This window comes from Palaemon carinicauda, chromosome 6 (genome assembly GCF_036898095.1).
Source record: "Palaemon carinicauda isolate YSFRI2023 chromosome 6, ASM3689809v2, whole genome shotgun sequence".
In the NCBI taxonomy this organism is placed as follows: domain Eukaryota; kingdom Metazoa; phylum Arthropoda; class Malacostraca; order Decapoda; family Palaemonidae; genus Palaemon; species Palaemon carinicauda.
In genome coordinates, this window is record NC_090730.1 from 23,992,793 (window position 1) to 24,281,150 (window position 288,358).

Here is a 288,358-nt window from a genome sequence, read left to right on the forward strand (position 1 = left end):
ACACAATCAGGCATTAAATTATTTTTTTTTCCTAATCAAGGCATTACTATTTGTTTCCCTTATAATTTGTTGTTAATTCATTCCTCTTTTTGAACAATTCTGGTAAATTAAATTTATTGGCATTTGATAATTCTATTATTTATCCTTATTACAAAAAAAAAAAAAAATACTGATTTCTAATCTGGTCATCCTGGGGATCTCAGCCTCATAAAACTCCCTGAGACTGAGGGACTTTGTTCAGCTTTCATCTAAAGATTTTCATATTTTGAGGAAGAGTTTTCTTAAGCAAGAGATTAAAACTAGTGGTCTGATTTCATTCTAGTGGGAAAACTAATAATCTATATAATGTTAAACACATGCGGACTTCAGCTATTTCAAAATAACACTTAATGTATAATGTATGCAACAATTTTGAACTTTTCTCAAATTTCTATGTATATAATCTAGTTTATTCTGAAAAGACAAAGTTCTTATTATCAATAATTACTGTTTTACTTATAAATGGTTCTTTATATTTTCTTGTGAGCGAAATAAGTAAAAAATAAACACGTTGAAGTGACTTGCATCCATGATACCTCTCCCTTATGGACTGACAAGTGGCTTTTTCTCTTCCCAAGACCGCCTTTCTCTAATAAGAAATCTTATTTATATGTAATAATTTTGCTTTCTTGAAGTTCTACTACAATAAGTGATTATTCAAATAATTGATATTCATAATCTTTCTGGTAATAAAAACATGCTTTTTTTTTATCCCTTTCGTTGTAATTGACAACAAAATGGTGGATGATGTATGATAGTATATAAAAAATCTACTAAATTAATCATGATTGAATATTGTGCTGAAAACAAGGAAGGATAATAGGCCTCTAATCGCTCGCTGCCAGTGATCCTCTGGGCCATGTGACGTCACGGGGAGTTCGTGCTAATTTTGTCTGGTCGACCTATCTACAGTGAGTAGGTTCTATCTTTTCTTCTCTCCCTCTCATTTCCCGCCATTGCTCAGTTAAAGAGACAGTTTTCAAGTTCCAGGTTCCTCGTTGCTCTCTCCACAACACAGTGATTGTCGGCACACTACTAGAAGAAGCGAAGTAGGTGGAAAGCGCTGTAATGTACAGAAAATTATTATTATTATTATTATTATTATTATTATTATTATTATTATTATCATTAATGTTTTTGTAATTATTATGATTATCCAAGCTACAGCCCTAGTTGGAAAAGTAAGATGCTATAAGCCCAAAGGGCTCCAACAGTACAAATAGCCCAGTGGGGAAAGGAAATGTGGGAATAAATAAACGGTATGAGAAATAATCAACAATTGATTAGATATTTTAAAAAACAGTAACAATATCAAAACATATATTTCATTTATAAATTATCATTAATTACCCCCCAAACAGACAGTAGAGCTTAAATACTTTTACTTCTGACTTCGAGGGCCTTTCTAATATACCGGGCATCATCTACAGTTGGTGTTTCTAAATTCCCTATCTCTGTCATTGATTCAGAATTTTCGTAATTCATTACCGCTAAACATATGCTCCGTAGTATCCTTTGCCTCCCTACACAACACACAAAGCCTATCATCATTCCCTTTTCTATACTTTTCTTTTAATTCTGTCATATTCAACCTTGTTTTCATAACTATTGCTGCCTCATTAGTATTAAGTTCTGTGTAATCTCTTCTGTCATTACTATTCACAAACCTCAGTTTGGTTTTCTTTGCTTTCTTTTCTTCAATATTTCTTATAATTTCATTTGCCACTTTACCATTTTTTTCAGTTCTTGCTTTTTATACTTTCTTACTTCTTGTGGAGAAATTATTATTATTTCTAATTAATTGTTGAGTGCGAACCTGGCTTGTTCCGGGAATGTCTCCCTGCAACAAGCAACAAAAATCCACAGAAAAAAAAAGGTACTCTGTCCAATCGCCTAAAAACTACACACGTGAAATAAAACTAATTTGATGGCCTACCTTAGCTTTGTCAGGTCTAAAGCTATCTCACTCTCAGGCTCTGTTTCGGCTCCGTGCCAAGGACCCCAGTGAGATACTGGACAGGAATTTTACTTTACAAAAATTTTTGAGACAATGGCAACGGAGGGAGCAGTGATGTATTATAGTAAAGTATAAGTTAAAGATAAGGATCTTTATCTTCGAAGCATAGAATGAATGCTGAGTCACTCGCTATCACACTATTACCATCAAGTTATTTAGACTTAGTTAATCCTTTCAATATATGGGGTATATTGTCCCCAAATTAAATATTCATGTTAGACACAATCAATCAAAAGAAGGGAGTAGTAATACCAAAGGGTGTAATCAACTTAATCTAGTTATTTTATTACACAAAATTTACATTGAAAAATCGGACATCTTAACAGCCTCAAAAGAGGTTAAACAAGCACAAAACGAAATAAAACAAATACAACTTAGAAAAATCAAAAGGCAATCAAAATATGTGTGACTCTAGGTCTCTTGCAATAGCAAATGATTGTAATGAGGTCGGACAAGTGGTCTTTTGACCCGAGACTGTACTAGTCTTTAAAGCATAAAAGTTATACACAAAAGTTGTACACCAAATCCCATGCACTCAGACCGAAATATGTAAACGCCAGTTAAACCTAAATCAAGTAAAAGATAATCTAAGCTAACCTAAAATGGGGGAAAACTAGGTGGTCACATGTTTTATCTGCACTCCTTACTTTAATTAATGCTTGAAGAGTCCTTAATTGCCCTCGCAAATGGCTGTGGAATGGATAGTTTGCACCATTGTCTGGGCCATCCCTAGAATCATCGCTTCTTGGCAGATTGAGTATCTCTGGCACAGTTCCCAGGATCGTCTTCTTCTCTCTCTCTCCAGCTGACAGGATACTAGTACTCCTCGCATCTGTTCTTTGTTTGGTGGGAGTTGAGTTGGGGGTGAGCCACAGATGCACAGGATAACTGATCAGATCGGTCAACCGGTCACAACTATGGCTCGTACACGAATCGGGTGACCCTTACATTGTGTGGGCTCACCTGGGTTCAGCTTCTAAACAGGTGAGGGTCACTGGGTGTAGGATAACCCAGCTGAGGTACAATATCGGAACTTTAGGGCAGGTCAATGTAACGTTACAAAGAGTAAGTAGGAGGCAGGATTCTGTGTAAAATACGACTAGAAATCTTGCAGCTCTAAGGGAATATGCATACCTAGTGATCCTTTCTGTTCTGGCTTACTAAAAGTTAATAACTGAAATAAGCAATTAGCCATGGGTACTGAGAGATAGATTAAGCTGCTTATAAGTCAGCAGCACTAACATTAGATTCAAAACTAGTGTGACAATTTATCTCAATACACGTAGTTTAAGGAAATAATCATCGTACGCCGGCGTAAGGCTTTTGTTTTGCGTTTCTACATTGTGACGTCACGAACTTGACATGCGTCACTGTCAACAAGGTTGAATTAATGCAGTCTACCCACATTTCAGCACAGAAAACGTAAAGTATGTGATTGAAAACTTTAGGGGTAACTACAATATTAGTGATCAGGTGAAATACTGAAAGTAAGAAGAGTCAAGGAAAATTAAATTCTTCCCATTCTTTAGTTCTAAATTGCTGCAGTTGATTATAGCTTTTTTTTCTTTGTATCTTTTTATACTAGGAAACAAAATATATCGTCTACATAAATTAAGGGTTTCTATGTTTATAATCGGGGTTATCGTCTTCTCACTTATTGAATCAACTATTGAACTTAACTGTGGTCTACAATCTATTCCCATTTTACATTTACTTCCATCATAATTCCCTCTGTATATCCAATGGGACTTGATAATTGCTTTAGCTTTCTCGCTTGATTTACATTATTACTACTTGCTAAGCTACATCTTTGCTTCCTCTTTCCCAACCATCTTACTTAATTCTTCGATACAATCTTTCAAACAAAGTGTCGGGAATTTCGACCCGATCAATCGAAATTCCCGCCATTTGACTCCACCTACGACTACGTCAAATTGGAGGGAGAGGAGAAACTCGCGGGCGAATGAATGTAGTTCCAGACGTGAACGTTTAGAGCCAAAAAGGGAAACCACCTGGTAGGAAGGCGCTGAGACTAATAAAATCAATTGCTAGTAATTTAAGATTAGGAAAAATAAAGTCATTCTGTTGTAACATGATAAAAAAATCCAATCTAGAAATTTAGGTTCAGGACAAATTGCGCCAAAAAGGTGACGTCGGAGGGTGCAAGGATAGCTCGTCCTCTTTGATCCAACGTCCCCAACCAAAGTAAGTCCCCTCTAATTGTTATCTCTCCTCTCTACCTTGTGTACCAGGTTGGTTGTAGTAGAAGTTTGTGTGCAAGACGTTTAGTTTTTATATCGCAGTTTAGTGTAGAGATCCTTGTGATTGGGGATCTGAATCCTGAGTTAAATAAGAATAGGGATATTTGGTGTGTGATTCGTTGTGTATTGAATTCGAATTGGCACTATTTTCAGTTTGTTAATGAGTCCGGTGTGGACTTTGTGCTTGAAGAGCACATGCTACATTACCTAGGGTCAGTCTTTTTTCAGTAAGTCTTGTGAATGCTTAAGAATGTTGTTTGTCTTTATCAGAGTTTATTTTTGTAATAAAATTGTAAATTTTATCGCCGTATTTTAGTTAACTCCTGGAAAGTTTTGGGAATCTTGCCTCTTCAAGGCCTTGCGATCCGCCCAGTACATCGGGCAGATTTAATTAACTGGTGAAAATCATAACATTTGGTCCTTCGAACCGGATCGCAAGCGCTTCCCAGAGCCGGACAGGACTAATTTAAAATATGAGCTTTTGAGAGAGAGAGAGAGAGAGAGAGAGAGAGAGAGAGAGAGAGAGAGAGAGAGAGAGAGAGAGAGAGAGAGACGAACAATTAAGGTCCTCTACGTCCCGATGTGCGATCGCCCACGTGGGTCAGTTCTTTGAGTCCCTTCTTAACGTTAAATTATCCCTTTTTCCTTGCCTTGTCCAAACCCCCCAAACGTAAAGTAAAGTAATTAAGATGGCTGTGTCCACGATCGTGCATATCGAGGCGTCGATGGGCCTACTGGAGGATTTGCTAAGCGAAACGCAAAGGGCGCTGATAGAGACTTACTCCGAGTCCGTTTACCAGAATTTGGTAACGGAGTTGCAGGCAGAGGTCCGACAGCTTAAAGAGCTATACAAGAGCCAGCGCGTTAAGCTAGAAACTAGTTTCGAAGCCCGAATTAGGCATATGTTAGGTGAAGCGACACGCGCTACCACTCTATTGTACAATAGAATAGATAAAGTGAAAGGCCCTTCAACGGGGAATGTTGCCCTCCCCAGGTTGAAGCCGCTGCCTCTCCCCACGTTTGAAGGGGAAGTGCAAGAGTACGCATCGTACCGTGAACTATTCACGATCCACGTAGATCGAAGAGCTGATTTAGACGAAGTGTCTAAATTCACATATTTATTGGGGACGTTGGGCAAAGAGCCGCTTAGGATTATCAAATCTCTGAGTGTAACCGCCGCGAACTATAGTGTAGCATTAGACCTATTAGATAAGCAGTATGGCAACGTGCACCAAACACTCGTGATTCTGCACCGCAAGTTAGCAAACATCTTTGTGCCGTCACTAAACCCAGTAGAATTAAAAAGGTTCCGTTTTGAGTTGACCATCATTATTGAGCAAATCAAAAGACTTAGTACCAATGACTTAGGCCAGGGCATGGTCATGAGCCTCATTAATCAAAAACTGTCAGAGGGAAAACTATACCGCAAAGTGGTAGAGCATTTGAGGAAATGCGACTATACGTTGGACGAGTTTTTTGAGGCAATAGATTTCATAGTAAGAATGTTAGAAGACGATGCATTGCAGAGAGGCGACAGTCTTGAGAGTGACAAAAGACCAGACAGTAGTGTAAGACCAAAAACCCACCCCATCCACCATAATTCCTGCCCATTCTGTAGCGAACGGCATCCGCCTCACGGATGTCGCCAAGTGACAGACGTAGCTGCTAGACGTCGCATTTTATTAAAAAGGGGTCTTTGTTTTAATTGCACGAAATCAGGCCATCGTAGCGATAAATGTCCCGTATCAAATTCCTGTAGAAACTGTAATGCTAAGCACCACACTGCGATTTGCGACGCGGGTAGACCGCAATCAATCCCTAGTCATAGTAATAGTCAATCAACAACGTCCCGCCCCGTAGTAAATGCGACGCCTGCACAGAACCAAAATGCCCCCCGTCCGTCTAAGGTTAAAGTAGAATCTAAGCCGTGCACGAGCGCAAAGATCGCGCAGAGGTCTGATGTGGACCTCCCATGCACTATCTTGCCAACAGCCATGGCAGGTATTCAACAAAGGCAAGGTAGTAAGCGAGTCCGCCTATTTCTCGACTCAGGAAGCCAGAGGAGCTTCATCTCTGCAAAAATTGCCCGTCAATTAGGCCTACCGCTGGTAGGAAGAGTATCCTTGAATATAGCTCCGTTTGGTTCCGAGGAAATAAGCGGACAATACGATGTAGTAAGTTGCAGGGTTGAAATGGGGAAAAGAATCGTGCGTATGAAGTTGGTGGCACACGAACACGTGGACGTCCCGATACATAACGTGGGTTATGTTAAAGTCAGACAGCATCTGTTGACCAAGGGAGTCACGTTAGCCGATCCAGCAAACCAATCAGATACCATGAAGAACGTTCACATATTAGTTGGGGCTGATTATTTTAGCTATTTTGTCATAGGTGTAGAAAAAGTAGATGGGATAAATCTTTTCTTAACGCATAATGGTATGTCCCCGTACGGGAAGGTGCCACAGTGGCTGTTCCAAGTGGAAAAGGTCGAACAAGTAAGAACGTTGAGAGTGTGCAGAATCACGGACGAGCCATATCTGTATGATGTAGATGAGTGGTGGCGATTAGACCGTGTTGGTATCGCCCCATCTGAGCAATACACTGTTCGCGAGGCCGAGGCCGTGCGAAAGGTATCGCAAAGCGTTGTAAGAAAACCTGAGGGATATCAGGTTAGCCTACCATTCGGATCGGATGCTAGGCCAGAAACAAATTATCGTAACGCTATGGCGCAGTTGGAGTCGTTGCAGACAAAATTCAGAAAGGATAGGGAATATCTTGAACAATATCAGGGAGTGATAGATAAGTATCTCGAAGCAGGTTTTATATCAGAAGTGAAAAATCCCGTAGTGGAAGGTTATTACATGCCACACTTCGGTGTTAAGAAAGACAGCCGTACCACCCCCCTTAGAATCGTGTTCAATGCCTCTGCCAAGTCACAAGGTTGCAAGTCCTTGAATGAATGTCTTTTACCTGGGCCCAATTTGGTAGAAGTAGCATATAGTTTAATTATAAGGTTTAGGTTGAATCGATATGCCATGTTAGCCGACATAAGTAAAGCATTCCATCGTGTTTTGTTAGATCCTCGTGATGCCAAATACACACGATTTCTGTGGCGCAAGGCAGCTGGTCGAGCGCTTACCTTCGCCTTTAGAGTCGTGGTGTTCGGCATCACAGCTAGTCCATTTTTGCTACAGCAAATATTAAATTGTCATTTTAAAGAGGAAGGGCGCCCAGATTTAGTAAAATCTTTTTATGTCGATAATTATCTGGCCACGTTTGAAGATATAGAACATATGAGGCAAGAGCATGAGTCTGTTCATAACATCTTAAAAAGGGCGGGTATGCCCTTAGAAGGGTGGGCCAGTAATCACTTGGCCTTCGATAGCGAGAAACAGTGGAGTGAGCCTGTGAGTGTGAACGTGCTCGGGCTGCGATGGGCCCGGGACGTGGACAGACTGTGTGTGAAAGAAAGCAAAAGGATCTGTGAGTTGGGGGAGGGATGGGTGCCCACGAAGCGTAGGGTACTTTCCCTATTAGTCTCCATATATGATCCGATAGGTTTGATAAGCCCATTATTTGTAAGGGGAAAGCTTTTCCTTCAACAACTATGGGAGGATAATGTAGGTTGGGATGATGTTTTAGGAAAAGAGAGGGCTAAAGAGGCAAGTGAATTGTTGAATGATTTGAAAGCGGTGAGCGACATCACCTTTCAAAGATCAATAGGAAAAAAAGGCTTACAACTTCATGTGTTCACCGATGCCAGCAGTAAGGCATATGGAGCAGTAGCATATACTAGGGACGAATGCAATCGGGTAAGTCTGGTAACGAGTAAAACCCGGATCACTCCGAAAGGGATGAGCAAGCTGACGATCCCTAAGCTAGAGTTGCTGGCCTTGTTGTTAGGCAGCAGACTAGCAAGAACGCTCAAGGATCTGATCGAGCCACGGGAAATAGTAATGTGGACCGACAGTAAGGTAACGTTGGCATGGGTAGCATCGCCCGATGCCAGGTCTAATAAAAATGTGTTTGTTTCTAACAGAGTGGCGGAAATTAATTTTATTCAGCAGGTTTGTAGTTTCAGTCTGAACCATGTCCCTAGTCAGCAGAACCCTGCCGATATCCTATCCCGAGGCGCAACGGCTCAACAATTGCAAGCTAACCCCCTGTGGAGGAACGGTCCAGAATTCCTCAGGACCACGGGAAAGCCTGTTCCTTGCGAGGAGGAAGATCTACTACATCAAACTCACGTAGTAGCGGCGGTGCAGGAGTTGAGGGAGGAGATGTGTCCTACCCCCCCAGGCGAGATTTGGGACGTCCTGAAAAGGGAAGTAGGGTTCCAATTCTTGTTACGAGTAGCCAGACTAGTTTTAAAGTTTGCTAAGATAGAACGGCATCCGTTCAGTATTGTTGTAAAATTAGAGCAAAAACATTATTTGCCTACTGTTTATGCCTACTTAGAGGGCGGAGTCAGACCCCCTCGTGAAGTTGCTAATTTTGCTAGACAATTGAATTTAGTTTTGGTAGATAATCTCATCTGCACCAGGGGACGAGTGTCCCATGTAGGAGAAACTGATCATTTAATTCTCTTGCCAGCCAAAGGGCATTTGGTTAGGATGTATCTAAATTATTTACATCAGTTACATTTGCATTGTGGGGTGAATACACTAATAGGTATCTTTCGACAGAAATGTTTGGTGGCGGGTCTACGTTCCATTGCGAAGCGAACCGTGCGGCAATGCCCTGAATGCAAGCTAGCCTTCCAGCCTCTAACGAGACAGCCACCACCACCCCCCCTGCCAAAGGAAAGGATCACCCTCACAAAACCGTTCACGGCGGTCGGAGTGGACCACACAGCAGCAATACACACGGAGACACGGCCAGGGTATATACTTATCGTAACTTGCATGGCCAGCAGAGCCGTGTACCTTGACTTCTGTCCCTCTTTGGAAGCAGAAGAATTCGTGTTGGCACTTAGACGGTTTAGCGCCACACACGGTGCCCCACAGCTCATCATGTCCGATAACCATCAAACCTTCAAGGCTGCCAGCCACCTCCTGCAGGGACTTTATGAAGAGGATGAAGTCCAGCAGTTCCTGAGGAAAACTGGCATAAAGTGGCGGTTTCAGACGCCCCGTGCACCTTGGAAAGGTGGGTTCTTCGAGCGTTTGATAGGAGTAACGAAACGGACCCTCCAGATAGCCCTCGGAAAGAAGTACCTGCCGGACGCCCACGTGCTAACCCTCGTGAAAGAAGCAGAAGCAGTGGTGAATAATCGACCGCTTATGTACAGCGGTGACGAGCGCGAGGATGAAGTCCTCACCCCCTCCCATTTGATAAGAGGACACCAAGTCCACCTCATGGCCCCGATCTTACCGGACGACCATCTCAACGCAACCTTCACCTCTCGGAAGCTACGTGATCGTTACGTAAGATTGACAGATTCACTCAAAGCCTTTAGGGAACGCTGGAGAAGGGAATACTTGAGTGCCTTGAGGGCCCGGCACGACAGTCGGCCCGGGGAACCCTCCAAGCTGCACCCCGGAGACATCGTGCTAGTTAAGCAGGACAATAAGAAGAGAGCGACTTGGCCTCTGGGACGTGTCGTGGAGACTTATCCTGACGACGACGGCGTCGTACGATCGGCGAAAGTGTTGTTTGAGGGTGTCGAATCGCTGCGAGCTGTCAGCCACCTGGTTCCCCTAGAAATAGCCCCCTCTGAGGATGACCATGAAGGAGACGACGGCGTTGACGGAGAAGAGGGTGCGTACAGTTCGACAGCCGGAATGCCAGGGATAGCGGAGACGTGTGGGAACGACCAGGGTATGGCAACAGCTACGACAACTCAACAACCAGCCACAGGAACGGACGACAACGACGAGGAAGGTGAGAACTATGCAGTTAGTGAAAGAAGTGAAAATGAAACAGAGCAGACGAACGCACAAGGACGTTCTGCACGCCCATTGAGAAGGGCTGCCGCGAAACAGCGAGAACTAATGGACTGTCTGCTGAAAAGTGACGATATATAAAAAGTAGCTGTAAACTGTAAGTGAAAAGGGGGCGTGTTCTATCTGGAAGGTAGGGAGGGTGGAGTTTGTGAGGTGTGCGTGAATCTGCGGAGGTTGGAAGTGCTTAGGGGTGGAGAACGGGGACGGGATGGTCTCTCGTGCGTACAGACCGAGCGTTGCACAGAACCAACCCCTCCCTCTTGTACTCCATTAAGTAACAGCCTGCATGTAGCAGCGCTATAGAAGTCTCGATTATTGTGAGTTGAGACAGACTGAATTTGAATTGTCATGTATGTATTTCTGCCATTTCTTGAATTGTCTTAGGCCCATTGACTAATTGTCTTTGCACTTGAATTATTATGTTTGCATTTCTGCCATTTCTTGAATAGTCTTAGGCCCATTGCCTAATTGTCTTTGCACTTGAATTATTATGTTTGCATTTCTGCCATTTCTTGAATAGTCTTAGGCCCATTGCCTAATTGTCTTTGCACTTGAATTATTATGTTTGCATTTCTGCCATTTCTTGAATAGTCTTAGGCCCATTGCCTAATTGCTTGCCAATTGAATTCTGTAAAATGTGTACATTATCACTTATTTCTGCTGTTCCTTATGTGTATTACACGAGTGCTTTAGAATTGCTAGGCCCATTGCCTAATTTGATCTGTTATATGACTGTATATTATTGATTGTGTTTATTACCCCGGGGTAACATTGCTGTTGTATATTGTGCGTACTCTGTTCGAGTCGTTGCGGAGCGCTACGCAGCGAGCCTAACAGAGTCCCTGAGTAAGCTACTCCCCTCACCCCGAGTCTAGCTCCATCCAATTGACCGACGTTTCATCGCTCCTTATTTTGGGGCGTGGAGGATGTCGGGAATTTCGACCCGATCAATCGAAATTCCCGCCATTTGACTCCACCTACGACTACGTCAAATTGGAGGGAGAGGAGAAACTCGCGGGCGAATGAATGTAGTTCCAGACGTGAATGTTTAGAGCCAAAAAGGGAAACCACCTGGTAGGAAGGCGCTGAGACTAATAAAATCAATTGCTAGTAATTTAAGATTAGGAAAAATAAAGTCATTCTGTTGTAACATGATAAAAAAATCCAATCTAGAAATTTAGGTTCAGGACAAATTGCGCCAAAAAGGTGACGTCGGAGGTTGCAAGGATAGCTCGTCCTCTTTGATCCAACGTCCCCAACCAAAGTAAGTCCCCTCTAATTGTTATCTCTCCTCTCTACCTTGTGTACCAGGTTGGTTGTAGTAGAAGTTTGTGTGCAAGACGTTTAGTTTTTATATCGCAGTTTAGTGTAGAGATCCTTGTGATTGGGGATCTGAATCCTGAGTTAAATAAGAATAGGGATATTTGGTGTGTGATTCGTTGTGTATTGAATTCGAATTGGCACTATTTTCAGTTTGTTAATGAGTCCGGTGTGGACTTTGTGCTTGAAGAGCACATGCTACATTACCTAGGGTCAGTCTTTTTTCAGTAAGTCTTGTGAATGCTTAAGAATGTTGTTTGTCTTTATCAGAGTTTATTTTTGTAATAAAATTGTAAATTTTATCGCCGTATTTTAGTTAACTCCTGGAAAGTTTTGGGAATCTTGCCTCTTCAAGGCCTTGCGATCCGCCCAGTACATCGGGCAGATTTAATTAACTGGTGAAAATCATAACATTTGGTCCTTCGAACCGGATCGCAAGCGCTTCCCAGAGCCGGACAGGACTAATTTAAAATATGAGCTTTTGAGAGAGAGAGAGAGAGAGAGAGAGAGACGAACAATTAAGGTCCTCTACGTCCCGATGTGCGATCGCCCACGTGGGTCAGTTCTTTGAGTCCCTTCTTAACGTTAAATTATCCCTTTTTCCTTGCCTTGTCCAAACCCCCCAAACGTAAAGTAAAGTAATTAAGATGGCTGTGTCCACGATCGTGCATATCGAGGCGTCGATGGGCCTACTGGAGGATTTGCTAAGCGAAACGCAAAGGGCGCTGATAGAGACTTACTCCGAGTCCGTTTACCAGAATTTGGTAACGGAGTTGCAGGCAGAGGTCCGACAGCTTAAAGAGCTATACAAGAGCCAGCGCGTTAAGCTAGAAACTAGTTTCGAAGCCCGAATTAGGCATATGTTAGGTGAAGCGACACGCGCTACCACTCTATTGTACAATAGAATAGATAAAGTGAAAGGCCCTTCAACGGGGAATGTTGCCCTCCCCAGGTTGAAGCCGCTGCCTCTCCCCACGTTTGAAGGGGAAGTGCAAGAGTACGCATCGTACCGTGAACTATTCACGATCCACGTAGATCGAAGAGCTGATTTAGACGAAGTGTCTAAATTCACATATTTATTGGGGACGTTGGGCAAAGAGCCGCTTAGGATTATCAAATCTCTGAGTGTAACCGCCGCGAACTATAGTGTAGCATTAGACCTATTAGATAAGCAGTATGGCAACGTGCACCAAACACTCGTGATTCTGCACCGCAAGTTAGCAAACATCTTTGTGCCGTCACTAAACCCAGTAGAATTAAAAAGGTTCCGTTTTGAGTTGACCATCATTATTGAGCAAATCAAAAGACTTAGTACCAATGACTTAGGCCAGGGCATGGTCATGAGCCTCATTAATCAAAAACTGTCAGAGGGAAAACTATACCGCAAAGTGGTAGAGCATTTGAGGAAATGCGACTATACGTTGGACGAGTTTTTTGAGGCAATAGATTTCATAGTAAGAATGTTAGAAGACGATGCATTGCAGAGAGGCGACAGTCTTGAGAGTGACAAAAGACCAGACAGTAGTGTAAGACCAAAAACCCACCCCATCCACCATAATTCCTGCCCATTCTGTAGCGAACGGCATCCGCCTCACGGATGTCGCCAAGTGACAGACGTAGCTGCTAGACGTCGCATTTTATTAAAAAGGGGTCTTTGTTTTAATTGCACGAAATCAGGCCATCGTAGCGATAAATGTCCCGTATCAAATTCCTGTAGAAACTGTAATGCTAAGCACCACACTGCGATTTGCGACGCGGGTAGACCGCAATCAATCCCTAGTCATAGTAATAGTCAATCAACAACGTCCCGCCCCGTAGTAAATGCGACGCCTGCACAGAACCAAAATGCCCCCCGTCCGTCTAAGGTTAAAGTAGAATCTAAGCCGTGCACGAGCGCAAAGATCGCGCAGAGGTCTGATGTGGACCTCCCATGCACTATCTTGCCAACAGCCATGGCAGGTATTCAACAAAGGCAAGGTAGTAAGCGAGTCCGCCTATTTCTCGACTCAGGAAGCCAGAGGAGCTTCATCTCTGCAAAAATTGCCCGTCAATTAGGCCTACCGCTGGTAGGAAGAGTATCCTTGAATATAGCTCCGTTTGGTTCCGAGGAAATAAGCGGACAATACGATGTAGTAAGTTGCAGGGTTGAAATGGGGAAAAGAATCGTGCGTATGAAGTTGGTGGCACACGAACACGTGGACGTCCCGATACATAACGTGGGTTATGTTAAAGTCAGACAGCATCTGTTGACCAAGGGAGTCACGTTAGCCGATCCAGCAAACCAATCAGATACCATGAAGAACGTTCACATATTAGTTGGGGCTGATTATTTTAGCTATTTTGTCATAGGTGTAGAAAAAGTAGATGGGATAAATCTTTTCTTAACGCATAATGGTATGTCCCCGTACGGGAAGGTGCCACAGTGGCTGTTCCAAGTGGAAAAGGTCGAACAAGTAAGAACGTTGAGAGTGTGCAGAATCACGGACGAGCCATATCTGTATGATGTAGATGAGTGGTGGCGATTAGACCGTGTTGGTATCGCCCCATCTGAGCAATACACTGTTCGCGAGGCCGAGGCCGTGCGAAAGGTATCGCAAAGCGTTGTAAGAAAACCTGAGGGATATCAGGTTAGCCTACCATTCGGATCGGATGCTAGGCCAGAAACAAATTATCGTAACGCTATGGCGCAGTTGGAGTCGTTGCAGACAAAATTCAGAAAGGATAGGGAATATCTTGAACAATATCAGGGAGTGATAGATAAGTATCTCGAAGCAGGTTTTATATCAGAAGTGAAAAATCCCGTAGTGGAAGGTTATTACATGCCACACTTCGGTGTTAAGAAAGACAGCCGTACCACCCCCCTTAGAATCGTGTTCAATGCCTCTGCCAAGTCACAAGGTTGCAAGTCCTTGAATGAATGTCTTTTACCTGGGCCCAATTTGGTAGAAGTAGCATATAGTTTAATTATAAGGTTTAGGTTGAATCGATATGCCATGTTAGCCGACATAAGTAAAGCATTCCATCGTGTTTTGTTAGATCCTCGTGATGCCAAATACACACGATTTCTGTGGCGCAAGGCAGCTGGTCGAGCGCTTACCTTCGCCTTTAGAGTCGTGGTGTTCGGCATCACAGCTAGTCCATTTTTGCTACAGCAAATATTAAATTGTCATTTTAAAGAGGAAGGGCGCCCAGATTTAGTAAAATCTTTTTATGTCGATAATTATCTGGCCACGTTTGAAGATATAGAACATATGAGGCAAGAGCATGAGTCTGTTCATAACATCTTAAAAAGGGCGGGTATGCCCTTAGAAGGGTGGGCCAGTAATCACTTGGCCTTCGATAGCGAGAAACAGTGGAGTGAGCCTGTGAGTGTGAACGTGCTCGGGCTGCGATGGGCCCGGGACGTGGACAGACTGTGTGTGAAAGAAAGCAAAAGGATCTGTGAGTTGGGGGAGGGATGGGTGCCCACGAAGCGTAGGGTACTTTCCCTATTAGTCTCCATATATGATCCGATAGGTTTGATAAGCCCATTATTTGTAAGGGGAAAGCTTTTCCTTCAACAACTATGGGAGGATAATGTAGGTTGGGATGATGTTTTAGGAAAAGAGAGGGCTAAAGAGGCAAGTGAATTGTTGAATGATTTGAAAGCGGTGAGCGACATCACCTTTCAAAGATCAATAGGAAAAAAAGGCTTACAACTTCATGTGTTCACCGATGCCAGCAGTAAGGCATATGGAGCAGTAGCATATACTAGGGACGAATGCAATCGGGTAAGTCTGGTAACGAGTAAAACCCGGATCACTCCGAAAGGGATGAGCAAGCTGACGATCCCTAAGCTAGAGTTGCTGGCCTTGTTGTTAGGCAGCAGACTAGCAAGAACGCTCAAGGATCTGATCGAGCCACGGGAAATAGTAATGTGGACCGACAGTAAGGTAACGTTGGCATGGGTAGCATCGCCCGATGCCAGGTCTAATAAAAATGTGTTTGTTTCTAACAGAGTGGCGGAAATTAATTTTATTCAGCAGGTTTGTAGTTTCAGTCTGAACCATGTCCCTAGTCAGCAGAACCCTGCCGATATCCTATCCCGAGGCGCAACGGCTCAACAATTGCAAGCTAACCCCCTGTGGAGGAACGGTCCAGAATTCCTCAGGACCACGGGAAAGCCTGTTCCTTGCGAGGAGGAAGATCTACTACATCAAACTCACGTAGTAGCGGCGGTGCAGGAGTTGAGGGAGGAGATGTGTCCTACCCCCCCAGGCGAGATTTGGGACGTCCTGAAAAGGGAAGTAGGGTTCCAATTCTTGTTACGAGTAGCCAGACTAGTTTTAAAGTTTGCTAAGATAGAACGGCATCCGTTCAGTATTGTTGTAAAATTAGAGCAAAAACATTATTTGCCTACTGTTTATGCCTACTTAGAGGGCGGAGTCAGACCCCCTCGTGAAGTTGCTAATTTTGCTAGACAATTGAATTTAGTTTTGGTAGATAATCTCATCTGCACCAGGGGACGAGTGTCCCATGTAGGAGAAACTGATCATTTAATTCTCTTGCCAGCCAAAGGGCATTTGGTTAGGATGTATCTAAATTATTTACATCAGTTACATTTGCATTGTGGGGTGAATACACTAATAGGTATCTTTCGACAGAAATGTTTGGTGGCGGGTCTACGTTCCATTGCGAAGCGAACCGTGCGGCAATGCCCTGAATGCAAGCTAGCCTTCCAGCCTCTAACGAGACAGCCACCACCACCCCCCCTGCCAAAGGAAAGGATCACCCTCACAAAACCGTTCACGGCGGTCGGAGTGGACCACACAGCAGCAATACACACGGAGACACGGCCAGGGTATATACTTATCGTAACTTGCATGGCCAGCAGAGCCGTGTACCTTGACTTCTGTCCCTCTTTGGAAGCAGAAGAATTCGTGTTGGCACTTAGACGGTTTAGCGCCACACACGGTGCCCCACAGCTCATCATGTCCGATAACCATCAAACCTTCAAGGCTGCCAGCCACCTCCTGCAGGGACTTTATGAAGAGGATGAAGTCCAGCAGTTCCTGAGGAAAACTGGCATAAAGTGGCGGTTTCAGACGCCCCGTGCACCTTGGAAAGGTGGGTTCTTCGAGCGTTTGATAGGAGTAACGAAACGGACCCTCCAGATAGCCCTCGGAAAGAAGTACCTGCCGGACGCCCACGTGCTAACCCTCGTGAAAGAAGCAGAAGCAGTGGTGAATAATCGACCGCTTATGTACAGCGGTGACGAGCGCGAGGATGAAGTCCTCACCCCCTCCCATTTGATAAGAGGACACCAAGTCCACCTCATGGCCCCGATCTTACCGGACGACCATCTCAACGCAACCTTCACCTCTCGGAAGCTACGTGATCGTTACGTAAGATTGACAGATTCACTCAAAGCCTTTAGGGAACGCTGGAGAAGGGAATACTTGAGTGCCTTGAGGGCCCGGCACGACAGTCGGCCCGGGGAACCCTCCAAGCTGCACCCCGGAGACATCGTGCTAGTTAAGCAGGACAATAAGAAGAGAGCGACTTGGCCTCTGGGACGTGTCGTGGAGACTTATCCTGACGACGACGGCGTCGTACGATCGGCGAAAGTGTTGTTTGAGGGTGTCGAATCGCTGCGAGCTGTCAGCCACCTGGTTCCCCTAGAAATAGCCCCCTCTGAGGATGACCATGAAGGAGACGACGGCGTTGACGGAGAAGAGGGTGCGTACAGTTCGACAGCCGGAATGCCAGGGATAGCGGAGACGTGTGGGAACGACCAGGGTATGGCAACAGCTACGACAACTCAACAACCAGCCACAGGAACGGACGACAACGACGAGGAAGGTGAGAACTATGCAGTTAGTGAAAGAAGTGAAAATGAAACAGAGCAGACGAACGCACAAGGACGTTCTGCACGCCCATTGAGAAGGGCTGCCGCGAAACAGCGAGAACTAATGGACTGTCTGCTGAAAAGTGACGATATATAAAAAGTAGCTGTAAACTGTAAGTGAAAAGGGGGCGTGTTCTATCTGGAAGGTAGGGAGGGTGGAGTTTGTGAGGTGTGCGTGAATCTGCGGAGGTTGGAAGTGCTTAGGGGTGGAGAACGGGGACGGGATGGTCTCTCGTGCGTACAGACCGAGCGTTGCACAGAACCAACCCCTCCCTCTTGTACTCCATTAAGTAACAGCCTGCATGTAGCAGCGCTATAGAAGTCTCGATTATTGTGAGTTGAGACAGACTGAATTTGAATTGTCATGTATGTATTTCTGCCATTTCTTGAATTGTCTTAGGCCCATTGACTAATTGTCTTTGCACTTGAATTATTATGTTTGCATTTCTGCCATTTCTTGAATAGTCTTAGGCCCATTGCCTAATTGTCTTTGCACTTGAATTATTATGTTTGCATTTCTGCCATTTCTTGAATAGTCTTAGGCCCATTGCCTAATTGTCTTTGCACTTGAATTATTATGTTTGCATTTCTGCCATTTCTTGAATAGTCTTAGGCCCATTGCCTAATTGCTTGCCAATTGAATTCTGTAAAATGTGTACATTATCACTTATTTCTGCTGTTCCTTATGTGTATTACACGAGTGCTTTAGAATTGCTAGGCCCATTGCCTAATTTGATCTGTTATATGACTGTATATTATTGATTGTGTTTATTACCCCGGGGTAACATTGCTGTTGTATATTGTGCGTACTCTGTTCGAGTCGTTGCGGAGCGCTACGCAGCGAGCCTAACAGAGTCCCTGAGTAAGCTACTCCCCTCACCCCGAGTCTAGCTCCATCCAATTGACCGACGTTTCATCGCTCCTTATTTTGGGGCGTGGAGGATGTCGGGAATTTCGACCCGATCAATCGAAATTCCCGCCATTTGACTCCACCTACGACTACGTCAAATTGGAGGGAGAGGAGAAACTCGCGGGCGAATGAATGTAGTTCCAGACGTGAATGTTTAGAGCCAAAAAGGGAAACCACCTGGTAGGAAGGCGCTGAGACTAATAAAATCAATTGCTAGTAATTTAAGATTAGGAAAAATAAAGTCATTCTGTTGTAACATGATAAAAAAATCCAATCTAGAAATTTAGGTTCAGGACAAATTGCGCCAAAAAGGTGACGTCGGAGGTTGCAAGGATAGCTCGTCCTCTTTGATCCAACGTCCCCAACCAAAGTAAGTCCCCTCTAATTGTTATCTCTCCTCTCTACCTTGTGTACCAGGTTGGTTGTAGTAGAAGTTTGTGTGCAAGACGTTTAGTTTTTATATCGCAGTTTAGTGTAGAGATCCTTGTGATTGGGGATCTGAATCCTGAGTTAAATAAGAATAGGGATATTTGGTGTGTGATTCGTTGTGTATTGAATTCGAATTGGCACTATTTTCAGTTTGTTAATGAGTCCGGTGTGGACTTTGTGCTTGAAGAGCACATGCTACATTACCTAGGGTCAGTCTTTTTTCAGTAAGTCTTGTGAATGCTTAAGAATGTTGTTTGTCTTTATCAGAGTTTATTTTTGTAATAAAATTGTAAATTTTATCGCCGTATTTTAGTTAACTCCTGGAAAGTTTTGGGAATCTTGCCTCTTCAAGGCCTTGCGATCCGCCCAGTACATCGGGCAGATTTAATTAACTGGTGAAAATCATAACATTTGGTCCTTCGAACCGGATCGCAAGCGCTTCCCAGAGCCGGACAGGACTAATTTAAAATATGAGCTTTTGAGAGAGAGAGAGAGAGAGAGAGAGAGACGAACAATTAAGGTCCTCTACGTCCCGATGTGCGATCGCCCACGTGGGTCAGTTCTTTGAGTCCCTTCTTAACGTTAAATTATCCCTTTTTCCTTGCCTTGTCCAAACCCCCCAAACGTAAAGTAAAGTAATTAAGATGGCTGTGTCCACGATCGTGCATATCGAGGCGTCGATGGGCCTACTGGAGGATTTGCTAAGCGAAACGCAAAGGGCGCTGATAGAGACTTACTCCGAGTCCGTTTACCAGAATTTGGTAACGGAGTTGCAGGCAGAGGTCCGACAGCTTAAAGAGCTATACAAGAGCCAGCGCGTTAAGCTAGAAACTAGTTTCGAAGCCCGAATTAGGCATATGTTAGGTGAAGCGACACGCGCTACCACTCTATTGTACAATAGAATAGATAAAGTGAAAGGCCCTTCAACGGGGAATGTTGCCCTCCCCAGGTTGAAGCCGCTGCCTCTCCCCACGTTTGAAGGGGAAGTGCAAGAGTACGCATCGTACCGTGAACTATTCACGATCCACGTAGATCGAAGAGCTGATTTAGACGAAGTGTCTAAATTCACATATTTATTGGGGACGTTGGGCAAAGAGCCGCTTAGGATTATCAAATCTCTGAGTGTAACCGCCGCGAACTATAGTGTAGCATTAGACCTATTAGATAAGCAGTATGGCAACGTGCACCAAACACTCGTGATTCTGCACCGCAAGTTAGCAAACATCTTTGTGCCGTCACTAAACCCAGTAGAATTAAAAAGGTTCCGTTTTGAGTTGACCATCATTATTGAGCAAATCAAAAGACTTAGTACCAATGACTTAGGCCAGGGCATGGTCATGAGCCTCATTAATCAAAAACTGTCAGAGGGAAAACTATACCGCAAAGTGGTAGAGCATTTGAGGAAATGCGACTATACGTTGGACGAGTTTTTTGAGGCAATAGATTTCATAGTAAGAATGTTAGAAGACGATGCATTGCAGAGAGGCGACAGTCTTGAGAGTGACAAAAGACCAGACAGTAGTGTAAGACCAAAAACCCACCCCATCCACCATAATTCCTGCCCATTCTGTAGCGAACGGCATCCGCCTCACGGATGTCGCCAAGTGACAGACGTAGCTGCTAGACGTCGCATTTTATTAAAAAGGGGTCTTTGTTTTAATTGCACGAAATCAGGCCATCGTAGCGATAAATGTCCCGTATCAAATTCCTGTAGAAACTGTAATGCTAAGCACCACACTGCGATTTGCGACGCGGGTAGACCGCAATCAATCCCTAGTCATAGTAATAGTCAATCAACAACGTCCCGCCCCGTAGTAAATGCGACGCCTGCACAGAACCAAAATGCCCCCCGTCCGTCTAAGGTTAAAGTAGAATCTAAGCCGTGCACGAGCGCAAAGATCGCGCAGAGGTCTGATGTGGACCTCCCATGCACTATCTTGCCAACAGCCATGGCAGGTATTCAACAAAGGCAAGGTAGTAAGCGAGTCCGCCTATTTCTCGACTCAGGAAGCCAGAGGAGCTTCATCTCTGCAAAAATTGCCCGTCAATTAGGCCTACCGCTGGTAGGAAGAGTATCCTTGAATATAGCTCCGTTTGGTTCCGAGGAAATAAGCGGACAATACGATGTAGTAAGTTGCAGGGTTGAAATGGGGAAAAGAATCGTGCGTATGAAGTTGGTGGCACACGAACACGTGGACGTCCCGATACATAACGTGGGTTATGTTAAAGTCAGACAGCATCTGTTGACCAAGGGAGTCACGTTAGCCGATCCAGCAAACCAATCAGATACCATGAAGAACGTTCACATATTAGTTGGGGCTGATTATTTTAGCTATTTTGTCATAGGTGTAGAAAAAGTAGATGGGATAAATCTTTTCTTAACGCATAATGGTATGTCCCCGTACGGGAAGGTGCCACAGTGGCTGTTCCAAGTGGAAAAGGTCGAACAAGTAAGAACGTTGAGAGTGTGCAGAATCACGGACGAGCCATATCTGTATGATGTAGATGAGTGGTGGCGATTAGACCGTGTTGGTATCGCCCCATCTGAGCAATACACTGTTCGCGAGGCCGAGGCCGTGCGAAAGGTATCGCAAAGCGTTGTAAGAAAACCTGAGGGATATCAGGTTAGCCTACCATTCGGATCGGATGCTAGGCCAGAAACAAATTATCGTAACGCTATGGCGCAGTTGGAGTCGTTGCAGACAAAATTCAGAAAGGATAGGGAATATCTTGAACAATATCAGGGAGTGATAGATAAGTATCTCGAAGCAGGTTTTATATCAGAAGTGAAAAATCCCGTAGTGGAAGGTTATTACATGCCACACTTCGGTGTTAAGAAAGACAGCCGTACCACCCCCCTTAGAATCGTGTTCAATGCCTCTGCCAAGTCACAAGGTTGCAAGTCCTTGAATGAATGTCTTTTACCTGGGCCCAATTTGGTAGAAGTAGCATATAGTTTAATTATAAGGTTTAGGTTGAATCGATATGCCATGTTAGCCGACATAAGTAAAGCATTCCATCGTGTTTTGTTAGATCCTCGTGATGCCAAATACACACGATTTCTGTGGCGCAAGGCAGCTGGTCGAGCGCTTACCTTCGCCTTTAGAGTCGTGGTGTTCGGCATCACAGCTAGTCCATTTTTGCTACAGCAAATATTAAATTGTCATTTTAAAGAGGAAGGGCGCCCAGATTTAGTAAAATCTTTTTATGTCGATAATTATCTGGCCACGTTTGAAGATATAGAACATATGAGGCAAGAGCATGAGTCTGTTCATAACATCTTAAAAAGGGCGGGTATGCCCTTAGAAGGGTGGGCCAGTAATCACTTGGCCTTCGATAGCGAGAAACAGTGGAGTGAGCCTGTGAGTGTGAACGTGCTCGGGCTGCGATGGGCCCGGGACGTGGACAGACTGTGTGTGAAAGAAAGCAAAAGGATCTGTGAGTTGGGGGAGGGATGGGTGCCCACGAAGCGTAGGGTACTTTCCCTATTAGTCTCCATATATGATCCGATAGGTTTGATAAGCCCATTATTTGTAAGGGGAAAGCTTTTCCTTCAACAACTATGGGAGGATAATGTAGGTTGGGATGATGTTTTAGGAAAAGAGAGGGCTAAAGAGGCAAGTGAATTGTTGAATGATTTGAAAGCGGTGAGCGACATCACCTTTCAAAGATCAATAGGAAAAAAAGGCTTACAACTTCATGTGTTCACCGATGCCAGCAGTAAGGCATATGGAGCAGTAGCATATACTAGGGACGAATGCAATCGGGTAAGTCTGGTAACGAGTAAAACCCGGATCACTCCGAAAGGGATGAGCAAGCTGACGATCCCTAAGCTAGAGTTGCTGGCCTTGTTGTTAGGCAGCAGACTAGCAAGAACGCTCAAGGATCTGATCGAGCCACGGGAAATAGTAATGTGGACCGACAGTAAGGTAACGTTGGCATGGGTAGCATCGCCCGATGCCAGGTCTAATAAAAATGTGTTTGTTTCTAACAGAGTGGCGGAAATTAATTTTATTCAGCAGGTTTGTAGTTTCAGTCTGAACCATGTCCCTAGTCAGCAGAACCCTGCCGATATCCTATCCCGAGGCGCAACGGCTCAACAATTGCAAGCTAACCCCCTGTGGAGGAACGGTCCAGAATTCCTCAGGACCACGGGAAAGCCTGTTCCTTGCGAGGAGGAAGATCTACTACATCAAACTCACGTAGTAGCGGCGGTGCAGGAGTTGAGGGAGGAGATGTGTCCTACCCCCCCAGGCGAGATTTGGGACGTCCTGAAAAGGGAAGTAGGGTTCCAATTCTTGTTACGAGTAGCCAGACTAGTTTTAAAGTTTGCTAAGATAGAACGGCATCCGTTCAGTATTGTTGTAAAATTAGAGCAAAAACATTATTTGCCTACTGTTTATGCCTACTTAGAGGGCGGAGTCAGACCCCCTCGTGAAGTTGCTAATTTTGCTAGACAATTGAATTTAGTTTTGGTAGATAATCTCATCTGCACCAGGGGACGAGTGTCCCATGTAGGAGAAACTGATCATTTAATTCTCTTGCCAGCCAAAGGGCATTTGGTTAGGATGTATCTAAATTATTTACATCAGTTACATTTGCATTGTGGGGTGAATACACTAATAGGTATCTTTCGACAGAAATGTTGGGTGGCGGGTCTACGTTCCATTGCGAAGCGAACCGTGCGGCAATGCCCTGAATGCAAGCTAGCCTTCCAGCCTCTAACGAGACAGCCACCACCACCCCCCCTGCCAAAGGAAAGGATCACCCTCACAAAACCGTTCACGGCGGTCGGAGTGGACCACACAGCAGCAATACACACGGAGACACGGCCAGGGTATATACTTATCGTAACTTGCATGGCCAGCAGAGCCGTGTACCTTGACTTCTGTCCCTCTTTGGAAGCAGAAGAATTCGTGTTGGCACTTAGACGGTTTAGCGCCACACACGGTGCCCCACAGCTCATCATGTCCGATAACCATCAAACCTTCAAGGCTGCCAGCCACCTCCTGCAGGGACTTTATGAAGAGGATGAAGTCCAGCAGTTCCTGAGGAAAACTGGCATAAAGTGGCGGTTTCAGACGCCCCGTGCACCTTGGAAAGGTGGGTTCTTCGAGCGTTTGATAGGAGTAACGAAACGGACCCTCCAGATAGCCCTCGGAAAGAAGTACCTGCCGGACGCCCACGTGCTAACCCTCGTGAAAGAAGCAGAAGCAGTGGTGAATAATCGACCGCTTATGTACAGCGGTGACGAGCGTGAGGATGAAGTCCTCACCCCCTCCCATTTGATAAGAGGACACCAAGTCCACCTCATGGCCCCGATCTTACCGGACGACCATCTCAACACAACCTTCACCTCTCGGAAGCTACGTGATCGTTACGTAAGATTGACAGATTCACTCAAAGCCTTTAGGGAACGCTGGAGAAGGGAATACTTGAGTGCCTTGAGGGCCCGGCACGACAGTCGGCCCGGGGAACCCTCCAAGCTGCACCCCGGAGACATCGTGCTAGTTAAGCAGGACAATAAGAAGAGAGCGACTTGGCCTCTGGGACGTGTCGTGGAGACTTATCCTGACGACGACGGCGTCGTACGATCGGCGAAAGTGTTGTTTGAGGGTGTCGAATCGCTGCGAGCTGTCAGCCACCTGGTTCCCCTAGAAATAGCCCCCTCTGAGGATGACCATGAAGGAGACGACGGCGATGACGGAGAAGAGGGTGCGTACAGTTCGACAGCCGGAATGCCAGGGATAGCGGAGACGTGTGGGAACGACCAGGGTATGGCAACAGCTACGACAACTCAACAACCAGCCACAGGAACGGACGACAACGACGAGGAAGGTGAGAACTATGCAGTTAGTGAAAGAAGTGAAAATGAAACAGAGCAGACGAACGCACAAGGACGTTCTGCACGCCCATTGAGAAGGGCTGCCGCGAAACAGCGAGAACTAATGGACTGTCTGCTGAAAAGTGACGATATATAAAAAGTAGCTGTAAACTGTAAGTGAAAAGGGGGCGTGTTCTATCTGGAAGGTAGGGAGGGTGGAGTTTGTGAGGTGTGCGTGAATCTGCGGAGGTTGGAAGTGCTTAGGGGTGGAGAACGGGGACGGGATGGTCTCTCGTGCGTACAGACCGAGCGTTGCACAGAACCAACCCCTCCCTCTTGTACTCCATTAAGTAACAGCCTGCATGTAGCAGCGCTATAGAAGTCTCGATTATTGTGAGTTGAGACAGACTGAATTTGAATTGTCATGTATGTATTTCTGCCATTTCTTGAATTGTCTTAGGCCCATTGCCTAATTGTCTTTGCACTTGAATTATTATGTTTGCATTTCTGCCATTTCTTGAATAGTCTTAGGCCCATTGCCTAATTGTCTTTGCACTTGAATTATTATGTTTGCATTTCTGCCATTTCTTGAATAGGCTTAGGCCCATTGCCTAATTGTCTTTGCACTTGAATTATTATGTTTGCATTTCTGCCATTTCTTGAATAGTCTTAGGCCCATTGCCTAATTGCTTGCCAATTGAATTCTGTAAAATGTGTACATTATCACTTATTTCTGCTGTTCCTTATGTGTATTACACGAGTGCTTTAGAATTGCTAGGCCCATTGCCTAATTTGATCTGTTATATGACTGTATATTATTGATTGTGTTTATTACCCCGGGGTAACATTGCTGTTGTATATTGTGCGTACTCTGTTCGAGTCGTTGCGGAGCGCTACGCAGCGAGCCTAACAGAGTCCCTGAGTAAGCTACTCCCCTCACCCCGAGTCTAGCTCCATCCAATTGACCGACGTTTCATCGCTCCTTATTTTGGGGCGTGGAGGATGTCGGGAATTTCGACCCGATCAATCGAAATTCCCGCCATTTGACTCCACCTACGACTACGTCAAATTGGAGGGAGAGGAGAAACTCGCGGGCGAATGAATGTAGTTCCAGACGTGAACGTTTAGAGCCAAAAAGGGAAACCACCTGGTAGGAAGGCGCTGAGACTAATAAAATCAATTGCTAGTAATTTAAGATTAGGAAAAATAAAGTCATTCTGTTGTAACATGATAAAAAAATCCAATCTAGAAATTTAGGTTCAGGACAAATTGCGCCAAAAAGGTGACGTCGGAGGTTGCAAGGATAGCTCGTCCTCTTTGATCCAACGTCCCCAACCAAAGTAAGTCCCCTCTAATTGTTATCTCTCCTCTCTACCTTGTGTACCAGGTTGGTTGTAGTAGAAGTTTGTGTGCAAGACGTTTAGTTTTTATATCGCAGTTTAGTGTAGAGATCCTTGTGATTGGGGATCTGAATCCTGAGTTAAATAAGAATAGGGATATTTGGTGTGTGATTCGTTGTGTATTGAATTCGAATTGGCACTATTTTCAGTTTGTTAATGAGTCCGGTGTGGACTTTGTGCTTGAAGAGCACATGCTACATTACCTAGGGTCAGTCTTTTTTCAGTAAGTCTTGTGAATGCTTAAGAATGTTGTTTGTCTTTATCAGAGTTTATTTTTGTAATAAAATTGTAAATTTTATCGCCGTATTTTAGTTAACTCCTGGAAAGTTTTGGGAATCTTGCCTCTTCAAGGCCTTGCGATCCGCCCAGTACATCGGGCAGATTTAATTAACTGGTGAAAATCATAACATTTGGTCCTTCGAACCGGATCGCAAGCGCTTCCCAGAGCCGGACAGGACTAATTTAAAATATGAGCTTTTGAGAGAGAGAGAGAGAGAGAGAGAGAGAGAGCGAGAGAGAGAGAGAGAGACGAACAATTAAGGTCCTCTACGTCCCGATGTGCGATCGCCCACGTGGGTCAGTTCTTTGAGTCCCTTCTTAACGTTAAATTATCCCTTTTTCCTTGCCTTGTCCAAACCCCCCAAACGTAAAGTAAAGTAATTAAGATGGCTGTGTCCACGATCGTGCATATCGAGGCGTCGATGGGCCTACTGGAGGATTTGCTAAGCGAAACGCAAAGGGCGCTGATAGAGACTTACTCCGAGTCCGTTTACCAGAATTTGGTAACGGAGTTGCAGGCAGAGGTCCGACAGCTTAAAGAGCTATACAAGAGCCAGCGCGTTAAGCTAGAAACTAGTTTCGAAGCCCGAATTAGGCATATGTTAGGTGAAGCGACACGCGCTACCACTCTATTGTACAATAGAATAGATAAAGTGAAAGGCCCTTCAACGGGGAATGTTGCCCTCCCCAGGTTGAAGCCGCTGCCTCTCCCCACGTTTGAAGGGGAAGTGCAAGAGTACGCATCGTACCGTGAACTATTCACGATCCACGTAGATCGAAGAGCTGATTTAGACGAAGTGTCTAAATTCACATATTTATTGGGGACGTTGGGCAAAGAGCCGCTTAGGATTATCAAATCTCTGAGTGTAACCGCCGCGAACTATAGTGTAGCATTAGACCTATTAGATAAGCAGTATGGCAACGTGCACCAAACACTCGTGATTCTGCACCGCAAGTTAGCAAACATCTTTGTGCCGTCACTAAACCCAGTAGAATTAAAAAGGTTCCGTTTTGAGTTGACCATCATTATTGAGCAAATCAAAAGACTTAGTACCAATGACTTAGGCCAGGGCATGGTCATGAGCCTCATTAATCAAAAACTGTCAGAGGGAAAACTATACCGCAAAGTGGTAGAGCATTTGAGGAAATGTGACTATACGTTGGACGAGTTTTTTGAGGCAATAGATTTCATAGTAAGAATGTTAGAAGACGATGCATTGCAGAGAGGCGACAGTCTTGAGAGTGACAAAAGACCAGACAGTAGTGTAAGACCAAAAACCCACCCCATCCACCATAATTCCTGCCCATTCTGTAGCGAACGGCATCCGCCTCACGGATGTCGCCAAGTGACAGACGTAGCTGCTAGACGTCGCATTTTATTAAAAAGGGGTCTTTGTTTTAATTGCACGAAATCAGGCCATCGTAGCGATAAATGTCCCGTATCAAATTCCTGTAGAAACTGTAATGCTAAGCACCACACTGCGATTTGCGACGCGGGTAGACCGCAATCAATCCCTAGTCATAGTAATAGTCAATCAACAACGTCCCGCCCCGTAGTAAATGCGACGCCTGCACAGAACCAAAATGCCCCCCGTCCGTCTAAGGTTAAAGTAGAATCTAAGCCGTGCACGAGCGCAAAGATCGCGCAGAGGTCTGATGTGGACCTCCCATGCACTATCTTGCCAACAGCCATGGCAGGTATTCAACAAAGGCAAGGTAGTAAGCGAGTCCGCCTATTTCTCGACTCAGGAAGCCAGAGGAGCTTCATCTCTGCAAAAATTGCCCGTCAATTAGGCCTACCGCTGGTAGGAAGAGTATCCTTGAATATAGCTCCGTTTGGTTCCGAGGAAATAAGCGGACAATACGATGTAGTAAGTTGCAGGGTTGAAATGGGGAAAAGAATCGTGCGTATGAAGTTGGTGGCACACGAACACGTGGACGTCCCGATACATAACGTGGGTTATGTTAAAGTCAGACAGCATCTGTTGACCAAGGGAGTCACGTTAGCCGATCCAGCAAACCAATCAGATACCATGAAGAACGTTCACATATTAGTTGGGGCTGATTATTTTAGCTATTTTGTCATAGGTGTAGAAAAAGTAGATGGGATAAATCTTTTCTTAACGCATAATGGTATGTCCCCGTACGGGAAGGTGCCACAGTGGCTGTTCCAAGTGGAAAAGGTCGAACAAGTAAGAACGTTGAGAGTGTGCAGAATCACGGACGAGCCATATCTGTATGATGTAGATGAGTGGTGGCGATTAGACCGTGTTGGTATCGCCCCATCTGAGCAATACACTGTTCGCGAGGCCGAGGCCGTGCGAAAGGTATCGCAAAGCGTTGTAAGAAAACCTGAGGGATATCAGGTTAGCCTACCATTCGGATCGGATGCTAGGCCAGAAACAAATTATCGTAACGCTATGGCGCAGTTGGAGTCGTTGCAGACAAAATTCAGAAAGGATAGGGAATATCTTGAACAATATCAGGGAGTGATAGATAAGTATCTCGAAGCAGGTTTTATATCAGAAGTGAAAAATCCCGTAGTGGAAGGTTATTACATGCCACACTTCGGTGTTAAGAAAGACAGCCGTACCACCCCCCTTAGAATCGTGTTCAATGCCTCTGCCAAGTCACAAGGTTGCAAGTCCTTGAATGAATGTCTTTTACCTGGGCCCAATTTGGTAGAAGTAGCATATAGTTTAATTATAAGGTTTAGGTTGAATCGATATGCCATGTTAGCCGACATAAGTAAAGCATTCCATCGTGTTTTGTTAGATCCTCGTGATGCCAAATACACACGATTTCTGTGGCGCAAGGCAGCTGGTCGAGCGCTTACCTTCGCCTTTAGAGTCGTGGTGTTCGGCATCACAGCTAGTCCATTTTTGCTACAGCAAATATTAAATTGTCATTTTAAAGAGGAAGGGCGCCCAGATTTAGTAAAATCTTTTTATGTCGATAATTATCTGGCCACGTTTGAAGATATAGAACATATGAGGCAAGAGCATGAGTCTGTTCATAACATCTTAAAAAGGGCGGGTATGCCCTTAGAAGGGTGGGCCAGTAATCACTTGGCCTTCGATAGCGAGAAACAGTGGAGTGAGCCTGTGAGTGTGAACGTGCTCGGGCTGCGATGGGCCCGGGACGTGGACAGACTGTGTGTGAAAGAAAGCAAAAGGATCTGTGAGTTGGGGGAGGGATGGGTGCCCACGAAGCGTAGGGTACTTTCCCTATTAGTCTCCATATATGATCCGATAGGTTTGATAAGCCCATTATTTGTAAGGGGAAAGCTTTTCCTTCAACAACTATGGGAGGATAATGTAGGTTGGGATGATGTTTTAGGAAAAGAGAGGGCTAAAGAGGCAAGTGAATTGTTGAATGATTTGAAAGCGGTGAGCGACATCACCTTTCAAAGATCAATAGGAAAAAAAGGCTTACAACTTCATGTGTTCACCGATGCCAGCAGTAAGGCATATGGAGCAGTAGCATATACTAGGGACGAATGCAATCGGGTAAGTCTGGTAACGAGTAAAACCCGGATCACTCCGAAAGGGATGAGCAAGCTGACGATCCCTAAGCTAGAGTTGCTGGCCTTGTTGTTAGGCAGCAGACTAGCAAGAACGCTCAAGGATCTGATCGAGCCACGGGAAATAGTAATGTGGACCGACAGTAAGGTAACGTTGGCATGGGTAGCATCGCCCGATGCCAGGTCTAATAAAAATGTGTTTGTTTCTAACAGAGTGGCGGAAATTAATTTTATTCAGCAGGTTTGTAGTTTCAGTCTGAACCATGTCCCTAGTCAGCAGAACCCTGCCGATATCCTATCCCGAGGCGCAACGGCTCAACAATTGCAAGCTAACCCCCTGTGGAGGAACGGTCCAGAATTCCTCAGGACCACGGGAAAGCCTGTTCCTTGCGAGGAGGAAGATCTACTACATCAAACTCACGTAGTAGCGGCGGTGCAGGAGTTGAGGGAGGAGATGTGTCCTACCCCCCCAGGCGAGATTTGGGACGTCCTGAAAAGGGAAGTAGGGTTCCAATTCTTGTTACGAGTAGCCAGACTAGTTTTAAAGTTTGCTAAGATAGAACGGCATCCGTTCAGTATTGTTGTAAAATTAGAGCAAAAACATTATTTGCCTACTGTTTATGCCTACTTAGAGGGCGGAGTCAGACCCCCTCGTGAAGTTGCTAATTTTGCTAGACAATTGAATTTAGTTTTGGTAGATAATCTCATCTGCACCAGGGGACGAGTGTCCCATGTAGGAGAAACTGATCATTTAATTCTCTTGCCAGCCAAAGGGCATTTGGTTAGGATGTATCTAAATTATTTACATCAGTTACATTTGCATTGTGGGGTGAATACACTAATAGGTATCTTTCGACAGAAATGTTGGGTGGCGGGTCTACGTTCCATTGCGAAGCGAACCGTGCGGCAATGCCCTGAATGCAAGCTAGCCTTCCAGCCTCTAACGAGACAGCCACCACCACCCCCCCTGCCAAAGGAAAGGATCACCCTCACAAAACCGTTCACGGCGGTCGGAGTGGACCACACAGCAGCAATACACACGGAGACACGGCCAGGGTATATACTTATCGTAACTTGCATGGCCAGCAGAGCCGTGTACCTTGACTTCTGTCCCTCTTTGGAAGCAGAAGAATTCGTGTTGGCACTTAGACGGTTTAGCGCCACACACGGTGCCCCACAGCTCATCATGTCCGATAACCATCAAACCTTCAAGGCTGCCAGCCACCTCCTGCAGGGACTTTATGAAGAGGATGAAGTCCAGCAGTTCCTGAGGAAAACTGGCATAAAGTGGCGGTTTCAGACGCCCCGTGCACCTTGGAAAGGTGGGTTCTTCGAGCGTTTGATAGGAGTAACGAAACGGACCCTCCAGATAGCCCTCGGAAAGAAGTACCTGCCGGACGCCCACGTGCTAACCCTCGTGAAAGAAGCAGAAGCAGTGGTGAATAATCGACCGCTTATGTACAACAGTGACGAGCGCGAGGATGAAGTCCTCACCCCCTCCCATTTGATAAGAGGACACCAAGTCCACCTCATGGCCCCGATCTTACCGGACGACCATCTCAACGCAACCTTCACCTCTCGGAAGCTACGTGATCGTTACGTAAGATTGACAGATTCACTCAAAGCCTTTAGGGAACGCTGGAGAAGGGAATACTTGAGTGCCTTGAGGGCCCGGCACGACAGTCGGCCCGGGGAACCCTCCAAGCTGCACCCCGGAGACATCGTGCTAGTTAAGCAGGACAATAAGAAGAGAGCGACTTGGCCTCTGGGACGTGTCGTGGAGACTTATCCTGACGACGACGGCGTCGTACGATCGGCGAAAGTGTTGTTTGAGGGTGTCGAATCGCTGCGAGCTGTCAGCCACCTGGTTCCCCTAGAAATAGCCCCCTCTGAGGATGACCATGAAGGAGACGACGGCGATGACGGAGAAGAGGGTGCGTACAGTTCGACAGCCGGAATGCCAGGGATAGCGGAGACGTGTGGGAACGACCAGGGTATGGCAACAGCTACGACAACTCAACAACCAGCCACAGGAACGGACGACAACGACGAGGAAGGTGAGAACTATGCAGTTAGTGAAAGAAGTGAAAATGAAACAGAGCAGACGAACGCACAAGGACGTTCTGCACGCCCATTGAGAAGGGCTGCCGCGAAACAGCGAGAACTAATGGACTGTCTGCTGAAAAGTGACGATATATAAAAAGTAGCTGTAAACTGTAAGTGAAAAGGGGGCGTGTTCTATCTGGAAGGTAGGGAGGGTGGAGTTTGTGAGGTGTGCGTGAATCTGCGGAGGTTGGAAGTGCTTAGGGGTGGAGAACGGGGACGGGATGGTCTCTCGTGCGTACAGACCGAGCGTTGCACAGAACCAACCCCTCCCTCTTGTACTCCATTAAGTAACAGCCTGCATGTAGCAGCGCTATAGAAGTCTCGATTATTGTGAGTTGAGACAGACTGAATTTGAATTGTCATGTATGTATTTCTGCCATTTCTTGAATTGTCTTAGGCCCATTGCCTAATTGTCTTTGCACTTGAATTATTATGTTTGCATTTCTGCCATTTCTTGAATAGTCTTAGGCCCATTGCCTAATTGTCTTTGCACTTGAATTATTATGTTTGCATTTCTGCCATTTCTTGAATAGGCTTAGGCCCATTGCCTAATTGTCTTTGCACTTGAATTATTATGTTTGCATTTCTGCCATTTCTTGAATAGTCTTAGGCCCATTGCCTAATTGCTTGCCAATTGAATTCTGTAAAATGTGTACATTATCACTTATTTCTGCTGTTCCTTATGTGTATTACACGAGTGCTTTAGAATTGCTAGGCCCATTGCCTAATTTGATCTGTTATATGACTGTATATTATTGATTGTGTTTATTACCCCGGGGTAACATTGCTGTTGTATATTGTGCGTACTCTGTTCGAGTCGTTGCGGAGCGCTACGCAGCGAGCCTAACAGAGTCCCTGAGTAAGCTACTCCCCTCACCCCGAGTCTAGCTCCATCCAATTGACCGACGTTTCATCGCTCCTTATTTTGGGGCGTGGAGGATGTCGGGAATTTCGACCCGATCAATCGAAATTCCCGCCATTTGACTCCACCTACGACTACGTCAAATTGGAGGGAGAGGAGAAACTCGCGGGCGAATGAATGTAGTTCCAGACGTGAACGTTTAGAGCCAAAAAGGGAAACCACCTGGTAGGAAGGCGCTGAGACTAATAAAATCAATTGCTAGTAATTTAAGATTAGGAAAAATAAAGTCATTCTGTTGTAACATGATAAAAAAATCCAATCTAGAAATTTAGGTTCAGGACAAATTGCGCCAAAAAGGTGACGTCGGAGGTTGCAAGGATAGCTCGTCCTCTTTGATCCAACGTCCCCAACCAAAGTAAGTCCCCTCTAATTGTTATCTCTCCTCTCTACCTTGTGTACCAGGTTGGTTGTAGTAGAAGTTTGTGTGCAAGACGTTTAGTTTTTATATCGCAGTTTAGTGTAGAGATCCTTGTGATTGGGGATCTGAATCCTGAGTTAAATAAGAATAGGGATATTTGGTGTGTGATTCGTTGTGTATTGAATTCGAATTGGCACTATTTTCAGTTTGTTAATGAGTCCGGTGTGGACTTTGTGCTTGAAGAGCACATGCTACATTACCTAGGGTCAGTCTTTTTTCAGTAAGTCTTGTGAATGCTTAAGAATGTTGTTTGTCTTTATCAGAGTTTATTTTTGTAATAAAATTGTAAATTTTATCGCCGTATTTTAGTTAACTCCTGGAAAGTTTTGGGAATCTTGCCTCTTCAAGGCCTTGCGATCCGCCCAGTACATCGGGCAGATTTAATTAACTGGTGAAAATCATAACACAAAGTTTGTGAAAACACTTTACTGCATCCCAAACCGTATGTATGTTGAGGTTCATAGTAATGATTACTCTAGTCTAGTCTATAACAGCATTCAGTGTGATAGGTTCCTGCTTCCTAATTGCTCACTCCGCAAAATAAGTTTGCGGGTACTTTATCACTTTATGGATGGGTGCACAACCTCTAAGCTTACTCTTATTATTGTAATTAAGCTTATTTTACCTGTACCATAAATAAATTAATGATGGGATTCTCAATATTTTCTTTTATCTCATTCTATTTTGAAACTAGATAGGATAACTCTTTGCTGTCATCAGTTTTGACACAGTATTGTAGTCAGTTTGAACTTTTTAAATTCTTCTTTCAAAGGCATTGCCCTACTTGTAATGCAACCAGATCCCTGATAGGATTTTGCAACGCACCTACACTTATGTCTAGTTTCATTAACTGTCCTAATTTTGGGCCTGCAAATGAATGTTCAGTCGTATCTTCTTCATCTTTGCAAAGCTCACATAAATTACCGTGCATATTTCCCCCCGAAGTTTGCTTTTAAATTGAGCATATTTAATCTTATCTTTATTAAAAGGGTTGCCTTATCCAGATCTATTTCTCTGTTATAAGGCTGTGGATCATTTTCTTCCATAAATCTTATTTTTTCGTCACTTTTTTTTCAATTGTTTCTTCTATTTTTCCATGATTGTTTTCTTACATTGTTTTTTTTTTATTAATTTATTTCTTATTTGGCTTCAGCACTTTAGTAAAGTAAGTGTTCAGTTCTTTTCAACTGCCCCTCTAGATTTTCCGACTCTCGTTTTCTTATATGTACATTGTGTCTATTTTCTTTAAAAAATGAATCATTAGTTATTTTTTTAAACTATCAAAGAAAATCGTTCTACTTTATTTTTTACTTGCTTAGTTCATTATACAACTTAGGAGTTTTCGTTTATGATAGTGTTCATTGTTCATTCATTATCGCTGATTTCACCATGTTAAATCGCCTTCCTAGAATTACTTGTATTACATTATATTCCTTTTTTTAGATGTAACTAACGGTCGGTAATGATATATCGATAGACATCTATTTCTCCAAGGATGCTAAATCTTTAATTGATATTAATTCTATCTTTTTTAATCATCTTTACTCGAGATACTTGACACACCACGTAAGTTCTAAGAAACTCTATTCACTATCAATGCAAGTGCAGTGACAGTCCGATACGAAACTCCCTTCGTTGATCATTCTTATGATCCTCCTAAGTCCAAAGTCCACTTCAAACTTTCCTACAAGTTTCTGGCTGTGACTTACGTAAGCTGTGACTCAACTTGTAAATTGTCAGTAAAGAAATTGAAGGTAAATAACTTAATTTTTTCGTGAAGTAGGAGAAAAGAATATACACAATGTCACGTAGTAGTACATAGACATATCGGGCTATTTGTAGTTTGCTGGGAGAGTCATGAACTTTTTCATTACTTGTCAAATATATTTTCTCTGTGGAGGAACGTTGTTTATCTTTGTCTGAAATATGGTATTATGAAGTTAGTTTTATGATTTAAGTCTTACCTTGCCAAGACTGATGCCAGTTAGAAAGCAAACACATGATTGAGATAATGGTAAGCCAAGGATATGTCTGTCTACGGTTAGTCCCCTCCCCCCCCCTAGTAGTCAAGTAGGTAAGGATACGGCCCCTAGTTTAGGTTAGGTGGGTAACCTTAGGGGTAGTTTGTAGCGCTACGGCCAAGCGTCTTAATTTGCTTATTATCGCTCAGACTGTCATCTTGTATAGAATAAAAACGTTTGGAAATGGTCTACGGATCTTAAATATGTTGTGTAAGGGGGGGTCCAGGGGGGGCGCAGCCTCCTGGGTAAGGACACAGCTTTTAGCATAGGTTAGGTGGGTTTTTTAAGTTAGCTTCTCCCGTCGTACTCGTAGGTAAGGAAACTTGTGTAAGGGGGGTCTGGAGGGGCAAAGCCCCCCTGGGTAAGGATACGGCTTTTAGCATAGGTTAGGTGGGTTTTTTAAGTTAGCTTCTCCCGCCAAAATCGTTTTTAGAACGACGGCCACAGTTCAGAATATTCCCGATTTCTACGGGATCTGGCCGTCACCCTACAAAGGCTCCAACCTTAGGTTACGTGGTGTTCTTGGGTAATTTTTTTTCAGTTACAACCTTTGAAATTTTGCACCCAGTCTAACCCAACCAACTACAAAGGCTTCCTTTGCATTTTAACGAGAGACATTATAATAGCATGTAGCCTCTGGAAGCTTCTACACCAACTGGTTAACCTAACTATCCTATAGTGCAAGGTCTCCTAACATAGCACACACTGACATTATTTTTCTTGAGTTTTATTGATTACTCCCTAATTCCTGTTTCATTCTTTTAAGCATGTCACAGCTTTATTATTATTGGCATTATACATGATAATGGTATGTCACAGTCAAAAACTGGGAAAATTTTTATATTGAAACTATTTTTGATGTCTTTAAAAACCGGAAATATTGTGTATATACTGTATAGGTGTTTTAAAGGTAAAATTAGGCCTATATCTATGGAAGGGGAAACATTTCAAACAGAAAATATATGTTTTCCTGTAGTAAATATCGTGATTTAACAGAATTTTTCCTTCATTTCAAAGAAAAGGTTTGTTTTACTAATATATACTGTTTTCCAAGTATGTTTTCCCCACCCAAAACCCTGGGTTCCCACTGGGGTCCCCCATTATTGGCGGATGTACATAAATATGTATTTCATTGAATATTTATTTGCTATTAAAATAAGGGTCATTTTCAAAGGAAACTGGCATTTTTCTTTAAGAAAAAGTAATTTTCAATTGAAAAGTTTTCCCCGTCCGTAACTATAATAAAACTGGTTTATACGTTTTTTTGCAATAATTTCGTACAGAAATCCATAGGTTTTGAGTTATGGTGGGTTGACTACTGAGTGATATGAAACATGGTGAAAACACCGGAGCTTTTGTTCGCCAGTACTTTTGGACCCATAGAAAACGTGACTTTCCATCCCATTTTCTACGTAAACGTTAAGACGTGAATAACAATGTTCAACGTATTACTACCTCTTAACATAATGGAGCTAATGATTTATCGTTTTTTTTTCTACTGCATGCTCGCTTCGCTCACGATTAAACATTATCTCACTGCTCCTATGTTCTGGCAAGGGGGAACGCGTTTTGCTACGGACTTTATCCCCTTGGGCTAGTATTTTGATGTTAATTATCAATTATACAAAGTTGGAATATTATTACCTCGGTTATTATTACCCAGTGATTCTTGGTTATGGATTTAAACAAATGTTCTAGTAATGTTTTATTGAAATATGCTGATTAAAATTGTTTTTGGAAAATTTTGTTAATGTAAGATAAAACCAAAATGTGTAAATAATGCTCACCTAAATTTACTTTGTTTATTACTGTAGCCTTCTTTAATTTATTAGGGATTAACCTAATATACAGTTTGACCATTGATAGGCCTATTAATAATTGATCTCGAGACGGCTAAGTAATAAAGGACCATCAATTATCCCACTTAGTTAGCTTATACCTTGAACTAAAATTTTTAACTTTAATATATACTTTAATTTCTAGCAAAAAAGTAGGTACCATTCTCTTACTGCAACCTGTCCTAGGCAACTGAAATTGTCCGCATGTACATTTCTCTTGCCTGAAATGTACCTCGCTAACAACTCTACTGCATTGTCTAAATGGATGAAAATTTACAGGATCATGTCACTATGAGGTTATCTCTTGAACAATGGGTGTGGCTTATAAAGCCTAAGTTGGTCGGGAAGGCTGCCACTGTTGTTGGTAGTCTGGTAGGCGAATCGAGCTATATGGCAATCAAAAAAGCTGTTTTAGATGCATATGCTGTAACTAGTGAAGGTTATCGTCAAAAGTTTCGTAATTATGTTAAGCCCCTGATTCACTTAGGAAGTAAAACCAAACGAGAAATGCGAGACATGATATGTGCTACACGTGAAAATGAAAGTGGTAACAGATTTTTATCGACTGCGTTACATAGGAAGTGTTGTAACGACACTTTAGAAACGCGAAACAAGTGTGGCCGCATGTTAACCAAAAGTTAACCTGTTCACTTAGATTGTTGTATTTCAGGCTGTGTGTTACAATGGCTGAGTATACTTTGAAATAGAGTACATTGTGTTTAACTGCTTGTTGTATGTTTTTATTTGTTTAATTAAGTATAGAATTTAATTTTATTTGAAAAAACAATGAATACATCTTGTTCAACCTGCTGTTGTGAATTTTGTTTCTTCAAGTAATAAAATATCATTATGGCTTAAAATAAAACATACATTGTGTTCAACCTGCTGTTGTAAGTGTTATTTTGTTGTTAGTGATTGTTTTGTGTGTTTTATTTTTTTTATTGCTGTTGCTAGTAAGTTTTAAAATGAATTTCAACCTCACTTGAGAGTTAATATTAATTTTTCTTCTGCTCGGTTTTCCCCAATTACAACCCCCAGAATGCAAATGTGGAAGCACCAGGGATTTCAGTTCCTTATAAGTTTTGAATGACATTTCTAGATAATGTAATTAATCAAACATTTTTTTCATCCTAAAATTTCACCAATTGAGAAGAAGGTTCTTTGAAATTCTCCTCTTTTGTTCTTCAATAGAAAATACTCACAGCACTAACAGCTGCATTTTTACTTTTTCCTTTGCTATCTTTATAAAGCCAGTGCAACCAGTGCACCTTCATCCGAGGAATCCATCTTGTCAACTGACAAATGTGAGCACACACCTACACCCATGTGATGGGGTGATGTGTGGCGGGAGGTGTTTCGCATTTTGGCGATAATGTTTCTCGTTACTTCCTATGTGACTCTGGCCTAACATCCAAATTATATTTGAGCATTGCTCCAACTAATTCTTTTTCTTTATCTTAGCCATGAAATCATGCTTCCCATTGAGATACTACCGCTAGAGAGTTATTGGATTCTTTGACTGGCCAGTCAGTACTACATTGGATCCCTCTCTCTGGTTATGGCTTATTTTTTCTTTGCCTACACATACACCGAATAGTCGGGCCTATTTTTTCACACTCTTTTGTCCTCATACACCTGACAACATTAAGGTTACCAAACAGTACTTCTTCACTCAAGGGGTTAACTACTGCAAGGTAATTGTTCAGTGGCAACTTTCCTCTTGATAAGGGTAGAAGAGACTCTTTAGCTATGGTAAGCAGCTCTTCTAGGAGGACACTCTAAGATTAAACTATTGTTCTCTAGTCCTGGGTAGTGCCATAGCCTTTGTATCATGTTTTTTCACTGTCTTGGGTTAGAGTTCTCTTGCTTGAGGATACACTCAGGAATGCTCTTTCTATCATGTTTCTCTTCCTCTTGTTTTTTGAAGCTTTTTTAGATTATATATGTTAGATCTAATTTGATGTTGGTAATTATCTTAAAATGTTTTATTTTGATTGTTATTACTTCTTTTGCAGTTTGTCTATTTCCATGTTTCTTTTCTGCACTGGGCTATTTTTCCCTGTTGGAGCCCTTGGGCTTATAGCATCATGCTTTTCCAACTAGGGTTGTAGCTTAGCTAGTAATAATAATAATAATAATCTTAGGTCATATTTGTCGTACGCTTCTCAATTTTCAGGGGTCGTAGTTATTATGAAAACAGAATCCCTGCATAAACCGGTCTTTTCTTATGTATTATATACGCATACAAGAAACTGTAGTGTTGAAGTGGCCTTTGTAGTTCAATTTTTTTTATACTGTAAATGTAGTCATCCGTATTCGTAAGCTGTTTGTTCTAAGAGCCTTGCTTCATTAAGATCAATCTTGTTAGTTGTTCAAAAAGGCAAATATAACTTCCAGGTAGAAACATAGAGTTCAGTATTAGATAGGATGTTTAGCCTTTTGAGTATTATTTAAAAAGATTTGCAATGTTGGCAATTGATAATTTGGTTTGTATACTAGGAAATATTTGTGGTATACTGTAATTTCTTTGGGATTTTCTGTGGCTACTCTTTGTAATTGGGTTTGTTCCTTCCTGTAATACAAACCAATAACCTTTAATAGGAGTTTGACTTCAGTGGTTTTACATTCAGTAGGTAGAATTGGTGTAAAAAGAGCAACATCATCTGCATATGCAACAAGGCTGTTTTCTGGAACCTGTGGTTAAACTTTTTACAAGGTAAACATCGTTGATCACCAGGTGGTATCGAAGCACTGCCTACCTGACAGGTAGATCAACCTCACTTTGACTTTGGCCGCCCACGTGTACTGACTTGCAGTCTGGCATCTACATCTTTGTTTTAATTTTCTGGTTTTTTTTTCAGTCATGTTCGAGGGATTTTGGGAGCAAGGATATGCGGTGTTTCCTTTTAACTGTATTTGTGTTACAGTTTCCTGATTATCTGCCAATATCTGACATTCGTGTTCCTGTTGCGTGGCATGTCTGTTGCTGTTTTATCTGTCAAGTGTGTGTGCCTGACATTTATAAATGTTACGAGATCTTAAGAAAGTTTGCCTGGGATTTTGGTGGCACTCCATTGGAAGAAGAGTACTCTTTGCTGTTGCGTTCTCTTCGTCTTCGGAAACACTATTTCGCAGAAGTTGCACTTCTAGTTCTTTTCTCTCCCCAGCAAGTCTTCAGTGAGTCTTTTTCTAAGAAGAATGTGTGTAAGAAGTTTTCAGTAGTCCTGAAGTCCAAACTAAAGTAAGTATGTTCGTGTAACTTCTGTCTTTTCCCCCCATGGGAGAAGCGGTGCGAGTCCCAGGAACCTCCCATTATTGTGCCAAGAGTTATCCCATAGCAGGAAGAAATATCGGCGGACATCCTTTGGAGGACCTGGTATTTGGTAAAGTTGTTTACACACTCTTTACTCATGCACAGTTGTGTGCAGGGAGTGAGTGAATTCCAAGATTTGTCCCATTTAGAGAAGAACATTGGTTCTAACAAATCTAGTACAGAATGAGAATACACATTGTCGGTAGGGAAGAGGGCTCTCTCTCTCTCTCTCTCTCTCTCTCTCTCTCTCTCTCTCTCTCTCTCTCTCTCTCTCTCTCTCTCTCTCTCTCTCTCACATTGAGAAGTGGTACATACCAAAGTTTTTAGTACGAGCTGTTACTCCTGCTGTGACTCTCCTCTTTGCCTGTTGCAGAGTTCCAGAGACGTCACCAAAGTAAAGAACAACTGGTCATTTGGAGTCTCTCGAGACAATTATCTATTCCCCTGCATGGTTTCAAGGGGTGAGTAATGCTGCATCGAGCTCCAACCTACGGGAAGGAGCTCAGTGTCAGGTTCCAGCGCTCACGCTCACGGTACCAAGGATCAGTATCATAAGATTCCGATCCTTAGTTTTAATAGTAAGGAATCTGGTCCCTCTCATACCTCAGGATACTCCTGAGAAAATTTAGTGGCTGATCACCCAGTAAAGCTGTATGGACGAAGTGATGGTACTTCCGATTCCTGGGAATTGCCAATTTAACAGAAGTATGAGCTTTCTCCTAGTAAGAAGTGATCGCCATGTGCATGGTCTCCATAAGCACGATTACCATGTGCACACTTTCCGTGAGAATGGTCAACATGTGCACAATCATCATGTGCATGCTCTCCAGAAGCATGATCACTATGTGCATGTTCTCCTTAAGCACGATCACTACGTGTGCATGCTCCTTAAGCATGATCACCATGCGCATGCTCTCCATGAACACGATCACTATGAGTGATCACCCTGATCTAGCGGTAAAAGTGCTCAATAGAGTAAGATTGACGGCAGAGGTGGTAGTGATGTATGGACTAGGAACGTATTTTCCTGGGAGAATGATCATAATACATTCTCGCCTTGGACGTGAGGCAAAAGGTTAAATTTTGGCAACCTTCCATTTCTTGAGTACTATATACATTTCAGTATGTGGCGCACATGCTCTTCCATTCTCTTTGAGTCACAGGACGACAGTTGCCCTATGATCAGCAATCACAATCGTGGGTTATGAGATGTTTCATCTTTGCGGGAACGCTCAGATTGTGTTCTCTCCCAGCAAGATGAGTCTCCTTTCGGTTATTCTATGCAATGATTATTTCCCAGAGGATCGGGCGCTTGCTACTATTGCCAACAGCTGGTGTAGTGAAACCATCTCCCTCACAGAACAAGTAGCATTTTGTCTTAGATTATACTTACGATGTAAGTCTAGAGGGAAATGTAAGAATGACTGGCAGTCCTTCCTTTCTCTTGAGATACAGTGTCATACTGTTATGTTGCTGAACCAGACATTAGATGCAGATAAGCTCTGCACCAGAGCAACTTCTCTTTGCAATTTTGAATAGTACTGTAATGGAGTATTTCCCCATCCTCCGACCAAAACGGATGATGAACCTGTTACAACACATTTATCTTATAATGCCTATACACTGGAGAGCATATCCTATAGGATATAGATTCTTCATCAACTAACCATTTATGGTAATGGCCTACCCTAATTCCTGTTGCATCCCTATCCACAGAAAGTTAGGGAGTTGACAGGAGTCATGACTTTTGCTTCTCCTTAAGACGAAAGTTCATTGATATTTCCCAGGTCAGTGTACCAACTCAGTTTTGGTCTTAAGTACTTCCTCCTTCCGTAGGATAAGTCAAAGTTCAAAGTGAGGTTGCTCTACCTGTCAGGTGGGCATTGCTTCCCTGCCACCAGGTAACCAACGATGTTTACCTTGTTAAAAGTTTAACAGTATGTTCCAGCTTTACTGAAGTCATAGGCTACTCTTGTTAAAGGTCTCAAGTTTGTATAGTTAGGAAAAATACAATTTTACTCAAAATTTGTGATATTATAATTTGTGTTCTTAAAATTTCAGAAATTTGTGGAAAACTAAATGTTTAGAGTTTTGTTTAGGGTTTGCTTTATTAGGCATGCCATTCCTCGTCTCAGTCAGCAAAGATATTTGCAGACAAAGGTGAGAAAACATTAGTTTAGTTTTCAATTTTGAAGAAAATGTAATGAGTAAATATCAGGCAACCTATTTGCAAAGTCAATTGGGCTATACATAAAGGAAATGAATCAGGAACAGATACTGTATATTTAAAGTTAATAACCTTTCACGTTAGTCATTTCATTTGAATTAGGTTGTTTAAGTAATGTTTCATAAGAAAGTACTATAATGTATGACATTCAAACACCATATTGAAATTAGTGTCAGTTAAGCAGATTTAATTATGGTTGCACATTTTCTTCAAATTCCTGTACTGTGCATGCACACAATATCTAATGTGTCAGTACTACATCTCTTATGTAATAACAGTCCTGTATTTCATAAAGGTGTACTACTGTAGCTGTGCAATGCTTTATAATAGAAGCTAAGTGCTGTTTGATCCTACACTTTGGCTGCAAGCAATACAGCATGCTATTGCTTCCTCTCAGTTTTAGGCTGCTTAATTTTTTGCTTTTCTTTTTAGAATAAATAAATGAATATTCAGACATGTTGTTGTGTTTGAGTAAACCTGGATAAATTACTTTAAATGCAAAGTATATAATGAAATAGAGCTGTTTCTGTTAAAGCTGCAAATATGTGGTAGATTTATCTGAAAACCTGCCATTAATCTCATCTTCATCCTTGAAGATAAATTTACGAGAAGGCATCCTCTTCCAAAAGAGGCCTGTCTTGTCCATGTTAAAAACTTGCTCAGGGAGGTAGCTGCCATTACAGGTGAGCCTAGGAAACTCATCCTCCATGTAACGACGAGCAGCATTGGTGATAAGATATGATGAAGGGAGACGAGTTAGCCCACACCTGGGATAACTCGCCGTCATCGGATAACTCATTGTCATCTGATAAGTCGTCTGCCATGCAAGTATGTAACAGCCACTCTTAAGTTACATATCTACAGTAGTCTCAACCAAACCGCAGGTCCTAGGCCTAAGGTTTAAAATTGAGTGGCTAGGAGACTGACGATCACAATAACAAACACAATGGATTTTTAATAAAGTAGGTGTTTGCTGCCCGGCATGGGTGGGAGCAGCATCAGGAGCCCGTCGGAAAGGGTGCTAATTTTCAAAATTATAACTTCATAAAGTTTACGAACATTTTTTGACTTGCTGTAGTTTGTGTACGTAAATCTGAGTGTTTGTAAGTCAGATGTTCGTACCTTGAGGAGTATGCTGTATATATCGATTGGTGACTGAATGATAACACCCTCACCAAGGGAACTCAACTCAACTCCTCAGCACCAGAAATGCAATTGTTCACAGACACATCCAAGGAGGAATGTGGTGCACACTGGAGGAACCAGACGGCCTTTTGAATGTGGTCCATGGAAGAAAACTGTTCCAACAGTTTGATAGGGCACTAGGTATCATTGATGAATGTCAACACTACTATTGTGTTTTATTTAAAAAAAAAACAAGAGTACACTTTTTCATAGACCATTTGTGAGTGGGGAAAACAGATGAACACCTGGGTAGCCAAAAACAATAGAAAAGCTGTGAACACAGTTCATTCCAAAAAAGAGGAATGTTCTAGCAGACACGCTCAGTCGGCAGAGTCACGGTGTTGGGTTGGGGTGGTCTGTATGTCGTTGCACGGCAGAAAGGCTTCTTGCTCTTTGGGGATCACCATTGATTGACCTGTTTGTCACTTGGTTGAACAAGAAACTTCCAGTATTCTGTTTTTGTTTTGGACCTTTTGGCAGTGTTTGAGGATACCTTCCAATACCCATGGGACAACCTGGACGCATATTTTCTGCTCTTGTCTCTGATTCACGGAATACTCACCCGACTGTTAACGACATCGATCCTCAGGATTACTCTGATGGCTCCCGGATTACCACATACCATACAGTGTACAGGTCTGTTGAAATTCGTCTTTAAGGTACTGTACTGAGAAAACCACCCATCATCTGTGATTGATACTATGGAAGGGATACTTCTATCAGAGCGTCTTTATTATTATTATTACTTGCTAAGCTATAACCCTAGTTGCAAAAGCAGGATGCTATAAGTCCAGGGGCTCCAACAGGGAAAATAGCCCAGTAAGGAAAGGAAACAAGGGAAAATGAAATATCTTAAGAACAGTAAGAACATTAAAATAAATATTACCCAAATAAACTATAAAAACTTTACCAAACCAAGAGGAAGAGAAATAAGATAGAATAGTGTGCCTGAGTGTACCCTCAAGCAAGAGAACTCTATCCCAATACAGTGGAAGACCATGGTACAGAGGCTATGGCACCACCCAAGACTAGAGAACAATGGTTTGATTTTGGAGTGTCCTTCTCCTAGAAGAGCTGCTTACCATAGCTAAAGAGTCTCATCTACCCTTACCAAGAGGAAAGTAGCCACTGAACAAATACAGTGCAGTAGTGAACCCCTTGGGTAAAGAAGAATTGTCTGATAATCACAGTGTTGTCAGTTGTATGAGGACAGAGGAGAATCTGTAAAGAATTGACCAGACTATTCAGTGTATGTGTATACAAAATGAAAATGAACCGTAACCAGAAAGAAGGATGCAATGTAGTACTGTCTGGCCAGTCAAAGGACCCCATAACTCTCTAGCGGTAGTATCTCAACCGGTGGCTGCTGCCCTGTCCAACCTACTACGTACAAGGGATTATGGATTTCCTTGCCTGTCCTCAAGAAAAGCTCCTCTTAGTCTCCAGAGTGAATTGTTATTGCTTAGCCTTTAGCCGGGTTTTAGATTGAGGACCTTAGACTTCTCCTCTGTGGGAATTAGGCTGATAAGGAGCTTCAAACAGTCTTACTCTCCCCAGGAACTCAATCCCCGAATTGGGAGGTCTCTCAAGCAGGCCCCATAAGACCTTAAGACTGGTGTTAGATAGGGTTAGGACCCTCATGACTGTCGTCTTACTAGCCTTACCCTGGGCTTAGCGAGTATGCTAGTTTCTTGGCATTTATGTTACGAATCATTCAAAAAGACGGAAGGTCTCCTCCACCTTCTTTCTGGAGTAATTGACCTAGACTCAGACCCAGAACTTAATTGTTCTTGTCTCTAGATTTAAGTCTTTCTTCATCTCTTCTGTACAAGGAGCAACTAACAGGCCTTGGTATGACTTGCTTCCCTGTTCTATGAGGATGTGACGCTACCTAAAGAGAACTTGGAGCTTTAAACCAAAACGTATCTGTTTTTCAAATAGGTAATTTTGTTTAGGTTGTGAATTAGAAATTGATGTATTTTATGGTTTGGTATATTTATTATGATGATGGGAAGTTTTAATAACTTCTTTATAATCTTTAGTTGAAACTGAAATCTTCTTTCACACCATTATCTCTACATTAAGGGGCAGTTTGTCTGATGCATCCTCTTCAATGCTTTCTATCAAAGGCATCCTCTTCCACCAAACTTCATCTCTCCATATCACCCTTCACCTTATATATCTATCTAATTCTCTGCCTCCCTCTCGATCTCCTCCACCTAACAGGTTCCTCTCAAGCTCTCCTCACTCCCTCCTCCCCATCCATCCTTAACACGTGCCCACCCATCTCAGCTGTGGCACACTTGTCACCTCTGTAATCTTTACTATTTCTGCCATTCTTCGTTTTTCAATATTAAACTTACCCGATAATCATGTAGCTGTCAACTCCGTTGCCCGACAGAATTCTATGGAGGGATACGCCAGCTATCACAATACTAGAAGGGGGTGTATTTACCAGCGCCACCTGTGGCCAGGTACTCAAGTACTTCTTGTTGACACCTCCTCAATTATTCCTCTGTCGTGCTTCCGGCAAGACGTTCTGGGATACGCTTATGTTCTTGGAGTATTTTCACGACTTTGGTGAAGTATTTCTCTTTGATTTCGGCTGTCGCTTTACTGGAAAACTTCTATATTAGCTTAGTTAGCTTTTGGAATTAATTTGATTAATTTTGATTATTTTTGGTGACGAGAGAGTATGAACTCTCGTTCACCTTTCTATGGCCGACCCTTCCCTTAGACGGAAGTGTTGGTGTCTAAGAGAGTATAGACTCTCTTTCTTAATTTTGCTTAACAAAGTTATAGATTTATTTTATATCTCTCCGCCTCTTATAGGCCTCTTCGATTAACTTCCTTTTATTATAAACTCATTAAAATTAATTTTTATTTTTGTTTATATTCGACCTTCCTAATAATAGGCGGTCTTTTACCGAAGTTAATAAACTTTGAGCCCGTCATTTCGGTTTTACCTGTTAACATATTATGCTATTTCCGCCACAGAGTTTGAAAGATTTTCTTTGACAGTCTCGTACTGTTTTCAAAGCTGAACTAACGTTTTGTTTTGTCTCTGCGGTTGTTGACGTTCAGAACGTTCAACTTGCACTCTATCGTTACGATAGAGAAAGAATGTTCACGGTTTCACGTTGCAGTAAGAGTAACCGTGTCTAGCGTTTTGTTCATTCTTTCTTAACTTAATGGTTTTGATCCTAATAAAGGAACTTTTCAGTTTTTTCCTTTAACAATAATATGTTTTAACGATATATATGATTGGGCTCTTCTCTCAGGTTCTAAGTCAAGAGAGAGAGAGAGAGAGAGAGAGAGATAGAGACGGAGGGAGAAAGAGGATAAACGTTTCATTCAAGCCTGCCAGGCGTACGAGTAACGTCATTATCGATTTTTGCTCTTCTCCCTAGTCTCTTTAGGGGAAGAAACTAAACGTTTCTAGAGTGATCTAGTGTTTAGTCTCTTTCCAACCACTGATTTATCTTTCATTAGATTTTTCTGTTACATTGTAATTCTGTTTTCGCAATTACTAACTTTGAGAAAGGATAGAATTGCGTATTTCAGGTACAAACCACTTAAGTTTCGAGTTCAGTGAAATAAGTGCAAACAGAAATCAAAGTGATAAGTGATTAGTGCGTGAGGGTACTTTTGTGCGCGCCAGTCGTCCTCCCAGTCCGGGACCTCTTGCAAGCTCCCAAGCCCAGGGGAGAAGCAATGTCGAAGGGCATAAGGGTTCAGCAGGCCTTGATCGGCGCACAGAAGTATTCTCGGTGGTTGTGGGCGTGTCTTACCGAGACCGTCACTCCCACCCGCAGACGATTGAGCCCTTATTTTGCTCGTCTGCAGAAGAGATTAGGGGAGAAAATAAAGGCAGAGTAACGCTGGTCTCAGGTCTCAAGACTTCTTAAACGTTAAGTCCAGACCTATGCCAGACGTACGAAGTTAAAGTTCACAACCCGAATGCAGTCGTTGGGTTAGCTCTGACTCTCCTAAGTCATCAGTTGATTACACTCCGACTTAGAGGAGTAAGGTTCTGCCACAACAGATCTCTGCTGTTAAGGCTTTACCTCAGCAGAACTTAGTGTCTACCGACCCCAAGTTAACTCTACTGCAGTCCATACAGTCACAACTTTCGGTCTTGATGCGTGAGTGTCGGGCTGAGAGTGTTGCACCGCCTGCACTCCCTCCACCTGTTCTCGCTGCACCTGTGCTCGCCCAGCCTGCACCTGCTCCGCCTGGTCGCAGCACCATCTGCCAGGCGTACGATGTTGTGAACTCTACTACAGTCCATGCAAGCACAGTTTTCGGACTTGATGAGTGAGTGTCGGGCTGAGAGTGTTGCTCCACCGCCTCCGCCTACACTCCCTCCTCCTACACTCGCTCCGCCTGATCACAGTACCATCTGCCAGGCGTATGATGTTGTGGACTCTACTACAGTCCATGCAAGCACAGCTTTCGGACTTGATGCGTGAGTGTCGTGCTGAGAGTGTTGCACCTCCTGCACCTGTGGTGCACCAACCTCCTGCACCCGTTCAGCCTGTGCTGCACCCGCCTGCACCGGTGGTGCACCAACCTCCTGCACCCGTTCAGCCTGTGCTGCACCCGCCTGCACCGGTGGTGCACCAACCGCCTGCACCCGTTCAGCCTATGCTGCACCCGCCTGCACCGGTGGTGCACCAACCTCCTGCACCCGTTCAGCCTGTGCTGCACCCGCCTGCACTCGCTGCACCCAGTCGCAGCTCCATCTGCCAGGCGTACGATGTTGAACCACTTTCGGAGTTTGCTGTTCACAGTGTTGTTCAGCCTCAGCCTTCTTTAAGGCAACCCTTGCTTTGGGATCAGGAGAGTTACACTCTTCCTCCTCCTCCCCTTGCTGCTCCTCCAGTGGTGCAACTCTCGGTTGGGGTACAACAACCTCTCCCCTCCGTGAGTCTGTCTGCTCAACCAGCGCTGCACCGAGTTCAACCCTCATCTAGGCAAGCTCATCTACACCATGCACTTGCGCCTCAGGAGCCTCAGCTTGCTAGAACTTTACCTTGTTCTGCGCAGCCTCAACCTTCTCATGCTCCACTCATCTCTCAAGAACAGGAACGGACTACTCCGCCTCCGTCCTCCGCTCAGCTGGTACAATCCTTGGGTGCAACTCTTGCTAGGAGTCAACCTCCTTCACCCTTGCACCTGCCTTCTGCTCCGTCTGTTGTTCAGCCTATGCAGTCTGAACCTCAGGTTTTCCCTCAAGTTGAGGAAACCTCTGTTGTTGTTCCAGCTCGTTCTGACTCTGCTGTTCAGCATACCATGGTTTAAACCCCATGCAAGCATGCATTAAGCTCTCTAGCACTGGTCATGGAATTTCTGAGAAATGTTAAACGCCATGCACACGCTCTGCTTTCCTTTCAGCAGGCTCTGCTTACAGCAGGCTCTACTTCCTACATGCTCAGCATTCAGCATGCTCTGCATTCAGCATGCTCTGCATACAACATGCTCTGCATACAGCATGCTCTGCATTCAGCATGCTCTGCATACAGCATACTCTGCATACATCATGCTCTGCATACCTTACCGCATGCTTCTCAACACATCTTGGGTTGTTGCCAACTCACTAGACTGTCAAGCAGTTTCATAACGTTGCCTTCTAGTCTGCTGCTTTGCACCAGTGAACCCTCACTCAGAGAACTTAGCTTTTCTAGGATAAGGTCCCTGTAGATGAGAAAGTTCTTTTCTCCCTCCTTCTGATATTCCCTTGAGGACTCTGTCATTTGGAGGGAGCCTTTAGCTGCATAACCTCTTATGGACTTTTATTTAAGCATAACATGCTTACAGGGAAGGTAATGGTTACACTTCAGCCGCTAATCCCGTCTGTTACCACACCTGCTCCCATAGACCTTGAGCTGTGTTGCATGACATGCAGTCCAAGCTTAGTCCTTGTTAGAGGATTTTTTTTGTTTACGGAGTCAATGTGTCACGGGGAAGACGTTCAACAACCAACAGAAGGGACTTGTTGTGACGCAGTGGGCAACCTCAGCAACCCGTTAAGGAGTTGTCTGTACGACCCAGACAGTCTAGACAGATTCGGGTTGTCACTGTACTTCCTCGCTTGCCCATGATTGACAGTTTACAGACTGTGCAGCAGTATCATGATCTTGTGTCCGGCTCCGTCAGACGACTGGCTTTTAAGAGCTCCCTCAAGTCGTCGCTGTCTGGAGATTTTCAAATGGACTATGGATCTGACCAAGGAACTGGGCCTCCTGGTCAATTTTGAGGAGTCTCAGCTCGTTCCATCCCAGACCATTGTCTCCTTGGGTATGGATCTTCAGAGTCGAGCTTTTCGGACTTGTCCGTCGGCCCCAAGGATCTTCCAAGCCCTAGAATGCATCCAGAGCATGCTGAGAAGGAACCGATGCTTAGTCAGGCAGTGGATGAGTCTAACAGGGACACTTTCATCGCTGGCCCTGTTCATCGAGTTAGGGAGACTCCACCTCCGCCCCCTTCAGTATCATCTAGCTGCTCACTGGATAAAGGACATGACGCTAGAGACGGGCTCAGTTCCTGTTTCCGAAGAGATGAGGTCTACTCTAACGTGGTGGAAGAACAGCATTCTTCTCAAGGAAGGTCTACCATTGGCTGTTCAGTCCTCCACCACCGTCTCTTCTCGGACGCATCGGACACGGGCTGGGGTGCGACACTGGACGGACAGGAATGCTCGGGAACATGGAATCAGGAGCAAAGGACACTTCACATCTATTGCAAGGAGTTGTTGGCAGTTCATTTGGCCTTGATAAACTTCAAGTCCCTCCAGCTTAACAAGGTGGTGGAGGTGAACTCCGACTACACCACAGCCTTGGCTTACATCTCCAAGCAGGGAGGGACTCATTCGAGGAAGTTGTTCGAGATCGCAAGGGACCTCCTCATTTGGTCAAAAGATCGAAAGCTCACGCTGGTAACGAGGCTCATTCAGGGCGATATGAATGTCATGGCAGATCGCCTCAGCCGGAAGGGTCAGGTCTTCCCCACAGAGTGGACCCTTCACAAGAATGTTTGCAGCAGACTTTGGGCCCTGTGGGATCAGCCAACCATAGATCTATTCGCTACCTCGATGACCAAGAGGCTCCTCTTGTATTGTTCTCCGATTCCAGACCCAGCAGCAGTTCGCGTGGATGCCTTTCTGCTGGATTGGTCCCATCTCAACCTGTATGCATTCCCGCCGTTCAAGATTGTCAACAGGGTACTTCAGAAGTTCGCCTCTCACAAAGGGACACGGCTGACGTTGGTTGCTCCCCTCTGGCCCGCGAGAGAATGTTTCACTGAGGTACTGCAATGGCTGGTCGACGTTCCCAGGACTCTTCCTCCTGGAGTGGACCTTCTGCGTCAACCTCACGTAAAGAAGGTACTCCCAACCTCCACGCTCTTCGTCTGACTGCCTTCAGACTATCGAAAGACTCTCAAGAGCTAGAGGCTTTTCGAAGGAGGCAGCCAGAGCGATTGCCAGAGCAAGGACGACATCCACTCTCAGAGTCTATCAGTCTTTATGGGAAGTCTTCCGAAGCTGGTGCAAGGCCAATGCAGTTTTCCTCAACCAGTACCAATGTAACCCAGATTGCTGACTTCCTGTTACATCTAAGGAACGTAAGCTCCCTATCAGCTCCTACGATCAAGGGTTACAGAAGTTTGTTGGCAGCGGTTTTCCGCCACAGAGGCTTGGATCTTTCCTCCAACAAAGATCTACAGGACCTCCTTAGGTCTTTTGAGACCTCAAAGGAACGTCGGTTGTCCACTCCAGGCTGGAATCTAGACGTGGTCCTAAGGTTCCTAATGTCATCAGGATTTGAACCGCTCCAATCAGCCTCTTTTAAGGACCTCACATTAAAAAACTCTTTTCCTCGTGTGCTTAGCAACAGGTAAAAGAGTAAGTGAGATCCACGCCTTCAGCAGGAACATAGGTTTCACATCTGAAACGGCTACATGTTCCTTACAGCTCGGTTTTTTGGCTAAAAACGAGCTTCCTTCCCGTCCTTGGCCTAAGTCGTTCGAGATCCCAAGCCTGTCCAACATGGTGGGGAACGAACTGGAGAGAGTACTTTGCCCAGTTAGAGCTCTTAAGTACTATCTAAAGGTCAAAACCATTACGAGGACAATCAGAAGCCTTATGGTGTGCTATCAAGAAGCCTTCTCTACCAATGTCTAAGAACTCAGTTTCTTACTACATCAGGCTTCTGATTAGAGAAGCAAATTCTCATCTGAAGGAAGAAGACCTTGCTTTGCTGAAGGTAAGGACACATGAAGTGAGAGCTGTGGCTACTTCAGTGGCCTTCAAACAGGACCGTTCTCTGCAGAGTGTTATGGATGCAACCTATTGGAGAAACAAGTCAGTGTTCGCATCATTCTATCTCAAAGATGTCCAGTCTCTTTACGAGTACTGCTACACCCTGGGTCTATTCGTAGCAACGAATGCAGTAGTAGGCGAGGGCTCAGCCACTACATTCCCATAATCCCATAACTTTTTAACCTTTCTCTTGAATACTTTTTATGGGTTGTACGGTCGGCTAAGAAGCCTTCCACATCCTTGTTGATTTGGCGGGTGGTCAATTCTTTCTTGAGAAGCGCCAAGGTTAAAGGTTGTGATGAGGTCCTTTAGTATGGGTTGCAGCCCTGTATACTTTAGCACCTTTGAGTTGATTCAGCCTCCCAAGAGGAACGCTGCGCTCAGTAAGGAAGACGATCTTATTAAAGGCAGAGTAACGGTTCAAGTCGACTTCCTTACCAGGTACTTATTATTTCATTGTTATTGTGGATAACTGATTATATGAAATATGGGATACTTAGCTATCCTTTAATCTTGTACACTGGTTTTCACCCACCCCCCTGGGTGTGAATCAGCTACATGATTATCGGGTAAGTTTAATATTGAAAAATGTTATTTTTATTAATAAAATAAATTTTTGAATATACTTACCCGATAATCATGATTTAATCGACCCTCCCTTCCTCCCCATAGAGAACCAGTGGACCGAGGAATAATTGAGGAGGTGTCAACAAGAAGTACTTGAGTACCTGGCCACAGGTGGCGCTGGTAAATACACCCCCTTCTAGTATTGTGATAGCTGGCGTATCCCTCCATAGAATTCTGTCGGGCAACGGAGTTGACAGCTACATGATTATCGGGTAAGTATATTCAAAAATTTATTTTATTAATAAAAATAACATATTTCATAATTTTCCAATCTTTCAAGCAGTGATATTCCCATAATCCACCTCATCATCCTCATCTCTGTTCTCTCAAGCTTTGCTTCCTCTTTTTGCCTTAGAGCTCAATAAATCCACATAGGAATGCATAGTACTCTGTTATGGATAAATGAAGGTATATCTGCTAATTAACCAATAATAAGAAACAAAAGGAATATTTTAATGTCTAATGAAATTTAGTTACAACATGCTTGGAACAAATCGAATAAGCTTTTCCATCGTTTTTTTCTAGATGGTTGATGCAGTCGTTGAGGCATATAAAAGTGTTGCTAAGATTAGTGACCTCAAGGGAGCTCAGATTTTGAGTGTATCTCCAAATGAAAGTCACGGTCATGATGTCGCAGTTCAGGTTTGTTAGCTAACATTTTCTTTCACATTTTTTTTATCAAGCATTGACAGTTTTGTGTGATTTTTAAACTCCTACATTTGCTTGTCTTTAATCTGTCCTTACGTGTGCTACTTTTACTGTAGTTCTACTGTATATGTCTTCTATGTAAATAGGGGTTACTAGAAGTAAAATTGTACCAAAATATCATATTTTCTATAATGAACTTTGAGAGATTTACCATGAATATAAATATCATCTACTTCTGTGTCAGTCATATGCATCCAGCACTGATAGGTAATGAGTACTGTAATTACTTAATCTTTCCAGTCTTAAGATTTTTTATAATAAAATTGTTTTGTAATCTTTCTTCGTGGACATTCTTACTTACTCAATTCTAAATAGATGGTATAATACAGTACCTTTAATAAGTTAGCTTTTTCAATATTAAACTTACCCGATAATCATGTAGCTGTCAACTCCGTTGCCCGACAGAAATCTAAGGAGGGATACGCCAGCTATCACAATACTAGAAGGGGGTGTACTAACCAGCGCCACCTGTGGCCAGGTACTCAAGTACTTCTTGTTGACACCTCCTCAATTATTCCTCTGTCGTGCCTCCGGCTAGACGTTCTGGGATACGCTTATGGTCTTCGAGTTTATTCTCGCTTATTTGGTGATGTATTCTCTTTGATTTACGGCTGTCGCATTACTAGAAACCTTCTGATATTAGCTAGATAGCTTTTATTTAATTCAGTTTAACGGTTAACGAATTTTTGCTTGTTTTTTGGATCTCCCTTTGACTTCTCTTGAAAACAAAATGTCTGACATTTCGCAAGCCCCCTCCCATAGACGTTGTAGGTCTTGCAATAGACGTATTCCGAAGGCCTCGGTAGATCCTCACACCGCTTGTTCTGACTGTAGGGACAGACCCTGTCAGTTAGAAAATCGATGTGAGGAATGCGCCGGACTTTCGGAATTGGATTTTGTCCGACTTTTAAAGTATTCTTCTAAGTTAGAGAGAATTAGAGCTAGGAGGAGTTCTTCTCACTCTTCTTTATTTTCCTCATCTCATGATCCCCTTCCTGATCCTACCCCTGTAGTGGCTACCCCCGATCCTACTGTGTGCCCTCCGCCTGATATGTCAGTGGTTTTACGCGCTATTCAGGCTTTAGGCGATAAGGTAGAGTCAGTGGTAAGTGACCATAAGTCTCTGATGGCCGAAGTGAAAGAGTTGAAGGCCAAGAGTGCAGTGGGTGAAGTTAGTGCCAGTGCTGTGACGAGTGCTAGTGTCGGTGCAGTGCCTTGTACTAGTGTTAGTGCCAGTGTGGTGCGTGGGGATTTTTCTGTGCGAGCCAGTCGTTCTCCCAGTCCGGGACCTCTTGCAAGCTCCCAAGCCCAGGGGAGAAGCAATGTCGAAGGGCATAAGGGTTCGGCAGGCCTTGTTAGGCGCACAGAATTATCCTCAGTGGTTGCGGGCGTGTCTTCCACAGACCGTCACTCCCACTTGCAGACGATTGAGCCCGTCTTCCGCTCGTCCGCTGATCTTCTCTCGGGGAAGAAACGTTGGTCTCAGGTCTCTAGACCGCTTAAACGCAGAGTCCAGCCCTCGAGTGCTCAGCCAGGTTGCAGTCGTTGGCTCAGCTCTGACTCGCCTCAGTCATCTAGCGACTGTACTCCGCCCAAGAGGAGTAAGGTACAACAGAGCTGCACCGGTGGTGCAACCACTGTTATGGCTTTACCTCAGTCTGCTACTGTCTCTGCTGATCCCAAGTGGTCTATGCTTCAGTCCATGCAAGCTCAGCTTTCGGACCTGATGCGTGAGTGTCGTGCTGAGAGTGTTGCACCTCCTGCACCTGTGGTGCACCAACCTCCTGCACCCGTTCAGCCTGTGCTGCACCCGCCTGCACCGGTGGTGCACCAACCTCCTGCACCCGTTCAGCCTGTGCTGCACCCGCCTGCACCGGTGGTGCACCAACCTCCTGCTCCCGTTCAGCCTATGCTGCACCCGCCTGCACCGGTGGTGCACCAACCTCCTGCACCCGTTCAGCCTGTGCTGCACCCGCCTGCACTCGCTGCACCCAGTCGCAGCTCCATCTGCCAGGCGTACGATGTTGAACCACTTTCTGTGTTCACTGTTCCCAGTGTTGTTCAGCATCAGCCTTCTTTAAGGCAACCTTCGGTTTGGGATCAGGAGGATTACTCCACTCTTCCTCCTCCTCCCCTGGCTGCTCCACCGGCGGTGCAACTCTCGGTGGAGGTACAACAACCTCTTCCACCTGTGAGTCAGTCTCCTCAGCTGCTGCACCGAGCTCTACCCATGCACCCTGATCCTGCTCCTCAGACATCTCTGCTTGCGGGAACTTTACCTTGTTCTGCACAGCCTCGGTCTCTTCACGCTCCACTCATTCCACAGGAACAGGAACAGGAACTTGCTGCACCTCCTCCTTCCACCTCTGTTGTTGTTCCTGCTCGTTCTGACTCTGCGGTTCAGCATTCGTATCCGATCCCGTCGCCTCATTCTGGGGTTGAGGTTTCGGATGATGAGGAGGCACACCTTGATCCCTCTTCGGACGTGGACGAATCCAAGCTCTCTCCACAGTCTCTTGATTTTCGCAAGGTCTTGGCTCTTCTCAGGGAGGTTTATCCAGACCATTTTGTCTCAGCTATTCCCCGCTCTCCACCATCTGAGTTTTCGCTGGGAGTGCAACAAGCTCAGTCTTCCTATACCAAGCTTGTCCTAGCTAGATCCTCCAAGAGGGCTTTTAGGATCTTAGGGGAGTGGCTGCAGTCTAAGCAACTTCTTGGCAAGACTTCCTTCATGTTCCCTCCAACGAAGCTCACTTCGAAAGCGAGCGTTTGGTATGCCACAGGGGAAGCACCAGGCTTGGGAGTACCTGCCTCTGCCCAGGCTGACTTCTCAAGTCTGGTAGACTCGCCTCGAAGATCTGCTATGAGACGCTCAAAAGTGTGTTGGACCTTCTCAGACCTGGATCACTTGCTTAAAGGGGTGTTTAGAGCTTTTGAAATGTTTAATTTTCTCGACTGGTGCCTGGGGGCCCTCAGCAAGAAAACCTCTCATACGGACAAAGATTCTGCCATGCTGTTAATGTCCTGTATGGATAAGGCCATCAGAGATGGATCGGGCGAGCTAGCGTCCTTGTTTGTATCAGGGGTGTTGAAGAAAAGAGAACAGCTGTGTTCTTTCCTTTCCGCCAGCATTACCCCTTGCCAACGGTCACAACTTCTGTTCGCTCCTCTTTCGAAGTTTATTTTTCCCGAAGAGCTCATTAAAGATTTGTCTGCTGCCTTGATACAGAAGGACACGCACGATCTTGTAGCTTCTTCGGCTCGTAAGTCTAAGGCTTCCACCTCAGTCCCTAAGACTTACCGCTCCCCAGTGGCTGATACCCCTGCGACTAGATTCATACCGCCCTTTCGTGGTAGAGCCCCCAGCCGAGGAAGCTCCCGTCCAGACTCTTACAGAGGCAAGTCCAGGAAAGGATCCAAGCCATCCAAAGGAAAACACTGACTCTCCGCTTCTCCAGACGACAGTAGGAGCCAGACTCAAGACCTTCTGGCGAGCTTGGGAGATGAGAGGTGCAGACGCACAGTCTGTCAGTTGGCTGAGGTTCGGTTACAGGATTCCATTCTACCTTCAACCACCTCTGACCACTTCGCCCATCAACCTCTCTCCCAACTACAAAGAGGAGGACAAGAGACTAGCTTTGCACCAGGAGGTGTCGCTTCTTGTGCAGAAGAAGGCTGTGGTTATAGTCCGGGACCATCAATCCCCGGGCTTCTACAACCGTCTCTTTCTTGTGGCCAAGAAGACAGGAGGTTGGAGACCTGTGCTGGACGTCAGCGCTCTCAACGAGTATGTCACCAAGCTGACGTTCACGATGGAGACGACCAAGTCGGTCTTAGCAGCGGTCAGACAGGAGGACTGGATGGTCTCATTGGACTTGAAAGATGCTTATTTTCACGTTCCGATTCATCCAGACTCCCAACCTTTCCTAAGATTCGTTTTCGGAAAGGTCGTCTACCAATTCCAAGCCCTGTGTTTTGGCCTAAGCACAGCTCCTATGGTCTTTACCCTTCTGATGAGGAATGTAGCCAAATTCCTTCACTTGTCAAACATCAGAGCCTCCCTCTACCTAGACGACTGGCTGTTGAGAGCCTCCTCGAGTCGTCGTTGTCTGGAGAATCTTCATTGGACTTTAGACCTTATCAGAGACCTGGGTCTATTAGTCAATTTGGAAAAATCTCAACTCATTCCCTCACAATCCATCGTGTATCTGGGAATGGAGATTCAGAGTCAGAGTTTTCGGGCTTTTCCATCGGCCCCCAGGATAAGCCAAGCCCTAGAGTGCATCATGAGCATGCTGAAGAGGAGCAGTTGCTCAGTGAGACAGTGGATGAGTCTCACAGGGACTCTCTCGTCCCTAGCCCTGTTTGTCGAGCTGGGCAGACTCCACCTCCGCCCTCTTCAATTCCACCTAGCAGCTCATTGGGACAAGAGTTCGACTCTAGAAGCAATCTCTATCCCTATCAACCAAGAGATGAAGACCACTCTCCTGTGGTGGAAGCACAACCTCCTTCTCAGAGAGGGTCTATCCTTGGCCATTCAGACCCCCAATCTTCATCTCTTCTCAGATGCATCGGACTCGGGCTGGGGTGCAACCTTGGACGGAAAGGAATGCTCCGGAATGTGGAACGAGGAACAACGATCTCTCCACATCAACTGCAAGGAACTGCTGGCAGTTCATCTAGCCCTGTTGAACTTCAAGTCCCTCCTGCTAGGCAAAGTGGTGGAGGTGAACTCGGACAACACCACAGCCTTGGCTTACATCTCCAAGCAAGGAGGGACCCATTCGAGGAGCCTTTACGAGATCGCAAGGGACCTCCTCATTTGGTCAAGAAGTCTAAACCTCTCTCTAGTCACGAGGTTCATCCAGGGCAATATGAACGTGTCAGCAGATCGTCTGAGCAGAAGGAATCAGGTCATTCCCACGGAATGGACCCTCCACAAGAGTGTGTGCAACAGACTTTGGACCTTGTGGGGTCAACCTACCATAGATCTGTTTGCCACCTCCATGACCAAGAGACTTCCTCTGTTTTGTTCTCCTGTTCCAGACCCTGCAGCAGTTCATGTGGATGCCTTTCTACTGAACTGGTCCCATCTCGACCTGTACGCATTCCCTCCGTTCAAGATAATCAACAAGGTTCTGCAGAAATTCGTCTCGCACGAAGGGACACGGCTGACGCTGGTTGCTCCCCTTTGGCCTGCAAGAGAATGGTTCACAGAGGTACTACAATGGCTAGTAGACTTCCCCAGGACTCTACCTCTAAGAGTGGACCTTCTACGTCAACCTCACGTAGACAGGTTACATCCAAACCTCCACGCTCTTCAACTGACTGCCTTCAGACTGTCGAAAGATTCGCTAGAGCTCGAGGCTTTTCGAAGGAGGCAGCCAGGGCTATTGCCAGAGCAAGAAGGGTTTCCACTCGTAGGGTCTACCAGTCTAAGTGGGAGGTCTTCCGAAGCTGGTGTAGAGCCAATTCGATATCCTCTACCAATACCTCTGTGACCCAAATAGCTGACTTCCTGCTTCATCTTAGGAATGAGAGATCCCTTTCAGCTCCTACGATTAAGGGATATAGGAGTATGTTGGCCTCAGTTCTCCGCCATAGAGGTTTGGACCTGTCTTCCAACAAGGACCTTCAAGACATTCTTAAGTCTTTTGAGACGTCTAAAGATCGTCGTCTTTCCACTCCAGGCTGGAATCTAGACGTAGTCTTAAGGTTCCTTATGACATCTAGGTTCGAACCTCTCCAGTCAGCTTCATTCAAGGACCTTACCCTCAAGACCCTTTTTCTCGTTTGCCTTGCAACAGCTAAGAGAGTCAGTGAGGTTCATGCCTTCAGCAAGAACATTGGTTTCACGACCGAGTCTGCTACATGTTCTTTCCAGCTTGGATTCCTAGCAAAGAACGAACTTCCTTCACGTCCTTGGCCTAGATCGTTCGAGATACCTAGCCTTTCCAACATGGTAGGTAACGAACTTGAGAGAGTTCTTTGCCCTGTCAGAGCTCTCAAATATTATCTCAAGAGGTCTAAACCTCTCCGAGGACAGTCAGAAGCCTTATGGTGTGCCATCAGGAAACCCTCGAGACCCATGTCCAAGAATGGGCTTTCGTATTATATAAGGCTTCTGATCAGAGAAGCACATTCTCACTTAAAGGAGGAAGACCTTGCATTGCTGAAGGTAAGGACCCACGAAGTAAGAGCCGTAGCTACTTCGATGGCCTTTAATAAAAACCGTTCTCTGCAGAGTGTAATGGATGCAACCTATTGGAGGAGCAAGTCAGTGTTTGCATCATTTTATCTGAAAGATGTCCAGTCTCTTTACGAGAACTGCTACACCCTGGGACCATTCGTAGCAGCGAGTGCAGTAGTAGGTGAGGGCTCAGCCACTACATTCCCTTAATCCCATAACCTTTTTAACTTTTCTCTTGAATTCTTTTATTGTTGTTTTTATGGTTGTTACGGTAGGCTAAGAAGCCTTCCGCATCCTTTTGATTTGGCGGGTGGTCAATTCATTCTTGAGAAGCGCCTAGGTTAAAGGTTGTGTAGAGGTCCTTTAGTAGGGGTTGCAACCCTATATACTTTAGCACCTTGGGTTGATTCAGCCTCCAAGAGGAACGCTGCGCTCAGTAAGGAAGACGAACTTAAAAAAGAGGCAGAGTAACGGTTCAATTCGACTTCCTTACCAGGTACTTATTATTTCATTTGTTATTGGAGATAACTGTTATATGAAATTTGGGGATACTTGGCTATCCTTTAATCTTGTACACTGGTTTTCACCCACCCCCCTGGGTGTGAATCAGCTACATGATTATCGGGTAAGTTTAATATTGAAAAATGTTATTTTCATTAGTAAAATAAATTTTTGAATATACTTACCCGATAATCATGATTTAATTGACCCTCCCTTCCTCCCCATAGAGAACCAGTGGGACCGAGGAATAATTGAGGAGGTGTCAACAAGAAGTACTTGAGTACCTGGCCACAGGTGGCGCTGGTTAGTACACCCCCTTCTAGTATTGTGATAGCTGGCGTATCCCTCCTTAGATTTCTGTCGGGCAACGGAGTTGACAGCTACATGATTATCGGGTAAGTATATTCAAAAATTTATTTTACTAATGAAAATAACATTTCAAAGTTTTTTTTTAAAAAGGTTCAGGCAGTTGTAGTTACTGTACTATGAAATGATTAAAGAATTTTTGTTGAATATTTTACTTATTTACATATGATCTGTGAAGAAAAGTTCATGAAGCTCTAGCTCTTTTTAACATGTGAACATTTAACAATTTTTTTTTTCTATTGATTCCTGAAGTGCACTTAATTGCATTACAGGTTACTTGGAGCTCTCGTAATCTGACATCATTGGAGAGAACTTCAACAAACTCCATATATTTAGTTCAAGGAAAAAATGTTATTTCATTTCCACCAAGTCCTACTGCTAAGAATGCGTAAGTAACATTATAATTTGAGGATTTAATTTTCGTTTCTTTTGTGGTATTGGTGAGTTGTGGTACTAGCGTCATCAGCAGTCTCTACCAGTAGTGATGTAATGTCCATCACATATATTTATGGAATTTACATGTGTGTAAGATTACTATACCTATTGATGAGTCATTGAAATGTGTTCTATATACTGTATGCATATCTTGATGACAACTGGATCAGTCATTGAAGCTTCTTTTATTAGGAGTTTGTCTGTAGACCCTCATATTTTCCTGGGTATTTACCAAGGTGATATTCTCTTATTACTGTGGAAGTTTGGGACCCAGGTGTTGATGAAGCAGCTTTCTTTTCATTTCCATTATTTTGGACTGGTTTCTTAAGTTGTTTTTTTGGTGGGTTAATGTGCTTTGTAGTTTCCAAGGACTTGCATGTAAAAGGCTAGAAGAAGGAATCCAATATGATACAGTATACTGTAATGACCAAAGAAATATTGTGTCGCCTGCTTTTTTGCCAGTGTATCAATGTGCAAAGCATGGATTCGGTGTGTGTAAGGGAGACCCTTGAGTTGAGGCACTACTGAATGCGACATAGCACCTTCAATTCTGAAATCGTCTGGCTATTGATGATATGTTATAACCAAAAACCATCACTACAGCTGGAGATAATGCTACCTGGGCACCACCTTGTACCCAGCCGCTATTTTCTGTTCCGTCTGTATCAAAGTAACATACACTTTTTCTTTGGTGAAAAGAGAAATCATTGTCTATTTGTCTATTGTTAAGTACCAGGAATGAAAATATGATTAGTTGTCCACTATTTTTTATAATAACGTTAATGTAGTAAGGGCTAATTTTATGTTTGTTTGCTGTTGATAGTTTGTTTTGATGTTTTTCCTTTGATTCATTTGATGTAATTAGCCTTCACTCCTCGGCTTTTGTGATAACATGGAGGTGTTTAGCTTTTTGTGTGTCCCTTTTTCCAGTGTTATAACTTGATAACCCTTTTTAATTTCATAATAATTTTAGGATTCCTAGTTGTATAGTGCAGTATTCATCTTGCATAGCCTAGTAAGTTCCTTTTTTAAATATTTAACTTAGCCGGTGAATATATAATAGCTGAGCCTCCGGCGGCTCAACAGAAAAACACACAAAAACTCGCTAGCGATCGCTATGAAGGTTGCGGGTGTGCCCACTAGCGCCAACTATCGGCCAGATACCGCATATACATGTAAACAGACCCAATTTTTCTCTGTCGGCCTTAACAACAAGACGTATCAATACTCGCTGTATAACCTGGAGTTTTCTCAACATATTTGGTGAAGTACTTCCTTTTGGTTTGAGCTTTCGCAGTGCAGGTGTTTTATCTTCAACTTAAATCTTGAACTCGTTTTTGGATAGATTTAATTTTTGATGACTTTGGATTGTTTTATGGACTTTCTTTGACTTTTAAATGGCCGACCCTTCCCTTAGTACGGAAGTGTGTTTTAGGCTTTTAGCAATTATCTTATCACGTTATAAATTGTTGTTGTTAACTATATATTTTCAATATTAAACTTACCCGATAATCATGTAGCTGTCAACTCCGTTGCCCGACAGAATTCTATGGAGGGATACGCCAGCTATCACAATACTAGAAGGGGGTGTATTTACCAGCGCCACCTGTGGCCAGGTACTCAAGTACTTCTTGTTGACACCTCCTCAATTATTCCTCTGTCGTGCTTCCGGCAAGACGTTCTGGGATACGCTTATGTTCTTGGAGTATTTTCACGACTTTGGTGAAGTATGTCTCTTTGATTTCGGCTGTCGCTTTACTGGAAACTTCTATATTAGCTTAGTTAGCTTTTGGAATTAATTTGATTAATTATGGTGACGTAGAGAGTATGAACTCTCGTTCACCTTTCAATGGCCGACCCTTCCCTTAGACGGAAGTGTTGGTGTCTAAGAGAGTATAGACTCTCTTTCTTAATTTTGCTTAACAAAAGTTATAGATTTATTTTATATCTCTCCGCCTCTTATAGGCCTCTTCGATTAACTTCCTTTTATTATAAACTTATTAAAATTAATTTTTATTTGTTTATATTCGACCTTCCTAATAGTAGGCGGTCTTTTCTTGGTACCGAAGTTAATTAACATTGAGCCCGTCATTTCGGTTTTACCTGTTAACATATTATGCTATTTCCGCCACAGAGTTTGAAAGAATTTCTTTGATAGTCTCGTACTGTTTTCAAAGTTGAACTAACGTTTTGTTTTGTCTCTGCAGTTGTTGACGTTCAGAACGTTCAACTTGCGCTCTATCGTTACGATAGAGATAGAATGTTCACGGTTTCACGTTGCAGTAAGAGTAACCGTGTCTAGCGTTTTGTTCATTCTTTCTTAACTTAATGGTTTTGATCCTAATAAAGGAACTTTTCATTTTGGGAAATATTTCAGTTTTTTCCTTTAACAATAATATGTTTTTACGATATATATGATTGGGCTCTTCTCTCAGGTTCTAAGTCAAGAGAGAGAGAGAGAGAGAGAGAGAGATAGAGACGGAGGGAGAAAGAGGATAAACGTTTCATTCAAGCCTGCCAGGCGTACGAGTAACGTGTTTATCGTTTTTGCTCTTCTCCCTAGTCTCTTTAGGGGAAGAAGGTAAACGTTTCTAGAGTGATCTAGTGTTTAGTCTCTTTCCAGCCACTGAATTATTTATCTTTCATTAGATTTTTCTGTTACATTGTAATTCTGTTTTCGCAATTACTAACTTTTGAGAAAGGATAGAATTGCGTGTTTCAGGTACAAACCACTTAAAATTTCGAGTTCAGTGAAATAAGTGCAAACAGAAAATCAAAGTGATAAGTGATTAGCGCAAAGTTCAGTGTTGTGCGTGAGGGTACTTCTGTGCGCGCCAGTCGTCCTCCCAGTCCGGGACCTCTTGCAAGCTCCCAAGCCCAGGGGAGAAGCAATGTCGAAGGGCAGAAGGGTTCAGCAGGCCTTGATCGGCGCACAGAAGTATCCTCGGTGGTTGTGGGCGTGTCTTACCGAGACCGTCACTCCCACCCGCAGACGATTGAGCCCTTATTTTGCTCGTCTGCAGAAGAAATTTAGGGGAGAAAACGCTGGTCTCAGGTCTCAAGACCTCTTAAACGTTAAGTCCAGACCTATGCCAGACGTACGAAGTTAGAGTTCAACAACCCGGATGCAGTCCTTGGGTTAGCTCTGACTCTCCTCAGTCATTAGTTGTTATGCACTCCGCCTAAGAGGAGTAAGGTTCTGCCACAACAGAGCTCGACTGTTAAGGCTTTACCTCAGCCTACTGTAGTTTCTGCCGACCCCAAGTGGACTCTACTACAGTCCATGCAAGCACAGCTTTCGGACTTGATGCGTGAGTGTCGGGCTGAGAGTGTTGCGCCTCCGCCTCCGCCTACACTCCCTCCGCCTACGCTCGCTCCGCCTGATCGCAGTACCACCTGCCAGGCGTACGATGTTGTGGACTCTACTACAGTCCATGCAAGCACAGCTTTCGGACTTGTTGCGTGAGTGTCGGGCTGAGAGTGTTGCGCCTCCGCCTCCGCCTACACTCCCTCCGCCTATGCTCGCTCCGCCTGATCGCAGTACCACCTGCCAGGCGTACGATGTTGAGCCACGTGCTGAGTTTGCTGTTCCCAGTGGTGTTCAGCCTCCGCCTTCCTTAAGGCAACCTTTACAAGGGGATCAGGAGGATTATACCTCTCTTCCTCCGCCTCCACTTGCTGCTCCACCAGTGATGCAACAATCGGTTGAGGTACAACAACCTCTCCCGTCCATGAGTCAGTCTCCTCAGCTCTCGCTGCAGCGAGCTCAACCCTCCACAAGGCAAGCTCCACAACACCTTAGCCTTGCGCCTCAGGAGCCTCAGCTTGCGAGACATTTACCTTGTTCTGCGCAGCCTCTTCCTCATCGCGCTCCGCTCACACCACAGGAACTGGAACTTGCCACTCCGCTTCCGCCAACCGCTCAGCAAGCGCAACCCTTGGGTTCAACCACTCATGCTAGGAGTCAGCCTCCTCCACCCATGCGCCTTCCTTCTGCTTGTCTTTTATTCAGCCTTTGCAGACTGAGCCTCAGGTGTTCCCTCAACAGAGTCTTAAAGAGGAAACCACAACTATTGTTGTTCCAGCTCGTTCTGACTCTGCTGCTCAGCATACCTTACCTCCATTTTCAAACCATATGATAATGGAGGTTATTTGTATTACTTATAAAAATATATTTGTATTCCTTGCAATATTTTTTTAACAAGATCGCAAAATATGGCAAAAATCTGAATCATGAGTTATGAATGTAAGGTAAATATTATGTTGATATTAAAACCCCATGCAAGCATGCATAAAGCACTCTAGCACTGGTCATGGAATTTCTGAGAATGTTAAACGCCATGCACACGCTCTGCTTTCCTTACAGCAGGCTCTGCTTACAGCAGGCTCTGCTTACTACATGCTCTGCATACAGCATGCTCTGCATACAGCATGCTCTGCATACAACATGCTCTGCATACAGCATGCTCTGCATTCAGCATGCTCTGCATACAACATGCTCTGCATTCAGCATGCTCTGCATTCAGCATGCTCTGCATACAACATGCTCTTCATACAGCATGCTCTGCATACAGCATACTCTGCATACAACATGCTCTGCATACCTTACCGCATGCTTCTCCGTCACACATCTTTGGTTGTTGCCAACTCACTAGACTGTCAAGCAGTTTCATAACGTTGCCTTCTAGTCTGCTGCTTTTGCACCAGTGAACCCTCACTGAGAGAACTTTGCTTTTCTAGGATATGGTCCCTGTAGATGAGAAAGTTCTTTTCTCCCTCCTTCTGATATTCCCTTGAGGACTCTGTCATTTGGAGGGAGCCTTTAGCTGCATAACCTCTTATGGACTTTTATTTAAGCATAACATGCTTCCAGGGAAGGTAATGGTTCCACTTCAGTCGCTAATCCCGTCTGTTACCACACCTGCTCCCATAGACCTTGAGCTGTGTTGCATGACATGCAGTCCAAGCTTAGTCCTTGTTAGAGGATTTTTTGTTTACGGAGTCAATGTGTCACGGGGAAGACGTTCAACAACCAACAGAAGTGACTTGTTGTGACGCAGTGCGGCAACCTCAGCAACCCGATAAGGAGTTGTCTGTACGACCCAGACAGTCTAGACAGATTCGGGTTGTCACTGTACTTCCTCGCTTGCCCATGATTGACAGTTCACAGACTGTGCAGCAGTATCATGATCTTGTGTCCGGCTCCGTCAGACGACTGGCTTTTAAGAGCTCCCACAAGTCGTCGCTGTCTGGAGATTTTCAAATGGACTATGGATCTGACCAAGGAACTGGGCCTCCTGGTCAATTTTGAGGAGTCTCAGCTCGTTCCATCCCAGACCATTGTCTCCTTGGGTATGGATCTTCAGAGTCGAGCTTTTCGGACTTTTCCGTCGGCCCCAAGGATCTTCCAAGCCCTAGAATGCATCCAGAGCATGCTGAGAAGGAACCGATGCTCAGTCAGGTAGTGGATGAGTCTAACAGGGACACTTTCATCGCTAGCCCTGTTCATCGTGTTAGGGAGACTCCACCTCCCCCCCCTTCAGTATCATCTAGCTGCTCACTGGATAAAGGACATGACGCTAGAGACGGTCTCAGTTCCTGTTTCCGAAGAGAGGAGGTCTTCTCTCGCGTGGTGTAAGAACAGCTTTCTTCTCAAGGAAGTCTACCTTTGGCTGTTCAGAAACACGACCGCCGTCTCCTCTCGGACGCATCAGACACGGGCTGGGGTGCGACTTTGGATGGACAAGAATGCTCGGGAACATGGAATCAGGAGCAAAGGACACTTCACATCATTTGCAAGAAGTTGTTGGCGGTTATTCTGGCCTTGATAAACTTCAAGTCCCTCCAGCTTAACAAAGTGGTGGAGGTGGACTCTGACAACACCACAGCCCTGGCTTACATCTTCAAGCAGGGAGGGACTCTTTCGTGGAAGTTGTTCTAGATCGCAAGGGACCTACTCATCTGGTCTTAAGATCGAAAGCTAACTGGTAACGAGGTTCATTCAAGGCGGTATGAATGTCATGGCAGATCACCTCAGACGGAAGGGTCAGGTCATCCCCACAGAGTGGACCCTTCTCAAGAATGTTTGCAACAGACTTTGGGCCCTGTGGGGTCAGCCAACCATAGATCTGTTCACTACCTCGATAACCTAGAGACTCCTGTTGTATTGTTCTCCGATTCCAGACCCAGCAGCAGTTCACGTGGATGCTTTTCTGCTGGATTGGTTCCATCTCGACCTGTATGCATTCCCGCCGTTCAAGATTGTCAACAGGGTACTTCAGAAGTTCTCCTCTCACAAAGGGACACGGCTGACGTTGGTTGGCTCCGCTCTGGTCCGCGAGAGAATGGTTCTTAGAGGTACTGCAATGGCTGGTCGACATTCCCAGGACTCTTCCTCTAGGAGTGAACCTTCTAAGTCTACCTCACGTAAAGAAGGTACACCCAATCCTCCACGCTCTTCGTCTGACTGTCTTCAGTCTTTCGAAAGACTCTCAAGAGCTAGGGGCTTTTCGAAGGAGGCAGCCAGAGCGATTGCCAAAGCAAGGAGAACATCCACTCTCAGAATCTATCAGTCTCAAGGGGAAGTCTTCCGTAGCTGGTACAAGACCAATGCAGTTTCCTCAACCAGTACCACTGTAACCCAGATTGCTGACTTCCTGTTATATCTAAGGAAAGTAAGATCCCTTTCAGCTCCTACGATCAAGGGTTACAGAAGTATGTTGGCAGCGGTTTTCCGCCACAGAGGCTTGGATCTTTCCACCAACAAAGATCTACAGGACCTCCCTAGGTCTTTTGAGACCTCAAAGGAACGTCGGTTGTCCACTCCAGGCTGGAATCTAGACGTGGTCCTAAGGTTCCTTATGTCATCAAGATTTGAACCTCTCTAATCAGCCTCTTTTTAGGACCTCACATTAAAAACTCTTTTCCTCGTGTACTTGACAACAGCTAAAAGAGTAAGTGAGATCCACGCCTTCAGCAGGATCATTGTTTTCACATCTGAAATGGCTACATGTTCCTTGCAGCTCGGTTTTTGCTAAACGAACTTCCTTCACGTCCTTGGCCTAAGTCGTTCGAGATCCCAAGCCTGTCCAACTTTGTGGGGAATGATCTGAAGAGAGTACTTTGCCCAGTTAGAGCTCTTAGGTACTATCTAAAAAGGTCTTAACCTTTACAAGGACAATCAGAAGCCTTATAGTGTGCTATCAAGAAACCTTCTTTTCCAAGTTCTAAGAACTCAGTTTCTTACTATTCAGGCTTCTGATTAGAGAAACACATTCTCATCTGAAGGAAGAAGACCTTGCTTTGCTGAAGGTAAGGACACATGAAGTGGGAGCTGTGGCTACTTCAGTGACCTTCAAACAGAACCATTCTCTGCAGAGTGTTATGGATGCAACCTATTGGAGAAGCAAGTCAGTGTTCGCATCATTCTATCTCAAAGATGTCCAGTCTCTTTACGAGTACTGCTACACCCTGGGACCATTCGTAGCAACGAATGCAGTAGTAGGCGAGGGCTCAGCCACTACATTCCCATAATCCCATAACCTTTTAACCTTTCTCTTGAATACTTTTTATGGGTTGTACGGTCGGCTAAGAAGCCTTCCACATCCTTGTTGATTTGGCGGGTGGTCAATTCTTTCTTGAGAAGCGCCGAGGTTAAAGGTTGTGATGAGGTCCTTTAGTATGGGTTGCAGCCCTGTATACTTTAGCACCTTTGAGTTGATTCAGCCTCCCAAGAGGAACGCTGCGCTCAGTAAGGAAGACGATCTTATTAAAGGCAGAGTAACGGTTCAAGTCGACTTCCTTACCAGGTACTTATTATTTCATTGTTATTGTGGATAACTGATTATATGAAATACGGGATACTTAGCTATCCTTTAGTCTTGTACACTGGTTTTTCACCCACCCCCCTGGGTGTGAATCAGCTACATGATTATCGGGTAAGTTTAATATTGAAAAATGTTATTTTTATTAGTAAAATAAATTTTTGAATATACTTACCCGATAATCATGATTTAATCGACCCTCCCTTCCTCCCCATAGAGAACCAGTGGACCGAGGAATAATTGAGGAGGTGTCAACAAGAAGTACTTGAGTACCTGGCCACAGGTGGCGCTGGTAAATACACCCCCTTCTAGTATTGTGATAGCTGGCGTATCCCTCCATAGAATTCTGTCGGGCAACGGAGTTGACAGCTACATGATTATCGGGTAAGTATATTCAAAAATTTATTTTACTAATAAAAATAACATTTTTATATCTCAACCGCCTTTATTAGGCCTCTTCGATTAGCTTTCCATTTATAATAAACATCAAGATAAATTTTAATGATTTGTTTATAAGCGACCTTTCCTATTCCTCCTCTAATCCGAGAGTAGGCGGTCCTAACTTGGAAACCGAAGTTAAACAACGTTGAGCCCTTTCAATCGTAAATAACTTTTACAGAGCAAATGATTTAAAACTTATTAAATAAATATTTTTTAGTAAATATTTTATGAAAGATTTTCTTTGAATAGTCTTCGTACTGTTTCAAAGATGAACTAACGTTTAGTTTATTTATGCTACGCAGTTTGCGCTCTATCGTTACGATAGAGAGAGAGAGAATCACGGTTTCACTTTGCAGAAAGAGTAAATCGATTCTGATGTTTTGTTCATTCTTCTTTCAAACTTAAATGTTTTAAATACTATTTTAAAGGAACTTGTTAATTGAAAAACCTTTCAGTTTTTTCCTTTGGTCAAATAACCTGTTTATTGACGAAAGGTAAGTGGGCTCTTCTCTTCGGTGCGAAATCAAGAGAGAGAGAGAGAGAGAGAGAGAGAGAGAGAGAGAGAGAGAGACGGAGAGAGAGAGAGGAAGAGAGAACGTTCCGATCTTTATTCTCGTCCCAAGCGAGTAACGTTGTTCTCGAGTCAGTTTTTTACTCTCGTCCCTAGTCTCTGTACGGGGAGAAAGGATAAAACGTTTTTAGTTTTTATTCTCGTCCCAAGGTACTGTACGGTGAGAGATTGAAAACGTAGTTTTGAATGAACTAGTGTTTAGTCTCCTTCCCAGCCACTGATCTTTTTATCTTAATATATGTTTACTGTTTTTTGCTTGTATTAATGTGCTTACATTATACGACTGATTTCGCAATTATAACCTTTTGATGAGGGTAGAATTGCGTGCTTCAGGTAGAAATCAGTTTTATTCATACCTAATGTGAATTGTTGTAAAATTCGATTTCAGTGAAGTAAGTGCAAAACAGAAAATCGTAGTGATAAAGTGATAATTGCGCAAAGTGTTATCAGTCTTGCGACCGAGGGTTCGTCTGTTCGTGCCTGTCGTTCACCTAGTCCGAGACCTCTTGCAAGCTCCCAAGCCCAGGGGAGAAGTAATGTCGTACGACTTATGGGTTCGAGAGGACTTGATCAGCGAACAGACGTTCCCTCTATGGTTTCAGGCGTGTCTCATCAACACCGCCCCTACTATAAGACGAGCGAGACGATTTTCTCTTCGTCATCCGAAGGCTTTTCGCATAAGAAACCGTGGAACAAGGTTTCGAGGCCCTTTAAGCGAAAGTCAGTCCTTTCAGGACAGGTCCAGCGTCCTGGTTGTAACCATTAGGACAGCTCTGACCCTATGCAGTCATCGGAAGACTGCTCGCCGCCTAAACAAAAGCGTAACACAGGCTCCGAGAGTCTTTTTGTAGGCAAGGTTTTGCAGTCACAGACGTTACCCTCGTCTCTTACCGCAGCCATTCCCGTTGATCCTAAATGGGTTGTACGGCAAGACATGCAGAATAAGCTTGCCTCTCTTATGGAGGACTATTCTGTTGAGCAGGTTCACGATGATCCTCGCCGCTTAGCTGATCGAGATCTTGGCCGTCAGCCGCCCAAACGAGCCTTTGCTCGTCCTGTTGACATTGACGTTACAAAGTCACGTCAATCGTGTTTTGTAGAGCCTCACTCGATGCAGTCCCGTGTTGACTCTCAGCCGCTTGTGGACGTTCAGCCGCTGCCGCTTGCTCTTGTTGACGTTCAGGACGTTCACCAACCAGCAGAGTTGACTTGTTTTGACGTTGAGCGTCAAGCACCGCAGTCAAGAGTTGTTTTGACTGCTCAGTCTAAGCAGTCAAGGCAGTCTCGAGTTGACGTCGAACGTCCTCCCGCACCTGTTGTTGTTACTGGTCAGTCCTTTAAGCAGTTACATGACATAGCGTCCTTGACTGCTACTGATTGCTCCTTTGCGTGTGGACTCTGCTTGTCAAGCATTGCCACCACGGCAGGTCTCTCCCTTGCTTGAGACTCGGCTATTGTCGGACAAGGTTCCTTCAGATGAGGAAGTTGCTGATCCCCCTCTTACTGATATTCCCTTGAGGACTCTGTCAGACGGAGAGGAGCCTAAAGCTGCTCAGCCCTCTATGGACTTTAAATAAATCATGCTGATTTTTAAGGATCTTTGTCCGGATCTTTTTGTAACTGCTGCTCCTCGTTCGCCTAAACGTCAGTGTTTACACTAGGCCTAGCTACTTCGAAGCCGTTGTTTTATAAGCTAGTGCTCTCTCGCTCTTCTAAGAGAGCTTTACGTTTGCTAGGCGACTGGTTAATCACCAGGAGGAGTTTGGGGGAGACAGCCTTTGCTTTCCCTACTTTTAAGCTGGCTTATAGAGCGAGAGTCTGATATGACACGGGAGAAGTTCTCGGCTTGGGAGTTCCTGCCTCTGCCCAGATAGACTTCTCAAACCTCATAGACTCTCCCTGGCGCCTGGCCATGAGACGTTCCAAGATTTTATGGTCTACTTCAGAGCTAGACCATCTCCTGTTAGGAGTTTTTTTTTTTTTTTTTTTTTTTTTTCGAGCGTTTGAAAGTTTGCTGTACAATTATGTCATGCATAAACAAGGCTTTCAGGGATGGCTCCAATGATCTGACAGCCACGTTCTCTGCAGGAACAAGTCCCTCAGGGATGGCTCCAATGATCTGGCAGCCATGTTCACTGCAGGAGTACGTAAGAGGCAAGTGCGCTCAATGTATTCATTGTCAAGACAAACTTCACAATGAAGTCTTGACAGCATTAATGGAAGGCGACTGGATGGTCTCTCTCGACCTTCAGGAGGCATACTTCCACATTCCTATACACCCGGATTCCCAACCGTTTCTGAGGTTTGTTTACAGGAATGTGGGGTACCAGTTTCGAGCCCTGTGCTTTGGCCTCAGTCCTGCTCCTCTCGTGTTTACGAGGCTCATGAGGAATGTGGCAAAATCCCTCCATCTATCGGGGATCCGAGCCTCCCTGTACTTGGACGACTGGCTTCTCAGAGCATCGTCCAGTCTTCGCTGTCTGCAGGATCTACATTGGACGTTGAGTCTGGCCAGGGAGTTGGGACTTTTGGTCAACCTAAAAGTCCCAACTGATCCCATCCCAGATTATTCTATATTTGGAGATGGAGATTCGCAGTCCAGTTTTTTTCGGGCTTTTCCGTCTGCCACCCGAATAGAACAAGCCCTGCTCGAAGTCTAACTAATGCTGAAAAGAGAACGTTTGTTCAGTCAGGAGTTGGAACAGTCTCGTAGGGACTCTCTCATCCCTGGAGCAGTTTGTCTCACTAGGGAGACTACACCTTCTGCCTCTCCGGTTCCATCTAGCCTCTCACTGGAACTAGGACAAGACGTTAGAGACGGTATCATTCCCAGTCTCCGAACCAGTAAAGGCATGCCTTAAATGGTGGGTCAGCAATATCAGTCTGAGAGAGGGACTATCCCTAGCAGTCAAGAACCCAAACCACGTGTTGTTCTCAGACGCGTCGGATTTGGGTTGGGGTGCGACCCTGGACGGTCGGGAATGCTCGGGTCTGTGGACCTCAAGTCAGAAGAGCATGCACATCAACGGCAAGGAGCTATTAGCAGTCCACTTGGCCTTGATGATATTCGAAAGCTTCTTCGAAACTAAGTGGTAGAGGTCAACTCAGACAACACCACAGCTTTGGCGTACATCTCCAAGCAAGGAGACACACACTCCTTCACGCTGCTCGAGATCGCAAGGGACCTTCTCTTATGGTCAAGAAATCGAGGCATCTCCCTGTTGACGAGATTCATCCAGGGGGACTTGAACGTCTTGGCAGATTGTCTCAGTCGGAGGGGTCAGGTGATACCCACGGAATGGACCCTCCACAAGGACGTGGGCAAGAGTCTTTGGGCTACTTGGGGTCAACCCACCATAGACCTCTTTGCCTCCTCGTTGACCAAAAGGTTACCAATCTATTGCTCTCCAGTCCTCGATACAGAAGCAATCCACATAGACGCGTTTCTACTGGATTGGTCTCTTCTGGACTTATATGCATTCCCACCATTCAAGATAGTCAATAAGGTACTGCAGAAGTTCGCCTCTCACGAAGGGACAAGGTTGACGTTGGTTGCTACCCTCTGGCCCGCGAGAGAATGGTTCACCGAGGTACTTCAATGGCTGGTAGACTTTCCAAGATGTCTTCCTCTAAGGGTAGATCTGTTACGTCAGCCCCACGTAAAGAATGTCCATCAAAGCCTCCCCGCTCTTCGTCTGACTTCCTTCAGACTATCGAAAGGCTCTCAAGAGCTCGAGGCTTTTCGAAGGAGGCAGCCAGTGCGATTGCAAGAGCGAGGAGAGCTTCTACCATTAGAGTATACCAGTCGAAGTGGGAAGTCTTTCGAGACTGGTGCAAGTCAGCATCTGTGTCCTCGTCCAGTACCTCTGTAGCCCAAATCGCAGATTTTCTTTTACATCTGAGAAAGGTTTGCTCCCTTTCAGCTCCCACGATTAAGGGCTACAGGAGCATGTTGGCTTCGGTCTTTCGACATAGAGGCTTAGATCTTTCCAACAATAAAAGATCTCCAAGATCTCCTTAAGTCTTTCGAGACCTCTAAGGAACGTCGTTTGGCAACTCCTGGATGGAACTTAGACGTGGTCCTAAGGTTCCTCATGTCAGACAGGTTTGAGCCATTACATTCAGCCTCCCTGAAGGATCTCACCCTCAAGAGACTTTTCCTAGTGTGCTTGGCTTCAGCTTAAAGGGTCAGTGAACTTCATGCCTTCAGTAAGAACATCGGCTTTTCTACAGAAAAAGCCACTTGTTCACTTCAACTTGGTTTCCTGGCCAAAAATGAACTGCCTTCTCGTCCTTGGCCTAAATCTTTTGATATTCCTTGCTTATCAGAGATCGTAGGCAACGAACTGGAAAGAGTATTATGTCCTGTTAGAGCTCTTAAGTTCTATTTAGCTCGTACTAAGTCATTACGAGGTAAATCTGAGGCATTATGGTGCTCAGTTAAGAAACCATCATTGCCTATGTCAAAGAATGCTTTGTCATATTTTATCAGATTTTTAATACGAGAAGCTCATTCTCACTTGAATGAGAAAGACCAATGTTTGCTTAAGGTTAAGACGCACGAAGTTAGAGCTATAGCAACCTCCGTGGCCTTCAAGCAAAATAAATCTCTGCAAAGTATTATGGACGCGACTTTTTGGAGAAACAAGTCAGTGTTCGCGTCATTTTACTTAAAAGATCTCCAGACTCTTTACGAGGACTGCTACACACTGGGTCCATTCGTTGCAGCGAGTGCAGTAGTGGGTGAGGGTTCTACCACTACATTACCCTAATTCCAATATCCTTTTTAATCTGTCTCTTGAAATGTTTTTAATATTGTTTTTTGGGTTGTATGGAAGGCTAAGAAGCCTTTCGCATCCTGGTTGATTTGGCGGGTGGTCAAAGTCATTTCTTGAGAGCGCCCAGATTAGGGGTTTGATGAGGTCCTGTTGTATGGGTTGCAGCCCTTAATACTTCAACTCCTGGGAGTCTTTCAGCATCCTAAGAGGATCGCTGGGCTTCGTGAGGAAGACAGACTAATAAGGCAGAGTAATATACTAAGTCAACTTCCTTACCAGGTACCTTTATATATTTGGGTTTTGTTATGATATAACTGTCAAAAACTCTAAGCATATATGCTGTAAACTTGATTAACTCTGGTCTCTACCCACCACCATGGGTGTGAATCAGCTATTATATATTCACCGGCTAAGTTAAATATTTAAAAATGATATTTTAATTATAAAATAAATTTTTGAATATACTTACCCGGTGAATATATAAATTAAAGGCCCTCCCTTCCTCCCCGATAGAGACCCAGCGGGATGAGAAAAATTGGGTCTGTTTACATGTATATGCGGTATCTGGCCGATAGTTGGCGCTAGTGGGCACACCCGCAACCTTCATAGCGATCGCTCGCGAGTTTTTGTGTTTTTCTGTCGAGCCGCCGGAGGCTCAGCTATTATATATTCACCGGGTAAGTATATTCAAAAATTTATTTTATAATTAAAATATCATTTTTCATAACTCTAGTCAAACATAAATATTTGTTCATTCAGTTACCTGATGCATATCATCTTTTCATTTTGGTTATTATGTTTATATATAGTAAAGGTTTCTGTAATTATATGAGGGTTTTAGTCTAGTCTTATTGCCTACCCTTTATTATAGATAGGCTAGCGTAGCTTAAAGCTTACATCCTCTAGCCAATTTTGTGAAGGGTTATTCTATAGGTAATAGTTGTTCAATTTTTAACTTTCAGTAATTAACTGCTAATAACAATAATAAAAGTTATTTCCTGATCCACTTAATTTATGAATTATGCATGAATGCATAAATATACTTGAATTATCTAAACTTGATTAAGTTAGGCAAGTTATGGAATTGATTAGTTCAATAGCCTGTATAGCAGTTTTATTACCTAATGAATTTTAGTAATAAAAATATGATATTTAAATAGCCCAACAATTGTATTAGCCTGTTTTCTGGCATTTTCACATACAAGAACATGTATATATTTTGAGAGATGTTCTCTCCCCTCCACCAAAGTTCAAAAGAGAGGGATAGGATGTACAATTTTGCACCCCCATCCCTTGTGAATGATCCTCCTCGTATTGTATTTATCTGATATGAATATTGTAGGGAGGGGAGAGGTACTTGAACTCTGCATGATTTGCAAGCCTTCTCATACCTGGTGACTTTTTTAAGGCAGGGAATCGATTTAGTGCAATGTAGTTAGCGAGAAGTGCTAAGCTATTCCTGCCTCCCTTCCCTTACCCACCCTTCATTCATTGAGTTTTGACTATATTTGATTTAATAGTTAGAGGTGGGGGTTAGTTGTCATAGATTTTTAGATAATTCCAATTAAGTAATTTTCCAAAGAAAGTTTTTTTTCGTCCTATTTGAAGTCTTGTAAGGCTCACATTAAGAAGCAATATAAATATCAGGTGAATATAGAAATAAGGAATTTCATTATGAAGATTCTGTTATTTTTACCAAGAATTTAGTTGTTATCACATGGATACAATCCCTCGTCATTTGTTTGGGGTAAGCTTCTGGCTCATTTTGTGGACTATGAAGAATCCTTTGATTCTGTGCACCAGCCAATTTTGTGGAGATTCCTGCGTTCCTCTTAAATATGTAAATTTGATTAAGTTTGTTCATGAGCTTAGCAAGTACAAAGTTGATGTTAGTGGAGTCCTATCAAATGAATTTCCAGTGAACAGTGGAGTACTCCAAGGGAATGTGTTATCACTTAGCCTATGTTGTTTATCCTCCTCATGGGTTTTGTAATGCATAGAACAGTTTGGGATGGCGGAGAAAGATTGGACTGGATTGGTAACAGGAAATTAGTAGACCTAGAGTATGTTGATGACGCTGTCCTTATTATCAGAACACCATATGACTTGCAAAGCTTGCTTACCATAATGCATGAAATATTTCATGAGGTTGGGCTCAAGATAAGTAGAAGACAGAACAGAATATGCAATGGAAGATGAAATATCATTGGAAGGAAAAAAATTAATGAGGTGGAATCATTTGAATATTTAGGAACTATGGTTTCTAATACAGGGTCTTTAGAATTGGAGTTTAATGAAATATTGAAAATTCAAATCAGACAATGGCTATGTCAAGTAAAATTTGGAAATCAAATACAGTAGCTTGAAATTACATTAAAAATCAGGCTATATATCAGTTTAATGAGATCGGTGTTACTGTGTGGACATGAGTTGTGGTATAACAATGAAACAATATCCAACAGATTTTATAGATTTGAGAACAAAACCCTCAAAAGAATGTTAGGAGTTAAATGGCAGGAAAGGATTAGAAATGAAACTGTAAGAGAGATTACTTGAGTGCTATATGTGAAGATCGTGGTGAGGTATAGATGGAGATGGTTTGGGCATGCTTTTTGCACTCCCCACGAGAGATTAGTTAACCCAATTTTCAATTGGGCTCCACAAGGCGCTAGAAGAGTCAGAAGACTCAGGCCCACATGGCTGAGGACTATAAAATTTGAAGTAGGAGATGATTAATGGAGAAGTATTGATTTAAAAGCTCTAGATAGGGACGACTGGCTAAATCTAACTGAGGCTCTTTGCATCAATAGGCATGGGAGATAATGATGATGATGATTATTACAACCATATAGAACAATTCTTGTGGGTATGGCAACATTTTATGGTTGTATCATGTTTCTACTAGCACTTTAATGAGATGATGCTAGCATAGACTCTCAGCCTTTGGCCGCCTCGACAGTGGGACATCTGTTACCGGCCTCTCTCCGTACTTTGTTTGAAATCGTTACTTCTTCTCAGAATGAGTTTTAAACCAGTGTTTAGAAGAACCTGTGATGGTTTTGAAGGTCATCCTTGCAGCACCTTCTTGGGCCAAGTAGAAATTGATTGTCATCCCTTGTGTGCTAAGTGCAGAGTAAAAAATGTGATATAGATTTCCCTTCTGATGTTTGGAAGGACTGGTTGCTTTCTCAATGGGTAAAGTATAACAGTCGCAGAAAGAAGAAAGCTAAACAGGACCGTTCCTCGCCTACAGCTTCCTCCTCGAAAGGAGAAAAGGAACTGAACCATTCTCTTTCTAGCTCTGAACGAGACATGTCTGATCCTTCATTATCGGAGATTTCTGAAACTCCGATATCGAAGGAGGATGGCAAATTCTTTGTTCATGAGTTTGTGGATGTTGTATCTCCTGCCCTCCATAGTGAGACCGAGAATGCCTAGAGTTATGATCCTGATGCATCTGCTGCTTTACAGACTGAGCATAATGCCTCAGTAGAAATACCCTCAATTTCGCTGGAGTTCAAGAACCTCTACCTGTTCTCCATCGCCTCCGTCGAGTGTTTTGAATTATGAAGAGTTGATTATAGGTGTTGGGGATCAAGGAAATTTCTTGCTAGTCCAAGAAATTCCCCCTTTGCAGGTAAGAAAATTGTCTCCCCATAATATGTCTCTCCACACACCTAAGGTTTTTGGAGGGAGGATTCTTATTATTCACCCTCAAGAGCTTTTCAAGAACAAGCTCTTCCTGTGACCCCATGGGGCCCTTAAAAATACAGCTTCCCCCAAGAGGGACGTAGCAAAACAAGCTTTGTCAATTAAATTGGGCTTCTGGAGAAGAAGCATTGTGAATATAAGTTGAGTATAGAAATAAGAAATTTTATTATTAAAATGCTGTTTTTTTGTTTTACTAAGAATTTAGATTTAGGGAATTTTTAATTTTTGCAGAATCCTTAGTCAGCATAGTCCAACAGGAAAAAGAACTGCATATATCTTGACATCTGAAAAGGATAAGGAGTCTGAAAGCATAATAATTGTTGAGAAAGATGGGTCAATGGTGTCCTTTGATCTCAAGGCTGCAGAAAAGCATGGCAAGGTAATATAATTCATTAGATTATTTATAAGTACTGGGTAAGTATTATTTAGGTATTTCAGTGTTTTTTTTTTTATTCAATTGTGAGAAAAATATGAAAGAATGAAAAATGTATAGGTTTTAGTCACCAAACAAAAGTAAAGTAGGTGTTGCACAATTACACATTGTAAGTTATACTACACTGCATGTTCTTTCTATGGGAAGATTAAAAACTAAGTTTAACAGATGATGCTGGATAAGTGATTGGCCTAATGATTACCTCCACTTCTGTTGCATTGCTTACAGCATGATGATGTGTAAGTGGTTTGACCTACCGATTGATTAGGTATCTTATTTCTGAAGTGTTTTCAGTTCTCTTTCAGTGAGAATCAGGAGTGGTTAAGTCTTGATATTAGGTTTTACCTGATATTTGAAGATTGGTCTTTTTATATTCTAAATTATGCATCAGTTCCTATTGTAGCCTCTGTTTGGGTTGTGACATCACTGAACTGTATCTGTCGAGTAATGATTTGTTTTCACTTACCTGAAGTCATCAGTTTGTGTAGACAAGTTGCTTTGTTGTCTTACATCATTAAAGTAAATTTAGATTATGAATAGATCATCAGATTTATGTTTTGAAATTTGGATGCCTTAGGATTTTATTATTGTTTATTATTGACTTTAAATTGACCTTTGTTCCTAATCAAATACAAGCCATCCTTCTTTAATAGAAATATGTTTTCAGTACAATCTGGAACAGCCATTGAATTGTTAATGAGGTAGTTACGATTACAGACGGGGAGGGCTGGGAAGCCCTTGCCATCTGTTGGTCAGTGAAACAAGTAAATTTACTTTTAACTTTAGCAGCAACTAGTATATTGATAATTTTTTTTCTTCTTCATTTTGAGTTTTCTGCTTAAATGGAGAGTGGTAAAGAGATGAGGAAAGCCAACAAGAAATGTGGCAGGTTTATGTTGAAACTTGCTGTTGATCTTCATATCCTGTGTACTTTATTCAGGGGGATATGACTGTTCACAGCCATCCCCTTGTGATGATCGTAAGTCTTGACCTCCCCTTCAGTGGGAAAAGTTTTCAAAGAAGAGGATGAAGTTAGCTAAGAAGGACATTTCAGAGTCAGCTTTGGAAATGCCAAAACTGATGACGAAGAGATCTTTTCTTCACTGATGCCGAAGAGATCTTCTTTTCTTCAAGTGAAACTCAACCTGCTGTTTCTCCTGCAAGTTTTTCTCAAGTTGGGTCCTTTGGAGGAATTCTTGGAGGGAGGGGGAAGAGATCAGGGATCACCCTCTACTCTTCATGGAGAGTGGAAGCATTACCTTTCTCTAGTGTAGGTAATACAGTAATCCCTTGGCTATTGCAGGTGTTCCATTCCAGGACCCTCTGTGATAGCTGAAAAACAGTGAAGTAGATGCAGAAATCTGTTACTTTTTTTCTTATTTTTTAAATATTTCATATTTTTATTTTTATTATAAATTCAAGCTTTTATAAACCCTCTTAACACTTATATACCTGTTACACACTCTTAAAACTTACTTTTACTCTTAGACACATCTTTACAAGGTAGGTCTTCAAGTTACGAATGGGATCCATTCATACGGTATATTGTAAGTCTATTTTTGCTGCAAGTTGGATTTTATATCCATAATATATTTTATGTATGTACAGTACATACTGTTTATGTATAATATACTTATAAAAGAAAGAGAACAATCCCTTACCATTCATAAATTACTGTACCCTCTGCAAACAAATACCTGTATCCTATGGAGCGTGTACCTACTGTACACTAATACAGTACTAGTACACAATAAATATGTATAACAATTTGTTACTTTTATTCCTGTGATTGGTCTGCACACTGGAAGGGGCATTGCAAGTGGTGAAGACACAGGCTTATTGGCTGGAGGAAGTAGAAGATGCTAGAAGAGGAGCTGGAGAGTCAGGATGAGATCCTGAAGAAACTGGAAGAGGAGCTGGAGAAGCTGCAGAGGTAGAGGGTTGAGATTCAGATGCAGGCCCCTACCTTTTTAAAGTACATAGACAGGTTTGTCTGGAAAGATTGCACTCTGTTCTCCAAAATCTCCTTGTAGTACCTCACAGGATCCATGGTCTCCTGGAAACTTGCATAGACCTTTCCATGCCTGTCATGCCATGGGGTAACAGGGTAATAATATGGAGCTGAGCAGGGTGTGGAGGAAGACTTTTATGGTGGCTATTACCTGCCAAAATTGCAGAAATCTTGACCTTTGGTGGCAGAGGGGAAAGCGATGTAATAGAAGAATGAGCTTGAAATCATTTGAGACAAAGGTCCCAGTTTCTACACTCAACCCTTCCTGGAGGAAAACTCAACTGATGCTGAAGTCTGTTCATCGACCTTGTGCAGCTGAACAGGTTTGTTCACTAAACTATTTATTTTGGACATGGTAAGTTCTGTGCAATCTGCCATTGTAGAGGTAGACTTCATGCTTTCCATGAATCTGAAGGAACGATTGGTGTACCAGTTTAACCCTTTTACCCCCAATGCTATTTGGAACTTTCCAACCCCTTAACCCCCAGGCGTTTTTTTTTTTTTCAAGCACATTTTGCAATATATTTTTTTTTAATTGCTCTAACAGCCATAATTTTTGTCATAGAGAGGTCAGGTTGGTCTCAGTATTTTGGAAAATGCCTGAAGTTTCTCATAAAGTTATCAAAAATATGCAAAAAAATGTAAATAGCAGTGTTTTGCAAGGACGTACCGGTACGTCCATGGGGGTAAAGGGATGAGTGTTATGAAACGTACCAGTATGTCCATTGGGGGTAAACGGGTTAATGCCTTATGTTTCGAATTGGCCACCAGATGTCCGGACATTTTCACTTGAATGTTCAATCTGGATTCAGCTTGGACCCTCTCGAACAGGGTACATCTTCTGAGATATCTCAACGATTGGGTGATCCTGATGTCCTCCAAGAGGCAGGTGCTTTAGGATTGAGATTGACTGCTCTTTTTTTATTGCAATTTGGGGATCGTGATAAATTTGGAAAGCAGAGGGTGAAGTTTCAGGGGATGCTGATACATGACAGTAGCAAGAATCTTTCCTTCAGACAATCGCATCAGCAGGGACAGAGAAGTAGAGAAACCATTCTTGTTCAAGAAAGAACTAATGGCTCAACTGTGGAAGTGTTTTCTGGGATTTCTTTACTCATCAGAGAAGCTTGTTCCACTTGGGCATCTCCTACAGAGATGGCTTAAAGGGTGTCTGAAGTGTCATTGGTAAGTGGGTAGTGATCTCCCATCTCATGGTGTGCTAATAGAGCAGGAGTTATAGAAGGATCTTTTTTGGTGGCTAAACGATGAAAACTTCACCAAAGGAGTTCCACTCGACTCTCCACCTCGAGAGATACTTCTTTTCTTGAACACATTCAAGGAATGGTGGACTGCATACCTGGAGGATCTTTTCTCTTTAGTTGCCAGAAGAACAGCACATACACATCAATCTGTTGGAAATACAAGCAGTATTCCTGGTACTGCAAGTGTTCGAATAGCATTTGATACGGCACTGAGTAGTGCTGATAAATGACAACACTATTGTTGTAGTGAATATCTACAAGCTAGAAGGCACAACTTTGCCCAGACTTCGCGAGTTGACAAAGCAAGTGCACAATGCTGTGAAGGTGTCAGCAAGGTTCATTCCTGGCAAGAGGAATTTACTAGCAGACATGCTCAGTCGTCTTGCCATTTTGTTAGGACTGGAGTGATCCCTATAGCCTTGCGTGGAGGAAAAGCTGCTTTCCTCTTGGGGATCACCAACGATCGACTTGTTCGCCACAAGGCTGAACAGCAAACTCTCAGTTTTCTACTCCATTCAAGATTCCTGGGCAACATTCAAGGATGCTTCCCAACACCCACTGGATAATCTGGATTTGTGCCCCTTTCTTCAGACTGATTCATAGGGTAAACAGCAGGTTGTGGGGTAAACAGCAGGTTTTAGTTGATACTTGGGGTCCGGTTGACTGTGGTGGCTCGCGGATGGCCACAGGCCAAAAGGGTACCCCTATTTGATGATGACCCCTGTTGAGCTGCTAATATAACTACCCAGGAGGCTTTCTTTGGTACACTGAATAGTCTGCCTTGTAATTTTAAGAACTTGCAATATTCTATGACTTTATTTTATAATATTGCTTACAAAGGAGTACAGTTCCAGGGTTCTGGTCTGAGGCAGGGTGATTTTGAAATCTACAACCAACCCAGACGTATTGAGATTATGCTTTTTCCCTGCCAAGGAAAAGTCTAACATTCTTGAAAATGATAGAGACAACCCTTAACCTGAAGCCTTTCTTTGATGAGTTTCTATGTCTCAATGAGACTGACCAGATCCCCAACCCAAAGCCTTTCTTTGATGAGGTTCTTTGGGTATATTTGACTGACCAACCCCTATAATTACCCGTTCATGCGCTAAAGCTTGGGGGGAAAGGGGTGAGAATCACTGCATAGAAATTCCTGTACTTCAATCTTTTCCACATCACAGGCAGCTGTAAAGTTCTGTAAAACCTCCTAAATAGGTTTACCTAATAACTTTGCTATTGCCTAGATGATCAACTGAAATCTTCCTGCAGCTCCCACTTCCAAAGAAGATATGGCAGACACTTGGTTGAATAATGTCTGTTGTGCACTAAATTCTGCTGTCCTAAGATGGTCTGAAACTGAAGGAAAAATTTTAGAAATTTTCATAAAATAAAATCTTTATTGGTAAATGGGTATCAGTAATCCACTTCAGCAATACCTTCTTTTTAGCCTGTATTGTAAGTATGTTGATATGACTTTTTGGTATAATTTTCCTTGTGTTTTAAGTGTAAGGGTTTTGCAGATTATGTGAAGTTGTAGTCGCCTGTACTGCTTATTTGTTCCAACACAGAGACTTACCTCAAACTACTTTCTTAGGAGGTACAGTACCTGGAATCTCCTCTCAACCGACCAGAGTTTTGTGTAGCTTATGTTTAGTGTTTATTATTTCACATATGATTGTGCAATTTTCAGAATTTTAATGCCATGTCCAAAGGTAATCACATATCTGAATTTAGTATTCCATGTATTTCAGGTTTATGCAGATGGTGAGTTCTCTTGCCTTGAGTGGTCATCAGATGAAACAAAGTTGATTTACATAGCTGAAAAGAAAAGACCTAAGCCAACAAGTTTTATTGCACAACCAAAAAGGTATTAAAATCTAAATCTATCCTATTTTATTTAAGTCTGTTTCTAAATGATATAATGTGTAAATTTTATAGCTTATACTGTAAAGAAAAACTCCACAGTCAGAATTTATATGTATTATGCAAGCAATATATCATAAAAAACCTCTAATTATTATTATAAAAGGCAGGTTCTTTTAAACCTGTTTCAACATCTTTAAAATCTCTAAAGCTTAAAAAATGTCTTATTTTACTGCCTATAAATTCTTTTAAACCTTCATAACGTTCATTAACAAATAGTGCTTGCAAGTAAACATAAATTTTTGTAGTAATTCAAAACACTAGATAACATTTCCAAAATGTTTTAGTACTTTCTTTATGATTTTTTACACCAAGTGTTGAATATTTTTTATGATAGTATTTCAAAACATAACCTTTGCAAATTATTCTTATGTTTACAAATAATAGGAATTTTATGTTTGCCAGTGTTTCATAACAGAATCATGCATGTACACCTTTAAGGATATTTTTATGGCTTTCAAATTCCTTTAGATGTATAGCATTAATGAATTTAAATCATTCTAACATTTGTACTCATATACAACTATTGCATCACCTTTTACTTATTCATTTTTTTTTTTACTGAAATTGTACAAGATTTAGAGCAAACAGTAGTGGATTTAGCCTAATCTAACTACATATCTAATATGTCATCAGATTTAGTTTCCAAATGCTAAATAAACATGATAACCCTTTTCTTGGGCTAAAAAAATATGCTGCAATTATTATCTCTTATTCTAAAAGATATCAGTGAAAGTTCAAAACATTTCATGATGATTTTTTAATTACGCACTGTAGTTTTATTCACTTGGGGATAGGACAATATAAGATACTGTATAGTAGTTAGTATTGATTATGCCCATATTTGGAGTGAAAGGCAGGTTAAATTTGATATATTTCTAATTATGTAGTTACATTCACCAGAGGAGAGAACAAAACAAATTAATGTAATTGATGTTATGTCTCATATTACAGTGAAAGTCTTGCTCTATGTTTAATATATTTTTAATTACATAGTTATATTCACTAGAGAAGAGAACAAAATAAAATACTGTAATTAATATTGTTTATGCCCCATATTTACAGTGAAAGTGTGGGTAAACTTAATATAATTGCAAAAGATATGCTCATATTTCTTGTTCTCATACATGTTAATCCTGTATAGACTCAGTATAAAACTTTTTCCAGAATTTTCTCACATTCTGCTTGTTATCAACTCACCTTGATAACACTCATTTATGCCAGTAGAACAACTCTTGAGTCTCTGAGCATTAATTAGGATCAGATAAGGATATGTACAGTCACACCCTACCATTCGCATGTTTGATGTTCGTGAATTTGATTATTTGGGGAAAGGCTCTTGAATATTATGAAGCAAAAGTTTTAAGTATTTATTTGATATTATATATCACCAAATAGAGAACAAATGTTGATAGAAAAGACAAAAGCCAATACAGTACAGTAATACATGTGGGCTTCAAAATTCACTTATTTAGTAGTATTGTACGGTATCACTTTCAACTTAATCTCCTTTGTTATATAACTGACAATAGTATACTGTGGTGTGTTTGTTTTTATATACTGTACTGCAACTAAGTGTTTTACGTTATTTTTTAGTTAAGGTGCATTTACACTTACAAAATAGTGAGTGCTCTTTTAACTGAAAAGACATAAGGGCATTGTTTTATATAAGATCATGTACAGCACAACATACTCATTTTATAGCAAGGGAGAGTAAGTTATAACTGATACTGTACTGCTATATAGGGAGAATTTTCAAGCTCTTATGAAACAATGGCTTTATTCATTTCTGTTTGCTATTCTATAACTGTGAATGCTCGTTTGTGTTTGTTGTTATATAGAGTCCAAGATATACAATATATTTATTGTTAGCCTATATAAGGAAATAGGGAGTTTGGGAGTGTCATTAACTCCTTCATTACGATGGCATCATTATACACCCCCCCTCACACCCCCAGCTTTGAAACATAGGGATCCTCACTTCTCACCTCACCACCAACCGAAATACTTGCAATTCTAGTCCTTATTCTTGATTATGTAAGGTTTATTTTATTTATTGCTATGTTGATATAGTGTTTAAATTGGAGAAAGCTTCTCCGCCTCTGATTACTACAAGTCCCACTCACAATGAGACAAAAACGTTTTACCAACAATGCAAGTCAATGACACACAAGATTTGTCTTTTTCTTATTTCATTCATTTTTTTATCTATTATCATTTTTACTAAATGGTATCCTCTTCATGTCATATATATTTCATATTAGTATTGTTCATGGTTTTCATGTGTATAACTTAGCCCACTGTCATTACTTCCATTTACTGCCATTCTACGCAGTACAGTATTCGTTGTGTTCTTACATGCGCAATCTCTATTTCTAAGCCTGTGAAATACCCAAAACAAGAATGATCCAGTTTATAGAAGCAGTCACATACAAGGTTGGATGACAGACAAACAAATAAACCTTATGTCTAATGAACCAAGTCTCTCTCTCTCTCTCTCTCTCTCTCTCTCTCTCTCTCTCTCTGTACCAGAATTATCGTATACAATGAATATTTTCATTGCATTTCTGTACAATGCAAAGTCCTTTATTACTGACTGGTAGTTTGACACCTTTGGACGGCTTTTTATTGTGGAATTAAGGAATAACACATTCACTTCAATGAATATAAAGATTTTTACACATAAAATTACAGTGCTTTACCCTTATTTTAGAGGAAATTATATGAAAGTAATTTCTGAAAATTATTCTATAATCACTTCATAATGAATGAAAAAAAGATATATTGAAATACAATAGAAAATAAAGCAAATTTTTGAAAAATATATTCTGTAATCAGCAGTAAAATAAATTAACATGGGTGTGTAGGTTAATATGAAGTAAGTGAGCAAGTACTGTATATCCGATGGTGACAAATTTCGTATATAGTTTGAGTAGCAGATCCGCGGCCTTTTAGTGAAAGGGTTAAAGGCCCTATTAAAACAATGTTACGTATTTTGTGGCCTATTACTAATTTTTTGTTTCTCAATCAGTGTTTTCCATTCAAAAAACCATCTAAAAGAATTTTATTACTAAAATTAGTACGTTAGAAATTTTCCTAGCATTCTTGTTTTTATTATCTATTATTGTACTTTATCAAAGCCTGTATATAAAAGGCACTTTTAAAGGTTACTATCATTCATATGGGAGTTTTTGATTTTTTCAAAAAGTGAATGTAAAGAATCCCTATCTTTTCAAGCTTGAATTACAAAAATTGATTAATATTAAAAAAGAGTAGTAGCCATTTTCCCCAAAAATTTTATGTTTTGAAAAATCAGGCTTCAAAGTTTATTTTTGTAGAAATTGGTTAAAGATAACTCAGCGTGCAAAATTATGACCTTTTTGTGGTGATTTTCCTCATCATTGGGGATCATAACATATCCTCATATTTCAGGGTCATTTACTAAGCAGTAGTGAGCCCCTTCCCTCAAATCTAGAAATGTATAAGCTATATGTACCAAATGCCCACTTGTGTAAGGCATTGCTAGCAAAATGTATTCTTCTTTGTGTACTTTTTATTCAAATTTTGACCTTTAGGCATAATTAGTTGTTTTCTATGACACTATACATCTTTCAGCATAAACATAATGTAAGAATTATAGATATATGAACGAGAAGACAAAGAAATACGATGAGCATACTGTAACCTTTAAAGATATGCAGCAAAATTTTATTCATGAAACCATTAAGAAAATAGGAAGACTCATAACTCTGATCAGAAAAAGGTTGGTTATGGAACTGAACGCACTTGTATAAATATAGAAAAAAGGACGTTTTGGCAATAAAACAAATTGTTTTTTATTTAAAACACTATTTAAAACATGAAATATAGATCTTCTCCCAGCCAAAAATATACATACATACATTCATATACCAAGGCAATTCCCCCAACCTTTTGGGGGTAGCCGACATCAAACAAATAGAAAAAAAGGGGACCTTTCCTCTCTACGTTCCTCCCAGACTGACAAGGGACTCAACCGAGTTCGGCTGGTACTGCTAGGGTGCCACAGCCCACCCTCCCCCGTTATCCACCAGAGATGAAGCTTCATAACGCTGAATCTCCTACTGCTGATACCTCTGCGGTCACCCAAGGTGACTGGAGGAAGCAGCAGGGCCTACCAGAACTGCGTCACAATCGCTCGCCATCCATTCTTATTTCTAACACTCTCTCTTGCCTCTCTCACATCTATCCTACTATCACCCAGAGCTTTCTTCAGTCTATCCATCCACCCAAACCTTGGCCTTCCTCTTGTACTTCTCCCATCAACTCTTGCATTCAACACTTTCTTTAGCAGACAGCCATTTTCCATTCTCTCAACAGGGCCAAACCAACTCAACACATTCATATCCACTCTAGCTGCTAACTCATTTCTTACACCCGTTCTCACCCTCACTACTTCGTTCCTAAACCTATCTACTCGAGATACACCAGCCATAATCCTCAGACACTTCATCTCAAACACATTCAATTTCTGTCTCTCCATCACTTTCATTCTCCACAACTCCGATCCGTACATCACAGTTGGTACAACCACTTTCTCATACAGAACTCTCTTTACATTCATGCCCAACCCTCTATTCTTTACCACTCCCTTCACTGCCCCCAACACTTTGCAACCTTCATTCACTCTCTGATGTACATCTGCTTCCACTCCACCATTTGCTGCAACAACAGACCCCAAGTACTTAAACTGATCCACCTCCTCAAGTAACTCTCCATTTAACATGACATACAAGCTTGCACCACCTTCCCTTCTCGTAGATCTCATAACCTTACTCTTGCCTACATTAACTCTCAACTTCCTTCTCTCACATACCCTTCCAAATTCTGTCACTAAATATGATATGATAATCTGAATTTCCAAAATTCCCACTAGAGGTCATGAGTCACGTCTTTAAAGGGTGCATACAATTATTTGTAGGTTTTTAATAATTATTCTTGTTTATTACTTAATCCCTGCAATTGGTAAAGTCTAACTCTACTCTTACTTAATAACGGATAAATTATACAGTATAGCAAAATTGGTTGTTTTTTGGTCCATTAAGATAGAGCGTTTATTGTTAGGGGCTCTGACAATGTAATGAACATAAAAGATACAAATTCAAGCAATGTAGTATGTTTTGCTAACTTTCTTTAAATATGTATAGTATTTATTTGCTTTGGAAATTTTTTTTTTTTTACGTTGAAGACACATCTCAAAACTGTTTGTGAAATATACGCTATTCCTTCAATTTTCATAATCTTATATTCAAAGAATTTTAATTTAGTGAATTATCTATATATTTTTTCCTTTAATAGCACTGGTGAAGATACAAGAGGTCAAGAATTTCAATTTTTAGATGACTGGGGTGAACAACTTGAAGGCAAACACAAGGTAAATTACATGCATTTGTTTAATAGGAAACCTTTATCTTATAGAAAAGGATAACCCCTTCTCCTGAGAAAGAAGAAAAGTATCGGTTTGAAAGGTGACCATTACACATGAGCTGTACCACCTAGAGCTATACTACCTAGTCAATTTCTTTTAGCGAGGCATATTTGCACCGACTCGCAGAGGTGCCCTTTTAGCTCGGAAAAGTTTCCTGATCGCTGATTGGTTGGACAAGATCATTCTAACCAATCAGCGATCAGGAAACTTTTCCGAGCTAAAAGGGCACCGTTGCGAGTCGGTGCAAATCTGCCTCGCTAAAAGAAATGGACTATAGAGGGTCTTGGATGACAACCCATGGGTGTTTTAGATTGACTGTCAAAGCACATCTATCACTCAGACCACTTGAAAGAACTTGTTTTTAGGATATAATCATATTCTAATAGATTTTAATATTTTGACCTCATTAATAGACTGTAGTGTCTACTTATAGCATGTTTTCCTTTGGTTTCTAGGGTAGAGTTATGCTAATGCAAGATGTTCTCTAAGGGTTTTGTGTTTCCCTTTGTTTCTATATCTATCTATCTATCTATCTATATATATATATATATATATATATATATATATATATATATATATATATATATATATATATATATATATATATATATTCTTTTTCTTTAAGTAGTTCATAGGAAAGAAAATATGAACAGAAACAAAAAATTATGTGCCGACACCAATGTCTCACTCCGTAACTCCTACATATCTTTGGAAATAAATAACAAAATACTTATATATACACATACATATACACATACTGAAAGGTTACTTACTGAAAGAGTTGTTAAAATTTCAAAAAGAATGAAGATAAGAAAAACAAGAAAATTAACACACTAATATTCCATAAAGGAGTATATATTTGTTAGGATTTAGTCACAATTATATAAGTGACACTGAATACAGAACAAACCATAGAAAAGACAAAAAGCAAATACATATTGCAGCATTACACAAGGGTTTGAAAATTTACATATAACATTGCAAGTCTCATCTTATCATCCCCAATAATAGAAATGATTATTTTGTGCTGAATTTGGTTTCATATAGCTCAATGGTATCATACCTGTCCAGTTAGATGCACTCACACTTATATGAATTACCATGAATTACTCTGTGTTATGGTTATCTCTCAAAGTACTTGTTCTTGTGCCACATTCATCTTATTGCAAGTTATTCGTTTTGTTCTATGAGCCTTACTACCCAAGGGCTCTTTTCACTTTCTCAGAAGTTCGATTCTCTATTGTTGCTTTAGTCATTTCATTATTATCTAATTCTTAATTTTGTTCATTTAGAATATTTTTGAATTATTGTCTGATTTGTCTAATTTTTTTTCTTGGTTAGTGTACTCTAGTAGTTTTTCAAATGAATGAAAAAATGAATTATTGGAATAGTTTAAATAATATTTGTGTAAACAAGTTTTTATTATTAATTTGAAATGTTTTCAGAGTGTAGTTTGTGTTTTTGACACAAAATCAGGGGAAGTACAATGTCATGAGCTTCCTGATGAACTTTGTCCGGGTCAGTTGGTCTGGGCTCCAAAGGATGAAGGCATCATTGGCGTTGCATTTGTTAGCACACCCTATCGTCTTGGTCTCATTTACTGTCCGAACAGAGAGTCCAAACTCTTCCATATGGACATGGAAGGCAACTACAGTAAGTGAATTGTTAAAAGATATTTTGTTCAATCATTTTCTGTGTTCGTGAATGTAATTCAACATACTTTATACAAATATGTATAAGGGCATCTGCAAGTAAATTGTCAGGCATTGATTTATTTTCAAGATCCATTTCATGAGATTCAAAATCTCCATATCTATGGCCTTGCATTGTTCTTTTTTACAAACATTCCTTTAAAGTATGTCCCAACCTAAAATATTTTCAGGCTGTCACTGAACTTTGGAAGTACTGTGACATAATTTTAGAAGGAAATTTACTATCTCAATACTTACCCAGGATTCATGGTACTAAAGCATAAGCTTTAAAAGTGCAGCTTTGTCTGATGAACTCAAAAAAATGTGAGAATTAACAGTATACAGTAGTATCTTGGTTTACAAGTTTAATTCATTCTGGGTGTGACCTCTTAACGTAAGATGCTTGTTTTCTAAAACATTGTTTTCATAAGAAACAAAGGAAATTCACTCATTGTATTCCACAGTTCTATAAGTACTCATATACAATAATTTTTAAAGGTTTGTAATAAAATTTAGTCAACAAATTATAACCCCCTAACATCAGAAATGAAAAAGGGATTTTGACAAAGGAAAAATCTAGTTCTGGGAAGAGACCTGTGACGGCCGGTGAAAAAGTCCTTCTTTACACTTTTCTGATATAAATCTTCCAAATATACCAGAGAAAGATAAAAGCATGGAATGCAGAGGTTACTACCCTCGCGCGAGCACCTTGTGGGTGTCGTGTATACAACAGGGGCGTGTGAAAACCACTATTCACAGGCTGTCTTCCATTTAGGTATACAACAGGGGCGTGTGAAAACCACTATTCACAGGCTGTCTTCCATTTAGATAATTCCTTCATCAAAGGGAAGAGCCGTAACAGGCCCTAGAGAACACAGTTGGACCACGCCACCGACACCTAACACGCGTGCCCTCTAGGACATCCTTCTGTTTTGGACTTGCTCGCATAGTTGTATAATTCGCAATAAAAGAAAAATGTTGACAAATTAACTCTCACTTTACCTTAGTGAAGAGTCCTGGCTGGCATGAGGGAGACAAAAGAGGAGCAAGAGAGGAGGATCACTGCTTGGAAAGAGAATCTCCCTCTATAAGCAATTCTGGTAGAATATCAATTCTCTCTCTGAAACAACGTTTGCTATCACGAACCAAATCACCTATTTTATGCTTTTTGGACACTAGGTAACCTTTTTTTAACACTGTTACATTTAATTTTGTCAAGGATCCTGTCTAGAGATGACTGCTTTTGCCATTCTTTGAAATGTCATGAAAATAGGGTTAAAATCCTATGAACATGATGTGAACATTGTGCGTGTTGTGCATGGGCATGTACTTCTATATATGGCCATCAATAATAAGTCTTTTAGAATACCTAGCAGATCTAGGCAATGGATGTGGATCACCTCCTCGGTTGAATTCCACATTGGGGATATTATGTGGTTAACCAGGGTTGCTCCTCCTTCTATTGTTAACAAGTCAGTTTATAAACTTGTGGTCTGGGCCTAGAGACTGGAGGCTGATCCAAGAGTGTTTTCAATTACTCCACCAGTGTAGCAGTAGATCTAACTCTCCACACAGAGGAATAAGAACTTTCTTGGGAGAGATTAATGGACTGTCCCATCACTGTTTTAGGTGGAACTTTAGTGGTCTCATACTCTATTGACCATGATGGACAAATCTTTTGGAAGGCATCATTTCTATTAGAGTACCATTTGTTGGTTGTTGCTGGTATTGTGTGTCTGAAATCCTCCACAAACTTGAAGGAGTTCCCACACTTTTTTAAAGGAAAACCTCAGAAAGTAACTGTAGCTATTGTTATTCCCATATATAAAACTGATTGAGTTGGAGTGAGCATATACTGTACTTCTTCCATATTATTAGAATGCCCAATTTGGGAAGTAGATTGAGAATAATCAATTATGCCTTCAAGACTTCATGAAGTAAGTATACCAGAACTAACCAGTCATCCAGGTACTGAAGAATTTGCACTCCAAACTTATACTACAGTATAGCCATTTGGAGACTGGAGCTATCACACGAATGAATACATGCAGTGCCACCCCTGAGACTGAAACATAGGCATCTGAACTGAAAGTTTTTTCCCTGAACACAAACCTCAAAATCTATTTCGACTGGATGCACTTGGCTGTAAAGATAAGATTGTGGAAGATCTATCAAGAACGTCCAATTATACTTTTGCAGGAATGGACGGTATTGTCTCCTTGGAAAACTTTGTAACTTGAAGGAATTGTTCAGTTGTTGAAACATCCACCTCTGGTCTCCATCCCCTGTACAACTTAAGGACCATAAACAGCCTTTCATGTGTATTAGACTTTACTTCTTCCCAGATACATAGCCTTTTCTCTGGGTTGTAGAAGTAGGTTTGAAAGGGTATTGGAGAATTTTCCTAAGGAAATATCTCCTTGAAAGGAAGGTCAATCCCCCTTCTTCAGCACATGAAAAACCCAAGGTTCCATATCCAATATCTCCCTCTGCATCCAAAGAAGAGAAATTCTTCCTCCTACTGGAACTTGAATTGAGAGTATCACTGGTTAGTTTTAGTAGTTGTATTCTTTTTCCCAATTCCTCATCCTTTGGTTATAGAAACGTGGTGTTTAAAGTGTCTTGACCTATCTTGGGTTCTTACATTCCTGCTAGTTGAAGGGGTAGGTGCTATTGCCAGATTTATATCTGGATAGGTTTACTGACAGAAGCCATGAAGGTTTGAACAAGGAGGTCATATTGCTCCAAAATATATGTTAATGTGATTGTATGCAGTAGAGGACCAAATGTTGGGGACATAGCATTCCTGTCTTTTGTGCCTTTGTTACCAACTTATATGAATAACAAGAAAACTGTCCTCTTTGGCTGATTATCAAGTTAGAGAAAGCATTAACACTTGCTTCATCCCTAGTGTGCAGTCTAAGCACATGAGAAAAGATAAGACTGTACTTCCAATATTTTTGTTTCTAGTGACGGAACCTGCTCCAGAAGGTTAAATGTAGCCCCTATTATGTATTCTGCAAAGGAAAACTTCTACAGTCCTTCTTAAACCTTCTGAGAAGTTTGCCATTTTCTTATCTGATCGAGAAGTCTTACCGATTGTCTCAGCCTTTCTTGTAGGGAGAGTTTGCCATTTTGGGTTTCATAGCCAGTATAAAAGGAAAGAAGGTGGTTTTGAAATGGAGCATTTATGTACCTGCCTTCGGATTGAACTTCTCTCTCATAGCCTTTGAAGCCTTAGGTCTTGTTGGATTGGATAGATGAAGCTAAAGGAGATCTAAGAGTGGTCATCTACTTTGTCAGAGTTATATACAATATCCAAGTTCCACTCAACGTCGGAGTCATATAATAACATCTGATGATTGGAAGGGGAATTTGTTATTTACTGTCTGAGTCAACTGACTAGCAGAAGCCTCTAGATTTACTTATGTTTGTTTCATTTCTGAATTTAGTAGAATTAAGAATATAAATATACATAAAATTAATAAAGTGATTGAAAAATTTACCAAGAACAAAATAAAAACCGGTGTGGTAAATTAAAAAGCCGCAATGCTTATTGTGTATTGACCCTTGAATAGAAAGCATGAAATTGAAATTATATGTAAAGAACCAAAATCTAATAAAAAAAGTAATGCCAATGCAGCCAGACAAAAATCCAACTCCAGCAAAATAATCAGAAATAACTCTCTGCCCAGTGGAAATCCATCTCCATTGCCTTAATGTCCATTTCCTTACTGTCTAATCCATACATAATTCAATGGAATATCAACGGACTTAAAACCTGCTTGCATCTAGGGAAAATTCAAAGACTATTAAAAAATAATAACCCTATTGCAACATTCCATCTTTAGGAAATTATACTTTAGCATCTCTCTCAGGTGATTATAGAGATAACAGATTTTATTATTAAATACTGCTTTTGTTAGATTCCTGTCTGAATTCCTAGAGTAAGTCTTCATTTTTGTCTCTTCTCCTTGATTTATTATATCTCATCCTATATATATATATGATTTTAATCCTTTTGGAAGTTAGACATGAAATTTCTTCTCTGTATTGTATGCTTCTATTTTATTAAATTTTTGTCTGAATTTTTATTTGGAGTAGGTGTTTATCTTTGCATTTTCTCTAGGATTTTTTATCCTTCTCACTAGTTTTTGTTCCATTATTTTTCAGATACTGTACTTTCTAAACCCCTTTTTTACCATGTGTCCTAATAATCTTTGTTCCCTAATTTTATCCAATAATGTTTCTAGAATCTTGTGCAGTATTTTTACATCTTAATCAAAGAGTCTCATTCATCCACACCTTTCACATGGCAAAAGTGCTTTTTCTTTTCTACATATTCAAAGTCATACTCTTTTTCCCATTTTTCTGGTCCCATCTCTTTATTGGGCTTTCATGGATTCTGATCATATCATCATTAACTAGCCTTGCAGGTGCTCTTAGCTAGTCACTTTCCATTTCCAATTGTCCTTCAGCTTATCCAATTTTAAACTATCCCCAAGGGCTCTCCAGACCTTTTTAATAGTCACATTCTGTATTGGGACCCTCTTATATCAGTATCCTTCCATTCATATACTCTTCATTTGGTAGGTTTTCAAAAAAGTGGTTCCATTGTTTCATTATTTCTTATTCTTCAATCATAGTTTTTCACTGTCTTTCTCATTTCTATATGTTATCTATGTTATATTGAACATTTTCTATCTTCCCTGTTCTGTTTTGAATTTTTTTTCATCCCATTCTTCCTAAATTTTCATCTTTGCCCTTTCCATCTGCTATTTATTTTCCATTCTTTTCCAAAGACATTCTATCCTTTTCACAACCAGTTCTCAGCCAGAGTTTGAAGGCTCTTATCTTCTCAGTAGCCTTTAATCATTTAATCATAGTTGCATATCAAATCAAATATCTCTTTTGTTTAATTATTTTTGTCAGTGCTAATTTGGTTTTATGTTATTATTGTTGCAACTTTGTTAAAATCATCAGCAACATGTGTTTGATGATCATTTTAGTCAAATATTTATTGAGTGAAAGCAAGTTGCAGATCAGTATTTGTAACAGATATTTAATTAAGGTTACCCTTTTTTTATTCAGTTTATATGACAGAACTAAATACTATACCATTATTATTTCTTTCACATACTGATGTGTTTGCTTTGTGTAATTATTTAAGAATTTGGAATATAATAGTTTGCGAGGAAATTAAAGTAGCATTGTTTTAAAGAAATGAGCAGGTCGCTACTTTATTATGATGTATGTTCTGAGACCTTTTCAAGCCATATGTATGATTTAAATGTACATTTTTTTTTTATAACATTTGGAATAATGAATTGTTTAGAAAATTTCATAACATGATTTTAACAAGTTAATTTTTTTTTTTTTCATGTTCTAGGTGAAATAAGTAAAGGCTTTAGCAATATTAGGACACCGAGAGTCAGTCCAGATGGCACAAAAATCGCCTTCTTGCGTTCAACTGTTGGAGGACCTCATGCTAAATGTGCTCAGCTGTGTCTCCTTTCATGGCCTAGTAAACAGGTGCATATTCAACGTTTGTAATTGTTTATAAACTGTCAGACTATTAAATTTTAAGCATTTCTATCTTATGTTATTAGGATTTTGGTGTCTATACTTTATATACTCCCCTCTATACTTGTGGGCTCTTTATCAAATATCTAGTGGTAAAATAAGGTTGACTGATTTGAAGAGATGGTATATATGGTATTAAACATCCTACAATCCCTTGTTAGGGTTCATATACAGTATTTAGATCTGTACAGATAAATTAATTATTTTCCAATAAAGTCTGCCATTTTAAATGGTAACCTATATGAATGGCTGCAGTTAGTTTAGTCAAAGTAGTTTCGCCTTTGGTGTTTTAATAGGATCATCATATATTTGGATTTGTACATAAACATAAATCCAATTTATTGCATCATTTATGCCTGTTTTTTAGGATTTATAGAATAAAAACTTATCTTTCCTGTTCATTATTATCTTTTATGTGTACATTTATCATTTAGGAGTTAAGTGTGGGATTAATCATTACCACTATTCTGTGGCCTCTACTCTTGCACCTGAACTATCATCAACTCAGGTGCTCATCTATCCAATTTCTTTATCATTTCCTGGGTCTCCCTTATAAAGTTCTTCATCGTGTAGGTTCTTTGCAGCATCCCTTGAACTTGACTGTTCGCAGTCATGCCCATGTGCTGAGTGCATATTAGGACTTCCCTCTCAGTGGTGTGGCTCTTTCTTTGAGGGAAAAAGAGAGGGCTAAGTGTTCTCTGTTATTAAACTTGGCAAAGACCAAGATGATGTCATAGAGACTTTATAACATTTATTCTTGTACGAATACAAAGCTTCGTCCTTTAAACCTGTAAGAGGTTACAATCTTCTAATGTTGGCTTCATCTTTTAAACCCGTAAGAGGTAGCAATCTTCTAAACAAGGTTTACACCCATAGGTTACAAAAAATTTAAAACTGTTTAATTACTTAATCATTGCCAAATAGTAAAAAAAGAAAGGCATAATTACTGCTTTATATGATCCAAAATCTAGAAATTTTGCATTAGGGGCCACATCCCCCAGCTGGCTGCTGAGACACAATCCTTGTTGTGTAGTTCATACATACATATATACATACATACTAGTGCACTGCAGAACAAAGGCTTCTGACGTGTCCTTCCACTTGCGTCTGTTTATGGTCTTTCTATGCTAGTCCACACCCACAAACATTCTTTATTTATCGTCTTCTCTTCTTTCCTTGCTTCTTTTGCAATCTCTAGAGACCCATTCTGTTTTTCTGTAATTCTTTAATTTTAGTCTGTCTGGTTTAAGTATGTATATTCATTAACAATCTCTAGTAGTTCGTCCATAACCATTATTTGTTGTCTCTACATTTTCATTGAATATTGTCATAGTTTTACTCATATTAATTATCAGTCCAACATTTATACTTTCTCTTTTCAAATCTTCAATCATCTTTTGCAATGCCTCCCATGATTCACTAAACACAACTGTGTCATCTGCAGATCCTAAGTTGTTAAGGTATTCACCATAAATATTAATGCATACATTTTCCCAATCTAAATTTTTAAAAACTTCTAAGCATGCTGTGAATGATTTTGGAGAACTGAGGTCTCACTGTCTAACTCCTTTCTCAATTGGAACTTTCTCACTATTTATATGTAGTTTTAGGATTACTGTACCTCCTGTATATATATATTTTCAAGTGTTCTAACATAAGATTCATATATTCCTAGTTTTTGAAGAGCTTTCATTACTGCTGAAGTTTCGACAGAATCAAATGCTTTCTCTTAGTCCATGAATGGCATACATAGTGGTTTGTCATACTTTGTTGATTTTTCCATTAGCTGGTTAATTACATGAATAGGGTCAATTGTTGAATACCTAGTTCTAAATCCTGTCTGCTCTCTTGGTTGATTAAAGGCTTACTGTCTTTCTATTTGGTCTAATATGATCTTTGTAAGTAATTGATATATTACTTAAGAGTAAATTTATTGGGCAATAATTTTTCAGGTTTTTTTTTTTTTTTTGTCTCCCTTTTTGTGAATTGGTATAATGATGAAGTTTTTCCAAACTGTAGGTATAGAGCATTGTTGCAGACATTTTGTTTAAAGTTGAGTGAGCTTTACTACTATGAAATCTCCTCAATCTATTATTAAATCAATTGTTAGTGAATCTTCTCCTGCTGCTTTGCCTCTTTTCGTGCTTTAGGTGGCACGTTTAGGAAAAACGTTATACGTATTAACCCTTTTACCCCCAAAGGACGTACTGGTACGTTTTACAAAAGCCATCCCTTTACCCCCATGGACGTACCGGTACGTCCTTGCAAAAAAATGCTATAAAAATTAGTTTTTCAATATTTAACTTAGCCAGTGATTATAATAGCTGCAACTCTGTTGCTCGACAGAAAACTCTACGGAAAAAATTCGCCAGCGATCGCTACACAGGTAGGGGGTGTACTTCAACAGCGCCATCTGTCGTCCAGATACCCAGTACTCATTGTAAACAAAGAACTCAATTTTCTCTCTGTCGTGCTACCGGCAAGACCTACTAATTCGCTGTTGCTAACTGGATTTGTTTTCTCAACTATTTGGTGAAGTACACTATTCTAGTTTTGAGCTTTCGCTGTGCAGGCTTTCTCTTCAAAAATCCTTGCATTCTTTTTTTGATTACGGATTATTTGTTGATGACTTTGGATAGTTTTTGAATTCCCCTTTGACCAATTCAAAATGGCTGACCCTTCTCAAGTCCCAAAATTTAGGAAGTGTAATGCTAGGGACTGTTCAAGGCGTCTTCCGAAGGCCTCTATCGACCCTCACACTGTTTGTTCCAATTGTCGGGATAAAACCTGTCAATTGGAAGATCGATGTGAGGAGTGCGTTGGGCTTTCGGAATTCGATTTTATCGAATTCCAAAAGTATACACGTAGGCTAGAGAGAGATAGAGTTAGGAGAAGTTCCTCTCGTTCTATTGACATTTCCTCTCCTCATGCCCCACAACCTATTCCTTCCCCTGTAGTGGTTGCTCCTAATCCCCCTTCTGGCACTCAGGAACCTTCGATGGCTGATATGATGCGTGCCATCCAAGCTCTGGGTGAGAGAGTTGAGTCCCTGGCTAGTGACCGTAACCAGCTCATGGCGGATGTCAAGGAGCTGAAGTGTAAAAGTGCAGTGGGAAGTGTTAAAGTGAGTGATAGTGTTGTGGATAGTGTTACGCTTGAGGGTTCGTCTGTTCGTGCCTGTCGTCCTCCTAGTCCGGGACCTCTTGCAAGCTCCCAAGTCCAGGGGAGAAGCAATGTCGTACGACCAATGGGTTCGAGAGGCTTTAATCAGCGAACAGACGTTCCCTCCGTGGTACCGGGCGCATCTTCCCAAGATCGCCCCTGCCGCACAAAGACGAGAGAGCCCATTTATTCCTCGTCTTCGGAAGGTGTTTCTCGCAAGAAACAATGGACCAAGGTCTCACGACCATTAAAACGCAAGTCGGTCCCTTCCGCGCAAGTCCAACGGCCCAGCTGTAGCCACTGGGTCAGTTCGGACTCGCTGCAGTCTTCCGATGACTGCTCACCTCCTAAGAGAGGCAAAGCGGTACCGCCTCAGACAGTTACACCGTCTGTCGCCGCACCTGCTCCTGCAGACCCTAAGTGGTCTTTGCTGCAGAGCATGCAGTCCCAATTAACGTCTCTGATGCAGGACTTGCGTGCGGAGAAGGTTGCTGCTGCACCAGCTAGTACAGCCTCTTGCCTACAACCAACCACACACTCGGTTGTGCGTCCTGTGGACGCTGAGGCGACCTTCTTGCGCACTCCAGTTGAGAGAGTTCCGCCACCCATGCGTTCCAGTGTGCCCTGCCAGCCGCATGTTGACGTTCAGCGACGCACGGAGCCTTCCGTTGACGTTCGTGAGGTACAACAACCGTCAGAGTTGTTTTGTTTTGACGCGGTGCGTCAACCTCCGCAACCCAGTGTGGTTGCCACTGCTCACCCACATCAGGCTAGACATTCTGGAGTAGACGCTGTGCGTCCCCGCGCTGCTATGGTTGTTGCCAGCTCACAGACTGGGCAACAGTTCCATGACGTTGCGTCCGGCTCAGTCACGCATGCACCCGTGCGACCGGACTCAGCTAACCAGCCGTTACCTACTCCATTGCCGCTTCCTCCTCAATACTCGGATGATGGACTTTCTGATGATGATGGTGCTGCACACGTAGATGAACCACATTCGGATCTTGACGAGCCTAAGTCTACGCAACCCTCTTTGGACTTTAGGAAGGTTTTAGCACTGTTCAAAGAGATGTTTCCGGACCAGTTTGTGTCTGGCTCCGCGCTCTCCTCCGTCAGAGTTTGTTTTAGGTATGCCGTCATCCTCGCCTGCCTTTACTAGACTCGTCCTCGCACGCTCGTCCAAGAGAGCTTTACGAGTGATAGGAGAATGGATGCAGTCCAAAAAGAGTCTAGGGAAGACAGCCTTTACGTTTCCCCCTGCTAGACTATCTTCTAGATCGAGCGTCTGGTATGCCACGGGAGAAGTTCTCGGCTTGGGAGTTCCTGCCTCTGCCCAGGGCGACTTCTCAAGTCTTGTAGACTCTCCCCGCCGGCTAGCCATGAGACGCTCAAAGATATGTTGGTCATCTTCGGACCTGGACCACCTTTTGAAAGGGATATTTAGAGCCTTCGAGGTCTTCAACTTTTTAGACTGGTGTCTGGGAGCTCTAAGCAGGAAGATCTCTCCGACAGAGAAGGAGACTTCCTTGCTCATCATGTCCTGCATGGACAAGGCCGTACGTGACGGATCTAATGAGCTTGCTGCATCTTTCGTGTCCGGAGTCCTCAAGAAGCGTGAGAACCTTTGCTCTTTCCTGTCAGCTGGAGTTACACCTTGCCAAAGATCCGAACTTCTGTTTGCTCCTCTTTCCAAGTGCCTCTTTCCAGAGGACCTGATTAAGGAGATTGCTGCTTCTTTGATACAGAAGGATACTCATGATCTGGTTGCGTCCTCTGCTCGCAAAGCCACCCCTTTGCCTACCTTGTCAGCTAGACCAAGGATGGACACTCCAGCGTCCCGATTTATTCCGCCCTTTCGTGGCAGAGCCTCCAGCAGAGGAAGTGCTCGTGCCGAAGGGAGACGTGGAAAGAAGAAAGGAACCAAGTCCTTTAAAGGCAGAGTCTGACTGCCAGCTTCTTCAGACAGCAGTGGGAGCCAGACTCAAGAACTTCTGGCAGACCTGGGAGAAGAGAGGCGCAGATGCACAATCTGTGAAGTTTCTCAGAGAGGGGTACAAGATCCCGTTTGTACGAAAACCCCCTCTAGCAACGTCTCCCATCGATCTCTCTCCCAGGTACAGAGAGGAAGACAAGAGACGAGCATTGAAACAGGAAGTGTCTCTCTTACTAGAAAAGGGAGCGGTAGTCAAAGTCCTGGACCATCAAACCCCGGGCTTCTACAACCGTCTCTTCTTAGTGGCAAAGAAGACAGGAGGGTGGAGGCCGGTGCTAGACGTCAGTGCGCTGAATGTCTTTGTCACAAAGCAGACGTTCTCCATGGAGACCACAAAGTCCGTTCTAGCAGCGGTCAGAAGGGAAGACTGGATGGTCTCGTTAGACCTAAGGGACGCATACTTCCACGTCCCCATCCACCCAGACTCCCAACCTTTTCTGAGATTTGTTTACGAAAAGGTTGTCTACCAGTTTCAAGCCCTGTGCTTTGGCCTAAGCACAGCTCCTCTTGTGTTTACGAGGCTGATGAGGAATATAGCCAAATTCCTTCATTTAGCGGACATCCGAGCCTCCCTCTATTTGGACGACTGGCTTCTAAGAGCTTCTTCCAGTCGTCGCTGTCTGAAGGATCTAAAGTGGACTCTAGATCTGACCAAGGAATTGGGTTTCCTTGTCAATATGGAAAAGTCTCAAGTGGTCCCATCCCAAACTATTGTGTATTTAGGGATGGAGATTCACAGTCTAGCTTTTCGGGCTTTTCCGTCGGCCCCCAGAACAAGCCAAGCCCAGTTATGCATCCAGAATATGCTGAAGAAGGAACGATGTTCAGTCAGGCAGTGGATGAGTCTGATAGGGACACTATCATCCCTGGAACAGTTCGTATCGTTAGGAAGACTACACCTCCGTCCTCTTCAATATCACCTTGCTTTTTACTGGAAAAAGGACAAGACGCTAGAAGCGGTCTCGATCCCCATTTCCGAGAAGATGAAGTCTTGCCTGACATGGTGGAAGGACAGTATCAGCCTCAGAGAGGGTCTGCCCCTGGCTGTTCAGACTCCCAACCACGTTCTCTTCTCGGACGCATCGGACACAGGCTGGGGCGCGACATTAGATGGTCGGGAATGCTCGGGAATTTGGAACTCGAGTCAAAGGACAATGCATATCAACTGCAAGGAGCTACTGGCAGTTCATCTGGCCTTGAAAAGCTTCAAGTCTCTCCTTCAAGGCAAAGTGGTGGAGGTGAACTCGGACAACACCACGGCTTTGGCGTACATCTCCAAGCAAGGAGGGACCCACTCTTTGACGTTGTACGAGATCGCAAGGGACCTCCTCACCTGGTCAAAAGGTCAAAACATTTCGATAGTAACGAGGTTCATCCAAGGCAACTTGAATGTCATGGCAGATTGTCTCAGTCGGAAGGGACAAATCATTCCAACAGAATGGACCCTACACAAGGATGTGTGCAAGAGACTTTGGGCCACATGGGGCCAGCCAACCATAGATCTCTTCGCAACCTCGATGACCAAGAGGCTCCCAACATATTGCTCACCAATCCCGGACCCAGCAGCAGTTCATATAGAGGCCTTTCTCCTAGATTGGTCACATCTAGACCTATATGCATTCCCTCCGTTCAAGATTGTCAACAAGGTACTGCAGAAGTTCGCCTCTCACGAAGGGACAAGGTTGACGTTAGTTGCTCCCCTCTGGCCCGCGAGAGAATGGTTCACCGAGGTACTTCGATGGCTAGTGGACGTTCCCAGAACTCTTCCTCTAAGGGTGGACCTTCTACGTCAGCCACACGTAAAGAAGGTACACCAAGGCCTCCACGCTCTTCGTCTGACTGCCTTCAGACTATCGAAAGACTCTCGAGAGCTAGAGGCTTTTCGAAGGAGGCAGCCAGGGCAATTGCTAGAGCAAGGAGGACATCCACCCTTAGAGTCTACCAATCGAAGTGGGAAGTCTTCCGAAACTGGTGCAAGTCAGTATCTGTATCCTCGACCAGTACCTCTGTAACTCAAATAGCTGACTTCCTTTTATACCTGAGGAAAGAACGATCTCTTTCAGCTCCCACTATCAAGGGTTACAGAAGCATGTTGGCATCAGTCTTCCGTCACAGAGGCTTAGATCTTTCCAACAATAAAGATCTACAGGACCTCCTTAAGTCTTTTGAGACCACGAAGGAGCGTCGTTTGGCTACACCTGGTTGGAATTTAGACGTGGTACTAAGATTCCTCATGTCAGAAAGGTTCGAGCCGCTACAATCAGCCTCCCTTAAAGATCTCACCTTAAAGACTCTTTTCCTGGTTTGCTTAGCCACAGCTAAAAGAGTCAGTGAGATTCACGCCTTCAGCAGGAACATCGGATTTTCATCTGAAACGGCTACATGTTCTCTACAACTTGGTTTTCTAGCCAAAAACGAGCTACCTTCTCGTCCTTGGCCAAAATCGTTCGATATTCCAAGCCTATCGAACATGGTTGGAAATGAACTAGAAAGAGTCTTATGCCCTGTGAGAGCTCTTAAGTTCTATTTAAGACGAACTAAACCTTTACGAGGACAATCAGAAGCTTTATGGTGTTCAGTTAAGAAACCATCTTTGCCTATGTCAAAGAATGCTTTATCCTATTTTATCAGACTGTTAATACGAGAAGCTCATTCACATCTGAGTGAGGAAGACCAAGCTTTGCTGAAGGTAAGGACACATGAAGTTAGAGCTGTCGCAACTTCCGTGGCCTTTAAACAAAATAGATCTCTGCGAAGTATAATGGACGCAACCTATTGGAGAAGCAAGTCAGTGTTCGCGTCTTTTTATCTTAAGGATGTCCAGTCTCTTTACGAGGACTGCTACACACTGGGACCATTCGTAGCAGCGAGTGCAGTAGTGGGTGAGGACTCAACCACTACAATTCCCTAATTCCATAACCTTTTTTAATCTTTCTCTTGAAATGTTTTTATTGTTGTTTTTGGGTTGTCCGGAAGGCTAAGAAGCCTTTCGCATCCTGGTTGATTTGGCGGGTGGTCAAATTCTTTTCTTGAGAAGCGCCTAGATTAGAGGTTTTGATGAGGTCCTGTTGTATGGGTTGCAACCCTTCATACTTCAGATCCTAGGGGTCGCTCAGCATCCTAAGAGGATCGCGAGGCTCCGTAAGGAAGACGTACTTAAAAAGGCAGAGTAATTGTTCAAGTCGACTTCCTTACCAGGTACCTATTTATTTTGTTTTTGTTATTTTGATAACTTCCAAAATGAAATAAAAAATTCTTAGCTCATAATGATGTAAACATATTGCTGGTCTCTACCCACCCCCCTGGGTGTGAATCAGCTATTATAATCACCGGCTAAGTTAAATATTGAAAAATGTTATTTTGATAATAAAATAAATTTTTGAATATACTTACCCGGTGATTATAAATTAAAGGACCCTCCCTTCCTCCCCAATAGAGACGCAGTGGACCGAGGAGAAAATTGAGTTCTTTGTTTACAATGAGTACTGGGTATCTGGACGACAGATGGCGCTGTTGAAGTACACCCCCTACCTGTGTAGCGATCGCTGTCGAATTTTTTCCGTAGAGTTTTCTGTCGAGCAACAGAGTTGCAGCTATTATAATCACCGGGTAAGTATATTCAAAAATTTATTTTATTATCAAAATAACATTTTTCATATTTTTTGATAATTTTTTGAGAAAATTCAGGCATTTTCCAAGAGAATGAGACAAACCTGACCTTTCTATGACAAAAATTAAGGCTGTTAGAGCAATTTAAAGACAATATACTGCAAAATGTGCTGGGAAAAAAATAACCCCCTGGGGGTTAAGGGTTGGAAATTTCCAAATACCCCGGGGGTAAAAGGGTTAAATTCTATTCACTTAATTTATTTTGAAGTCCTAAGAAAAAAGTAAGTAAAACATCATTAGTAATAACAAAATCATTACTGTACATACAGTATATACAGTATATACTTGGTAAAATATCTGCTGCAAAGAGGTGATCTAAACAAATTCGTTTGTTAGTTATGATCAGAGATGAACGTAAACAAAACAATGGTTTCCGTTTTAGGTGGCATACTTGTTGGAGTGTTTAGGATAAGCATGCTATTTAGTTTATTTTGGATGTTAATTGATATAGGAAAAGGTAGTCTATACACTGATGGTTTTGCAATTCACGTCTTATAAAACATATGACTTAAATTCATTAAAATTTTTCAAGTCATTAGAGCTTTAAAATATTTTAGAATTTTAGATGTTTTCTTATTCATATGATCAATTTATTATTAGAAAAAATACAGTATAGTACATAGAAATTATTGAAAATGGGTAGTAAAAACGTTTGAATAGGTAAGTTGCCGTTTAGGTAAGTTGCCGTTTAGGTAAGTTGCCGTTTGCCTTGGCCCTAATGGAATTATTCATGTTGTGTTTCGAAATATGTGATTTTTTATTTATGTGCGACCGTAGATCAACCAAATTCTTCCATAATTGGGGTCCCTACTGTATACAGTATCCTAATGTCTCTTAGATAGCCAGAAATGCATAATGTAATTTATGCTTCATCATACCTCTTCCAACAATAGACAGTGTTCAAATCATAGATGTGATTTGCCAAGTACCTATAATATTGTTTTTGCTCCAAAACCTTTCAAACCGAAATCCTAGAGGTCCAAATCTTTAAAGGGAAGTTTGGAATATGCACAAAAACACCAACAGTGTACCCTGGTTAGTATAGTAGTCTTGCAAGGGGATACTTGAGTACCCCCACAGCCTTATCATTAAGGAAGAGTTAACTACTACTTTAACAAATTCAACAGCCATTCCAGATTTACTGAATTTATTCCTTGTTTTAAAGGACCCAAGTTTGTATAGTAAGGAAAAATATAAATTGTTTTTAAAATTAGCCTTTTCTTATTTTGATGAATTTCTTTGCTTAATTAATTTCCTTTTTTTAGAATACTTTTGATGTCTTTAAAATAATTCATGTATTTTGCAGGAAAAAGTTGTAATTGATGTAGTTCCCAGACAAGTGCTTATTGAGGAAGGCTACAGTTTTAAAGGTGTATATGGCTATAGTGGTATTCCTCGACGCTGCTGGCTTACTGATAGCAAGCGCCTTGCTTTCTCTACTTACCATTGTGATGACATTCCTCCATATATTGTAAATGTTGGTAAGAAATTTGGATTTGTAGTTGAATAGTATTTTTAGAATTAATTTTCCATGCTTAAATTATTAATTATTTGCAGCTCGCCATGGTAGCTTTTTATGCAAATAGGTTTTGCATGCGTATGCAAGGAAATTGCACCAAGCTCTGAGAGCTCTGTTATCTTGGTGTGCTTAGTTTATAAACTTCGTACTTTGTTAAATCACAGTGTTTGGTCTTTCTACAGCCGAGTACATCATTCTTTTTCACTGATTGCTTTTGTATTTTGGCACTAGTTTTTTCGTGTCTGAATTGTTTTAAGTGTTACAAGACAGAAAGAACTTTCATTGCCTGCTTCTGTAAGTCTCACTTTTATGTATTCCACTATAACCCTCAATAATGCCTCAAAGTCATGCAATGATTGTGCCACATGCACTTGAGGGTTTTGGAAATATTAACTTATTGAATTTCAAGCTCATAGCTCCTCTGTTATTCGTTCCTCTGAATCTTGCACCAATCACACTTCTGATTATAGTTATAATCACAGAAGTAATTCTCATGACAATTGCAGTATTATGTGTTGTATTTCTGGTGAATATAGGTTGTGTGCTTGTTGCTCCTATGTCGCACGAGTTTTTGGAGCCCTGCATCAATAGGTTCCTTAAATATAGGGCCGATTAATGGATGAATATCGGTTAATGAGAGGAAGAATGTTATATTTGCTGTTATCTGTCTTCTGAAACAGTAGATGCAAGACTTGTTATGGTGGCTATTGAAGCCATTATGAAATCTGTTTTATTTCTTACCTATTATCAGATGCTTTTATCCTAAAGACAGGGCATGACTCTCAGATGGTTTGACAGAATCTGTGTCAACATTCAACAAATGTATAGAGAGATAAGAAATATGGTAAATAGGAATATGCAATGAAGTATATGTTGATATTAGAATCTCTCTCCAATAAATTATATGTTGATATTAGAACGTCTCTACAGTAAATTCTATGTTGATATTTGACTCTCTCTCTCTCTCTCTCTCTCTCTCTCTCTCTCTCTCTCTCTCTCTCTCTCTCTCTCTCTCTCTCTCTCTCTCTCTCTCTCAGGTTTATTACTGGACCTAATTTCTTCATTTTTAATTCTTCCAAAAATAAAAGCACAGAATCCTGCTACTTTATAAGATGCAGAAGTATGGATTTTTAACTGGAATGATTCTAAGTTGAATGCTATTTTCAATTTGGGGTAACTTTTTGAGATATTAAATTTAGAAGCAAGTAGTCCAACTCTGAATATTTCATAATTTGTATGGAAATTTAAATAAAATATTTTTACTCTAACTATTATATAACAAAGTTTTTCTTCTCCGTGTAAATGTTTTGAAGATGTTATGATGTAAATTTGAGATATATCCTGTTAAAAAAAAGTTGTGTTTTAGAGATAAACAAATTATTATGTTTTTTTTGTAGCTCTGTTAAGTAAGGTTTGGGATTAATATGCTTTTCCTCATGCTTTTCAGATACTTGTTCCATTACAGTGTTACCACATTTAGGTAGTCATTCTGTAGTCGATGTGTTTGATGATTGGTTGCTGGTGAATGTCTCTTTCATAAATCGTCCAAATCAGATATATCTCGGGTATATTCCTGCTGAAGGACAAGAAAGATCGATAAGTCTGAATGAGGTATGTAGAATTGTATTGGTTTTTCAGATTGCTATACCTCAAGAAATACACTATACAGTTTACCAATTGTCTAAACACAATTTTGTATTGTAGTTTTATCTTTGTGTCCTTTATATTTGCCTGTAATCCTGTTTTGTATTGGCATATCACAAACAAGACATGAAATCATGTAATAATATGTGGGAGGTTGAGTGTGAAGCCACTCTTCACTATTGATACGAGGTGGGACTTACAATCGGGTTATTTAACTAAGCAAAAATAGGCATTATTTCATGAGAAAAGAAATACAGGTATTGCTCGACTTACAGCCTATGCAACATACGACTATTCGACTTTACGACCATTTTTTTTCAGGGTGATGACGTCACAAGTTTATCGGAAATAGGACAAATATTTCCTTGAAAATAATCTATTTTGTTGTATACATATAAACTGATTTATTTTGGCAAATTATTATTTTCTTTTATTGTTAATATTCAGTATTTATTTTCAGTTAAAAATACATTAAGAAAAGTTTTAATATCTGTCGAGTTCATATTATGTCTGGTGACGTCACATCACCGGCGGAAAGCTTCCGGGCGTTACAGTGATTTCCTTCCAATAGGCTAACGATTAATATTAGTATTTCCATTATCGAAATATTAAATAACGATACAAAGTATTTTGAGGGTCTGTATCGGTTGTCATGAGTACTACGTAGCGTAAATTTTACTGTACGCTACTTTTTTAATCTGTGATAATGGATTGATGTTTATCTAAAGAAAATATACTATTAGGGCAAATATTTGCTTGAAAATAATATATTTCCTTTTACATTATAAAAATAAAATACTTTTGTTTGTTAAGTTAGTATTTTCTTTTCATTTCTTGCGAGAAACAAAGAAAATGAATTTACATATTTTGCAAGTCATTCTTCGTAGAGATTACTGTACGTCACGTGACTTGTGACGTCATGTATCTGGCGGAAGCGCGCTGACAAACCGAATGATTTCCTTTCATTGTTACCGAGTAATCTTATTACAGCATTCCCATCATCGAAACACCCAGGAACGATATCAAGTGTTTTAGTGGTCTGTATCATTAGTTATAAGATTAGTACAACTTACCGTAATTTTCAATATTAAACTTACCCGATAATCATGTAGCTGTCAACTCTGTTGCCCGACAGAATTCTATGGAGGGATACGCCAGCTATCACAATACTAGAAGGGGGTGTACTTACCAGCGCCACCTGTGGCCAGGTACTCAAGTACTTCTTGTTGACACCTCCTCAATTATTCCTCTGTCGTGCTTCTGACAAGACGTTCTGGGATACGCTTATGTTCTTGGAGTATTTTCACGACTTTGGTGAAGTATTTCTCTTTGATTTCGGCTGTCGCTTTACTGGAAACTTCTATTTTAGCTTAGTTAGCTTTTGGAATTAATTTGATTAATTTTGGTGACGAAGAGAGTATGAACTCTCGTTCACCTTTCAATGGCCGACCCTTCCCTTAGACGGAAGTGTTGGTGTCTAAGAGAGTATAGACTCTCTTTCTTAATTTTGCTTAACAAAAGTTATAGATTTATTTTATATCTCTCCGCCTCTTATAGGCCTCTTCGATTAACTTCCTTTTATTATAAACTTATTAAAATTAATTTTTATATTTGTTTATATTCGACCTTCCTAATAGTAGGCGGTCTTTTCTTGGTACCGAAGTTAATTATCGTGAGCCCGTCATTTCGGTTTTACCTGTTAACATATTATGCTATTTTAAGGTCTTTGAAAGAATTTCTTTGATAGTCTCGTACTTTTTCAAAGTTGAACTAACGTTTTGTTTGTCTCGGCAGTTGTTGACGTTCAGAACGTTTCAACTTGCACTCTATCGTTACGATAGAGAAAGAATGTTCACGGTTTCACATTGCAGTAAGAGTAACCGTGTCTAGCGTTTTGTTCATTCTTTCTTAACTTAATGGTTTTGATCCTAATAAGGAACCTTTCTTTTTGGGAAATATTTCAGTTTTTTCCTTTCACAATAATATGTTTTAACGATATATGATTGGGCTCTTCTCTCAGGTTCTAAGTCGAGAGAGAGAGAGAGAGAGAGAGAGAGATAGAGACGGAGGGAGAAAGAGGATAAACGTTTCCCTCAAGCCTGCCAGGCGTACGAGTAACGTCGTTATCGTTTTGCTCTTATCCCTAGTATCTTTAGGGGAAGAAACTAAACGTTTCTAGAGTGATCTAGTGTTTAGTCTCTTTCCAGCCACTGAATTTTCTTTCATTAGATTTTTCTGTTACATTGTAATTCTGTTTTCGCAATTACTAACTTTTGAGAAGGATAGAATTGCGTGTTTCAGGTACAAACCACTTAAAGTTTCGAGTTCAGTGAAATAAGTGCAAACAGAAATCAAAGTGATAAGTGATTAGCGCAAAGTATGTCAGTGTTATGCGTGAGGGTACTTTTGTGCGCGCCAGTCGTTCTCCCAGTCCGGGACCTCTTGCAAGCTCCCAAGCCCAGGGGAGAAGCAATGTCGAAGGGCAAAAGGGTTCGGCAGGCCTTGATCAGCGCACAGAAGTATCCTCGGTGGTTGTGGGCGTGTCTTACCGAGACCGTCACTCCCACCCGCAGACGATTGAGCCCTTATTTTGCTCGTCTGCAGAAGAGATTTAGAGGAGAAAATAAAGGCAGAGTAACGCTGGTCTCAGGTCTCAAGACCTCTTAAACGTAAAGTCCAGACCTATGCCAGACGTACGAAGTAAAGTTCAACAACCCGGATGCAGTCATTGGGTTAGCTCTGACTCTCCTCAGTCATCAGTTTGTCGGGCTGAGAGTGCGCCTACACTCCCCCCGCCTATGCTCGCTCCGCCTGATCGCAGTACCACCTGCCAGGCGTACGATGTTGTGGACTCTACTACAGTCCATGCAAGCACAGCTTTCGGACCTGATGCGTGAGTGTCGTGCTGAGAGTGTTGCACCTCCTCCTCCTCCTGCACCGGTGGTGCACCAACCGCCTGCACCCGTTCAGCCTGTGCTGCACCCGCCTGCACCGGTGGTGCACCAACCGGCTGCACCCGTTCAGCCTGTGCTGCACCCACCTGCACTCGCTGCACCCAGTCGCAGCACCATCTGCCAGGCGTACGATGTTGTGGACTCTACTACAGTCCATGCAAGCACAGCTTTCGGACCTGTTGCGTGAGTGTCGGGCTGAGAGTGTTGCACCTCCACCTGCACCCTTTCAGCCTGTGCTCAACCCGCCTGCACTCGCTGCACCCAGTCGCAGCACCATCTGCCAGGCGTACGATGTTGTGGACTCTACTACAGTCCATGCAAGCACAGCTTTCGGACCTGTTGCGTGAGTGTCGGGCTGAGAGTGTTGCACCTCCACCTGCACCCGTTCAGCCTGTGCTCAACCCGCCTGCACTCGCTGCACCCAGTCGCAGCACCATCTGCCAGGCGTACGATGTTGAACCTCTTTCTGTGTTCCCTGATCCCAGTGTTGTTCAGCCTCAGCCTTCTTTAAGGCAACCTTCGGTTTGGGATCAGGAGGATTACTCCACTCTTCCTCCTCCTCCCCTGGCTGCTCCACCGGTGGTGCAACTCTCGGTGGAGGTACAACCTCTTCCACCCGTGAGTCAGTCTCCTCAGCTGCTGCACCGAGCTCAACCCGTGCACCCTGATCCTGCGCCTCAGACACCTCTGCTTGCGGGAACTTTACCTTGTTCTGCGCAACCTCGGTCTCTTCACGCTCCACTCATACCACAGGAACAGGAACTTTCTGCACCTTCCACTGTTGTTGTTCCAGCTCGTTCTGACTCTGCTGTTCAGCATACCTTACCTCCATTTTCAAACCATGGCAAAAATATGAATCATGAGTTATGAATGTAAGGTAAACATTATGTTGATTTTTAAATCCCATGCAAGCATGCATAAAGCACTCTAGCACTGGTCATGGAATTTCTGAGAATGTTAAACGCCATGCACACGCTCTGCTTTCCTTACAACAGGCTCTGCTTACAGCAGGCTCTGCTTACTACATGCTCAGCATTCATCATGCTCTGCATTCAGCATGCTCTGCATTCAGCATGCTCTGCATACAACATGCTCTGCATACAGCATGCTCTGCATTCAGCATGCTCTGCATACAACATGCTCTACATACAGCATGCTCTGCATACAGCATTCTCTGCATTCATCATGCTCTGCATACCTTACCGCATGCTTCTCAACATATCTTGGGTTGTTGCCAACTCACTAGACTGTCAAGCAGTTTCATAACGTTGCCTTCTAGTCTGCTGCTTTTGCACCAGTGAACCCTCACTCAGAGAACTTAGCTTTTCTAGGATAAGGTCCCTGTAGATGAGAAAGTTCTTTTCTCCCTCCTTCTGATATTCCCTTGAGGACTCTGTCATTTGGAGGGAGCCTTTAGCTGCATAACCTCTTATGGACTTTTATTTAAGCATAACATGCTTACAGGGAAGGTAATGGTTCCACTTCAGCCGCTAATCCCGTCTGTTACCACACCTGCTCCCATAGACCTTGAGCTGTGTTGCATGACATGCAGTCCAAGCTTAGTCCTTGTTAGAGGATTTTTTGTTTACGGAGTCAATGTGTCACGGGGAAGACGTTCAACAACCAACAGAAGGGACTTGTTGTGACGCAGTGCGGCAACCTCAGCAACCCGTTAAGGAGTTGTCTGTACGACCCAGATAGTCTAGACAGATTCGGGTTGTCACTGTACTTCCTCGCTTGCCCATGATTGACAGTTTACAGACTGTGCAGCAGTATCATGATCTTGTGTCCGGCTCCGTCAGACGACTGGCTTTTAAGAGCTCCCACAAGTCGTCGCTGTCTGGAGATTTTCAAATGGACTATGGATCTGACCAAGGAACTGGGCCTCCTGGTCAATTTTGAGGAGTCTCAGCTCGTTCCATCCCAGACCATTGTTTCCTTGGGTATGGATCTTCAGAGTCGAGCTTTTCGGACTTGTCCGTCGGCCCCAAGGATCTTCCAAGCCCTAGAATGCATCCAGAGCATGCTGAGAAGGAACCGATGCTTAGTCAGGCAGGGGATGAGTCTAACAGGGACACTTTCATCGCTGGCCCTGTTCATCGAGTTAGGGAGACTCCACCTCCGCCCCCTTCAGTATCATCTAGCTGCTCACTGGATAAAGGACATGACGCTAGAGACGGGCTCAGTTCCTGTTTCCGAAGAGATGAGGTCTACTCTAACGTGGTGGAAGAACAGCATTCTTCTCAAGGAAGGTCTACCTTTGGCTGTTCAGACCCCCGACCACCGTCTCTTCTCGGACGCATCGGACACGGGCTGGGGTGCGACACTGGACGGACAGGAATGCTCGGGAACATGGAATCAGGAGCAAAGGACACTTCACATCTATTGCAAGGAGTTGTTGGCAGTTCATCTGGCCTTGATAAACTTCAAGTCCCTCCAGCTTAACAAGGTGGTGGAGGTGAACTCCGACTACACCACAGCCTTGGCTTACATCTCCAAGCAGAGAGGGACTCATTCGAGGAAGTTGTTCAAGATCGCAAGGGACCTCCTCATTTGGTCAAAGATCGAAAGCTCACGCTGGTAACGAGGCTCATTCAGGGCGATATGAATGTCATGGCAGATCGCCTCAGCCGTAAGGGTCAGGTCTTCCCCACAGAGTGGACCCTTCACAAGAATGTTTGCAGCAGACTTTGGGCCCTGTGGGGTCAGCCAACCATAGTTCTATTCGCTACCTCGATGACCAAGAAGCTCCTCTTGTATTGTTCTCCGATTCCAGACCCAGCAGCAGTTCGCGTGGATGCCTTTCTGCTGGATTGGTCCCATCTCAACCTGTATGCATTCCCGCCGTTCAAGATTGTCAACAGGGTACTTCAGAAGTTCGCCTCTCACAAAGGGACACGGTTGACGTTGGTTGCTCCCCTCTGACCCGCGAGAGAAGGGTTCACCGAGGTACTGCAATGGCTGGTCGACGTTCCCAGGACTCTTCCTCCTAGAGTGGACCTTCTGCGTCAACCTCACGTAAAGAAGGTACACCCAAACCTCCACGCTCTTCGTCTGACTGCCTTCAGACTATCGAAAGTCTCTCAAGAGCTAGAGGCTTTTCGAAGGAGGCAGCCAGAACGATTGCCAGAGCAAGGACGACATCCACTCTCAGAGTCTATCAGTCTTAATGGGAAGTCTTCCAAAGCTGGTGCAAGGCCAATGCAGTTTTCCTCAACCAGTACCACTGTAACCCAGATTGCTGACTTCCTGTTACATCTAAGGAACGTAAAATCCCTATCAGCTCCTACGATCAAGGGTTACAGAAGTATGTTGGCAGCGGTTTTCCGCCACAGAGGCTTGGATCTTTCCTCCAACAAAGATCTACAGGACCTCCTTAGGTCTTTTGAGACCTCAAAGGAACGTCGGTTGTCCACTCCAGGCTGGAATCTAGACGTGGTCCTAAGGTTCCTAATGTCATCAGGATTTGAACCGTTCCAATCAGCCTCTTTTAAGGACCTCACATTAGAAACTCTTTTCCTCGTGTGCTTAGCAACAGGTAAAAGAGTAAGTGAGATCCACGCCTTCAGCAGGAACATAGGTTTCACATCTGAAACGGCTACATGTTCCTTGCGGCTCGGTTTTTTTGGCTAAAACGAGCTTCCTTCCCGTCCTTGCCCTAAGTCGTTCGAGATCCCAAGCCTGTCCAACATGGTGGGGAACGAACTAGAGAGAGTACTTTGCCCTGTTAGAGCTCTTAAGTACTATCTAAGAAGGTCAAAACCATTACGAGGACAATCAGAAGCCTTATGGTGTGCTATCAAGAAGCCTTCTCTACCAATGTCTAAGAACTCAGTTTCTTACTACATCAGGCTTCTGATTAGAGAAGCAAATTCTCATCTGAAGGAAGAAGACCTTGCTTTGCTGAAGGTAAGGACACATGAAGTGAGAGCTGTGGCTACTTCAGTGGCCTTCAAACAGAACCGTTCTCTGCAGAGTGTTATGGATGCAACCTATTGGAGAACCAAGTCAGTGTTCGCATCATTCTATCTCAAAGATGTCCAGTCTCTTTACGAGTACTGCTACACCCTGGGTCCATTCGTAGCAACGAATGCAGTAGTAGGCGAGGGCTCAGCCACTACATTCCCATAATTCCATAACTTTTTAACCTTTCTCTTGAATACTTTTTATGGGTTGTTCGGTCGGCTAAGAAGCCTTCCACATCCTTGTTGATTTGGCGGGTGGTCAATTCTTTCTTGAGAAGCGCCGAGGTTAAAGGTTGTGATGAGGTCCTTTAGTATGGGTTGCAGCCCTGTATACTTTAGCACCTTTGGGTTGATTCAGCCTCCAAGAGGAACGCTGCGCTCAGTAAGGAAGACGAACTTAAAAAAGAGACAGAGTAACGGTTCAATTCGACTTCCTTACCAGGTACTTATTATTTCATTGTTATTTGAGATAACTGTTATATGAAATATGGGATACTTAGCTATCCTTTAATCTTGTACACTGGTTTTCACCCACCCCCCTGGGTGTGAATCAGCTACATGATTATCGGGTAAGTTTAATATTGAAAAATGTTATTTTCATTAGTAAAATAAATTTTTGAATATACTTACCCGATAATCATGATTTAATTGACCCTCCCTTCCTCCCCATAGAGAACCAGTGGGACCGAGGAATAATTGAGGAGGTGTCAACAAGAAGTACTTGAGTACCTGGCCACAGGTGGCGCTGGTAAGTACACCCCCTTCTAGTATTGTGATAGCTGGCGTATCCCTCCATAGAATTCTGTCGGGCAACAGAGTTGACAGCTACATGATTATCGGGTAAGTATATTCAAAAATTTATTTTACTAATGAAAATAACATATTTAAGAAAAAAAGTCTGATGACGTCATATTTCTGGCGGAAGGCGAGAGGCAAATCAAGTGATTTCCTTCCGATGCGTTACTATTCCCATAATCGAAACATCGAATAATGATATATATAGAATTTTTAATAATTTTCAAAAAAAAAAAAAATGAAGATACAACTGAATTAAAAACAAAATGCACAGAGAGAGAGAGAGAGAGAGAGAGAGAGAGAGTATTCCTTTTATAAATAATATTGTCTATAAACGAACTGTATGGAAAATGTGATACCCTATAACATATTGGCACTGATGTAATATGCATTATGAAGAAATTTTGAATGTCAAGAAAATTATATAAATCAGTGTTATTCGCACTACAGTATATGTATGTGCTCATAATAGTAATACGGCAGCGTGACCTTGAGATCAGCTGATGCCAACCGAAAGTAAATTAAAAGTATTTGTTGATTATTAATATGCTCAAGAAATTGAAAAATAAAATATAAACGTTCTTTAATAAACCACAATTAAACACAGTAATGTCTAATGAAATATAAAGGCTTAATATTGAACTACAATACTGTATGAAGCTTTAAAAATGAACTACCTATATGCGATTGCGAGAGCGAGCACACACACACACACACAGACAGACAGAAAGAGCTACAACGATTTCACATTATACCTAATGATTAGACGAACTGTATGGAAACTGATTTCCTGTAACATATTGGCGTTGATGTAATATTCATCATGAAGATACTTCTAACAAGTTAAGAAATGATAAAAAATATGCCATATGTATGTACGCCATATTTTGATACGGTAGGTAGCGGCACTTTCAGATCAGTTGAACATAACCAAAGGTAAACAAAATTTTCAGTACTCGATTGTAAAATGCTTTGAAAATTGATGAATAGAATACAATAATGCATGTATAGAGCATATGATATCCTATGAAACAAGAAAATGGAATAATGATAGACAGTAAGAAAATATTGACAAAATATGATCCAGATGATTGCCGAATCATAACGTATCAAAATAAATCTACGGAAACTTCACTTTTCTAGTTCGACATACGGCCAACTCGACTTACGACTCATCTCTCGGTCCTTATCTCGGTCGTAAGTTGAGCAATACCTGTATTGTCTCCTGGGTCCATTGTATCAACGAGCAAGGGAAGAGCTCAATTAGTTTAAGGAAAACCTACAGGTTCAGGCTCTATATATTAATTCTCTATAATAATCAAGAATTTAGATTAATGTATGGGCTTATATCAATCATCAAAGATTCAGTGCATTACAGAAATTTATGCTTACGTGCTCAAATTACATTTACATTAAGCATATGTACAGTATCGAACACTATTGTGATCAATGTTTCTCTACGTGAACTGAAGATAAACTTACCAGTATCATGCATATTCTAAACTTGTTTAGGCTAGTACCCCTCATTGTCTATGATCTCGAGAAACTCCGCTGAGAGAGTTTTTACTGCCTCATGGTACACAGAGCACATGACTCCTCGGTCATATTGACGTCAGTGAAAAAGGCTGCTTGAACTTTTCAAACCAACCTTTCATTTTCAGCTATGCATTACTCTTTTCATTCCTTATTTGTATATATTTTAGAAGAATTTTCATGATTAATAGGTTAAGATGAATCTCTTCCCCAAAATAATCAAGATCAATATATTCTTTCAAGTGTTAAAAGTTACTGTGTGAGAAGTTTACAAAAAACTCTTATTAACTTTCACTACCTAAAAAGTGCATTGCACTAAAGGGGGAAAAATTTATACATGACTGTGGCTCAAAGGTTTTATATTATTTTAATGACTTCGCAGAAGCAAAATAACCTTTAGAATGTAAAACACAAAAGTAATCTGAAACAAGAAAAGCATTTCACCTTTGCAAAGAGAATGTTTGAATTACTGGTTGTCAGTCGGTCATTCTTCTGGAGCGTCCTTGGAATGCCAAGGGAAGTGATAGGGTGTTGTGAACTTCAGAGAAAAAAATATATAAATAAAAACAACATAGAGGTTAGAGTTCAAGAAATTTAATGCTCTTGATTTATTACATTATATTGTAGCATATAACAAACTGAGGATAACAAATTTACTATGTCATACCCACTATTCCCTCAAGGCAAAGGCAAATTTTCATCTCCTTTTTACTTTTGACATTCTTCAAATTAGTAATTGGTGTCTTTGTCTTTCTGCATGTGTGCTTATTTCAGTAGGTGGTGTAGTGTGTAGATTGATTATTTTACATAAAGTATATGTATAATTTTGTATTTTAATTTTTTGTTTTTATTAGTGTATTATGAATCATAATACTTTTTTTCTAATTTTTATAAAAGACACATGAAAGTGTGAGAGATAGCGATGGTGGCTATCTTTGACAGAGAACAATAATATTCTATATAAATACACTTAAGCTGCAAATGAAACTTAATGCAATTCATGTCTGTCAAGTTTTACTTTACGGGAACTATACAAAAAAAAAATGTCTTCTCTTTTAACAGGTAACTGAGCGACGAGAAATTGAAGGAATCCCTATTCACTATCGAGGTCATTTCAGCTTTGTAAATGAAACTCCCCATCCTGACCCAAAGTATTCTGATATACCAATTTCAGCCATCTACTATGGTCCAACTTCTCTAGAAGAAGGTGAATATTTGTCTGATTTATATGTAAGTAATCTTGAAAACTGAAATTTCTTTGATTATTGAATATATTCTCATTTGTGCATTTTCAATCCAGTTTTCTTTGATGAAGGAAGATTCTTTCAATACAAGCTCAGCACTGTCAGTTCACAAGAATATCATATGGCCCACTGGTTTGGGGTGTCTGAAAAAGGATATGGGTGTATTTATTATGTCTTCAACATAGCTGTAGCTCACATGTTTTTTAGGTATTTGGTTATATGTTTACCTCATTCTTTATAAGATTTCATGCTTTTGTTTTTAAGTAGTAAAATGCCAATAATTTCTGTGTTCCTGAAAGGATTTTGAAGGGTTGGTATTTTCTTGGTGTCCCTGAAGCCATCTGCTGGAGTACATTATTTTTATGAAACTTTCCATGTTGCTTCCACTCGAAGCTTTGAAGTTGTTTCGGTGTATACCCCAAAAATAGAAATTTCCCGTTCGCTCCCCTTGCAAAATGTCTCCTGTCACACAATCTGGTGGTTGATGACAACTAACTAGTTGATGATATCCTGCCTCAACTACCCTTAAACCCTAGGTGTAGGTCAAATGGCTTATCAGGGCTCTGGTGAGGAGCCAGGCTTCCCCCACCGCACACCAGTAACTACTGACACTTCATTATAAGTTTTAACAGCCAAGTTGAAGCTACACTGAAATCATACTCCTATGTACAGTAATGAAAAATTCCAAGTATGATAAAAATTTGGGATGTTTCCACATGGGTTGCTTGTAAATCCACTATAAAACTTTGTATTAATCCTCCTTTTGCCCAAAGATAAGCGTCAGAGGTATATGATAATGTGAATATTGTACTAGCTAAGTATTTAAATTATGAAGATTTTCAAGAAAAATTTTTTTATCCAAAACATGCATTGTACTGTACATAAGTTGATTTGTGTTAGGAGGAAAAAATCTGTTGATTTGATCCTTATAGTCTCTAGTACTTTACAAACATAATTTGTTTCATACTTCTTATATGCATAATTCAAACTGATAATTTTATTTTCTCAGGAGAGTCAAAGAGACCCTTGATATGCTGGCCCCACGGAGGACCTCATGGGACCACTACTAATTCCTACAATTTGTTACCTGCTTTCTTTGTGAAATTGGGATACTCCATTGTTTTTGCTAATTACCGTGGATCATTAGGATTTGGAGAAGATGGTGTGAATGCTCTACCGGGCTATTGTGGAACTGTTGATGTATCTGATGTACATAAGGCCACTCTTTTATGCTTAGAGAGGTAAGTTATGGATACAGTTTTGCTTTCTTGTGAGATTTTATCTATATAGTGTCCTGTTGTATAGTCAAATTAACTGTCTCTGAGACACAGTTACTACAGTACTTATATCTTCTTCACTCTCATCCAATTTTTGTTTTTTTGTTGAATTTCAATTGGTTTGTCTTCCTTCTCTCAAAATTTAGGGATTTCATATTGTTTCTAACTTCTCTTAAAGCTCAAATTGCTAAAGCTACCTTTTGTTTATCAGGCATTGTTACCTTCATTCATAGCGTACTAGTGCTTCTACTATTGCATCTGCAGAAGTGTTCAGTAGGTATTACTAAAGGGACTTTGCTTCATACCTTTGCCCCTAAGCTGCATCCAATTGTTAGCATTATGCTCCACCTCCATCCTCATTTGTTTTCTTTTATCTTAACCATCTATCCTTTCTGTATGTTACTTCATATTGCAACTATGGTTTTCCTTTTGTTTCAGCTTTAGATCTTTGTATGTTATGTAATTTTCTTTTCTAATTGTATATGGTGTCCAGCCACTCTAAATGCCCTCTCTTCAGTCAGTGATACTGTAATGAATAATTTTATGGTTACACTACCATTTTGGCAGACCAAACTTCAATATCTCAAATCCAAATTTAGGGACTTTTCAGGAAAATATACACACATGTAGCTTTTATCAGTGGTAAGAAAGATGGACAAATTTAGCAATGAATGAGAAGCTAAAAAAAAATAAAATTATAAGTAAGGAAGTGGAATTAGATAGATATTAAATGAAGAGCCAATATACATTTGAATGTATATTGATTATGAATACTTTATACTTAGCTTTTTCAATATTTAACTTAGCCGGTGATTATATAGCTGCAACTCTGTTGCTCGACAGACAACTCTACGGAAAAACTCGCCAGCGATCGCTACACAGGTTGCGGGTGTGCCCAACAGCGCCATCTGTCGACCAGATACCCAGCTCTCAATGTAAACAAAGACTCAATTTTCTCTCTGTCGAGGTGTCGACAAGACGTACTTTACTCGCTGTTGCTAAACTGGAGTTTTTCACATCTATTTGGTGAAGTACTATATTCTAGTTTTGAGCTTTCGCTATGCAGGTGTTTTATCTTCATCTTAAATCTTGAACTCGTTTTGGATAGATTTAATTATGGTGACAAAGAGAGTATGGACTTTCTTTCACTTTTAAATGGCCGACCCTTCCCTTAGACGGAAGTGTGTTTAGGATTTTAGTAATTATCTTATCACGTTATATATTTTATATCTCTCCGCCTTTATTAGGCCTCTTCGATTAACTTTCCATTTATTATAAACATATAAAAATAAATTTTAATGTTTTGTTTATATGCGACCGTTCCTGGGAGTAGGCGGTCCTAACTTGGAAACCGAAGTTAATCAACGTTGAGCCCTTTATATCGTAATTAGCTTTTAAGGAGCTAAGGATTTAAAACTTTTTAAATGTAATATTTTATGAAAGAATTTCTTTGATAGTCTTCGTACTGTTTTCAAAGATGAACTAACGTTTAGTTTATTTATGCTACGCAGTTGTTGACGTTCAGGACGTTCAACATGCGCTCTATCGTTACGACAGAGAGAGAGTGTATCACGGTTTCACTTTGCAGTAAGAGTAAATCGATTCTGACGTTTTGTTCATTCTTTCTTTGCTTAAATGTTTTAAATTCTATTTTAAAGGAACTTTTTATTTGAAAAACCTTTCAGTTTTTTCCTTTAGTCAAATAACATGTTTTTTGACGAAATATAATTGGGCTCTTCTCTTAGGTGCGAAATCAAGAGAGAAAGAGAGAGAGAGATAGAGACGGAGGGAGAGAGAGGAGAGAAAACGTTCCGTTCAAGCGGGTAACGTTGTTCTCGAGTTACTCTCGTCCCTAGTCGCTGTACGGGGAGGAAGAATAAAACGTTTTTAGTTTTTTATTCTCGTCCCCAGGCTATGTGCGGTGAGAGATTGAAAACGTAGTTTATATGAACTAGTGTTTAGTCTCTTTCCCAGCCACTGATTTTTTTTTATCTTAAAATACGTTTTCTGTTTTTTGCTGGTATTAATGAGCTTGCATTATACGACTGATTTCGCAATTACTACCTTTTAATGAAGGGTAGAATTGCGTGTTTCCGGTAGAAATCAGTTAAAGTTTCGATTTCAGTGAAATAAGTGCAAAACAGAAAATCGAAGTGATAAAGTGATATGCGCAAAGTGTTACAGTGTTGCGTCCGAGGGTTCGTCTGTTCGTGCCTGTCGTTCACCTAGTCCGGGACCTCTTGCATGCTCCCAAGCCCAGGGGAGAAGTAATGTCAAACGACTTATGGGTTCGAGAGGCCTTGATCAACGAACAGACGTTTTCCCTCTATGGTATCGGGTGTATCTTACCAAGATCTCCCCTACCATAAGACGAGAGAGACGTTGTTTCTCCTCGTCATCCGAAGGCTTTTCGCATAAGAAACCTGTCACAAGGTTTCGAAGCCCTTAAGCGAAAGTCAGTCCTTTCAGGACAGGTCCAGCGTCCTGGTTACAACCATTAGGACAGCTCTGACCCTATGCAGTCATCGGATAACTGCTCGCCGCCTAACAAAAGCGTAACACAGACTCCGAGAGTCTTTTTTTGTTGGCAAAGTGTTGCGGTCACAGACGTTACCCTCGTCTCTTACCACAACCATTTCCGTTGATCCTTAATGGGTTGTATGGCAAGACATGCAGTATATGCTTGCCTTCCTTATGGAAGACTATTCTGCCGATTAGTCCGTTGAGTCTAGCCGTTTATCTCATCGATATCCTGGCTTTCAGCCAACCTAACGTTCCTTTGTGCTTACTGTTGACGTTGGCGTAGCTTAGTCTCGTCAGTCAGGTTGTTTAGAACCACACTCGATGCGGTCTCGTGTGGTTCTTCAGCCGCATTTGGACGTTAGGCCACTTGCTGATGCTCCTAGTTGACGTTTAAGATGTTCACTAACAATCGGAGTTGACTTGTTTTGACGCTGTGCGTCAACCTCCGCATTCTGGAGTTGTTTTGACTGCTCAGTCTAGGCAGTCAAAGCAGTCTCGAGTGGACGCTGTGAGTCCTCACGCACCTGTTGTGGTTGACAGTTCAGTTGTTGACAGTTCACAGACTGTCAAGCTGTTACATGACGTTGCGTTCTGGTCCGCTACTAATGCACCAGTGAGTGTGGACTCTGCTTGTAAAGCATTGCCACCACGGTAGGTCTCTCCCTTGCTTGAGACTCAGCTTTTATCGGACAAGGTTCCTGTAGATGAGGAAGTTGCTGTTCCCCCTCCTACTGATATTCCCTTGAGGACTCTGTCAGATGGAGAGGAGCCTAAAGCTGCTTAGCCCCCTATGGACTTTAATTAAATCATGATGATTTTTTTAAGGATCTTTGTCCGGATTTTTTGTAACTGCTGCTCCTCGTTCGCCTAAACGTCAGAGCTTACACTAGGCCTAGCTACTTCGAAGCCGTTGTTTTTAAGCTAGTGCTCTCTCGCTCTCCTAGAGAGCTTTACGTTGGCTAGGCGACTGGTTTTTCACCAGGAGGAGTTTGGGGGATACAGCCTTTGCTTTCCCTTCTTTTAAACTGGTTTATAGAGCGAGAGTCTGATATGACACGAGAGAAGTTCTCGGCTTGGGAGTTCATGCCTCAGCCCAGATAGACTTCTCAATTCTCGTAGACTCTCCCTGGCGCCTGGCCAGGAGAGGCTCCAAGTTTTTTACAGGTCAACTTCACAGCTGTTTTCGAGCCTTTGAAGTTTTGCTGTACAATTATGTCATACATAACAAGGCTTTCAGGGATGGTAAGCAGTACCGCCTCAGTCGCTAACCCCGTCTGTTGCCGCACCTGCTCCCGTAGACCCTAAATGGGCTTTGCTGCAAGACATGCAGTCCAAGCTTGCGTCCTTGATATAGGACTTTAATGCGGAGAAGGTTGCTACCGAACCTTCTGGCCAACAACCTTCCAACCGGTCGGTTGTGCGCCCTGTTGACGCTGAGGTAACCTACTCGCGTCTGCCAGTTGAGGTGGTTCCTCCACCGATGCGACCCAGTGTGGGTTGCCAGCCGCACGTTGACGTTTAGCGACGCTCGGAGGTGGTTGTTGACATTCAGGACGTTCAACAACCAGCAGAGGTGACTTGTTTTGACGCAGTGCGTCAACCTCAGCAACCCGGTAGGGTGTTGACTGCACAACCCAGACGGTCTAGACAGTCTCGGGTTGACGCTGTGCTTCCTCGCGCACCCATGGTTTTTGACAGTTCACAGACTGTGCAGCAGTTCCATGATGTTGCGTCCGGCTCCGTCACGCATGCACCAGTGCGACCGGACTCAGCGAGCCAGACGTTGCCCACTCCGTTGCCGTTTCCTCATCAGTTTTCGGATGAGGAACCCTCTGATGAGGACGTTGCTGAACAACAAGACGATCAGCCCCCAGAATAGATCAAGCCCTGCTATCCATCCAGAAGATGCTGAAGAAGGAACGCTGCTCAGTCAGGCTGTGGATGAGTCTGGTAGGGACGCTGTCATCCGTGGAACAATTTGTGTCACTAGGAAGACTACACCTCCGTCCTCTTCAATACCATCTAGCTTTTCACTGGAAAAAGGACAAGACGCTAGAAGCGGTCTCGATCCCGGTTTCCGAAAAGATAAAGTCTTGTCTGACTTGGTGGAAGGACAATATCAACCTAAGAGAGGGTCTTCCCCTGGCTGTTCAGACTCCCAACCACGTTCTCTTCTCGGACGCATCGGACGTGGGCTGGGGCGCGACACTAGACGGTCGGGAATGCTCAGGACTGTGGAACTCGAGTCAGAGGAGCATGCATATCAACTGCAAGGAGCTGTTGGCAGTACATCTGGCCTTGAAAAGCTTCAAGTCTCTCCTTCGAGGCAAAGTGGTGGAAGTTAACTCGGACATCACCACGGCCTTGGCGTACATCTCCAAACAAGGAGGTACCCACTCACTGACGTTGTACGAGATCGCAAGGGACCTGCTCATCTGGTCAAAAGGTCAAGACATCTCCCTAGTAACGAGGTTCATCCAAGGCGACTTGAACGTCATAGCAGATTGTCTCAGTCGGAAAGGGCAAGTAATTCCAACCGAATGGACCCTCCACAAGGATGTGTGCAAGAGACTTTGGGCCACTTGGGGTAAAACCATCCATAGATCTCTTTGCAACCTCGCTGACCAAGAGGCTTCCTATCTATTGCTCTCCAGTCCCGGACCCAGCAGCAATACATATAGATGCTTTCCTCCTAGATTGGTCACATCTGGATCTCTACGCATTCCCACCGTTCAAGATTGTCAACAAGGTACTGCAGAAGTTCGCCTCTCACGAAGGGACAAGGTTGACGTTAGTTGCTTCCCTCTGGCCCGCGAGAGAATGGTTCACCGAGATACTTCGATGGTTAGTAGACGTTCCCAGTAGTCTTCCTCTAAGGGTAGACCTTCTACGTCAGCCACACGTAAAGAAGGTACTCCAAAGCCTCCACGCTCTTCGTCTGACTGCCTTCAGACTATCGAAAGACTCTCGAGAGCTAGAGGCTTTTCGAAGGAAGCAGCCAGTGCGATTGCTAGAGCAAGGAGAGCGTCTTCCATTAGAGTCTACCAATCGAAGTGGGAAGTCTTCCAAGACTGGTGCAAGTCAGTTTCTGTATCCTCGACCAGTACCTCTGTAGCTCAAATAGCTGTTTTTCTCTTATACCTGAGAAAAGGACGATCCCTTTCAGCTCCCACTATCAAGGGCTACAGAAGCATGTTGGCATCGGTCTTCCGGCATAGAGGCTTAGATCTTTCCAAACATAAAGATCTGCAAGACCTCCTTAAGTCTTTTGAGACCACCAAGGAGCGTCGTTTGGCTACCCCTGGATGGAATTTAGACGTGGTACTAAGATTCTTCATGTCAGACAGGTTGGAGCCGTTACAATCAGCCTCCCTGAAAGATCTCACTCTTAAGACTCTTTTCCTGGTATGCTTAGCCTCGGCTAAAAGAGTCAGTGAGATTCATGCCTTCAGCAAGAACATCGGATTTTCGTCAGAAAAAGCCACTTGTTCGCTACAACTTGGTTTTCTAGCCAAAAATGAGCTGCCTTCTCGGCCTTGGCCTAAATCCTTCGATATCCCCAGCTTATCGGAGATCATAGGCAATGAACTAGAAAGAGTCTTATGCCCTGTTAGAGCTCTTAAGTTCTATTTAAAGCGTACTAAACCTTTACAAGGCCAATCTGAAGCTTTATGGTGTTCAGTTAAGAAACCATCCTTGCCTATGTCAAAGAATGCTTGGTCAGACTTTATCAGATTGTTAATACGAGAAGCTCATTCACATCTGAGTGAGGAAGACCGAACTTTGCTTAAGGTGAAGACGCACGAAGTTAGAGCTGTAACAACTTCCGTGGCCTTTAAGCAAAATATATCTCTGCAAAGTATAATGGACGCAACCTATTGGAGAAGCAAGTCAGTGTTCGCGTCATTTTACTTGAAAGATGTCCAGTCTCTTTACAAGAACTGCTACACACTGGGACCATTCGTAGCAGCGAGTGCAGTAGTGGGTGAGGGCTCAACCACTACAATTCCCTAATTCCTTATCCTTTTAATCTGTCTCTTGAAATGTTGTTTTTTTTATGGGTTGTCCGGAAGGCTAAGAAGCCTTTCGCATCCTGGTTGATTTGGCGGGTGGTCAAAGTCATTTCTTGAGAGCGCCTAGATTAGGGATTTGATGAGGTCCTGTTGTATGGGTTGCAACCCTTGATACTTCAGATCCTAGGGGTCGATCAGCATCCTAAGAGGATCGCGAGGCTCCGTAAGGAAGACGTACTTAAAAGGCAGAGTAATTGTTCAAGTCGACTTCCTTACCAGGTACCTATTGATTTTGTTTTTGTTATTTTGATAACTTCTAAAATGAAATAAAAAACTCTTAGCTCATAAAAGTGTAAACATATATTACTGGTCTCTACCCACCATCCTGGGTGTGAATCAGCTATATAATCACCGGCTAAGTTAAATATTGAAAAATGTTATTTTGATTATAAAATAAATTTTTGAATATACTTACCCGGTGATTATAAATTAAATGACCCTCCCTTCCTCCCCAATAGAGACGCAGTGGGACGAGGAGAAAATTGAGTCTTTGTTTACATTGAGAGCTGGGTATCTGGTCGACAGATGGCGCTGTTGGGCACACCCGCAACCTGTGTAGCGATCGCTGGCGAGTTTTTCCGTAGAGTTGTCTGTCGAGCAACAGAGTTGCAGCTATATAATCACCGGGTAAGTATATTCAAAAATTTATTTTATAATCAAAATAACATTTTTAATATAGATGGGTGAGGGAAGAAGGGACTATACTGTAATTTTTTTCTGGAGAAATATTTAAGTGCAAGACATTTTAATATTACAGTCTGCTTCCATTAGTTATGGATTCATGATCTCCAGTTTCACATATACTTGCCTATCTTAATTGGTATCATTATAAAGATAACTACTCAGAAATTCAATGAATACATACATACATATACCAAAGGCACTTCCCCCAATTTTGGGGGGTAGCCGACATCAACAAGAAACAAAACAAAAAAGGGGACCTCTACTCTCTACGTTCCTCCAGCCTAACCAGGGACTCAGCCGAGTTCAGCTGGTACTGCTAGGGTGCCACAGCCCAACCTCCCACATTTCCACCACAGATGAAGCTTCATACTGCTGAGTCCCTTACTGCTGCTACCTCCGCGGTCATCTAAGGCACCGGAGGAAGCAGCAGGGCCTACCGGAACTGCGTCACAATCGCTCGCCATTCATTCTTATTTCTAGCACGCTCTCTTGCCTCTCTCACATCTGTCCTCCTATCACCCAGAGCTTTCTTCACACCATCCATCCACCCAAACCTTGGCCTTCCTCTTGTACTTCTCCCATCAACTCTTGCATTCATCACCTTCTTTAGCAGACAGCCATTCTCCATTCTCTCAACATGGCCAAACCACCTCAACACATTCATATCCACTCTAGCCGCTAACTCATTTCTTACACCCGTTCTCACCCTCACCACTTCGTTCCTGACCCTATCTACTCGAGATACACCAGCCATACTCCTCAGACACTTCATCTCAAACACATTCAATTTCTGTCTCTCCATCACTTTCATTCCCCACAACTCCGATCCATACATCACAGTTGGTACAATCACTTTCTCATATAGAACTCTCTTTACATTCATGCCCAACCCTCTATTTTTTACTACTCCCTTAACTGCCCCCAACACTTTGCAACCTTCATTGACTCTCTGACGTACATCTGCTTCCACTCCACCATTTGCTGCAACAACAGACCCCAAGTACTTAACTGATCCACCTCCTCAAGTAACTCTCCATTCAACATGACATTCAACCTTGCACCACCTTCCCTTCTCGTACATCTCATAACCTTACTCTTACCCACATTAACTCTCAACTTCCTTCTCTCACACACCCTTCCAAATTCTGTCACTAGTCGGTCAAGCTTCTCTTTTGTGTCTGCTACCAGTACAGTATCATCCGCAAACAACAACTGATTTACCTCCCATTCATGATCATTCTCGTCTACCAGTTTTAATCCTCGTCCAAGCACTCGAGCATTCACCTCTCTCACCACTCCATCAACATACAAGTTAAACAACCACGGCGACATCACACATCCCTGTCTCAGCCCCACTCTCACCGGAAACCAATCGCTCACTTCATTTCCTATTCTAACACATGCTTTACTACCTTTGTAGAAACTTTTCACTGCTTGCAACAACCTTCCACCAACTCCATATAACCTCATCACATTCCACATTGCTTCCCTATCAACTCTATCATATGCTTTCTCCAGATCCATAAACGCAACATACACCTCCTTACCTTTTGCTAAATATTTCTCGCATATCTGCCTAACTGTAAAAATCTGATTCATACAACCCCTACCTCTTCTAAAACCACCCTGTACTTCCAAGATTGCATTCTCTGTTTTATCCTTAATCCTATTAATCAGTACTCTACCATACACTTTTCCAACTACACTCAACAAACTAATACCTCTTGAATTACAACACTCATGCACATCTCCCTTACCCTTATATAGTGGTACAATACATGCTCAGACCCAATCTACTGGTACCATTGACAACACAAAACACACATTAAACAATCTCACCAACCATTCAATTACAGTCACACCCCCTTCCTTCAACATCTCAGCTTTCACAGCATCCATACCAGATGCTTTTCCTACTCTCGTTTCATCTAGTGCTCTCCTCACTTCCTCTATTGTAATCTCTCTCTCATTCTCATCTCCCATCACTGGCACCTCAACACCTGGAACAGCAATTATATCTGCCTCCCTATCATCCTCAACATTCAGCAAACTTTCAAAATATTCCGCCCACCTTTTCCTTGCCTCCTCTCCTTTTAACAACCTTCCATTTCCATCTTTCACTGTCTCTTCAATTCTTGCGCCGGCCTTTCTTACTCTCTTCACTTCTTTCCAAAACTTCTTCTTATTCTCTTCATATGACTGACCCAGTCCCTGACCCCACCTCAGGTCAGCTGCCCTCTTTGCCTCACGTACCTTGCGCTTTACTTCCACCTTTTTCTCTCTATATTTTTCATACTTCTCTATACTATTACTCTGCAGCCATTCTTCAAAAGCCCTCTTTTTCTCTTCCACTTTTACCTTCACTCCTTCATTCCACCATTCACTGCCCTTCCTCATGCTGCCTCCAACAACCTTCTTGCCACATACATCACTTGCAATCCCAACAAAATTTTCTTTTGCTAACTTCCACTCCTCCTCTAAATTACCAGTTTCTCTTACTCTCACCTCGTCATATGCCATTTTCAACCTTTCCTGATATTTACTTTTTACCCCAGGTTTTATTAGCTCTTCAACCCTCACTAGCTCCCTTTTACATCCACCTACTCTATTCCCCCACTCTTTTGCTACAACCAATTTTCCTTCCACCAAAAAATGATCAGACATACCGTTAGCCATACCCCTAAACACGTGCACGTCTTTCAATCTTCCAAACATTCTTTTAGTTATCAACACATAATCCATTAATGCCCTTTCTACTACTCTTCCATTTGCCACTCTTACCCATGTATACTTATTTTTATCTTTCTTTTTAAAAAAGCTAGCACTTATTACCATCTCTTGTTCAACACACATATCTACCAGTCTCTCACCACTCTCATTTTCACCTGGTACGCCATACTTCCCAATGACACCTTCTACCTCTCCAGCGCCCACTCTAGCATTTAAGTCACCCATAACAACTACATAATTCCTTCTACCCAGTCCTTCTACACACCTAGTTAATTCATTCCAAAACTCATTCCGCTCTTCTTCTTTTTTTCACTACCTGGCCCATACGCACTGACAAACGCCCAACATTCCCTACCCAACCTAACCCTTACCCACATTAACCTAGATGATATCTCCTTCCATTCCACTACTTTACCTGTCATCCATTCACTCAGCAATAAAGCCACACCTTCTCTCGCTCTTCCCTTTTCAATCCCAGACACTCTACCAGACATTTCACCAAACATCACTTCACCCTTTCCTTTCATCTTTGTCTCACACAAGGCCAATACATCCATCCTTCTACTTCTAAACATACTTCCAATCTCACATCTTTTACTCTCTATCGTACTACATCCACGCACATTCAAACACCCCAAAACTAGAGTGCGGGGAGCAGTCACTCTCCCCCCAGCTCCATCTCTTTGTTGCTGTCTCATAGGATTTTTTTACAGGAGAGGGGGTTCCCAGCCCCCTCGTCCCGTCCCTTTTAGTCGCCTCTTACGACACGCAGGGATAACGTTGGCGCTATTCTAATTGTTTTATGCCCCCGCAGCATGTTAAAATAATGAATAAGATACAAAATGATAAGGAAGTAATACATTGAGAGCCCAAGATAACTATCCCATCTTCCACCATGAAAGAAAACTTCCTTCCTGCTCCCCTACCTCACCCCGAGGTTAGAAGTGTTAAGGGCAAGGCAACTATCCTCTAAATCTTTTATACAAATAGATTAAAAATATGTGAAGAATTTGTGTATCTAATATTGTCCTATTGTGATAGTTTTAGAAAGATTTATATAGAAAAGGTATATGATTTTTTTACAAGTAACTAGGATTAATAATGATTATAGATTTTATATGTATTCTAAATTCATACTTTTTCATAAGAATAACACAAGCTTATGATGAAATAAAAGCATTCAACTTCCTAACCACCTACTTTAGAAATATTTTCATTCATTCCTGTACCAGCAATTACAAAAGTCATTCCCAACCCTAATGGTCAAAAGATTGCTCACCTATTTCTAAACCCAGAGTGTACGTTCCGAAGAAGGAGAATAATTTTTATTAAAACTGATATGAACATATAGACATTATTTTTTGAATTGGAGATGTTTGATGTCACCAGTTTGCCACGTTTAAAATGTCTTGAAGAAAAAGTTGTAAATTTATGGTTACATAGCAAAGTTATAACAAGGTCAGTATTAGCTTTTATATTATTATTATTATTATTATTATTATTATTATTATTATTATTATCACTAGCTAAGCTACAGCCCTATTTGGAAAAGCAACATGCTATAAGCCTAAGGGCTCCAACAGGGAAACTAGCCCAATGAGGAAAGGCATTAAGGAAATAGATAGAATAGTGTGCTTGAGTATATTCTAACCCAAAACAGGGAAAGACCATGGTACAGAGGTTATGGCACTATCCAAGGTTAGAGAACAATGGTTTGATTTTGGAGTGTCCTTCTCATCAAAGAGCTGCTTACCATAGCTAACGAGTCTCTTCTACCTTTGCCAAGTGAAAAGTAGCCACTGAACAATTACAGTGCAATAGTTAACCCCTCGAGTTTAGAATTTTTGGTTATCTTGTTTTAGAGTTTTCAGGTGTATGAGAGAAGATAATGTGGAAAGAATAGGCCAGACTATTCTATGTATGTGTAGGGAACAGAAAAATGAGTTGTAACTAGAGAGGGATCCATTGTAGTACTCTCTGGCTAGTCAAAGTGCCCAATGGAAGTATCTTAGTGGGTGGCTGATGCCTTGGCTAAAACACACGCACACACATATAGCTAATACTGACCTTGATATAACTTTTCTGTTTATATATTACCATAAATTTACAACTTTTTCTGTAAGTCACTTTAAACGCGGCAAATGGAAAACAAACATCATCAACAATGTCTTATGTATATATAATGTATATGCAGTACCTACAAAAGTAACCATCCGTACCTTGCAATTAAATGGAGAAATTTATTAATGTTGACAATAGAACATTAAACGACTGTGATGGGTTCATTTTATATCTTGAACTCAGTAGCTTGTATATTCATTACTGTGTCCTTGGTAGGAGACCAAATTTCTGATAATTATCATACTCTATTTTAGGTACAAGAGTGTCCTTGATCCTAACCAAATATTCTTGTGTGGTGGGTCACATGGAGGCTATTTAGTTACACACTTGGCTGCACAGTATCCAGTAAGTAAAATCTATATGGACTTCATGTTTATCAGTCACAAATTATTCCTATATGTGCTATTGTAAATATTATCAATGTATCCCTATTTTTAAATATTTAACTTAGCCGGTGAATATATAGCTGCAACTCTGTTGCTCGACAGACAAAAACTTGTACAAAAAACTCGCCAGCGATCGCTACACAGGTTGCGGGTGTGCCCATCAGCGCCATCTGTCGGCCAGATACCAAGCTCTATGTAAACAAAGACTCAATTTTCTCTCTGTCGACGTGTCGACAAGACGTACTTTACTCGCTGTTGCTAACTGGAGTTTTTCACATCATCTTTGGTGAAGTACTATATTCTGGTTTTGAGCTTTCGCTGTGCAGGGTTATTCTTCAAATAAATCCTTGAACTCTTTTTTGTATCGGATTCATTGTTGATGACTTAGATTGTTTTTTGGACTTTCCCCTTGACCTTTCAAAATGGCTGACCCTTCACAAGTTCCCAAATTTAGAAAATGCAATGCTAGGGACTGTTCTAGGCGTCTTCCGAAGGCTTCTATCGACCCTCACACTGTTTGTTCCAATTGTCGGGGTAAAACCTGTCAATTGGAAGATCGGTGTGAGGAGTGCGTGGGCCTTTCGGAATTCGATTTTATCGAATTTGAAAAGTACACACGCAGGCTAGAGAGAGATAGAATTAGGAGAAGTTCTTCTAGGTCTATTGATGTTTCCTCTCCTCATGCCCCACAACCTATTCCTTCCCCTGTAGTGGTTGTTCCTAACCCCCCTCCTAGCACTCAGGAACCTTCGATGGCTGACATGATGCGTGCCATCCATGCCCTGGGGGAGAGAGTTGAGTCCCTTGCAAGTGACCGCAATCAACTCATGGCGGATGTTAAGGAGCTTAAGTGCCAAAGTGCAATGGGAAGTGAGAAAGTGCCTAGTGATAGTGTTGTGAACAGTGTTGCGCTTGAGGGTTCGTCTGTTCGTGCCTGTCGTCCTCCTAGTCCGGGACCTCTTGCAAGCTCCCAAGTCCAGGGGAGAAGCAATGTCGCACGACGCATGGGTTCGAGAGGCTTTAATCAGCGAACAGACGTTCCCTCCATGGTATCAGGCGTATCTCCCCAAGATCGCCCCTACCTACGTAAGACGAGAGAGCCCATTTATACCTCGTCGTCTGAAGGTGTTTCTCGTAAGAAACTTTGGACCAAGGTCTCACGACCTTTAAAACGTAAATCGGTCCCTTCAGGACAAGTCCAACGTCCCAGTTGTAGCCACTGGGTCAGTTCGGACTCGGTGCCGTCATCTGATGACTGCTCACCGCCTAAGAGAGGCAAAGCGGTACCGCTTCAGTCATTAACACCGTCTGTCGCCGCACCTGCTCCCGTAGACCCTAAATGGGCTTTGCTGCAAGACATGCAGTCCCAGCTTACGTCTTTGATGCAGGACTTTCATGCGGAGAAGGTTGCTACCGTTCCTCCTAGCCAACAACCTTCCAAGCGATCGGTTGTGCGTCCTGTTGACGCTGAGGTAACCTTCTCGCGTCTACCAGTTGAGGTGGTGCCTCCACCGATGCTATCCAGTGTGGGTTGCCAGCCGCACGTTGACGTTAAGCGACGCACGGAGGTGGTTGTTGACGTTCAGGACGTTCAACAACCATCAGAGGTGACTTGTTTTGACGCGGTGCGTCAACCTCCGCAACCCGGTGTGGTTTCCACTGCTCAACCCAGTCGGTCTAGACAGTCTCGGGTAGACGCTGTGTGTCCTCGCGCTTCCATGGTTGTTGACAGTTCACAGACTGTGCAGCAGTTCCATGACGTTGCGTCCGGCTCCGTCACGCATGCACCAGTGCGACCGGACTCAGCGAACCAGACGTTGCCCACTCCGTTGCCGTTTCCTCATCAGTTTTCGGATGAGGAACTTTCTGATGATGATGTTGCCGAACATCAAGATGATCAACAATCAGAACTGGACGAACCTAAGTCAACTCAACCCTCTTTGGATTTTAGAAAAGTCTTGGCTATTTTCAAAGAGTTGTTTCCTGACCAGTTTGTTTCTGTGGCTCCTCGTTCTCCGCCGTCAGAGTTTGTATTAGGCATGCCTTCTGCCGCACCTGCCTTTACTAGACTCGTCCTCGCACGCTCGTCGAAGAGAGCTTTGCGGCTGATAGGAGACTGGTTAGAGTCCAAGAAGAGTTTAGGGAAGACAGCATTTGCCTTTCCCCCTGCTAAACTCTCTTCTAGATCGAGCGTCTGGTATGCCACGGGAGAAGTTCTCGGCTTGGGAGTTCCTGCCTCTGCCCAGGGCGACTTCTCAAGTCTTGTAGACTCTCCCCGACGCCTTGCCATGAGACGCTCGAAGATTTGTTGGTCATCATCGGACCTGGACCACCTTATGAAAGGGATCTTTAAGGCTTTTGAAGTCTTCAACTTTTTAGACTGGTGCTTGGGAGCCCTGTGCAGGAAAATCTCTTCAACAGATAAAGAGATTTCTTTGCTCATTATGTCCTGCATGGACAAGGCCGTCCGTGATGGGTCCAATGAGCTAGCTGCCTCATTCACGTCCGGAGTCCTGAAAAAGCGAGAGTCTCTCTGCTCGTTTCTGTCTGCTGGAGTTACACCATGCCAGAGATCTGAGCTTCTCTTTGCTCCCCTTTCCAAGTGCCTGTTTCCAGAAGTCTTGATAAAGGAAATTGCTGCTTCGTTAGTGCAGAAGGACACTCATGATCTAGTTGCGTCCTCAGCTCGCAAAGCCCCCCCTTTGCCTTCATTATCCGCTAGACCGAGGATAGACACTCCAGCGTCTCGCTTTATTCCGCCCTTTCGTGGCAGAGCCTCCAGCAGAGGAGGTGCTCGTGCCGAAGGGAAGCGAGGGAAGAGGAAAGGATCCAAGTCCTCTAAGGGCAGAGTCTGACTGCCCGCAACTTCAGACAGCAGTGGGAGCCAGACTCAAGAACTTCTGGCAAGCCTGGGAGAGGAGAGGCGCAGATGCACAATCTGTGAAGTTGCTCAGAGAGGGGTACAAAATCCCTTTTGTACGCAAACCCCCTCTAGCAACGTCCCCCATCGACCTCTCTCCCAGGTACAGAGAGGAAGCAAAGAGACAAGCCCTGAAACTGGAAGTGTCTCTTTTGCTAGAGAAGGGAGCGGTGGTCAAAGTCTCGGACCTTCAATCACTGGGATTCTACAACCGCCTCTTCCTAGTTTCAAAGAAGACAGGAGGGTGGAGACCGGTGCTGGACGTCAGTGCTCTGAATGTCTTTGTCATAAAGACGAAGTTCTCCATGGAGACCACAAAGTCAGTCTTAGCAGCGGTCAGAAGGGAAGACTGGATGGTCTCCCTAGACCTAAGGGACGCCTACTTCCACGTCCCCATTCACTCAGACTCCCAACCTTTTCTGAGATTCGTTTTCGAAAATGTGGTCTACCAGTTTCGGGCCCTGTGCTTTGGCCTAAGCACAGCTCCTCTCGTGTTTACGAGGCTGATGAGGAATGTGGCCAAATTCCTCCACTTATCGGACATCCGAGCCTCCCTTTATTTGGACGACTGGCTTCTCAGAGCCTCTTCCAGTCGTCGCTGTCTGAAGGATCTCAAGTGGACTCTAGATCTGACCAAGGAATTGGGACTCCTAGTCAATTTGGAAGAGTCGCAACTGGTCCCATCCCAAACTATTGTGTATTTAGGGATGGAGATTCACAGTCTAGCTTTTCTAGCTTTTCCGTCGGCCCCCAGAATAAGTCAAGCCCTGTTATTCATCCAGAACATGCTGAAGAAGGAACGCTGCTCAGTCAGGCTGTGGATGAGTCTGGTAGGGACGCTGTCATCCCTGGAACAATTTGTGTCACTAGGAAGACTACACCTCCGTCCGCTTCAATACCATCTAGCTTTTCACTGGAAAAAGGACAAGACGCTAGAAGCGGTCTCGATCCCGATTTCCGAAAAGATGAAGTCTTGCCTGACTTGGTGGAAGGACAATATCAACCTAAGAGAGGGTCTTCCCCTGGCTGTTCAGACTCCCAACCACGTTCTCTTCTCGGACGCATCGGACGTGGGCTGGGGCGCGACACTAGACGGTCGGGAATGCTCAGGACTGTGGAACTCGAGTCAGAGGAGCTTGCATATCAACTGCAAGGAGCTGTTGGCAGTACATCTGGCCTTGAAAAGCTTCAAGTCTCTCCTTCGAGGCAAAGTGGTGGAAGTAAACTCAGACAACACCACGGCCTTGGCGTACATCTCCAAACAAGGAGGTACCCACTCACTGACGTTGTACGAGATCGCAAGGGACCTGCTCATCTGGTCAAAAGGTCAAGACATCTCCCTAGTAACGAGGTTCATCCAAGGCAGCTTGAATGTCATAGCAGATTGTCTCAGTCGGAAAGGGCAAGTAATTCCAACAGAATGGACCCTCCACAAGGATGTGTGCAAGAGACTTTGGGCCACTTGGGGCCAACCAACCATAGATCTCTTTGCAACCTCGCTGACCAAGAGGCTTCCAATCTATTGCTCCCCAGTCCCGGACCCAGAAGCAATTCATATACAGTAGATGCCTTCCTCCTAGATTGGTCACATCTGGATCTCTACGCATTCCCACCGTTCAAGATTGTCAACAAGGTACTGCAGAAGTTCGCCTCTCACGAAGGGACAAGGTTGACGTTAGTTGCTCCCCTCTGGCCCGCGAGAGAATGGTTCACCGAGGTACTTCGATGGCTAGTAGACGTTCCCAGAAGTCTTCCTCTAAGGGTGGACCTTCTACGTCAGCCTCACGTAAAGAAGGTACACCAAAGCCTCCTCGCTCTTCGTCTGACTGCCTTCAGACTATCGAAAGACTCTCGAGAGCTAGAGGCTTTTCGAAGGAGGCAGCCAGTGCGATTGCTAGAGCAAGGAGAGCATCCACCATTAGAGTCTACCAGTCGAAGTGGGAAGTCTTCCGAGACTGGTGCAAGTCAGTTTCTGTATCCTCGACCAGTACCTCTGTAGCTCAAATAGCTGATTTTCTCTTATACCTGAGAAAAGGACGATCCCTTTCAGCTCCCACTATCAAGGGCTACAGAAGCATGTTGGTATCGGTCTTCCGGCATAGAGGCTTAGATCTTTCCAATAATAAAGATCTTCAAGACCTCCTTAAGTCTTTTGAGACCACCAAGGAGCGTCGTTTGGCTACCCCTGGATGGAATTTAGACGTGGTACTAAGATTCCTCATGTCAGACAGGTTTGAGCCGTTACAATCTGCCTCCCTGAAAGATCTCACTCTAAAGACTCTTTTCCTGGTTTGCTTAGCCTCGGCTAAAAGAGTCAGTGAGATTCATGCCTTCAGCAAGAACATCGGATTTTCGTCAGAAAAAGCCACCTGTTCGCTACAACTTGGTTTTCTAGCCAAAAATGAGCTGCCTTCTCGGCCTTGGCCTAAATCTTTCGATATTCCCAGCTTATCGGAGATCGTAGGCAATGAACTAGAAAGAGTCTTATGCCCTGTGAGAGCTCTTAAGTTCTATTTAAAGCGTACCAAACCTTTACGAGGCCAATCTGAAGCTTTATGGTGTTCAGTTAAGAAACCATCTTTGCCTATGTCAAAGAATGCTTTATCTTACTTTATCAGATTGTTAATACGAGAAGCTCATTCACATCTGAGTGAGGAAGACCGAGCTTTGCTTAAGGTAAAGACGCACGAAGTTAGAGCTGTTGCAACTTCCGTGGCCTTTAAGCAAAATAGATCTCTGTGAAGTATAATGGACGCAACCTATTGGAGAAGCAAGTCAGTGTTCGCGTCTTTTTATCTAAAGGATGTCCAGTCTCTTTACGAGAACTGCTACACACTGGGACCATTCGTAGCAGCGAGTGCAGTAGTGGGTGAGGGCTCAACCACTACAATTCCCTAATTCCATATCCTTTTAATCTTTCTCTTGAAATGTTTTTAATGTTGTTTTTTTGGGTTGTCCGGAAGGCTAAGAAGCCTTTCGCATCCTGGTTGATTTGGCGGGTGGTCAAAGTCATTTCTTGAGAGCGCCTAGATTAGGGGTTTGATGAGGTCCTGTTGTATGGGTTGCAACCCTTGATACTCCAGCTCCTATGGGTCTATCAGCATCCTAAGAGGATCGCGAGGCTCCGTAAGGAAGACGTACTTATAAGGCAGAGTAATCGTTCAAGTCGACTTCCTTACCAGGTACCTATTTATTTTGTTTTTGTTATTTTGATAACTTCTAAAATGAAATAAAAACTCTTAGCTCATAAAATGTAAACATATATTACTGGTCTCTACCCACCATCCTGGGTGTGAATCAGCTATATATTCACCGGCTAAGTTAAATATTTAAAAGTGATATTTTAATTATAAAATAAATTTTTGAATATACTTACCCGGTGAATATATAAATTAAATGACCCTCCCTTCCTCCCCAATTGAGACGCAGTGGGACGAGGAGAAAATTGAGTCTTTGTTTACATAGAGCTTGGTATCTGGCCGACAGATGGCGCTGATGGGCACACCCGCAACCTGTGTAGTGATCGCTGGCGAATTTTTTGTACAAGTTTTTGTCTGTCGAGCAACAGAGTTGCAGCTATATATTCACCGGGTAAGTATATTCAAAAATTTATTTTATAATTAAAATATCATTTTTTTTATTATTTTGATTGTTATTTTTATCAGTATAATTAATATTTTTACACTGCTAGCATTATTGAAATCTGCTTCTTTTACTTTTATTATCACTTTTTTTTTTTAAGTCTATGCAATAGGCTTCCAAAGGAAGGCTCAAGTCATTCTTAAGCTTTTCTGTACTCTGAACTTATACTTAGGGAATATACATGAATTTTTAAAAGATTGGACTAATTTGTAGATCATTGAAATCGCCGTTTAAATTTAATCTAATATTTTGTACTAGACTATTTACAGTAGTACCTCGGTATACATCTTAGATCCATTCCAGAAGGAAAGTTGTACACTAAACAAAATGCTTTCCAATTAATTTTTTTCCTAAGGAATAATGGGAACTGATTTCATTCGTTCTGAGATCCCAAAACAGGCATAATGTGCAATAATGGATTGTTTTATTTATCTATAAAGTACTGTTTAATATTTCATTAGAAATAATAATTAGATTAAATTTATAAAAATTTAACTACATTCATATTACTGAGACAAGTTGCTGGCCTATGAGGATAGGGAGAGATATAAGGAATAGGAGTACGATTTCATTAAAACTCAAGAAGCTAAAATTTTGGGCTTGTTTCTTTTTTCTGCTCAATTTTTGTTTTATTTGGCCCTAGTTGAAACTCAATAAGTTGGATTTTCACTAAAACCTTGTCGTGTTTTTGCCTTTTCATGATGTTTCGTAAAACTTTGTTATTTGATTTTTCGAAACCTCTATGCTTGGGTTTATCACAGCTTTATTGAGGTGGTAATTTTCTACAACATTTTGTAAGTACCAATTTGCACAAATTTTTTCTTTAAAAAACTCTGGTCTTCCTTTGTCTCCTTCCCACTTCAAGACTTTTTCTGTGGCTGTTCCTCAAACACTTGCTGCTTTGTTGGGGTGAGTTCTTCCTTTTACCCCAGCACTAGCTCGTCCACATCATCACTGACCTCAAGGTCCGTGGACTTCCTGAGAGACAATATCCTCCATATCCTCAAGCTCAGCCCCCAAAGCTTTTCAAGTCTCTTTCAGCTATGGCTTCTGGTCACAGTTTCCTCCAGAGTTTGTTTTGTAAGAAACCTCCTGCCAATCTTTATCTTTGAAACCTACTGTGTGGAGGATCTGCAAGTTATTCTTCCAGAACTCTCTTACGGTTAACTCGGTGTCATGATGAAGTCATACTCCAGTAACAAAAACTCCTCTTTAAGGCTGGAGGGTGACCATGAGCATTGTCCATAACAAGGAGGGCCTTCAGAGACTTTTTTCTTTTGAAATAGTTTTTTAAACTTGAGCCAAACTCTTCATTTATCCATTCAATTAAAAACTGTTTTATCACCAAACCTTATTGTTCGACCTCCACATTACATTTAAATAACTTTTCTGTGCATCTTTTTTTTTAACCCAGGAATTCTTTGAGTGGGAGATTGGTAGAGTTTCAGTTTCAAAACAATGTTGTGTTCTCTCATGTGATGTAGGCCCTGTTTTACCTTGTCTTCCAGAACCAGCCTGTATCATCAAGATTTAATACATATTGGGAAATAAAACCCACAGTCTCTGCAAACTTGCAATTTCCCCATGCCTCACCACCCTATTTATGCCAGTCCTTTTCTTGAAGTTATTAAACGAGCCATTGTTGGCTTCAAGCACATCACTACAATCTTCTCTCTTTCCTGTCATGCATTTTAAAAGAGGAGCATGCAACATTTTAGCTTGTAAACCTCTGAAGTACTATCACTGGTTAACTGTTTATTGTTTATCCAGATTGACAACAATTTTCCAACTAGCTCAAATGTCTGTGATCTTAGTTTGATATAGGCCTCACCCCATTTTCAATGTTATCTGATTTATTGGCATCTTTTTTCCCAATCATAAAATAATTGGTTTAGGCTAAGGAAGAACCTATTTTGGGGAGGTGCTGTGTGGTCTCTTGTAAAAGGCTAGAAAAGGGAATCCAATATGGCATAAATACCAAAGAAATATTTTCTCCGGCTCCAAAGCACAAACTTAACCCTTTTACCCCCAAAGGACGTACTGGTACGTTTCACAGAAGCCATCCCTTTACCCCCATGGACGTAACGGTACGTCCTTGCAAAAAATGCTATAAAAATTAGTTTTTCATATTTTTTTGAGAAAATTCAGGTATTTTCCAAGAGAATGAGACCAACCTGACCTTTCTATGACAAAAATTAAGGCTGTTAGAGCAATTTAAAAAAAATATACTGCAAAATGTGCTGGGAAAAAAATAACCCCTTAGGGGTTAAGGGTTGGAAATATCCAAATACCCCGGGGGTAAAAGGGTTAAGTGTATCAAAGAGAAACCTTCAAGCTGAGGCACTATTGCACCTCCAATGCTGAAAACTATTTGACTGTGGGTGACATGTCATTACTACATCATCACCAAGAACCACTGCTACAGCTGGAGATAACATGCTGCAATACTAAAGTTAACTTAGATCTATAACCTTTAATTGATAGAACAGTAAAACTGTTTTCATTTCTAAAAGTACTGTGCCTCAAAAAGTTAATTATATTACTCAAGTTGGTTTTAGTTGCTATCTTTCTACTTGTACACCAACTAAAGTATGCCACTGATACTGATATAATCTATTGTAGATCTTTTGGCTGCTTTGATAGACAGTCTAGAGGGTTTTGAAAAAAGGCTACCTTTCAGGATACAGTGGACAGTACCCACACGGTTAACTGTAGCATAAAGGGCTTTTGGTGTACTAAATGTCCATGTGGTTGTTTGAGAAGATCTGTCCTGTTTAGCAGCTGAATTGTTTTTTTTTTTCACTATTATGGTATCTATGTAGCCAAAACTGAGCTATGAGAATTATCCCTGCATTTTGAGTGTACCAAACCTGAAGACTACAAATTCTGGAAAAGGGAGAAAAAGCATAAATTCTTAGATTCAACCAATCTTGTAGCATATCCAGCTTGTAGTTCATTGGCCTTGTAAACAGTTTTCTTCAAGTATCCTGACACACTTGAGGATAAAGAGACCATTCCAAAAGTAACAGTTGATCCTTCTAACTTACTTGATCTGTTAAGACATGCCAATTCCCAGGAACAAAATGAAGAACCATGTTAATTTGCATCGCTTCTAGCCATCAGAATGAAATGAGTTAGGGATTTTGTTTTCCCCTTTTTTTCAATACTGTATATGCCAAAGCTGTAGTGTGGTCTGAATGAACAGAAAATATGTTTCCTCAGATAAGCTTCTTTGACTGAACTAGTGCCTTAAACACTGCTATTAAATATAGGCTGTTTATGTACATTTGTGGCTCAACAACCAACCAACTTCCTGATAGATGAAGACTCCAAAGTAGCTCTCTACTCTGCCAGAGAAGCATCATAGATGAGAGATAGATATGAAGCTCACAACATGATGTAGCCATTGGCAAGAATCCCACCAACTCAGAGTTTCATCTAATTCTTGATGTAAAAAATATAAGCTTCGGATTTATTGATATGTCTCAATACTTGTCGAGATGGAATTGAACAGATATTTTGAGTTGAGCATGAAGAGTAAATTTCTCCAAAGATGACATAATTCCTAAAAGACTTAATCACTAGTGTGCTGACAGAACGTTTGATATTTTTAGCTCTTTGATCATAAGTAGAAAATCCTTAAAGGAATTGAGGCTTTCATCATTAACAAATGAGTAACCATTTAAGAAGGAATCTGACTTGACCTCTTGAAATTGACTAATATTCCTTGTCTTGCTAAAAAGTTTGACAAAACTCTTTGGTCTTGAAGAAGGGCTTCTTGACCGTTATTGATTATAAATTAATCATCCAAATAATGAGGTACCCATATTTCCTACACATATAACTATTTTGTAACTGCAGCCAACACTTGAAGTTAATACAGTGCTCAAACTTAAACATAAGGCACTGATTAATGGAAAACATCTAATCTCTCCTTTTAACTGACAATAGTACTGCTGAAAGGGTCTCTATGAAGATCCTGATTAGAACTAGAGACTTGTCAAGTTGAGAAACGTCTAAAACTGGTGTCTTAACCTGTTGAAGCTCTCGGTACGATAAACATGATACTGCAAAAGCTTGGGGTTAGGAACTAAACCTCTTCAATTGCTTCTTTCAATTACAACTCAGATATATCTTCTTGCTTAACCTCTTACATGCTCTAAGATGTATACATTCGAAGGAAATTATTTTGATACGGTAGATAACAGGATGCAATATGAAAGCCATTTGAGAGCCTATCCTTAACATTACTGTACTTTACAATCCTGGTTTGAATTAAAAAGTAACTGTATATTGTATTCGTTCCCTAAAAAGAAGCCAGTTATGAGTAAAGGAGGAAAAATTAATTATAAGAAGAAAGCTTGCAGTGTAAAAATATTGTCGACTGGAATTTACTTGGAAGTTATATTCATTTTATTATAATTAAGGGATTTTGACGAAGGAAAAATCTATTTCTTGGGAGTCATCATCAAGATCATTATTGTTGTTAATATTACTTATTATTGTTATTATAACTGTTATTATTGTTGTATCATTGAAATTTTCATTAAACCAGTCTTAGGGCCCTGTAATGTTATGATTTTATTTAACAGAGCATAGTATGTTGAAATTTACAAGCTTGCAAACCTATTCCAATATCGTATAGCTAATTTGTTAACGTTGAAAATAAAGATAATCCTGAAACCTGACGATACAGTACTCAAGGCAGTATTATGAATGTTACCTCTTGATGTTTTGATGGTAGTCAGGGAGAAATAGGTAAATTTGCAGGAAATACATTATTAACAAAGTAGTAAGGTACTTCCCTTCACATTGAGAAAAGCATTTGGTAATTTCAGTGTCTAAGCATGGTTCTCTAAATGGGCATATCACTTGTCAAGTTTGCTCTTTCGAGCAAATATATATTACTAAAAATTTAGATTTTGATTTTTGTTTGCAAATGTTGCTTGGAAATTATAAAAACTCTTATCTGTTACAATGTGTAAGGTAACTTTGAAATTAAATGCTTTTTTGCCACTCCAACATTTCTGTTAGAAAGATATTAAACTAAAAAAGCACTCTGAGAATGCAGAACTCCACCATGGCAGCTTATTTCTCAAAACAAGCTTGCCTTTCCCAGAATCAATTTAGACCGTAGGCGAACTTGGGCTTAAGGTTAGGGCTAATTCAGTCGACTTTTTGCTCAACCTTGACCTTGACTTTTGACCTAGGACTTTCAAAATTGAATTAATTTTCACATATCAAAATAACAATTAATCCCTAAAAGTTTCACTACTCTATGTGTAAAATTGTGGCCAGGAAGTTATTAACAAGCAAACAGACAAACAGGGGTGAAAACATAAGCTCCTCCCAACTTAGCTGGTTTAGGTAATAATGCAAAATAATGCTTAATACAGAATCCACACTCTATGTATACAGTTGAACTATGTATGATCACATATCTTCAGTACCTTGTAGCCTACAGATTTTTTCCATGGTCTATTATTCTAAAATTTAAGATTATTTCTTATGAAATTTTCATATTGGATTTCTTTTGAAAATGTTAGTACATTTTAATGGTATATCATAAATGGGATATGTGGTGTAGTAAAATATAGATTTCACTTTCTATTCTTAAGAATCTGTTTAAGGAAGTACCCTGTAAAAATTAAAGTGTATTATTCTTTAACAGTAATAAATCTTTTTTTCATTCGTATAGGAGACATATAAGGCTGTTTCAGCTAGGAACCCCGTTACAGATATTCCTGGTATGGCTAACGTCACAGATATTCCTGATTGGTAAGTGTATTGATATATATGTTCTGTCTTCTTAGGGTTCATATAAAGCCATTGCCAGTAGAAACCCATCCTGTGATTATGCTTCATCCATAATCTACAAGGATAATCCTGATTTGTAAGTATTTTTTGATAGATTAAGTCACTTGTTTCAATTAGACTTAAGTTTAAATTGAATACTTGTGTGAAATTATAATACATTGTATTATTTTATTATTCTCTGCTAGCATTTATCTCGTTTCTTCACGATATCCTGCTGTAAATTTTAATTGTAGTTATGTCTTCTGATTTTGAACTGCTGTACTGATATCACTTTCCTATTATTATAGTCTTAGTAATTCTTAAAGTTTTCCAAATAAGGATGAGAGACTGGTCACCATGTGATTTAGTGTTTTATCATTCAGGGAGACAATTATCAATGTAGAGATTTTTCTTTACAGCAGGAAGGATAAATTTGTTGTATTTCATATATGCAGTAGAGGGATTATAAAGAATGGCTGTAGAAGCTTATTTGGTACCTACATCTTATTTATAAAATCATAAATTAAGAATCAATTCAAGTAACTTCAACATCTTGGCTACCGTGAAGTGCTGGTCTTTGTAGGAAGTGAATATTTTGCATACCATAATAAGTACTTGAACTACCTGGAGAAAATTTTTTGGACAAGGTTCCTAATTACTCTATGAAATTTACTGTAGTTAGATACTCAGTAAAACACTATCATTTTTGCCATCTAACTTTTATATTTTTTCTAGGTTCACTAAATAAGGTAGTAGTAGATATGACAAGGCTTCTTATAGGTACAGATTGGGATTTACTTGGATCAAAAGTGTTTCTGATTTTATTTTAGATATGAAAATATCACTATTATAATGATTCACAATTATTTAATGCTATTTTGATGAAAATTAGATATTTTTATTTATTTCATCACTTAAAATTTTTTATTGTTATTATGCGATCATCGTGTTTGAAAGTTTGAATCTATACTTAGCCTGAAAAGTTCTTTCGTTTTATTATTATCTTTTTTTTATTGAAAAAAATTGTTTTAACTGAGCTATATGCCAAGTCTCTTACCAAGAGATTGAATCCTGCCCATCCCGATCGTCGAAAACCTTTGTTTTCTCTGTAGTCATATACTCAGGCTCATGCTTTATGAAAGCTACCTTACCTCTTTTACTCACAGCCCTAAGTAATTTTTTCATACTTGTATTATGGTTTGTTCTCTAGTCCTGCTTTACTGGAAGAGCAGGTCCGGTGAGATCTGTATGTCAAGTATGCTCTTTAAACAGGCATATCTGTACCATTATAGCTCTTAGAAATTAGAAGGAATTGATTGAGTTGTTCCTATCCCGTTTACTGCCTGATTTACACTCGATCTGTAGACTATTAGAAGAAACGGTCAATGTTGGGGTTGACAACTGAACCTCCTACTCTTTTAATATAATCTCACAGTTTCAGACTGGTCAAATTAAGCTTAATAATTACATTAGAAAGTTTTCTTATGCCCTGGGAGTGTAGCTGTGGCATGGTGGTAGTGCTTTTATCTCACACTTGAGAGGTTTGGGGTGTAATCTTTAAGCGAGGTAGACGTTTATTTCTACATGTCATCTGCATGCATGTAGCATCTATGATAAGTTCCCCATAGCTTTTCTTTCAGTATGTAACTTGGTACAACTTTTTTCCCATTTTGGAGGAAAATTCTTTTGGAAGTTCCTACAGAAACACACCAGCTTCATTCTTTTGGTTAATTATTTGGGAGAGGAATGCTGTGTGCTTAGGGAAATCACCATTTTTCCAAAATGGCATCAGTATTGTCTGTCTTATAAGAGCTTGTGGATTTCTTTTCTTACCAGATTTCTTAAGAATTTTGGCATCAATGACCACTGAGGTTATGATGCCAGATAATTACAAACCATTCATTAATTCTTTATGAATTTATTTTTAATATTGTAAGATCCCTGACATCCCGCTTTTAAACCTTATTCTGAGGAATAGAATACACTATACGCATAATTAAATTACACCTAATCAAACCCACATGTCCTTCACTATGACTGAGCAAGGATTTTTTATGCAAACAATGGTTTGATTTTGGATTGTCCTTCTCCTAGAAGAGCTGCTTACCATAGCTAAAGTCTCTTCTACCCTTACCAAGAGGAAAAGTAACCACAGAACAATTACAGTGCAGTAGTTAACCTCTTGAGTCAGGAAGAATTGTTTGGTAATCTCAGTGTTGTCCGGTGTATGAGGACAGAGGAGAATATGGAAAAAAATAGGCCATACTATTCGGTGTATGTGTAGGCAAAAAAAAATGAACCGTAACTAGAGAGAGGGATCCAATGTAGTAAAGGTGGTGAACTTTGTATAGATTAGGGTCATTAAACTATGATTACATTTAGCCTAATTATTGGTAATTCATTGTAATAAAGGGATTTTGACGAAGGAAAAATCTATTTCTGGGAAGAGGCCTGTGACGCCCAGTGAAAAGTCCTTTGTACCTTTTCTAATATAAATCTTCCAAATATACTAGAGAAAGATAAAAGCATGGAATGCAGAGGTTACAACCCTCGCGCGAACACCTTGTAGGTGTCGTGTATTTAACAAAGGCGTGCAAAAACCACTATTCACAGGCTGTCTTCCATTTAGATAATCCCTTCATCAATGGGGAGGGCCGTGACAGGCCCTAGAGAACACAGTTGGACTACCCCACCGACACCTACCATGCGCACTCTCTAGGACATCCTTCTGTTTTGGACTTGCCCGCAAAGTTGATAATTTTTTTGCCCAGTGTTTTTCTAAGTGATTGTCGTTTTTTCAATATTAAACTTACCCGATAATCATGTAGCTGTCAACTCCGTTGCCCGACAGAATTCTATGGAGGGATACGCCAGCTATCACAATACTAGAAGGGGGTGTACTTACCAGCGCCACCTGTGGCCAGGTACTATAGTACTTCTTGTTGACACCTCCTCAATTTTTCCTCTGTCGTGCTTCCAGCAAGACGTTCTGGGATACGCTTATGATCTTCGAGTATTTTCACGGCTAATTGGTGAAGTATTCTCTCAGATTTCGGCTGTCGCTTTACTGGAAACCTTCTTATATTAGCTAGATAGCTTTTATATAGTCCTGATTAACGGTTAACGATCTTTTGCTTGATTTTGGAACCCCCTTTGGCTAACTCTTTGGATTCAAGATGTCTGACATTTCGCAAGCCCCCTCCCATAGACGATGTAGGTCTTGCAATAGGCGTATTCCGAAGGCCTCGGTAGATCCTCACACCGCTTGTTCTGACTGTAGGGACAGGCCCTGTCAGTTAGAAAATCGATGTGAGGAATGCGCCGGACTTTCGGAACTTGAATTTGTCCGTCTTTTGAAATATTCAACTAAGTTAGAGAGAGGTAGAGTTAGGAGGAGTTCTTCTCACTCTTCACTTTTTTCCTCACCTCATGATCCCCTACCTTTTCCTACCCCTGTAGTGGCTACCCCCGAACCTACTATTTGCCCTCCGCCTGATATGTCGGTTGTTTTGCGTGCTATTCAGGCCTTAGGCGATAAAGTAGAGTCAGTGGTAAGTGATCATAAGTCTCTTATGGCCGAAGTCAAGGAGCTTAAGGTCAAGAGTGCAGTGGGTGGAATTAGTGCCAGTGCTGTGACGAGTGCTAGTGTCAGTGCAGTGCCAAGTGCTAGTGTCAGTGTCAGTGTGGTGCGTGAGGATACTTCTGTGCGAGCCAGTCGTCCTCCCAGTCCGGGACCTCTTGCAAGCTCCCAAGCCCAGGGGAGAAGCAATGTCGAAGGGCATAAGGGTTCGGCAGGCCTTGTTCGGCGCACAGAAGTATCCTCGGTGGTTGCGGGCGTGTCTTCCAAAGACCGTCACTCCCACCTGCAGACGATTGAGCCCGTCTTTTTCTCGTCCGCTGATCAACTGTCAGGGAAGAAACGTTGGACTCAGGTCTCGAGACCACTTAAACGCAGAGTCCAGTCCGCGAGTGCTCAGCCAGGTTGCAGTCATTGGCTCAGCTCTGACTCGCCGCAGTCATCAGTCGACTGCACTCCGCCCAAGAGGAGTAAGGTTCTGCCACAACAGAGCTCGACTGTTAAGGCTTTACCTCAGCCTACTGTAGTTTCTGCCGACCCCAAGTGGACTCTACTACAGTCCATGCAAGCACAGCTTTCGGACTTGATGCGTGAGTGTCGGGCTGAGAGTGTTGCGCCTCCGCCTCCGCCTACACTCCCTCCGCCTGCGCTCGCTCCGCCTGCGCTCGCTCCGCCTGATCGCAGTACCACCTGCCAGGCGTACGATGTTGAGCCACGTTCTGAGTTTGCTGTTCCCAGTGGTGTTCAGCCTCCGCCTTCCTTAAGGCAACCTTTACAATGGGATCAGGAGGATTATTCCTCTCTTCCTCCGCCTCCACTTGCTGCTCCACCAGTGATGCAACACTCGGTTGAGGTACAACAACCTCTCCCGTCCATGAGTCAGTCTCCTCAGCTCTCGCTGCAGCGAGCTCAACCCTCCACAAGGCAAGCACCACAACACCTTAGCCTTGCGCCTCAGGAGCCTCAGCTTGCGAGACATTTACCTTGTTCTGCGCAGCCTCTACCTCATCGCGCTCCGCTCACACCACAGGAACAGGAACTTGCTACTCCGCTTCCGCCAACCGCTCAGCAAGCGCAATCCTTGGGTTCAACCACTCATGCTAGGAGTCAGCCTCCTCCACCCATGCGCCTTCCTTCTGCTTCGTCTTTTATTCAGCCTTTGCAGTCTGAGCCTCAGGTTTTCCCTCAACAGTTACTTGAAGAGGAAACCACTAATATTGTTCCTACTCGTTCTGACTCTGCTGTTCAGCATTCTTGTCCGATCTCTTCGCTACACTCTGGTGATGAGGCTTCTGATGATGAGGCGGCTCACCTGGATCCCTCGTCAGACGTGGATGAATCCAAGCCTTCTCCACAGTCTATTGACTTTCGTAAGGTCTTGGCTCTGCTTAGGGAGGTTTACCCAGACCACTTTGTCTCTGCTATTCCCCGCTCTCCGCCATCTGAGTTTTCGCTTTGCATACAGCAAGCTAAGTCCACCTATACTAAGCTAGTCCTAGCAAGGTCCTCTAAGAGAGCGTTAAGGATCTTAGGGGAGTGGCTGCAGACTAAGCAACACCTTGGCAAAACTTCTTTCATGTTCCCTCCGACTAAGCTCACTTCGAAAGCGAGCGTTTGGTATGCCACAGGAGAAGCACCAGGCTTGGGAGTACCTGCCTCTGCCCAGGCTGACTTCTCAAGTCTGGTAGACTCGCCTCGGAGAACTGCAATGAGGCGCTCTAAGGTTTGCTGGACCTTCTCAGACCTTGATCACTTGCTGAAGGGAGTATTTAGAGCATTTGAGATGTTCAACTTTCTAGACTGGTGCCTGGGGGCCCTCAGCAAGAAGACCTCCCCTGCGGACAAGGATTCTGCCATGCTATTAATGTCCTGCATGGATAAGGCCATTAGGGATGGATCTGGTGAGCTTGCGTCGATGTTTGTATCAGGGGTTCTGAAGAAAAGGGAACAGCTGTGTACCTTCCTTTCCTCCAGCATTACACCTTGTCAAAGGTCACAACTCCTTTTTGCTCCGCTCTCGAAGTTCCTCTTCCCCGAAGAGCTGGTTAAGGACTTGTCTGCTGCCCTGATACAAAAGGACACACACGATCTTGTAGCCTCATCGGCTCGTAAGTCTAAGGTTGCTACCTCAGTCCCCAGGACTTATCGCTCCCTAGTGGCTGATACCCCTGCTACGAGGTTCATACCGCCCTTTCGTGGTAGAGCCCCCAGCCGAGGAAGCTCCCGTCCAGACTCTTCCAGGAGCAAGTCTAGGAAAGGCTCCAAGACATCTAAAGGAAAAAACTGACTCTCCGCATCTCCAGACAGCAGTAGGAGCCAGACTCAAGATCTTCTGGCAAGCCTGGGAGAAGAGAGGTGCAGACGCCCAGTCTGTCAGTTGGCTGAGGGACGGTTACAGGATTCCATTCTGCCTCAAACCACCTCTGACCACATCTCCCATCAACCTCTCTCCCAACTACAAAGAAGAGGACAAGAGGCTAGCATTGCACCAGGAGGTGTCGCTACTTGTGCAGAAGAAGGCAGTGGTTATAGTCCGGGACCATCAATCCCCGGGCTTCTACAACCGTCTCTTTCTTGTGGCCAAGAAGACAGGAGGTTGGAGACCGGTGCTGGACGTCAGCGCGCTCAACGCGTATGTCACCAAGCAGACGTTCACGATGGAGACGACGAAGTCGGTCCTAGCAGCGGTCAGGCAGGAGGACTGGATGGTCTCGTTGGACTTGAAAGATGCCTACTTTCACGTTCCTATTCATCCAGACTCCCAACCTTTCCTGAGATTCGTTTTTGGAAAGGTTGTCTACCAATTCCAAGCCCTGTGTTTTGGCCTAAGCACAGCTCCTATGGTGTTCACTCATCTGATGAGGAATATAGCAAAATTCCTACACTTATCGGACATCAGAGCCTCCCTCTACTTAGACGACTGGCTGTTGAGAGCCTCCACGAGTCGTCGCTGTCTGGAGAATCTCAACTGGACTTTGGACTTAATCAGAGAACTGGGTCTGTTAGTCAACATAGAAAAGTCTCAGCTCATTCCCTCCCAATCCATTGTGTACCTGGGAATGGAGATTCGGAGTCAGGATTTTCGGGCTTTTCCATCGGCCCCCAGGATAAGCCAAGCCCTAGAGTGCATCATGAGCATGCTGAAGAGGAGTAGTTGCTCGGTGAGACAGTGGATGAGTCTCACAGGGACCCTTTCATCACTGGCCCTGTTCGTCGAGCTAGGGAGACTCCACCTCCGCCCTCTTCAATTCCATCTTGCAGCTCATTGGGACAAGGGTTCGACTCTCGAAGCAGTCTCTATCCCAATCACCCAAGAGATGAAGACCACTCTCCTGTGGTGGAAGAACAATCTCCTTCTCAGGGAGGGCCTATCGTTGGCTATTCAGACCCCCAATCTTCATCTCTTCTCAGATGCATCGGACTCGGGCTGGGGTGCGACCTTGAACGGACGGGAATGCTCGGGAACGTGGAACGAGGAACAGGGATTACTCCACATCAACTGCAAGGAGCTACTAGCAGTTCATTTAGCCCTGCTGAACTTCAAGTCCCTCCTGCTAGGCAAAGTGGTGGAGGTGAACTCAGACAACACCACAGCCTTGGCTTACATCTCCAAGCAAGGAGGGACCCATTCGAGGAGCCTATACGAGATCGCAAGGGACCTCCTCATTTGGTCAAGAGGTCTAAACCTCACTCTGGTCACGAGGTTCATTCAGGGCAATATGAACGTCTCAGCAGATCGCCTAAGCAGAAGGAATCAGGTCATTCCCACGGAATGGACCCTCCACAAGAGTGTGTGCAACAGACTTTGGACCTTGTGGGGTCAACCTACCATAGATCTGTTTGCCACCTCCATAACCAAGAGACTTCCGCTGTACTGTTCCCCTGTTCCAGACCCTGCAGCAGTTCATGTGGATGCTTTTCTACTGAACTGGTCCCATCTCGACCTTTACGCATTCCCACCGTTCAAGATAATAAACAAAGTTCTGCAGAAATTCATCTCGCACGAAGGGACACGGCTGACGCTGGTTGCTCCCCTTTGGCCTGCAAGAGAATGGTTCACAGAGGTACTTCAATGGCTAGTCGACATCCCCAGGACTCTACCTCTAAGAGTGGACCTTCTACGTCAACCTCACGTAGACAGGTTGCACCCAAACCTCCACGCTCTTCGGCTGACTGCCTTCAGACTGTCGTAAGATTCGCTAGAGCTAGAGGCTTTTCGAAGGAGGCAGCCAGTGCGATTGCCAGAGCAAGAAGGGTTTCCACTCGTAGAGTCTACCAATCTAAGTGGGAAGTCTTCCGGAGCTGGTGTAGAGCCAATTCAATATCCTCTACCAATACCTCTGTGACCCAAATAGCTGACTTCCTTCTACATCTTAGGAATGAGAGATCCCTTTCAGCCCCTACGATTAAAGGGTATAGGAGTATGTTGGCTTCAGTTCTCCGCCACAGAGGTTTGGACCTTTCTTCCAACAAGGACCTTCAAGACATTCTTAAGTCTTTTGAGACGTCTAAAGAGCGTCGTCTATCCACTCCAGGCTGGAACCTAGACGTAGTCTTAAGGTTCCTTATGTCACCTAGGTTCGAACCTCTCCAGTCAGCTTCCTTCAAGGACCTTACCCTCAAGACTCTTTTTCTCGTCTGCCTTGCAACAGCTAAGAGAGTCAGTGAGGTTCATGCCTTCAGCAAGAACATTGGTTTCACGACCGAATCTGCAACATGTTCTTTTCAGCTCGGATTCCTAGCAAAGAACGAACTTCCTTCACGTCCTTGGCCTAGATCGTTTGAAATACCTAGCCTCTCCAACATGGTAGGTAACGAACTAGAGAGAGTTCTTTGCCCTGTCAGAGCTCTCAAGTATTATCTTAAGAGGTCTAAACCTATTCGAGGACAGTCAGAAGCCTTATGGTGTGCCATCAAGAAACCTTCGAGGCCCATGTCCAAGAACGGGGTTTCGTATTATATAAGGCTTCTGATTAGAGAAGCCCATTCTCACTTAAAGGAGGAAGACCTTGCATTGCTGAAGGTAAGGACCCATGAAGTAAGAGCCGTAGCTACTTCGATGGCCTTTAATAAAAACCGTTCTCTGCAGAGCATAATGGATGCAACCTATTGGAGGAGCAAGTCAGTGTTTGCATCATTTTATCTTAAAGATGTCCAGTCTCTTTACGAGAACTGCTACACCCTGGGACCATTCGTAGCAGCGAGTGCAGTAGTAGGTGAGGGCTCAGCCACTACATTCCCTTAATCCCATAACCTTTTTTAACCTTTCTCTTGAATGCTTTTATTGTTGTTTTTATGGTTGTTACGGTAGGCTAAGAAGCCTTCCGCATCCTTTTGATTTGGCGGGTGGTCTATTCATTCTTGAGAAGCGCCTGGGTTAGAGGTTTTGTAGAGGTCCTTTAGTAGGGGTTGCAACCCTATATACTTTAGCACCTTTGGGTTGATTCAGCCTCCAAGAGGAACGCTGCGCTCAGTAAGGAAGACGAACTTAAAAAAGAGGCAGAGTAACGGTTCAATTCGACTTCCTTACCAGGTACTTCTTATTTCATTGTTATTTGAGATAACTGTTATATGAAATATGGGATACTTAGCTATCCTTTAATCTTGTACACTGGTTTTCACCCACCCCCCTGGGTGTGAATCAGCTACATGATTATCGGGTAAGTTTAATATTGAAAAATGTTATTTTTATTAGTAAAATAAATTTTTGAATATACTTACCCGATAATCATGATTTAATCGACCCTCCCTTCCTCCCCATAGAGAACCAGTGGACCGAGGAAAAATTGAGGAGGTGTCAACAAGAAGTACTATAGTACCTGGCCACAGGTGGCGCTGGTAAGTACACCCCCTTCTAGTATTGTGATAGCTGGCGTATCCCTCCATAGAATTCTGTCGGGCAACGGAGTTGACAGCTACATGATTATCGGGTAAGTATATTCAAAAATTTATTTTACTAATAAAAATAACATAATTCAACATGACTGACGTTGCTACTTCACCTTTACCAATGTTAAGTACCATAGTTTGTTTTGACAGTTTAATGCAGTACCGGGCATTTGTTCTGTTTCCAGTATTGTGGATTTTAGTTTTGGAAGCGATTGGCCTGCCTCGGTATCGGCAGCCATTTTGGGTTTTGTTCGCTTCGGTAAATTTTCAAATTATTATTGCCCATCTGGTACTCTGTCATCTAGGTTATATCACTTACGTTTTATGACCAATTTTATTATCATTATTTATTATTAGTTTTTACTATGGTATTTATTTGCTAGCAAGTCCAATTTGGACCTACGAAGAATAGCGAAGTCTTTGTTATAGTTTTGTACTCGCCTCAGGAAGGTGCTCGTTTTAGACTATATCTTTGTTTATTTGTTACGTTGTCGTTATTCTTCGTTCTTGGTTATTACATTTACTAAGAAAAAAGCAATCAATTTTATTATTTTTCTTATCATATAAGCATTGTTCAGTGGCCACTTTCCTCTAGGTAAGGGTAGAAGAGACTTTAGCTATGGGAAACAGCTCTTCTAGGAGAAGTACACTCCAAAATCAAACCATTGTTCTCTAGTCTTGGGTAGTGCCATGGGCTCTGTACCATGGTCTTCCACTGTCTTGGGTTAGAGTTCTCTTGCTTGAGGGTACACTCAGGCACACTATTCTATCTTATTTCTTTTCCTCTTGTTTTGTTAAAGTTTTTATAAGTTATATATGAAAGATTTGTTTTGATATTGTTACTGTTCTTGAAATATTTGATTTTTCCTTGTTTCCTTTCCTCATTGGGCTATTTTCCCGGTTGAAGCCCCTGGGCTTATAGAATCTTGCTTTTCCAACTAGGGTTGTAGCTTAGCAAGTAATAATGATAATAATAATGATGACTGTAGAAACTGCTTCATGATGTTTTCTATCCTTGCAAGTCTGTAGCTTCACAAGGTTCAGTGATGAACTTTACAGTTTCTTCATCCACTGGAAAAGAAAACAGTCACATAGCAATTGCATGAAAACAATAAGGAGAACTTGCAGACTCTTGAAAAAATTAGATCAATGTGAAACTTAGAAATTGAGCAAACTACCTTTGATCGATTGGTGAAAATCTTTCAATTAAAAGATGGCGAACCTGTAAAAGAGAGCTTTTTCTCAGCAAATTCTGTTAATTGCATGAATATCTTATATCATAAAAAGCATTGAATAAAATATGTAGATCAGATCATGACATTAATAGGAAAGTTGATGAATGCAACAATACTTCAGCATAAAACTAGAAAAGCCTTGAAATCTGTAAAGAGGTCAACAAGCGCTATAAATCTTGTTGGGTGCTAGGAACCTTAGGAAACTATGTTTGCAGTTACGGTATAGCAAGAGGAGTGGTTCTTTTGGTATTTATTCTTGGTTTAGATTGCTTGAGATTCAAGCAAGTGCACAAATGGGCAATGTAAAAGCATTAAATCGGTCGATACATGTGCTAATCAACCAGCTGACTACTAATTTCTCTTCATGAGTGAACTATGTTTGACCGACGTCACGGCTACAGAATGGTCAATTGTAAGTAATGGGTTTTTTTAAAAAGAATTTAAAAAATTATATTTATGATGGTATTGTTGGTAGAAAACTAGATGAATGAAATGATAAATTTATTTGAGGATTTATTTTTTAGGTAAGTTTAATGATGATTAATATTTTGAATATTAACAGGAGTTGCACATTTTTGATCACTGGATAGAATTATCACAACAAATAAAAAAAAATTGTGCAAAGAGAGGTGCAACAGTATTATCAAGAGCTTCAAGTGCTACATCAATGGACATACAATTTCTGTTTATGATTTAATGGCGATAGCTTAAAAATGGGAGATAATAGTTAGAAATGTTAATTATCTCACTGTAATTTATATTTGTTTGCAGTTTTTTACCCATATCTGTAGCTTTAATTTTATTTGTACATGCAACCTCTATGACAAAGCAGGACTTAAGTCAATACCTTTTTTTATTTCTGTGTAGTGGGTAGTGGCTGTTGTATGTTAACTACAGGTAGTTGAAAAACGGTCAGCATTGTTTTTTACTCAAAATGGAGCAGAAGTCTTCTTCAAGATTGCTCATGTTTGTTCCTGGCTCACGTTATTGAATTTTATATTTACAGAGCTTTGTTTTTATGTCTTATATTTTCTTTATGGTATATAACTTATATTGGTGATTTCTATATTTCATAAATGTATCATTCCTATAGGGCTCAGATGTTGGAGGATAGTATTTGTGGTATTTCCTCCATTCGTTTAACACTTGAATTAATGGTAGGGAATTTTTCATATAGCCATAGATCTAGTTTCTTGATGCATGTACAACACTGTACTGTAAATCATCATCATCATCATCATTCGGTACTATGTACTTAACTGTTAATGTACTTTTTTTTTCAGGACATTTGTAGAAACTGGTTACCCATTTATGCATGGAAAGGTACCTGATGCAGCAGTCCTTGGTAAGATGTATGAGCTGTCTCCTACAAAACATATTGAAAATCTAAAGACTCCAGTGCTGTTTCTCATTGGTAAAAATGACAAGCGTGTTCCTCCTGCTGGTGGTATTTTCTTACATAAGATGTTATTGGCCCGTGGTGTTGAAACAAAGTAAGTTTTATGGTGTTCAGTTGATTTCTGTAGTTTTTCAGAATTTGCCCCATTATTTTGTTTTAAGTTAGACCCAAATTTACTTTATTCTCTAGTTCTTTTCTTTCAAGTATTGTCTTGCAAAGGTCCCTGGTTCAGAAGTGATTTGATTAGGTCTGATTTTAATTGTCTTCTAGGAATAGTTTATTTGTTCTTACATGCATACAAACCTTTCGTCCTTTGAAATAGGAATATGTGTTCAATAGCACTGGAATGGTCACTGAACTGTTAACAAGGTACAGTACTGTTGTTAGAAATGACAGATGACACGAGGAGGAAGTTCATCCCTAATGCTAGTCATAGAATAGCTACTATAGATGTAATGTTTCATTGCTGTCCCGACTGTTAGAGCTATTATTATATTTGTTTGTGATTTTTTTTTTCTGTGCGCTCTCGCTTGTAAGTGGAAGCATGCTGATAGGTAAGCATGTGATGATGGGGATTTGTTCTTGTGAGGATGAAAACTTTTGAAGCCTGTGTGTGTACACCTTTGTAAGGGGATGACTTTAAGTAGCTCCCACTATGAGAGTGACGCTCATAGGTGCCCGATAGGGAAATGTATTTGTCTTAACAGGCAAGCCTGGCATCTACAGTGTTTCCCAGAGCATGATCCCTGTGTAGTGCAGCTTCAGATATTATTCCTAGTGCTCCCCTCAAGACAAAACTCCCAGCGTATTGGTTTGGTGGAGGTACAAAAGCTTTCTCCTGAGGGAGTGAAGTCTTATCCTTCGCCAAGACCAAGACTTCTCTGTGACAGCAAAGATGAGTTTTTGATATGAGGAAGTAAACACTTTCTTTCTTATCTGCCAACCTCTTCTCCCTCCTCCTTCTCCGGATATTTCTTCCGTAAAAACTGTAGTATACAAAAGAGACGGTTGCTTGGGAAGGCCTCACTCTAAAAGCCCCTAGGCACTCAAAGCGATTGCTCACCTTCTTTAGGATGGAGCAACAGTACTTTCCCAGTAACTGGCATATGAGCCAGTATTATAGTTACTGCTGTTGCTCCAGGGTTAGGTGATCAGTCTTACTGCTATCAAACACCAGCACAGTAGGCCAGAAGGGGGTGCAATGTTTGCTCCTAAATTTCCCATTTCTGTAGGGATTGGGACAGTGACCTTCGATGTCAAGATGCCAGAAAACTTCAAATCAATCAATCAATCCGGACACTCGAGGCTCCTTTCCCATACTTGTTGAAGCCTGAGCACTCTTGAGATAGTTAGGAAAAGTCTGTTCCTCCACTGCCTTTGTGGTAAATTTTTCTACCTGGTCAAGTTAACCTACCTTTTGCTTCCCAAGTCCTCATATGGGAGGGTGGAGTATGAGTAGTCAGTGTTCAACTAATTTCCCTTGGGAGAGTAGACGAGGCAGATTCAGCAGTCCCCATGAGGAATGTCAAAATGATTAAACCAATTTATTCATTTTCAGATTTCAGGTTAGAGATGGGTGACTCTAAAGCTAAATGTAGCCAGATGAGATGTAATAACTTTGCTATCCCCTGTTGGTGTCATGCTTAATGTGATTATTATAGCTACTGTTGGGGCCACTCGGGTCAGGGATTGGAACCCCATTTGCTTACAGTGGGTTCCTGCGGAGGACCCACAGACGGCAAGCTTGAGAGATCAAGCCCTCTTTTGCCTATCTATGGGATTGAAAGGTAGAGCACTTAACTAGTAAGGAACTCCAGGACCTTATCTGCCCTAGGGTACGAGACTTTGCCAAAAGTGGTTTCGGTAATGGTAATGTGGTGTGCCAGGTTCCTGACCTAGTTGAAGCTTTATGTTCAGGACATGATCTAGACCCAGAACAGGACACAGCCTTTTGGTGCTTCCATTAGATTTCCTTTACTTCCTTGCAGTGTTTTGACACTTCCTACCTCTCAGCAAGCTACCATCCCTCCTAGGTCCAGTCAGCTTGTAGACCCTGTAGAACTCTCCTCCAATGCATATATGGTTGAGGCTCCTGTCCGCTCCCTCTTTTGTGGTTCTTTTCAGTAACTAACCACTTCTCGAGTTATTGTTTCTCCCACTCCTCCCTCTGTCTACTTTCAAGATCTTGCTGTGCCTGGGCATTTGGGTCTTCAAGCTACTAAGGAAACCCCAACAGGGCTTATCTTGTGAGGTGTGTATCCTTTTGAAATAGGTTCAGTGAAAGGGAAGGTGCCGATGGGAGCAGGTTCTTCGTTGGAAGTATAGGAGGGAGACTCCTTTCTGGAATTTTATAAAGGTTGGAGGTTGGCCAAGGTACCAGCTACCCATTTAGATACTATCACTAGATAGTTATTGGGCTCTTTGACTGGCCAGATAGTATGATAATGGATCTCTCTCTCTGCCTACACATTTATTGAACTGTCTGGTATATTATTTCCAAGTACTGTACTTCTCTTTCCTCATACACCTGATAACACTAAGATAACCTTCACCTTTAATAGTCAGCCAATTTTGATAGTGATTAGCTTCAAAGCTCTTGACATTGCTAGCTTCCTTCATTAATTCAGAGTCCAATAATTCATCTCTTGTAATGGGTAATTCTGATCTCACCACCCAGTTTCCAAACCTAACGTCACTTCATAAGTTGAGTCTAGTTTTAATAGTGTTACTTTAAGTAAGGGGTCTGAAAGTTTGCTTGACAGTACAGATTTAAAAGCCTTTAGTAGAGCCTCAAATGCTTCAATAACTTACCCTTTTGTTGTTAAACCCTTTCATTACCACAAACTTAGTCTCTGTATTAGACAACTAGATTGAAAGGCAGAAGGTAGAGTCTGTAGTCTAAATCCTATCTCTCCACTCACTGAAGCAAGCGCTTCTAAACTGTTTCATATTACATAGGTGGATGATATGTAGTATCATATGGCTCCTTTAAATGTTGATGGTGGGAATGAAGTCTCAACTAAACTCATTTATTCGCATCATGTATCACTTGGCAGTGTCGTCCATTCGCTTGCAAGCTCAGCCACTAGCTCATCACAGGGTTAACTCAAGCTGGGTAAATCTAGGCACTAGTACATCTATTGACAAAAAAGTCCTCCGAGTGCATGCGTAGCATCCCCGCATCCCCTCTGGATGAAAACAACCTGGGAAATCAGCTAGTTTTTCCTCAATTCAACCTGCGATACAAGTATGTGAAGAAAAATAAACAGAGGCAGACCTTGAAATTGAGGATTTATCTCCTTTGCAAACCATACGTAACATTACTACAGAGAAATAACTTAGGTTGAGTTAGGTAAGTTTGATGGAAGTTTATTTTTCCAAATCTGCAGAAGTAGATACTTCCAAAGGTTGTTCGTATCCCTCAGGTCTCAACTTTGTGGTGGATAAAATCAATATATTGTCTAAGATTCAGAAAAAAGTTAGCAATTCTGGTTCCTGTTTAGTCCTAAAGACTATAATGCAGAGATGTACTGACTTGTTTAAGACTCAACACTTCCATACTCTTGTCTTAAATTTCAATGTCATTTACAGTCTTGACCCCGCATTGTGCCTCATAAACGAAAATCTTCAAGTTCAGGTTTTGCAACTTAGTTGACTAAAGAATTGTTTGTTGGTAATCAAGTGTGCTTGAATCAATTTCCTTAATGTGTTTCAGTTGGGTTCCCTGATTTATTTATTAGAATTCTTGCATAAGGAAAGCACCGTGTTTTAAATAAATCAAGACATATCCCCCTTCCAAATTGTGATAAGTGTTTATTTCATTTTAAGTTCTCTTTCAGCTGAATTTGTTAGCATTTCTGTGCAGGGAAAGCACTGTTTTAAATTAGTACTGTTGTGAGTTATACAACATTGTTAATAGAAAGACTGATGTACAAATTTCTTACACCCGAGGAGAGCAAGTGATTTTTTTATTAAGGGGAAGAATAGAGAGAATTGTTATGATAAACCATATTCTCTTACCAACAAGTTAATTGTGAGCTGAGTGAATAGTTTTCTCTTGCAGAGTTGTTGACGACATTATACGTCAATACAGTACTTGCTTATAGATCCTAAAATGTTGAACTTCATTGGTTATTCTCAGAGCCTTCTGATATGGGAGGGGTAAGTCTGACTTGCCTACCTGGTTGCTTACATTAGCCTGATTTCTATTACAGGGTGTAATGGTCACAATTACAGTGTTCCTTCAATAAGGGTTCTGAATGTTCAGTGCACCTTACAAAGTAGAGTTCTACAGTTTCAAATTCTTTAATTACTTTAGATCCTGCAGCCAAACCCTTGCTGTTTCACACTTCTAGTCACTCTATTAGACTTCTGCTATGCAAGGCATAAGACCGAGTAGGTAATTTGGATCCTTATATCACTCATCTCACAAAAGTAAATGCTTTTAAGCAATATTGTTTTTTTTTTTTTTAGGAGATGGCATTGGATGTTGTTAGACCCTCTTAATTTTTTATATAATTAATCTTTATTAATTTTGTTGATGGTGGTATATCAGTTGAAGCTTGGCAGTCACATTGCATTCCAGATGACGGTGTATTTCTGTTCTCTTGCAAGCTCAGACATGAGCTCATCACAGGTTTACTTTAGTTGGGTAAATTCTAACACTCGTGTTTTTATTACCCTTACAGTAAATCCTGGCTATGAAATAGATGTAAATATTATAGGGGGTTACCTGTAGAATAATTATAATTAAGAATAATAGAAAGGTTAATACCCCAAATAATACATCCCTATTCTTCAGGAGTTACTGTTACATACTTTATGGCTATCATCTGAGCTTCAGTAAAGTTTGGTCTCCCTGAAATCTCATAAAACTACCATATAAACCTTTCAATCTCTTTACGTTGTGGATAAGAATTGTTAAATTGTTATCACTATTACAAAGAATAACTGCTAATTTTAGTTTTGTTTAATCTCCAAGTCTTTGATGCCTCAAAGATGTGGTGACTTGTATCAGACTAGTCTGTTACCTAACCTTGTTATAGATTTCAATATAATGCCCTCCTTTGAGTCCATCATTATGACTAATAAACAAAAATCTTTTTATTCCAGCTTTACAAGCTAATTTACTAATTACTGTTAGGGTTAATAATCTTAGAATTGTCATTGAGATATTATCTTATGCAGCTAATTCTAGTGTTTTAGAAAGCTTTTATCTTAGCAGAGAAGACTAGGTTCATTGATTGTAGAGGAAATGTAATAATTCTACCATTCCAGACTGTCTTTACTACAGCCTCTATACTGGTAGTTTGTTTATATTATACAGTACTGTATTAGGAATTTAATGTCATTGACTCCTTTAGATAACTCAGAAATCCATTTAATTCTGGTTCTGAGTAATATTTAAGAACAAACCTACCCTGTTTCAAACCCAAACCTAATTTCTCAAGTGGTTACTAGTGGTTTTAATGCCATTTTCAGTAAATTCTAGGAATACATACCTACCAGATCCAAGTATTTACTTCGCACTTACTGATACAGCGATAACATTGATCTTCCACATATTCTAGCCGATTTTAGAACCCTAGAAATTGTGAGGCTTAAAACTGAGATGGTAGCCTGGATCCTTATATCTCTCCTCTCAATAATGTACCTCCAAATTTCTCCTTATCCTTTATGTGTCGAGATGTTAATCTAGATATTTTGGTACTCCTCTCATGAAATGTGTTCTTTACTTTTTATCATTCCCACCGTTTGCCATAGTTCAGCAGGTGTTAAAAAAGTTCAAGATTTCTGCCAACAGCATGATGATACTAATACTATACCTCTTTTCTGGCCACAGAGGGAATGGTTAACAGATCTTTGGCCCTTGTTGTACAGAGCCAATCTGCTCAAACAAACCCATCCGTGCTACATCTGACCGCATGATTCTAAGTAGGTCAAGGACAGTGGCTCTTCACCATCCGGATCTCAGCGTTGATAATATTTCTTTAAGTCTTTATGACTCTTTCAAAATTTTAGGTGTGATTCTCAACAGCAAATTTACTTTTGAGAAACACATTAGGTCTGTGTCTTTTTCAGTTGCCTAAAAAATTGGCTTATTAAGAAAGTCTTTCAAGATTTTCGGTGATCAATCTATCCTGAAGAAATGTTTTAATTCTTTCATTCTATGTTGTATTAAGTATTGCTCTCCTGTCTGGTCTTCAGCTGCTGATTCTTATTTTGTTGGACAGGAAATTACAGTTTATTAAATTTTTTTATTCCTGACCTAGATATTAATCTCTGGACAGTTCCATCCTGTTCGTAATACTAGGCATGCAGTTAATTCTAATAGTCAGGCTTTCTCCCTCATGTGGTTCAATACTACACAGTATTCTAGAAGTTTTATTCCAGCTGTGACCAAGTTGTGGAATGATCTTTCTAATCGGGTAGTTGAATTAGTGGAACTTCAAAAGTTCAAATTTGCAGCAAATATTTTTGTGTTGAACAGCTGACAGTCATTTTATAGTTTATTTATGAAATATTTGTTTTGTTATTGTTTTTAAAATATTTTTATTTTAATTGTTCATTACTTCTTATATAGTTTATTCATTTCCTTTCCACACTGGACTATTTTTCCCTGTTGGAGCCCTTGGGCTTATAGCATCTTGCTTTTCCAACTAGGGTTGTAGCTTAGCTATCTACCATATCCTCAGAAACAAAGATATTCTACCAATATTATATATCAAAGACAATGGAATGTTTATATTGATTGGTGCAAAGCTAAGAATCTGTCAATGACTAGGTGTAGCTTGTCTTAAGAAAATTCAATATTGGCCATTAAGGGATATAGATCCATGTTTAATTCTGTAATTCTGTGTTAAACATCTGGGATTAGATCTGTCCCTTTTAGGTATTATAGCAATTGTATTTAGATCATTGAATATTGAAATGCCTCCAGTAGCAAGGTCAATGTTCTGGAATTTGGAAGTGGTTTCACAGTATTTAAAAGATCCAAATTTTGAATTGTCAAATGTTTTTTGTTAAAGACCTCACTACTAAAACCCTAGTTCCTGTTGGTATTAGCTTCAATTAAACTCATAAGTGGACCAAAAGTGCTGGCTGTCAAAGTAACCTTCAGATAACACAAGATGATATTATTCCTCTGTGTTCCTTCAGAGCCAAAAAATGCTTGCCTCAGTTTTTCACATCCCTTCTCTGAAAATGGGTGAATGTATTTCAGCAGAAAACAGGTTTCTTTGTACAGTAAGAGCCATTCAATATTATTTGAAAAAGATTCAGGGGTTAGAGGCATTCTCCCTAATTTGTTTTGTGGGATTGGGATCTCTAATTGCCTTATGACCAAAAATCCAATATTAAAAGGTTTGAAAGTGAACGTATATATATTAGTAGTGTAGATCATTCCTTTAAATTTTGCAGTAGTTCTTTGGAAAGTTTTAACAGCAGCTCAATGTTGTACCAAGTCAGTTTTTGTTAATCATTATCTTAAAGAAATTGTTTGCTTATGAAGATTGCTAGGCCCTAGGCCCATAGTGGCTGCAGAGCCATAGATTAATAATTTTTAATTCAGTTAATTTATAACTTCTTTATTAGTGTATGGAGTTTTAATTTAATAATAGATTTGGAATAAATCAAAAGTATCACTTAATCTTGAACTACCACTTAGAGACGATCTTCAGTCCAGTATTTAAAATAGCTTTAGTAAACAATCCGGAGTTACGAAGTAATCTAGACCAGGTTAATAAAACTTGACCATGGTACAGTATATTGCTTTTAATTAAATTTATCCTGTCTCTTTCCTTCAATGATATCCAACCTCCAGCAGTGTGAGAGTCAGCATTATGAACTTCAGGGGAGGTTCATAGAAATAAACAGAATTTTAATGATAAAATTTCTTATTTCTGTACTTGCCTGATGTTCATATATATATGCCTACCCACTGCCTCATGTTGTCAAGAGGATGGGATAATTTCGATTTCAAAACTGAAGAATGTTTATTCCTCTACTAAGGACATGTATTTATTAAAGGGAAAGAAAATATATTTAAAAAAAAAAAAATTACATGTAAAAGTTGAGTAAACTAAGCTTCTGAAGAAAACGCAATAGAAGTCACCATCATCATCTCCTATGCCTATTGATGCTAGGGCCTCCGTTAGATTTTGCCAGTCTTTACTATCTTGAGCTTTTAAATCTACTGTATTCTTATCCATTTATTATCTCCTACCTCACGCTTCATAGTCCTCAGCCATGTAGGCCTGGGTCTTCCAACTCTTCTAGTTCCTTGTAGAGGCCAGTTCCCAACCTCTTATGATATTTCAAGCATTCTGGTAAGCAAGCATTGCAAATCCTGTTGTGTTCTGCTAATAAGGACAGCGTTATCAGCATACCTTTGGGTCAGCTAATTTCTTATTACGAAACCAGTCCAATACTTTTCCACCATCCCCATCTGTGTTACAAAATCTATGAGAAGGATAAACATAGGTGACAATACATTCCCTTGGCGTAATTGGCTGTTCACTGGAAATTCTTTTGATAGGACTTCACTAACTTTAACTTTGTAATTGCTATGCTCATGAACAGACTTAATCAAATTTATTCAAGAGGAACTCCATAATACCACAAGACTCTCCACAAAATTCACCAGTGCATGCTATCAAATTGTTTTTCATAGTCCACAAATGCCATCGAAAATGACATATTCAGAGATAATTTGTATTTTTCCCTAACTAATACAACCTGGAGTTATTTATGTGGATATTCTTTCAGCAGCAACTGGAGGTAGCCATTAGATTTTAATTGCGAGGTGGCAACCCTGCTTAAGCGGGTAGGCTGAGGGATACACAGCCGCCTCTATATACAGTATACTCTCACAGCGGTGAGAGACGTCACTTTTTATTGCAGGCAGGACTTCTGGGGGACAGGCTATGGTGGGCCAATTTATATAAATAACTCCAGGTTTGTATTAGTTAGGGAAAAATACAAATTATCTCCAAATTGTTCATTTGTTCCCATACTAACAAACCTTCCGTTATTTATGTGGACAACTCGCTCTTAGGTGGGTGGCAGTCTTAGATCTGGCATGGACATTGACCCGATTTTACCTAGTACAGTAAATGACTGTGGTCTAGGGAAAACTTTGACACCTCTGAAATATACAAAGTGAGTATACTCGTGGCCTGTGCAATGTAGTAAAATAGAGGTTGTTGTTTGTATGAACTTCTGTGAGTTTATATAGGAAAACAACAAGATGTATCCCATGGCGGGGACGTAGAAAGTACAGCAATTTATAACTTACACTAGGCTACACTAGGGAAGGGATAATTAACTGCAGAGGTTGAAGCCAGCTTGCAGAGGGACTCATGGTGCTGTACCCGAAGGGAGGGGAAGATGAAGAAAGGAAATCCAAACATTCTTCTCATTCATCCCAGTCTTAACCCTGGTAAGCAATGCCTTCAACCAACTGCGACTTGTCCATCAAGGCGCTTGAGGTATCTTAAACCACTTGTTGAGCAGCCACCACAGGACCGATAGTAAACGTATCGAGTCTCCTGTAGGTCACGTCTTTAAGGTAAGGGGCTGTGAAGGTGGTTTGTCTTTTCCACACGCCTGCTTGGAGAACCAGGAATGTACTAATTCCCCTGATGTCATGGGCTCTAGGTCGATGAGCCTGAGGCGAATCATGAGCCAAGGCTCTTTCTATCACTTGGCGAATCCAGGAGAAACTGTGTTCTTGGTGATCCTCCTCTTTACTCTCCCTGAGCTAACAAACAGAGATGTTAGTCCGGGCCGTGTTGCTACAGTGCGTTTAAGATAGTATCTCAAACTCCTCACTGGGCAAAGTAACAACTGATCTGAAGGACTTGGACTGAAAGGGCGGCTTAGACACCTTTGAAGGTCCCGTGGACCTGGAAGTTGACTTGTGAGTATGTGCTTGCTGAGGGTGGGAAGACTGAGAAGGACTACCTTAGGACTAAGATGTCATGGCCCTATGGAGGAGAGAATTGTTGGACGACTTCCTCCATCGCTCAGCAGCCCTCTCTATCTCTTCCGTAACGAAGAGAGAGAACACCCGAGGGTGGAATTCCTCAACCGAGAGACCTCCAGTTTCGGCACCTTCTCGTGGAACCGACCTATGACGGCATCCCTTTTCTTGAGGATAGCGTTCGCCCATAGGTTGACAATGTGGTGCGACAAAAACTCAAAGAGTCCTGGTACCTGACAACAGGAAGGACTCCGTTTTCCTGGCCGACTCTTTCAACAGATTGTGAGAGTGAACCATGAAGCCAAAGGATCCCAACCATAGATCCAGCCACGAAGTAGCCTGCATGGCGTACTTCGTGCCTCTCTCTATGTTTAGGAGCTCAAATGGCGATAGTGAGGCCTTCAGAGAGGAGAGGGTTTGAACGGGAACGGCCTTTGTTAGGGACTCTACCGAAGGGTCGAGGGTCATGGTGGAATGTGGTTCCTCTTCGATCTCGTAATACTTTCTTTGAAACACAAAAGGAAGTGGAAGAGACTGAGAGGAGGAACCTTCCCTCAAGGAACTAGAAGTTCCAGCTATCTGAGCGATAGCTTTCCTTTTGGCAGCTGTGAGACCTTTGGACCAGGGTAAAGCTGCACTGGACCTGGAGGCTTCTGGGTCTCGGATATTATGTCGAGAACCATATCCTTCACTTCCTGGATGGTGGAACCAGGAATGGACAGCCTGTTGATGGTCCTCATACAGGTGAGGACCTGCCAAAAGGTATGTTCCGACTCGCGTCTCTCCTGTTCGAAATGATAGTTTGGACTGGCCGCCTTTGGAAGATTCTCATCCTCCAAGTCTAAGGGGTTGTCCACCTCCAGAGCCTGAGGTACTGTAGGTCAGGGTCGTCAACTAAAACTGTGGATGGGCCTGCTACTGGGGACTGCATCTGTGCCTCAGCCTCTCATGCACAGGACATTCCTCTGCGGTCTTAGGAGAGTGAACCTGCAAGATCTTCTAGGACTTAGACAAAGCCTTGGCAGTAGGAGCTGGGAGCTCCTCCTTTAGAGGAGATACAGAAACTGGATTTTGATCCGGAGGCACTGCCTCAATGTCTTGAGAGTTGAAGGGATTGAGTGCGATCTCCCTGAGTGAGCCTATCTCCGTACTTGTCCTAGGATGGATGATGTCGTGTGGTGGAGTTACGCCTCTCATCTGTTTCTTCTGCTTCTTGTTATGACTTCCTTTGCTTTCACTGGCATGAAAGGTAAGTTGGCCATATAAGAATCAGAAGGAGCATGGCCTTCAGCATGCGATCGGGGTGGAGGTGATCTGTACGATTTTTCTGCCGTCAACCTCCTCCTAGGGTCTTGACTCCCAACTGACGAGCTTGACGAGGGTTCCACAGGGATTCTAGAGGTTGCCCTGACTATAACAGCAGTGGAGGCGCCACCTTCAGAGCCTTCAGGATAGTGGACATGAAAGTCGACGCCCATGGAGGAAGCTCTGAACCTCTGGAGGTCCCTAGAAAAGTGTCCTTTAGGTGTAACTCCAGAAGGATTGATAGTCGACAGAGGAGATAACCTCTGAAGCAGAGGAACACATTCCTTCATACGCAGAGGAAGGTCCGGGCTAATAGGCACATTTGCGAACCTATTAGGAGGATCCTTGAACACTTCTGAACCCTTCTGGGAAGGATGTTGCTCTTCCGCTCAAGGTGGAAGACACAGAAGGGCGAGATGAAGGTGTTGGATGAGCACTTGCTCGCAATTTCAACACATCTACTAGCAAATTGCTCGTGAAATTCTACGATTTGCTTGTGAAATCGCGAATTTCACGCGTCAACAGATGTGATTCGCGAGCAGAGGTGTTTGCAACAGGAGCCACAGTTGTAGAGAAAGGTCTAGCACTTTTCTGCTGCCCCAGAGGAGCATCTACGCCCGACAAAATTTGCAGAGGAGGCCTCTGAGTAGGGACTACTCTAGATGGAGAACGCGTTTCCAAGTGTCGCGTAAGTGAGCTCTTCTTTTAAAACTCCCCATGCTGTGAAAGGCACCGAGGTTTTAGCTGGACGCCTGTCTGAGGAGTGGTCGTTCTCATCATTAGGTTCGGTCCGTGTTCATTTGGAAGGTCTGGTTGAAGGGCTATTTGCTGATGGACTGCGCGTACCCCTACCTCTACCTCTAGACAAGGAATGTCTAGACCTTGATCGCGAACGCGAGGTTCGTGAACGGGTGCGTTTAGCTCTCGTTCAAGAACGGCATGAACGCCACGAGTGCCTATCTTGCAAACGTGAGCGTTGGTCTCGTGAACGAGAACGTTGTTCTCGTGAACCCAAACGCCGCCCTTGTGAACGTGAGCGTCATCCTCGCAAACGCAAACGCCGCCCTTGTGAACACGAGCGTCGTCCTCGCAAGCTCGAGTACCGTCCTCATGATCTAGATTGTGACGATCTAGAACGCAAGCGTCTGGATCTAGGTCTAGACTTTGCTCAAAATCGTTAAGAACGAGATTGCGAGACTCGTCCTCGTGAAGAGGAACGCCTGTGAGCAGAGTGTTGAGACCTACAGTCTCGTGAGCGCGAAGCTCTAGAACGTGAGCGTCTTCTAGGCGAAGAGCGCTCTGATCATGATGAGATCATGATGACGTACGATCATTACAATCTTCCGATTGTCGCGAGTGGCGATCAGGGGAAGAAGGTCCAGAAGGGCGAGGCGATGGCGATGCTTGTCCCCTAGTGCTGGAGGTGGAAGGTGCGCTGATCCCTGAAAGATCCTCATTTGCAACCTGAGGGTTCCTGTGTGAAGAAACAGAGGGTTGAAGGACGACGAGGTCCCAGGATGGAAAGAGGGTTCGTCGTCAGCAGGGGATCGTTAGAGAGGCAAATGCGAACGATCAATTTCTCCATGCGTGGAAGGGCCAGGGGAAGGCGACAGATGGACCTCTCACAGATCCAAAGCGTGAGATGTCGACGGCTCCGGAGAAGGATCCCTCCTGGCACCACGCTGAAGAAGGCGCGACAGCTCCTCCTTCGAAGGGGGTCCCGAAATCACTAAGGACGACCACACCTGTAGCAGATCTGAAAGGGAGAAAGGCTCGCCAGCATCTGGAGGAGAAGTAACAACCCCCAGTACCCCGGGGTTGCCAAGGAGTTAAGCAATTTGCACTTGAGCGTCTCTCGAGAGAGCGCGCGCAAGGACCTTTTTAGAGAGATTTTGGGGTGCGAAAAGAAGAACGCGCACCACTTGCCCCTAACTTTTAATCCCTATTTATTTCACATCTAGATTTTATTGTATGAATGTGTTACGATTTGTATTAAAGGTTAAAATGATACTAAATGGTGTGAGTGTACAGATATGATTGAATGATTTTCGTTATATAGTGCTGAATGGCCTTTGATGCCCCAGTGCTTGGCTTAATGCCTAAATCCTATATTCAATTCAATTCACTTGCCCCTAACGGAGAACGATCGTGCTTAATGTTCTTCCTACGCTGCCCAAATTTTTCCCACTGGGAGGCAGACCACTCCCTACACTCTACAGAGGCCGAACCCTGCTCGCAACGATGCCCTCAACACGTAGGACACAGGAGTGTGGGTCGGTCTCTAACGACGACATGAAGGTCCCGCACGAGGCACCCTCTCACCCTGGACACGTTCGCATGGTTAAGACAATCGCAGAAGAAGACACGCACACTTGCAAAGAGAAAGCAAAAATTAACAAGTCCAATGACAGTCAGGAGGAGAGCGGACACGTCCGATCTCTACTTAGCCAAAAGAAAAAGTGACGCCTCACTGCTGTGAGAGTATATATAGAGGCGGCTAGGTACCCCCCCAGCACCCCCTGCCTACCCGATTAAGCGGTTAGGCAGGGTTGCCACCTCACAATTGAAGTCTAATGGCTACCTCTAGTTGCCGCTGAAAGAATATCCACATAAATAACGGAAGGTTTGTTAGTATGGGAACAAGTGGATTTCTATATGCTAGACATTGCTGTATAACATGTCTTAAAATGAAAATTTGGTCAGTACACTTCTACCTTTTCTGAATCAATCTTTCTCTCTAGTATTTACAATGAGCTTATTATATATTTTCATGACAACTGACATAAGTGTGATACCTCTGTAATTATTGCTATCAGTCAAGTTTCCATATTTGCCATTTTCATAAACGCTCCCAGCTCACATTCATCAGGTTTTGCCTTTTCACACCACATTCCACAAAATAATCTTGTAAGTATTCTGGGGGTCACTTCATTTTTGCCCAATATCATCTCGGTAGCAATTCCATCGTATCGGTGGCTTCCCATCTCCTGAGGTTTTTAATGATAGTTTCGACTTCAAACACACTGAATTTCTTCATGAGCACATCAATTTCTTCCTCAGCTTCAGTTATATCAATCCCCTCATATCAACTTTTCATGACCTCACTAGAAATAAGAAATTTTATTATTAAAATTGTTGTTTTTCATTTCAGACTCCATCTCTATGATGATTGCCACCCTCTGAGTAAAGTAGATGTGGAGCTAGATGGAATGATTCATACTGCCCTTTGGTTTGAAAAATACAGACGGTAATAATATGCAGTGATTTTTCAAACAGCAAATGTATCTTGTACAGTGTTAGGAAAGTGTTTAATGGGATTATAATTCTTAAATTTAAATCATCATGGATATATAAGCCTTTTGTATTTGTATTTTTAAAATTTCAGTAAAATGGTTTTTGGAAGAATCTTATTTTATTTAACCATCTTTATTGCCGTAATATTTTGATTTCAGAAATGTCAGTGGTCACCATGAAACATTTGTACAGTATATATATTAAAGTACATTTCTCTAATAATAAGAAAAATTAAAGAAACAAATCAGCATACGATAGATCAAGAGAAAAAGGACTGTAGTAGATATGAAATTTTTAAAGCAATTTTTGATTTTGCTGATTATACAGACCTCACCTTTTGTTCACGAATTTTCCTCAGAACAAGCTGGAAACAATTGTTAAAGTTTGCCAACAAGGTAATTCAATGTTGGCAGGTAAGGAACTGGTGAAGTACACCCCATTTGCATAATGTAGATTGAACGGTGACTTTGAAAAAAATATTTTAACGCTTCTTTGTTCCTATACGTAATAAATACAAATCTTTGACCTTTAATAGCAGTAATAGCAGTACAACTTTAGCAAATCTGGAAACAGCTGTTAGGCTTTTAAATGAGGTAAACACAACTTGCTGTCTGGTGGCAGATAGGCCCTGCCCAACCAACAGGTAGCTAGCCCTACTTTCACTTTCACTTCAGCTGCCAGAGTACTGATGTACTTCTTGACATCCTCATCTGGCTGTCTTCAGTTTTTACTTTTTCTTTCAATTTTAATAAATGGTCTTGCAGTTGTGTTTGGTGTATGTTAATGAAGAAGCAAGGATGTGCAGTGATTCTGATAACTATATTTATGTTACAGTTTACAAAGTTACCTGCCATTATCCAACATACTTGTTCCTGTCAGCTGGCATGTCTGTTGCTGTCCTATTCCTCGTGTGTGTTGCCAACAACATGAACCTAAGAAAGTGGTTTTCTTCGAATATTACTGGTGCTCCATTGGCAGAAAAGTTCCTGTACCACCAAGTAAAGGGGAGGGGGCACCACCTGAATTCTTTCTTTCATTGTCTGCCAATCACAGAAGGTGCCAAGGAAGTTCACCTGGCTGTTTTGTTGCAACTCCCTTCCTGTGAGAAAGTTGACATCGGCTACACAACTCCAGAGAAGATGAACTTCAAGTACCCCATTCTTTCCGACCCCGTCTTCGCAGAGTTTTCACCTCTGAGGGAGAATGACTAGAAGACGTCATCATAGAATTCCAGGAAGTTCGATCAACAGGCGCTACACAAGTGTAACTCTTACCATTTCTCTCCGTGTGGGAGAGAAAGTGCCAGGTTCTAGGAACTTCCCTCCTTGTGTTAGTGCCAAGAGTTATCCAATAACAAGAATAAACATTAACACACACTAACCTAGGGAATGTTTGGTTTCTCTGTTTAAAGGCCGTTCATGAATGGCAGAGGTAAGGGAGAGACATTACCCTATCGAGTAGGACAATGCCCTAGAGACTGACCTTATATTCATATGATCAGCACCCAAGCTAGGACTATGGAAGGCCAGGCAATGGCTGCTGATGACTCAGCAGACCTATAGGCTCCCCCCAAACCTCTTATCCTTAGCTCACAAGGATGGTGAGGTTGCAACAACCAAAGAAATTAACGAGTTTGAGCGGGTTCTAAGCCCAGTCTGGCATTCACCAGTCAGCGACGTTATCACATCAGCCACCACAACCCTGTGGAGGTGTCTTCACATCTGTTACCTGTGCATGGTCTTGTGCCGGGAGGAGTGAGGGGTGAAAGTTGTCCCATTGTGGGAAGAAACATCTGTTTTCACAACTTTTTGTATAGACTAAGTGCCACCCTTCCTTCCCTTTTCCTGGACAATCTCTTTTTGGGGGGGAGAGAGAAGAAGTACTAGCAAAAGTTTTCCGCACACGCTGCTAGTGCCGCTTCCCCTTTGCCTGTTACAGAATTTAGACAACTGAATCCTCAGAGGCAACTCCTGCCAAAGAGCCTACAATCCTGTCCAGGTGATCAGTTCCAGGTGAGACTGAGCACAAACAATGCTGATCAAGAAGGGGGCATTTCCCTTTGTCACTTCCTGCCTGAGGACATTCCCAAGATGCTTTGGTGGTAACATTGCTTGGATTCTGTCTATGGGCAGATACTGTTTCTATAATCAAAGACTGACTCCCAACTGAATTTCTCTAAGAGGTTGGGTCGCACATTAGAGATGTAATGTTCAAACAGTCAACAAGGATCTTTCTCAATGTAAGATGTGCATTCTATTTCCCCGCTGTGCCCACTGGGAGAAACAGTACAGTACTAAAAACCTTCCCCTCGGGGGAAGGGTAGGCTTACCAATATGCCCTTGCCTAGTTTGCGAAGTAAGAAGTCAAGTACTGGGAACAAACCTTCCCCGATTAGAAAAATCGTTGTGCGGGGAGCTGAGCTTGTCTGTTTTGTTGCCACGAGAACAACCTCACTCTAACAAAGATTTTCAAAATGTTCTAAATTATTTTTCTCCTGTTTGTTCTTCTGCTGATGATTACCTTCTTAAATTGTTGGACAGGAACTTACGGTCTAATAAATTTCTTATTAAACTTCCTGATCTAGATATTAAGCACTGGCACTGTCATTCAATTAGTTCGTTATGCATGTTACATAAGATTTTTCATAATTCTGACCATCCTTTACATTTAGATCTTACCAGATAATACCATCCTGTTCATAACACTAGGTACGTAGGTAATTCTAATAGTCTTGCCGTCTCCATCATGAGGCTCAATACTACACAGTATTCTAAGTTTTATTCCAGCTGTGACAAAGTTGTGGAATGATCTTCCTAATCGGGTAGTAGAATCGGTAGAACTTTAAAAATTTAAACTTGCAGCAAATGTTTTAATGTTGAACAGGCTGGCATGTCTCTCTTTATAGTTTATAGATGAAAGATCTGTTTTGATGTTACTGTTCTTAGAATATTTTATTTTGATTGTTCATTTCTTCTCATATACTTTTTTTTATTTCCTTATTTCTTTTCCTCACTGGGCTATTTTTCCCTGTTGGAGCCCTTGGACTTATAGTATCCTGCTTTTTCAACTAGGGTCGTAGCTTAGCTAGTCATAATAAAATCTGAACCTGTTTGAGTTGTGTGATGTGACACATGGCCATAAAACCCTTAATACCTTGAAATGGACCACTTCTTTCTAGAAAGGAGCTTAGCCTCATATTGTTAAGCTTCATAAAAAGATTTTTCCGTCAAAGTAGAATATGTACCAGGAATTAAGCTCCTATAGACCTAATTTGAATCTATCGTATGTTTCAAAAGTGCTAGAATACATAATTCTTGAACAACTAGTCAGTCACTTAGAAGTATGAGTGAGAAAACGAAGGTATAACGCACCGGGAAACCGATGTTTCCTTGTCTCGAGACCTCAAAGGGTCAGAGATCGAGAATTCAAAGGCGAGAGCGATCTTTCTGAAGATAGAGATTGAAGTAAGGAGAAGCGCTCTATCTGACTTTTCTAGAGCGGACGGAGACCCTCAAACTATTATGCGAAGAAGAGGGTTCGAGATTAGGACGTGCTTTGCCCTTGGCCGCGCTCCTGGTTTCTTAGATGATCCCTCACACGATGACAACAGCGAGGCAGAACAACGACGAGAGGGAGCGTTCTTCTCAGATTTGTGGCACGAGCGTATATAATCTCGAGGCAAGAAGTCTTGGGGAGAGACAGAAGGCGAGAATGGTAACGTCTCTTCTTATTTCGCCTGTCTCTTCGGCGAGAATATCTAGGTGAAGGCGTAAACGGGCGTGCGGGAGAGTGTTCTCGCATGTCTGTGCCATCCGTAGGGCGCACGCACAGGAGAAAATTCCTAGCGCGTGCATAGTGGAATCATATGGGGCACGCGGGCGTGCGCGCATATCCTTGCGGATGCGGGAGAAGGTTGGCGCGCCGGTAAGTGCTGGCGTGTTGTTAAGCGCTGGCGCGATGATAAGGGTTGGCGCGATGATAAGCGCTGGCGCGTTGGTAAGGGTTGGCGCGCGGGAGAAGGCAACATGGCTGACTAGTCAGAAGTCTTTCTAACAGTAGAAAGTTGACGCGCAGGTTTTACCTGGCACGTAGGATGGTGCGCAGTATGGCGGGTAGGAGAGTGAGGTGTTGGGCGCGTATGTGCACGTGCAGGAGAATGTTGGCGCGTGGGAGCGCATAGGACAGCACTGGCGCGCAGGAGAGCGCCATTGCGCAGAAGATTGATGGCGTGCAGGAGTTTGTGCGCAGGAGCGCAGGTGAGCGCATGGCACATGATGGAGCTATGCTCTTGTTGGAACGTATGCGCATGTTGGCACATACACTCTTGATGCCCTATGTTAGGGTAAGGAGGAAGAGCTCTTAAGTTTGTGACGAGAGCGCTTGATCTTGCAGCGAGACATCTCGTGAAGAGACAGAAGGCGAGGAAGAGCAAGAACGATTAGTCTCTTCCTATGTCGCCTATGACTCCGGAGAGAACGACTGGGCAAAGGAGTGCGAGCTCTCCTTTTCCTCTTCTCTCTCTCCCTCCTAGCCTCCGAAGAGGGGAGGACAATGAAGTGGAGGAGGAGGAGGAGGAGGAGGTACTGCGAAGACCACTTCTACATACTTGGCAGGGAACCCATCTTCCGCAGGGTAGCAGAACACCCATGACCTATGTAACGGGGCATAGGGAAAGAGGATCCACATCCAGCGGTGACATAAAGGCGCCATGAACACTTCCTCAAAATAGAGGACATCATCATCTAACAAAGAAAAAGAAAAAGGATTAATCAAAACTCAAAATAAGAAAGGCTAGTCTGCCGGCAAATAAAGCAGGAGCAGTGGTGTTACCACTGCGACGGCTAGAGTTCGATTGAAGGTAAACAGCAGCTACCGACCGGCGGTCCCCCACCACTGACAGGTGGGTAATTACTTGCCCGGTCGTTAACGACCTTGTTAAGCTTTTTCTGCCGTATTTTCCAGCCCACGCTAGAATATCTCCTATAGTGAAGAGTGAGAGTTTGTATCTAGTGTAGGAACAAATACAAATTACCTCCAAATTTGTCATGTGTTCCTGCACAAATACAAACCTTTGTTCTTTACGTAGGAGGCTCACCCTAACATGGGTGGAAGTCCTATTCCAACTGGCTGAAGAACTTTGACACAAAATACAAATCCAAGCTCAATAAAGCATAGGAAGAGCTTCTTCACCCCTCAAGAACTATTGGCCTGTCAATGCCAAAGGGTTGACAACCTGTGCAACCATGATGAGTAAGTGGAAATTCGCACTATGACTTTAGCTAGGTAAGTATAAAGAGTTGGTTGACACTCTTGCACACTGAGACCCAGACTTTACCCAACTCCCCTCGCAAGGAGGTTGGGACGTAACAAAATACACAAAAGATATATTCAGACCACTAAATGAAAATGGGGCTTACCTGCAGTCGGACGGAGGCCAGGTTGCAGTCTACGAATGCTGGGCCTTAAAAGAGGGTATATTAAAGAAAGAAAAGGCCATCATTCCTGTACATTCGTCCCAGACTAACACCACTGAAATATCTGTCCTCGACCGACTGCTACTAGTCCTACAAGGGAGATAAGGTAGCTATATCAATTGTTGAGCAGCTACCACAAGTTCTAAAGCACATGCACCCCACAGAAGTTTATTCTGAGTGCCAGGGATGTACATGTGCCCCGGACAACATGAGCTCTTAATCATGGAAGGAGGATTGTGTGTGTGGTCGATGACATGCTAAACCCAAGAGGAGATGGTATTCTTCAAAATTCTCCTCTTGACCCGGCCCATATTGACAAGCAGACACATGACCTGAAGGCAAGCTTCTCTCGTGCACTTGAGATAGTGCATCGCCACTCTTACGGGGCATAGTAACAGCTGATCAGGAATGTCAGTTACTTCCCAAAGATTCAAAATCAGAAAGGGCCCGAACCTAAGGTCCACTACAGCCAGATTCTGAGTCTTAGCAATAAACTCAGGGACAAAGAGGAGTGTAACCTGTCGCATCCCCTTGAGTGGACGATGTCATAGGAGAGACCGTGCAACTCAGAGACCCTTTTTGCAGAGGGCAGGGCGAAAAGAAAAACCAATCCAAGAGTCAAGTTCTGATATGCTCCACTCGACAGTTCGTAGGGAGCTGCCTCCAAGGAATGCAGATCTTTGACTATGTTCCATGGAGGTGGTCTCACTTCTGATGAAGGACAAGTTAGTTCAAAACTCCGTATAAGCAAGGAAAAATCCATCGAGGATGAAATATCAACCCCTCTCAGTCTAAAGACTTGGCTTAAGGCTGAGTAATAGCCGTTCAACGTCAAGACTGAGAAGAGTTTTCCCTTCTCAAGGTATAACAAAAACTTGGCAACCAGGGGTATACGTAGTTGCTTCGAGTGGAGAGACACCCCTTCCATGGCACCAACCACAAAATATTACCCACTTTACCTGATTTACGGCGATGGCAGGCCCTCCTGAGGTATTCAGACATGTGTTTTGCAATTGGATGTGAAAATTTTTTCAAAGAGAGGAGATGGTGGATAACCTCCTGGCATGAAGTTGTAGGGATCCAACTGTCTTGTGGAAGATCTTGGGATGTGGTTGACGAAAGTCGTGTAAAGGAGGAAGCTCCCTCGGAACTTCTTATCAGCAAACGTAGAGGGTCTGGGTACCATTCTGCTAGCTACACAGTGGAGATATCAGTCATAGAAAGATTGTGTTATGATCTCACTTGTTGAGTTTCCTCATCAGGCAGAACAGGGAACGCATGTACGTCTAGATTGTCCCACTAGTGATTAAAGGCATCCTGAAAAGCTACCTGTGGTTCTAGTACTGGCGAGCAGTACACTGGAATTTTACAGTTCAGAGACATCGCAAACAGGTCTATTACTTATTTATTACGCAAAATTTAACAGATTTTGTGTTTACGGTTAGACGCGTTTAGACCGCCTTAACCTCGAAGTTTACGAGTGCATTGATAATGTTTTCTGTGCGGGTTTGTCTTTGCAAATAATTGCAATTGCCATAATTTCATATACCATTTGAAAGGACATTCCTTGTATTTTCAAATGGTATACAGAAAATATAAAATTGATAATTTCAATATAAAATGCTTTATTATTATTATGATTATTATCACTGTATTATTATTATTACTTGCTAAGCTACAACCCTAGTTGGAAAAGCAGGATGCTATAAGCGCAAGGAATGTGATGAGGTTTTATGGAGTTGGTGGAAGGTTGTTGCAAGCAGTGAAAAGTTTCTACAAAGGTAGTAAAGCATGTGTTAGAATAGGAAATGAAGTGAGCGATTGGTTTCCGGTGAGAGTGGGGCTGAGACAGGGATGTGTGATGTCGCCGTGGTTGTTTAACTTGTATGTTGATGGAGTGGTGAGAGAGGTGAATGCTCGAGTGCTTGGACGAGGATTAAAACTGGTAGGCGAGAATGATCATGAATGGGAGGTAAATCAGTTGTTGTTTGCGGATGATACTGTACTGGTAGCAGACACAGAAGAGAAGCTTGACCGACTAGTGACAGAATTTGGAAGGGTGTGTGAGAGAAGGAAGTTGAGAGTTAATGTGGGTAAGAGTAAGGTTATGAGATGTACGAGAAGGGAAGGTGGTGCAAGGTTGAATGTCATGTTGAATGGAGAGTTACTTGAGGAGGTGGATCAGTTTAAGTACTTGGGGTCTGTTGTTGCAGCAAATGGTGGAGTGGAAGCAGATGTACGTCAGAGAGTGAATGAAGGTTGCAAAGTGTTGGGGGCAGTTAAGGGAGTAGTAAAAAATAGAGGGTTGGGCATGAATGTAAAGAGAGTTCTATATGAGAAAGTGATTGTACCAACTGTGATGTATGGATCGGAGTTGTGGGGAATGAAAGTGATGGAGAGACAGAAATTGAATGTGTTTGAGATGAAGTGTCTGAGGAGTATGGCTGGTGTATCTCGAGTAGATAGGGTTAGGAACGAAGTGGTGAGGGTGAGAACGGGTGTAAGAAATGAGTTAGCGGCTAGAGTGGATATGAATGTGTTGAGGTGGTTTGGCCATGTTGAGAGAATGGAAAATGGCTGTCTGCTAAAGAAGGTGATGAATGCAAGAGTTGATGGGAGAAGTACAAGAGGAAGGCCAAGGTTTGGGTGGATGGATGGTGTGAAGAAAGCTCTGGGTGATAGGAGGATAGATGTGAGAGAGGCAAAAGAGTGTGCGAGAAATAGGAATGAATGGCGAGCGATTGTGATGCAGTTCCGGTAGGCCCTGCTGCTTCCTCCGGTGCCTTAGATGACCGCGGAGGTAGCAGCAGTATGAAGCTTCATCTGTGGTGGAAATGTGGGAGGTTGGGCTGTGGCACCCTAGCAGTACCAGCTGAACTGGGCTGAGTCCCTGTTTAGGCTGGAGGAACGTAGAGAGTAGAGGTCCCCTTTTTTGTTTTGTTTCTTGTTGTTGTCGGCTACCCCCCAAAGTTGGGGGAAGTGCCTTTGGTATATGGTATGGATAAGCGCAAGGGCTCCAACAGGGAAAATAGCTCAGTGAGGGAAAGAAATATACTAGAAAGGAAATAAGGAAATACTGTATACCACAAGAGAAGTTTACGAATAATGATAAAATAAATCCTTCATATATAACCTATAAAAACTTCAAAATAACAAGAGGAAGAGAAATTAGAAAGAATAGTGTTTTCGAGTGTACCCTCAAGCAAGAGAACTCCACCCCAAGACAGTGGAAGACCATGGTACAGAGGCTATGGCACTACCCAAGACTAGCGAACAAAGGTTTGATTTTGGAGTGACTTATCCTAGAAGAGCCGCTTGCCACAGTTAAAGTCTCTCTTCTACCCTTACCAAGAAGAAAGCAGCCACTGAACAACTACAATGCAGTAGTTAACTCCTTAAGTGAAGAATTGTTTGGTAATCTCAGTGTTGTGGTGTATGAGGACAGAGGAGAATGTGGAAAGAGTAGGCCCAACTATTCAGTGTATGTGAAGGCAAAGGAAAAATGAACAGTAACCAGAGAGAGGGATCCAATGTATTACTGTCTGGCCAATCAAATGAACTCTCTAGAGGCAGTATCACAATGAGTGGCTGGTGCTCTGGCCATTCTACTACCTACTATCATAAACTTAGTTTCATAAAAATAGAGATTTATTGTGTCTGCTATATGAATTTATTTTTTTTTCTGAAAAACTATAAATTTTATTGATGAATTATACAGAGAATTTATTCAGCTCTCCATCTCAATCTTCATTTTTTCATAGCCTTATTCATTACTTATTTATTATGCAAAATGGCAACATAGATGTTCACCACAAAACTGTTTGATGCCCAATTTTACTCATAAGTTTATGCATGCATTGATCATTTTCTTTACACATGTTTTAAGCATTTGCAAATAATTGCAGTTGCCATGTTTATTACATCATTTGAAAAGGCATTCTTTGCATTTTCACATAATAGACGAAAAATTTAAAATTTGAAAATTTATAACTAAATTAATGTATCATAAATTTAGTTACATAAAAATAATAATTTATTATCTGTCTCTGCTTTACATTTGATCAATTTCTTTCAGACAATACATAGAACTTTTGTTTATGTGTTATATATGAAGTGTATTCAGCTTTCTAATGAAATTTTCAGTTTCTTTCTATCTTCATTTCTTAGTTATGCTATAAAACGACAACATAAGTAGGTTAACATATGATATCATTGCTGACAGTACAGTAAAAATATTTTACATTTTGTAATTGATCACCGCTCAATTTAAGTGTTATTTATAAAATGTATTTAGCTTTCTAATGCAATTTTCAGTTACTTTCTATCCTTATACTTAGTTATGTCATAACTCACTAAAACAATTGCATTATGTAATCAATCACCGTTCATTACTAATCAAATTTATATCAAAATCGTTGATATACCATGATAGATCAGCCACTTCTACATTATTTCCATATAAAAGGTAATCCTCTAACATAATCATTATATTTTCATGAATATTTTTCAAAAATAATATATTTTTTCATAATTTTCGGAGTTTCCCTTCTTTTTTAAATATGGTACTTTTTAAGCATTGCAAAGACATTCTGCTTACATCATGACAAATTTCAATCATTCCTTGTTAGAATTCAATACACCAAAAGCTCATATCTGTTATAGTTTGGCCATATCAAGGCACAAAACAAAATTTTTTGCAGGAAAGTTAATTTTGCCCCCCCCCCAGCCAAAAATCTTGACCTTGACAGCACTTGTGATGCTCTGGATACTCAGGGTTAAAGAGGGGAAGGGAAAGCAATGCTACCCACAGCCAGTGACAAACATCTGTATTTAAGCAGATGGACACCTGAAAATAGATTTTCACCAGGTAACTGTAAAGACTGCATTTGAGCTTAAATTTTGTCTTACATAAATAAAAACAAATGAATGATCAGTTTCCCCTAAAATTATGTTAAAGTTTTGGAGAAACTTCGAACAAATCACCAAATAGTTAGTTTGTCAACATGGAACATAAGGTAACCAGATAAACTGTGGCCATCTACTACTGAAGGTGGTTCCTCTTTCTTCTGGTTATTATTATCATCATCATTCTTATTATTATTATTATTATTATTATTATTATTAAGCTACAACCTGAGATGGAAAGACAGGATGCAATAAGCCCACAGCCTCCAACAGGGAAAAATAGCCCAGAGAGGAGATGAAATAAGAAAATAAGCAAGAGAAGTAATGAAAAATTAAAATTAAATATTTTAAGAAAAGTAACATTAAAACAGGTCTTTCATAAATATATGATACAAAGAGACTTATGTCAGTGTGTCCATTATAAAAACATTCGCTGCAAGTTTGAACTTTTGAAGTGAAAGATATTCCAGAAGATGCACAAATAAGTTATAGTATGTACAATCTTTTTATACAGTATTTTCATTTTGTAATAAGCAAAGTTTTTATCATTTCAGAAAAGCACAAAGGCTTCAGAAAGACTCTGAGATAGATAGCTATCACATTTTTAAAAACTGTAAAACAAGCAACTGGGAGAGGAACACAAAGGTTCTGGTAGTGAGGTCGTGAACTTAATTGGATGGACATAGCACCATAAAGCTGAAAGTAAAGAGGCATTTTTCATCTATATTAATCCATGTACAGTAGCTTGAAACAGAAGGAAATGGGATTGATTACCTGGTACTACTGTAGACACACTCTGCCAGCTGGATCTTTGAGTTAGTCTAGCAAAAATGAAAAAACATATGACTCACAGCCAGTGTCTGGTACGTCATAAGTGACTAGTACTACACTACACCAATACAATCTTTCAGTATTTCAGCAAACCTGGAAGCTAAAAGAAAATTGAAATATTTAAAATCAAATTATTCAGTGTTAATTTCTTAATTCACTAAAAAATATTTTCAGTATTTCCGAGAACCAAGGGCAAGCCTCTTTTAAGAAGGGCTATATGCATAGGCATCCATTCAATGTCCATATTTGATAAAAAATGCCTCGGATTTTCATAAATGATGAAGTCTAATTCCTGTGAAGATCACATTACAAAAGGGCTGCACTATCCCTTTACAAAGAACACAGTAGAAACTCAAAGCTGTATGACGGCAATAACCATTATGCTCTGCAGGTTCAACATGAATGAGAGTACAAAAGAGATGAAGATAGCCACAGTTCCATATGAGCCATAGGGCTCATATGGAAGATTTGCAATTAGATGTGAGGTGAAAATCAAACAAAATCTTGGAAATACAGTTTTAATATAACAAATTTGTAATCATTTGTATTTTTCTTAGCATACAAACATTCCACTATTTATATTGTTTTTTGCAAAGCTGAACTAGCCATGATAATTTCTAGTGAGGGATAACTACCACACCCACTAGTTAGCAGGTGGGGATGGGTAGCCCGGGTACCCTGCTAACTCACACACCTAGGTTGAGTGACCACTTTGCTTAATGGCAGGACTTCTGAGGGACAGGTTGGCGGGCCAATGTGTATAAATAGTAGAATGTTTGTATGCTAGGAAAAATACAAATTATAACAAATTTGTCATTTGTTCCAGCACAAATACAAACCTACTATTTATATTGGGTAGACTCACTCGTAGGAGGGAGGAAGTCCTTTACCAACTGGCTTTGGTATCTGACCCAGGGTTCTCTAAACTTTGGTAAGCCTGAAGTAGTAGGAACCCTACCCTTACTAAATTCTAGTGCTATGCCCTATTTGGGGCAAGCGATATTAGCGGCCTGCAGAAGTTTTTGTGTTCGTGAAACTAGCAACGTGGCTGATCTTTAACGTAGGAACTTGAATACCAACCCGAGACTCCTTAGAATTTACCCAATACCCTCCCTCGAAGAGGTATTGGGGACGTTGGATACACAAGAGAAATGAGTCTTACTTGCAGAGAGGTGATGTCAGCTTATGTTGAGTGACTATGGTGCTGGGGGGAGAAGGTGAAAGGAAGAAGGAGCCAGTCATTCTACTCATTCACCCAAGACTAACCAGGGTAACCTCAACCCTCTGCTACTTGTCCAAAAAGGAGTTTGAGGTGTCTAAACCACTTGTTGTGCAGCCACCACAGGACCTATGGAGAACTTGTCCAGGTTCCTGTAGGTTACGTCTTGCAGGTAGTGGACAGTGAACGTGGTTGTCTGATGTTTCCACACGCCTGCTTACAATATCTAAACCACAAAGAAATTCTTATTGAAGGTCAGGGACGTTGCAATGCTCCTGATGCCATGAGCTCTGGGTTGTTTGGAAGGAAGAGGGTCTGGATTGAGAGGAAACTCAATCGTCTTCCGTATCCAGGAGGAAATGGAATTTCTAGTGACCCTCCTCTTGACCTTTCCCGTGGTGACAAGCAGTGCTTGTACATGGGAGGCGAGCTGCTGTCCTCTTAAGGTAACACCTCAAACTCTTCACTGGATTAAGTAACAGTTGGTCTCGATCTTCGGTTACAGAATGAAGATTCTCTATCCTCAACAATCCTCAATGGACCGAACCTAGGATTCAGTACACCCGGATTTTGAGTCTTAGCAATAAACTCAGGAATGTAACTGAGGATTACTTCTCCCCATCTCCTTGAATGGGGGGTGACAAAAGATAGACTGTAAAGTTCGCTAACTCTCTTGGCTGAAGTCAAAGCGAGTATGATCACCGTCTTCCATATGAGGTGGGGATCTGTTGCCTGGCATAATGGTTCGTAAGGTGTACCGTTCAGGGACTGAAAGACCTGAACCACTTTCCAAGGAAGAGGTCTAAGTTCTGACTGGGGATAAGTAATCTAATAACTCCGAATGAGTAAGGAAAGTTCCAACGAGCAGGAAGTATCTACTTCTTTCACTTTAAATGCAAGACTCAAGGCTGAGTGATAGTTTTTCACTGCCGAAATCTAGAGAACCATTTCTTCCCGAAGGTGTATATGGAACTCCGCTATGGTTGAGACAGTGGCATTGAGGGACGAGATACCACTTCCACTACACCAGCCACAAAACACTGACCACTTAGCTTGGTAGACTGACACTGTTGGGCGTCTAAGGTGTCCAGCCATCCTTTTAGCAACTCGTGAAAAGCCTCTCTGTGAGAAGAGGTGCTGGACAGTCTCCAAGTGTGAAGCCGAAGCAAAGCTAAGGCTCTGTGGTAGATGTTAGCATGTGGTCGTTTGGGTTGATCGGGTTGTGGAGGGAATTCCCTCAGGGTCTCCGTAAGGAATTGCAGAAGCTCTGGAAACCATTCTGCATAACACCACAGCGGAGCTATAAGTTTTTGCTTAATCATACTTGGTTGAGGACTTTTCTCAGACAAAATGGGGTGAATGCGTACATGACCATTTCCTTCCAATGATGTTAGAATGCATCTTGCCAAAGAGCCTGGGTTCTGGTACTTGTGAGCAGTACAACGGGAGCCTGAAGTTCAGGGCCGTTGTGAACATCTCCACAGTCGTGGAACCCCACAAAGTCAAGATTTTATTGGCTACTAGACGATTCAAAGACCACTCTAAGCCCACTATCTGAGTCGCTTTGCTCAGACTTTCCACTAGCAAATTACGCTTGCCCGGAATGAAGCGAGCCAATAGGGACACTGAGTTGCCTTCTACCCATCTGATTATTTCTACTGCTAGATGGCACAGCAGCTGCGAAAAGGTACCCCCTTATTTGTTTAGGTAAGCAACCATTATGGTGTTGTCGCTCATCAACATCGCAGAGTGTCCCGCTAGGAACTGATGGAACTGTTTGAGGGTGAGGAAAGCTGCACTCATTTCTAAGAGGTTTACTGTATATGCCAATACCTTTCGGATTCGAACCACTGGCCGGAAATGGTTCGGTGCAACATGTGGGCCCCCTTCCTTCTTTTGACGCATCTCAAAAGAGCATCAATTCCGAGGAAGAATGAGAAGATCGACCCCTTTGCAGAGGTTTAGGTAGGTCTGTCAGCACCATCTGAGGTCCGTCCGTTCCTCTTGCCCTATGCGAAGAAGTCTCTCCCTGGAATCGGTGGTCTGATTCCAATGGGATTTCAGCTGCCACTGGAGAGATCTCATCCTGAGGCGGCTGTTGGGAACTAAACATATCACAGAAGAGATGTAACCAAGCAGATGCACCCAGCTCTGCACTGGGAGCTCTTCCCGTCTGAGGAAGTGCTGTGCTACCTTCCTCAGCCTCCAAATTCTTTCGTTTGATGGATATACTTGGTGCCTTACGGTGTCAATAGCATGCCTAGGTGTACCAGATTTTGAGAGGGGATCAAACGAGACTTCACGAGGTTTACCATGATCCCCAAATCTTGGCAAAACCTAAGAAGCTCACCTCAATGGCGGAGAAGGGCTGCCTTGAGTCTGCCAGAATCAGCCAGTCATCCAGATAACTTAAGGGACAGATGCCGAGTCTGTGAGCCCAAGCTGATACAACTGGCAAACACTCTCATGAAAGACTGAGGTGCTGTGGAAAGACCAAAATACAGCATCTTGAACTGGTATAGTTTTTGATCGAGGGAGAATCTTAGATACTTCCTGGAAGACGGACGGATTGGGATCTGGAAGTATGCGTTCTTCAGATCTAGAGTGCACGTGAAGTCTTTTGGTCTGATAGCGAGCCTGACCGTGTCGGGAGTCTCCATCCTGAAAGGAGTTTGCTGGACAAACTTGTTCAGGGGGAGAGATCTATGACTGGTCTCCAGCCTCCAGACGCCTTTTCTACAAGAAAGAGTCGACTGTAAAAGCCTGGAGACCTATAGCAGACCTCTTGGAGAGCACCCTTTTCCAATATGGTCTGGACTTCGCCCTGAAGGGCTGACTCCTTTGCGGATCCCTTCGCATAGGAGTCTGATGGGAGAGGCATTCGAATTAGTGGGGGGAGAGATAGTACAAACGGGACGCAATACCCAGAACGGATCACCTCGACCGTACAGGGATCAGCCCCGTGGTGAAGCCACCTTTGCCATCAGCTGTTCAGGCATCCCCCTACAGGTGGACATATGGGAGGATTGCCTGTCCTAGTGGGGTCAGCCTCGGCCAGACTCCCGCTTGCAACTGCCACCACGGAAGGACTTTCTACCTCAAAAGGGCTTGTTGGACATCCTGTGACCCAGCTGTTTAGGGTCTCTAGCCTTTTTCATCGGCAGTCTAGGAGCTGGATTCCTTTGTGGCTGAGGAAGGTAAGGTCTTCAAGTCGAGGCCCTGTGAATGAGAGAGTCCGTAGTGGACTTTCTCCACTTCTCAGCCACCTGCTCGACATCCTCAGGATTGAGTCATGAACTTCCCTCAAAGGGGGCATTCCTGAGCCTTGCTACCTTGGCCTGAGGGAATTTTCTATGGAATTTTCCTATTACGGCAGCCCGGCTCCTCAAGATGGTGTTAGCCAAAGGTTCACCAGTTGATGAGACAGGAACTAGATGGCCTAAGTGCCTCATAATAAGAAAGTCTCCAAAGACTTCCTTGTGGACTGTTTGGACCAGTCCTGAGACCAGCACAATTGTCCTAAAGATCCTAACCAGAAATCAAGCCAAGAGGTAGCCTCCATGGTCTACCTCGCGACCTTTTCCTAGTTCAGGATCTTGGAGGCCAAGAACGAGACAGAGTGATCTAGAGGCAAAACTAGTAGCGACTCATTGAGGATTTCATAATACCTCTGTTGCATGATAAAAGGTGGAAGGAGGAGTTTGGAGGAGGAGCTGGTGCGAAGGGAGGAAGATGAAACAGTTACCCGAGACACAGCCTTCTGCTTGGCACTCGTCTACGCCTTTGACCAAGGCAAACTGCATTTGTCATCAGGGGTCTCTGAGTGCCATAAAACTGGTCTAGGACCATATACAAGAGGGGCAGCCAATGGATCTGGCAGCCCACTGATGGTTTGGATGTAGGTTAAAACCTGCCAGAAGGCATGTTCTTTTCGGTCCGCCTCCATCATTTTAGGGCTAGCGGCAGATGGCAAAATGTCGTCCTCGTAATCATTTTCCTCATCCGCTTCCGAGCTCTCATCCATAGGAGCCCGGAGTGGGTCAAGGTCGTCATCAAGATCAACGGAGGACTGGTTCTCTCTGAGTCTCTGCACGAGATAAGGGAGGCCTGGCCAAAGATTTTGGGATAGTGAATAAATCTTTCGGCAGAAGCTCCTCCATCAGTGTAGGCCTTGCGGTTTCCACTGACCTGCGGGAGAGATGGGACTTCACAGGGGCAGGAAAAGCATCACACCGAGAAGAGTGAAGTGCCTCCTTTGGCACTGCCTCGGCTAGAATCAGACGGAACGAGTCCATATAGGAAATTGTCCCGTTCTTGGAAGGAGAAGGTCTAATTCTCTTCCTCTTCCCTTTGGGCCTTGCCTGTGGGGACTTGAACAGTAAGGGACTCCCCTACGGTTCTGCAGCTCTCTTCCCTGGCTCTCTTGCGAGGAGTGATGTTCTCCTTGGGTGAAGGCTCTGCCGGAGCAGTCCTTAGAGTTCCCCCTGTCATCAAGAGGGGGAGAGGGACCCGGGATGATAGGAGGCAACAGGGGAATCCTGGGAGTGCGCATGGGACAAGTCACTCACACGCACACAATCTGAAAAGATAAAGAAAAAACAATTATTAAAGCCAGTAAAATGGGAGAGTATGGGCAGTATGTCTGTTTCTACCAAGAAAGCAAAGTGGTTACTCAACCTAGGCATGTGATTGAGTGGGGTACCCAGGCTACCCCACCCCCACCCGCTGACTAGCGGGTGCAGTAGTCATCCCTCACTGAAAATTATCATGGCTGGTTCAGCTTCGCCAAAAACAAAATACCCAATATAAATAGTGGAAGGTTTGTATTTGCGCTGGAACAAATGTTCTTTAAATTAGTTGTTATGATGTATATCAATATAAAATTTCTGTTATGAAATTTTATTTCTTCTTCTTGGTAAGTTTTATATCTACTGTTCCTTTTCCATAAAATATTCTCACCCATCCACCGAGAGACTGCACTTACTGATCTCTTGTCTAAACAAAAAGAGTAATTTAAGAGGCATAAATTAAAAAAAGGAAAGATTCTCCTTTCACTTCTCAATAAGAACAAAGCTTCCTATGACATCATGCAAGTTTTTAAAATTTTTAAAATATGTGTTTTTAATATTTTGAACTACAGTATTTACAATGGAATTACTGCCTTATCCAATATTCTACTGCAAACTGTGCTTCTGTGTTACTGTTTCTGCTTTACATGAATTTCAAGCCTTCCAAGTATTCTCTTAAAATTTGTATTTTTCTTTGGTGTTAATTTTCAAATATAATTTTCACTTAATTGCCTTCTTTCCAGTGGGTGTCTACATTTTCCTTTGTACTATAAATATATTTTATAAAAATTTTGTTTTCCTACAGTCACTATGGATTCTCTCCAGTATGACTATTCATATGTTTTCTGAGTTGACATCTATGAGAAAATGCTTTCCCACATTCACTGCATGTAAAGGGAGTATCTCCAGTGTGAATCCGCATGTGCGTTATTAAATGGCTTTTACGAGAAAACGATTTCCTGCATTCATCACATCTGTATGGTCTCTCTCCCGTGTGAGTCCTCATATGCTTTCCAAGTTGCCATCTATGAAGAAATGGTCTATCACATTCAGTACAACTGTAGCGCCTCTCTCCAGTGTGACTCCTCATGTGCCTCGTAAGACAACTGTTTTGAGAAAATTCCTTTCCACATACATTGCACGTTATTGGCTTCTCTCCAGTGTGAATCTTCATATGTACTTTGAGGTATTTTCTCTCAGAAAAGGCTTCCTCACATTCGCTACAAGAAAATGGCTTCTCTCCGGTGTGCATCCTTAAATGACTCCTGAAACTACTTTTATAAGGAAAAGCCTTTCCACAGTCATCACACCTGTATGGCTTCTCTCCAGAATGAACTACCATGTGACGCTTGAGTTTATATCTCTGGCAAAATTCTTTACCACAACTTTCACACACAAATGATTTCTCATCAGTATGCATTTCCAAGAAAGTTTGGAGATGATCTTGACAAAGAGATTCAATCTGTGAACCATTTTGTTTACTTCCACTGCTTGAAAACCTTTTATTGTCTATTTGGATCTTTTGTTGTAAACTTTGCACTTGGTCAACTGTTTGCAAATTCACATCACCATCTTTATTGTCTTCCTGTTTGTAAATTAATGAATCTTTCTTACTCACAATCGAATCTACTTTGAATGAATGGTTGGCTTCTTCTTCATCAGAATCATACCTTCGTAGCTCTGTCTTGACTACCATAATTGGATCAAAAGGCAAACAGCCATCATCACTTTCATTACTATTGCCAAGCAAATCCCTTTCTTCATGGCTGGCTGGAGGTGATGATAATGGATCTTCAATTTCACTCTTCAAAGGAAATCCTAAGGAATATTCTGAATTCATTTTAGCTTCTTTGTCTTTAAAAGTTAAAGTATTTATTACTCTGCATTTCATACACCACCAATTAATGTGTACTACTAACATTCCATAGCATCAGTTCCTATATTCTGTTCAGATGCCATATATCAAACTAACCAGTATGGGAGATCTTTGACCTGTCATTATTACACTGAGACAATCTTCCTAGCAGTATCACTGACCTGACATTCTCACTTTGTAAGAGGCTCTTTCACTACTTTAAAGTATCAAGTACCAACTTGGTCTGTTCTTTATACCCACAGTAATTTTACTCTAATGTATTATGCTGTTGATTTATTCTTATTGTTTTTATTTGCTATTTTCATCTTGTTTTCTCTTTTCCATTATTATACTTTTTATTCCTTGGAAACTTACTTTGCAGAGTAATAACCACTCAAACTATTTTATATGAATGCATGTTTACTCTCATTAATGGTAATTATAATTACGTAACTTTTGATTAATAATAATTGTAATAATATATGATATAACTACAACTTAATCTACTCTTCGCTTCCAATTTGTCAGTTCTTAATTTTTTACAACTAAGAGAACTACATTTTAAAAGTTTCTCTCCATATGAAAGTATCAATATTTACATAAGAAATATATTTGGTTTGCATCAACTTGTAATTTATTCTGAACAATCATAAATATAAACTGAATCATATAACAGTAATTCAAATTTAAGACTTTTGTCTAAAAACATTATGTCATGCAAGAATGTCAAATAAAATGCTTCACTTCTTATCTACAAAAAATCATAACAATCAGAATTAAACTCTAGTTTAGTATAAAGGTTCAATTCCTCTAAATATACCTAGTGATGGTAATTTACCTTCTATCAACACCCATATAATACAGATCCATTATTTATGTCCTTGCTCTTGATACAAAAATTTGGTGGTTTTTCAATGGGCAGGAAACCTCTGAAATTAGAGAATGCAACAAACAATTAGAATATAAATAAGTTACATTATGAATTACATAAAGATTCCCCATCTTGTTTTTTTGGCCCAATTTGCAACCATTTTTCCATTTCTACAAATACAGTACATAATATCTGAAATTTACAGAATAACACGTACTTAAATTATGCATATTACTTGGAACATTACATGCAAAGAAATATTACTAATTATATCATACTCATCAAATTTAAAGTATTTCTATATGTTGTCACAAATTCTTTGATTCTGCAGTATTACATTTCTGTATAAAAGTAAAAATTTACATTGTTCCATCACTAATACAAACCCTTTTGTTCTTTGTTAAGGAATATACTTTCAGCAAAGCTGGAAGACTAGCCATAAGACTTTTAGTGAGGTGTAACTAGCCTAATGCTAGTTAGCATTAGGGATTAGTACCGGCTACCCCACTCAAACACACCTGTGTTGTTTCACCACTTTTGCTTTTGTCATGGTTGAGAGCGGATGTTGACTCTCTCTACCACTGTTCACTGACTGCAGTTTGACTAATCTTATTTCTTTGCTTTATCTTTTAGTTGTGATTGTTTCTTTTTCTAGGCCTGTATGCAGACTTGTCCTGGACCTGATGGGTGGAAATATGGCACCTTCATGTCTCAGGTTGAGACCAATCCACATTCCCTGTGCCCGGCCTGCAGGGGACGTTTGTGTATGCAGTTAAATACCTGCGTTGAATGCCGAGAGTGATCATCCTCCCAATGGGGGAGGTTTGGTAGAAGGCGGAAGAAGAAAGGGAAGAGGGATTCGTCTCCTTCGGGGTCATCCTCAAAGGGGAAGAAACCTCGGCTTCCTTCTTCTGCTTCACAATCTCTGCCCAAAGCTCCTCCTCAATCATCCTCTGCGGACGATCGATCGAGGAGCAGTGGTGACCCTTTAACTATTGGACAACCCTTAGGGGAGGACCCAACCACATCCCCTAGGGAAGCAGTGCTGCCCTCTTCCTCAGGTGACTCTTTTTCAGTTGATGATGTAATCCAGCTGTGGCTGTCTTCTTGGGGATCGCTGGTCCCCCATTGAAGGAGAGTCTCTTTGAGCTTCTGCAGTTGAAGGCACAGAGGAAGCGTACACTGGCTTCCTCAGAGGTTGATCTCGGTCCTCCTCTCAAAGACTCTGAAGGTTTCACACCGGCGAAGTCTCAAGGGGCCCTTCCTATGGAAATCTCTGCTCCTGCACCGTTACTGCTTTCATCGACTTTGCTGCAGCAGTTCCTGATCAGTGTCCTTCAGGTCTACTGAAAGCATGAAGGCTCCCTCTCTGACAGAGGACAGCATAGACCAGTTTCCATCCTGAACTTGGTTTGACATACTAACACGGTCAGAGGGAGGTGGATGACTGTCCCTAGCCCTTAGTCACCCTCTCCACCAGGAAGAGTTGACTGTAGAAGCACAGAGACTCGTCTCGAAATACTTCAAGCATGTTCTTCTCCAACATCCCTTACACCTTTACCAGCAAGGCTGGCATAGACCATACTGTTTCCATCCTGAACTTGGCTTGACATACTAACTTGGTCAGAGGGAGGTCCATGACCGTCACCAGCCCTTAGTCACCTTCTCCACCAGGAAGAGTTGACTGTAAACGCCCGGAGACTTGTCTCGAACAACTTCAAGCATGTTCTTCTCCAACATCCCTTCCACATTTACCAGAAAAGCCAAGGCTTTTAAGAATGTTGGATGTACCATCGAGAAATTGATCGGAACTAGAGATACGGGGACCTGGCAGTCCTGGAAAGGTAGCAAGTAAAAGTCCCTAAGGACACTCACTATGCAAGACTCAACCCCGGGTCTCTGATAAGTTGCCCAATAGTGAAACAAGGAACCCTCTAATCTCAGCAGTAGGAGAGAAGAAATGCCAGCCACAGCATTTCCTTCTCTGAAAAGGAGCAGGCTGTGCACACACAGGCTCTTTTCATGAAGAGGTTGCAGGAGCTGTGGAGGAAAGTCTCACAGTGGGCACAAGCTCCTTACTAGCTTCCGATCCTGCAGACTTGGCTGCTGCCCCCTTCAAAGGGCCAGGGCTCTTCAAGGTGACAGCAGGGTGAATAAGGGAGTCCGGCAAGGCAGTCCTCTATGATTCCACTTCCATCTGCCTACAATTCTTTGGCAGGAGAGATGTGGTACTTCACCCTGACAAGTTCCATAATGCCAACGCCACCTCCAGGCCGTGCTTTGAGAAGCTAGAAGCCGCTATGTCCTGCCTCTTCAAAACTCAGTAAGCCAACAGGTTTGCTGTCTGGTAGGCTAGGAAGGTGACTGCCTTCCCACCACCCCAAACCCCATGTGATAGCACAAGGCTCTTGTACTTCTTTGAGTTTGCAAAGTACTTAACTGCTCTCGACCAGTGGTTGAGGAATGAAATAGCTTGGAGAGAGGCCAAGCCCAAAGCCTCCATGGCCGCTGACTCAGGGGCTGAGAAGTACAGGCCTTCCACCTGAGACTCTCCAAGGAGAGTGGCCCCATCAAACTGCAAACTCATGCGTCTACCTGCATATCTGCAGACGTATTGTTCTCAAGCGTATAGAACCTTCGCTGCTTAGAAAGTGGGGGTGGCATGATCTTGCTGGACCTACTGGAACAGGTTGAATTCTAAGACCCACAGATTTGATCTTCCACCCAGTCTAAGACCAAGTCAACGAGATCCGACCAAGGCTACTCCAAGTAGGGCTTCGATCCTTGAGGGGCCCCAAAGTGACGATCAACTGCCGAAGTCCTCCCCAATGGTAGTGTCACAGTCACCTCCCCAAGGCCATTGCACTCACAAATGATTGCAAGGATGCTCTCAGAGTCAGGGAAGTCAGCCTCTGTTGGCTCCTGACCACAGTCTGGAAATGCCAATACATCCTGCTCCTCAGTACCCTTGTCTGCTGGCAAGGTCGATGGCAAGGCAGCTTGCTCAGGAGAATTTGCTACCACTTGGGTATGGCCTGGGCAGGCAGACGGTAACTGGAGGAGACCTCCTGAAACATGACCCAACAGTGTCCGGAGAGGAACCAAGTATATTCTTCTAATTCGGGTCGAGGCAGAGGGGCAACCATGGCTTTGCGCTGAGGAAGAGGGAGCAAAGCCTTCCACCTGACATTCTTGGCTTAACAAAGCACGCAAGAGATCGAGTATGGCCTCAAATAGTTCCATCGTTACAACCAATCCAAGTGACAACTCACTGGCAGAGGGAGGAGCAGGCGTCCAGCGTCCTGGAAAGGAGATGGAAGTTGCCAGAGCTCATCCATAAACCTTGGAACAGACAATGTACAGGGCCATACACTACTGTCCCGGCTTTAGCCAAGGAAGCCGGGACCACACTGATGACCAAGGCTACAGGGGCCTGGACACAAGGTCCTGGTTCTTGCCCTGGCTCTGGAACCGATAACCAGGCAGGTGCCGACCGACCCCCTCCAAAGAGAGGTGGTGTCGCAGGGAGCACTATCCCTGGGACTATGGTTGGCTTTCCTGGACTTCTTCCTCCTCTTCATCTGAAAAGAAGAGTAAGAATTCAAGTTAAAAGGAAGGAGATGAGGAAGAACATTGCACATGCTTCTTCTCTTCCTGGCTCTGCAAGCAAGCCATCGATGATGACGTTCTCCATGGGGAGAAACCACACAGGTTGCTTCAACAGGAGCCACAAGACTGGGACATAGTCACAAGGGGAGAGGAAGACACACACAAGGCCCCGCGACCCTGTAAAAAGCGAGGCCGAAGGCACAACCACTGACACCGAAGGAGCAGGAACAGGCTTCAGACCCCCTTTCACAAGGTTCGGGGCGACAGGCACAGGAGAATGGAGGGAAATCAATGGCATTGGGTCAGCAATAGGGGCCACACCGGGGACAGGGACAGCTCTCTTCTTCCCCGCACCGTTACCTTTAGCATTACCGGGCCCTGAGGCCATGAATCCCAACTCCGGCACCTTAGCTTCCAGGCCAGGGCTTACTACAGTATACCAGTCTTACCAATCTCTTAAGATTTCTAAGAGAGGAACCACCAGGCTCCCAGACACTGGGGAAACTACCACACCCTTCACCATTGGTGTCACTGAGGACACATAGGACATAGGTAAATGCACAGGGGATACCAAGGGAGAGGTAGCCTTGGCTACCAACTCCCTCAAAAAAAGTCATGGGGGCTTACCTAAAAGACCTAAGGAAACTCCAGCCAGTAGAAGAATGTTTATTCTCACTGATGGCTGAAATCCAAGTGAGTGCTCAGAAAGCAAGCAGGGAGGCAGAGGTTTCTCTGCTCTTAGCCAGTAATTATTGGCCACCTGTTTACACCTTGTTATAAAAGTTTAACGGCCGAGTGCTCCAGTTTTGCTGATATCTATTCTGTGTAAAGGACTGAGGTTTATATGGTTAGGAACAATTCTGAATTCCACCATCATTTACTTGAATACTACTTCACAGATCTTGGAAAATTTTCTCAACATCGGTAATACTAGTCACATTCGTAACACTGATAGCTGATAGCTGTAGATAGAATGACAGATGACAAGATTAATTTTTTTCTTTGTTTCCTTCCATGTTTTCTCAACTATTATCACTACAAAATAAAACAATTTTCATTTCTTATATACATACAGTATTCCCTAGCCATATTGCAGCTCATATTTTGCGGCCTCAGTGCATTGTGGATTTTTAAATATATGTTTTTAATCTCACATATTTTTTGTTAAATTGTGCTAACGCGTGATACGAGTGTAAATTCCCATGAAAACAGCAAGTCATGACATATCATTTTGTCTGTATTCGCTTGAGATCTAATACGGCACGTTATTAGCTGACTGGCAGGCGTCAACCAATGAGAGCAATGGATATTTGTATCCTGGGAGCTGATTGGCCATTGAGCACAGCATCAACTTGAAGCTTCTCCCAAATGAGGATCAGATGTGTTTACGTCGCATTACAGTCATTTGTGTTTAGGCATTTAGTGATGTTTTAGTGTCTTCTCATTTTTGTTTCAATCCTTACAATGCTGCCTAAACACCCTACTCCTTTTAAGGGCTTTGGTAGTAAGTCTAAGAAACAAAGGAAGAGCCTGACCATAGTTAACAAAGTGAAACTTCTAAACATGTTGAAATTTGGCAGATGTTTCGACACAGTTGGACGCTGTTACAGCATCGAGTCGACCGTTCTCTACATTAAGAAAGATGAGAATATCATAGTCATCATTCAACCTAGGCAACAATATCTTCTACAGTTAATTGAACATCATACTGTGTGAGAGAGAGAGAGAGAGAGAGAGAGAGAGAGAGAGAGAGAGAGAGAGAGAGAGAGAGAGAGAGAGAGAGAGAGAGAGAGAGAGAGAGAGATGTAAAATTAAGTGTTTTATGGATTAAATAACTTATAATATTGTTTACTGTAACTGCTTATACTTTTTACTGTATCTACTATATACATTATATTTTCATAAATACAAGTGTTTTCTGTATAATACTTTATAAGTGCGTAGAAAAAAGGTATTACAAATAAAGGGTGGTTTAATATTAGTATGGGGGAACTTTTATAAATCTTTAAAATATCCGTAAATGATAAAATAAATAGGGCGTCGCACCTTCAGGGATTTCTACCTATTGTGGGGGAGCCTGGAACTAATTATCAGTGATTAATAAAGGAATACTGTATTTCACATTAGTACCATTCACTTTTTGGCAAGTAGACGTTAGCTCACTGTAATAATTTCCATTTTGGTGTACAGTATTGACATTCTACGCAGTACGGTATTTGACATGTAAGAGTGTGTACCCTACGGTGGCCAAAGTCACAGTGAAGGTGAGCACTACCTGTTGGATGGGAGGGGCTTCCCCGCCACCCAACAGCCAGCTGTGTTTTCCTTGTTAAAAGCTTAAAGGCTGGTTCCAACCACACTGAAGTCATACTCCCATTAAAGGTCAAAGGTTTGTATTACATATAGGAACAAACAGTTATCTGAAACCAGTGCCTTGCCTTGCTTTCTTCCATAAGATCCCTCAAACACAACTGCAAAACCAGGCTATATGTATGATAGCGGTAAGTAGGTAAGGACTTGGCTTGTAGGTTAGGTTAGGTTAGGTGGGGAAGTTTAAGTTTGGTGGTGTTCTTGCGTAGAGACTTTGCAGAAAAAAGTCTTACGAACAACTAGAAATTGGGAAGAAAATTCCCATGTTCTATGAACGCGGGAGGAACTGGCCGCTGATATACAAAGGCTCTGCAAGACTAATTATTCAAACCAGAAAATAATTAAAACAGTGAGATGGGGACGGCACCTGAAGTCAGTGTGAAAGTAGCGCTACCTGTAAGGTGAGCAGAGCATACCCGCTACCCAGCAGTGTTTGCCTCGTTAAAAAACTTAATCGTTGTTTCCGGTTAGTTCATTGGGACAAGGTAAGCTAAGAATATAGTAGGGGGTGTATTTATGATAGCAGCCACCTGTATGTATTATTATGACAAACTTGGAATACGGCAGTGTAAGGGGGATCGCAGAGGGGTGTTAGGTAAGGACATGGCTTGTAGGTTAGGTTAGGGGGGGAAAGTTTAGATTAGCTAATGTCCATTTCTAGTCAATGCGTGAGGAACTGCAGCTGTTATACAAAGGCTCCTACGGTAGTCTAAGGGGAAGGGTTGTGGAAGGCGTAGCCCCAAGAGCTAAGTAGGTAAGGCTATGGCTCCTAGATTAGGTTAAGTGATGTTTTGGTGTCTGTTCCACTGAAAACGTTGTTTTTTTTTCGTGTATCCCAACGAACTAAAAAACTTCCCAGTTTCGCTAGTCATATTTATTTTTCACATTGGAACAAACAGGATGTGGAAAACATTACCTACCTTAAGGGTTCTCTTGCAATAATTTACCAGAAATAAATCTTACCTGTTATATTTCCTAAAGTTTTTAAATATATACTTTGATAATTATTAGTAAATTATTGATAAAACTTACTATAATGGACGCAAAGTGACGTGTGATGTTGTCGACAAAGGTTTGGGAGCCGATCACTATTTTCCTTTCTTTTCGCAAAGAAAATAATCTTGATTTATCATGAAAGGACCCTGAAGATTTTCAATCTTGAGATTTACAGCCATTTATCAAGTGATATACGTTGTAACAAGGGAAATTGTGTAATTGTAATTAATAAATATAGACTGCCAACTAAAGTGGAAGCTGTTATTTATCACGGGGTTATAGTAGTAGTAGTCGCAAGTTTTCTGGGTTATAATTGCTCATACTTTTTATTACACACATTGAGATGCTCATGAATGGCAGAGGCAATGGACAGTGACATTACCCTAGCAAGCATGACAGTGCCCTAGAAACTGTCCATATATTTTATATGATCAGCGCCCAAACCTCCCCTCCACCCAAGCTAGGACCAGGGAAAATATGATGACAATTTGTGTGATTTATGCAAAGAGGAAGAAGACACCACCGAACATTTATTTTTATGCCCAAAGTTAGAACAGCTAAAGAATGTAGAAATAAGTTTAGGTATGCTGAAAAATCCTAGCAGAGATCTGGCTGCATTTATAGATAGGGCAATGAATATAAAAGAAGAGTTTAGGAAGCCCAAACTGATTACCACAACAGGTTGCCAAAACTGATGATAGCAAGGTGTTATCCTATCCAATTTCAAAGTAGAAGGGAATAAAAGTAAAGATAGAGAACCTCATTATGATATTAATTTATTTAAGGCACAGGTGATATAAACTTAATAACAATAATAAGAATAAGCTTAGAAGCTTTGCACCTATCTATAAAGAGATAGAGTGCCCGCAAACTTACTTTGCGGAGTGAGCAATAAGGAACCAGGAACCAGGAACGGGAGAGCCAGGCAGTGGTTGCTGATGACTCAGCAGATACCCAAACCCCCAACCTTAGCTCACAAGGATGGTAAGGTTGCAGGCGCTAATGGCACCAACGAGTCTGAGCGCGACTCGAACCAGCCGACTGGCAAACACTAGGCAGAGACGATACCAATCAGGCCACAGCATAAGATTTAAGCAGATTGTCAGATTATCACTAGTAATAGCCTTTTCAATTAGGAATGAAGAGCTTCAGGTATATGGTAATGTGTTTTTTTTTTCTTTCATTTGTTTGCAGATAACTAGAAAGGTTATCAGTCATTCAAAGAGGGAATATAACCAAGATTCTTTGACTTTATTCATATAAGATAAGAGATACACAGATAGACAGTTTGCTGATAAAACTATTGTTTCTTATTTTTTAAATAAAAAAGTAACAGTAATAACATTAAAGTAATTATTTCATGTATAAACTATTAAAACTTCAAAAAGCAAGATGAAGAGAAACAAGATAGAATAGTGTGCCCGAGAGTACCCTCATGCAAGAGAACTCTACCCAAAGACAGTGGAAGACCATGGTACTGAGGCTATGGCACTACCAAAGACTAGAGATCAATGTGTTAATTTCGGAGTGCCCTCCTCTTAGAAGAACTGCTTACCATAGCTAAAGAGTCTCTTCTACCCTTGCCAAGAGGAAAGTAGCCATTGACCAATTACAGTGCAGTATAAACCCCCTGAGCAAAGAAGAACTGTTTAGTAATTTCAGTGTTGTCAGGTATATGAGGACAGAGGAGAATATGTAAAGAATAGACCAGGCTAGTCTGTGTATGTGTAGGCAATAGGAAAATTAGCCGTAACCAGAGAAAAGGATCCAATGATCAGAGACACCCATACTAGGTTGATTTTCTGAGAGCGATCAGACAAAAGTCTCCCACCATTACCTATCTATAGTGGCCAGCGTGGTGATGATATTGGCCAAACTCTAGACATGACCAAGGATATCTGGTGCCTTTGTCCTTCAGGAGACTAGAAACGTCTGCTTTTACACACACACACCCATATATATATATATATATATATATATATATATATATATATATATATATATATATATATATATATATATATATATATATATATACTGCATATATATATGTATATGTATATATATATATGTATATATATATATATATATATATATATATATATATATATATATATATATATATATATATATATATGTATGTATGTATGTATATATATATATATATATATATATATATATAATATATATTTATATATATATATATATATATATATATATATATATTTATATATATATATATATATATATATATATATATATAAATGCCGGATTAGGCCTTTTAGAAGCCGAAGGTAGTAGGTTGGCCAGGGCACCAGCCTCTCGTTGAGATACTACAGCTAGAAAGTTATTGGGTGTTTTGACTGTCTAAACAGAATTACATTGGATATTTCCCTCTAGTTACGGTTCACTTTCCCTTTGCCTACACATACACCGAATATCTGGCCTATTCTTTACAGATTCTCCTGTCCTCATACACCTGACAACACTGAGATTACCAAACAATTCTTCTTTACCCAAGGGGTTAACTACTGCACTGTAATAGTCCAGTGGCTACTTTCCTCTTGGTAAGGGTAGAAGAGACTCTTTAGCTATGGTAAGCAGCTCTTCTAGGAGAAGGACACTCCAAAATCAAACCATTGTTCTCTAGTCTTGGGTAGTGCCATAGCCTCTGTACTATGGCCTTCCACTGTCTTTGGTTAGAGTTCTCTTGCTTGAGGGTACACTCGGGCACACTATTCTATCTCATTTCTTTTCCTCTGGGTTTGGTAAAGTTTTCATAGTTTAAATAGGAAATATTTAAATGTTATTGTTCTTAAAGTATTTTATTTTTCCTTGATTCCTTTCCTCACTGGGCTATTTTCCCTGTTGGGGCCCCAGGGCTTACAGCATCTTGCTTTTCTAACTAGGGTCATGTGGTACCTTATTTCTGGTACGTTTTCGAATATATTTATAGCTGTCTTGTCTTTAAGGGTAGTAGTAGTAGGATTTTTTTTTTCTTTTTTTTTTTTTACTTTTTGGGAGGGCTTACTTTCTAGGCCCAATTCACCTTTATTAATATTTTAAAAGTGTTTTTTTTTTAATATTTATTCATGTAGAAACTAAAGAAATCAATTTATGCAAAGACTATTATAAAGAAAAAAACATGTAAATATATTCAAAGTTGAGTATTTTACAACATTTCCATTTAATATCACGTAGGAAACCTCAAGCCAAATGTTTTTTTTGAAAAATAGTTGTTAAAAATAATTAGTTACCCCTACCTATATATTTGAAAAACTCGGAGAAACGTTGAAATTCAAGCTGGGCATGGGATAGCGAAGCTGAAAAAAAAAAAACTACAAAAGTATTGCAATGAATAAGGCATGTTTTATTTTTATTTATATTTCTTGAAGGTATGATCTCACCTTGACAGCGTAGGGACGGTAGGGTGCAGCGAAGTTGCAGCTGGCTTGTTAACTTTCCAGAACAAACTGTGGGTGCAACTGGATGTAGCAAATGGCCATTTAAATTCAGTTAACAGCGGTAACACATGAAGTGGTTCAAAGTGGAACACAACCTTCTGACGGAGCCAACGTGAACACTTGCTTCAAATGAATTTCCTGTCTCTTTTAGAACTAGCCCAGAACATCTTATCATTCCACTGATTAATTACATTATATTCAAAATGCAACAACATACGAATAACAGTCACGCAGTTCTTTCACGAACTAAGCTCGATATATTAACAGTATCTATTAGAATATCGAATATTATTCACGTGTTATACCTTCCTAAAACCACCATACAGAATTACTGAGTCTTCATTTAGATGATTTAGTCTTAGACCTTCATGACGACATATTCCAGTTCTCTGATTGGCTATAAGTTCCTCAGCTGTGATTGGTTGTTCCCCTTGTTTACTATAGATTCACACACACATCTAACATCGTACCAAAACAGTCACTCACTCCTTCGGATAATAATTAACTTTATACATGAAATGTAACAAAATATTGCAGTCATGTTTTGTAGTCCCTTCACTATACAAACTCGATGAAATAATTGATCAGTCATTAAGACAAGCTGTAAAGTTCATCCTACTTCTTATGACGTCACAAAGACGTATTGTTCAATAAAAAATAGATATTTGGTTATCAAAATACCTGTGATAAAAGGCGTTATCGAAACATCTTATAATAGACCATCTTTATATATTTTGAAGTAATTCCCTTAAAAAGAACACCAAAACTTCAAGTCCGTCTTCCATAGCTAGAGCGTTTAAAAAATCCTTTATGGAAATTCAGGCAGGTTTTCTATACAGCAACTCATAAGTCATCGAAACTCTTTCACTGGGCGGGATATTCCAGTCTTCTGATTGGCTGTATCTTCTCAGCTGTGATTGGTTGTTTCCTTTGTTTACGAATTCACACTCACATTTAGCATTGTAGCCAGAACTCTGTTGATTATTCCTTTGAAAATTACGTATTCATTTAATTTGAAAATTTTAATAAGATCCAATTTCTATTTTATTTTGTAATAGATAATATTTTAAGTTTCTTTTCATAAACATTTTAATTTATAAGTCCTAATTTATATATAATAAGTATAGGTATTTTACGTCAACCCAGTTGTATTCATTCATAAATATACGAGATTACATGACGTCACATACAACCACCAATCACAACTGAGGACGAATCAGCCAATGAGATGCCAGATATTTCCCGCTTAGGAAACGCATAAGGTGAGAGGGTTCCTCTAATTTATGAGCTGCTGTTAGTAAACTAGTCAACTTCCCACGAGATATTATTTTGTACGCTTCTTGCTCAAGGGATTTTCAATATATATTTTTTCTATTTTTTTCTATTGCATACAACAATATATTTAAGATATATTTTATTATTAATGATCGTTTTGAAATTGTTTCCATAAAATTTTCACTTTCAATACGTGTAGGCCTACTGCTGGTATTTTCACCCCTACCTTTACGGCGACATATTTCTTCTATATTAACATATGATTTGTCAATAATTTGTTCAATTATAACAAAATACAAAAATTAAAGTTGCGTTGTTTATTCAATGTTAAAGCTCAATGTAATAAACTCACTCAAACCAGCAAACAGAAACAAAGATGAGGCTGTACATTTTCCTCCTACTATTTATTGATGACACCAGTTTTATTATGAAAGATCTAATTTAATGTTGATACTGTTCTTAAAATATTTCATTTTGATTGTTTATTACTTCTCTTGTAGTTTATTTAATATTTGCTTGTTTTCTTTCCTAGCTGGTTTTTTTTTTTTTTCATTGGATCGGCCTTGCTTTTCCATCTATGGTTATGGCTTAGCTTATAATAATAACAAAAATGATGGTAATCAGACAAGTTTCTCGGACAGCGACTCACAAGACCCCGAAACTCACTTTACGTGGTAATTTCTTGTGTTCTGGTTAGCCAAATCTACAGCCGCGGTTCCCTTTAGTTACTACAATTTCAGACATAGGCCAGGCAAGTATTCCTTCCAATATGATGTATATATTTATGTCCTTCAACAAGATTTATTATTTATTTTGTTATAAAATTAATATTTTAAATTTATATCCATAAAAATTAAATGTTTGTCATAAATGTATCTGAAATATGTTTCAGTCGAAACCCAGTTGAAACCATCTGTAGAATACGATTGCATGACGTCACACACAACCACCAATCAAAGCAGAGGATGGATCAGCCAATGAGACTACGGATAATTTCCGCTGAAATTGCAAGAGGGTTCCTTACGGTTTATGGGCTGCTACATAGTAGTTGTTTTGATTTTTTTCCATAAAAAATATTTTTACGCCATAATTTATCTGAAACACGTATACCGTTGGTGTTAAACTTTACAGCGACGCATTTCCTAATGAAACTAACAATTTTGGCAATAATCTGTTCAATTACATTATACTTGAAATGTAACAAGTTAGGAACTAAATTCATGTAGTTCCTTCACTATTTACCTCAATATGATACTAGTTTCTATCACATGTTACTCAGCCATTTAGAGAAGCTGCAAATTCATCCTACTCATTGTGACGTCTCATAGACGTAATTTCTTAATAGCCTACAGATGATTTGACAATACGAAATAATCTCTCTAATAAAATATGTTATAGAAAAATCTTAGAGCAGAGTTTTTTTTCTCTATATTTTGATGAAAACATATCAATCCTAATCCGCTTGAGAGAGAGAAAAAACTTTAGCTCCGTAGACACACACACGCAGACATACAAATATCTAACATCGTTACCAGAACACAGTCAAGTGTTCTTTTGAACATGACGTAATTATTTACCATATTACCATCAACAAGAGCCATTATTAATTTATTACAAAATTAATTATGCTTCCAAGTCCATTTCACTAAAAATTGTATTTTTTTAGAAATAATTTATCTGCAATAAGTATGGGCTTTTCACTTCTACCCACTTAAATTCATTCATACAAATACCATTGCACGACGTCACATACAACCACCAATCAGAGATGAGAAAGAATCAACCAATGAGACGACAGATATTTTCTGCTATTATTGTACATAGTTATGGGCTGCTGTTGGCGAGATAGTTCACGCAAGGCATTTGGGGATTAGTTTATTTTATATATATATATATATATATATATATATATATATATATATATATATATATATATATATATATATATATATATATGAGCTGCTTGCTGTTTACACACAAGTTAAATTTGCACGTCATTTCATTCGAAAGCTAAGTTTTTTTATCCTAATTCATTTGAATACATATAACAATAATATTCAAGTAACCTGAGAAACAAATATTTTCTTATTTCTTATATCTTTAGATATCATTCAAATGTTAATCACTTACTTTCCCTTCAACAACAAGAACTGGCTATCTGGTATCTGAGTTTCGTAGAATTCTCTATAACCAAGCTATTCATTTTGAAGAAAGGAGAGACTATCTTTCTGAAGAGCAAAAAAAAAAAAAAAAAAAAAAACTTTTCAGCATAAGGTCCCCTGATACTTGAGTGTAGGGGTACGTCACTACATTCTACATTCAAGGAAAGATACAATTTTTTTTTTTCGTTCTGACTTATTACCACTTCTGATTAAATTCACCATCCGGATTGCACTGCATGACATCACTCGTCTCTAATACTGAGTCGCATAATGTTTCTTGGTGGATAATGTAGTGCAGTGTGATACAATCAACTCCATTTTTCCTTAGTTAACCAACCAGTCCCACATGTTTGGCAGTCAAAGCTCTTGAACCATATTTTACAATCCAAGAGTATTTTTTTTAAAACCTCCACATTCATTGACAACGAACACAAGTGCAACGAAAATATCTTGTATACTGTACCATTTAAGAACTTCATCTTAACCATCTCTTCATGTACCATAAAATCTTTGCCTACAGTACAGGTGAATACAAATAATTGGCTAGTGTCACTCATGTCTGTAATTTCATCTAAACCAAATTAAAAGTATTTACAATGCTTCATTAAATCTTTCAGTTTTAAAGAAAAATGTTATTTTTATTAATAAAATAAATTTTTGAATATACTTACCCGATAATCATGTAGCTGTCAACTCCGTTGCCCGACAGAATTCTATGGAGGGATACGCCAGCTATCACAATACTAGAAGGGGGTGTACTTACCAGCGCCACCTGTGGCCAGGTACTCAATCATTTGTTGTTGACACCTCCTCAATTATTCCTCGGTCCACTGGTTCTCTCTGGGGAGGAAAGGGAGGGTCGATTAAATCATGATTATCGGGTAAGTATATTCAAAAATTTATATTTTTCAATATTAAACTTACCCGATAATCATGTAGCTGATTCACACCCAGGGAGGTGGGTGAAAACCAGTGTACAAGATTAAAGGATAGCTAAGTATCCCATATTTCATATAACAGTTATCTCAAATAACAATGAAATAATAAGTACCTGGTAAGGAAGTCGAATAGAACCGTTACTCTGCCTCTTTATTTAAAGTTCGTCTTCCTTACTGAGCGCAGCGTTCCTCTTGGAGGCTGAATCAACCCAAAGGTGCCAAAGTACACGGGGTTGCAACCCCTACTAAAGGACCTCTACCAAACCTTTAACCCAGGCGCTTCTCAAGAATGAATAGACCACCCGCCAAATCCAAGGATGCGGAAGGCTTCTTAGCCTACCGTAACAACCATAAAAAACAACAATAAAAGTATTCAAGAGAAAGGTTAAAAAAGGTTATGGGATTAAGGGAATGTAGTGGCTGAGCCCTCACCTACTACTGCACTCGCTGCTACGAATGGTCCCAGGGTGTAGCAGTTCTCGTAAAGAGACTGGACATCTTTCAGATAAAATGATGCAAACACTGACTTGCTCCTCCAATAGGTTGCATCCATTATGCTCTGCAGAGAACGGTTTTTATTAAAGGCCAACGAAGTAGCTACAGCTCTTACTTCGTGGGTCCTTACCTTCAGCAATGCAAGGTCTTCCTCCTTTAAGTGAGAATGTGCTTCTCTGATCAGAAGCCTTATATAGTACGAAAGCCCATTCTTGGACATGGGTCTCGAGGGTTTCTTGATGGCACACCATAAGGCTTCTGACTGTCCTCGAATAGGTTTAGACCTCTTCAGATAATATTTGAGAGCTCTGACAGGGCAAAGAACTCTCTCAAGTTCGTTACCTACCATGTTGGAGAGGCTAGGTATTTCGAACGATCTAGGCCAAGGACGTGAAGGAAGCTCGTTCTTTGCTAGGAATCCAAGCTGAAAAGAACATGTTGCAGATTCGGTTGTGAAACCAATGTTCTTGCTGAAGGCATGAACCTCACTGACTCTCTTAGCTGTTGCAAGGCAAACGAGAAAAGCAGTCTTGAGGGTAAGATCCTTGAAGGAAGCTGACTGGAGAGGTTCGAACCTAGATGTCATAAGGAACCTTAAGACTACGTCTAGATTCCAGCCTGGAGTGGAAAGACGACGTTCTTTAGACGTCTCAAAAGACTTGAGAATGTCTTGAAGGTCCTTGTTGGAAGACAGGTCCAAACCTCTGTGGCGGAGAACTGAGGCCAACATGCTCCTATATCCTTTAATCGTAGGTGTTGAAAGGGATCTCTCATTCCTAAGATGTAGAAGGAAGTCAGCTATTTGGATCACAGAGGTATTGGTAGAGGATATTGAATTGGCTCTACACCAGCTTCGGAAGACCTCCCACTTAGACTGGTAGACTCTACGAGTGGAAACTCTTCTAGCTCTGGCAATCGCACTGGCTGCCTCCTTCGAAAAGCCTCTAGCTCTAGCGAATCTTTCGACAGTCTGAAGGCAGTCAGCCGAAGAGCGTGGAGGTTTGGGTGCAACCTGTCTACGTGAGGTTGACGTAGAAGGTCCACTCTTAGAGGTAGAGTCCTGGGGAAGTCGACTAGCCATTGAAGTACCTCTGTGTACCATTCTCTTGCAGGCCAAAGGGGAGCAACCAGCGTCAGCCGTGTCCCTTCGTGCGAGACGAATTTCTGCAGAACTTTGTTTATTATCTTGAACGGAGGGAATGCGTACAGGTCGAGATGGGACCAGTTCAGAAGAAAAGCATCCACATGAACCGCTGCAGGGTCTGGAACAGGGGAACAATAAAGCGGAAGTCTCTTGGTTATGGAGGTGGCAAACAGATCTATGGTAGGTTGACCCCACAAGGTCCAAAGTCTGTTGCACACACTCTTGTGGAGGGTCCATTCCGTGGGAATGACCTGATTCCTTCTGCTGAGGCGATCCGCTGAAACATTCATATCGCCCTGGATGAACCTCGTGACCAGAGTGAGGTTTAGACCTCTTGACCAAATGAGGAGGTCCCTTGCGATCTCGTAAAGGCTCCTCGAATGGGTCCCTCCTTGCTTGGAGATGTAAGCCAAGGCTGTGGTGTTGTCTGAATTCACCTCCACCACTTTGCCTAGCAGGAGGGACTTGAAGTTCAGCAGGGCTAGATGAACTGCTAACAGTTCCTTGCAGTTGATGTGGAGTAATCCTTGTTCCTTGTTCCATACTCCTGAGCATTCCCGTCCGTCCAAGGTCGCACCCCAGCCCGAGTCCGATGCATCTGAGAAGAGATGAAGATTGGGGGTCTGGATGGCCAATGATAGACCCTCCTTGAGAAGGAGATTGTGCTTCCACCACAGGAGAGTGGTCTTCATCTCTTGGTTGATAGGGATAGAGACTGCTTCTAGAGTCGAGCCCTTGTCCCAATGAGCAGCAAGATGGAATTGAAGAGGGCGGAGGTGGAGTCTTCCTAGCTCGACAAACAGGGCCAGTGATGAGAGGGTCCCTGTGAGACTCATCCACTGTCTCACTGAGCAATTGCTCCTCTTCAGCATGCTCATGATGCACTCTAGGGCTTGGTTTATCCTGGGGGCCGATGGAAAAGCCCGAAAATCCTGACTCTGAATCTCCATTCCCAGGTACACAATGGATTGGGAGGGAATGAGTTGAGATTTCTCTATATTGACTAATAGACCTAGGTCTCTGATTAAGTCTAAAGTCCAATTGAGGTTCTCCAGACAACGACGACTCGTGGAGGCTCTCAACAGCCAGTCGTCTAGGTAGAGGGAGGCTCTGATGTTCGATAAGTGTAGGAATTTCGCTACATTCCTCATCAGATGAGTAAAGACCATAGGAGCTGTGCTTAGGCCAAAACACAGGGCTTGGAACTGATAGACAACCTTTCCGAAAACGAATCTCAGGAAAGGTTGGGAGTCTGGATGAATGGGAACGTGAAAGTATGCATCTTTCAAGTCCAACGAGACCATCCAGTCCTCCTGTCTGACCGCTGCTAAGACCGACTTGGTCGTCTCCATCGTGAACGTCTGCTTGGTGACATACTCGTTGAGAGAGCTGACGTCCAGCACCGGTCTCCAACCTCCTGTCTTCTTGGCCACAAGAAAGAGACGGTTGTAGAAGCCCGGGGATTGATGGTCCCGGACTATAACCACTGCCTTCTTCTGCACAAGTAGCGACACCTCCTGTTGCAATGCTAGCCTCTTGTCCTCTTCTTTGTAGTTGGGAGAGAGGTTGATGGGCGATGTGGTCAGAGGTGGTTTGAGGCAGAATGGAATCCTGTAACCGTACCTCAGCCAACTGACAGACTGTGCGTCTGCACCTCTCTTCTCCCAGGCTCGCCAGAAGATCTTGAGCCTGGCTCCTACTGTTGTCTGGAGAAACTGAGAGTCAGTTCTTTCCCTTAGATGGCCTGGATCCTTTCCTAGACTTGCTCCTGTGAGAGTCTGGACGGGAGCTTCCTCGGCTGGGGGCTCTACCACGAAAGGGCGGTATGAACCTAGTAGCCGGGGTATCAGCCACTGGGGAGCGATAAGTCTTGGGGACTGAGGTGGCAACCTTAGACTTACGAGCCGAAGAGGCTACAAGATCGTGCGTGTCCTTTTGTATCAGGGCAGCAGACAAGTCCTTAACTAGCTCCTCGGGAAAGAGGAACTTTGAGAGTGGAGCAAAAAGGAGTTGTGACCGTTGGCAAGGTGTAATGCTGGCGGAAAGGAAGGTACACAGTTGTTCCCTTTTCTTCAACACCCCTGATACAAATAACGACGCTAGCTCGCCCGATCCATCTCTGATGGCCTTATCCATGCAGGACATTAATAGCATGGCAGAATCTTTGTCCGCAGGAGAGGTTTTCTTGCTGAGGGCCCCCAGGCACCAGTCGAGAAAGTTGAACATTTCAAATGCTCTGAACAACCCTTTCAGTAAATGATCCAGGTCTGAGAAGGTCCAACAAACCTTCGAGCGTCTCATAGCAGTTCTCCGAGGCGAGTCCACCAGACTTGAGAAGTCAGCCTGGGCAGAGGCAGGTACTCCTAAGCCTGGTGCTTCCCCTGTGGCATACCAAACGCTAGCTTTCGAAGCGAGCTTCGTTGGAGGGAACATGAAGGAAGTCTTGCCAAGATGTTGTTTAGACTGCAGCCACTCCCCTAAGATCCTTAAAGCCCTCTTGGAGGATCTAGCTAGGACAAGCTTAGTATAGTTGGACTTAGCTTGTTGTACGCCCAGCGAAAACTCAGATGGTGGAGAGCGGGGAATAGCAGAGACAAAGTGGTCTGGGTAAATCTCCCTGAGTAGAGCCAAGACCTTACGAAAATCAATCGACGGTGGAGAAAGCTTAGATTCGTCCACGTCTGATGAGGGATCAAGGTGTGCCTCCTCATCATCCGACACCTCATCAGCAGAGTGTAGCGAAGCGATCGGACAAGAATGCTGAACCGCAGAGTCAGAACGGGTAGGAACAATAACAGTGGTTTCCTCTTCCAGTAACTGATGAGGGAAAACCTGAGGCTCAGACTGCAAAGGCTGAACAACAGACGAAGCAGAAGGCAGGCGCATGGGTGAAGGAGGTTGACTCCTAGCAAGAGAGGTTGAACCCAAGGATTGCACTAGCTGAGCGGAGGACGGAGGCGGAGTAGTCCGTTCCTGTTCCTGTGAGATGAGCGGAGCATGATGAGGTTGAGGCTGCGCAGAACAAGGTAAAGTTCTCGCAAGCTGAGGCTCCTGAGGCGCAAGTCCAGGGTGTAGAGGAGCTTGCCTTGAGGAGGGTTGAGCTCGCTGCAGCGATGGCTGAGCAGACTGACTCACGGAGGGGAGAGGTTGTTGTACCCCAACCGAGAGTTGCACCACTGGTGGAGCAGCAAGGGGAGGCGGAGGAAGAGTGGAATAACTCTCCTGATCCCAAAGCAAGGGTTGCCTTAAAGAAGGCTGAGGCTGAACACCACTGGGAACAGCGAACTCCGAAAGTGGCTCAACATCGTACGCCTGGCAGATGGTGCTGCGACCAGGCGGAGCAAGCGCAGGCGGGGCGAGCACAGGCGGAGCGAGAACAGGCGGAAGGAGTGTAGGTGGAGGCGGAGGTGCAACACTCTCAGCCCGACACTCACGCATCAAGTCCGAAAGCTGAGCTTGCATGGACTGAAGCAGGGTCCACTTGGGATCGGCAGAAACGATAACAGACTGAGGTAAAGTCTTAACAGTCGAGCTCTGTTTTGGCAGAACCTTACTCCTCTTGGGCGGAGTACAGTCGACAGATGACTGAGGCGAGTCAGAGCTGAGCCAATGACTGCAACCTGGCTGAGCACTCGCGGACTGGACTCTACGTTTAAGCGGTCTCGAGACCTGAGACCAACGTTTCTTCCCTGCCAGTTGATCAGCGGACGAGAATAAGACGGGCTCAATCGTCTGCAGGTGGGAGTGACGGTCTAAGGAAGACACGCCCGCAACCACCGAGGATAGTTCTGTGCGCCTAACAAGGCCTGTCGAACCCTTAAGCCCTTCGACATTGCTTCTCCCCTGGGCATGGGAGCTTGCAAGAGGTCCCGGACTGGGAGGACGACTGGCTCGCACAGAAAAATCCTCACGCACCACACTGGCACCACTAGCACTTGGCACTGCACCGACACTAGCACTCGTCACAGCACTGGCACTAACTCCACCCACTGCACTCTTGACCTTCAGTTCTTTAACTTCGGCCATCAGAGACTTATGGTCACTTACCACTGATTCTACTTTATCGCCTAAAGCCTGAATAGCACGCAAAACAACTGACATATCAGGCGGAGGGCACACAGTAGGTTCGGGGGTAGCCACTACAGGGGTAGGAAAAGGTAGGGGATCATGAGGTGAGGAAAACATAGAAGAGTGAGAAGAACTCCTCCTAACTCTACCTCTCTCTAACTTAGATGAATATTTTAAAAGACGGACAAATTCCAATTCCGAAAGTCCGGCGCATTCCTCACATCGATTTTCTAACAGACAGGGCCTGTCCCTACAGTCAGAACAAGCGGTGTGAGGATCTACCGAGGCCTTCGGAATACGCCTATTGCAAGACCTACATCGTCTATGGGAGGGGGCTTGCGAAATGTCAGACATCTTGTAATCCAAAGAGTTAGCCAAAGGGGGATCCAAAAACAAGCAAAATTCGTTAACCGTTATATCAGTATTATATAAAAGCTATCTAGCTAATATAAGAAGGATTCCAGTAAAGCGACAGCCGTTAATCTGAGAGAATACTTCACCAAATATCCGTGAATAAACTCGAAGACCATAAGCGTATCCCAGAACGTCTAGCCGGAAGCACGACAGAGGAATAATTGAGGAGGTGTCAACAACAAATGATTGAGTACCTGGCCACAGGTGGCGCTGGTAAGTACACCCCCTTCTAGTATTGTGATAGCTGGCGTATCCCTCCATAGAATTCTGTCGGGCAACGGAGTTGACAGCTACATGATTATCGGGTAAGTTTAATATTGAAAAATCTTCATTAACACCAGCTACTCTTCTTGCAACTGTTTGGTTGGATAATGACACTTTTAAATTTTCTGTGAGAGAGAGAGAGAGAGAGAGAGAGAGAGAGAGAGAGAGAGAGAGAGAAGAGGAGCTTGAATAAAGCTGTAACTAACCCATAAATTTTACTATTTCATATAGGCATAGAAATTTAGCGTTTTTCGCGTACAACGTAAATTTGTAATATTAGTGATCATGGCCCGCAAATAATCAACCGGGAGGACACATTTGGCCTGCTGGCCTGTAGTTGGACCAACATGCCTTTAGTGTTTTAACCCTCTCTTGGATGTCCTTCCTCTTGCACCTAAATCATGAAGCATGTGTAGGAGCTAAGAGGAAAGAATGGCTGTAATATCTGTTACTACGAGATAGGGACTTGTGTTCATAAGATGTATTGAGTGGGAAGTCTTGTCTCCCTCTCTGACCCCGAATACAGTACTGTGGTGATAATCTCAAAATTTCTGGTATGACCCATCCAGATTCTCTGTACCTTTGAGCAAAGTAATATGGTGGTGAATTTGTCCTCTGTCCTTTAGGAGATAACTGCTCCAGATAGGAAGTAAGGGGGAGGGGGGGGGGGGAACTCGAAGAAATAGCATACATGGTTGCGCATTCTTTTGCCTCTCGTACTATTGAAGCGGTCTTATCTATAAACCTGAAAAATATCTATTCCTTTTGGGATTTGATCTAGATGTAGACATATTCTCATCTCTATGTGTACCTGTAACGGGATGCATCAATCTATACAATGGTAAGTTTGTTTCATACACACCTGAGCACGTTGTTGACAATCGTGAAATAGTAGAAGTGTATTCTGTCTGTGGACGCATATTGTTAGCGGCGCATTTCAGCTGGTAGGCCTACTGGGGGAGGCATGCTTGTGGCAGCAAGTTCAGGCGGTGTGAGTGTTCCTGATTGAACATTTGTTTTGTGCCACAGTCAGCAAGCACTTTTCTGTATCTATTTGGGGAAGTAAACGCTAGGGTTGTTTGTGTATCTACGGACGCAGGGAGAGATTTGCACTCACAATGGGTCAGTAGGACCAGCCTTGTTGCTATTTTTGAGATTTGGAAAACAAAGTACCTTTCTTTTTAGGGGAAGATGATACTCTGGGTCCTTGCATAGTATCCGGAAGAACTGATACTTTTCTAGGAGAGAAGTTAGCTGGTTCCATCTTAGGAGAGAACATACCTTTAGGGCCTTTTGGAGTCACGGAAAGGCCCGAGTCCTATGACACTGTACTGGTGAATAGTACAGTTCTTCCAAAATCATGGGAGGCATGCCTGGAGACACCTGCCACCCATTTGCTGAATGGTGTGAGGCCATGGTGGGTGTACCTTGAGAAGTCAAATGGTGTAATTTAATTTGAGAACCATCCCCTACTATAGAGGAGAAATCTCCTTGCTCTCTTCTATCTGAAGTAAACAATTGTTCCCCGAGCTTAGCACACTCGTTAGGGTTCACAAAATCTAGCGAAATAAAAGATGCCTGTTCTGGCTGATTAACAGCTGAAGCCAAAGGATCATAATCACTTAGTGTATTTTACGTTTCACTGAGCACAATGGGAGATAATACATCAACAAATTCATGCAGGAGCAAATGGCCACCACCCTTTATTATCAGAGCATCTAAGGACTCCAATCAAGAAGGACCAGAAAGAAAATTCAGGACTCAGTAGAGGTTTCTGATTTTTGCCCTCTTTGTAGGAAGACGTAGACAACTAACAAATTTTTTCCATTCGGAGGAAGAACACTCCTGACAAATTTCACAAGGGGAGTTCATTGACCATCTTCCCATGACACCTTGGACACCATATTCCCATGACACCTTGGACATAAAGGATGCGGATTTACCTCCACCCGACATTCAAGGCCGGAGCAGGTCCACATACATACTTGAGAAGCCAATATAATCACAATCACTGAAAGAGAAAGCATGAATCACAGCATGCACAGCGGTCGAGTGGCAACTATACAAATGTTTCCAGACCCACAAAACTCCTTTAATTTTGACCATAGTAAAACTGCAACATAGCAAACCAATAAAACTGACAAGGTTTGTATTTTCATAGAAACAAATCAATATTGTATACAGTACTTAAATATGAAGATTTCAAATACTGTACCTTAATCATCTGTGGATAAAAGAAACAGATATCAAAATAAACTTTATTTGTCTTATTCATTCATTTTCTGCACTGTTGCCATGGCCACATCTTGCATCACATCTGGACGAAGAAGATCTCTGATCTGAAAGAAAAGACAACATTCTCTCAATCTAGATTCCAATTGAAATGTTTTCAGAATTAACCAAGTTTTAAACTGCAATCAATCAATACTTACCAAGATTCCATGAGCTATTTATTCTGAAATTGAAGAGCTTCGTAAAACAAAAGAAACGTAAAACCCTTTCCCGTTGTAAAGAGATGCTATTAATAACGCTGTTGTCCAAGCATTTCAATTCTCATTCTCTTCTTAAGTATAAGCAAAATTGTGTAGCAAAACTATAGTCATTGTGAGTAGGGAGTCAAGTGACAGCCGACATGGGTGACAAGAATAGGCTAATGCGTAAGTGCGAATGTACATGGATAATTACTTATTTCACAATAAAATAAATACAAGTAGAGTAAGAATGTGTTTTTATTGTTTCTATCACCTTCAAATATATCAATAGTGTGTTTGTTCAAGTTTCATAGTAACAAAATCCCAAAATAGGCAGACATTACCAGTCTCCAGAAACGTAACACCCCCAATTACCATTATCTTTTATGGAGAAATTATGTTTTGTTAACATGATGTCCGTTAACTTGACCTCTCCAAGAACATAAAACTCATGTTAACTGGAAGTTAACTGTACTTACGTGATAGTACTGTACATATATTACAGTAATATACACTACAGTATCAGCGAGTGGTATATTAGAAAAGAACAACAGTATTTCGTTGTTATAAGTGTCCTGATGACTGTTGTAGTGTTACGTACTGCACTGTTACCCATAGCCTTACCATGTCCAGTACGTAGCGTACACGTGTGCTCATGTGCTGTGCACTTCCTGAAATGTCTTCATTCAATTACACAATAATTATACTGTGATACAAACCAAATAACAAAATTATTAGGCAGTACTCAGTGTGTTAGTCAACTGCATGTAGGCAATGGGCAGTGAGTTTGTAGGGTTAGGAGTCATCCCAGACTAGGGCAGGAAGTATTCGCGGATTCTCGTTCTTTACGCCTGTCTCTGTTATCTAATCCCCGCGAATAAGGACGGCTGACTGCATGGGACTATTATAACACATATCCCAAGTTATGCTACTGGACCAATAACTAGTTTTGTGGATGGTAGTGACTTATGGGGAAGCATGTATTAAACAACATAGACTGGTAGTGGTTGACTTTAAAATGAGGTAGAAAACAAAAGAGAAAGAGGAGATATGGAATTAAGGTTTGAGACATTGAAGGAAAAAATGGTGAGCAATTTTAGGAAGAGAGAGAGAGAGAGAGAGAGAGAGAGAGAGAGAGAGAGAGAGAGAGAGAGAGAGAGAGAGAGAGAGAGAGAGAGGGGGGGGGGGGGGACTGGAAAGGTTGAACTTATGAGAGTGGACAGGGTAACAGAGTGGAAAATATCTGTGTGGATATGAAAGAAATATGTGTAGAGGAAACAGAAGAATTAGTGGGAAGAACCAGCAGATATGTTGTGTCGAAAGGAGAGAAGTGGTGGTGGGACAGGTGCAAGAGACAGTTAACAGAAAATCGAAGGCATTTAAGGACTGAACAGTAGGGCATGCACAGGGAGTAGAGGAACAGTATAAAGAAGAGGAAAGAGATTCTAGGAGGAAAAGTGAGTATAGCTATTGGAAGAGCAATAGAACAATTGAATGAAAGGCTAAGAGCAAGGGAAGGAGAAAAGGATGTCTATAAGATTTCAAACTTTAAGAAAATGCAAAGATAGGATTTGGTGCAACTGGCAGTCATCAGGGATAGAGATGAAAATATATTGCATTGGGATGAAGACATTAAGAAGACATTGGACAGAATATTTTGAACAACTATTGAATACTGAAAATGAGAGAGAGGAGCTGGGAGAAGCACAAAGGGTGGAGGGGCCACTAATGGAGATATAGAAGTGAGGCAGGCATCGAGTAAAATGAAAAATGGTAAAGCACCATGTGCATGTTTCCAATTGAAATGGTTAAGATACTAATGAGTGCTGGATTCATTAAGAGCAATATGGGAAGACTGGGAGGAGAGTCTAATGGTATCTATATTTAAGTAGAGAGGTGACATCATGGAATGTGGTAACTACAAGAGAATTAAACTGACAGAGCATGGTTTAAAAGGTTTTGAGAGGGTACTAGATGAGAGATTATAAAGACTGGGAAACGGCAGTATGGATTCATTAGGGCATAGCAAGGCAAGGCTAAAGGGGAACCAAAAGATATTTAGAGAAGGATTATGATATAATACCAAGAGAAGTGATGTTTTAGTTCTTGAGGAAGAGGAAAGTCCCTGAGAAGTTGGTTAGAATGGTCGAGATGATGTACAAAAGAACAAGGACTAAAGTAATAACAGCTTCTGGGGGAAACAGAAACCTTTGAAGTTAGTATCAGATTACACCGCTTAGAATGCTGGAAACAAACAGACCACTGCCCACTTGGTGAGGCCATACAGAGCCCATGTGAGTCTCTCCCCCATGGAACAAACCTTTGTAGAAAGGATCAGATTACTCTTAATCAAAAGAGAGCTAGAGTTGAAAGGACTAGAGACAGTCTTCATAAGTGGGGTCTCAGCCACTCTGGTGAGTGCCCAGTATGCATTCTATTCAGACAATGGACCACATACTTTATAGGTGTGAACAGGGACCAATCTGTTCAGATTTGGACCTCTATGAATGTAATCAGGCCACTATGCAGGGAATACAATGTTGGTGCTATAAGATATGATGATGACACCAGGGATCAGCATTAAGACCATTTTTTTTTTTTGTACTGGTCTTGGATGTGTTAAGTGAAGAGATCAAAAACGAAGAATTGTGTGAGTTGCTATATGCAGATGATTTGGTGATTACCACCGAAAATGAAGAAGACATAGAAAAGGATTATAGAGTGGCCAGATATTTTGGAGAGGGGTGGCTTGAGGGTAAATGTGGAAAAGACTGAAGCTATGATGAGCAGTAAGGAAGGTAGGGACAGGATAACCATACATGAAAGTAGAGGCTCAATTAAAAAGCAGGTGGAACATTTTAGATACTTGGGATCTAATATAAGTCAGGAGGAGGGATATGAGGCTGAAGTTGAGAATAGGATAAAAGCAGCCCGGGGGAAGTGGAGAGAGGTAGGTGATAGGTGATAAGAAAATGCCAATTAAACTAAAAGTCAAGATCTATAGCATAGTAATATAACCAGTGGTGATGTATGGATCAGAAATGTGGGGTCTAAGATGAAAAGAGGAAGGAAAGCTTGAGAGGACAGAGATGAGAATGCTGAGGTGGATTATGGGAACATCACTAATTGAAAGATTGGAGAATGATAAAATAAGAAGTATGGCTGGCATAGTAAAGATTACAGAGGTAATAAGAGTGTCATGACTGAGATGATGTGGGCACATTATTATAATTATTATTATCATTTGCTAAGCTACAACCCTAGTTAGAAAAGCAGATGCTATAAGACCAGGGGCTCCAACAGGGAAAATAGCCCAGTGAGGAAAGGATACAAGGGAAAATGAAATGTCTTAAGAACAGTGACATTAAAATAAATATTTTCTATATAAACTATAAAAACTTAATAAAACAAGAGGAAGAGAATGATAGAATAGTGTGCCCAAAAGCACCCTCAATCGAGAGAACTCTACCCCAAGACAGTGGAAGACCATGGTACAGAGGCTATGGCACTACCCAAGGCTAGAGAACACTGGTTTGATTTTGGAGTGACCTTCTCCTAGAAGAGCTGCTTACCATAGCTAAAGAGTCTCCTCTACCCTTACCAAGAGGAAAGTAGCAACTGATAATTACAGTGCAGTAGTTAACCCCTTCGGTGAAGAAGAATTGTTTGGTAATCTCAGTGTTGTCAGGTGTATGAGGACAGAGGAGAATCTGTAAAGAAAATGCCAGACTACTCGGTGTATGTGTAGGCAACAGGAAAGTGGATGGTGGGAAGGGAGTGAGAAGTGCTTGGGAGGAACCTTTTAAGGGAAAAGATCAAGAGGTGGCAGAGAATTAGATGGCGAGATAGGATTAAGGATGATATGGAGAGAACAGGTTTGATGGAAGAGGATGCCTTTGATTGAAGGAACTGAAGAGGGCGCACCAGGCAACCGACCCCTTAATGTAAGGATAACGGTGGGAAAGAAGTTAAGCATTCATATTCAAACAGCTTTGAGAGAGAAGCAATAAGAGCAGCAGGCGAGTTTCACAAAAATAATGAATAAAGTATTATATAATATTAAAATAAATAGTTTTCAAAATAAATTATCAATCATTAATGCATTAATCAAAACACTAAAGCAAACTGGAAAAGGGGGCATAAAAATCAAGAAAGTGAAGATTTTTTGTAAAGGCAATTAGTGTACATTGTATGGTATATGTACTTTTATTATGAATACCGACCAAATCCCTGAATTAACATTCTTAACTTACCTCATAATCTTGTTCTATTGACTGGTCAAATGCTGCCATGACACTTGTAGGTGAAATCATGATAGAATGGTGAGCCAGAAGTTTGATACAGTTACGCAAACGCCCAATTGTCTTTCGTACATCAACTGGGACCTGTAATTGGTAAAAAGTTGACTTCAGGACAGCCCATTGAGTTATAAACTTTGACTTTGTAATCCGGTCAAGTTGCAATGTATATGTAACTAATTTAGTTTCACCAGTATCATTTTAACATAAGAGCTCTTACCTCCTCAAAATTCACTGTGTATGTAGAAACCTGCTCTTGTGCAACAGTGGGAGTTATATACACATATCCATTTGCTCCAAAGACTACTCTTGCTCCACAGGGAAGATCATGCATTCTTTGTTTATCCTGCACAATCAACGATGGTGAAAACGCCAGTAAAGTACCTTGCGATAGCTGAAAAAAGGGATTTTGACGTAGGAAAAATCTATTTCTGGGCGAGGGACCTGTGCCGCCCAGTGAATAAGCTCCATTTAGCACTTATTCTTAGGTAATTTACTGCTAAATATACCAGAGAAAAAATGTAAAGGAGTGCTAGGTTAACTAGCTCGCTCACCTATTGGTGTCGGTATAAAATTGGGCGTATAATCCAGAGGTCCCGCACTATTTAGATTCATCCACGACAGAAACCCCAATAGAGGAGAGCCGTTCAACCTCACTCGGTACTACTAACAATGCATCCGCTCAGAACCCAACTCCTTAGCACCCAAAGTTTGGGGACTCCAAGGGAGAGGAGCTGGGAGGGTTCACTGGGCGGCACAGGTCCCTCGCCCAGAAATAGATTTTTCCTACGTCAAAATCCCTTTTCTGGGCTCGAACCTGTGCCGCCCAGTGAATCTATACAAGAGAAAATGTCACCAAACTTGCAAAATAAAGGAAAAAACATAAGCGTAAGGGAAATACAGGATGCTTTTAATCAGAGATGAGTACCAAAAAACAATTATAAGGGTATCTTAAATATGAACATAAATCCAATAAGGTAGGTATAATAATGCCGTGAGTGATAATATATACAGATACTCAGGAGTATAAAAATTTACAAATATAATAACAGTATTCAGGTGCGAGACCAACGAATACAATAGGGTATAAATGAGGCAGGTAAGAGGGAGAGATAAAGAGACAAGGCATTAACCTGTGAGTTACCTGGGAGTAACTACGCTCCCTGCGGCTACTGTAGAAAATTTTAGGGCTTCCAAATGTTTAAGGTAGTGTTTCTTGAACACTGACGGTGATTTCCACCCTGTATACCTGGAAAGGTCTGTAAAATTCATGTGGTGAAAGAAGTTCACCGAGGTAGCAACCGCCCTGATATCATGTGCAAGAGGAAAAGAGTCAGGGTTAGCTTGTTTAATAAAATACAAAATTTGTTGCCTGATCCCTTTAATAGTAATGGTACCGCCTTGTTCTCTAACGAATAGAGGCCCCGAGGAGTTAGAGGAGGTCCGGGATAAATAAGACCTAAGAGTAGTAACAGGGCACAGAGACGGATCTTGCGTGAGGGGAACAATTTTCCAGGAGGACCATCTGTTTTGAGGGTCTTCGTTCTTAGCCAAAAAGAATTTGTTAGGAGAAAGAAGGACCTCTCCCGAAGGCAGGAAGTCAATATGACCCGGGTCTCTCGACAAGGCTGCCAATTCAGAAATTCTTGCCCCGGAAGCCAAGCTCACCAGGAAAAGTGTTTTCCTGAGAAGGGGAATGTAATCACAAGAACTGTTAATGGTATCAGAAGCCAGTTTGAGTACGTCATTAAGGAACCAGGTCACCGGGGTAGGACGAGTAACCGGTTTCAGTCTGGCACAAGCTTTCGGAATTGAAGCTAACAAAGAGTCGGTTAAGTCTATGTTAAAACCCACTAGGAAGATCTTTTTCAGAGCCGATTTAATAGTGGTGATAGTATTGGCTGCCAGACCTGATTCTAATAAAGATCTAAAGAAAGTGACTGTAAGGTTCAAGTTCATACAGTTCACGTCTGAGTCTATTAAAAATTTTGCCAACTTTTTAACTGCAGAGTCATACTGGCGGATGGTGGAATCCCGTTTATCCGATTCTAGGAACAAGGTGTTTTGAGGATCAATATTGGCACCATGCATAGCCGCAAACTTCATAAAGTCCATAAAGTTAGGGCGCTCTGAATGTTTGAGAAAGCGTACACAACGCGTGTTTGTACTATCTGAGACAGAACCGGATTGGGTATCGGGTGAGGGTATAGTCTCAACTCTCGCAGGAGAGGATACCAGTTGCTCTTGGGCCAGTTGGGTGCGACCAAGGCTACTTGTCCCTTGAAGGATCTCAGTTTGTCTAGAACTTTCAGCAAAAGATTCACCGGGGGAAAGAGATAAATCTTTTCCCAGGTGTCCCAATTCTGTGACATGGCGTCTGTGGCGTAAGCCTGAGGGTCTAGATTGGGAGCCACATATACTCTCAATTTGTGGTTGGATTCCGTGGCGAAGAGGTCCACTTGGAGACCGGGAACCTGAGAGAGAATCCACCGAAATGACTTTAGATCGAGTGACCATTCCGATTCTAGAGGGGAGGTCCGGGACAGGGCGTCTGCCACTACATTCCGGACTCCCGCCAGGTGGACAGCTGAAAGATGCCAACGGTTCAAGGCTGCTAGGGAGAATATGGCTACTAGAACATGGTTCAGAGGCCCTGACTTTGACCCGCCTCTGTTGAGGCAGCGGACCACCACTTCGCTGTCGAGGACCAGACGAAGGTGTTGTTTCTTGGGAAGAGCGAGACGTTTCAGAGTTAGAAGAACTGCCATGGCCTCTAGCACATTGATGTGAAATTGGCGGAACAAGGGAGTCCAAAGACCTTGAACTTTCTTGAGCTGAGAATAGCCGCCCCAACCTGATAAGGATGCGTCCGTGTGAATGATTAATTTCGGAGGCGGAAATCGAAGGGGAACTGACTTTGACAGACTGTTTGCTCTTGTCCAAGGAAGAAGTCTTTCCCGTAGAATGGGAGGAAGGCGGACTTTCCTGTCCCGGAGCTTCCGGTTCGCCCTCGACCGCCAGACACGATTGATATCTTTCAATTTTGCCTTCAGAAGAAGATCCGTCACTGAGGCAAACTGAAGGGACCCCAGAATCCTCTCTTGGAGTCGTCTGGAACTTACTTTGTCTTTGAGAAAGCGTTTGGTGTTCCTTGCAATCTCTAACCTCTTGGGTCTGGGAAGACACAGAGTATGAGATATAAGATCCCATTGCAGGCCGAGCCATTGGAACTTCGATTTTGGAAGAAGACGGGACTTCTTGAAGTTGATCTGGAAGCCTAGAGATTGAAGATAATGGATGACTTTGTGAGTGGCTTTTAGGCAATTTTGGGAGGTGTCTGACCAAATGAGCCAGTCGTCCAGATAGGCTACTACTTGAATCCCTTGATTCCTGAGTTCCTGAACAGCGACTTCTGCTAACTTTGTGAAGATCCTTGGGGCGATGTTGAGCCCGAAAGGCATCACCTTGAAGGAGTAACTTTTGTCCCCTAAGCGAAGGCCTAGGTACGGACGGAAGTGTCTCGCTATCGGGACGTGATAATAGGCGTCTGTAAGATCGATAGAGGTGGTGACGGCCCCACGGGGAAGTAAGGTCCGCACCTGCGAGACGGTAAGCATTCGAAACTTGTCGCATTGAATGGACAAGTTGAGAAGGGATAGGTCTAGAATCACTCTTCTCTTGTCCGAATCCTTCTTCGGGACACTGAACAGCCGACCTTGAAACTTCAGGTGTTTCGTTTCTTGTATGGCGTTCTTTTGTAAAATATCCTGGACAAATTCGACCAGGTCCGGAGTGGAATGTTGACGAAATTTGTTCGGAGGAGGAGGTCCTTGAATCCAACTCCACCCCAGTCCCTTGGAGATGATACTGAACGCCCAGGGACTGAACCTCCATTTGTTGCGGAAGGCATAGAGCCTCCCCCCTACCTGCTGCACCTCAGTATTGGTTTGAGGAGTTGCCTCCACGTCCGCCTCGGAAATTCTTTCCTCTGCGAAAGGCTCTTCCCCTGCCTTTGTTCTGGTTAGAACCACGGTGGTAGCCTCTACCTCTACCATAACTCTGGGAAGAGCTACGAGCCTCGTAAGACTGGTTAAAGGCAGGAGAAGTGGAGGAGGCACCAGAAAGCTGGCTCTTAGGGAGCAGAACGGTGACATAGTCAACCGAAGGAGCCTGAGAGGTGGAAGGCTGTGCAGGGACAACAGGAGATGGGGGAAGAGGCAGCCGGAAGTTGGACGAACCACTCTGCTGTTGCCTGAACTGGGTGGAGGTATATGGACGAAGCTTCTTCCTACCCCGGGCTTGATAATTTGCGGGGTCATATTTGCGTTTCGGGGTCAAACCCCAACGGGTTTTAAGGCTCTGATTAACCCTAGTGGCCTCCGCCAAGACTTCCTCTACGAGATCCTCGGGGAAGAGATTTGAACCCCAACAGGAGGACCGGATGAGCTTATTAGGTTCATGCCTAATCGTCGCCTCAGCTAGGACATGCTTGCGACATCTGCGTTTAGCAGTAGCGAAGTCATACAGGTCATAATATAAAGACTGTAATGTAGCCTTGTTGAGAGACTTAAAAATACTCTCCGTATCGTAAGTCAAGGCTATCGACTCCGTGGATGTGGCCAAGTTTAGAGTACGGCCCACACGTAGGCGGGAATCATATTCCTGTTTAATGAGGGATTCCGGGAGACGGGGAAGCCTCTCACTAAACAAAACTGAGGCACAGTCTGCTGCTAGCTTGCCAGAGGTAAAGGTGGTATGGACGTTGTCCCAACACTCAATGCCTGAAGGAAGAAGGAGGGAGATTGGATCCACCTCTCGGATGGGAGGCAAGGGCTTCTCCTCCAGAGCATATTGGAAGGCAAGCTCTGCCACCTTATTGACGCATGGAGTCAAGGTGTTCTTGTCCATTAAGAACATCGTAAAAGAGCTTTTATAAGGCGTCAGCATGGTGTTAGTGCAGCCGATGTCGTTCAAAAATCTGGCCCAAACAGATTGGGCTTGCTCCTTAGGGAAGATGACCGTCTCTTTGGGGACCTTGTCTAACCGAACTAAAGCTTCCTCGGTAAGCCTGGCATAACCATGAAATGGAAATGCCAGACCAGGAGGAAAGAATTCAAAGTCCTCTAGAGGACGAGTGCCAAGGCCCTCCAAAGTCAACATTCCGTCTGAGAACGGGGAATGAAGAGCCATACGCCAAGGGTTGTTCTTGGCAAACGGCGGGAGCTTAGAGGCATCCGGGATGAGAGAGCTTTGGACTCTCTCCGGAGCTCCTTGCTCTAAAGCCCCAAGTCTCTGACCGATGTTAGAGAACATCGTGTCCATCTTAGAGTGCATCTCCGAAACCAACTTTGCCTGCATCTCCGACACGATGCGAAGCAAGGCTGATTCGGAAAGGCCCGGGCTAGCAGCAGGAGGGGCGGAATGAACTCCCGGGTCGTGAGACTTAGAGGAGGAACCAGAGGCCTTTGATGACAGGTCTGTACCTTGTTTAGAGCTATGGGAAGTCTTGTGGGGCTTGCGAGCTTTGGGTAAGGTTCTTGATGTAGACTTATCCTTAGGGGGGACCGGGTATGATCGTTGAGACGAATCACGGTCCCCAGAAAATCCATGAAAGGAAGAGCGATCAGAAGAAGAAGAAAGAGCGGGGCTGAGGATAGGAATCTCAGCGCCGGAAACACTTGCCTCACTTACCACCCTACCTGTATCCGGCTCGTCTAGTAACATTGGTTCGACGTCCAGGTTCATGGAGGCAACATTGTCCTCCAGACCTCCGGGGGCGTCCGATGGATCTTGCTCTGGGTCGATGAGACCCGTTATGGTGGCATCAATGTGGGCAATGATGGGAGCTGCCACATGCCTAGCCACAGCGGCTGAAGACTTAGCGTTGGGGTAAACCATGGAGCAGTAGTCCTCAGATAGGACGTACGGCCGCTTAGACTTCACATTCCGGGCAAAACCACCAACCCACACCTTCAGTGTGGCCCGAGCCGCAGACTTTTGCTCCGGGGATGCCTGAAATAATAGTGGGAATTATAAAAGGGAAGACTCCCAATGGTCCTTCAAGACCATAGAGATCTTACTAATAGTAAAATAAGAAGGCAACATAGCCAACGGGACTCACCGAGTCAGATCCAAGGGTAGTGATGAGGTCGAAGCAAATCACACAGTTATCCGGGTGCCATACCACAACGTCTTCCAGTTGAACCCCACAAGGGGCATGAGATCGGCAGACGGAGTGGCCACAAGGCTGGTGTATAACAGCTGCACAGGCCGGCGTCAGACAATGCACCATCTATAAAAAGAATAGTATATGAGAAACTGTAATTCCCTTAAGTAGGGGCGGGTCCGGAGGACCCGGGCCTAACAAAGGTCTAACACAAGATTAGAGCTTAACTGTAATATTCTTAAGTAGGGGCGAGTCCGGAGGACCCGGGCCTAACATAGGTCTAACACAAGATTAGAGCTTAATTGTAATATTCTTAAGTAGGGGCGGGTCCGGAGGACCCGGGCCTAAACATAAGTCTAACTTAAGACTAAAGTAAATAGTATATGAGAAACTGTAATTCTCTTAAGTAGGGGCGGGTCCGGAGGACCCGGGCCTAACATAAGCCTAACACAAGATTAGGGCTTAACTGTAATATTCTTAAGTAGGGGCGGGTCCGGAGGACCCGGCCTAAACAAAAGTCTAGCTTAAGACTAAAGTATAGCCATCCATTCCGGTCGAGCCGGGAGTATAAAAAAGGATGCAACAACAAAAATTTAAGACACAGGGTGTCTGATTTCCCGGGGCGAGGCTAAGCCCCGGGCCGGGAAATAAAAGTATCCAAAACCAATTCGTATAGGAACTCCGGGGTAGTGATCTGTCATATAATCATCATAGGAACTGTTATAAATTAAATAGGGGGGCGGAACTGTAGATAAGAACCGCCAACGGAACCCAGAGGGTTTCATATAACATAAACCAGTGTGATAAGTGAATATAAAATAGGGTGCACCGGGATCCAACTCTGTTGACCGGTGGCCAACCAGACTAGACAGAGCCGAACCCGCCGGGACACCCGGAGGACAAAGTCCATAAACACTGAACTACCCCCTCTACAAGGAGGGAAGGCAACGGTCCCCTAGGGGAGAGGGGGAGAGAAGCCTAGCCACCCCCTAGCGATAGGGGGAGCATGGGGGAGGATCACGTGATACGGAGCAGCAGGGCTACCAACTGACGATCCCCAACCAGACAGATCAAACGGAGTAATAGCACAATATTCATTATAATAGTAATAGCGTTGATAATATAAAATAAACACATAAAAATTTTTGGGCAAGGCATGCAACATAATAATTAAATCACAAAAGACACACCTGATGGCTTAAAAAATAACATTGCCGCCTAGCACGAAGGTCGGCAGCCATAACGATACGTAAATGATATCGGCCCAAAATTTGAACCACGAGGGTTCTAAACGCTAAATAATGAATATCCATAATAACAAATAAAATTTAATAATAAAAATAATACATATAGTAACACCGCGAGTGAAACTAAAAGCTCTCAAAACAGGAGTACCAACTGTAAATGGAATCAAGCAAGATCGGTATGAACGAAGTGAATACACTCCTATAAAACAAATATTAGACGATCTAGGTTGCTCAAAACACAGCAAAACACAGCTTGGTACTTAACTTAGACGGTGTCTCCTGGGAAACCGACGAAGAAGCCATAATCCAATGGAAAATAATCCAAAACGAGAGCACAACAAAAATGCGGGTTACTGCACAAGTCGTGCTAAAAGGAGTTTGGTTCTGAGCGGATGCATTGTTAGTAGTACCGAGTGAGGTTGAACGGCTCTCCTCTATTGGGGTTTCTGTCGTGGATGAATCTAAATAGTGCGGGACCTCTGGATTATACGCCCAATTTTATACCGACACCAATAGGTGAGCGAGCTAGTTAACCTAGCACTCCTTTACATTTTTTCTCTGGTATATTTAGCAGTAAATTACCTAAGAATAAGTGCTAAATGGAGCTTATTCACTGGGCGGCACAGGTTCGAGCCCAGAAAGATTAATTTGTTAATATGGATTTTTCAAGGTCTAACAGAATTCACAATATTTTGGTTTTCTTCATTTTTACCATGTAATATCTGCATCACATGTCTGCAACCCCATGGGGGAAAAGTTTAAGCTTTCCCACCTGAGGGTATAGGTTTACTAACTTAATCTTGCTTCCTTTCTCATTTATGTTTTAGGATTAATTCTTCTGGGTAAGCCTATGAGTGTACAAGTGTGACTCACTGGTGTAGTTAAACTACTCAATTAAAGAACTAAAGTTGAGCTCATTGAGGTCAATAGTAAAAGAAATGTTTGAGAAAATGTGAATGAGGTGGATACAATAAGGATGTGAACAAAATAATCAGGAGAGCCATGGGATGTAATTAAGAGTTGCCATCAGATTTTAAAGTAAATAAAAATTTAAGTTCTAAGTTCAGTGTCTTACCACAGAGCTCATTTAACCTATTTAATGATCTGGTACCTAACCCTAAGCAAAAAGGAGTCAAAAGACTTCCTACTGCAATGGCTGGTTTTGGAAGTGCTTTGCTAATTAAAAACACAATGTAATTTGAAATTCGGAATACCAATAAAAACTCACTTCCACAAGGTATGCTGTACACTTACTTTACCATATTTGGTTGAACGTGCTGTGAGTCGTAGTAAACCGTCATCATTAATTTTTTGAACTTCAACACAAACAAGGTCCCCTTCACGAAGAAGTGCCCTCATTTCTCGCTCATCTTCAACACTGCTTCTTCTCTGTGAAAGGGGGGCGGGGAGATTAATTGAAAAGTTACGTATTATGACACTCATTTTCCCTATAGATGCAATCTGTTTGTTAAGTCTACACTCTATTTCTCAGAAGTTTTTTTCACTATATGTCATTGACACTTGTTTTCTTATACAGTAGTTTGCTAAGCATGTTGCATAAGATTTTTCATAATTCTGATCATCCTTTGCATTTTCTCTACATCTTCCCAGACAGTAGCACCCTGTTCGTAATACTATGTACGCAATTAATTCTAACAGTCATGCCTTCTCCATCATAAGGCTCAATACTAAACAGTATTCTAGAAGTTTCATTCCAGCTATGACCAAGTTGTGGAATAATCTTCCCAATCAGGTAGTTGAATCAGTGGAACTTCTAAAGTTCAAACTTGTAGCAAATGTTTTTATGTTACATAAGTCTCATTGTATAGTCTATATATGAAAGATGTTTAAATGTTTCTACTGTTCTTGAAATATTTTATTTTAATTATTCATTACTTCTCTTGTAATTTTTTGTCTCATTTCCTCACTGAGCCATTTTTCCCTGTTGGAGCCCTTGGGCGTATATCATCCTGCTTTTCCAACTATGGTTACAACTTACCTAATAATAATAACAATTTATTTCAATTTTCCTCACTGATCTATTTTTTCCCTACTGAAGCCTTTGGGCTTATAACATCCTGCTTTTCCATTCAGAGTTATAGTTTAGCTAGTAATAATAATAATAATAAGAATGCTGTATCTTCTTTTCAATATACAGGTATCCCAAAAGGGAAGATGGCCCTGTCTGCCATCACATTTTTCTTGTACAATTCAGTGGTACCTCAGTATATGAGTTTACTTCATTCCACAAGCAAGCTCGCAACCCAAACTGCTCACAAGCTATCTATTTTTCCCATAATAAATACAGTAAAGGTAATTTATTTGATGCATTCTACACATTCATAAATACACGTACCCACTGACTTTTAAAGGTTTGTAATGTTATTCAAAGAAGAAATTAGAAGCCTTGCATCGGAAATGAATACAAATTCTAAGGCTGAGTACAAGAAGGGCCAATGTCATAAAATCATGTTTTGAGAAAAACGCATTTGAAAGATTGCTTCCTTTATTAAAAATCAGGCAAGTACAACAAACGAAAGCTCTTTCTATTTTGAGACAGGTCATCTTTTAAAATATTATTTACTGACCAAAGCATTGCATTATTGTTTTTAATTTTAAAGAAAAAAATATATTAAACCAAACTTTCAAAATTTTATTTCCTGCAAATTGTGTAAAATGATATTTTAATTATAAAATAAATTTTTGAATATACTTACCCGGTGAATATATAATAGCTGCAACTCTGCGGCTCGACAGAAAACACACTAAAAAAACTCGCGAGCGATCGCTATGAAGGTTGCGGGTGTGCCCACCAGCGCCAGCTGTCGGCCAGATACCACTCTTGTATGTAAACAAAACCTTCAATTCTTCTCGTCCCGCTGCGTCTCTATTGGGGAGGAAGGGAGGGTCATTTAATTTATATATTCACCAGGTAAGTATATTCAAAAATTTATTTTATAATTAAAATATCATTTTTAAATATTTAACTTAGCCGGTGAATATATAATAGCTGATTCACACCCAAGGAGGTGGGTAGAGACCAGAGTTAATTATGTTTACAGCGTATAAGCTAAGTGTTTTTTCATTTTGACAGTTATCAATATAACAAAACCAAAATATATAGGTACCTGGTAAGGAAGTTGACTTAGACGATTACTCTGCCTTGTAAGTCTGTCTTCCTCACGGAGCCCAGCGATCCTCTTAGGATGCTGAAAGACTCCCAGGAGCTGAAGTATCAAGGGTTGCAACCCATACAACAGGACCTCATCAAACCCCTAATCTGGGCGCTCTCAAGAAATGACTTTGACCACCCGCCAAATCAACCAGGATGCGAAAGGCTTCTTAGCCTTCCGAACAACCCATAAAACAATATTAAAAACATTTCAAGAGACAGATTAAAAGGATATTGGAATTAGGGAAGTGTAGTGGTAGAACCCTCACCCACTACTGCACTCGCTGCAACGAATGGACCCAGTGTGTAGCAGTCCTCGTAAAGAGTCTGGACATCTTTTAAGTAAAATGACGCGAACACTGACTTGCTTCTCCAAAAAGTCGCGTCCATAATACTTTGCAGAGATTTATTTTGCTTGAAGGCCACGGAGGTTGCTATATCTCTAACTTCGTGCGTCTTAACCTTAAGCAAACATCGGTCTTTCTCATTCAAGTGAGAATGAGCTTCTCGTATTAAAAAAATCTGATAAAATATGACAAAGCATTCTTTGACATAGGCAATGAAGGTTTCTTAACTGAGCACCATAATGCCTCAGATTTCCCTCGTAATGACTTAGTACGAGCTAAATCGAACTTAAGAGCTCTAACAGGACATAATACTCTTTCCAGTTCGTTGCCTACGATCTCTGATAAGCAAGGAATATCAAAAGATTTAGGCCAAGGACGAGAAGGCAGTTCATTTTTGGCCAGGAAACCAAGTTGAAGTGAACAAGTGGCTTTTTTCTGTAGAAAAGCCGATGTTCTTACTGAAGGCATGAAGTTCATTGACCCTTTTAGCCGAAGCCAAGCACACTAGGAAAAGTGTCTTGAGGGTGAGATCCTTCAGGGAGGCTGAATGTAATGGCTCAAACCTGTCTGACATGAGGAACCTTAGGACCACGTCTAAGTTCCATCCAGGAGTTGCCAAACGACGTTCCTTAGAGGTCTCGAAAGACTTAAGGAGATCTTGGAGATCTTTATTGTTGGAAAGATCTAAGCCTCTATGTCGAAAGACCGAAGCCAACATGCTCCTGTAGCCCTTAATCGTGGGAGCTGAAAGGGAGTGAACCTTTCTCAGATGTAAAAGAAAATCTGCGATTTGGGCTACAGAGGTACTGGACGAGGACACAGATGCTGACTTGCACCAGTCTCGAAAGACTTCCCACTTCGACTGGTATACTCTAATGGTAGAAGCTCTCCTAGCTCTTGCAATCGCACTGGCTGCCTCCTTCGAAAAGCCTCTAGCTCTTGAGAGTCTTTCGATAGTCTGAAGGAAGTCAGACGAAGAGCGGGGAGGCTTTGATGGACATTCTTTACGTGGGGGTGACGTAACAGATCTACCGTTAGAGGAAGACTTCTTGGAAAGTCTACCAGCCATTGAAGTACCTCGGTGCACCACTCTCTCGCGGGCCAGAGGGTAGCAACCAACGTCAACCTTGTCCCTTCGTGAGAGGCGAACTTCTGCAGTACCTTGTTGACTATCTTGAATGGTGGGAATGCATATAAGTCCAGAAAAGACCAATCCAGTAGAAACGCATCTATGTAGATTGCTTCTGTATCTAGGACTGGAGAGCAATAGATTGGTAACCTTTTGGTCAACGAGGAGGCAAAGAGGTCTATGGTGGGTTGACCCCAAGTAGCCCAAAGACTCTTGCCCACGTCATTGTGGAGGGTCCATTCCGTGGGTATCACCTGACCCCTCCGACTGAGACAGTCTGCCAAGACGTTCAAGTCCCCCTGGATGAATCTCGTCAACAGGGAGATGCCTCAAATTCTTGACCATAAGAGAAGGTCCCTTGCGATTTCGAGCAGCGTGAAGGAGTGTGTGCCTCCTTGCTTGGAGATGTACGCCAAAGTTGTGGTGTTGTCTGAGTTGCCTCTACCACTAAGTTTCGAAGAAGCCTTCTAATATCATCAAGGCCAAGTGGACTGCTAATAGCTCCTTGCCGTTGATGTGCATGCTCTTCTGACTTGAGGTCCACAGACCCGAGCATTCCCGACCGTCCAGGGTCGCACCCCAACCCAAATCCGACGCGTCTGAGGACAACACGTGGTTTGGGTTCTTGACTGCTAGGGATAGTCCCTCTCTCAGACTGATATTGCTGTCCCACCATTTCAGGCATGCCTTTACTGGTTCGGAGACTGGGAATGATACCGTCTCTAATGTCTTGTCCTAGTTCCAGTGAAAGGCTAGATGGAACCGGAGAGGCAGAAGGTGTAGTCTCCCTTGTGAGACAAACTGCTCCAGGGATGAGAGAGTCCCTACGAGACTGTTCCAACTCCTGACTGAATAAACGTTTCGTTTCAGCATTAGTTGGACTTCGAGCAGGGCTTGACTGCGAATCTCCATCCCCAAATATAGAATAATCTGGGATGGGATCAGTTGGGACTTTTAGGTTGACCAAAAGTCCCAACTACCTGGCCAGACTCAACGTCCAATGTAGATCCTGCAGACAGTGAAGACTGGACGATGCTCTGAGAAGCCAGTCATCCAAGTACAGGGAGGCTCGGATCCCCGATAGATGGAGGGATTTTGCCACATTCCTCATGAGCCTCGTAAACACGAGAGGCGCAGGACTGAGGCCAAAGCACAGGGCTCGAAACTGGTACCCCACATTCCTGTAAACAAACCTCAGAAACGGTTGGGAATCCAGGTGTATAGGAATGTGGAAGTATGCCTCCTGAAGGTCGAGAGAGACCATCCAGTCGCCTTCCATAAATGCTGTCAAGACAGCCTGGTAGACTTCATCGTGAAGTTTGTCTTGACAATGAACACATTGAGCGCACTTGCCTCTTACGTACTCCTGCAGTGAACATGGCTGCCAAATCATGGAGCCATCCCTGAGGGACTTGTTCCTGCACAGAACGTGGCTGTCAGATCATTGGAGCCATCCCTGAAAGCCTTGTTTATGCATGACATAATTGTACAGCAAAACTTCAAAGGCTCGAAAACAGCTGTGAAGTCGACCTGTAAAATCTTGGAGCGTCTGTGGCCAGGCGCCAGGGAGAGTCTATGAGGTTTGAGAAGTCTATCTGGGCAGAGGCAGGAACTCCCAAGCCAAGAACTTCTCTCGTGTCATATCAGACTCTCGCTCTATAAGCCAGTTTAAAAGAAGGGAAAGCAAAGGCTGTCTCCCCCAAACTCCTCCTGGTGATAAACCAGTCGCCTAGCAAACGTAAAGCTCTCTTAGAAGAGCGAGAGAGCACTAGCTTATAAAACAACGGCTTCGAAGTAGCTAGGCCTAGTGTAAGCTCTGACGTTTAGGCGAACGAGGAGCAGCAGTTACAAAAAGATCCGGACAAAGATCCTTAAAAATCAGCATGATTTATTTAAAGTCCATAGAGGGCTAAGCAGCTTTAGGCTCCTCTCCGTCTGACAGAGTCCTCAAGGGAATATCAGTAGGAGGGGGAACAGCAACTTCCTCATCTGAAGGAACCTTGTCCGATAATAGCTGAGTCTCAAGCAAGGGAGAGACCTACCGTGGTGGCAATGCTTTACAAGCAGAGTCCACACGCACTGGTGCATTAGTAGCGGACCAGGACGCAACGTCATGTAACTGCTTGACATTCTGTGAACTGTCAACAACAACAGGTGCGTGAGACCAGGACGCAACGTCATGTAACTGCTTGACAGTCTGTGAACTGTCAACAACAACAGGTGCGTGAGGACGCACAGCGTCCACTCGAGACTGCTTTGACCGCCTAGACTAAGCAGTCAAAACAACTCTAGAATGCGGAGGTTGACGCTCAGCGTCAAAACAAGTCAACTCCGATTGTTAGCGAACGTCCTGAACGTCAACAGGAGCATCAGCAAGTGGCCTAACGTCCAAATTTGGCTGAAAATCCACACGAGACCGCATCGAGTGTGGTTCTAAACAAGCTGACTGACATGACTTGGCTACGCCAACGTCAACAGGACGCACAAAGGAACGTTAGGGTGGCTGAAAGCCAGGATCTCGATGAGATAAACGGCTAGGCTCAACGGACTTATCGGCAGAATAGTCTTCCATAAGGGAGGCAAGCTTATTCTGCATGTCTTGCCGTACAACCCATTTAGGATCAACGGGAATGGTTGCGGTAAGAGACGAGGGTAACGTCTGTGACCGCAAAACCTTGCCTACAAAAAGACTCTCGGAGTCTGTGTTACGCTTTTGTTAGGCGGCGAGCAGTCTTCCGATGACTGCATAGGGTCAGAGCTGTCCTAATGGTTAAAACCAGGACGCTGGACCTGTCCTGAAAGGACTGACTTTCGCTTAAAGGGCCTCGAAACCTTGTTCCACGGTTTCTTATGCGAAAAGCCTTCGGATGACGAGGAGAAAATCGTCTCTCTCGCCTTATGGTAGGGGTGATCTTGGTAAGATACACCCGATACCATAGAGGAAACGTCTGTTCGCTGATCAAGGCCTCTCGAACCCATAAGTCGTACGACATTACTTCTCCCCTGGGCTTGGGAGCTTGCAAGAGGTCCCGGACTAGGCGAACGACAGGCACGAACAGACGAACCCTCGGTCGCAACACTGATAACACTTTGCGCAATATCACTTTATCACTACGATTTTCTGTTTTGCACTTATTTCACTGAAATAACAATTCACATTAGGTAAAAATAAAACTGATTTCTACCTGAAGCACGCAATTCTACCCTCATCAAAAGGTTGTAATTGCGAAATCAGTCGTATAATGCAAGCACATTAATACCAGCAAAAAACAGTAAACATATTTTAAGATAAAAAAATCAGTGGCTGGGGAAGAGACTAAACACTAGTTCATTCAAAACTACGTTTTCAATCTCTCACCGTACATTGCCTTGGGACGAGAATAAAAAACTAAAAACGTTTTATCCTTTCTCCCCGTACAGAGACTAGGGACGAGAGTAACTCGAGAACAACGTTACCCGCTTGGGACGAGATAAAGATCGGAACGTTTTCTCTCCTCTCTCTCCCTCCGTCTCTATCTCTCTCTCTCTCTCTCTCTCTTGATTTCGCACCTAAGAGAAGAGCCCACTTACGTTTCGTCAAAAAAAACAGGTTATTTGACCAAAGGAAGAAACTGAAAGGTTTTTCAATTAAAAAGTTCCTTTAAAATAGAATTTAAAACATTTAAGCTTTGAAAGAAGAATGAACAAAACGTCAGAATCGATTTACTCTTTCTGCAAAGTGAAACCGTGATTCTCTCTCTCTCTATCGTAACGATAGAGCGCAAACTGCGTAGCATAACTAAACTAAACGTTAGTTCATCTTTGAAACAGTACGAAGACTATTCAAAGAAAATCTTTCATAAAATATCTATTAAAAAATATTCATTTAATAAGTTTTAAATCATTAGCTCTTTAAAAGCTATTTACGATTGAAAGGGCTCAACGTTGTTTAACTTCGGTTTCCAAGTTAGGACCGCCTACTCCCAGGAAAGGTCGCATATAAACAAATCATTAAAATTTATTTTGATGTTTATTATAAATGGAAAGCTAATCGAAGAGGCCTAATAAAGGCGGTTGAGATATTAAATATATAGAGGAAAATCTATAATTAATTTATAACGTGATAAGATAATTGCTAAAAGCCTAAACACACTTCCGTACTGAGGGAAGGGTCGGCCATTTAAAAGTCAAGGAAAGTCCAAAAAACAATCCAAAGTCATCAAAAATTAAATCTATCCAAAAACGAGTTCAAGATTTAAGTTGAAGATAAAACACCTGTACTGCGAAAACTCAAACCAAAATGAAGTACTGTACTTCACCAAATATGTTAAGAAAACTCCAGGTTCTACAGCGAGTATGAATACGTCTTGTCGTCAACGTCGACAGAGAAGAATTGAAGGTTTTGTTTACATACAAGAGTGGTATCTGGCCGACAGTTGGCGCTGGTGGGCACACCCGCAACCTTCATAGCGATCGCTCGCGAGTTTTTTGAGTGTGTTTTCTGTCGAGCCGCAGAGTTGCAGCTATTATATATTCACCGGCTAAGTTAAATATTTAAAACAAAATTTTGCATTATTAGAGAAAAGTGTTTTAAACCTTTTGAAGTTAATCTATATCCTTCTAGTAGCTATTATACATTACAATATCTGTAAAATTTTTGCTTAGAATGAAAAAAAAAAAAAAAAAAAAGACATCCTAAATCAATGGCTGAAGGAAAGTGAAAAAAAAATTACATTGATTAATTTACAAACACAAGTAGATTAATCAAATTCACTAAACAAAAATTGATACATTTTGGCATGTTGAGTAACATCCTGAATCAAAGGCTAAAGAAAAGGAAAAAACAAGAGTGATTAATTTACAAACACGAGTATATTAATCAAAATGAATGAAAACAAATCTGATTAATTTTTGACATGTTGAGTTCCAATAGAAAAGTAATGATCCATAGTAATTGTGTCATAAGCCATAACACTCACACATTGAGTTCATCATCTATATAAATATCATCTGAAGCATCTTCTGCTGCCTGCAGGCTTCTGTAAAAATGTCTGCTTCCTGTAGAAATAAGCGGAAGGAGATCAATCAAGTTCTTCAACTTTTTGGGTGGAATTTGCCTTGGTCCCTCTTCAAGCTGTGGGAGATTCCAAATGGGTGGTCTTCCTTTTTCCTTTCTTCTTAAATCCGCTGCATTTGGGAAAAAGGATGTCCAGCACATAATCTGGCCAATTTAATTTTGATTGTATTCCCTCTTCCTAATTTTCATCCAATTTACTTGTTGTCTTTATGGTGATTCACCAGGGGCACAGCAGACATATACACGCTTTTAAAATTGATAAAATCTTCTGTTTGCATTTCAGTCACTTGTAACTTATTTTTTGTAAGGATTGCTCTGATTGTTATGCTCCAGTCCCGTGGCATCTCAATGTTTGTAACTGATTTTCGATATTTTTCTATCAAAGCATGTACTTTGTTTCCATGTGTGTAGGGCCAGATTCTAAGAAAGAATGCATTATTCTTATTCCCTTACTCCTGGAAACATTCATAAGCGTGGCTGCAAATAAATGGTTCCTATTTTGACCACCACAAGAGTCACTATATAGTCGAAAGTCCTTAATGTCATCTGAGAGGCCGCCCTTCAACCATTTCATTACACATGAACCTATTTCTTGGCCACTTATTTTTGCAATTGTTTCATCCCACATCATGCAGTGTGCTTTATTTCCATCTACACTTGTTTCAAAAATGGTTGTTATAAAAAGCAACAAGTTGTCTCTTGTAGTAAACTATTCCTGTCTGCAACATTGGGCAAGGCAGTATTTTCTGGAGGTCAAAGGATGCAGTAACAATTCCTTGGTTTTTAAGAGCAAACTCTTTATCAGCTCTTTTTTCATTGTAAGCCATCTCTGCTAGTTCATGGTGTTTTGATTTCTCTTCTTCAATGCAGTTTTTTCCATCCGCATTAGCAGTCATTAGGGATGCCTCTAAAGTATCACATTTTTCACAAGTGTCCTGGGATGGGTGATGGAAGGACAAATTGAACTCTTCATTGAAGATTTTTCTGTACATTGATTCTTTATCTGTTGGTAAACTGTTTTCATGGCAGTATTTTTGGTACAATCGATACATCTGAGCTATTGTCACAATAGCTCAGATGTATCGATTGAGATCTGGATTCAAATATTTTCTTTCTGAGTCTGCTCTAGCATTATGACTTTTCCAGGCCGGAAACTGGTTGATATGCTTCTTAATCATCTCTAGAGATTTTGGGGATATTTTCTTTTGTTTCCCATGTTTTCCTCTTCCATCTGGTGCTATAGTGCCACTTTCAGACTGTGGCATGTTCTCTGAAACAATCCTAGCTCTTTTGAGCGTAATACCAAAAGTAGATAAAAATGATATTTTAATTATAAAATAAATTTTTGAATATACTTACCCGGTGAATATATAGCTGCAACTCTGTTGCTCGACAGACAAACTCTACGGAAAAAACTCGCCAGCGATCGCTATACAGGTTGCGGGTGTGCCCAACAGCGCCATCTGTCGACCAGATACCCAGCTCTTATGTAAACAAAGACTCAATTTTCTCCTCGTCCCACTGCGTCTCTATTGGGGAGGAAGGGAGGGTCATTTAATTTATATATTCACCGGGTAAGTATTTTCAAAAATTTATTTTATAATTAAAATATCATTTTTAAATATTTAACTTAGCCGGTGAATATATAGCTGATTCACACCCAGGATGGTGGGTAGAGACCAGTAATATATGTTTACATTTTATGAGCTAAGAGTTTTTTATTTCATTTAGAAGTTATCAAAATAACAAAAACAAAATAAATAGGTACCTGGTAAGGAAGTCGACTTGAACAATTACTCTGCCTTTTAAGTACGTCTTCCTTACGGAGCCTCGCGATCCTCTTAGGATGCTGATCGACCCCTAGGAGCTGAAGTATCAAGGGTTGCAACCCATACAACAGGACCTCATCAAACCCCTAATCTAGGCGCTCTCAAGAAATGACTTTGACCACCCGCCAAATCAACCAGGATGCGAAAGGCTTCTTAGCCTTCCGGACAACCCATAAAAAACAACATTAAAAACATTTCAAGAGAAAGATTAAAAGGTTATGGAATTAGGGAATTGTAGTGGTTGAGCCCTCACCCACTACTGCACTCGCTGCTACGAATGGTCCCAGTGTGTAGCAGTCCTCGTAAAGAGACTGGACATCCTTTAGATAAAAAGACGCGAACACTGACTTGCTTCTCCAATAGGTTGCGTCCATTATACTTCGCAGAGATCTATTTTGCTTAAAGGCCACGGAAGTTGCAACAGCTCTAACTTCGTGCGTCTTCACCTTAAGCAAAGCTTGGTCTTCCTCATTCAGATGTGAATGAGCTTCTCGTATTAACAGTCTGATAAAGTAGGATAAAGCATTCTTTGACATAGGCAAAGATGGTTTCTTAACTGTACACCATAAAGCTTCAGATTGGCCTCGTAAAGGTTTAGTGCGCTTTAAATAGAACTTAAGAGCTCTCACAGGGCATAAGACTCTTTCTAGTTCATTGCCTACAATCTCCGATAAGCTGGGAATATCGAACGATTTAGGCCAAGGTCGAGAAGGCAGCTCATTTTTGGCTAGAAAACCAAGTTGTAGCGAACATGTGGCTTTTTCTGATGAAAATCCGATGTTCTTGCTGAAGGCATGAATCTCACTGACTCTTTTAGCTGATGCTAAGCATACTAGGAAAAGTGTTTTTAGAGTGAGATCTTTCAAGGAGGCTGATTGTAGCGGCTCAAACCTGTCTGACATGAGGAATCTTAGTACCACGTCTAAATTCCAACCAGGTGTAACCAAACGACGCTCCTTAGTGGTCTCAAAAGACTTAAGGAGGTCTTGAAGATCTTTATTGTTGGAAAGATTTAAGCCTCTATGCCGGAAGACCGATGCCAACATGCTTCTGTAGCCCTTGATAGTGGGAGCTGAAAGGGATCGTCCTTTTCTTAGGTATAAGAGAAAGTCAGCTATTTGAGCTACAGAGGTACTGGTCGAGGATACAGAAACTGACTTGCACCAGTCTCGGAAGACTTCCCACTTCGATTGGTAGAGTCTAATGGTGGATGCTCTCCTTGCTCTGGCAATCGCACTGGCTGCCTCCTTCGAAAAGCCTCTAGCTCTCGAGAGTCTTTCGATAGTCTGAAGGCAGTCAGACGAAGAGCGAGGAGGCTTTGGTGTACCTTCTTTACGTGTGGCTGACGTAGAAGGTCCACCCTTAGGGGAAGACTTCTGGGAACGTCTACTAACCATCGAAGTACCTCGGTGAACCATTCTCTCGCGGGCCAGAGGGGAGCAACTAGCGTCAACCTTGTCCCTTCGTGAGAGGCGAACTTCTGCAGTACCTTGTTGACAATATTGAACGGTGGGAATGCGTAGAGATCTAGATGTGACCAATCTAGGAGAAAGGCATCTATATGTATTGCTGCTGGGTCCGGGACTGGGGAGCAATAGATTGGAAGCCTCTTGGTCAGCGAGGTTGCAAAGAGATCTATGGTTGGCTGGCCCCAAGTGGCCCAAAGTCTCTTGCACACATCCTTGTGGAGGGTCCATTCTGTTGGAATTACTTGCCCTTTCCGACTGAGACAATCTGCTATGACATTCAAGTTGCCTTGGATGAACCTCGTTACTAGTGAGATGTCTTGACCTTTTGACCAGATGAGGAGGTCCCTTGCGATCTCGTACAACGTCAGTGAGTGGGTCCCTCCTTGCTTGGAGATGTACGCCAAGGCAGTGGTGTTGTCTGAGTTCACTTCCACCACTTTGCCTCGAAGGAGAGACTTGAAGCTTTTCAAGGCCAGATGTACTGCCAACAGCTCCTTGCAGTTGATATGCATGTTCCTCTGACTCGAGTTCCACAGTCCTGAGCATTCCCGACCGTCTAATGTCGCGCCCCAGCCCACGTCCGATGCGTCCGAGAAGAGAACGTGGTTGGGAGTCTGAACAGCCAGGGGAAGACCCTCTCTCAAGTTGATATTGTCCTTCCACCAAGTCAGACAAGACTTCATCTTTTCGGAAATCGGGATCGAGACCGCTTCTAGCGTCTTGTCCTTTTTCCAATGAAAAGCTAGATGGTATTGAAGCGGACGGAGGTGTAGTCTTCCTAATGACACAAATTGTTCCAGGGATGATAGCGTCCCTACCAGACTCATCCACAGCCTGACTGAGCAGCGTTCCTTCTTCAGCATGTTCTGGATGAATAACAGGGCTTGACTTATTCTGGGGGCCGACGGAAAAGCCCGAAAAGCTTGACTGTGAATCTCCATCCCTAAATACACAATAGTTTGGGATGGGACCAGTTGCGACTTTTCCAAATTGACTAGGAGTCCCAATTCCTTGGTCAGATCTAGAGTCCACTTGAGATCCTTCAGACAGCGACGACTGGAAGAGGCTCTGAGAAGCCAGTCGTCCAAATAAAGGGAGGCTCGGATGTCCGATAAATGGAGGAATTTGGCTACATTCCTCATCAGCCTCGTAAACACGAGAGGAGCTGTGCTTAGGCCAAAGCACAGGGCCCGAAACTGGTAGACCACCTTTTCGAAAACGAATCTCAGAAAAAGTTGGGAGTCTGAGTGGATGGGGACGTGGAAGTAGGCGTCCCTTAGGTCTAGGGAGACCATCCAGTCTTCCCTTCTGACCGCTGCTAAGACTGACTTTGTGGTCTCCATGGAGAACTTCGTCTTTGTGACAAAGACATTCAGAGCACTGACGTCTAGCACCGGCCTCCACCCTCCTGTCTTCTTTGAAACCAAGAAGAGGCGGTTGTAGAATCCCGGTGATTGAAGGTCCGAGACCTTGACCACCGCTCCCTTTTTTAGCAAAGGAGACACTTCCAGCTTCAGGGCTTGTCTCTTTTCTTCCTCTCTGTACCTGGGAGAGGGATCGATGGGAGACGTCGCTAGAGGGGGTTTTCGTACAAACGGGATCTTGTACCCCTCTCTGAGCCACTTCACAGATTGTGTATCTGCGCCTCTCTTCTCCCAGGCTTGCCAGAAGTTCTTGAGTCTGGCTCCCACTGCTGTCTGAAGTTGCGGGCAGTCAGACTCTGCCCTTAGAGGACTTGGATCCTTTCCTCTTCCCTCGCTTCCCTTTGGCACGAGCACCTCCTCTGCTGGAGGCTCTGCCACGAAAGGGCGGAATAAAGCGAGAAGCTGGAGTGTCCATCCTTGGTCTAGCTGATAATGTAGGCAAAGGGGGAGCTTTGCGAGCTGAAGACGCAACAAGATCGTGAGTGTCCTTCTGCATTAACGAAGCGGCTATTTCCTTTATCAGGACTTCTGGAAACAGGCACTTGGAAAGAGGAGCAAAGAGAAGCTCAGATCTCTGGCACGGTGTAACTCCAGCAGAAAGGAATGAGCAGAGAGATTCTCGCTTTTTTAGGACTCCGGACACAAATGAGGCAGCAAGCTCATTGGACCCATCACGGACGGCCTTGTCCATGCAGGACATAATGAGCAAAGAAGTCTCTTTATCTGTCAAAGAGATCTTCCTGCTTAGGGCTCCTAGGCACCAGTCTAAGAAGTTAAAGACTTCAAAAGCCCTAAAGATTCCTTTCATAAGATGGTCCAGGTCCGATGATGACCAACAAATCTTTGAGCGTCTCATGGCAAGGCGGCGGGGAGAGTCTACAAGACTTGAGAAGTCGCCCTGGGCAGAGGCAGGAACTCCCAAGCCGAGAACTTCTCCCGTGGCATACCAGACGCTCGATCTAGAAGAGAGTCTAGCAGGGGGAAAAGCAAACGCTGTCTTCCCTAAACTCTTCTTGGACTCTAACCAGTCTCCTATCACCCGCAAAGCTCTCTTGGACGAGCGTGCGAGGACGAGTCTAGTAAAGGCAGGTGCGGTAGAAGGCATGCCTAAGACAAACTCTGAAGGCGGAGAACGAGGAGCCACAGAAACAAACTGATCAGGAAACAGCTCTTTGAAAATAGCCAAAACTTTTCTAAAGTCCAAAGAGGGTTGAGTAGACTTAGGCTCGTCCAGTTCTGATTGTTGTTCGTCTTGATGTGCAGCAACATCGTCATCAGAAAGTTCCTCATCCGAGAACTGATGAGGAAACGGCAACGGAGTGGGTAACGGCTGGTTCGCTGAGTCCGGTCGTACTGGTGCATGCGTGACTGAGCCGGACGCAACGTCATGGACCTGCTGCACAGTCTGTGAGCTGTCAACAACCATGGTAGCGCGAGGACGCACGGCGTCTACCCGAGACTGTCTAGACTGACTGGGATGCGCAGTGGAAACCACACTGGGTTGCGGAGGTTGACGCACCGCGTCAAAACAAGTCAACTCTGAAGGTTGTTGAACGTCCAGAACGTCAACACCCACTTCCGTGCGTCGCTTAACGTCAACATGCGGCTGGCAGCCCACACTGGAACGCATCGGTGGAGGAACTACCTCAACTGGTGTACGTGAGAAGGTTACCTCAGCGTCCACAGGACGCACAACCGATCGCTTAGAAGGTTGTAGGCTAGTTACTGCACTCGCTGCTGGTACGGCAGAAACCTTCTCCGCATGAAAGTCCTGCATTAGAGACGTAAGCTTGGACTGCATGTCTTGCAGTAAAGCCCATTTAGGGTCTACGGGAGCAGGTGCGGTGACAGACGGTGTTAGGATCTGAAGCGGTACCGCTTTGCCTCTCTTAGGCGGTGAGCAGTCATCAGATGACGGCAACGAGTCCGAACTGACCCAGTGACTACAACCGGGACGTTGGACTTGTGCTGAAGGGACCAATTTACGTTTTAAAGGTCGTGAGACCTTGGTCCAAGGTTTCTTGCGAGAAACACCTTCAGACGACGAGGTATAAATGGGCTCTCTCGTCTTAGGTAGGTAGGGGCGATCTTGGGTAGATACGCCCGATACCATGGAGGGAACGTCTGTTCGCTGATTAAAGCCTCTCGAATCCATTCGTCGTACGACATTGCTTCTCCCCTGGACTTGGGAGCTTGCAAGAGGTCCCGGACTAGGAGGACGACAGGCACGAACAGACGAACCCTCAAGCGCAACACTGTTCACAACACTATCACTTGGCACTTTAGCACTTCCCACTGCACTTTGGCACTTAAGCTCCTTAACATCCGCCATGAGCTGATTGCGGTCACTTGCAAGGGACTCAACTCTCTCACCCAGAGCCTGGATGGCACGCATCATGTCAGCCATCGATGGTTCCTGAGTGCTAGTAGGGGGGTTAGGAACAACCACTACAGGGGAAGGAATAGGTTGTGGGGCATGAGGAGAGGATACATCAATAGATCGAGAAGAACTTCTCCTAATCCTATCTCTCTCTAGCCTACGTGTGTACTTTTCGAATTCGATAAAATCGAATTCCGAAAGGCCCACGCACTCCTCACACCGATCTTCCAATTGACAGGTTTTACCCCTACAATTGGAACAAACAGTGTGAGGGTCGATAGAAGCCTTCGGAAGACGCCTAGAACAGTCCCTAGCATTGCATTTCCTAAATTTGGGAACTTGTGAAGGGTCAGCCATTTTGAATTGGTCAAGGGAAAATTCCAAAAAATGATCTAAGTCATCAACAATGAATCCGTTACAAAAAAGAGTTCAAGGATTTGTTTGAAGAAAAACCCTGCACAGCGAAAGCTCAAAACCAGAATATAGTACTTCACCAATAAGATGTGAAAAAACTCCAGTTTAGCAACAGCGAGTAAAGTACGTCTTGTCGACACCTCGACAGAGAGAAAATTGAGTCTTTGTTTACATAAGAGCTGGGTATCTGGTCGACAGATGGCGCTGTTGGGCACACCCGCAACCTGTATAGTGATCGCTGGCGAGTTTTTTCCGTAGAGTTTGTCTGTCGAGCAACAGAGTTGCAGCTATATATTCACCGGCTAAGTTAAATATTTAAAAACATCTTTTGGCATACTTCCTTTTTAGGTATTGCTTCTTTAAGAAAGTGGTGACTTGAAAATCTTCGGCTTTCACCTTCGCTGCCTCGCAACCGCTGACTTTTTTTGTTTTCTTCAATAATCAAACCACAAAGGATTTGATTTTGTTCTTCTGGTGTCGCATTTCTATAATCCTGGTATAGCATCCTCCGATCCTCTTCTTTAAACTTCTCATAGCACCTTCTCCGTCAGCTTTCTCGGCATGGACTTCTCATAGGTTAAGCTTTATTCAATTTTCCTGTTGTGGAAACATGTTCTTCTCCTCTCACTTTCTTCTTTTTGCGACTGTGGCTAGCAGGTTTATTCATGTTGCATCTACACTGTCTGATGTACTCTAACATACATTCACTGATATCACACACATACTCCTGATTTTGATATTAAATAAATAGTAATGTCTTGCAACCACATTAATAACAGAAACGATTTATGAAGTTATGTACGCATATAAATGATTAAAATCGTTGGGTGCAAGAGAGGCTGAAGTTGACATTGGCCTCTCACAAGGCCCTCTATGGTTGTAATATGTTATTTTTATTAATAAAATAAATTTTTGAATATACTTACCCGATAATCATGTAGCTGTCAACTCCGTTGCCCGACAGAATTCTATGGAGGGATACGCCAGCTATCACAATACTAGAAGGGGGTGTACTTACCAGCGCCACCTGTGGCCAGGTACTCAATCATTTGTTGTTGACACCTCCTCAATTATTCCTCGGTCCACTGGTTCTCTCTGGGGAGGAAAGGGAGGGTCGATTAAATCATGATTATCGGGTAAGTATATTCAAAAATTTATTTTATTAATAAAAATAACATTTTTCAATATTAAACTTACCCGATAATCATGTAGCTGATTCACACCCAGGGAGGTGGGTGAAAACCAGTGTACATGATTAAAGGATAGCTAAGTATCCCATATTTCATATAACAGTTATCTCAAATAACAATGAAATAATAAGTACCTGGTAAGGAAGTCGAATAGAACCGTTACTCTGCCTTTTATTTAAAGTTCGTCTTCCTTACTGAGCGCAGCGTTCCTCTTGGAGGCTGAATCAACCCAAAGGTGCCAAAGTACACGGGGTTGCAACCCCTACTAAAGGACCTCTACCAAACCTTTAACCCAGGCGCTTCTCAAGAATGAATAGACCACCCGCCAAATCCAAGGATGCGGAAGGCTTCTTAGCCTACCGTAACAACCATAAAAACAACAATAAAAGTATTCAAGAGAAAGGTTAAAAAAGGTTATGGGATTAAGGGAATGTAGTGGCTGAGCCCTCACCTACTACTGCACTCGCTGCTACGAATGGTCCCAGGGTGTAGCAGTTCTCGTAAAGAGACTGGACATCTTTCAGATAAAATGATGCAAACACTGACTTGCTCCTCCAATAGGTTGCATCCATAATGCTCTGCAGAGAACGGTTTTTATTAAAGGCCAACGAAGTAGCTACAGCTCTTACTTCGTGGGTCCTTACCTTCAGCAATGCAAGGTCTTCCTCCTTTAAGTGAGAGTGTGCTTCTCTGATCAGAAGCCTTATATAGTACGAAAGCCCATTCTTGGACATGGGTCTCGAGGGTTTCTTGATGGCACACCATAAGGCTTCTGACTGTCCTCGAATAGGTTTAGACCTCTTCAGATAATATTTGAGAGCTCTGACAGGGCAAAGAACTCTCTCTAGTTCGTTACCTACCATGTTGGAGAGGCTAGGTATTTCGAACGATCTAGGCCAAGGACGTGAAGGAAGCTCGTTCTTTGCTAGGAATCCAAGCTGAAAAGAACATGTTGCAGATTCGGTTGTGAAACCAATGTTCTTGCTGAAGGCATGAACCTCACTGACTCTCTTAGCTGTTGCAAGGCAAACGAGAAAAGCAGTCTTGAGGGTAAGATCCTTGAAGGAAGCTGACTGGAGAGGTTCGAACCTAGATGTCATAAGGAACCTTAAGACTACGTCTAGATTCCAGCCTGGAGTGGAAAGACGACGTTCTTTAGACGTCTCAAAAGACTTGAGAATGTCTTGAAGGTCCTTGTTGGAAGACAGGTCCAAACCCCTGTGGCGGAGAACTGAGGCCAACATGCTCCTATATCCTTTAATCGTAGGTGTTGAAAGGGATCTCTCATTCCTAAGATGAAGAAGGAAGTCAGCTATTTGGATCACAGAGGTATTGGTAGAGGATATTGAATTGGCTCTACACCAGCTTCGGAAGACCTCCCACTTAGACTGGTAGACTCTACGAGTGGAAATTCTTCTAGCTCTGGCAATCGCACTGGCTGCCTCCTTCGAAAAGCCTCTAGCTCTAGCGAATCTTTCGACAGTCTGAAGGCAGTCAGCCGAAGAGCGTGGAGGTTTGGATGCAACCTGTCTACGTGTGGTTGACGTAGAAGGTCCACTCTTAGAGGTAGAGTCCTGGGGAAGTCGACTAGCCATTGAAGTACCTCTGCGTACCATTCTCTTGCAGGCCAAAGGGGAGCAACCAGCGTCAGCCGTGTCCCTTCGTGCGAGACGAATTTCTGCAGAACTTTGTTTATTATCTTGAACGGAGGGAATGCGTACAGGTCGAGATGGGACCAGTTCAGAAGAAAAGCATCCACATGAACCGCTGCAGGGTCTGGAACAGGGGAACAATAAAGCGGAAGTCTCTTGGTTATGGAGGTGGCAAACAGATCTATGGTAGGTTGACCCCACAAGGTCCAAAGTCTGTTGCACACACTCTTGTGGAGGGTCCATTCCGTGGGAATGACCTGATTCCTTCTGCTGAGGCGATCCGCTGAAACATTCATATCGCCCTGGATGAACCTCGTGACCAGAGAGAGGTTTAGACCTCTTGACCAAATGAGGAGGTCCCTTGCGATCTCGTAAAGGCTCCTCGAATGGGTCCCTCCTTGCTTGGAGATGTAAGCCAAGGCTGTGGTGTTGTCTGAATTCACCTCCACCACTTTGCCTAGCAGGAGGGACTTGAAGTTCAACAGGGCTAGATGAACTCCTAACAGTTCCTTGCAGTTGATGTGGAGTAATCCTTGTTCCTTGTTCCATACTCCTGAGCATTCCCGTCCGTCCAAGGTCGCACCCCAGCCCGAGTCCGATGCATCTGAGAAGAGATGAAGATGGGGGGTCTGGATGGCCAATGATAGACCCTCCTTGAGAAGGAGATTGTGCTTCCACCACAGGAGAGTGGTCTTCATCTCTTGGTTGATAGGGATAGAGACTGCTTCTAGAGTCGAGCCCTTGTCCCAATGAGCCGCAAGGTGGAATTGAAGAGGGCGGAGGTGGAGTCTCCCTAGCTCGACAAACAGGGCCAGTGATGAGAGGGTCCCTGTGAGACTCATCCACTGTCTCACTGAGCAATTGCTCCTCTTCAGCATGCTCATGATGCACTCTAGGGCTTGGTTTATCCTGGGGGCCGATGGAAAAGCCCGAAAATCCCGACTCTGAATCTCCATTCCCAGGTACACAATGGATTGGGAGGGAATGAGTTGAGATTTCTCTAAATTGACTAATAGACCTAGGTCTCTGATTAAATCTAAAGTCCAATTGAGGTTCTCCAGACAACGACGACTCGTGGAGGCTCTCAACAGCCAGTCGTCTAGGTAGAGGGAGGCTCTGATGTTCGATAAGTGTAGGAATTTCGCTACATTCCTCATCAGATGAGTAAAGACCATAGGAGCTGTGCTTAGGCCAAAACACAGGGCTTGGAACTGATAGACAACCTTTCCGAAAACGAATCTCAGGAAAGGTTGGGAGTCTGGATGAATGGGAACGTGAAAGTATGCATCTTTCAAGTCCAACGAGACCATCCAGTCCTCCTGTCTGACCGCTGCTAAGACCGACTTGGTCGTCTCCATCGTGAACGTCTGCTTGGTGACATACTCGTTGAGAGAGCTGACGTCCAGCACCGGTCTCCAACCTCCTGTCTTCTTGGCCACAAGAAAGAGACGGTTGTAGAAGCCCGGGGATTGATGGTCCCGGACTATAACCACTGCCTTCTTCTGCACAAGTAGCGACACCTCCTGTTGCAATGCTAGCCTCTTGTCCTCTTCTTTGTAGTTGGGAGAGAGGTTGATGGGCGATGTGGTCAGAGGTGGTTTGAGGCAGAATGGAATCCTGTAACCGTACCTCAGCCAACTGACAGACTGTGCGTCTGCACCTCTCTTCTCCCAGGCTCGCCAGAAGATCTTGAGTCTGGCTCCTACTGTTGTCTGGAGAATCTGAGAGTCAGTTCTTTCCCTTAGATGTCCTGGATCCTTTCCTAGACTTGCTCCTGTGAGAGTCTGGACGGGAGCTTCCTCGGCTGGGGGCTCTACCACGAAAGGGCGGTATGAACCTCGTAGCCGGGGTATCAGCCACTGGGGAGCGATAAGTCTTGGGGACTGAGGTGGCAACCTTAGACTTACGAGCCGATGAGGCTACAAGATCGTGCGTGTCCTTTTGTATCAGGGCAGCCGACAAGTCCTTAACTAGCTCCTCGGGAAAGAGGAACTTTGAGAGTGGAGCAAAAAGGAGTTGTGACCGTTGGCACGGTGTAATGCTGGCGGAAAGGAAGGTACACAGTTGTTCCCTTTTCTTCAACACCCCTGATACAAATAACGACGCTAGCTCACCCGATCCATCTCTGATGGCCTTATCCATGCAGGACATGATTAGCAAGGCAGAATCTTTGTCCGCAGGAGAGGTTTTCTTGCTGAGGGCTCCCAGGCACCAGTCGAGAAAGTTGAACATTTCAAAAGCTCTGAACAACCCTTTCAGAAGATGATCCAGGTCTGAGAAGGTCCAACAAACCTTCGAGCGTCTCATAGCAGTTCTCCGAGGCGAGTCCACCAGACTTGAGAAGTCAGCCTGGGCAGAGGCAGGTACTCCCAAGCCTGGTGCTTCCCCTGTGGCATACCAAACGCAACCTTTCGAAGCGAGCTTCGTTGGAGGGAACATGAAGGAAGTCTTGCCAAGGTGTTGTTTAGACTGCAGCCACTCCCCTAAGATCCTTAAAGCCCTCTTGGAGGATCTAGCTAGGACAAGCTTAGTATAGTTGGACTTAGCTTGTTGTACGCCCAGCGAAAACTCAGATGGAGGAGAGCGGGGAATAGCAGAGACGAAGTGGTCTGGGTAAATCTCCCTGAGTAGAGCCAAGACCTTTCGAAAATCAACCGACAATGGAGAAAGCTTAGACTCTTCCACGTCTGATGAGGGATCAAGGTGTGCCTCCTCATCATCCGACACCTCATCAGCAGAGGGTAGCGAAGCGATCGGACCAGAATGCTGAACCGCAGAGTCAGAACGGGTAGGAACAATAACAGAGGTTTCCTCTTCCTGTAACTGTTGAGGGAAAACCTGAGGCTCAGACTGCAAAGGCTGAACAACAGACGAAGCAGAAGGCAGGCGCATGGGTGAAGGAGGTTGACTCCTAGCAAGAGTTGAACCCAAGGAATGCACAAGCTGAGCGGAGGACGGAGGCGGAGTAGTCCGTTCCTGTTCCTGTGAGATGAGTGGAGCATGAAGAGGTTGAGGCTGCGCAGAACAAGGTAAAGTTCTCGCAAGCTGAGGCTCCTGAGGCGCAAGTCCAGGGTGTAGAGGAGCTTGCCTTGAGGAGGGTTGAGCTCGCTGCAGCGATGTTTGAGCAGACAGACTCACGGAGGGGAGAGGTTGTTGTACCCCAACCGAGAGTTGCACCACTGGTGGAGCAGCAAGGGGAGGCGGAGGAAGAGTGGAATAACTCTCCTGATCCCAAAGCAAGGGTTGCCTTAAAGAAGGCTGAGGCTGAACAACACTGGGAACAGCGAACTCCGAAAGTGGCTCAACATCGTACGCCTGGCAGATGGTGCTGCGACCAGGCGGAGCAGGTGCAGGCTGGGCGAGCACAGGCGGAGCGAGAACAGGCGGAGGGAGTGTAGGCGGAGGAGGAGGTGCAACACTCTCAGCCCGACACTCACGCATCAAGTCCGAAAGCTGAGCTTGCATGGACTGAAGCAGGGTCCACTTGGGGTCGGCAGAAACGATAACAGACTGAGGTAAAGTCACAGTCGGGCTCTGTTTTGGCAGAACCTTACTCCTCTTGGGCGGAGTACAGTCGACAGATGACTGAGGCGAGTCAGAGCTGAGCCAATGACTGCAACCTGGCTGAGCACTCGCGGACTGAACTCTACGTTTAAGCGGTCTCGAGACCTGAGACCAACGTTTCTTCCCTGCTAGTTGATCAGCGGACGAGAAGACGGGCTCAATCGTCTGCAGGTGGGAGTGACGGTCTAAGGAAGACACGCCCGCAACCACCGAGGATAGTTCTGTGCGCCTAACAAGGCCTGTCGAACCCTTAAGCCCTTCGACATTGCTTCTCCCCTGGGCATGGGAGCTTGCAAGAGGTCCCGGACTGGGAGGACGACTGGCTCGCACAGAAAAATCCTCACGCACCACACTGGCACCACTAGCACTTGGCACTGCACCGACACTAGCACTCGTCACAGCACTGGCACTATTTCCACCCACTGCACTCTTGACCTTCAGATCTTTAACCTCGGCCATCAGAGACTTATGGTCACTTACCACTGATTCTACTTTATCTCCTAAAGCCTGAATAGCACGCAAAACAATTGACATATCAGGCGGAGGGCACACAGTAGGTTCGGGGGTAGCCACTACAGGGGTAGGAAAAGGTAGGGGATCATGAGGTGAGGAAAACATAGAAGAGTGAGAAGAACTTCTCCTAACTCTACCTCTCTCTAACTTAGATGAATATTTTAAAAGACGGACAAATTCCAATTCCGAAAGTCCGGCGCATTCCTCACATCGATTTTCTAATAGACAGGGCCTGTCCCTACAGTCAGAACAAGCGGTGTGAGGATCTACCGAGGCCTTCGGAATACGCCTATTGCAAGACCTACATCGTCTATGGGAGGGGGCTTGCGAAACGTCAGACATCTTGTTTCAAAGAGCTAGCCAAAGGGTGATCCAAAAACAAGCAAAATTCATTAACCGTTAATCAGTATTATATAAAAGCTATCTAGCTAATATAAAAAGGATTCCAGTAAAGCGACAGCCGTTAATCTGAGAGAATACTTCACCAAATATCCGTGAATAAACTCGAAGACCATAAGCGTATCCCAGAACGTCTAGCCGGAAGCACGACAGAGGAATAATTGAGGAGGTGTCAACAACAAATGATTGAGTACCTGGCCACAGGTGGCGCTGGTAAGTACACCCCCTTCTAGTATTGTGATAGCTGGCGTATCCCTCCATAGAATTCTGTCGGGCAACGGAGTTGACAGCTACATGATTATCGGGTAAGTTTAATATTGAAAAAAATGAATGTAACAAGGGCCAGTCGTGACATTGGCCTCTCTAGCATGAATATTTTCATTTGTTACTTGACTTTGGCTAGAATAGAGTGCTTAGTGTAGCTCCGTGAACCCACGGACGACATTAGCCCTTATAGTACTGATACAGAGATGAATTTTTAGTTTAATGATGGTCTTATCTTCAATCGGCCATTTTTTGACATTGGCCCTTCTTGTACTCAGCCCTAGAATTGATATTCACAATAAAAAATAGAATCTACAAATTAACTTTAACCTCATCTTTCAGGAGAGTTGTGGCTGGCATGAGGGAGGCAAGAGAGGAGGAAAGGATTACTCCATGGGGAGAGAATCTAACCTCCATGAAAACTTTACTGGGAGTTGTCTCTCTTGAATGACGTTTGTTAATACCTACGGCATCACTTAATGTACGCTTTCCGGTCACATTAACCCTATCTAGTCTTGACTGCATTGTACTTTTCTTCAAAATTTCATAGACATGCAATGCACATGCAGCATTGCATTATCAGTGCAGTAGAGTACTGTATTAAATAGGTTAGGTACTTGCCTTGATGAAACCATATCTTTTAAAAAATTTTGTAGGCTTTCCCATATTCTTAAACTCTTCTCCTCAGTTAAAATCTCTGCATTCTCTTGATACTACCCCTTATTCAGATCCAGTACCATTGCTTCTTCAAAAATAGTATTTTCAGCAACTGTATTCCTTCTAACTGCTTCTCACTATTTCAGATAAGCACATAAATTTTAGTGTTAGGATCAAATTATCGTTGCTTCGTCAAAGACAGCATCAGTTCCACATCGTCTAATACTGCGATATCCACGGTATTGTTCAGAATTGTAACTGTACCAATCGTAAATGTTACAGTACAAATGTACAGTATTTGGAGATTGACCATATTAATTTCTTTCTTCATACAATCTTTTTTAATCACCCTGAAGGCCAATGTCACGATACTGTACTGTTAACTTTACATCATAGCACAAGATGTCGTTATGATAAACAATAGCGATGAAAATTCAATGAGCAGGTGGCACCAAATGTACAAAAATACAGTTTCAAAGACACGTGAGAAATAATGATTCTACTGATGGTGCTGGGAGAGTGAAAGATTTAGGCTCTGCGCAAGGGGGCGTTGCAAGAGACAGAAACAAAATGGCAAAAAAATCCTGTAAACATTGTGTGGGTCGTGTTAGGGTACTCGTTCTAATCTTGTTAGTACTTGTACACAAAAAATGCACTTACTGAGGGAAATTTTACCCATAAGCCGATACAATGCTCATAAACCAATTTGAATTCGTATGCTCGTATACACATCTGCTCGTATTCTGAATCACTCGTAAACCAAGGTATTATCTGTATTTATCTTTAAATTATAAAGTAAGGGCTTTAATTATTGAAGATCGGGTGTCTAAAATATGTTATATTGACTATGGGCTGTGAGCCAAAATGGCAGTTTCCTCAGCATGTTGCAGGTAAATAATTTTTTCATTCATAAAATGACAAATCCAGGTTTAGAATATTGCATTAATAATAAGACTGATTAATTTCATTAAAATAAAATGAATCTATAAGAACAACTGCAATCAAATTCATCTTAAAAGACGAAAATATAATTCAATACAGTATTGCTATAACACTAAACATAATCTGTGTCATTTACAGGTCAATCTCTATGCTGTAAAATCTGTTTGAGTTAGTAGAGACGGGGGAGAAACAGCAGAATGGATACAGGCACAAATTGATATGGAATGCTGTTTACTTAGGTACAAATGCTCAAGGCATTAACTACATGCTGGGACAGGAGGATACCCCTTAAGTAGGCCTCATAAAAGAAATGGTTGAAAATCCTCTATTGCTATATCTGATAAATAGTCCCTCAAAAATATTCTAGTATGAGATAACAGGAAAAATAGTTAATGCTAAAGAATACCCCATTTGAATAAATGATGGCATAGCATTCCTCTTCTTTATTATAGGAACTATAAATTCCTACACGGAGTGAGGAATCCAGGAGTAGATAACAGTATTTACCTTGCTTTAAACAAAAACATTTATAAGACAAGACTAATAGGACTTTTTAAATTTCCCTTTTAAGTAAAAGGATAATATACAATTTCATGACAATTAAAGTATCTTAATATGCAAATCAGAACTCTGTTCTCTAATTTCTATGCATGCACTAACTCTTCTTCCGTAGCGAGAAAGTAAGTCTCCCCAGCAGGAAATGAAACCCAAGTCAGCCATGGTGATAGAAGAAAGAACAGACCTACTTTATCCTGTAGAAAATACGGTACTTCAAAAAATAATTCTGTCCTCAATTTATCAGAAGAGGAGAAATCATAAGTCAAAACTCAAACATTATGCTGAATAGGATACAAAACACAAGCTGTCAGTGTGAAATTTACCTGAATAATCATGTCACAAAATCATCATTAAAGACACCAGATATGGCAATACTGTACAGTATTCAGCAAAAATAAAATATGACAGTACAATAAACAAGGTTAATAGAAGCCTTAAAATTAGGTCAACACAAATAGTATGATAGCGCGAGGTAAGGTGCTGCCCTGGACTACAGAGCACGGGTATGATCTGATATCACAAAATGTTCCCAAAGGGAGGCAATAGCAGATTGAGAGAAAACTTTTTATTTCTATTTCAAGGTTGAGAAGCTCTTGCTTTGTAGATATTAGCAATGTGACCAAAAAAGATTCAACTAAATAAGGACAGTCTTACCTTATCTTTAAATACATTTCTCTCAATACTCTGAACAAAATATTGCAATTTTAATAACATGAAAGGATTATACCTGTTCTCCTCCAGGTAGCTGAATATTTGTCAATCTCAGTTCAGCATCAAGTCTTGAATTAACATCAACTTTCCACCTCTTGTTCTGTACTTGAGTAATTCTCCCAATTATTGTGTCCCCAATTGCACCTGAAAATTTGTGAAATTTATCAGCACACTGTGATCTAAGACTAACAAGTGTTTCAAGATTATCATAATTTTCATAAAAAAGTGATCTCAATACAATATTTACTTAATATTCGTTGTGCTAATACCTTTGAAGACACAACTTCTTGACAATATAACTAAAATATAAAATTCTAGCTTCCTGTAATGCCATACTCTGTATACCATATCTAGATCTAGTTGACATTGCCGCCATAATCCTTCATTACAGTACCTCCTTAGTCAAGTGAAAACCTTAGCAGCAACTAAGAACTGCAATAAGAGGGGAAGCAGGGGAAGATCCTATGAATTTCAGCTAAGTATTGAAATAGAGAACTTTATTACAAAAATTATGTTGGAAGACTGAAGAAAGTCAGACTTCAGCATTTATCGGGGGTAAGGTGACAGACAGCAAATACTGAAATATTGTAAAGCACGGTATTTTGTATATAGTACAATAGTTAATATAACAATAACACTAATATACAATAAATACTGTACAGTAAACTAACACAATAAAAATGAAAAGAAAAATATCAGAACAAAACCACAAACTGTTTACATACGAAGTTCTACGCAGAAAGTCTGAAGCATGATACAACTCTTCAGCTGTTGACTGCTTGGTGCATAAGGTAAGTACCCCATATTACACTAAAATCCCTATAAACACACTGGATATGTACAGGTTTTTATATCACAATTCTGCACAAAAAGGAGAGAAGCAGGAGATGCACATGCGTGGAGAGATGATATGTGACCAAGGCCGAGTCAGTGATAAATGGGATGTTATTCTGTGTGGAGAGGGAAACAGCACGAAACATGATGGGTGCAAAGGAGGACAGTTGGTTTTGGAATTGTGAGGCTACGAGAGTACCTATCTTGAAACAGCAAATAAGGGATTCTTTATTTACTAGGTTATATGGTTCTCTGTATTAAGAATGATGGAATCCGCGAAGACAAAACCCCAAGATAACGTGGGCTGACTATAATTTTAACAGCTGAGTTTCCAGCTTTGTTGAAATCATACTTCTATTAAAGGACTAAGGATTGTATCCATGTAGGAAAAACTAAAAGCTAATAAGAACATCAGTACTACAATATTAACGTCATATTGCTAGGTAATTCAAAAGAGGCAGCATGTTTATTTAAAATCCCTTCAACTATGTAGAGGGAGTTGCAAGGACAAGGTAAATGTGAGGCAAACTGATCAAGAAACAGCCTTAGGTTGATTTCCGACAGCAACAATAATAAAAACCAAATCCATGAATAACATTCATGGTGCAGTCAAGCCTCCTCATCCATAGATTCACAAACCACAGTTGACCAATTAGTGCCTACAACATCTAAAAATTATTTAAGGAAATTCACTTATGCGAGGTAAAAAAATAGGGGGGAGGGGGGAATTCCATGAAAAGATAACCGACCAATTTCGCAGAGCCAAAGGATAGACCTCTATCACAACACCCCTTCCCCATGCACAAAGAAATTTCTACTGTCCCTTTGGAAGAGTTGCTTCAAGTAAAGGTCACAACCAATCTTCCCTTTATGTATATTTCCATAGGACTATGAAGCCTGAAGAGAAATCACAGCAGCAGCAGAAGGGCCTGAGTAATATTAGTAATATTACCACACTAAGATACAAGAGAATACTTTCTGGTCTTCTTTTCTTATGATACTTGTGCCATTGCTGAGACCATAAACTAGATTCTAAAAAAGGGATATCAGATAACAGGCCTGACCTCTGCACAATAGACAGTGCATGTAGGGATCTACCAGTAGGGTTGGCATAAACATTTCCTACAGCTTACCCTTACCAATAGATTTGTATAATGTATACACATTTTCAGTGTCCATGATTAATTGGATATAACAAAACAATCAAACACAAGGAATACTTAAGAAAACAATATCTGACAAATGAATAAGAAGCAGTTAAACAATCTGATCAAGAGTACAGGCTTCATAACTGTTCCAGTGCGAACACATAATCTCCTACATAATTGATGAAGGTTAGTATTTTGTATAGGAACAAATATGACATTCATATTCATAAGATGGTATTTGTTTACAAGACCATGCTCTCCATTTACTCCCAAAATGTTATTTTTATTAATAAAATAAATTTTTGAATATACTTACCCGGTGATCATATAAGCTGCAACTCTGTTGCTCGACAGAAAAACCTACGGTCAAAATACGCCAGCGATCGCTATGCAGGTGGGGGTGTACATCAACAGCGCCATCTGTCGAGCAGGTACTTAGTACTCCAAGTAAACAAAGAACCAATTTTCTCCTCGGTCCACTGGGTCTCTATTGGGGAGGAAGGGAGGGTCCTTTAATATATGATCACCGGGTAAGTATATTCAAAAATTTATTTTATTAATAAAAATAACATTTTTCAATATTAAACTTAGCCGGTGATCATATAAGCTGATTCACACCCAGGGGGGTGGGTAGAGACCAGCATTACATGTTTACATTATTATGAGCTAAGTATTTTGTATTTCATTTTAGCAGTTATTCAAAATAACAAACATAAAATAAATAAGTACCTGGTAAGGAAGTCGACTTGAACAATTACTCTGCCTTTTTAAGTACGTCTTCCTTACGGAGCCTCGCGATCCTCTTAGGATGCTGAGCGACCCCTAGGATCTGAAGTATCAAGGGTTGCAACCCATACAACAGGACCTCATCAAATCCTCTAATCTAGGCGCTTCTCAAGAAATGACTTTGACCACCCGCCAAATCAAGTAGGATGCGAAAGGCTTCTTAGCTTTCCGGACAACCCAAAAACAATAATAAAACATTTCAAGAGAAAGATTAAAAAGGTTATGGAATTAGGGAATTGTAGTGGTTGAGCCCTCACCCACTACTGCACTCGTTGCTACGAATGGTCCCAGAGTGTAGCAGTTCTCGTAAAGAGACTAGACATTCTTAAGATAAAAAGACGCGAACACTGATTTGCTTTTCCAATAGGTTGCGTCGATTATACTTTGCAGAGATCTATTTTGTTTAAAGGCCACGGAAGTTGCGACAGCTCTAACTTCGTGTGTCCTTACCTTCAGCAAAGCTTGGTCTTCCTCATTCAGATGGGAATGAGCTTCTCGTATTAACAGTCTGATAAAATAGGATAAAGCATTCTTTGACATAGGCAAAGATGGATTCTTAATTGAACACCATAAAGCTTCAGACGGGCCCCGTAAAGGTTTTTAAATAGAACTTAAGAGCTCTTACAGGACATAAGACTCTTTCTAGTTCATTTCCAACCATACGATAAGTTTGGAATATCGAACGATATTGGTCAAGGCCGAGAAGGCAGCTCGTGTTTGGCTAGAAAACCAAGTTGTAGAACATGTAGCCGTTTCGGATGAGAATCCGATGCTCTTGCTGAAGGCATGAATCTCACTGACTCTTTTAGCTGTGGCTAAGCATATCAGGAAAAGAGTCTTTAAGGTGAGATCTTTCAGGGAGGCTGATTGTAGCGGTTCGAACCTGTCTGACATAAGGAATCTTAGTACCACGTCTAAATTCCAACCAGGTGTAACCAAACGACGCTCCTTCGTGGTCTCAAAAGACTTAAGGAGGTCCTGTAGATCTTTATTGTTGGAAAGATCTAAGCCTCTGTGACGGAAGACTGATGCCAACATGCTTCTGTAACCCTTGATAGTGGGAGCTGAAAGAGATCGTTCTTTCCTCAGATATAAGAGAAAGTCAGCTATTTGAGTTACAGAGGTACTGGTCGAGGATACGGATACTGACTTGCACCAGTTTCGGAAGATTTCCCACTTCGATTGGTAGACTCTAAGGGTGGATGTTCTCCTTGCTCTAGCAATCGCTCTGGCTGCCTCCTTCGAAAAGCCTCTAGCTCTCGAGAGTCTTTCGATAGTCTGAAGGCAGTCAGACGAAGAACGTGGAGGCCTTGGTGTACCTTCTTTACGCGTGGCTGACGTAGAAGGTCCACCCTTAGGGGAAGAGTTCTGGGAACGTCTACTAGCCATCGAAGTACCTCGGTGAGCCATTCTCTCGCGGGCCAGAGGGAAGCAACTAGCGTCAACCTTGTCCCTTCGTGAGAGGCGAACTTCTGCAGTACCTTGTTGACAATCTTGAACGGAGGGAATGCATATAGATCTAGATGTGACCAATCTAGTAGAAAGGCATCTATATGAACTGCTGTTGGGTCCGGGATTGGTGAGCAAAATATTGGGAGCCTCTTGGTCATCGAGGTTGCGAAGAGATCTATGGTTGGCTGGCCCCAGGTGGCCCAAAGTCTCTTGCATACATCCTTGTGGAGGGTCCATTCTGTTGGAATTATTTGTCCCTTCCGACTGAGACAATCTGCCATGACATTCAAGTTGCCTTGGATGAACCTCGTTACTAGTGATATGTCTAGACCTTTTGACCAGATGAGGAGGTCCCTTGCGATCTCGTACAATGTCAGGGAGTAGGTCCCTCCTTGCTTGGAGATGTACGCCAAAGCCGTGGTGTTGTCCGAGTTCACCTCCACCACTTTGCCTTGAAGGAGAGACCTGAAGCTTTTCCAGGTCAGACGTACTGCCAGTAGCTCCTTGCAGTTGAAATGCATTGTCCTTTGACTCGAGTTCCATAATCCCGAGCATTCCCTACCGTCTAATGTCGCACCCCAGCCTACGTCCGATGCGTCCGAGAAGAGAACGTGGTTGGGAGTCTGAACAGTCAGGGGAAGACCCTCTCTAAGGTTGATATAGTCCTTTCACCAAGTCAGATAAGACTTTATCTTTCCGGAAACCGGGATCGAGACCGCTTCTAGCGTCTTGTCCTTTTTCCAGTGAAAAGCTAGATGGTATAGAAGAGGACGGAGGTGTAGTCTTCCTAGTGACACAAATTGATCCACGGATGACAGTGTCCCTACCAGACTCATCCACAGCCTGACTGGGCAGCGTTCCTTCTTCAGCATCTTCTGGATGGATAGCAGGGCTGGGGGCTGATCGTCTTGTTCAGCAACGTCCTCATCAGAGGGTTCCTCATCCGAAACTGATGAGGAAACGGCAACGGAGTGGGCAACGTCTGACTCGCTGAATCCGGTCGCACTGGTGGATGCGTGACGGAGCCGGACGCAATATCATGGCACTGCTGCACAGTCTGTGAACTGTCAACAACCATGGGTGCGCGAGGAAGTACAGCGTCAACCCGAAACTGTCTAGACTGTCTGGGTTGTGCAGTCAACACCCTACCGGGTTGCTGAGGTTGACGCACTGCGTCACAACAAGTCACCTCTGCTGGTTGTTGAACGTCCTGAACGTCAACAACCACCTCCGAGCGTCGCTTAACGTCAACGTGCGACTGGCAACCCACACTGGGTCGCATCGGTGGAGGAACCACCTCAACTGGCAGACGCGAGTAGGTGACCTCAGCGTCAAAAGGGCGCACAACCGACCGGTTGGAAGGTTGTTGGCCAGAAGGAGGAACCACCTCAACTGGCAGACGCGAGTAGGTTACCTCAGCGTCAACAGGGCGTACAACCAACCGGTTGGAAGGTTGTTGGCCAGAAGGTTCTTCTCCGCATTTAAGTCCTCTATCAAGGACGCAAGCTTGGACTGCATGTCTTGCAGCAAAGCCCATTTAGGGTCTACGGGAGCAGGTGTGGCAACAGACGGGGTTAGCGACTGAGGCGGAACCATTTACCATCCCTGAAAGCCTTGTTATGTGTGACATAATAGTACAGCAAAACTTCAAAGGCTCGACAAAAGTTGAGAAGTTGACCTGTAAACAACTTGGAGCGTCTCCTGGCTAGGCGCCAGGGCGAGTCTACCAGAATTGAAAAGTCTATCTGGGCAGAGGCATGAACTCCCAAGCCGAGAACTTCTCTCGTGTCCTATCAGACTCTCGCTCTATAAGCCAGTTTAAAAGAAGGGAAATCAAAGGCTGTATCCCTAAAACTCCTCCTGGTGCAAAAACCAGTCGCCTAGCCAACGTAACGCTCTCTAGGAGAGCGAGAGAGCACTAGCTTAAAAACAACGGCTTCGAAGTAGCTAGGCCTAGTGTAAGTTCTGACGTTTAGGCGAACGAGGAGCAGCAGTTACAAGATCCGGACGAAGATCCTTAAAAAATCATCATGATTTAATTAAAGTCCATAGGAGGCTAAGCAGCTTAAGGCTCCTCTCCAAATGACAGAGTCCTCAAGGGAATATCAGTAGGAGGGAGAACAGCACTTTCTCATCTACAGGAACCTTGTCCGATAAAAGCTAGGTTATCTCAGTGAGTCTCTCACTGGTGCATTAGTAGCAGACCAGAAGGCAACGTCATGTAACTGCTTGACAGTCTGTGAACTGTCAACAACTGAACTGTCAACCACAACAGGTGCGTGAGGACATACAGCACTGGTGCATTAGAAGCAGACCAGAAGGCAACGTCATGTAACTGCTTGACAGTCTGTGAACTGTCAACAACTGAACTGTCAACCACAACAGGAACGTGAGGACATACAGAGTTCACTCGAGACTGCTTTGACTGTCTATACTGAGCAGTCAAAACAACTCTAGAATGCGGAGGTTGACGCACTGCGTCAAAACAAAACAACTTAGACTGTTGTTGTACCTCGCGAACGTCAACGGAAGGTTCCGTGCGTTACTGAACGTCAACATGCGGCTGGCAGGGTACACTGGAACGCATGGGTGGCGGGACTCTCTCAGCCGGAGTGCGGCAGAAGGTCACCTCAGCGTCCACAGGACGCACAACCGTGTTGGTTGTAGGCTAGAGGTTGGTGCAGTGTCAACCTTCTCCGCACGAAAGTCCCGCATCAATGACGTTAACTGAGACTGCATGGTCTGCAGCAAAGACCACTTAGGGTCTACAGGAGCAGGTGCGGCAACAGACGGTGTGACTGCCTGATGCGGTACCGCTTTGCCTCTCTTAGGAGGTGAGCAGTCGTCGGAAGACTGCAGCGAGTCGAAACTGACCCAGTGGCTACAACTGGGCCGTTGGACTTGCGCGGAAGGGACCGACTTGCGCGGAAGGGACCGACTTGCGCTTAATAAGCTGCGAGACCTTGGTCCATGGTTTCTTATGAGAAGCCTCTTCCGCAGACGAGAAATAAATGGGCTCTCTCGTCTTTGTGTGGGTGGGGCGATCTTGGGTAGATACGCCCGAAACCACGGAGGGAAACGTCTGTTCGTTAATCAAGGCCTGACGAACCCATAAGTCGTTCGACATTACTTCTCCCCTGGGCTTGGGAGCTTGCAAGAGGTCCCGGACTAGGTGAACGACAGGCACGAACAGACGAACCCTCGGACGCAACACTGTAACACTTTGCGCATATCACTTTATCACTTCGATTTTCTGTTTTGCACTTATTTCACTGAAATCGAAACTTTTACTGATTTCTACCTGAAACACGCAATTCTACTCTTCATTAAAAGGTAGTAATTGCGAAATCAGTCGTATAATGCAGCTCATTAATACTAGCAAAAAACAGAAAACATATATAAAGATAAAAAATTCAGTGGCTGGGAAAGAGACTAAACACTAGTTCAAATAAACTACGTTTATAATCTCTCACCGCACATAGCCTGGGGACAAGAATAAAACCCTAGAAACGTTTTACCTTCTTCCCCGTACAGCGACTAGGGAGGAGAGTAACACGAGAACAACGTTACCCGCTTGAACGGAACGTTTTCTCTCCTCTCTCTCCCTCCGTCTCTATCTCTCTTGATTTCGCACCTAAGAGAAGAGCCCAATTATATATCGTCAAAAAAACATGTTATTTGACTAAAGGAAAAAACTGAAAGGTTTTCCAAATAAAAAGTTCCTTTAATTTAGAATTTAAAACATTTAAGCTAAGAAAGAATGAACGAAACGTCAGAATCAATTTACTCTTACTGCAAAGTGAAACCGTGATACACTCTCTCTCTATCGTAACGATAGAGCGCATGTTGAACGTCCTGAACGTCAACAACTGCGTAGTCTAAAAACTAAACGTTAGTTCATCTTTGAAAACAGTACGAAGACTATCAAAGAAATTCTTTCATAAAACATTAAATTTAAAAAGTTTTAAATTCTTTAAAGGCTAAATACGATATAACGGGCTCAACGTTGATTAACTTCGGTTCCAAGTTAGGACCGCCTACTATCAGGAAAGGTCGCATATAAACAAAACATAAAAATTTATTTATATGTTTATAATAAATGGAAAGTTAATCGAAGAGGCCTAATAAAGGCGGAGAGATATAAAATATATAGATCTATAACGTGTTAAGCAAAATTACTAAAAACCTAAACACACTTCCGTCTAAGGGAAGGGTCGGCCATTTAAAAGTGAAAGAGAGTCCATACTCTCTTTGTTACCATAATTAAATCTATCCAAAACGAGTTCAAGTTTTGAGATGAAGATAAAACACCTGCATAGCGAAAGCTCAAAACTAGAATAGTGTACTTCACCAAATAGTTGTGAAAACAAATCCAGTTAGTAACAGCGTATTAGTAGGTCTTGCCGGTAGCCCGACAGAGAGAAAATTGGTTCTTTGTTTACTTGGAGTACTAAGTACCTGCTCGACAGATGGCGCTGTTGATGTACACCCCCACCTGCATAGCGATCGCTGGCGTATTTTGACCGTAGGTTTTTCTGTCGAGCAACAGAGTTGCAGCTTATATGATCACCGGCTAAGTTTAATATTGAAAATTATGTAGTCATGCAGCTTTCCTCTTCTTGTACAGTGATTAGGATGTTCTTTAAAAGCTGGGAAAGCAAAAAATAGCAAGATATGTTGAGCGCGTGGGGGAGGGTTATTAAAAAAACTCGCTCGGTTTCCTCACTAAACAATCTGGAACTGACATCGTCAACAAAACAGAAGTTTGTGATGCCAGCACACATAAACAGAATTTTGTGATGCCAGCGTACATTTGATATACTGTATATCAAAAATATATACTAAATTAAAAAATGTTATTTTCATTAGTAAAATAAATTTTTGAATATACTTACCCGATAATCATGTAGCTGTCAACTCTGTTGCCGACAGAAATCTACGGTCGGGATACGCCAGCGATCGCTATACAGGTGGGGGTGAACACCACAGCGCCATCTGTGGTCAGGTACTCTAGTACTTCTTGTCAACACCACCTCAATTTTTTCCTCGGTCCACTGGTTCTCTATGGGGAGGAAGGGTGGGTCAATTAAATCATGATTATCGGGTAAGTATATTCAAAAATTTATTTTACTAATGAAAATAACATTTTTCAATATTAATCTTACCCGATAATCATGTAGCTGATTCACACCCAGGGTGGTGGGTGGAGACCAGCATACATGTTAACACAGAAGCTAAGTATCCCGTATTTTATTTTATTAGTTATTCAAAAATAACATAAAATAAATAAGTACCTGGTAAGGAAGACGACTTGAACCGTTACTCTGCCTTTATTAAGTACGTCTTTCTTACTGAGCGTAGCGGTCCTCTTAGGATGCTGAACGACTCTTAGGTGCTGAAGTATAAAGGGCTGCAACCCATACTAAAGGACCTCATCACAACCTTTAACCTCGGCGCTTCTCAAGAAAGAATTGACCACCCGCCAAATCAACAAGGATGTGGAAGGCTTCTTAGCCGACCGTACAACCCATAAAAAGTATTCAAGAGAAAGGTTAAAAAGGTTATGGGATTATGGGAATGTAGTGGCTGAGCCCCCGCCTACTACTGCATTCGTTGCTACGAATGGTCCCAGGGTGTAGCAGTTCTCGTAAAGAGACTGGACATCTTTGAGATAGAATGATGCGAACACTGACTTGCTTCTCCAATAGGTTGCATCCATAACACTCTGCAGAGAACGGTTCTGTTTGAGGGCCACTGAAGTAGCCACAGCTCTCACTTCATGTGTCCTTACCTTCAGCAAAGCAAGGTCTTCTTCCTTCAGATGAGAATGTGCTTCCCTAATCAGGAGCCTGAATAGGTAAGAAACTGAGTTCTTAGACCTTGGAAGAGAAGGCTTCTTGATAGCCCACCATAAGGCTTCTGATTGTCCTCGTAAAGGTTATGACCTTTTTAGATAGTACCTAAGAGCTCTAACTGGGCAAAGTACTCTCTCCAGTTCGTCCCCCACCAAGTTGGATAGGCTTGGGATCTCGAACGACTTAGGCCAAGGACGTGAAGGAAGCTCGTTTTAGCAAAAAACCGAGCTGCAAGGAACATGTAGCCGTTTCAGATGTGAAAACTATGTTCCTGCTGAAGGCGTGGATCTCACTTACTCTTTTCTAGCTGTTGTCAAGCACACGAGGAAAAGAGTTTTTAATGTGAGGTCCTTAAAAGAGGCTCATTGGAGAGGTTCAAATCTTGATGACATAAGGAACCTTAGGACCACGTCTAGATTCCAGCCTGGAGTGGACAACCGACGTTCCTTTGAGGTCTTAAAAGACCTAAGGAGGTCCTGTAGATCTTTGTTGGTGGAAAGATCCAAGCCTCTGTGGCGGAAAACCCCTGCCAGCATACTTCTGTAACCCTTAATCGTAGGAGCTGAATGGGATCTTACGTTCCTTAGATGTAACAGGAAGTCAGCAATCTGGGTTACAGTGGTACTGGATGAGGAAACTGCATTGGCCTTGTACCAGCTTCGGAAGACTTCCCCTTTAGACTGATAGACTCTGAGAGTGGATGTCCTCCTTGCTCTGGCAATCGCTCTGGCTGCCTCCTTCGAAAAGCCCCTAGCTCTTGAGAGTCTTTCGAAAGTCTGAAGGCAGTCAGACGAAGAGCGTGGAGGTTTGGATGTACCTTCTTACGTGAGGTAGACGTAGAAGGTCCACTCCTAGAGGAAGAGTCCTGGGAATGTCGACCAGCCATTGCAGTACCTCTATGAACCATTCTCTCGCGGGCCAGAGCGGAGCCAACCAACGTCAGCCGTGTCCCTTTGCGAGAGGCGAACTTCTTAAGTACCCTGTTGACAATCTTGAACGGCGGGAATGCATACAGGTCGAGATGGGACCAATCCAGCAGAAAAGCATCCACGTGAACTGCTGCTGGGTCTGGAATCGGAGAACAATACAACGGGAGCCTCTAGGTTATCGAGGTAGCGAACAGATCTATGGTTGGCTGACCCCACAGGGCCCAAAGTCTGCTGCAAACATTCTTGTGAAGGGTCCACTCTGTGGGGATGACCTGACCCTTCCGGCTAAGGCGATCTGCCATGACATTCATATCGCCCTGAATGAACCTCGTTACCAGCGTGAGCTTTCGATCTTTTAACCAGATGAGGAGGTCCCTTGCGATCTAGAACAACTTCCACGAATGAGTCCCTCCCTGCTTGGAGATGTAAGCCAAGGCTGTGGTGTTGTCAGAGTCCACCTCCACCACCTTGTTAAGCTGGAGGGACTTGAAGTTTATCAAGGTCAGATGAACCGCCAACAGCTCCTTGCAATAGATGTGAAGTGTCCTTAGCTCCTGATTCCATGTTCCCGAGCATTCCTGTCCGTCCAAAGTCGCACCCCAGCCCGTGTCTGATGCGTCAGAGAAGAGACGGCGGTCGGGTTTCTGAACAGCCAAAGGTAGACTTCCTTGAGAAGAAAGCTGTTCTTTCACCACGTGAGAGTAGACCTCCTCTCTTCGGAAACAGGAACTGAGATCGTCTCTAGCGTCATGTCCTTTATCCAGTGAGCCGCTAGATGATACTGAAGGGGGGGAGGTGGGGTCTCCCTAACTCGATGAACAGTGCCAGCGATGAAAGTGTCCCTGTTAGACTCATCCACTACCTGACTGAGCATCGGTTCCTTCTCAGCATGCTCTGGATGCAATCTAGGGCTTAGTATATCTTTGGGGCCGACGGAAAAGCCCGAAAAGCTCGACTCTGAAGATCCATACCCAGGTAGACAATGGTCTGGGATGGGACGAGCTGGGACTCCTCAAAATTGACCAGGAGGCCCAGTTCCTTGGTCAGATCCATAGTCCATCTGAGAATCTCCAGACAGCGACGACTTGTGGGAGCTCTTAAAAGCTAGTCGTCTGACGGAGCCGGACACAAGATCATGGTACTGCTGCACAGTCTGTGAACTGTCAACCATGGGGAAGCGAGGAAGTACAGTGACAACCCGAAGCTGTCTAGACTGTCTGGGTCGTACAGACAACTCCTTATCGGGTTGCTGAGGTTGCCGCACTGCGTCACAACAAGACACTTCTGCTGGTTGTTGAACGTCTTCCCAGTGACACACTGACTCCGTAAACAAAAAATCCTCTAACAAGGACTAAGCTTGGACTGCATGTCTTGCAACACAGCTCAAGGTCTATGGGAGCAGGTGTGGTAACAGACGGGGTTAGCGACTGAAGTGGAACCATTACCCTCCCTGGAAGCATGCTATGCTTAAATAAAAGTCCATAGGAGGCTAAGCAGCTAAAGGCTCCTCTCCAAATGACAGAGTCCTCAAGGGAAAATCAGAAGGAGGGAGAATAGCACTTTCTCATCTACAGGAACCATATCCGAGAAAAGCTAAGTTCTCTCAGTGAGGGTTTCACTGGTGCAAAAGCAGCAGACTAGAAGGCAACGTTATGAAACTGCTTGACAGTCTAGTGAGTTGGCAACAACCAAAGATGTGTGACTGAGAAGCATGCGGTAAGGTATGCAGAGCATGCTGTATGTAGAGCATGCTGTAAGGTAAGCAGAGCATGTTGCATGGCGTGCGGCTTATGCTGCATGGGATGAGGCTCATGCTGCATGGGATGAGGCTCATGCTGCATGGTATGAGACTCATGCTGCATGGGATGAGGCTCAAGCTGCAAGGGATGAGGCTTATGCCGCATGCGTTGAGGAGGATGCCGCATAGTATGAGGCTCCTGCCTCATGGGTTGAGGCGGTTGCCGCATAGCATGAGGCTTTTGCCTCATGGTTTGAGGAGGATGCCGCATAGCATGAGGCTCCTCATAAGCATGAGGCTGCCTCATGGGTAGAGGAGGATTTTTTAAAGAAATCTGAACCTGACACTAATCTAGCTGTCCGAGGATTTACCTGGTGAGACATCAGTCTCTTTACCAGCGAGTTTTACCAGATTTCCCCGGGCCACCACGTGACACAATTGGTAGTAATTCATACAAATTACCCCTAATGAGTCAATATGGATAAATATCAACACAACATCGTGTTCAAATAGAAATAAATTTCTACCTCATACTTGGGATCGAACGCTAGCCCCTTCTAATGAAAGGCCAGGTCGAAACCAACCATGCCACGAGAGCCCATTCAAGAGTTGAGGTTCTTGCCTCAAGAGTGGAGGTGGCTGCCGCAAGAGTTGAGGTTGCTGCCTCAAGGATGGTGGAGGTTGCCGCAACGCAAGAGGTTGCTGCATAGCGCTGGTATCTGGCAACTCCCAATGCGGCAGCTCACGCGTGGAGGTAGGTTGAGGAACCTCAACATCATACGTCTGGCAGGGTGGACTGCGCAGAGGTGGAGTTGAGGTTGCTGCCTCGAGGATGGTGGAGGTTGTCGCACCGCAAGAGGTAGCTGCCTCGAGGATGGAGGAGGTAGTCGCAACGCATGAGGCTCCTACCTCAAGGGTAGAGGAGGTTGCTGCAAAGCATAAGGCTCCTGCCTCAAGTGTTGAGGAGGTTGCCGCGTGGCAAGAGGCTCCTGCCTCAAGGAAAGTGGAGGTTGCTGCACAGAGCTGGTATCTGGCAACTCCCAATGCGGCAGCTCACGCATGGAGGTAGCTTGAGGAACCTCAACATCATACGTCTGGCAGGCTGGACTGCGTAGAGGTGGAGGAGCGCTCGCAGGAGGAGGTGTGTTAACCTTCCTCTGCCTGAAAACTCCTGCATCAACACCGCAAGCTGAGACTGCATTGTCAGCAGCATAGACCACTAGAGTTTAAGAAAGACAACAACAAACGGAGCTACTGTCCGTTGAAACTGAGGGTCTAAAACAGCTGGTGCGGCAACAGACGGAGTTACTGTCTGTTGCGATACCACCTTTGCCTCTCTGGGAGGTGTGCAGTTGTCGTACTGCAGCAAGTCCGAACTGACCCAGTGCTAATGGCACCACCTAGGAGTTGGACTTGCGCGGAAGGGACCGACTTGCACTTAAAAGCTGCAAGATTTGGTCCATGGTTTCTGCGAGAAACCTCTTCCGCAGACGAGAATAAATGGGCTCTCTCGTCTTTGTGTGGGTGGGGTGATCACGTCGGCTACGTGAGTTGGTTACACCCCGAAACCACGGAGGGAAAACGTCTGTTCGTCGATCAAGGCCTGCTGAACCCATAAGTCCTTCGACATTACTTCTCCCCTGGGCTTGGGAGCTTGTAAGAGGTCCCAGACTAGGCGAACAACTGGCACGAACAGACGAACCCTCGAACGCAACACTGTAACACTTTGCGCTTATCACTTATCACTTTTGATTTTCTGTTTGCACTTATTTCACTGAACTCGAAACTTTAAGTGGTTTGTACCTGAAACACGCAATTCTATCCTTCATTAAAAGTTAGTAATTGCGAAAAACAGTATTACAATGTAACAGAAAAACATAATGAAAGATAAATAATTCAGTGGCTGGAAAAGAGATTAAACACTAGATCAAATAAACTACGTTTAAAATCTCTCACCGCATAAAGTCTGAGAAACAAGAATAAAACTCTAGAAACGTTTACCTTCTTCCCCTAAAGAGACTAGGGAGAAGAGCAAAGACGATAACAACGTTACCCGCTTGAACGAAACGTTTATCCTCCTCTCTCTCCCTCCGTCTCTATCTCTCTCTCTCTCTTGACTTAGCACCTGAGAGTAGAGCCCAATTATATATATCGTTAAAACATATTATTGTTAAAGAAAAAAAAACTGAAAGGTTTCCCAAATAAAAAGTTCCTTTATTAGAATAGAACCATTTAAGCTAAGAAAGAATGAACAAAAACGCTAGAATCGGTTTATCTTACTGCAACGTGACACCGTGATAGACTCTCTCTCTATCCGTAACGATAGAGCGCAAGTTGAACGTTCTGAACGTCAACAACTGCAGAGACAAAACAAAACGTTAGTTCAACTTTGAAAACAGTACAAGACTATCAAAGAAATTCTTTCAAAAACATTAAAATAGCATAATATTTTAACAGGTAACACGAAATGACGGGCTCAAAGTTAATTAACTTCGGTTCCAAGAAAAGACCCCGCCTACTATAGGAAAGGTCGAATATAAACAAATATAAAAATTAATTTTAATAAGTTTATAATAAAAGGAAGTTAATCAAAGAGGCCTATAAAAGGCGGAGAGATATAAAATAAACCTATAACTTTGTTAAGCAAAATTAAGAGAGTCTATACTCTCTTCGACACCAACACTTCCGTCTAAGGGAAGGGTCGGCCATTTAAAAGTGAAAGAGAGTTCATACTCTCTTCGTACCAAAATTAAATCAAAAATTAAATCAAATTATTTCCAAAAACTTGCTAAGCTAATGATATAGCTTCCTGAATAGCGAAGGCTAAACTCTAGAGCAAATACATCACCAAATCGTGAGCAATAACTCCAGAATCAACAGCGTATCCATGTAGGTCTAGCCAGAGGCACGACAGAGGAAAAATTGAGGTGGTGTTGACAAGAAGTACTAGAGTACCTGACCACAGATGGCGCTGTGGTGTTCACACCCCCACCTGTATAGCGATCGCTGGCGTATCCCGACAGTAGATTTCTGTCGGCAACAGAGTTGACAGCTACATGATTATCGGGTAAGATTAATATTGAAAATGGAGTGATTACTCAAAATGTGTCACTATTTGTGAATTGTATACAGTATTTCATGGAAACTTTTAAGTAATTACCTCCATTATCAATTTAGTATATATTTTGAATATACAGTACATCAAATTTACGCTGACATCACAAACTTTTGTTTATGTACGTTGGAATCATGAATTCTGTTAGGTTGAGTACGTCAGTTCCAGATTGTTTAGTGAGGAAACCGAGCGAGTTTTTTTTAATAACCCTCCCCCACGAGCTCAACATATCTTGCCATCTTTTGCTTTCCCAGCATTTAAAGAACCTCCTAATTACTGTACAAGAAGAGGAAAGCTGCAGGACTACATAATTTGGGAGTAAATAGAGAGCATGGTCTTGTAAAGAAATACCATTAGATTACATTTTCTTAAAATATTAAAAAATATACTGAAAAAACATTGTCCTTACCCTGGTAAACCTGACGAAGCGGAGTGACTGTTATGAGCCGATTCACACGTGTGACATAACCTGCAACCGATGCAACCTGGACATCATCTTCCATGTAAGTACCATGTCCTCTGTGCAAAAGATGATAAATGAAAATAAACGTGTTTCATAATACAGTAATGCCTCAAGATACAAAATTAATTTGTACTTCTGTGGCTTTCGTTTCGTGAAAATTTCGTACCATGGGGCATGTTTTACGTGTAAATCGCCTCATTTGTTGCAAACTCTACAAAACACCACATTAAATTTTATAATACAGTAAAGCTATAACCCCAATGAAATACTGTACAGCCAAATACATTTGAATCATTCAATATACCTAACCTAACTGTTAATACCTGTAAATTAAGTAGTTATTACACATAATGCAATAATAGGTGAAAAATAATATAATACATACGGTATAATACTGTACATACATACAAATACAAACATAAAAAAACATAATTAAATCAAGCAAAGTACTGTAGAGGTTCTAACTATATTGTACAGTGTATATGGATCCCACATGTGTTCCATGACCACATCTAAAAATCATGACTAGTAAAAGAAAATCTGAAATGCTAGGAAGTGACATGAAGATGTAGAACCATCAATTAGTATAGTTTTAAGACAGCCAGGAGGATGGGTTTAATTCTTAATCTCGATTCTGCTTTTTTTTTTGCAAGGTTGTAAAAATGTTATTTTTATTAATAAAATAAATTTTTGAATATACTTACCCGGTGATCATATAAGCTGCAACTCTGTTGCTCGACAGAAAAACCTACGGTCAAAATACGCCAGCGATCGCTATGCAGGTGGGGGTGTACATCAACAGCGCCATCTGTCGAGCAGGTACTTAGTACTCCAAGTAAACAAAGAACCAATTTTCTCCTCGGTCCACTGGGTCTCTATTGGGGAGGAAGGGAGGGTCCTTTAATATATGATCACCGGGTAAGTATATTCAAAAATTTATTTTATTAATAAAAATAACATTTTTCAATATTAAACTTAGCCGGTGATCATATAAGCTGATTCACACCCAGGGGGGTGGGTAGAGACCAGCATTACATGTTTACATTATTATAAGCTAAGTATTTTGTATTTCATTTTAGCAGTTATTCAAAATAACAAACATAAAATAAATAAGTACCTGGTAAGGAAGTCGACTTGAACAATTACTCTGCCTTTTTAAGTACGTCTTCCTTACGGAGCCTCGCGATCCTCTTAGGATGCTGAGCGACCCCTAGGATCTGAAGTATCAAGGGTTGCAACCCATACAACAGGACCTCATCAAAACCTCTAATCTAGGCGCTTCTCAAGAAATGACTTTGACCACCCGCCAAATCAAGTAGGATGCGAAAGGCTTCTTAACTTTCCGGACAACCCAAAAACAATAATAAAACATTTCAAGAGAAAGATTAAAAAGGTTATGGAATTAGGGAATTGTAGTGGTTGAGCCCTCACCCACTACTGCACTCGTTGCTACGAATGGTCCCAGAGTGTAACAGTTCTCGTAAAGAGACTGGACATTCTTAAGATAAAAAGACGCGAACACTGATTTGCTTTTCCAATAGGTTGCGTCGATTATACTTTGCAGAGATCTATTTTGTTTAAAGGCCACGGAAGTTGCGACAGCTCTAACTTCGTGTGTCCTTACCTTCAGCAAAGCTTGGTCTTCCTCATTCAGATGGGAATGAGCTTCTCGTACTGTATTAACAGTCTGATAAAATAGGATAAAGCATTCTTTGACATAGGCAAAGATGGATTCTTAACTGAACACCATAAAGCTTCAGACGGGCCTCGTAAAGGTTTTTAAATAGAACTTAAGAGCTCTTACAGGACATAAGACTCTTTCTAGTTCATTTCCAACCATACGATAAGTTTGGAATATCGAACGATATTGGTCAAGGCCGAGAAGGCAGCTCGTGTTTGGCTAGAAAACCAAGTTGTAGAACATGTAGCCGTTTCGGATGAGAATCCGATGTTCTTGCTGAAGGCACGAATCTCACTGACTCTTTTAGCTGTGGCTAAGCATATCAGGAAAAGAGTCTTTAAGGTGAGATCTTTCAGGGAGGCTGATTGTAGCGGTTCGAACCAGTCTGATATAAGGAATCTTAGTACCACGTCTAAATTCCAACCAGGTGTAACCAAACGACGCTCCTTCGTGGTCTCAAAAGACTTAAGGAGGTCCTGTAGATCTTTATTGTTGGAAAGATCTAAGCCTCTGTGACGGAAGACTGATGCCAACATGCTTCTGTAACCCTTGATAGTGGGAGCTGAAAGAGATCGTTCTTTCCTCAGATATAAGAGAAAGTCAGCTATTTGAGTTACAGAGGTACTGGTCGAGGATACGGATACTGACTTGCACCAGTTTCGGAAGATTTCCCACTTCGATTGGTAGACTCTAAGGGTGGATGTTCTCCTTGCTCTAGCAATCGCTCTGGCTGTCTCCTTCGAAAAGCCTCTACCTCTCGAGAGTCTTTCGATAGTCTGAAGGCAGTCAGACGAAGAGCGTGGAGGCCTTGGTGTACCTTCTATACGCGTGGCTGACGTAGAAGGTCCACCCTTAGGGGAAATGTTCTGGGAACATCTACTAGCCATCGAAGTACCTCGGTGAGCCATTCTCTCGCGGGCCAGAGGGAAGCAACTAGCGTCAACCTTGTCCCTTCGTGAGAGGCGAACTTCTGCAGTACCTTGTTGACAATCTTGAACGGAGGGAATGCCTATAGATCTAGATGTGACCAATCTAGTAGAAAGGCATCTAGGCTATATGAACTGCTGCTGGGTCCGGGATTGGTGAGCAAAATATTGGGAGCCTCTTGGTCATCGAGGTTGCGAAGAGATCTATGGTTGGCTGGCCCCAGGTGGCCCAAAGTCTCTTGCATACATCCTTGTGGAGGGTCCATTCTGTTGGAATTATTTGTCCCTTCCGACTGAGACAATCTGCCATGACATTCAAGTTGCCTTGGATGAACCTCGTTACTAGTGATATGTCTAGACCTTTTGACCAGGTGAGGAGGTCCCTTGCGATCTCGTACAATGTCAGAGAGTAGGTCCCTCCTTGCTTGGAGATGTACGCCAAAGCCGTGGTGTTGTCCGAGTTCACCTCCACCACTTTGCCTTGAAGGAGAGACCTGAAGCTTTTCCAGGTCAGACGTACTGCCAGTAGCTCCTTGCAGTTGAAATGCATTGTCCTTTGACTCGAGTTCCATAATCCCGAGCATTCCCTACCGTCTAATGTCGCACCCCAGCCTACGTCCGATGCGTCCGAGAAGAGAACGTGGTTGGGAGTCTGAACAGTCAGGGGAAGACCCTCTCTAAGGTTGATATAGTCCTTTCACCAAGTCAGAAAAGACTTTATCTTTCCGGAAACCGGGATCGAGACCGCTTCTAGCGTCTTGTCCTTTTTCCAGTGAAAAGCTAGATGGTATAGAAGAGGACGGAGGTGTAGTCTTCCTAGTGACACAAATTGATCCACGGATGACAGTGTCCCTACCAGACTCATCCACAGCCTGACTGGGCAGCGTTCCTTCTTCAGCATCTTCTGGATGGATAGCAGGGCTGGGGGCTGATCGTCTTGTTCAGCAACGTCCTCATCAGAGAGTTCCTCATCTGAAACTGATGAGGAAACGGCAACGGAGTGGGCAACGTCTGACTCGCTGAATCCGGTCGCACTGGTGGATGCGTGACGGAGCCGGACGCAATATCATGGCACTGCTGCACAGTCTGTGAACTGTCAACAACCATGGGTGCGCGAGGAAGTACAGCGTCAACCCGAAACTGTCTAGACTGTCTGGGTTGTGCAGTCAACACCCTACCGGGTTGCTGAGGTTGACGCACTGCGTCACAACAAGTCACCTCTGCTGGTTGTTGAACGTCCTGAACGTCAACAACCACCTCCGAGCGTCGCTTAACGTCAACGTGCGACTGGCAACCCACACTGGGTCGCATCGGTGGAGGAACCACCTCAACTGGCAGACGCGAGTAGGTTACCTCAGCGTCAACAGGGCGCACAACCGACCGGTTGGAAGGTTGTTGGCCAGAAGGAGGAACCACCTCAACTGGCAGACGCGAGTAGGTTACCTCAGCGTCAACAGGGCGCACAACCAACCGGTTGGAAGGTTGTTGGCCAGAAGGTGGTTCTCCGCATTTAAGTCCTCTATCAAGGACGCAAGCTTGGACTGCATGTCTTGCAGCAAAGCCCATTTAGGGTCTACGGGAGCAGGTGTGGCAACAGACGGGGTTAGCGACTGAGGCGGAACCATTTACCATCCCTGAAAGCCTTGTTATGTGTGACATAATAGTACAGCAAAACTTCAAAGGCTCGACAAAAGTTGAGAAGTTGACCTGTAAACAACTTGGAGCGTCTCCTGGCTAGGCGCCAGGGCGAGTCTACCAGAATTGAGAAGTCTATCTGGGCAGAGGCATGAACTCCCAAGCCGAGAACTTCTCTCGTGTCCTATCAGACTCTCGCTCTAAAAGCCAGTTTAAAAGAAGGGAAATCAAAAGCTGTATCCCTGAAACTCCTCCTGGTGCAAAAACCAGTCGCCTAGCCAACGTAACGCTCTCTAGGAGAGCGAGAGAGCACTAGCTTAAAAACAACGGCTTCGAAGTAGCTAGGCCTAGTGTAAGTTCTGACGTTTAGGCGAACGAGGAGCAGCAGTTACAAGATCCGGACGAAGATCCTTAAAAAATCATCATGATTTAATTAAAGTCCATAGGAGGCTAAGCAGCTTAAGGCTCCTCTCCAAATGACAGAGTCCTCAAGGGAATATCAGTAGGAGGGAGAACAGCACTTTCTCATCTACAGGAACCTTGTCCGATAAAAGCTAGGTTATCTCAGTGAGTCTCTCACTGGTGCATTAGTAGCAGACCAGAAGGCAACGTCATGTAACTGCTTGACAGTCTGTGAACTGTCAACAACTGAACTGTCAACCACAACAGGTGCGTGAGGACAAACAGCACTGGTGCATTAGTAGCAGACCAGAAGGCAACGTCATGTAACTGCTTGACAGTCTGTGAACTGTCAACAACTGAACTGTCAACCACAACAGGTGCGTGAGGACATACAGTGTTCACTCGTGACTGCTTTGACTGTCTATACTGAGCAGTCAAAACAACTCTAGAATGTGGAGGTTGACGCACCGCGTCAAAACAAAACAACTTAGACTGTTGTTGTACCTCGCGAACGTCAACGGAAGGTTCCGTGCGTTACTGAACGTCAACATGCGGCTGGCAGGGTACACTGGAACGCATGGGTGGCGGGACTCTCTCAGCTGGAGTGCGGGAGAAGGTCGCCTCAGCGTCCACAGGACACACAACCGTGTTGGTTGTAGGCTAGAGGTTGGTGCAGTGTCAACCTTCTCCGCACGAAAGTCCCGCATCAATGACGTTAACTGAGACTGCATGGTCTGCAGCAAAGACCACTTAGGGTCTACAGGAGCAGGTGCGGCAACAGACGGTGTGACTGCCTGATGCGGTACCGCTTTGCCTCTCTTAGGAGGTGAGCAGTCGTCGGAAGACTGCAGCGAGTCCGAACTGACCCAGTGGCTACAACTGGGCCGTTGGACTTGCGCGGAAGGGACCGACTTGCGCTTAATAAGCTGCGAGACCTTGGTTCATGGTTTCTTACGAGAAACCTCTTCCGCAGACGAGAAATAAATGGGCTCTCTCGTCTTTGTGTGGGTGGGGCGATCTTGGGTAGATACGCCCGAAACCATGGAGGGAAACGTTTGTTCGTTGATCAAGGCCTGACGAACCCATAAGTCGTTCGACATTACTTCTCCCCTGGGCTTGGGAGCTTGCAAGAGGTCCCGGACTAGGTGAACGACAGGCACGAACAGACGAACCCTCGGACGCAACACTGTAACACTTTGCGCATATCACTTTATCACTTCGATTTTCTGTTTTGCACTTATTTCACTGAAATCGAAACTTTTACTGATTTCTACCTGAAACACGCAATTCTACCCTTCATTAAAAGGTAGTAATTGCGAAATCAGTCGTATAATGCAGCTCATTAATACTAGCAAAAAACAGAAAACATATATAAAGATAAAAAATTCAGTGGCTGGGAAAGAGACTAAACACTAGTTCAAATAAACTACGTTTACAATCTCTCACCGCACATAGCCTGGGGACAAGAATAAAACCCTAGAAACGTTTTATCTTCTTCCCCGTACAGCGACTAGGGAGGAGAGTAACACGAGAACAACGTTACCCGCTTGAACGGAACGTTTTCTCTCCTCTCTCTCCCTCCGTCTCTATCTCTCTCTCTCTTTCTCTCTTGATTTCGCACCTAAGAGAAGAGCCCAATTATATATCGTCAAAATAACATGTTATTTGACTAAAGGAAAAAACTGAAAGGTTTTCCAAATAAAAAGTTCCTTTAATTTAGAATTTAAAACATTTAAGCTAAGAAAGAATGAACGAAACGTCAGAATCGATTTACTCTTACTGCAAAGTGAAACCGTGAAACACTCTCTCTCTATCGTAACGATAGAGCGCATGTTGAACGTCCTGAACGTCAACAACTGCGTAGTCTAAAAAACTAAACGTTAGTTCATCTTTGAAAACAGTACGAAGACTATCAAAGAAATTCTTTCATAAAACATTAAATTTAAAAAGTTCTAAATTCTTTAAAGGCTAAATACGATATAACGGGCTCAACGTTGATTAACTTCGGTTCCAAGTTAGGACCGCCTACTATCAGGAAAGGTCGCATATAAACAAAACATAAAAATTATTTTTATATGTTTATAATAAATGGAAAGTTAATCGAAGAGGCCTAATAAAGGCGGAGAGATATAAAATATATAGATCTATAACGCGTTAAGCAAAATTACTAAAAACCTAAACACACTTCCGTCTAAGGGAAGGGTCGGCCATTTAAAAGTGAAAGAGAGTCCATACTCTCTTTGTCACCATAATTAAATCTATCCAAAACGAGTTCAAGTTTTGAGATGAAGATAAAACCCTGCATAGCGAAAGCTCAAAACTAGAATAGTGTACTTCACCAAATAGTTGTGAAAACAAATCCAGTTAGTAACAGCGTATTAGTAGGTCTTGCCGGTAGCCCGACAGAGAGAAAATTGGTTCTTTGTTTACTTGGAGTACTAAGTACCTGCTCGACAGATGGCGCTGTTGATGTACACCCCCACCTGCATAGCGATCGCTGGCGTATTTTGACCGTAGGTTTTTCTGTCGAGCAACAGAGTTGCAGCTTATATGATCACCGGCTAAGTTTAATATTGAAAAAAAACCATTAAATTACAAAAGCAGTAGCTTGGAAAGTACTACTTTGCCTCTGATTCTGCCTCAGTTCCCACAAAGCTACATTGCTGAATGCATATACCTTAACTTTATGATGACCTTGCAAGTGCTATCAAGATTTTAGGAAGAAATATTTTCAAATCCCTTTGGCAACCATAGTACAATATATATTTGAACTATAACATTCATTTTGGTTTCTTTTTTTCTGAATAGGTATAATTTATGGAAGAATACTCAAAAGTTGTAATAGAAAATGTCTATCTAAAATAAATTTTGAGACATGCAGCATAAAAAAATGCTATCTAAGCATATAAAAATATCCATCAGAAAAGTATAATAGATATGAATTTGAGGATTGTTGTATTTTGTTCTGAATAAATTTTTTATAAAGAGCGTTAAAAGTTTTTCCAATGTCACCCAGAATTTTTTTTTATATATACAGTATATCATAAAAGGGATTTTGACGTAGGAAAAATCTATTTCTGGGCGAAGGACCTGTGCCGCCCAGTGAATAAGCTCCATTTAGCACTTATTCTTAGGTAATTTACTGCTAAATATACCAGAGAAAAAATGTAAAGGAGTGCTAGGTTAACTAGCTCGCTCACCTATTGGTGTCGGTATAAAATTGGGCGTATATTCCAGAGGTCCCGCACTATTTAGATTAATCCACGACAGAGAACCCCAATAGAGGAGAGCCGTTCAACCTCACTCGGTACTACTAACAATGCATCCGCTCAGAACCCAACTCCTTAGCACCCAAAGTTTGGGGACTCCAAGGGAGAGGAGCTGGGAGGGTTCACTGGGCGGCACAGGTCCTTCGCCCAGAAATAGATTTTTCCTACGTCAAAATCCCTTTTCTGGGCTCGAACCTGTGCCGCCCAGTGAATCTATACAAGAGAAAAATGTCACCAAACTTGCAAAATAAAGGAAAAAACATAAGCGTAAGAGAAATACAGGATGCTTTAATCAGAGATGAGTACCAAAAAACAATTATAAGGGTATCTTAAATATGAACATAAATCCAATAAGGTAGGTATAATAATGCCGTGAGTGATAATATATACAGATACTCAGGAGCATAAAAATTTACAAATATAATAACAGTATTCAGGTGCGAGACCAACGAATACAATAGGGTATAAATGAGGCAGGTAAGAGGGAGAGATAAAGAGTCAAGGCATTAACCTGTGAGTTACTCGGGAGTAACTACGCTCCCTGCGGCTACTGTAGAAAATTTTAGGGCTTCCAAATGTTTAAGGTAGTGTTTCTTGAACACTGACGGTGATTTCCACCCTGTATACCTGGAAAGGTCTGTAAAATTCATGTGGTGAAAAAAGTTCACCGAAGTAGCAACTGCTCTAATATCATGTGCAAGAGGAAAAGAGTCAGGGTTAGCTTGTTTAATAAAATACAAAATTTGTTGCCTGATCCCTTTAATAGTAATGGTACCGCCTTGTTCTCTAACGAATAGAGGCCCCGAGGAGTTAGAGGAGGTCCGGGATAAATAAGACCTAAGAGTAGTGACAGGGCACAGCGACGGATCTTGCGTGAGGGGAACAATTTTCCAGGAGGTCCATCTGTTTTGAGGGTCTTCATTCTTAGCCAAAAAGAATTTGTTAGGAGAAAGAAGGACCTCTCCTGAAGGCAGAAAGTCAATATGACCCGGGTCTCTCGACAAGGCTGCCAATTCAGAAATTCTTGCCCCGGAAGCCAAGCTCACTAGGAAAAGTGTTTTCCTGAGAAGGGGCAAGTAATCACAAGAACTGTTAATGGTATCAGAAGCCAATTTGAGTACGTCATTAAGGAACCAGGTCACCGGGGTAGGACGAGTAACCGGTTTCAGTCTGGCACAAGCTTTCGGAATTGAAGCTAACAAAGAGTCGGTTAAGTCTATGTTAAAACCCACTAGGAAGATCTTTTTCAGAGCCGATTTAATAGTGGTGATAGTATTGGCTGCCAGACCTGATTCTAATAAAGATCTAAAGAAAGTGACTGTAAGGTTCAAGTTCATACAGTTCACGTCTGAGTCTATTAAAAATTTTGCCAACTTTTTAACTGCAGAGTCATACTGGCGGATGGTGGAATCCCGTTTATCCGATTCTAGGAACAAGGTGTTTTGAGGATCAATATTGGCACCATGCATAGCCGCAAACTTCATAAAGTCCATAAAGTTAGGGCGCTCTGAATGTTTGAGAAAGCGTACACGAGTGTTTGTACTATCTGAGACAGAACCGGATTGGGTATCGGGTGAGGGTATAGTCTCAACTCCCGCAGGAGAGGATACCAGTTGCTCTTGGGCCAGTTGGGTGCGACCAAGGCTACTTGTCCCTTGAAGGATCTCAGTTTGTCTAGAACTTTCAGCAAAAGATTCACCGGGGGAAAGAGATAAATCTTTTCCCAGTTGTCCCAATTCTGTGACATGGCATCTGTGGCGTAAGCCTGAGGGTCTAGATTGGGAGCCACATATACTCTCAATTTGTGGTTGGATTCCGTGGCGAAGAGGTCCACTTGGAGACCGGGAACCTGAGAGAGAATCCACCGAAATGACTTTAGATCGAGTGACCATTCCGATTCTAGAGGGGAGGTCCGGGACAGGGCGTCTGCCACTACATTCCGGACTCCCACCAGGTGGACAGCTGAAAGATGCCAACGGTTCGAGGCTGCTAGGGAGAATATGGCTACTAGAACATGGTTCAGAGGCCCTGACTTTGACCCGCATCTGTTGAGGCAGCGGACCACCACTTCGCTGTCGAGGACCAGACGAAGGTGTTGTTTCTTGGGAAGAGCGAGACGTTTCAGGGTTAGAAGAACTGCCATGGCCTCTAGCACATTGATGTGAAAATGGCGGAACAAGGGAGTCCAAAGACCTTGAACTTTCTTGAGCTGAGAATAGCCGCCCCAACCTGATAAGGATGCGTCTGTGTGAATGATTAATTCCGGAGGCGGAAATCGAAGGGGAACTGACTTTGACAGACTGTTTGCTCTTGTCCAAGGAAGAAGTCTTTCCCGTAGAATGGGAGGAAGGCGGACTTTCCTGTCCCGGAGCTTCCGGTTCGCCCTCGAACGCCAGACACGATTGATATCTTTCAATTTTGCCTTCAGAAGAAGATCCGTCACTGAGGCAAACTGAAGGGACCCCAGAATCTTCTCTTGGAGTCGTCTGGAACTTACTTTGTCTTTGAGAAAGCGTTTGGTGTTCCTTGCAATCTCTAACCTCTTGGGTCTGGGAAGACACAGAGTATGAGATATAAGATCCCATTGCAGGCCGAGCCATTGGAACTTCGATTTTGGAAGAATACGGGACTTCTTGAAGTTGATCTGGAAGCCTAGAGATTGAAGATAATGGATGACTTTGTGAGTGGCTTTTAGGCAATTTTGGGAGGTGTCTGACCAAATGAGCCAGTCGTCCAGATAGGCTACTACTTGAATCCCTTGATTCCTGAGTTCCTGAACAGCGACTTCCGCTAGCTTTGTGAAGATCCTTGGGGCAATGTTGAGCCCGAAAGGCATCACCTTGAAGGAGTAACTTTTGTCCCCTAAGCGAAAGCCTAGGTACGGACGGAAGTGTCTCGCTATCGGGACGTGATAGTAGGCGTCTGTAAGATCGATAGAGGTGGTGACGGCCCCACGGGGAAGTAAGGTCCGCACCTGCGAGACGGTAAGCATTCGAAACTTGTCGCATTGAATGGACAAGTTGAGAAGGGATAGATCTAGAATCACTCTTCTCTTGTCTGAATCCTTCTTCGGGACACTGAACAGCCGACCATGAAACTTCAGATGTTTCGTTTCTTGTATGGCGTTCTTTTGTAAAAGATCCTGGACAAATTCGACCAGGTCCGGAGTGGAATGTTGACGAAATTTGTTCGGAGGAGGAGGTCCTTGAATCCAACTCCACCCCAGTCCCTTGGAGATGATACTGAACGCCCAGGGACTGAACCTCCATTTGTTGCGGAAGGCATAGAGCCTCCCCCCTACCTGCTGCACCTCAGTATTGGTTTGAGGAGTTGCCTCCACGTCCGCCTCGGAAGTTCTTTCCTCTGCGAAAGGCTCTTCCCCTGCCTTTGTTCTGGTTAGAGCCACGGTGGTAGCCTCTACCTCTACCATAACTCTGGGAAGAGCTATGAGCCTCGTAGGACTGGTTAAAGGCAGGGGAAGTGGCGGAGGCACCAGAAAGCTGGCTCTTAGGTAGCAGAACGGTGACATAGTCATCCGAAGGAGCCCGAGAGGTGGAAGGCTGTGCAGGGACAACAGAAGATGGAGGAAGAGGCAGCCGGAAGTTGGATGAAGCACTCTGTTGTTGCCTGAACTGGGTGGAGGTATATGGTCTAAGCTTCTTCCTACCCCGGGCTTGATAATTTGCGGGGTCATACTTGCGTTTAGGGGTCAAACCCCAACGGGCTTTAAGGCTCTGATTAACCCTAGTGGCCTCCGCCAAGACTTCCTCTACGAGATCCTCGGGGAAGAGATTTGAACCCCAACAGGAGGACCGGATGAGTTTATTAGGTTCATGCCTAATCGTCGCCTCAGCTAGAACATGCTTGCGACATCTGCGTTTAGCAGTAGCGAAGTCATACAAGTCATAATATAAAGACTGTAACGTAGCATTGTTGAGAGACTTAAAAATACTCTCCGTATCGTAAGTCAAGGCTATCGACTCCGTGGATGTGGCCAGGTTTAGAGTACGGCCCACACGTAGGCGGGAATCATATTCCTGTTTAATGAGGGATTCCGGGAGACGGGGAAGCTTCTCACTAAACAAGACTGAGGCACATTCTGCTGCAAGCTTGCCGGAGGTAAATGTGGTATGGACGTTGTCCCAACACTCAATACCTGAGGGAAGAAGGAGGGAGATTGGATCCACCTCTCGGATGGGAGGCAAGGGCTTCTCCTCCAGAGCATATTGAAAGGCAAGCTCTGCCACCTTATTGACGCATGGAGTCAAGGTGTTCTTGTCCATTAAGAACATCGTAAAGGAGCTTTTATAAGGCGTCAGCATGGTGTTAGTGCAGCCGATGTCATTCAAAAATCTGGCCCAAACAGATTGGGCTTGCTCCTTCGGGAAGATGACCGTCTCTTTGGGGACCTTGTCTAATCGGACTAAAGCTTCCTCGGTAAGTCTGGCATAACCATGAAATGGAAATGCCAGACCCGGAGGAAAGAATTCAAAGTCCTCTAGAGGACGAGTGCCAAGGCCCTCCAGAGTCAACATTCCGTCTGAGAACGGGGAATGAAGAGCCATCCGCCAGGGGTTGTTCTTGGCAAACGGCGGGAGCTTAGAGGCATCCGGGATGAGAGAGCTTTGGACTCTCTCCGGAGCTCCTTGCTCTAAAGCCCCAATTCTCTGACCGAAGTTAGAGAACATCGTGTCCATCCTCGACTGCATCTCCGAAACCAACTTTGCCTGCATCTCCGACACGATGCGAAGCATGGCTGATTCGGAAAGGCCCGGGCTAGCAGCAGGAGGGGCGGAAGGAACTCCCGGGTCGTGAGACTTAGAGGAGGAACCAGAGGTCTTTGAAGACGGGTTCGTACAATGTTTAGAGCCATGAGAAGTCTTGTGAGGCTTGCGAGCTTTGGGTAAGGTCCTTGAAGTAGACTTATCCTTAGGGGGAACCGGGTATGAACGTTGAGACGAATCACGGTCCCCAGAAAATCCAAGAAAAGAAGAGCAATCAGAAGAAGAAGAAAGAGCGGGGCTGAGGATAGGAATCTCAGCGCCGGACACACCTGCCTCACTTACCACCCTACCTGTATCCGGCTCGTCTAGCAACATTGGTTCGACGTCCAGGTTCATGGAGGCAACATTGTCCTCCAGACCTCCGGGGGCGTCCGATGGATCTTGCTCTGGGTCGATGAAACCCGTTATAGTGGCATCAATGTGGGCAATGATGGGAGCTGCCACATGCCTAGCCACAGCAGCTGAAGACTTAGCGTTGGGGTAAACCATGGTGCAGTAGTCCTCAGATAGGACGTACGGCCGCTTAGACTTCACATTCCGGGCAAACCCACCAACCCACACTTTCAGTGTGGCCCGAGCCGCAGACTTTTGCTCCGGGGATGCCTGAAATAATAGTGGGAATTATAAAAGGGAGACTCCCAATGGTCCTTCAAGACCATAGATATCTTACTAAGAGTAAATAGAATAAGAAGGCAATATAGCCAACGGGACTCACCGAGTCAGATCCAAGGGTAGTGATGAGGTCGAAGCAAATCACACAGTTATCCGGGTGCCATACCACAACGTCTTCCAGTTGAACCCCACAAGGGGCGTGAGATCGGCAGACTGAGTGGCCACAAGGCTGGTGCAGAACAGCTGCACAGGCCGGCGTCAGACAATGCACCATCTATAAAAAGAATAGTATATGAGAAACTGTAATTCTCTTAAGTAGGGGCGGGTCTGGAGGACCCGGGCCTAACATAGGTCTAACACAAGATTAGAGCTTAACTGTACTATTCTTTAAGTAGGGGCGGGTCCGGAGGACCCGGGCCTAACATAGGTCTAACCCAAGAATAGAGCTTAACTGTACTATTCTTTAAGTAGGGGCGGGTCCGGAGGACCCGGGTCTAACATAGGTCTAACACAAGATTAGAGCTTAACTGTACTATTCTTTAAGTAGGGGCGGGTCCGGAGGACCCGGGCCTAACATAGGTCTAACACAAGGTTAGAGCTTAACTGTAATATTCTTACATAGGGGCGGGACCGGAGGTCCCGGGCCTAAACATAAGTCTAACTTGAAACTAAAGTATAGCAATCCATTCCGGTCAAGCCGGGAGCATAAAAAAGGATGCAATAACAAGGAATTAAGACACATGGTGTCTGATTTCCCGGGGCGGGGTAGACCCCGGGCCGGGAAATAAAGGTATATCCAATACCAATTCCTTTAGGGACTCCGGGGTAGTGATCTGTCATATATAATCATCATAGGAAATGTTATAAAATAATAGGGGGGCGGAACTGTAGCTAAGAACTGCCAATCGAACCCGGAGGGTTTCGTATAACATAAGCCAGAATGAAAAGTGAATATAAAATAGGGTGCACCGGGATCCAACTCTGTTGACCGGTGGCCAACCAGACTAGACAGAGACGAACCCGCCGGGCCACCCGGAGGACAAAGTCCATAAACACTTAACTACCCCCTCTAAAAGGAGGGAAGGCAACGGTCCCTTAGTGGAGGGGGGAGAAGCCTAGCCTCCCACCTAGCTAGAGGGGGAGCGTGGGGGAGGATCACGTGATACGAGGCAGCAGGGCTACCAACTGACGATCCCCAACCAGACAGATCAAACGGAGTAATGGCACAAATATTCATTATAATAATAATAATAGCGTTAAATTATATGAATAAACACACAGAAAATTTTTGGGCAAGGCATGCAACATAATAATTAAATCACAAAAGACACACCTGATGGCTAAAAATAACATTGCCGCCTTAGCACGAAGGTCGGCAGCCATAACGATACGTAAATGATATCGGCCCAAAAAATTGAACCACGAGGATTCTAAACGCTAAATAATGAATATTCACAATAACAAATAATATTTGATAATAAAAATAATACACATAGTAACACCGCAAGTGAAAATTAAAAGCTCTCAAAAACAGGAGTACCAACCGTAGTGAAATCAAGCAAGATCGGTATGAACGAAGAGAATAAACTCCTATAATATAAATATTAAACGATCTAGGTTGCTCAAAACACAGTAAAACCCAGCTTGGTACTTAACTTAGACGGTGTCTCCTGGGAAACCGACGAAGAAGCCATAATTAAATGGAAAATAACCAAAATTCGAGAGCACAAACAAAAATGCGGGTTACTTTACTCGTCGTGCTAAAAGGAGTTGGGTTCTGAGCGGATGCATTGTTAGTAGTACCGAGTGAGGTTGAACGGCTCTCCTCTATTGGGGTTCTCTGTCGTGGATTAATCTAAATAGTGCGGGACCTCTGGAATATACGCCCAATTTTATACCGACACCAATAGGTGAGCGAGCTAGTTAACCTAGCACTCCTTTACATTTTTTCTCTGGTATATTTAGCAGTAAATTACCTAAGAATAAGTGCTAAATGGAGCTTATTCACTGGGCGGCACAGGTTCGAGCCCAGAAAAGAAAAATCATAAAATATAAATTCTTTTCAAGTTACTGTAGTGCTTTTACATTCAATCCATGGAATATTCAGATTTGCTTTTATATAGTACAGCTATATTTGTTTATGTTAATATAGAGGGGTGAATATACAGTAGTTCGTTTGGAAAAACATAAAAGTTTCTTATAACATGTAAAATATTTTTCCTTTACAATATATGATTGTTACCTTACTAAGAGTGAAACGTGTTACGAATCAAACACAGGGTAAGCTAAGAATACGGCAGTGTAAGGGGGTTAGCAGGGGGGGGCGTTAGCCCCTTCTGTTAGTGTTAAGGACATGACTTGTTGGTCAGGTTAGGTGGGGAAGTTTCAGTTAGGTGGTCTTCTTATGCAGAGGTTTTGCAGAACGGAAACAGTTTTTGTAGTGCAGTGACAATATCTTACGATCAACTATAAAATGGGAAGAAAATTCCCATTTTCTATGGACATGAGGATCTGGTCGCTGATATACAAAAGCTCTGCAACGGAAATAAAGGTCATTTTTGAAGAAAACGGGCATTTTTTCCATATAAAACCCCATCTTAACAGCATAGCTTTTGCCATGATAAACTATAGTAATACCTAATTTTCTATGAGAGCAGAAAGCTTAGGGACCCAACGATCTACCCTGTGTCCGCCTATCTATAACCACACCTCTCAATTTCTAGTACGAGACACTACAGTTAAGAGGCATTAACCAAGTTAAGTAAGGTTATGTTACTGTGGGAAGGGTATGGAAAACTGAAAATATATTACCTCATGAAACTGGTATCGTGAGAAATTATTTCTCCCGGAGTGACAAGTTTGGGCCGTGCGGTTCCATGGGCTGGAACCATCGACTGAATCCGGGGTAATTCTGAAGCTAGTTTGATTTCCATTCCGAAAGAAATACGTTATATTAAAATATAAACGTGTATAACAAGGATTGTTAGCTCACAGAATTCTGGAAAGCTACAAATGAACTTTATGACGTCTTGTTGACAACAAACCAGATCAAATTCACAACACGCTTGTCGCTTAACCAGTCTAGTATGCATAGTGTTGAGTTGCTGCCTTTGTAACGGCGACCCTATGTTTTTTTTTTCCATTATATTAAGAGTTTTTAATATTTTTTCTGGCTTTCCATAATTGGTAATATTTATATATTTACATATTTTCCATATTTTATATTTTCAACAGTAGAAGGCTTTTTATTAAGACTAATTTATTTACTTGGAGTGGTTTCGTGAGTAAAATACACCAATTTCTTGTGGTCTCTAGTTTACAGTCTAATAAGAAGTGCATCAAAGTTTCCTCTTCCCCTTCACATAATTTGTATTTTGTATCAGCATTTTCAGATTTTTTTCTCCACTGTACATCTAGTATCTTGGTAACACAAGTTTCTTTACGTGATATTCATTCAGATTTTTTCATTCATTCAGATTTTTTTTATACAAAACAATGTTTCTGAGGTGATAGCCAGCGATTCTTACTAGATTATTTATTTCAGTACTGAGAGACAATTGCAGCCAAGTGATAGCCTACACCTAGGTCACGAATTTATCTAATAGATATCAGTGGAAGAAATAAGTCCTTGGGTCACACCTCAGTTTATATTACTAATTAGTTGACTGCTTCGACACCATAATTCAAATAACGTATTCATTTGAATACAAACTTACCATCTCTATGGTTACTTCATCCCAGTTGTTGTAAACTACATCATAAAGAAGTTCAACAATTTTATATAAAAAAAGAAATATATAAAACTTGCCTTAATTATATCACACAATTTTACCACTAGTTGCTCGGATTCCAGTGATCAGGTAATCTACTCTAAGTTGTATTTCTTTCCTACCACCATAGACTCTGTTTTATTTTCATTTAGTTTTAGTTGTGTAATTGTCA

At 42.6% G+C, this 288,358-nt stretch overlaps 4 protein-coding genes across 6 annotated transcripts in view; 2 read left to right on the plus strand and 2 right to left on the minus strand.

Moving 5' to 3' along the window:
- The window catches only part of LOC137642913 (trypsin-like), an 11,985-nt gene extending 11,940 nt beyond the window's left edge, over window positions 1-45 (plus strand). The window contains exon 9 of the mRNA XM_068375778.1: window positions 1-45. This exon is cut by the window's left edge and continues 103 nt beyond it. The gene's annotated coding sequence lies outside the window, so the exon portion shown is untranslated.
- A 34,814-nt stretch (window positions 46-34,859) lies between these two features.
- On the plus strand, window positions 34,860-172,124 carry LOC137642513 (acylamino-acid-releasing enzyme-like). Of its 3 annotated transcripts, none has more exons than XM_068375143.1 (17): window positions 34,860-35,034; window positions 42,514-42,612; window positions 53,337-53,453; window positions 60,849-60,964; window positions 78,567-78,714; window positions 83,790-83,905; window positions 89,299-89,374; window positions 90,874-91,081; window positions 96,509-96,651; window positions 106,833-107,007; window positions 108,493-108,656; window positions 118,999-119,143; window positions 120,190-120,421; window positions 132,843-132,933; window positions 145,235-145,314; window positions 157,317-157,526; window positions 171,871-172,124. In XM_068375143.1, the coding sequence occupies exons 2-17, from the start codon at window positions 42,532-42,534 to the stop codon at window positions 171,968-171,970; spliced, it is 2,202 nt and encodes a 733-aa protein (XP_068231244.1). In that variant the 5' UTR covers window positions 34,860-35,034; window positions 42,514-42,531; the 3' UTR covers window positions 171,971-172,124. The 3 variants fall into 3 exon arrangements, with proteins under 3 accessions (XP_068231244.1, XP_068231245.1, XP_068231246.1); XM_068375144.1 differs by lacking the exon at window positions 145,235-145,314 and adding an exon at window positions 145,350-145,429; XM_068375145.1 differs by lacking the exon at window positions 42,514-42,612 and having other exon boundaries at window positions 34,861-35,034.
- A 17,671-nt stretch (window positions 172,125-189,795) lies between these two features.
- LOC137642516 (gastrula zinc finger protein XlCGF57.1-like) lies at window positions 189,796-199,159 on the minus strand. The gene is made up of 2 exons (XM_068375147.1): window positions 198,748-199,159; window positions 189,796-191,794 (listed from the first exon to the last, which is right to left on the minus strand). Exon 2 carries the CDS (start codon window positions 190,929-190,931, stop codon window positions 189,819-189,821), a length of 1,113 nt encoding a protein of 370 aa, XP_068231248.1. The 5' UTR covers window positions 190,932-191,794; window positions 198,748-199,159; the 3' UTR covers window positions 189,796-189,818.
- A 16,018-nt stretch (window positions 199,160-215,177) lies between these two features.
- Rrp4 (exosome complex component Rrp4) lies at window positions 215,178-287,507 on the minus strand. Its single transcript, XM_068375149.1, has 7 exons — window positions 287,228-287,507; window positions 271,054-271,163; window positions 254,804-254,931; window positions 228,372-228,506; window positions 219,925-220,098; window positions 219,660-219,791; window positions 215,178-215,274 (listed from the first exon to the last, which is right to left on the minus strand). Exons 1-7 carry the CDS (start codon window positions 287,347-287,349, stop codon window positions 215,203-215,205), a joined length of 873 nt encoding a protein of 290 aa, XP_068231250.1. The 5' UTR covers window positions 287,350-287,507; the 3' UTR covers window positions 215,178-215,202.
- Window positions 287,508-288,358: the final 851 nt, after the last annotated feature.

What these genes read in the sequence shown, in the direction of transcription:
- Rrp4 (XM_068375149.1), bottom strand. Translation starts at nt 287,349, where the DNA reads ATGGAAATCAAACTAGCTTCAGAATTACCCCGGATTCAGTCGATGGTT. An exon ending in AGCTACCTGGAGGAGAACAG is followed by an intron (nt 228,507 to 254,803) that starts GTATAATCCTTT and finishes CCCCTTTCACAG; the next exon opens with AGAAGAAGCAGTGTTGAAGA. An exon ending in GTTCAACCAAATATGGTAAA is followed by an intron (nt 220,099 to 228,371) that starts GTAAGTGTACAG and finishes CCCTTTTTTCAG; the next exon opens with CTATCGCAAGGTACTTTACT.
- LOC137642516 (XM_068375147.1), bottom strand. Translation starts at nt 190,931, where the DNA reads ATGTTAGTAGTACACATTAATTGGTGGTGTATGAAATGCAGAGTAATA.
- LOC137642513 (XM_068375143.1), top strand. Translation starts at nt 42,532, where the DNA reads ATGTTTAGAGTTTTGTTTAGGGTTTGCTTTATTAGGCATGCCATTCCT. An exon ending in AACTTGAAGGCAAACACAAG is followed by an intron (nt 89,375 to 90,873) that starts GTAAATTACATG and finishes AAATGTTTTCAG; the next exon opens with AGTGTAGTTTGTGTTTTTGA. An exon ending in ACTCTTTTATGCTTAGAGAG is followed by an intron (nt 120,422 to 132,842) that starts GTAAGTTATGGA and finishes ACTCTATTTTAG; the next exon opens with GTACAAGAGTGTCCTTGATC.